This window comes from Apodemus sylvaticus, chromosome 21 (genome assembly GCF_947179515.1).
Source record: "Apodemus sylvaticus chromosome 21, mApoSyl1.1, whole genome shotgun sequence".
Lineage (NCBI taxonomy): Eukaryota > Metazoa > Chordata > Mammalia > Rodentia > Muridae > Apodemus > Apodemus sylvaticus.
In genome coordinates this window covers 40,571,554-40,859,911 of record NC_067492.1, presented here as the reverse complement: position 1 = coordinate 40,859,911, position 288,358 = coordinate 40,571,554, and positions in this window count along the sequence as shown.

Below are 288,358 nucleotides of genomic sequence, written 5' to 3'. Positions count from 1 at the left end.
TATTGTGATGGGATTTTACAACAACAGAAGAATCCTTCCCTGCTGTGGCTCAGCACCTCACTCTGTGGTGTCTGATGGCACCTTTGTGAGAAGCCACCTTCGTTGTCAGCCTGCAATTAAATCAGTGCCAAGAGCCTTCTGTTCAGAACACCTCTACATAGTGTTTTAAAGAATGATTGCTCAAGCTTGGAGGGAGTGTGGGAGAGGTAGGGGGGAGATGAAAGGTTGGCTTGGAGGGAATTCCACAGGAAAAGGTACCAGCAGATATCTCAGGTCTTCTTTCCCTCAAACATTCTTCTATATACCAAGTACAAAGTGGCCTTAACAGTCAGAGGCAAAGTATCTCTTACGCTGCTGTAAAACACTGTTCTGGGTAAACATGGAGAGGTTTACTAGAGGGAGTGTTAAACCTCCCAGAAAGATTAGATAATGACTCCCCAGCAGGGGCGGCCTCAGATTTCTATGACCACGAAGTGAAGAAAAATCTGTGCGTGAATTGAATTAAACAGCCACCAGGAAGCCCTTACTGTGAGTCAGGTATAAGATGCAGAGAAGTTAAAAGATCAAGAAGAGCAGGTACAGCTGTGAGATTTCACTGGGCTTGGCCCCAGATGGCTTATGGACCCAAGAGACCACAGTAAACAGCAGAAGATCCAGGGGCGAGGATGCAGATGAAACTGCAAGTGAAAGATACTTCCAACATGATTAATAATAGAAAGAAAAACTTGCTCTGTGACACATGCTCAGAGGGACTTGAGGGGTGAGCAAAGTGGGAAAAGCAGGACTGTTCTCTTGCAAAATGCTTTGGTTCAGCATTTGCTGAGTCAAATACGCTCTTCCACTGATGCTCTGGTAAATGAGTTGAGTAGGAACTTGGCTTTTGGATTGCCTGAGCACACCTACATCCAACTCCCTCATCCTCGCAGGTACAGTCTCATCTCATGCCCCACGCAGGAGGGATACCCATCCTTCATGACAGTGAGAGCTTTAGTGCTACCTGCTACTGTAGCTGTAGTGCTTAATAAAACAATGATATGATGTGTGACATAATATGGCGGCTACTGGAACAACTTGGTGGCCTGGCCAAGGTGGTCTCCTAAACAATCAAGTCATGGGACACACCTAATATAAAGATTTATTGGCAAGGGAAGGGGACCTGGAGAAGGGTAGAGGCAGAGAAAAGAGGGGGCAGAGAAGGACAGAAAGAGATAGGAGAGAGGAAGAGGCCGGCCAGTCACATGTGGGAACAGAGAGAAAAACGATGGAGAGAGAGAAAGAGAATGTGCTAATAAGGGGCCTTATTATATGCCTGGCTAACATCTGGGAGGTGGAGATGCAAGCTGTTGGGTGGAGCCTAGCAAGAAATATCTGTAAGCCAACAGTAGGTCTTCATCGAACTTGGATTGGACACTTCCAGTTATGGCCTTTCAGATTTCGGGGATAATGAGAGCGACCATAAGTCTATGAAAGGTGTGGTCACCAAAGCGCAAGGAGAGAGGAAGAGATGCAGACACCTCAGAGACTTTGGAAGATCACATCTACAACATGGGAGCCCGTGGTTATGCCATGCTCTTCAGACTTCTGGGGACTGACAGTGGGCAGCTCTTGGGGGGGGGTCACTGCACAGTCAGGGATGAGTTGGGGTCATTGTATGTAAAGTGCCAAAAGTCCAAGATTTTATATCATACTTTACTGTATTATGGCCTGTCACCATCTAATCGGTGGAAGACAAGATAAGGAAATTAGGTTTCCTTATCAAGAAAAGTTTAAGATTCTCCAAGTGGCTGCAGTGTCTTAACCAGGAACTAAACAAGACTGCTGAAGTCACAGAATCCTAAAGCTCATCTGTGTGACATGCTATTGGCAAGTTGCTGTCAGTACACAATTGGTACTATGCACCACTGAGGGCCTTATGCCAACCGAGGTAGAAGCTAGGTTAAGAGGTACCAATGGGAGCTGAAGGCCATATTTATGCTGGGTTCATAGGACTTTCAAAGACTCCAGTGTGTTTGTAACCTTGAGCCTAAGAACACCTCAACTTTCCAAGGTGGGGATGGGGGCGGGTCACTATGCAATAACATCCCAGTGGTATCCAAAGAAAGAAGCTGGCCTGGGAAATGTTTATAGTGGTTGCACATTATGATAATTCAAAACAAATCATAATTTCTTATCTTGAATTATGAAACAGCATTCAGGATGAAATTGCATCTATGAATCGGGTTTATTTACAATAAGTGTGTCTAGTCAAAATAGGAGACCTACTTAACATTATAATTAGAACTGATACATATCTAGTTGAAAAACTATCCAGTACCTAAAACACTTCCACAGGAGATGGCTACATACTTTGGCACAAGATCTCTCTATCCCTTCCAAAATATTTCTTTTTTTTTTTCTTCTGATGGAAGGCTGCACATTTTCCCACAATATCATATCAAACAAGAGGGTAGCATTATGCATTCAATGAGGCCCAGGCAGGCCCAGCATCAAATACACTTGTGTTGTAAGCTGAGCACCAAGGAAACATTTATTTATTTAAAATATTTTACCCATAAGTTAGAAAAACAGTAATATTTCACTTCACAGTGTTTCAAGACGGCCCTGCAGACAGAAATCCTACAGACCACCTTATGATCCTTCTTACATCCGCAGACAGATTTCATTAATTTTTTTTCCTTTGAAGTCAGATATATACTGAGGATTTAACACTTTGACCTAGTTAACTTGGAATTGGGTTATAGATACCAACTATAGAGAAGCCATACAGACCCCGGTAAGCATCCGTTATTTTCTCTAGAAATTTGGCCAAGTGCTTTGCAATAGTGAGAGTTCCTTGGGCTGGAACGTTAGCTCAGATAAGCTGTTAAGAGCATGGTCGACTATGCAAAAAGCCCTGGTTCTGCTACCAGCACCAACAGTAGGGCCACAGCCATCTGTAACTCCATTTCCAGAGGATCTAATGCCCTCTTCTGAGCATTTCCAGAAAGATCTTTACGGGACCCAGAGCAGTGGTTACAGAATATGGCCTTAGTGGTATATCAGCTTCAGCTGACTTGAAAATCTGATGAGTGGATGAGCAGTTATGTTCTGGCAAGTTTTCCAGTTGATTCTGATGTGAGTGATGTCCTGTGAGAACTCATCTGTGGATTCTCTGGAGAAATGCTGCTCGGGTGATATTCTGCTTCCATCACTGTGGGAATACTGGCTAAATATCAGGTGAGAGCCTTTGCAAGACTCACTGGAGGAGACACATGTGCAGGCTTGGAGTCTCCCCTCTTCTCCATGTACCCTTAGGGCAGGTGTGTTTTTAAAGTGAACAGACATCTTTAAATCATTGGTCATGGCTTAGTGGTATATGGTATTTGGAAGGTATATGGCACCCAAAGTCACGCGTGCGTTATCAATGCTTGCAGAGCCTGTCACACTCCCTACCACCTCCAGTTTTGTATATGCTTGGTATAAGGCAGGGTCATGCTCTTTTAAAGTTCTTTAAAATTTTTATTTATATGTATATATGTCTGTTTGTGAGTTTATGCCACATGAGCACATGTACCACAGAGGCCAGACAAGGTCACTGGATTCCTTTGAGTTGGAGTTAAGGGCAATTTTGTACCACATGTCGTGGCTGCTGGGAACCAAAACTAAAGTGCTCTGAAAGAGCAACAAGTGCTCTTATCCACTGAGCTGTCTCTCTAGCCCAGTGATTCTCAATCTTCCTAATGCTGTGACCCTTTAATACAGTTCCGCAGGTTGTGCTGACCCCCAACCATAACATTACTTTTGCTCTTGCTTCTTAACTGTACCTTGCTATTATTATGAATCATGATGTAAACATCTGTGCTTTCAAAGGGTCTCAGATGACCCCTGTGAAAGGATTGTTGAGCCCCCTCCCCCAGGTTGAGAACCGCTCCTCTTAGATGATTCGAATGTATAGTCATGGCTGAGGGTTCAGGTTCATAATAGTCCTGCCACATTAGAGGACATTGTTTGGTGACCATTTTTGTTCACCGGTTGAGATTTAGATTATTGAAGAGGCCTGGGATCTAATCCTAGGCAATGCCCTCTGGGTCTCAGTTTCTCTATCTGTTCACTAAGATATTTGCCAAATGATGATGCCTGTTGAGTGAACTACATCATTCTCTTCAGTAGACTTCAGGAAAGAAGACCCTTGGAAGATGGAGCTGACAGAGTCCATTCAGGGGGTAGCTAGAAAAGGCTTAGTTCATTTCTCAGCTGGCTCTCACTGGGTCCACCAAACATCTGATGGAAGGTTCTCATCATCACATCCTGCCTCCTCCACCAAGTGTTTAGGGTGAAGAATGAATGCTTCATCCAGGTGGGATGGCTCAGCAGTTAAGGGCACTGGCTGCTCTTCTAGAGGTCTTGAGTTCAATTCCCAGCAACCACATAGTGACTCACAACCTGATACCCTTTTTTGGTAAGTAGGAGTACATGCAGACAGAGCACTTCTACATTTAAAAACCACATTTAAAATGAATGCTTTAATTAATTATGAATTGTTTCCAGAGACCTTGGTAGTGCCTGGGCAACACTGAAGTATAGCAATTTGGATGCAACCCAACAAACATCACTGAAGCCTCTGTTCTTTAAGACTATCCCTTACTTAGACAGACTTGGTCACTTGGTGATTTATAGGTTCTTATTTAATCACGACAAACCTGTGAGGTATTCTGTAACGGCCACCTGATGCAGAGGAGCTCAGGGTTCTTCACGAGGCTTGGGATTTGCCCATGAAGGATCAGGACGGCAGTGAGAATCTCAGCTCAGCTTTGTCTGACTCAGGGCGCTTATATACTGCAATATGATGCTCCATTTTTCTCTCCACATGCCTAGGTGACAATTATTTTCTTTAAAATATTTCGGTTAGCTATTTGAGACTGTCACACAGATGTATTTTTATTATATTCATCTGACAACTCCTTCCAGATTCACCCACATCTCCCTAGCCACCCAACTCCATGTCCTCTTGTTTTTAAAGCCGTAAGTCTAATTGTTGCTATCTACACAGAATGCAGTGAGGGTCCTGCCCTGGAGTGTGACTTTCCTCACTACCTTAAAGAAAGCTGACTCCCGCTGCCACCAGCTCTTAATTGCTAATAGCTTCCCAGGTAGGAATGAGACCCTCCCTTCTACAGCTGTTCCAACTACTTTGAGTTCAAACGTTCAAGTTCCCTATTCTGTCTAAAACCAAGTCTCCTTATAGTTATCTACCACCCTTGGCTATTACAAACCTTCAGCCCCCTCTCCTGGGAGGGAGGATCCCTTAGTCTTGAGAGGAGGGGGAGTCCTAGAGATGCCTGTTCAGGGCTGAGCTCTCTTTACCTCAGTCTCTTATTCTCTGCATGTTGGTCAGTTGTGGGTGTCTATGTTGATTGTCATCTATTACAAGAAGAAGTTCCTCCAATGAGGATTTTGATAGAATTAAATGCCTAAAAATACTTGCTATCAGACTTGGCACCAGTGAAAGTGGTTCACTGTTTCCACCACCAAAGACTTCTAATCTTGTTGAAGGCACAGACATACAAGTTACCAAATGTAAAACGTGTGTAATATTAGAGAGCAGAAGGATTTGCAGAGACAAAAGCCCTGCGTTCTGCCTACCTTGTTTTGTGACCTTCAAATAGTCAGAGAAATCAGGTGACTGATCTCAGCTTTGCTATATTGCAGGGTAAGATCAAGGTTTACAGAGAGGTGAGAATGCACCCACACATGCACAAGATGTATACATGTGCAATATCGGATGGATATACACACCTGCAATGTTTCCTAAAATTTCCTGACTGTAAAAGCTTGTTTGAAATCCCAGAATAGACGGTATGTCATCAAGGACTCCATGCCTTGAGTGCTAGCACGCTGAAAAAGGAGAATATTATCATCATTGGTTTGCTGTTTCTTTTCTTTGTGGGGAACTGTAAGCTCTAGGTTATCATTTTTTAAGAAGCCTAATAGATTTATTTTCTGAATTCACTGTCATCTGGGATCTGACACAACACAGGCTTAAAAGGACTCCTTGAAATATATCCTAAAAGTAAAACTCTAGCATAGAGAACAGACAACAGAGCCCCTGAATCACCACACAAAGACACACACACACAGACTTTATAATACATATAACTTTATACATACAGAAAGAGACACACACAAAAACACATGCATATACACATGCATGCACACACACACACATGCATGTACACACGTACATATACAAAGAAACACACACAAGAGACACACATAGTCGCATGCACCATACACACAGACATACACAAAGAAACACTGGAAAAGAGACACATAGACACATGCATACACACATGCATATATACATACATGAATGAACACACAGACACACACACACAGACACATATAGACACACACACATAAGGAGACACACACAGACACTTGCATATATACACAAAAAGACACATAGACACATGCATGCACATATAACTCATGCATAAATATACATACATACACATAATCATACAATTAAAAATAAATTTGTTACACATCTTTTACAAAAAAGATGGCACTTTTACTGAAAGAATAGGATGATACTAGTGTTATAGTGTTTTCTTGCTATGCTATCAACTTGAAAACTTCCTCCTTTGATTCTAAGTAAGACTTATGACTAAGAGTCTGTTTTCAGGAATGTGATTAAGACTCTTCCTTTTACACACAGCAAAACCAAAAACAACGGGAGCAGAAATCATCTGTTGCCATGAGTACATTTTGGAGGACTTGGGTTTTGATTTCTTTTATTTTATTTCTTTTCATTTATTACTGTGTTTCAGCTTCAGTTTCTTCTGCTAGGTCTTGTTTCTGAATTGTTTCCTATCCATGGATGGGTCAGCAGCATCCATAAAAGCTTAAACTGTTCTTTCCTTCAATGTGGCAGAGAGAGATTTCTCTGTTCAACCAAAATGTCAGCGTTGCGTCTCACAGATAGTGTTGCCTGCATCAGTCCATCTCTCTCCATCCTTGCGGGGTTGGGGTTGTGCTGGATATGTCCAAGGTCATGTTCTGGCCATGCTCATCCCCGCTGTGGAAATATTGAGCCCTGCTAGAAGCACAGGAAGTAAAGCTTGGGAGAAATGTTTGCTGTTAACAGCAGAAGAGAAAATGGGTCCCGGAGCAGAGACCATTGAGTGAAGAAATTTGCATCTGCATAACCCTGCTGGGAGAACTGTTCACCCACCCACAGCCATCAAGCAATGTGATTATAGCTCACTGTTGTTAAAAGGCAATTTTCCAAAAGAGAGAGAGAGAGAGAGAGAGAGAGAGAGAGAGAGAGAGAGAGAGAGAGAGAGAGAAGATAAAACTCTGACTCTCACACAGCTATACAGTGAACACATGTCAAAATTTTTATTTAAGTCATTAAACAAAATGTGCGAACGATGCACATGTCACAACCGGTTCAGAGGAGAAGCCGAAGAGCAGCTCCAGGCTCAGCTGGGGAATGTGGAAAAGCACTTGCCAACTGAGCAAAGTCTCCTCCCTGGGAGTGCTCCATGGGGAGTCCAAGGCCTCTGTACTCATAGCTTGCCTATAGGATCAGTGCATTGCATCCGGTACCTAGACCCTACACTTCACACTCATTATGGTAGAATCAGAAAAGCTGGGAAGCTGTCCTCACAGGAAAGACCTTTCAGACTTCTTCAGGTTATTTCAAATTTCCTTATACTCTCCCCTCACAGAAAGGTGGGACCTGATCTCAAAATCAGACTGCTCTCATTAACTCTGGCCTGATTATTTACATAAGGGCAGGGAGACCATAAATTTCTCATGTAGGCTTTCTTAAGTTCGCTTTTCTGGAACTTTCCATATGAAATATTAGATTGGACTTTTAAAAGCCTCTATTATTTGATATCCTGAGGCTAGGAAGCCAAGCCCCAAAAATGCTCTCCACCAGATTTTTACCTGCGGTACTTGTGAATGCTGAATTCCTCTCTCCAAAATGCTCTAAAGTCCAGCAAACCAGAAGGAGCCGTCCTGGAGACTAGACTCCATGCAGAATGATGGCTTCTGGTACCTGAAAGGGCTGCTTTCTTAGCTCTGGCTTTGTGAAACCATCCTTCCTTCCCTAGACCCAGTACTCTTTGCTTGTTACTGTTGTTGTTTGGTTAGTTGGTTCTTTGTTTTTGAGACAGAATCTCACTTTATAATTCAGTGTGATCTTGAATGTAAGCAATCCTCCTGCCTCAGACGCCTGAGTTCTGGAATTATAAACATGAGTCATATCGTTCAACACCATTTTTGATTAAATGAAAATCCTTCTAAATAATGACTTTCTAAGCAAGGTCTTGATCACACAGCCATTTCCCCTCATTTATGTTATGGCAAAATAACAAAACAGATTGTTACCCATGAGATTGGGTCCAAACCCATGAAACATTAACAAATAATAAGTGCTAATAATTTAGGGAATCAGTGAGAATAAGATATTATTTTAAATGTTCTGTTCTCTTTCAAAGGCAGATTTTGCTAAGTATTTTTAGGCTACCAGTAACTTGACAAGAGAGAGAACTAGCATCTTTTTATATTTCAAAACTGAGACATTCAAATAACAGCAGCAGATTCTGAAGAGATAACTTGAATATCATCTGTTTCGCTTGCATGCTGGTCCATTCTTGTTCCATTGGATCTTGAGTTAGCAATCTCATGAAGGCCAATGCTTCCACACTAAAAAGAGGTCCTGGGTCCCAAGGAGATGGCTCAGTTGCAGTGTCTGTCATGCAAGCAAGAGGTTAGATCTCTACCACGAATGAATCTAAAAGCTGGACGCAGAGGCCCACATCTGTAACCCCAGCAGTGGAGGGTTAGGGTGGTGGGAACAAGTGAATCCCTGGGAATGTGGGTGAGGTGATGGGTCAGTGAGAGCCTGTCCCAAATAATAAGATGGAGAATGATCAAGGAAGACAGCCAGTATCTATGAACACTGGCCTTTGGGTTGTGGCCTTGACACATAGGTACATAAACTAGCACAGACAGATAGGCATAACACACACACACACACACACACACACACACACACACACGCGCGCGCGCACACACACACACACACAGAGAGAGAGAGAGAGAGAGAGAGAGACAGAGACAGAGACAGACAGAGGCAGACAGAGACAGAGAGACTGAAGCAGAGACAGAGATAGAGACAGAGAAGGTTCCGAAAATTGTATAAGCAATGGCATGAGAAGCCTTCACCAGAGTCTCCAGTCTTTGAAGTTTTAATGGTTTGATGTACTCAACATAGTCATTTCCCAAGATAGTTCTCTTGTTTTTTCACCATGCCGTGCCCCCCCTTTTTTTAGTAAAAACATGGACTCTATCTAGCCTAGAACTGATTACAGAAACAAGAGTGAAAAAATAAGTTATCAAACAAGAGGGACTTTAACTGGCCATGGTTAATTTTTCAAAAGTGAAAATGTCTGATGACTGCTTATAAGAAGAAAAAAGATATAACAATTTGACAAGGAAATGTGGTCATTCCTGTGTAAATTAGAAGACAGGACATTGTTGCAAAGTATTGTACTTTAGGATGGGTCAGTCTATTTTAAAAAGAAGTCAATAATATTACATCTGACTTAAAACTGAACGTTAGGTTGATTTCATTGTTATGACAAAACACCTGAAACAAAACCGCTTAAAAGAAGAAAGGTTTATATCTGTTCATGGCTTCAGAGACCTTGGTCCATGGTTTCTAGTTCTCAATGCTTCTAAATCCATTTGAGGCAGTATGTGATGATTAAAGATAGAAGGAGAGAGAGAGAGAGAAAGAGAAGGAGATAGAGAGAAAGAGAGAGAGAATAGCAAAAAAATAATCATGCTATATATTGATAATATACTGAATAAACATATTGAGTAAATATATTTAATAATTATGGAACATACCCATGGCATGTATATTCTTTTATTTAAAAAAAACCTCATAGTTAAGGCTAATGAACATGTCCTAATGTAAAACCATATACTGAGAAGATGATAGATTCATAAACAGTTATAATGATACAAGAATTTAAAATAATATCAAAGCCATGACAGATATCTCTTACCTCTTTGATGTCTAGGGCTTTGGTCAAGTTGTCATGAGGACATTCATGGATATTTAGAAACTTCTCACACAGCTTATACTTTCTGCATCATCTATGTCAGTCACATTATGCTCATACAGACTTAGCAAAAGAAGGCCAACCATCTCTTTTGGTTTGTGTGCGTTTCCCATACTACTTATCAGTAGCAACCTTTTAAGTACACCTAATTGTTTCCAGCATGCTCTCCCTTGTATGACCAAATAACCAATCTTTATGGCTTTCCATGAAGTTCCCAAGAAATCTCAGTACAGTTTGAGATGCAAAAGATGAACATAGCCTTGTTTCTTATTTACAACTTAATTCTGGGATGAACATAAGGAAAAATGTGTCAAAGAATGTCTGAGTCTCAATTACAGTTAAGATTCTGAATGTCTAAGACCCTGTGCAGTGAACCCTTTAGTCAAGTTAACAAAAACCAATAAGAAGTAAACATTGGGAGATGGCACAGCCACAAGACACACCTTGCTCTCCCATAATTGATTTGTTTTCCTAATGAGCAAGGACTTAGAAGCATTAAATTATTGCAGAAAGTCACTGTACCTATGTTCCCTAAGCAATGTGACACAAACACAATATCCCTCCTCAACAATGTCTGTAGACCTGGGAAAGACAACCCATTACACCATGAGAACCGTAGCCAAGGGTTTACATTCACACTAGAGTCTCTGAGATCAGAAGCAAATACGAACCTTTCATTTTAAAGCCACTTTATCCCAGATATTTTGACACAGCCATGAAAATCTGACTAACACTAAGTTTTTAAATCAGTAGTAGCTTATCATCAACTGAGGTAAATTAAATAGAGTTCATTTTCCCATGACCACCTTTCCTCTGCTCTTTTAGTCTGCGGAGCAAGCTGGCAATTTAAGGCAGATCTGGCAATTTAAGGGCTTGTGATGTCAGAACCAGTATCATAATGATACTATCTTAGTAATCCTTATAGGAATAACTTAGTAGGATGTTATGTGTTCATGATTGCCTTCTCCAAATTAATTAGTAACTATCTTCAGATTTTATGTTTCTATATATAATGTTGCATCAGTGCATAAATCTCAAAAAAAAACCCACCCCAAATTTAGAGTCCTTTGAGACCTCAATTAGATATTTTTGCTTGTGAATGTGTATGAATTGTGTATGTGTGTACATGTGTTTGTATATATGTGCAGGTGTAAATGAATGTGTGTGTGTGTGTGTGTGTGTGTGTGTGTGTGCCCGTGCATGCACAGATGTGGATGCACTCTTATCTGTGTGCCTATGGAGGCCTGAGGTTGTAACCAGCTTGCCCTGGCTATCCCTCTGCCCGCTAAGTACTGGGATTGCAGGGAGGCGGCCACACCCATCCTTCTTTGATGAGTGGATTCTGAGGATCTGAATTCTAGTCCTCACACTGGTGTGGGGCAAGCACTCTAACTACGGAGCCATTTCCTCCGCTATGTGCCCAAGTCTAAAATGTCCATTTCCCTTTAACACCATGGGGGTTGGGGCTGGAGGTGAGAGGTGGGATTTAGGAGGCTAGACTTACAGCATGTCGACCTCTAAAGGACATGCTTAGACCAAACAGGGACATGTGCTCAGTTGTGTTATTCTGTAGCTATGAGTCTTATTTTTCTCATATTTATATTAACTGAGACTTCAGTCAAGTAACTGACTTGCATTCCATAAACAGAACTAAAGATGGTTAATAATAACCATTGGTGCATTAGCAGTCAATGGTCACAGGTTTAGTCTTAACAATTCCCTACATGAGGAACTCACTCCTTAACCTGTCCCCAACAGGCAGCATCTCTATGGCAAACAAAGAGGAAGGTAAACACAGAGAGACTTAAAATTGTGTAACCAATGTTCTTAATTTATTTTTGTTGTTGTTTGTGGTGCTGGTAGTGGTGCTGGTGGTCGGTTGGTTGCTTGGCTGGCTGGCTGGTTGGTTTTGGGTTTTGGCATTTTCCACACAAGGTCTCACTGTATCCTTGTGGCTGTCCTGGAACTCACTGTGTAGACCAATCACAGATTTCCCCCTGCCTTTGCTTCCTAAGTGCTAGGATTGAATCTGTATGCCACTATGCCCAGTTACTAATACTCTTTTGTAAAACTACCATTTTTAAATTACTTTTTAATTATGTATTATTTGAATGTATATGAGTGCACTGTCTTCAGACACACCAAAAGAGGGCATCAAATCCCTTTACAGATGGTTGTGAGCCACTGTGTGGCTGCTGGGAATTGAACTCAGGATCTTTAGAGAAGTAATTAATGCTCTCTTAACCACTGAGCTATATCTCTCCAGCCCCCTAATAAAACTGCTATTTTATTAGGATATAATTCACATAATCTACAAGTCACACAGCTAAAGAGCACCGTCAGTGGGTTTAAGTACATTTACAGAGTCAAGCAACCATCAGCACACTGATTTGGGGTCACTTTTTATCACATACAAAAGGATCTCCTGAAACAATGGTGTTCAGTCACCATTTCTTTTTTCTCTAGTTTCTGTCTTCATTCTTCTGTCTTCCCCCTCACTGAGCCCAGGCAAATCACTCATCTCCCTTCAGTCTGTCCACACATATTTGTTATGGGTAATTAAAAAAAAATTCCTCCTTAACTTATGCACTGTCTCTCTATCCTTATTCACCAACCATTCTGTGTTTTTGTAAGACTGTCCTCAATTCCAGGCATGGTGGCGCAATTCTACAATCCCCAAACTTAGGAAGCTGAGGTAGGAGGATCAAGAATTCAAGTTCTAGGGGCTGGAGAGATGGCTCAGGAGGTAGAGCATGGACTGTTTCTAGCTGAGGACCCGGGTTCAATTCCCAGAATCTCTATGGCAGCTCACAACAGTCTGTAACTCCAAAATCTGATATTCCCACATAGATATGCATGTAGATAAAACACCAATGCATATACAATAAAAACGTGTACATTTCTTTAAAAAAAGAAAGAGAAAATAATTAATTCAAGATCAAACTCAGCTACATGGAAAGTTCAAGACCGAGATTTATCTAAGTAAGACCTGACTTAAAAAAGGATGAATATCTGAATTATATCACACGATGCTTGTCTTTCTATATCTGGCTACTCTCACTTAGAATAGCTTTTTTGTTGAAAAGGACAGTATTTGCTTGTTTTTCAAGGATATACTATTCCCTAATATGTTTTACATACATACACACACACACACACACACACACACACACACACACACACACTCTTTTACATCCATTGATGGATACTTAGGCTAATTTCCTATGTTATTACAGGATAGCTATTTGAGATAGTGCTGTATAAACAGAGATCAATCTACTGGTTGCACTACTTGCTTTTTATACATATTCAATACTAGGATTTCTGGCTCACAAGATTGTCTTAAATGTTTGGTAGATAAGACCTTCTACACTACTTTTCATAGTGGCAGTTCTAACTCACATTCCTACCAATGCTGTGTGGGGTTTTCTTTTCTCCACATCTTCCCAGCATTTTCTTCTGTTTTGTTAGTAGTCTAAGGGTTTTGTAAGGGTTAGTTCAATAAGACCATGCTTAATCTACATCAGAACGACTTGTCCTGGGTCTTCTATTGCAGCATGATAAACTACGCCAATGCTGCTTATGGAAAACAAAATGTTTACTTAGTTTATAAATATTATGGCTATTGGGGAGTTTCTTTGACCCAAGCTGGTAGCTCAACATCTTCCCATTTCAGCTGAGCATGCTCTTAACGCAACTATGACTTTCACTCTAAATGTGTATCCACCAAAGTGAGAATGAATGATACATTTCTTACTTCTAATTCCAAGGTGACTGTGGGGATTTCATCACCAAGTAGAGGTCTTGAAGACATAGGATGCAGTAATGTTTCCTAGGTTGTCTCTCCTGCATAGTCTCCTATCATCCTTCAATGGGCCCACCTTGGCTTATTCACACAGCATCAGTGGTACACCACCAAGATTGCAGCAAGCATGCAAGCAAGCAAGACTTCTCTGTATCAAGGTCTGTTCTGCTGCATCTTACTTCCCAGAGCAAGAGACAAGGCCATTCCAGATTTCAGGTAGACAAATTGACTCTACCTCTTGATATGAGGAGGACATCGGCCAGGACAAGGATCCATGAGGAGATGCGTGATTAATGCAATTAATTTACTGCAAACCCTTAACATGGGAAAATCTTCTCTAGGGCAGGAGGGAACCGTGACATAAATACCTGTCTCGCAAAGTAGACTTTGATAGATGCCGCCCTACAGGCACAGACCATCGCTATCTAATGGTAGAATAGGAACAATCTAACTGAGAGAACTTGGGGAGGCTGTACAGGAGTGTGACAGGAAACACATTATGAAGAGATGCCATAAGGATCCTGTCACATTCAGTGACAAGGGCCCTTGCAGGTGATGTGGTGGTGGTGGTGGTGGTGGTGGTGGTGGTGGTAGGGTCCTAGGCCTCTGAGAATCTGCAATGCACAACCCTTTATGGTGCATATTTATAGAGTGTGACCACAGATCTATCCACAGAGAAATAGTTTAGGATGGTTTAACCTGAACAAATCTGATTTTGAACACTGATGCTTTCTGCTCCCAATATGAGACAGAATGAATCTGGACAAATCATCTTCCCATCTCCACTTTCTTCCTTCTTCATAAAGTGCCCATTGTCAGATGACTGTGGTAAACCTTACCAAAAAATCCTGTGTGCAACTGTGTGAAATGGAAGGAAAGCTGAACTCTGAAGATTAAGGTGAATTGTGGTTAATCAAGAAGGAGTCAGTATTAATGGAAGCTCTAGAAATTAGGAAGAACAGGAGGAGTTGGTTAATATCAACATCTGTAAATAAAATGAAGAAGGAATTCAATGACTATCTCAGAGAGACCAACTAGCTCACAGCAATGTACTGTAGCCCATTACTCAGTGTGGAAGACACAAGCGATAATGTCTTTTACTGGACTAAGTAGGAAAAAAAATATAAAAACTGACATTTCTTGGAGGTATGACTACTGTACCTTATAAATAGTCAGTATGGAGCCCACATTGGCCTAAAGCCTATCGGGCAGACTGTCCCCCAAATTTAAATTTTATATATTTTGATGAAAAGGACTGTTTCATGAAAAAAAATTTAAGAATAATTCTCCCCTTGTTTGTGTCCTTTTACATATATCCACACATGTACAAACGGCATGTAAGTATGTATATGCATGTGTGCAGTCTACCCACAAAAATATTAATTTAGCATTTTTCGTAATGAGAGAAATTTGAAGCCATCAAAAGTACCTCCAGCGCAAACAAAATTTTCTATGACAATAGGAAGAATATTTATGTTAGTGAAGAAGAAAAAAAGCAAATAGAAACTGTGTGTAGTAAATATGTATGTATGAGTGCTATATGTATGTTTGAGTATCTATATATGTATGTATGTATGTGTGTGTATATATGCATGTCACAGTAGGATGTACTAAAATCCATGACCTGATTCTTTGAAAGATTAAAGAGAGCAGCTTGTAAAGTGCTTTGTAAGTTATAAAGTGCCTCCATATCTGAATGCAACTTAAACATTTGAAAAGCAGACCAACATATTTCAAAGCTCTGTGGCTATGGCTTCCTCTGAAGATCCACACTTGCTTTTTGAGAAGAGATTAAGAAAATGAACAAGATTCCCGTCAAAGGCTTCTGGGGGCTTTGGAAGTACAAAAACAATACCCCCCCTTTCCAAGTTCTTTTTTTCCCCTGAGGGGAGATACTCAATGGCAGTGATACCTCCCTGTTTCCTCTCAGCCCTCCTAGTCTCCGAACAAACAGTTAAACTACATAACAAACTAATAAAAAATAATTTGGAATCCAGGGCATGATTATGGCCATGGAAGACACTGACGATCATTTCATGTTGTGATCTTGGGAAAACCTAAAATAGAGCACTCTTCAATTACCATAATTTCTACTGTCATTGCAATTTCTGTACATAAAAGCATTTGGTCTGAGGCACAACAGATTTATCTGTAAATTGCACAATAAAGGATAAGGAATGGACCTTCCTTTGAAAGAACAAGCAGAATCAGTCATTTATGGAGACATCTTCATGTTACCCGACATGGGGGAAAAAAACCCAAATGTGTGCTCCATTATTGTACAAACTTCTGGAGACTGTCACCCCAGCCCACACCCACCCTCTCCCAAGTTTAATTAAACCAGTATCACACTGAGACTGGAAGGAAAACACAAAGATACAACAATAAACAAACATTAATCATGATCATTACATACATTTTATTACATGAAATAAACAATACCGGGGCGCTTTCCCCAGACGACAGAGCTCTTCCCCTTGGATAACATCCGAAGGCAATTGAGGGGTAAAATAATACTAATAATGATAATAATAATTAGTATGAAAGGGGGAAAAGGGGCTTATCAACACATAAAGCAGAAATCATACTCCTCCTTCGTTTATATTAATCTCATATTTGCTCATTTCTTCTTTTTAGGGTCTAATGAGGGTTTCTTCTCACTGAGATAAATAAAGTGTATTTTCTTATTTGTCGCCTTCCTTTAGCGTCTGTAACTCAACTCAGCTGCCCCAGGGCAAGGAGACACTCGGAAGATTCTGTCAATATTCGGTCTGCAGCATAGAATTCCACCAGGAAACAGGGGAGGGGGCTCTGAGCCCTCGGGCTCAGCCTGAGACTCAAAACCAGAGCAAGAAGGCATGACAAGAACCAGGGTGACCAGGTCCTTTTCTCAGTGGAAGATCTTTCCCTTTCTCAACAGAAGATCTTTCCACTTGGACTCTGAATTAGGAATGAGCCCCCTTAGGAGAAGGCCCTTTGTTTCTCTCTCCAAAGGGCCCCATGACATCCTTTAGTATAAAGAGCACATGGGGACCTACCACTAAATATATAATAAGGCTGTCCATCCCTATTGTCCATCCACAAGGGAAAGACTGGAAATAGGTCCACTCCTGCAGAGTTGCCCATTAAGGGCCATGACACCAGTCAGACATGATTCCTACATAGCGGCTTCACGAATTGGCCAGTCCTGAGGTACTTTTGTTGTCTGTTGCCCATGATACCATTTTAGAGACCCTCTTAATACACAGAAAGACTCAGCCTTGCAAGTCATGCTTTATGGAAATGAGAATCAGAGTAGGAAACAGCTTAGATGTCTACTTGAAACAAAGTAGATGCTTTGACAAGTTACTGCTCAGAAAGGTGATGGGAGATTTTATTTAGACCTCACTGGGGCTTCCCAGGAGGAAGCTGACCTGTCTCCCATTGTAAAATGCAACTAAGCAGAACATTTTTCTCTCAGTCCTTCTGTTCCTGCTTAGAAGAATCTGAATGTTGATGGTTTACAGTCCAGGGGAGACTGCTTCTAGAATCAAATGGTGACTCTCAGCAGAGCATGTAAGCACTCTCCAGTGGGACAATGGCCTATTGGGTGGCCCTCTGGGACTTGTTAGAATGGCCCTCAGCTCAGAAAATAAGAGAAGCATACTTAAAAGGGGATTGTTCTTCCTCAGACCAGGATTTCACTTTCTCCTCCCTGGAAGCTCTTAATGAGAAGGCTGGGGAGCTGCTCTCACTGCCCAAGGGCTGGCACCAGACACCTAGGGAAGAAATCCTGAAGTGGGACTGCTTTCTCTGGGCATCGTGTGCATCTGGCCCTCTCTGCTGGAGATGAACTAGATGTAGCCAGTTACATAGAACCCCATCTTTCTCCAGACTCTTTTGGGGAAAAAAAGAACAGAAAAGAAATAGGTGAGCACACACCCTCTCAAGCCTCTTCCCTACCACAGTCCCTCAGGGAATGTCCCCTACCCTCTGCCTCTATCATAAATACTCTGATTAAAATGTAAATTTAGCCGACCTATCAGCTTCCCATTAAGGGGACTCTTTAAAAACGCTGTTAATCAGCTGAACGATATGTAGTGAAATGCCACTCGTCAACTGTGACTGCTTATGACAGTTAACAAAGCTTTATATTTGCCCCAAACATGTGTGGATCCATCCATTACGCCAAGGTTCACTCTCACGCTAATTGTGCATTCTCCTCTCTAATGCATTTTTGCTGTTATCTCATAGGCTAATGAAAGCCAGGAAATCAATAAATATAAATTATACATGCAAAGAAGGACTGCTACGAACATAAAGTTTCTAATTAATTGCACTTGATTAATTTATATCCTTTAATTATCTTGCTAAGCCACAAACAACATAAATATCTTTGCAATCTGGTTATTGCTATGTCAGTCATAAAAAAGCAGACACAGTAAATCTATGAAATCTAGCAGACTGTATTGCCAGAAAACATGAAATGGTATAGCCCATAAATATTATCGAACCCACTCAAGACACCGATGAATAATTTCAGTGTGACAAATTAACACTAAATATGTTGCATGGTTATTTGACGAAGGTTATAGTGATGTTATAAGTTTAAATGGTACATATGGAGTAAGCAAAAACATGCATTTCTTACCTCTGGGCTTATAAAAATCTTTTCACACTGGGGATGAGTACAGTGTATTGGGACTCAAATGTAAATATCCCGTGTATTCTGAAAACGGAAGAGCGCTTTAGCAGCCCAGCTGAGAGGCATATTGTTAATGCTTTGTTTATCACTTTCTCTGGCTAAGCTAGGCCAATAAGGAGTAAATCCCACATCTTCTGCAAAGCCAAAAAGTAAAATGTGTATTTCAAAGAGCGATTGAAATCCCAGAAACTGAATACAGTTTGGGAAGAGCTGGAATGGTCGCTGCGTGCTCCCATTGTCTTAAGGGACTGAACTTTTACATGGAAAGTGGTTTCTTTTTAATTTTATCTGACTCTGTTAAGCCAGCCATCTGTCACTTATCTGAAATCTAATCCTCTCTGTCTAGCAAGCTTGGTCTTTGTCCTAGGCCACTGCATATTACCAAGCATCTATATCTACAAGTTTCATAAGTATGTAAAAAGAAACTGTATCTGTCTCTCAGCACAAAGGCCATCTGTCAGCAACTGAAACTATTCTTTTACATATATATATATATATATATATATATATATATATATACGCATCCAAAGGGATTTGCCCTCCACCAAGTAAACCCACTTACCCTTCCAATAAGATTAACTATTATTTGTTTCCATTAAATAAAAATGACCACCCTAATATACATTTAATAGTTCCATAACAGTTGCAAAAAGATCAGCTCTCCTGTGGATATCTTTTGTAGATAAAACACACACGCATATAAATAAAGGAATTATGATAGCAATTAGATAACCCATAAGGTGGTGGGGGGGGTGCTTTCATTTCCTCCCTCCAGTCTGCAATTGAGAGAGAAGGCAGCATAAAATATCGACGCCAGAAAGTATCGTGCCCTCCCCTTTCTCAATTTTACAGTAAACAGCACTTCTAGTTATAAAGTATGTCTGAATACACACAATTATTAAGATTCAGGGGACACCCTGTGACTCCTGCCCCTTCCCACTGTACATCCTTGGGGACATTTTTATGGCCTTTAGACTATGCAGTTTCAAGCCTCTGTATGTGCGGTGTACAGACCGAGCCTCACTCAGAATCGCTGTAATTATGGGAATTTGGTCAGGCGGGGGAGGGGAAAGAAGGGAAATAGCTGTATTTAGTGGTACTAATGTGGCCTTACAGTAACATTTGGGGAGTCCTATCTCCTATTTCTGTCCTAAAGATCGACAATATTGTTTGGATTAGCACTTCGGAAACAAAATAAATAATGCATTTGCTTCAATGGAAGAGCCTAGGAAAAGATGTGGAGTGCTTTTGGACTTTTTTTTTTTAAAGAAAAATATTTATTTATTTATTTATTTATTTTATTTTATGTGTACGAGTACACTGTAGCTGTCTTCAGACACACCAGAAGAGAAATCAGATCCCATTACAGATGGTTGTGAGCCACCATGTGGTTACTGGGAATTGAACTCAGGACCTCTGGAAGGGCAGTCAGTGAGCCATCTCTCCAGCCCTATTTTTTGGATTTCAAGTCATTTATAAAGAGATTACTGTGTTGCCAAATATTCAAACTAGGAAAACCACACCCTGTTCACAGGACAACTGAAGTTTGAGACTCAGTTTACCTCCAGTTCCTGTAGCCTTTGTGTGTTCCAAGCTCTGCATTGCCACCAGGACCTTTCTGGGGCAAAAGGCAGGTGTTCAGGAGACAGCAGAGTGGTGGCAGACGGGTCAGTGGGTGGATCCCACCATGGCTTGACATTCCCAGCTGTTGGTGCATGCAGAAAATCCAGACACCTTTGTTTCTGTGAGGTAGTGGGGTGGGTTGGAAGTCAAAAAAAAAAAAAAAAAAAAAAAAGCAAAGAAAATGGAATTGGCTTTCTTCCTCAAAGTTTCTAGATTTGTCTCCCTTAGGATGTCCTAACTTCCCAGTTTCATGAGAATGTCCAATTAGAAAGGTTGCCCAGCCTGAACAGATACATGGCATGTGCCAATCACACTCCTTTTTTTTTTTTATCTGCCTTGAGCTGGACTTACAACTTGCCCTGGTGATTTTGCTTTTCTCGGGTTGGTTATTGGAGAACCACCATCCGTCGCATCCTGGCTCAGGCTTTCTTCCCAGCTGCTCTTTTCTTGCAGGTCACACAGCCCAGGCCCAAGACTCCAAGTTTCCCATCCAGTGGATATCTAGGGAAACAGGAAGCAGCCTGGTGATGTGCTCCCAGCCAGAAAGGCGCACAGTACTCGCGCACGCGCGCGGCGGACAGGTACATCTCTTGACGCTGAAATCAGATCGGTGTAGAGCTTTTCAGATGAAACTCATCTGGTTGGAGCTGGTGCTCCAAGGTAATGGTTAAACAGTGGAAAAGGCAGACCCTTGATAAGTATGGCTACTGTTCTTTCTTTTAGCTGGAGCAGGGAAAAAATACCGTGTGTCCGGCAGGAAGTACGTATCTCCAACTACAAGTCCCCAGCTTTGTCATTTTCGATTTAATGCACCTATGTAGCAAGCCGGCTCACTAGGTTTGACTGCAATTACCTTATCTTTCCTATTTTTAGTGACAGGACCAGATTATTTTAAGTGCATTTTATAGAAAACCCTTCTTTACTGAAGTATAAAGACTGTAATAAAGACAATACAATGTTTTGAAACTGTTTTAAATCCTTCACTCAGCATTGCGTCTACAGATTTAACATGTAGGGGTTCTAATCTTACTGCTGCTAATTAGAGCTTTAGTGTAATTGTGCCAACAGGGCGCTTGGCATAATAATTACTATTGAGAGACTCTGGTGGCGCAGTCACATGCCTACATAATGCAGATATGTCTACGATTACAGTGCAGTCACCTTTGTATGTTGACTCAAGTTGGATTTTAACCAAGTAAGGGGTTATTTTGCCTTTATAATAAAGCTTAAGAGGCATATACATATGTATGATTTAGGTATCCATTTTTTCCTCTTTCAGTCCTTTGAATATTAATTAGCAGGAACCTCAGAAGGCAACGGGGACACATTTTGTTTTAAAGATCTCACAATGTAGGACCCGTCATTCTGTGAGTGAGACCCTCCATGCTGCTGTGGTGGAGTCTAGTTAGACCACACAGTGGCCTGCTCCTGGAATGTTTGGGTGGACAGTGCGGGTGGGGGGTGGGGGGCTGCCTTCTGGAGGAAGCTATCATGCCTTGGGGCAAACAGGGAAATGGGAGACGTAGGGGGTGGATGGTGGCTCCATAGAGACCTCAGAGATGGTCTACTCCTTACATCTTCACAGTTACAGCCTGTGGTTTGAGAAACGCCATTTTTTCCCAGGCTAGACTATGCAGCTGAGATGGCCAGGTCCCGAGTTCTCCACTGCTTTCTCTAAGGGGACATTTGAAAGGATGTGTCTAAATAGTTGCCTATGAAGTGTGTTGTGTAGGGGTATGTGTGGGGCGCTCTGTTCACTGTCATCTTTCTCTAGGTAGGACACAGCTGAAATTGGGCCACCGGCAAAGGCCATTTTCGTTTGTTTCAATGTTTGTTGCTCCTGAGGTACACAGCCACATGAGGGTCTCATCATGGTACTTTTGACACTTCAGCCGATCTGTGAGCTGGTAGAGCTGGTAGGGGCATATTTCTTGGCTTGGTTGCAGCTATGTTTTTTTTTTTGTTGTTGTTGTTTTTGTTTTTGTTTTTTCTGTGTGGATTTTTTTTTTTTTGTATGAGTGGTTTTTATTTTTGGCTCAGGTGAAAGAGTTTCTACAGAACTGATTTCTCAGAAGAGTAAATCACCATAGAGGGTCATTTAAAATGCTCCAGAGAGGTGTGTGTGTGTGTGTGTGTGTGTGCTTGTGTGTGTGTGTGTCTCTGTGTGTGTGCAATAATTATATTTTAAAGGTACCGTGCAATGGCCAAGAGCCTGACCCATAATTCCATTTTTAGCTCAACAGTCTTGTTTTTATTGCCCTTTAGTGTCTCACTTTTAAAGTGACAGGAAACCAATTTCTGATTACAAATCAATGGGTTAGGATGTCTCCCTCGGATGCTGAATGCAGCTGTAAATCCTCGAAACCTGTGATGCTGGGAAATTAGGGGTCAAGGAGTAAAATTGGGGGTCAGGGAGTAAAGAAAGTTGCTTTGTACAAGGAGGATGGAAATGCCGGTGTTAGCATGGTGTTTAATATCTCCACCTCTGGGGCAGTGCCAGCATGCACTCAGCTCCTTGCAACCGACCAGCCCAGTAGCTAACAGGGTGTGTGGACCATGCAGGCCAGAAGAGTCTGTCAATTTTCCATTTCCCCGGAGGCCGTGACTCTGTCCCAGCTGCGAGCAAGTGCGATCTTTGTCTCCTGGACACACTCTGCCTTTGCTATGTCATGTTAACCAAAATACCTGTGTTCTTGTCATGTAAGACACCTTTTGATGGTGCACCTTCCACCCCCCACCCCCGCCTAAGCTTTTAAGGTAATCTTAGAGAAATCATCAAGCTATAAAAAGAAATCAATAAAAACAGAAAAGGTTCCCATCACCCCTAAAGAAATCCATAACGTTTGCATTTTAATAGAGACGCTACAGGGGCAGACCCGTCATTTTCTTTCTGATGTGGTCCTTTGATTTCCCTCGCAGCTCACAGGCTCTTGACTTCTTTGAGAAAAGGGATTATTGAATTGTGTGTCTCCCTCAGATGTACTTGATCACTCAAGTATCTGTACTTACGAATGTTAGAGTCTGTTCAGCTGTTGTCCCTTTGGGAACTCATCATGCCTGTCATCTTAATATTAATTGGGTTTTCTGTTGGAATCTCAAGCCCCACATTGAGTGGCTTTCAAGAGAGAAGATTATGCTCAAAGCCAGATACAAAGACAAACAAATTTAGCATAACAATTATCATAATTGCAGAAACATTCTGTCGCAAAATAAGCAAAGCTGATTAAGAGCCCTTCTACGTTATCAAATATTAATCTGGTGTCTACAGTCTAACCTGGTTGAACCTAGGAGGCTTCTTACGGCTTTATGTATTCGCAGGCTTCCAGAAGCAAATGGAGACAAGCTAATAGCATGAGACAGCCAAGCCAGGATGGTAAAAGGATCTTTGCTGAATGTAATCCACTTAAATTGAAAGTAGTAACAGATAAGATCATAAACCTGAAATCAGAATTAAAACATATCCTGCCAGTGAGATGTTTCTGCGTAATTCCAACCACATGGTCACTCTGAACCATATTTCTCAAAAGAATTATTACTATGCTTTGCATTAAAAAAAGGTCAATATCTTTATGGTCAGTCACCACAATAAAAGGCACAGTCACCCAAACCCTCCCTCCTTGGCTTTCCTGGTACCCACACAATGTTGGAAGCTGTAACATTCCTGCTAAGCCGGAGAGTTAATTTTATTTGTAATTTTCAGCGGCTTTTAGTTTAATTGCACAATTTCCTCAATTATTAAAGTTCACCCTGCGTACTTAAGTTCATTAGCCATTGTCAAATGGGCAAATTACTTTGCAATTTTAATATTTGTTGGACAAAGCTACGCTAATAGAATCAGTCTCCAGACCCAGCCTTCAGTTTGCAGCAGGTCTCAGTGCAGCTGTGATAGGTGCCAGGAATTCCATCTCCTTTTCCTCTTTCTTTAGGACTGTCTCCCCCTGCTTCTGACTTCATCCGCACTGGTAGGCTTTTCTGTCTGCTGACTTCAGAGCGGGGGAGCCCAGGAGCATTGAGAACACTAGAGTGGCCATAGATATGTATGAAAAACTATCTAGGTGATGGACTTCTCAGACATGAGCCACTTGCATGAGTAACATGTATATGTATTAACCTATAGAAACAAAACTGGACTGCTCAATCATAAATCAGGTTTACTGTCATTAACATTTAGATCACTGTACTAACATGTCACTGTATTATCTATGCTAACATGTTATGCATGTATATATGTATATATATATATATATGCATATTTAAATTTTTCCACAGTCTAAGTTCTGGCAAGACTCTCTCTGTGACACTCTCACACACACTTACACACATTCACAACTCATTATATTACAATGAGCTACCAGTGTATGTGCTACCAGTATATGTATATGCAGGCTGTGCTTAAATATACATGCTTACCCTTGTAACCAAAACACCACTTTCTGCTGGCTTCGTCCCTTGCATTTCTGAGCCCCTTCCCTGTGCCACAGCACAGATCTCATTTGATTAATGACGATGGGCTTGCTTCCTGGCAATGCTGCCCCACCCTCTAGGGATGCTGATTGGTGAAATGTACCAGGACCACGAATCTAAAAACATGTGTCCCCACCTGCTGCTGACTGTGTGCCCTGTGCATAGGGACTCAACTCCAAAATATCCCGGTACTGAGACTTCCAACCCTGGAGGACAAAACCCTGCCAGCGTGGCTTATCTCCCTAATAATTAGGCTTGCGTTTCTGCTTTATTAACTCCAATACAACAGCCCCCTGCCCTCTGTCACCAAGGAGACTAATAGATGACAGTCACTCCGATTTGGAAGCCACACAAATTAAATGACTGAAGTGAGAGGAAGGGAAGTTAAGGGAAACGTGTCAAGATAAGGCAGTCCATCATTTACATAGGAGCTTTCCTAAGGTTAAGCGGGTGGGGGGGGGCGGGGCTTCATTTCCCAAGCGTCAGTGCAACAGTGTTAGGACAAATCATCCCAGCTTCCCCATTCGAGCTCAATGACAGGGAATTCCCAAATGTTTCTAGGAGTAATTGATGGCCTATGTCTAAAACCAGATGGCCTTCCCTTCTCCCAATATTTTTATTTTTATTTTTTTAATTTTCTCAAGAAGAGCTTACTTCCATTTTCTGTGCGTGAGTCCATGGTCTCATTCTCCCACAAGTAGTCAACAAGTCTAAATCTTCATCGCCTCTGGGGCGATTTGTGATGCCTTTTTAACGTCAACGTTTTTTCCTTTCCCGGGGTTTGGCGCAGGGGAGACACCCTCACACACCTTATGGACAATTAACATTACCCAAAGAAAGAAAACAGAATCAAAACATTGGGGGGGGGGGGGGCGTGCATCCAGCCATGCGCCAGTTTCCACCAGTCTTCTGTGGAGCTGTAGTTGCATTCTGTGATAGGATTTAAGAAGCCACATTAGCTCTGGCTGTGTAGCTGCCGGGCTGGAGAAAGCTGATGGGATGTGATTATCTCCATGCAGAAATACCGGGGTGCTTGGGAGATAATTTGAAATGAAGTTAAAAATGAAACGGCACTAAGGCTTCTCTCCCTTGTGTCAAAACAATCACATCTTCTCCGTTCCTTTCTTCTTCCCCCCTTTCACTTTGATGACACTGGCGCACACTGGGGGTGGAGACACGCCTCCTTGCAAACTGTAATCCTTGGCTAATTTTAAATTTCAGATGATTCTGTTTGAAAGACAGCTCTAAGTTTTGATCCAAAAAAAAAAAAAAAAAAAAAAAAAAAAAAAAGAAAAGAAAAAAAGAAAAAAGAGAAGAAAAGAAAAACCCAGTTTCCGGAGGAAATCACAGACAGAAGTCGCCACTCTGACTTTACTGAGCAAACCTTAGACACTGCTGTGACTCACAGACCTGAATTTTCATTTTTCCAAGCTAACGCTATTCAGGTATGAATAGTATGTCTTGATAATAAATGACATTTGGTTGCAAATGTCTTTGAACTTTAGCTTAAAAGAAGTGAAAACAGATTTAAATCAATTTCAAACGTTAAACACTATATTTATTGAATCATTGCTAATGGAGTTATTGTGTCGAGTGACAAGTTTTTAAAGCTATGTAAATATTTCTTACTTTAAATAGATGTATGTTCGTGCTAGGTATATGTCTAGGTATTATCTATCTAAGCTCGTAGCAATAATTCATGATTTACAAAATCAACAGTGAGGGGTTGGGGATTCAGCTCAGTGCCTAGCAAACCCAGGGCCCTGGGTTCTGTCCTGAGCTCTGAGTGTGTGTGTGTGTGTGGGGGGGGGGGGATGGGGGAGACAAAATAACAAAATTAACAGAAAATCTTGCAGTGGGCAAGAATCCATTGTAATTGTGAACATTATCCCCCGTGTGCACAGATGCAGTGATCAGATCCCTTGATGAAAACTTTTTAAAATTCTAAAGTGAGATTTTAGTCTTTGCTCCTTTTTCTCTGTATAAAAAGTAGCTGGGTTCTTCCAAAAGCTTCAAAAGCTCCAGCAACACTGTTGAAAAAGATATTTAAAGTTACTCTGCACAGGGCTGTACAACTCTGTGTTCACTGCAGTGTGGGGTCATAAAAGCCGAATTCACCAGGGGCAGAGGAAAAGCCTTTAGAGCTCTGTCTGCCCCCAGCACCATCAGTCAGTTAAGACGAGGATCTGTAGGGTGCCCCCTGCTCCTCTCATCCTGCAGTCCTGGGGGTGTTTATGCTGATACAGAGGGATGACACTTAGTTATATTTATCCATTCTGGGTCCATTTAATCCCCGCTGTTTTCACTCCCATCAAATCCATTATCCCAAACAACGTTGCCTATGTCTTGCTAGAGTTGCATGCAGACTGGCCTTGTTTACTCTGAGAAGATGAATTTTATGGCAACATTAAATACATAGTGAAACCTCACCAATGCAGGCCCTTGGCAGAGAGAAGCCACCCCTGTGGCTCCTCCTATCTGCCCTACCCCATTGCTGTTTAACTTGGTCCTTAAACTCTGGGTCTGTCTCTCCCACAGTCCTACATTTTCTCCACAATCTTACACTTATGGTCATTGAGCCCACGTGTTTCCAGAGGTCACAAAAAGCAACCCCATCTTCAAGCAACCAAAGGCTTTTCTCTCTCTCTCTTTTTGAAAATGGCTTGATTTTACTCCTAACACAATTCAGGCTTTCGTTTTTTAAGCCCAATTTTTAAAAAGAAAATAAATGAGAAGAAAAGAAATAATAATAATAATTAATAATAATAATAATGGGAGGGGGAGGATGGAAAAGGGGGAAGGAGGATGAGGAGGAGGAGAAGGAGAGCTCCCTTGTTTGTTTAGAAAGAAAATTTTAGGTGATCTTCTTACTTTTTTTTAACACTTCTTTGTCTCCCAAAGCGTGTTGTCAGCTAATATGGAAGCTGCACAAATGATTTGTTCAGAAAATGTGGACCTATGCTAGCTAACAACCACATAGTAAGGGTGAGGATGTCATGTGTTTGAAACTCGTGGTTTTTAACATCTAGGCCTTAACAGACAGCCAGGAACAGTGGCTCAGACTAAAGGAAATCACAACTTAATTCCACGAACATTGTTGCAGCCCAGGAATGGTACACACACACACACACACACACACACACACACACACTAAAAACTTTGAGAGGTCCCCTCCCCAGTGCCAGCTGAGCACACCAAGATCATAACGTGCGGCGCAGCGCCATCTGCTGGCGGCGGGTGCGTCACCTAAATCGCCCTCGTCGCTGCGGGCTATACTAGGTAAGTGTATGGGGTTCAGAACCCTTTTCCCTTGGGCTTCAGGCTGGGGACAGCCCTGTTTGCACAAAACTGTAAAGAGTGGGCAAGCGACTCTGTGCAGAGAGAAAACTGCTCAGGAGAAGCCGTTTCTCAAAGCTTGTTAAGTGTGTAAACCGGGAAAGATGGATAGGTTTGTAAAAGGTCTCTGGAGATCTTGGCCCAGGTTTCCAGCATCCAACAAGTGGGGATTTCTTTGCACAAGCACAGGGTTGCCTCTCCCCTTTCGTTCTGTCAGCAAGATATCCGAAGGCCTGTCTTCACGTCGTACTGTGTGCCCTGCAGACGCTGAACAGTTCTCACAGATAGCTTTGGGATCTAGGCTGTTGCTTTCTTCTTGGCTTTAGCAAGGGAAAGGGGGACACCAGGCTGCCTTTACTCGTAAGGTCCAGGAAGCCCTGGGAGCGATCCTCCCCAAGGGCGGGACCTAGATACAATGAACTCAGCACCCATATCCGGACTACATAGACCAGCAGGCAGTCTATCTAAGGAAGACCCTACTCTCCCCCCTGCTCCCTGCGAAGCGACCATGAATAACACCACAATGGCTCTTTAAGACCCTCATGTGGGCACGAATCTCAGCACTTTCCTCTTGTCCAACTCTCTCCCAACTCGCCACAGGCACACAAAGCAGGCTTAGAAGCAAGGGCAGGCTCAGCGCCATTGCCACCTTCCACAGGCCACTTGCTCCTAGCCTGGCTGGGGTTTCACTGGGCCTCGTGGAAGACAGCCATGTAACGGGGGTGGGGGTGGGGTTAGGGGTGGGGGGGTGGGTGTGTGTGTGTGTCGGGGGTGGGGGTGGGGTGCGGTAATTTATTTTCCCAGTTGCTCTCACTTTCCCCTATCCCCAAATCGAGTTAGATTTTCAGAAAGAAATACAGGATTTTAGCCTGTGTTTACCTGATTAAACAAGCCAAGCAAGCAAATTTGAATTTCAGATAAAAAGCAAAGGTATTTTGTTGCCACAAAAATGTCCCTTCTTTCTATTTCTCTCCCTCCCTCCTTCTCTTCCTCTCTCCCGCTAGCCTTCCCTTCCTTCTCTTCCCCCTCCATCCTCCTTTCTTCCCTTTCCTTCCCCTCCCTATGCTCCTCTCTTCCCCCCAGCCTCCCTCCCTCTGTCCCTCTCTCTCTCTCTCTCTCTCTCTCTCTCTCTCTCTCTCTCTCTTTCTCTCTCTCTCTCTCTCCTTCTCTCCTCCTCCTCCCTCACTCCTCGCCCGTTCCCCCTCCCTCTTGTCTCCCTCCCTCTCTTGTCTTTTTTTACTCTTTTCTCCTTTCCTTCCTTCTCTCCTCCTCCCCTCTGTCTCTCTTCCTCCCTCCCTTTCTTCCCCACTCCCTCTCCCCTTCTCTCTTGCTTTCTTCCTTTGATTTTTCTTACCTCAATGCGCTGTCAGGGCTCTCTAGCATAAGTCTTTAGATGGAAACTGAAATTGACAGAGACAAAGTAATTTGCCCTGCTACACAGTGAGGTCAAGGCAGCAGAACCAGAAATGAGGTCTCTAAATTCAGTCTGGGTCTTGGTCACCCCTATTACCTCTTCTACTCCAGGACAGCCCACGGGGTGGGGCACCCAGTCAATGAATCGGGGCCTTACAGAGTCATCCCAGGGACCAAGAACCATCAAGTAAAATGGCACTTGTCTGTAAGTACCCCTCTAGTCACCTGTGAGCAACCCTGCCACAGTGAATGTCACACGGCAACCCCTCTATTTTGGAAGAACCCCAAACATTTTCTGTGACCATTGTTCCAGTTTAAGGATTTGTCTATCAAGTGACTCTAAACACTTACATGAAAAGGCTAACTCTCCCCCTCCCACCTCTCTGAGATCAAAAGTCTTGCTTTCTTGGATTTTGTAGGTAGATGCTATTTGAATTAAAAGACTAATTAGTTCATGTTAAGATGCTACTATACACTATTTCACAGGTCTGCCTGTAATCGTTTCCATCTTGAGCCGCAAAGCTTGGGTCTGTGTCAAGCAAACCCAGGGGCTGCAGATAAGTTACTTCATGGTTGCGGTTTCCACACAGCCTTGGCTCTGCCACGTCCTGTCCTATGTCTAAGTTGGGTCTTCCTTCTTTTGAAATGGAGGGATTAATTCTTGTATCTAATCTGGACCTAAAATGCTAGGTTTCTAAAAACCAGCCCCTCGCTTTACCATGTGTTGATGACGTTCTACCTGGCACATAGAAGGGAAAACTGCACCCCAGTCCTCAGTGACACCCTACTGACACCAGGGACAGTGGCCAAACAGCCTTTTGGTTTCCCCAAAGCAGTGGACACTGAAATCACATATGTATTTAAAATACTCATCCTAAAGAAGGAGAGAAAATGGCTCTGATGGGGCTAACTTAATGGAGGGAAAGGCCAGGTTAGCCCACAACACTGATGTCTACAAGATAAGCGTGTGGCTGGTGAGAGGGCTCCTGAAAAGCAGAAACAGTGTCCTGGTTCCTGAGTTAGACCACTGCGCCTGGGGCTAAATGGACCACAGCAACAAGAAGTTCCAGGATAATGGGCTGGGTCTTTTTGTGCCACCTCCCAAAGGCTCCCCACACAAGGCTTTCCTGCTCTTTCCAACAGAACAAGAGGATCCGGTAAAAAAAGGTGTGAGCCCTGCTGCATCTGAAAGCTGAGGTCTCACAGCTTTCTAACACACCAGAAAGAGGAGCAGGCTAGGGAATGGGGGGGTGGGAGGTAGGGAGTGGGGAGGGGGGGAAGCAGGGGTTAAGGTTTTGCCTCCCTCACCAGCTCCCTTTGTCTTCCTCCAGTCTCTCTGCATGTGTCAGCCTTGAACTGCCTTCTGTGAGAAACTAACAAGGGGCAGTGGGAGCCAGAAGGCTGGAGACCACAGGTGGCCTCTGCAGAGCCTCCTGGTCCTTGGGCTCAGTTTCCCAAACTCCATCTCCGTAACTTGCATCAAACCATTGAGTACTTCCAGTGCTTCAGTGAAGGAGGTCCATGTGGGGCCCACGCGAGGTCCTCGCTCTGCCACAGGGCAGCTGTGCAGAGTCTTCCTGTCTTCCAGGCACTTGGGCCTAGTCCTCTGAGTCAGTGGTTCTCAAGCTGTGCACTGGAACCCCTACAGGCGTCGCACATCAGATATCCTGCATTTCAGACGTTTACATTGGGATTCATAACAGTAGCAACATTACAGTTAAGTAGCAACAAAATAATTTTATCTGGGGGGTCACCACATCGTGAAGAACTGTATTCAAGGGGCGCAGCATCAGCAAGTGTGCTAAGGAGTGATTCTTGATCTCTTTTTATGTTCCATTTTGAGAGGGTATTGGCCAAATCTGGACTTAACCAAAAAATGCAGGCCGGACTGGACATGTGTTAACTGTTTAGTGACTACAATTCAAAGAACTCACTGAGAAGAAAGAAAGAAGGGGCTGTTCAGCTTGACCAAAGACGGTAAGGCTGTTTTCTGGAAGACTAAAACTGATCTCTTAGTGCTATTGATAAATACTTGAAAGACCTCACTGGGAAGGTTGGACTTTACATTCAGTCCTTACTGGATAGTACTTCATCCCCATTTTAGGATAAATTGAGTAAACTGAGGCCTAAGAAAAATTAAAAAAAACAGAATAATCAAAATGCTTCTAAACTGGAAAGTCATGTCATTAGTTCAAATATCTACATTCTCAATGGGTTCAGATTAGGGGCGTTAACTGCTGTGTGACATTTACATTTATTTTCTGCTGTGGTTTTGGAGTGCTGGGGTGAAACTCATCACCTTGCACATAAGAGGACAACATTTCACCACCAGCCACTGAGCTACTTCTGGTCTTGCTTACCGCACAGTATCTTAATAGCTCCCCAATGAGCTAATGAAGCTGGTTGCCCATTAGGCCAATTTTATGGATTCAAATTATGAAAGACAGGGATCAAGTGAAGGGCTGGGAACTGCATCCACTAGCCTGTTCATACAAGACTCACCAATGCTGCTCCTTTCTCTTGGTCAGTTCATAGCAAAACCCTAGCTGGTACATAGTCTCTGGTTCTGTCTCTTTCTCTGTCTTCCCTAACCCTCCTCATTCTTCTGTTGTCTATAACACACACACACACACACACACACACACACACACACACACACACACACACATGAGGAATTACAGGGGAAAAAGAATGAAGGATGGAGGGACAGACAGACAGAATATATTAATTCTTCACTGATCATAAAGTCTTACAAATGCAGTTTCAGGAATTGTCCATCAGTTTTGCAGGCGGGAGGCAGCAGCAACAGCCACAACATTCCATTTTGGGATAAAGACACCGAAACAATGGCTGTTGAGGGGTGGAGTCTCAGCTCCGAGCTCCAATAATAATGTTCATGCTGGCTGGCTAAGTTACCCTTACCAGGCTGGTGTGTACTGTAATCAAGGTTCACCACTACCACCATGTGCAGAATGATAGAGAGAAACCTGTGAACCATCCACAGAGCTTTCCAAGTCAAAAAGTTACCTCCATTACAACGATGTATTTGCTTCCTCCTCTCATCCTTGTTTTTCTGATTTCAGGGGACTCACTCCCACCATTATCGAAGTCTCAATACACCCGAGGGGATGGGATACCAGTCCTGGGAGGAGGAAATCATTTCCATCCCAGAAAAGCAAATAGCTTCTCTACAGAAGACTGGTGCCAGACACAAAATCTTAGGAAAAGGCCCAACATTTTTCTCATGGGTTTCCGTAGCCAGGGGGCAACTTTTACAGTCTGCCAAAGCCAGGGTCTTGTAGAGCCCTCTCAGGAGATCTCTCCCTGGGGACAAGCTTCTCACTCTTCAGTTTTTACAGCCCCGGTGACTTTCAGCAGCCATCTCTAGCTATCTGTAGCTTGTCAGGGTACTAGAGGAGCAAGTAAGGGTACTCCCGGAGAAAACCTGAGGCCTACTTAATCACTCAACCCCAGTGACTTGTGAGGAAAGAAAGGGGAATCATTTACTCACTGTGGAGAAGCACCAGGCACCAAGTGTGGACTGAGACCAGGTTCTCTGTGCCCTGCTTCCAAGACTACCCCTCTGTTCTCTCATCTGTCTAGTGGGGATAGTAACACACATGTCCTTGGGTCCTTCTAGGGCAGATGATGTCACTCACATACAACAAGTCTGCACAGAGCCTGACACACTGTAAGCCACAGTCACTGAGAACTTTCTTTAAAAAAAAAAAACAGATGGAAAATATTTAAGCTGTGTGTACCATATAGTGTTGGCCCCAACTGCTTAGCTGTGCTGTTACCTGGAAGCAGCCATGGTCTATATGGAAATTAATGTGATGGTGTTCTGTTCTGTCTTTATTTACAGGAACAAGTGGCAGGCAAGACTTGGCTTTTGGTGTGTAGCTTTCTGATACTTGCTTGTTGATGTTACTAATGGCTAAATTCCAGCAGTGTTTATGATGGACACCAAGATAATGACCCATTATGGACAGAGAATTGTGGGTAAGTAACAAGACATGGTCTTTGTCTTCTGGTAACCTGAAAGTGATAGAGGAATAGAAACATCTTATCAGAAACCTATATAAGGTCTACTCTATCCAAACGGGATATTAAAATTAACAGCTGTAGAATTGGGAGCTATAGTAGTCACTGGAATTATTTAGTTTTATCTTTTAAAATCCCAACTTTATCCTAGGAAAGCAATCCGAAATACTTTCCACTTGTCAGAATGTTGTATTTCATTTAGAAGCTTGCATTTAAAACTCACTCTTTCCAGGAAAAACACAAGTGGACAGCACTGTCACACTCTGAAAGAGACTAGAGTGGCTTTCCGTGAAACAGTGTGTCACAGAGCAGGACGCTGGGATGCGAGGCTTGCTCTGTCCTCAGGCACTTTGCCCGAGGCGATGCTGGGGCAGTCAGAAGAGCAGCTTGATGTGTTTGGAGAGGGCTCTTGAACTCAGCCAGAGGCCTCAAGGTGCAGGCTGTGAGCCTGACTGTGAAAATCACAAGTGGAACAGAGCATCTGTATGCCAAGGTGGAACTCCAGAGATGTCTAAAGCAGCTGAGGTTGAGAAGTCTGCCAAAGGCCACCTACCATCTGTCTGGCTATCATATCTGTCTGCCTATCTACCTACCTATGTATGTATGTATGTATGTATGTATGTATGTATGTATGTATGTATGTATCTATCGATCTATCTATCTATCTATCTATCTATCTATCTATCTATCTATCTATCTATCTACCTACCTGTCTGTCTGTCTATAATTTATCTATATCAATTTATCATTTATAATCTTTATCTATCATCTATGTTTATCTACCATATAATCTATCTATCTATCTATCTATCTATCTATCTTTAATCTATCTTTAATCTATCTATCATCTATCTATCTATCTATCTATCTATCTATCTATCTATCTATCTATCATCTATCTCAATTAGACTTCAACGTCCGTGAAATCAATTACATACTAAGAGTTAGACAGTTGCTTCACCCAGCCCCTCCTCATCTGAGTAGACCAAACCACGCTTGGTTTAATTGGAGGCTGACCAGATATTTTCCAAACTCACTCACCTCTCCCTATTACTGCTGAACAGGTAATGCCAGCATTTCCTGGATACACCTGTTAAGAGACACAGATATAAGTTAAAGGTGGAGCTCATGCCCACGTCAGGACACCAGTAGAAGCTTCATGGAAGATTCAGTGTGGCTGTCTGGGAAGTTCTGAGAAAGCAGTTAGACACTTGACTCACCCATCACCCGGACTTCCAATCAATGATTGGTATTTACCAAGTTCAAATTCTTTAGAAAAAGGCATTAAGGCTGGGATGTAGTTCAGAGGCAGAGCCTAGGCTAAAATGTACCAACTTCAGAAACCCACCAAAGCAAAAGAAAAAACAAAGAAAAAGACAGAGCTTCAGAAGACAGAGCCAGTGGCCCCTTGGATGCACTTTGGTAGCTTCTCTCTCCTCACTTCCACCTCTTCTGTCAGACTTTCCCTTTAGGAACCAGGCTGAGGGATGCTTTTGATCCTCCTTCAGTGCATCTCACATCCATCATTTACCTCATAGGGCTTTGTTCCTTTGCCTGCTCCATTTCCTCTGAGAGATGCAGGTCTCCCATTTCTCTCTGTCACACCTACCCTCCAGAATAGTACCCAGGTTCATCAACATGACTAGGTACCATGTGCTATCAATTCCTCCTCCCTCCTCTCCTGATGTTTGTCTCTGTCCCAGGTATGAGAATCCGCACTGTAAAGCAGCACAATTCTACCATTAAGCAGGCTTCTGGGAGGTGGGGGTCTTGGGGCTTGGAGTTCTAAGCCCCAGCCCAAACTTAGCCAGGACTCTCATTTTCAAAGACAACCACAAGATGAATATCAAAGAATCTGCAGAATCCACATTGGGAAACCTGTCAGAAAATTGTTGGGAAAATAAGGTGAATCAATAGAGTATCAAGAGACTCAGATGGAAAAAATATTGAATATTCATTTTCTCTGTTTCACAGGGAAGGGGATTTAGCAGGACCAAGGCAGCTGGGGGGATTTCCGGCTTCCCTTGCAATGGTTCAAATAATTTTTTTGTGCTGTGCATTGGATTAGTATTCAATTAACTCTTTTAAATTATAATGCACAACTTCAACACACTTGTTAACGAGTCTACAGTACAATTAGAGTATTTAATAGCCACCAGGTAAAACAAATGCATACGGAATTTCTATAAACAGAAATCTAAATCAAATTCAGCAACTGTGCTTCCATTTGCATATCTAGTCCATGTTCAGATTCAGTGATAACTGCAGACACCAGAGAAAAACTGTGGAGGGTCCTGTTATCCACAGTCAGTTATCTGAAAACCTGATATCAGATCCATGCAGAAATTAAGTATTGGGGCTGTGGAGATGGCTCAGTGGATTAATCACTTGTGCGATTGTGAGTTAGCTCTCTGAAAGCCACGTAAAATGGAGGCAGGAATGACAACTGCCTATAATCCCAGCACACAAAGCAGAGACAGCAAGCTAGACTGTCCAGAATTGGTAAGTTCTAGGTTGAGGGAGAGACTCAGCCTCAACAGATGAATTGGAGAGTGACTGGGGGGAGACAATCAATGTCATCTTCAGACCGAGACACACATGTGTTCACAACATGTGTTCCCCTATACATACTTTTAAAGAGTGCTTCTTTTTGATGTGGTCACAGACCAGGAAATCTGATTCACTAACACAACCAGAGCTAAATAAGGGAAGTAATTGTTACAGTTTGTAACTTGGTATTGACAGAAGTGGCAACTATGTCTCAATATTTGCCCAGTGTTTCAAGTGTAAGGCCTCCGTGGGCTGTCATAGGCTAGTTCATGGGTTTAGAAAGCAAACAGTGATCATCTTCATGCTGCATCCGACTGGAAACACTGCTGGCATCTCTGTGAGTGCCCTACCTATTTCAGATATCTTCTCTCTCCCAGAGAAAAGGAGTGAACGGGAAACCCAAAGAAGGACTGAGAATTGTGCAAAGAAGATAAATGGCTTCCTCTTCATGGAAATGTGTATGAATGTCTCTGACAAAATAGAGACACCAGCTTTCTGTATGTGTCTGAGGTCATTTCTTGATTTATTTAGTTTTTTATGGTTTTGTGTTTTGTTTTGTTTGAGACAGGGTTTCTCTGTATTGTAGCCCTCACTACCTGGAAATCACTCTGTAAACCAGGCTGGCCTTTTGAACTCAGAGATCTGCCTGCCTCTGCCTCCTGAGTGCTGGGATTAAAGAGATGCCCTAGTGCCACCATTAGACATGTCTAAAATTATTTTATTTTACTTTTGTGACAAGGTTTCATCCAGGCTGTAGCTCAAGCTGGCCTCACATTGTAACACTCCTTCTGCTGTGGTTTCCCAGAGCATTTGAGCTGTCATCCCTGGCTCTGCTATTTTTCTTTGATTTTTTTTTTTTTTTTTTTGAGACAGTCTTGCCGCAGAGCACTTACCCCCACTTCTGGGATTCAGTCATCACCAGCTACATCACCACAGGTCACGCCAGATTCATTCCTGAATTTTCTCACTTTGGATAAACACATTTAAAGACCTTTTAGTATTTGCTTCAGTGTTAAATTAATTGTCTCCCACGAGGACTTTTTCCATCTTGATTTGATATACTGTAAAATATCTATGAAATCCAGATTTAAGCTTAGGCCCAGCACTCTCCAATGTTCTATTTCTTAGTAGTACCTGGTAACCTTTTATAAAGGAGTTTAGCTGTGTGGTAGGATTACCATGGGGAACACATCTTTGCTCAAGCCTTGGAGCATTCCTCTGCCACTCACTGATGCAAACTCTCTTCTCTCCCCTTCTCTGCACACGTCCACACAACCATGAACACTTCATGTTGTTGCTTAAGCAGGTGAACTGGGTTAACTGGGTTAATGCTGCAGTGCAGATGGGACATCTCTTTTCCACGCAACTCTAAAATCTTCCCACCATTCTCAACTAACCACCCCAATAGTAATAAAAGTCTAAAGGAAAAGGCACTATTTAAACCGGGTTTTAGATCTGTTCCTTCTCTGTTCTTAGCTAAGTTTTCAAACCAATGGCCAAGTCATTGTATGCTTTTCCAAGTCAAGAGGAAAAAGATGACTACATTACTACATTCTAAACATGTTCTTTTTGGAGCATAGAAAGAAGAAGGGAGGGAGCCAGTCCATTTTGTCTGAAGAACAAAGTGTTCAAGTTTTCTTCCCTAAATCAAACTTCTTCCCCCATTCTTCCAGTGATGTCAGTTGCCATTTCTGCATATTTTACTACATAACATTTGCAAAAGATAAAATTAAAGGGGAGTCCAAAATCAGCACATCTCTGTACCCACAATTCCTTTCACATTAAAAATGATTCAAAGGGCTGGGTACTCATCAGAAAGTTATTTGGTTTTTGAATTGAACAAAATATTCAACTAAGTGATTTCAGAGAAAGCACTTCCCCATTTCTCACAACTATAAACCATAGCCCTGTCATACTAACAATTATATTGTCTCCAAATTAGGGTATAAATCATCTCCTCAATTTCTCATAATGTTTTCACTGTATAAAAGACTCACAAAGCTAATGAAAAAGATTTGACCCAAATCACAAATGTTGGGAAAATAATAAAGAAGTAAGTTTTGTTATAGGACAAATTAGAATATTTTAGGAGATAGTGTGGTGTTGTCAGTGTACCAGTAAAACAAGTAGACATCCCCGATAGGTTATTTCTCTGTCGCTGGTAAAATGAGCCAATTCAAACCAAATTAGATTATATTAAAGGCAGGTTTATTGAGAAGCCGCTCACAGAAAAGTTCACTGGCTCCAAGGATTGAGGCCAGAGTCACTGTGGGAGAGAAAGAGAAAGGGTGTGTGCACAGATGCAGAGAAAGACAAGGAGGAGGGAGGGAGGGAAAAAGGGAGGGATGAAGGGAAGGAAGGAGAAAGGGAGGGAGGGAAGGAAGGAGGGAGAAAGGGAGGGAGGGGGAGAGAGAGAGAGAGAGAACACAAAATGCCTGGGTTATACAGGGAAGAGCCTCTGGAGAAGGGCAGCCCAGCCTCTGGGCTATAAAGTTCAGGGTTGGGGCAAGGTTTGCCAGGTAGGGACTGAGGGATACTGAGAGAACCAGGAGGCCAGGTCTGCTTTTTTTTTTTTTAATTAATTTTATTTTTTCTTTTATTTTGAGTTTTTTGAGACAGGGTTTCTCTGTGTAGCCCTAGCGGTCCTGGAACTTACTCTGTAGACCAGGCTAGCCTCAAACTCAGAAATCTACCTGCCTCTGCCTCCCAAGTGCTGGGACTAAAGGAGTGGGCCAACACATATGTAAAATACGCACCTCTGTCTTTTGTTCCAGGATCCTTAACCAAACCATCCCATAAAGATTTCCAGGAAAATGTAGGAACTATGATAAAAGTGACAGTGAAAAAAATCAGCCAAAAATGCGGATTTTATTTGGTGTCAGCTTTGTGACAAATAGCTATAAATAGCTATTCTCTTGAAGGAATGGAGTGGGATTATCCTAACCATACAGTTGGAAAGATAGAGTCACATGAAAAATATTTATAAATATCAAAAGAACTCTTAAGAATATAGAGATGGGTGTTTGCATGCTATTGGATTGGCAAAGCTTATACATCTGTGTAGCCGACTTTGTGAGTGCTTCTTTCTTCCATCCTTCTCCACCCCTTTCCCTCTACCTTTCAACCTCCTAACACTAGATAAGAGAGAAAAAGAGATAGAGAGGAAAAGAAAGAGATCCCTGAATAAATTCAAGGATCAGAAAGGGTGTGGCATTATCATAAGCCTACTTCCTTATTAGGGGTGCCAAGTTCCTTGGGGCAAGTTTAATCTTTGCCCTCAGGATAGCCAACTTCTCCACCTTATTGCCTTTTTCTTTGCATGTGACTACTTAATAAATCAAGACCACCAACAACCAGCAATAACCAACAACTACCGACAATTTACCATCCTGCCTCTTGGGTGCCCAGCATTTATATAACTTCTGAAAAGTCCACAGAAGTTTCATCTATTTCCCCCAGAAATATCACATAATCACTGAAACTGTCCACCGCTGGCAAAGTCACGCCTCTGTTAGAGCACAGACCAAATCATAGTCAACTGCTGTGGATGATGTGCCGCAGTCCCATATCCCACACCTGGGATTTAAATGAAAACATATTGTTATATTTCTATGCTTTCTTCAAAGAAACCAAAACTCTGAAATTGTCACTATTCATATACATTCTGTACATGTATTTATGTGTCTATGCATGGCAGCAACCTTGAAGGCCATTAACAGATTATTACATGAATATTAAAAATATCCTCATTTAAACATACCAAAATTGCTAACAGGAAAGGAAAAAAATGAGTAATGTAATTCTGCTCTATACAGAAATAGTGTTAACAATTCAGTATGAGAAAGATTAATATAGACTTCATAAAAGAAAAAAATGCAATGTCAAGGAACATAACCAAAGGACACTTTGAATATTTTGATATTTATGGATAGTGCAGCCTTGGAAAAATGTAAATTCTCACACACTGGTGATGAGAAATTAAATGAATATTACTTCTTAAACAAGGTTTTTTTGTGTGTGTGACATTTTTATGTCTTCTGGTGTCTATTTCATGAAATTGAGAGTCCTTGTGCTTGGTACATAAATACAACTGTTATATCTTCTTTATAGTTTGTGCTTTTTCTTAGTGTGGCACTGGTTTTCTTCTGAGTGGTTTTCCTTTGAAGTCAGTTTTAATCAGATATAATAATGGTGATACTTGTTTGCTGCTTACATTTCTGGGTTGGGTTTCTGTATTAGTTTGGATTCTATAGAGTCACAGAACGTATGGGTACTCTTTAGGGAATATGTCGATGACTTACAGTCTATAGTCCAACTCCTCAACAATGGTCAGCAGCAGCTGTGGATGCAGGCAAGGAAGAGTGAGTGAGTTTTCCTTCTTCCAGTGTCCTTATATAGATTTCCAGCAGAGGGTGTAGCCCAGATTAAAGGCTGTATGTCTCCAGTAGAGGGTGCGGCCCAGATTGAAGGCTTTGGTCTCCAGCAGAGGGTGTGGCCCAGATTAAAGGCGTGTGCCTCCATGCCTTTAATCCCAGATGATCTTGAACTCAGAGATCTCCTTGTCTCAATCTTCTGGAATTCATAGCCACTATGCTTCAAGATCTCCATACCAAGATCCAGGTAAGAAACTTATATCTCTGAGCCTCCAGATTAGGATCATAGGTGAGCCTTCCAATTCTAGATTGTAGTTCATTCCAGATATAGTCAAGTTGACAACCAGGAATAGCCACTACAGTTTCTGTCCATCAATTCAGGTTTTAGACACCTTTTCCAGCTAAGACAGGTTTTAGATAGATGTCTTTACCAACTAAATGAGCTAGCTTCTTGGCCCCAACAGATAACTGGGTCTTGCTTTAATTCCAGTCATCCTGTCTGTGGCTTTTTACTGAAGAGTTCAAGTCATTTGCATTTAGGATTCTTATGAAGAGGGGCTTGCTATCCCTGCAATTTGCTACTTTACACCATGGTTGCTTGTACAACCTTGCCCTCTCTTGTTAATATTAGGGGTTTGCAGGGCTTGAGAGGTGGCTCAGTGGTTAAAACCACTCACTGTTCTTCCAGAGGTCCTGAGTTCAATTCCCAGCAACCATATGGTAGCTCACAACTGGGCATGGGGTCCCCAGTGGAGGAGCTGGAGGATGGTCCAGAGAAGCTGAAGGGGTTTACAGCCTCATGGGAAGAACAATGATTTCGGCCACCCAGATGCCCCCAAGACTCCCAGGGACTGAACCATCAACCAAGGGTCACACATGGTTCCAGCCAAAAATGTGGCAGAGGAAGGTCTTGTTGGGCATCAGTGGGAGGAATGGTCCTTGGTCAGGTAAAGGCTCAACAAAGGCCTGAACAAAGGGAAACGGAGGGCATAGGGGAAGAGGGAGTGTGTTGGGTGGAGAGGCACGTACTATGCGTGGAGGCAGGGGGAAGGAGGAGTGGGAGAGTCTGGGGGTCTTAGGGGAGAGAGGATATCGGGAAAGGTTTTACCATTGGCAATGTGAATGAAGATGATATTCAATAAAATAAAATAAAATAAAATAAAATAAAAAAGAAATGTCTTTAAAAAATTAGGGGTTGTGGCGCTGGGTTTGCTGTGGTGGGTGTGCTGTGGTGGGTTTGCTGAGGTGGTTGTGTTTGACTCCATTTTGGCTGCCTTTGGTTCTTCTCTCCTTCTTGTAGAATGTGCTCCTTCCCTCCTTTTAAGAATCTTTTAGAGGTCTAATTTCCCTCTCTAGATCTGGGAAACTTTCTCCCATTTAATTTGATACATTGCCTATGACTTTCGACTTTTATCTCAGCTTCTTCTGATTCTTAGGTTTTGTTTCTTAAACTTACATTCTTGACTTCTTGGAAGCCTACGTTATGTTTTCCATTTTAAAATATTTTTCCAACTTGAGCATTATATTTAAATAATATGTTTTATTTGTTCCTTGAGTATTTCATAATCCTATACAATTCATTTTTTCTAGATGTTTTTCCTTTATTTTTAAAATGATATAACTTTATTTTTTATTTGATATATTCTTTATTTACATTTCAAATGATATCCCATTTCCCAGATTCCCCTTCCCGGAAAGTCCCATAAGCCCTCTTCCCTCCCCCTTCTCCCCAATTATCCCCTTCCTGTTTCCCTATATTAGTATTCCCCTACACTGCTTCACTGAGCCTTTCCAGGACCAGGAGCCTTTCCTTCCTTCTTCTTGCAAATCATTTGATATGTGAAAATTTTATATAGATATAATAATGGTAGGCATAAAGGTATTCCTAAGTTCATTGAAAGTGGAATTATAAACATTTTTTGATTAAGTTGAAGATTTACATGGAAAATATTTCTGATAAAGTTGAAGAAATATATAGAAAAACATGTTAAAATTGAAGATTATCATGGAAAATTATACAGATAAAATGGTAGGCATAAAAATAATTCTAAGTTGATTAAAAGTGGAATTATAAACATTTTCAGGTAAAATTGAAGATTTATGTGGAAAATATTTCTGATAAAATTCAAGAAATATAAAGAAAATATTAAAATTGACTATTTCATGGAAAATTATACAGATAAAATGGTACAAATAAAAACCTTTCTAAACTAATTGAAGATGGAATTAAAAACATTTTGTGATAAAATCAGAGATTTACATGGTAAACATGTCTGATAAAATAGAAGAGAATAAATAGAAAAGCATGCCAAAATAGAAGATTATCATGAAAAACAATGCAGATAAAATGATGGATATAAAAGCCATTATTAAATTAATTGAAAGATGAATTACAAACATTTTCTGATAAAATTGAAGATTTACATGAAAAATATTTCTATTAGTCTATGTCTTTTTATTGGGGAATTGAGTCCATTGATGTTAAGAGATATTAAGGAACAGTGATTATTGCTTCCTGTTATTTTTATGTTTGTGTGGTTATCTTCTTTTTGGTTTGTTGGAAGATTACTTTCTTGCTTTTTCTTGGGTGTAGTTTCTTTCCTTGTGTTGGTGTTTCCCATCTATTATCCTTTGTAGGGCTGGATTTGTGGGAAGATACTGTGTAAATGTGGTTTTATCAGGGAATATCTTGTTTTCTCCATCTATGGTGATTGAGACTTTTACTGAGTATAGTAGTCTGGGCTGGCATTTGTATTCTCTTAGGATCTGTATGAGATCTGCCCAAAATCTTCTAGCTTTCTTCTCTGGTGAGAAGTCTGGTGTAATTCTGATAGGTCTGCCTTTAGAAGTTACTTGCCTCCTTTCCCTTACTGCTTTTAATATTCTTTCTTTGTTTAGTACCTTTGGTGTTTTGATTATTTTTTGCCTGGAGGACTTTCTGGTCTGGCCCAGTCTGTTTGGAGTTCTATAGACTTCTTGTATGTTCATGGGCATCTCTTTCTTTGGGTTAGGGAAGCTTTCTTCTATAATTTTGTTGAAAGATATTTGCTGGCCCTTTAAGTTGGAAATCTTTGCTCTCTTCTATACCTATAATCCTTAGGTTTGGTCTTCTCATTGTGTCCTGGATTTCCTGGATGTTTTGGCTTACAAGCTTTATGAATTTTGCATTTTGTTTGACTGTTTAGTCAATGTTTTTATGGTTATGTCTATAGCTACCATGCTACTATCAACACCAGTGGGCACATTTTGCTGGGCAGATCAGTATTGCAGCATTCAGAGTCCCAAGTTTTCATTCTCTCCTAAAATCTTCGTAGCATCTTTTGGTATTATGTAAGCTAGGCCAGAGAAAGAGTTTTCTGGTTAGTATCCCAAATGAGTGGTGTGTAAGTCCATATCATCTGGTAGGTAGGTAAGCATAACATTGGCAATAGGCTGTGTTAGCCAGGCGGTGGTGGTGCACGCCTTTAATCGCAACATTTGGGTGTCAGAGGCAGGCGGATTTCTGAGTTCGAGGCCAGCCTGCTCTACAGAGTGAGTTACAGGGCAGCCAGGGCTATACAGAGAAACCCTGTCTCGGAAAACAAAACAAAAACAAAAACAGACAAACAAAAAAAGGCAATAGGCTGTGTTGTTTGGGGTGTCTCAAGGGTATCCAACTAGTAACTCTTAGGAAAGTATCTCCTTATTCCTAGCACTGAGATTTTCATTTAATAGTCCATATTTTCTGAGAGCAGCGTCATTCACCTATACAACAAAAGGCTATATATAATATGCTTATGGTCAACATTATGCTGAATAAATAAAAACTCAAAATATTCCAATTAAGATTAGGGAAAAAAAATCAAAGATGCTACGCCCTCCACGCCTCCTCAATATAGTGCTTGAAGATGTAATCAGAACAATATGACAGGAGAAGGGAATGAAAATGATAGACATATGAAAAGTAGTCAAAGTATCCCTGTTTGAATATTACATCATTCTAGAAATAAGAGACCCATAGACTACCAAAAATCTCTTAGAGCTGACAAGCAAAGCAGCAGGATACAAAACTAAAACACATAAATTAGTAACCTTCCTATATACCAATGACCTATATACCTATTCCATATATATGTCTATACACCAATGACCTATGTGCCTATATACCTGTTGTATATACTTCCTATATACTAATTGCCTGAACAGGAATCAGGGAAACAATTCAATTCACAATTCACAATATATCACAATATACATAGTAATATATATATATGTGTGGATTATGTTTTGGGTATTCCAGTTTTCTAGGTTAATATCCACTTATTAGTGAGTGCATACCATGATTCACCTTTTGAGTCTGGGTTACCTCACTTAGTATGATGTTCTCTAGCTCCATCCATTTGCCTAAGAATTTCATGAATTCATTGTTTTCTAATGGCTGAATAGTACTCTATTGTGTAGATATACCACATTTTTTTGCATCCACTCTTCTGTTGAGGGATACCTGGGTTCTTTCCAGCATCTGGCAATTATAAATAGGGCTGCTATGAACATAGTAGAGCATGTATCCTTATTACATGGTGGGGAATCCTCTGGGTATATGCCCAGGAGTGGTATAGCAGGATCTTCTGGAAGTGAGGTGCCCAGTTTTCGGAGGAACCGCCAGACTGATTTCCAGAGTGGTTGTACCAATTTGCAACCCCACCAGCAGTGGAGGAGTGTTCCTCTTTCTCCACACCCTCTCCAACACCTGCTGTCTCCTGAATTTTTAATCTTAGTTATTCTGTGATTTTAGTGTTTAAACTGAAATATGCCCTGAGAAGTATTATTTTTGTCTTGTCTATTTGATGTTATGTACAACTCTTGAACTCTAGGTTTGGAAAATTGATTGCTATGATTTACATTGAAAATATTCACTATACCTTCTATTTCCATAATTTAATATTAGGCCTTTTCACTATTTCTTAAAGTTCTCCGTGTTACATTTTTTTTTAACCTTAAAATTCTTATCATTGATTTGGACCAGTGACAGGGTCCTGAGGGGGAAGACCAGGAGATGAGAAAATAAGGAGGAGAGGAAAATTTGTTATTAGGAGATCTTACACAAGCTTCTGGCTTCATGCAACCACAAGTTTAGTAGCAAGCACAGTATCTTATGTACAATTTGTAGAGAAAAAATAGGACAGAGTCAGCAGAAAGTCATTATATCATGGGATGAAGTCAATAGGAAACTAATCAGGAAATATTACACAAAGGAAACAGAGTATCTCAAGTGTGTCATAGACCTTTGTGTTCATGTAATGGTGGCCAAAGGCAGTGGTGGCTACTTAGGTCTAGTAGTTCTGACACTTTATGCCAGTGTCTGAAGGGGACTTTTTTTTTTTTTTAAAGATATAGTCTATTACTTTCTGGTGGAATTTCCTGCCTGGGATCCTACTGTGTACCTTTTCACAGCAAACACAGTCTTAGACTTAGTGAATCAGAGATAGAATATTCACAGACAAGGCCTGTGTGATTCAGGCTCTGAGGGGATGTGGCAGGCTCACTCATCTCAGCCCCTTTGTGGGTTGGAAGAGGACTGGGCTCCACTGCATACTTCCTGCAGCCCCACGAGCCTTGCTCTGGGCAGTGTCAAGGAAGGGAAATCTTTCCTCACGCTGTCTGTCTGTCTTGTGTTCAGGTCCCTGGCTGTACTTTTCTGGGCTGCTCTCACTCTTGGGTTTCCACCTCTCTGTGTGTCTTCTGTGCTTTCTTTTCCTCAGCCCAGTCCTTTTCTTTCTGAAACTCATTTAAGTGTTTCAGGGGCAGAAATGACTGTCAGTGGGGTGGCTGAGGTGACTGTGGGCCCAGTGGTGGCAGGACGTCTATTTGTAGGAGAAGTTTACTGGAGGTGCCAATCCTGTGAGCAGTTCACTGGCAAAAAACACGTCATGCTTGTCAGCAGGATAGCTATGCTGGTCACAGCCTAGAAGCTGTCCTGTGTAAGAAATGTGGTGGTCAAGCTCAGGGAATCTGCCACCTTACTTAGATGTCCCTATTCTTAAGCCCTATTTTTAATCCCCTTTATACTTCCCTCTATTCCAGAGAGCCATTTCTATGTCACACACAGAATTCCATTTCCTCCTTTAGCTTTGGAACTCTGTTCTCATTTCCACTCGAAACAGGATCCTTTGCAAAGGTGGCTCCCAGCAAAATGGGGAGGGGCTACATGGTGAAGAAAATGTCTGGTCCGTTGCAGGACAGTGCTGTGCACAGTTTCTACATTTAGCAAAGCTGCGTCTGGTTTTGCCATCATAATTCAGATAGTGTCAATCCAGATAATAACAATTCCCTCTTCTCTATTCAAACGTCCAGCTTCTGGGACCTTGTCTTCAGACTGGGAAGAACAGCGCACTTCTTCTTTTCCTGAACAGAGCAAAACAAACCTCTTGGGAGAATGATTCCAATTTTATTCCGGCACAGAAATACAAATTACAAGGTTTCCCTAGAGCTCTGAACACATGTGGAGTAGACAGTGTGACTGAAATAGGCATGTAATCTCTTTCTTTGATGATATGATTATCTACCTGAAGTCCTTGAATGGATTTGAGAAAGGGGGAAGGCCAGAATTCTTGTGAGATAGATCACATCTATATCAGTTTTCTCTGTGCATTATGTAAGGAGATGGTTGATTTACTAAAATTCTCCAGGGGGTGTTTGACTATCAAGCACTGAAGACCCATTTATCTGGAATGGTGATTCTCAACCTTCCTATCGATGCAAACTTTTAATACAGTTCTTCATGTTGTGGTGACCCTCAGCCATAAAAATTATTCTCATTGGTATCTCATAACTGTAATTTGCAACTGTTAGGAATTGTAATGTAAATATCTGATATTCAGAATATCTGATAAGGGACTTCCAGAGGGATCATGACCTACAGGTGGAGAACCACCTCCTCAAGTTATATAAGAGGAAAAGCAAGACTATTAGGGAGTTTGCTGTGAAGTGAGGAAGGGAGTGGTCAGGAGAATATGTCCAGGAGCTGAGGGCTGAAGTGAGACTCACACATTCAAACAGATGCATGAATCTTTCCCATAGAGGACACACGTTGAGACCTTAAATTATTAAAGAAAATAAGAGATTCTATATTGAATTATAATCTTCCCCTGCTACCCCAAAGTGTCAAACATTTATAGCTAGGAGAAGAAAATACCCTGCTGGCTAATTGAGCCTGTTTCAGTGATGCGTCCACTTTCCTATTTAACACCACTTCTCTCAGATCTACTACTCATTTCTTGCCTGGGTTCACATGGCGCATTCCTTATCTTTTTTAATAACTGCCCAAATTATTACTATTAGTGATTTAGGGAAGAGGAGGAAAAAAGCACAAGTAAGGGAAATACGTTTCCATGGCAACCAGAGCCAGGTGAGACCATTTTCAACATCTACTCTACGACCGTTTCATTAGTCTTCTCTCAAGAGCCTGAGTCCCCATTAACCCATTGATGGACCACGTAGTCCTTTGACGATGCCACTCAGATTGTTCCCATACTTTGTGCGATGCCAGTTTGTTGTTCTTATAGATTCATGAATCTTGTGACCAGAGCCAATTTATCAGTCAGTGTTCCTGCCTCCTGTTTGGAGATGCCCTGCCTCTCTCTAGCATCATTCAATGCTCCATTGAAAAAGGGTGTGTAGAAACTTGTGTTGAGACAAAATGTAAAGTCCTTATTGGTAGTCATTATGGAATCCACACTTCCTTTCCTTTCAGGAGGTGTGTGGTGCAGAAGGCTTTATCAGCAAGGGCGAGGTGGTTACTGCTGTGGTAACAGGTTTTCCCTGTCATGCGTACTTGTTAGCTTGCAGGCTACAGTGGTGCTTGGCTATTTGTTTAAACACCAGTTCACTAATGTGGGAAGGTTCAATCCCTTCAGGTAGGTAGCCTTTTAATAGAAAAGACCATAGTGTCCCAAAGAAGACAGTGTTCTGCATCCAGGTTGCCTTTAGATTAAGGCTACCTTGGTATCTGTTGGAATGTCTCATTTGCCAGCCTGCCCTGCACAGCTCTGAGCTACTAGGCTGTGTAGTTGCATGGTCAATCCAATACTCATTATTTTTCACTCTCTCGTTCCTGCCCACCCTTTCCTTTCAACACTCAGCCCCAGCTCAACGTCATTCTCCATGATGCCTGGCTAGACCATTCAAGCCAGTCAGTCAGGGACCCCGGCTCAATGCCTCATCTTAAGCACACATCCATGGTCACCTCAGGTGGTGAGGGGAATTGAGCATGAGAAGTCCCACTCTGTCTCTCAACACTTCCATCTGGAAGTGACATTCATTGCCTTTTCACTTGTATTCCATTAGACAGAGCAAATTTTCCATTGGCTTAACATCAAATGAGGCAAGGAGCTGTAACTCTGCACAGAGCGGGGATGAGGGAAAGGCAGGTGAAGGGCCCTGATGACCACCTGTTGTGTGAACATTGCTGGAGCTATTTATGCCTCTGATGGGCAATGTTTTCTATTAGAAAGTATGCATCCAGAGTTCTAAGAAATCTGGTTGTGGTTCTTGTCGTTATTGTTTGTTTGTTGTTTGGTTGCTCACTGGGAAGTGACTGGGTGTATCCAGTGTCACTCTCCCAAGTAGTTCTCCAATGACAGTGGAAGATGACACCTTTCACTCCCTCCCCTTGTTGCAGAGCAAACTTTCCAGCCTCTTCTCACACCTTCTCCATTCATGCCAGACAGCTATGACTGTGATTACCTAAAAACATCCTTTTCCACATTCACCACAGATGCTGGTGTTAGCTGCCTCTCTCCTGGCCATCTGCCATAACCTTATTCCAGACCACCATCCTTCCACTCAGGCTTCTGCAGTAGCCTTGACACTAATTTTCTTCCATTGTCAGCTCCAATTTGTTTTCTCTAGAATCCCACCAGATAATATGTTCATGAGAGAAGCGATACAGCCTCATGGCTAAGGAGAAAACACGATCTCAACACACCATTTCCTGGCATTGAATTTCTACTTTCCTGTTTCCTATCTGGGTGATCTTGCAAAGTTGTGTAACATTGCTATGCCTCAATTATTCCTATATGAAAAATGGGAATAATAATGTTACTTACTTCTCAAGATTATTATGACATTTTAATTGACTGATAGCATACATGTAAGAGTGTTTTCTGGGATGATAAATACTGATTTTTTATTTCTATTTTAATGGGAGTTTCTATAACAATACCTTTCTTCTTGCTGGGATATCTTTGCCTCCAAATATAAAACAGCTTTATTCAGTAGTTGTTTGATCATGAAATAAATATATCATACTACAAAGAAATGAATTCATAGGTGTGGTAGGCCTAACCTGGTGTCCAGGGCCCTCTGCCTGCTAGCATTTATATCCTAGAGTTCAGATAAACCTAGGATGTATCTTGCAAATAAAAGTCAGTTGAAGTGAAGAGATGGGATGTCACTTAGGGGACCTCAGCCTTGGTGTCTTTTACCCCTCCCTACTTCTTCCTGCTTGTCCTCTTTCCAACAGTAGTTGAGGGATAAAGAGTTCTGTCATCAGTCATCAGTGGGCATGGTAGTGTGCCTTCCTCCCATCTGCCTGATGAGACAGGAATCACCTCTGAAAGATACCCCGATTATAGCTGCTGGGACTGAGCCACAGGAGACAGCTAAGTCTCCTCTAGATTCTTGTGCCACCATGGAAACTGAGAGAGAGAATTTCCTTTAACCCTAGAGAGCTTTGGGATCATTTATGCAGCAAGTGGTAATTAGTGCATTGATAAAGATGACTATATAGAATAGAATGTGCCAGGGAGTCACGAAGATGGTTTCTTTTAAATAGAAGAATTTCAGTTCTTGACTCCTGAACAATCTTTAGCATTTCCAGAATCATCATGGCCACACCACCCCTCTTGTTTCTCTCTTCTCACTACTTACTTGAGTCATGGAGATAAATGGAAAAAGAAATCAAAACCCTTTTCATTTGATTCACTGTATAAATACAGCCAAGTTACTCTGAGCAACTTTCATCACTTGAGAAATGAAGGTAGAAATGTCTTCCCAACCAGAGAACAGAGGCTACTGCAGAGGAAACACCATATAAGATACAACACATACAAGACCATACAAGATTCACAGAGCATCTGGAACACAGAAGGCCAGCAACAAGTGCTGGCTTCTGTCCTTCAGAGCTACTCTGCCATGTTTTAAAACTAGAATTATAACCAGCATCCTCTTTGGTATCTTCCATAGAGAAATAAGTTCAAATGTCCTTTCTTATCACATACTCAGAGAGGGGAAATGTCCATCTTGGAGGTCTTGTGGGTTGGATGATGAGTTGCCGTATCCATGGAATAGCAAATTTTAATTATGGGAGATGTTTTAAAGCACAGCCACGTTCTGAGGACTGACACACAACTTGCTGTGATTTGAATAGGGAACATCCCCACAACCTCACGTGTTGGGTGCCTGGCCCCAGCTGGTGCTATGATTTCTGGAGGCTCTGGTATTTTAGGATGTGGGGCCTACAGAGATGTAGGAATTCGCAGCCCCTGGAGGATGGATGCTAAAAGGTATTCTATTCACAGCTTTTTCCTTTATCCCATTCTCTCATTGTTACAAAAAACTGACGTAATGCACTTCTGCCACACGCTCCCAGAGCCGTGGTGTTCTTCCTCCCATGGGCCCAAAGACACCAAGCTAAAATCTACCCTAGACTAAAAAATTCCAAGCTACAACATATATCTTCCCTCCCTTAACTTATTCATGCTCCCTCTTCCCATCACCCCATCCTCACCTGACCAACCAGGCTGCTGCAGAATGCAGAATAAAAGTGACACTCTGGAGACAAACCCTCTACTGGGGATTGGAGAGGCCATAAAACGTGTGCCACTGCCTAAGAAGCCTGGGTATGTGTATCCTACAGTCACTGCTCGGTAAGAACAACAAGCCAGGGAAGGAAGGCAGTGTTCATTTACAACGTGAAAGCTTGCTGTTCCTGGACATCAAATACCACAACGTAGAGTTTGCTTTTTAATAACCACAGCCTTGCGCATGTAAGAGCCAAGGCACTGCTCCCATATTGTTTCCTGAACCGCTCAGCTCGTATTAGCTGACTTAGGAAAGCATCAACCACAAACATGTTGCTGATAGAAATTTCCTAATGCAAGCAGTCTTTATAGATCTCTGCTATTTCAGTGTGGGTCTCTGAGGACCATTTGAATCCATATTAATTTCCTCTCTGGCAGTTATGCCGCTGACTATGAACTGCACTATTTCACTTTTAATCTGTCAGTAATTTAGTAATGTGTAAACTAATTATGCACAGATATTAATGTAATCGGTTTGGGGAGCTATAAAATCAATGTGTTTTTACAGACTGCATTAAAGGGAACTGTGGTATTATAATCACATGTCAGTTACAGAAAATGTTATGGAATTAAAAAATGGATCTTACCCACACTTGAGGGAGAGCCCACAAAACCCACCAAATAAGGAGAACCTAGCTTCTGCCATTTTTAATAGAGCAGAATTTATTTTTTTAAATCACAGTAGACCCCCTCTTTCTTTGCCCTGACCCTGATGATTTCATTAACATGAACCCTACGCCTTCACCCCCCTTTTCCTTTGTTAAATAAAACCTTGATATTCTGAATCTCAGATGATATTGTCACATGCCACCTTTCTTCAAGAAGCCGTGCCATGAGATTGGGGAACGGATGTGTTCTCCTTGGGTGAAGTCTTTATTGGTAGACAGAGCTCAAGGGCAGGAAAGTGAGATTGCCATGGGACCTAGGGGTTAAGGAGAGTTATATTTGCCTTTGTGGGATCTTCTCATGCGACTGTGGCTCTAGAGGTAAGATATGATCAGATAAATAGGACCAAAGGCTTTTGCTTTGTCCCCTGGGTGTCCGGTGGGATACCTCAAATACCAGGAAACGCACTACTCCATGATAGCCCTGAGATCCCTAAGAGAATTCTCCACTGATGGGTTGTGTGGCTTTGGGAGACCAACCTTCCGGTACCTCTGTTGATTTGTCTCCCTGAGAGTAGCACTTAGTGCCTGCTTCTGAAGCTTAATCCATTCTTTTTCTGTAGCCTTAAATATGACTAATGGTTCACCCCATCACTTCTTTATGATGACAGTGAAAAGGCTCCAGGTGGACCACTGGTACCTTAGGGACACATAGGGGTAGAAATTAAAGTTAACTGGAGTAAGAAAGATTCTCAGCCCTAGGGTAACAGCCTTGAGTGAGGCTGAGAGTCATCCCAGAAATCCCCATGACTGACTCTGACATTCCTCTTTGAACCTTATTGTTCTCAAATGTGTCACATTTTGCAGAAGATAAAATGAAGTGCTTTCTATGCTTGAGCCATAGTTAATATTCAATAAATAGAACCACACATACTAGCAATGGGATTTGACACCATGTATTTAACTGCTTTAGAGATAACTAAATAATACGTAGCTCCTTCCCAACAGGAATTTTTGACTCCTGGAGGTGATGCACACCATTAATCCACTTGCAAGAGAATTCTCGCATGGTAGGTGAAGTTGACCAGCTTCTGCCTTTCTGAAATCTTCCCACGGGGCTGCTATTTCTATCACCACATTCTCTTCCAGGCCCATCACTATATAGCTTCATGCTTTGGCTTCTTAAGTTCTATCCCTCCTCCAACCTTCTGCAAGCATCCTGGGAAATGCACATGAAGTTAGTTAACTCTTTCTTTCATTTGTCCCCCTATATCTATTGACATCTCTAAGGGCAGAGCAAGATAGTAAGGGGGTGTTCACTAGACCATACATGACTGTAGCTTCTATACACTTAATTCCTATTGGCAAGATAAGAGCAGTCCACAATAAATGTCATTTATTGTGTTTTTAAAGTCCTTTGCTTCATGAAGTCTAGAATTCCCTTATATATTGACTTTTCATTTTGCATCTAAAGGAGGCTATTCCTCCCTTCATTCCCCATGCCCCTGGATGGCCACGATTACAACACTCTTTGCTATTTCTATTTTGTATTTACATTATTTCATACATTTTCCCTCATACGATGGAGATGGGATCCCAAGGCCCAGGGAAGAGGGAGCCTCAAGTAAGGAACTGCCCAAAGCAGAGTGACCTTTGGGCTTGTCTGTAGGAAATTGTCTTGATTGATGAGTGACATGAGAAGGTCAGTCTTGTTTTATTTAATGGATATTTTTTTTTTATTGAGTATCTTCTCCATTTACATTGCCAATGGTAAAACCTTTCCCAACTTCCCCCTCCCAAAAGCCCCCCTCCCAAAAGATTCCCTCCCCCTCCTCCTACCCCCTGCCTCCATGTATATGCCCCTCTACCTGACACACTCCCACCTCCCCCAGCCCCCCCAGCCCCATCCGTTTCCCTTTGTTGGGGCCTCTATTGAGCCTTTACCTGACCAAAGACCACTCCTCCCACTGATGCCCAAAAAGGCATTCCTCTGCCACAATTTTGGCTGGAACCATGTGTACCCCTTGGATGGTTCAGTCCCTGGGAGTCTTGGGGTGTCTGGGTGTCTGAAGTCATTGTTGAGAAGCTCAGTCTTAATGTGGATAGAGGCATGCCTTGGCAGGTGGGTCTGTATAAGAAAACTAGCTGATCTGGAGCCTGTGGGTGAATATAATAAGCAACCTTCCTCCATGGTTGCGGGTTTTCAGAGACTGTGCTGCGTCTATGCCCCTGGTTTCCCAGTACTTTGGACTGTGACTTGGAGGCATAAGGTGAAATAAACTCTTTCCTTTTATCATTTGCTTTTGGTCAGAGGGTTTGATGATAACAACAGAAAGCAGAGTAAGGAAGACCCTGATGCATTTTAAAATCAGCTTTCTCCCCCTTTCTCCCCATTCCCCATTGTTTCAATATCTGTTCAGCTGTCTTAGTAATCCAAGCATCTCCTTCATTTCTGTGCAATGAAGATCAACAAAGCACAGGCCAGCTACTGAGCTACTGCAGTGGTCTTTGTTGAGATAATGTTAGAAACTGTGAAGAACAGTTCCTAGCTCTTGGTAAATAGATGGTGATGTCAGATCCATCTTCTTCACACTCTGTTATTTAGAAGAGTAACACCTTGCCCATGAGGAAGTTATGCATACACCAATTAGATGGCTTCTTCTTGGGGATAGGATGCTTCTCTTGTCCTAGGAGCTAAGAACAGATTTTCAGAAGGGTATTTGTTATCACAGTCAATCCTTGACAAACCATTGTAGAAACTGAACAGAGTAAAGAACACAGACTAGGATGTACCTTCAGACATTTGGCTTTTTAGAAAAGATATTGTATTTATTTTTATTTTATGTGTGTGGGTGTTTTACCCATATGTACATGCAGTGCAAAAGGAGACCAGAACAGGACATTTTTGAATACTCTGGAACTGGAGTTACTGATGGTTGCCAGCCACAAAGTGGGTGCTGGGAATTGGACCCAGGTCATTCATAAGATCAATGAGTGTTCTAAACCACAGAGCCACCTATCCAGTCCTAGTTGGGGAGGGGGACTTTTGGGAGGGGGAAGTTGGGAAAGGTTTTACCATTGGCAATGGTAAAACTGTTGGACTTGAAAAAAAAATCAAGTTGAGTTACTTGAACAAAACTTCAGAAGAGAAATTCAAAAGAAAACCCTAAAAACAGTTATAATGTCCCAACTTAATTCCCATAGTCCATCTGTGTTTTATCCATTAAGCTATTTGCATACACACTATACTGTACAGGACTACAAATGTAGAATCATAAAAGCTGGTTCCTTTGTATCATTTAAGTGATGTACATGAGTAATATTGGTAATGTACCACTATTATTGATGCTGTTAAAATCCAACTTACATGAAAGGCATTTTCTTATTGCTTGTAAGTATTTCCAGTATATTGATGAAATCCCTAAATGGTATCAGTCAACCAGAATCCAGAATTCTCTGAATTGTCTCTCACTTCCCCAAAGATTTCAGTAAGTCGTGACACTTGACTGACCGCATTGCTGTCTATCATATGGTTTTTTGTTAGGAGACCCCAGGCATTACCGGAGATATCCCAGTGGTGTCACTAACCTATGATGACTGATCACTCTCTCTTCTTTCCCATGTCAATCTCTTTGGATGACAGTGAGGCTCTCTCCCACCCATCTGACCCCCCACTCTTGGCTGTCAAAAGTTTCCCTTCTCTGTAATAGTTGCTCAAAGAAGTTTCAGAAACAATTACCAGTAATAAAGGCACACAACTAGGGCTCCCATAAAATTAGGGTTCTTCATTCCTTTCACTAAAGCAAGTTATGGCAATGGCTTTTCCATCCTCTCATCAAGAATATCTCCCAGAATGGATTTTCTGCGCCAGGTTAGTAAGAAATAAGCCCCAAAGGGTTCTGTGTTATGATTGTCAGGACACGGATTATTGAGAAAGGAATTAGAATCATCAACTCTGGCTCTGGAAATCTGAGCAGTGAAGGGGTTTCATGCACTGTGAGGACTTTTATGGTGAATGATTGGGGCTGCTGCCTCGGCTCCTCTGCTCTGCTCCCTTGATGGAGTTATGAACCTGGGGTTTTATCACATGGTTTTAACTCACGCACTGCTGAAGTAAATCACTACTGGTTTCTCCAAGTATGAGGATCTGTCAGCGAGTCAGACATTTGGAAGGCCAGCTGTGAGCTTACTGCTGGCCGGTCTGAAAAGCTACAAGGCCGTTGGCTTTGTGTTCAACCCACGTGATTCACTACAGTGACCATGAGTCACATTATTTCTTTTGTATTTAGAGTTAAGTTTGTTCAAATCAAGTACAGTTATGAATCCAGCTAGATGTTGTAACAAATGCCTTCAACTCTAGAGACTCTGGAGGCTGAGGAGGTTCTAGGCCAACTTAGACAAATTAGTGAGACTCAATTGCAAAGAAGGGTCTGTAAAGAATGATTAAAAGCAATTCATTTGCCTACCATGCACAAAATCCCGGGCATACACACACACACACACACACACACACACACACACACACACATACACACACACACTCACGCTCCAGTTCCCTAGTTACACTGGCTGTAATTCAAGTGCTGAATAACACCATGTGTCTGGGTGCTACTGTTTGGATAATACAGCTCTAGTGTGAAGACAAATAAGCTTTCCAGGTCCTACTTTCCTCTAGTTAAATAAAGTCAAACAAACTCTATCCTTGTACCCTGAAAGTATGACATGAGACAAGTTAACATGAACAATTTGATATAAAGTGAATTTTTAGTAGTAACACAAGGTGTCCTGACTTTTTCTAATTATACACAATCCCATATTCATATTTAGGTTACTTGGTGGATTTTTGAAAATCTAGCTGATTCCAGTTACTCTTTTATGAAATCTGGGAATGAGATAACCCCTTCTAGATTATCTCTAGCCCTGATGCTCCAGTGTCTGGAAGATGTACATCTCGTTGTCTTCAGTGAATTTTCATTGTCTTACTTTGGTTTTAGAACTCAAGAGCCAGCAACCTGGGAAGTAGCAAAGTACTACTTGGGGTGGAATTTTAATCACAAGGAATTTCGAATCCCACAGATCACCTGAGGCTGAAGTGGCATCTACAGAAACAATGGGGGAGAATTCAGGTAGTTATCAAATTACAGGGGTGGGGGTTATTAGTGTGGGAGTGAGGAAAGGACAGCTGGTGGCCCATGTCCAGAGGAACTTCACAGCATGGTGGCATTTCTTTGCTTCTTTCTGATTACTAAGGGGATATGGTGATTTAAATATGTGTGACCCAGACAATGGCTCTATTAGGAGGTGTGGAGACCCTCCTCCAAGCTACTTGGAAGCCAGTCTTCTCCTGGTTGCCTTCAGAACAAGATGTGGAACTCTCAGCTCCTCCAGCACCACGTCTGCCTAGATGCTGCCATGCTTCCCACCATGATGATAAAGAACTGAACCTCTGAACCTGTAGGTCAGCCCCAATTAAATGTTGTCCTTTATAAGAGTCACCATCACCATGGTCATGGTGTCTCTTCACAGACATGAAAATTCTAACTAGGAAATTGGTACCAGGGACTGGGATATTGCTGTGATAGGCCTGACCATGCTTTTGTTTGGAGGAATGTGGAATTTTGAACTTTAGATTTAGAAAGGAGTGAAATGCTTTAAATGGGGCTTAATGGGACATCCTACCAGGACTATGGAAGATGTTGGTGCTGAGGGTGCTTGGTCTGGCTCCAGAGGTTTCAGTGGAGAAGAATGTTAGTATATGGCTTAGAGACTGTTTTTTGTGATATTTGGGTGAAAAAATGTGGCTGCTTTTTGACCTTGTCTGAAGAGTCTGCCTGAGGCTAAGTCTAGGGTGAAGAGAATCAAATTAATTGTATTGGCAAAGGAAGTCTCAAAAAAGCCCAGCAGAGACTTTGTTTTCTGGTTTAGTTGCATGAAGAACATTTTGATCAAACATAACAAGCTTCGAAAGGAAAAGTACAAAATGTATGGTTCAAAGAATAAAGGAACACCAGGAAGTGGAGCGGAGCTGAATCCTGTGGTCAAGAAGATAGGTGGATTAAGGGAATGGTGACCTCAGGGCAAGATCTCACCCAGCTAAGCGTATTGTTTATGTGTTTTCAGTTAAACAAGGAATCATTATATCATGTTAGGCATTATAGCCTGCTTATTGTTTTCATTTGGACTTTTAATCTGGAATGAACAACAATCCAGAAATGGAGGATACAGGCATTTGATCTGGATTTTGAATATTGGTCATGAAAAGCTTAGGTCCAGGCATGGTGAAACACACCTTTAATCCCAGCATTCAGGAGACAGAGCTAGGTAGATCTCTGAGTTCAAGGTCAGTCTACAGAGCAAGTTCCATGACAGCCAAGTTTAGGAAGCGAAGGAGTTGGAAAACAGAAAGCTGGTGATGATGTAATTGAACAAAGTTGGGGGAGCATGCTCCAGTTCCAGCAAGCAGCAGAACTCAGCAATTTTGGCCAAGTGGTCCTGGCTTTAGAGTCAAGAATAGAAGGGACTACTGGAACAATAGATGCTGGTTAGCTGGAGCTAAGAAAGTAGTAGCGATTAATTAGAGACCAGTATCACTGAGGTGAAATCATCTGGGATGTGTTTTCTGAAGCACAAAGAAGCTGTGTTCCAGAGATAGCCAGGATTGTACCACATGCTACAGCAGGACTTGATAATGTGTAACAATCACCCAGCTGGTACTGGTTTTAAAAGCATGAAGGAGTCTAGAAGAGTCTTACAGGCTTGGTACAGTAAGAGGCCAGGAAATGTCATTGGTTGAAGGTGCGGCCTCAGTTGCAGTTGATGGCCCAGGACTGAAGTGGCCATGCAAAGAAGTTAGGACTTGGCACCATGAAGGGAACCTATGAGAGGCTTTTGGTGAAGCCTAGTAGCATCAGAAGACACCAGCATATTGGAGATGTCAGTACCACGAGAGCAGCAGCAACAATGGAGAAGAGGCAACCAGAGTGGTATAGAGGGCAGAGCTGGAGAAGTGATCCAAGCCCTTTGGAGGAGCTTAAAATATCATGCATGAATCCCAGTTATTAGAACAAGAAGCTGTAAAGTTGAAGTTGCCCTGGACACTCTAAGATATTAGAGGTGTCAGAGCCATGGGAAACCTGCTGAGGAAAACTGCTAACAGGGAGTGGAACCAGGCCAGGAGAAGGGATTGTGTTGCAATCAGTAAAGTTGAAAGGAGTTGGAGATTTGACATGGAGTCGCAGAATTTGGAATTTGCCCAGTTTGTTTTAGATCTTGCTTTGGTTCAATATTTCATCACCAGTACATACTGAAATGGTAATGTATATTTTGTATGATGTTGGAAGTATGAGTTTTTTTTAATTTTGATTTATTAGAGAATTACACTTAAGAGATTGCATGAATCTCAGAAAAGACTTTGATCATCGTGAGACTGTTATAGACTATGGGACTTTTGAAGTTAGACTAAATGCATTTTGCATTAGGCTAGGCTAGGTATGACCCCCCAAAGACTCATATGTTTGAACAAGCCTATGGGGGCCATGGACTGGAATGTTGTGGTTTGAATGTGGTTGGCTCAAAGAGTGGCACTATTAAGAGGTATGGCTTTGTAAGAAATATGTCACTGTACAGGTGGACTTTAAGAGACTTTTCTCCTATCTGCCTGGAAGCCAGTCTTCTGTTTGTCTTTAGAACAAGATGTAGAAGGTGTAGAACTCCCAGCTCTGCCAGGACCATGTCTGCCTGGATGCTACCATTTTTCCCACCATGATGATAATGGACTGAACCTCTGAACCTGTAAGACAGCCCCAATTAAGTGTTGTCTTTTATAAGAGTTGCTTTGGTCATGGTGTCTCTTCAGACAATGGAAACTCTAATAAAGACAGAAGACAATGGAAACATTATTGTATTTGGGGTTTGTATTTCTTTATTTTAACTTTGCCTCAAAGCACATATCATGTTTCTTCACCTGAGCTGAACTTAATAATGCCTGTCTCACTTCTGTAGGCAAGACAGAGATCTGCCACTGTTTGCTTCATAGATATCAACACCTTGAAGAAGATGACTTTAGAAGTGGGTGCAGGGGGTGGAGAGACAGCTCATCATTTAAGAATTTCACTGCTCTTGAAAAGGACTCTGGTTCGACTCCCAGTATCCACATCAGGAAGGTTAAACTACTAGTTACTCCAGTTTCAGAGTCTCTGACATCCTCTATCAGCCTCTCCAGGCACTCATGCCTGTGGTGCACATAAACTAATGCAGATATGGACAAACACATAGAAAATAATAAGAAAATTCTTCTACTCAGGTGATCCCTGCATTCATAGCAGCCCTATTCATAATAGCCAGAACCTGGAAAGAACCCAGATATCCCTCAATGAAGGAATGGCTACAGAAAATGTGGTATAATTACACTATGGAATACTACTCAGCTATTAAAAACAATGAATTCATGAAATTCTTAGGCAAATGGGTAGAACTGGAAAACATCATCCTAAGTGAGGTAACCCAATCACAAAAGAACACAGATGGTATGCACTCACTGATAAGTGGATATTAGCCCAGAAGCTTGGAATACCCAAGAAACAATTCACATACCAAATGATGTCTAAGAAGAAGGAAGGAGAGGTCCCTGGTCCTGGAAAGGCTCAATGCAATAGTGTAGGGGTATACTAGGACAGGGAAATGGGAGGGGGTTGATTGAGGAATAGGGGAGGGAAGAGGGCTTATGGGACTTTCGGGGAGAGGGGATCCAGGAAAGGGAAAATCATTTGAAATGTAAATAAAAAATACATCTAATAAAAAATAAATTAAAAAAAATAAGTAAATTCTTTTTAAAAGTCAGTGCAAGGAGAAATATAGTGAGCAAAAGATTTCTAGGAGACAATTTGGGAAATTTTTGCCAAGAACTGAAAGGTGAAACAACTGATAATCTCTCCCGATTTTAATAGGCAGGGAGTGAATATTTTATTGTCAAAAGAAGGCAGGCAGAGCAGGTGTGACCACTTGTACTGCAGACCTGGGGAGTCTCTGTAACCGCATTCTTTTTTATCTGCACCCAAGTTTATAAAATAAGAATTCTGAGACTGAATTATGAATATTTGCCTAGGGCAAAAGCTTTGGCTGATTCCCACTAGTTCATTACTCAGTTATTCTATTTATTTTATTCTAAGTCTCTTCATGTGGTTGGTTACCTTTCCTCAGTTTCATGTGACTGTCTTCCTTCAGAGTTTGGGGTGAGTCACTCCTGTGCCTCCTATCCCAGAAACCCTATCTGTCTCCTGGTACTTCTACCTCCCTACTTCCTGCCTAAGCTCATGGGCCAACAGCCTTTCATTACCAGGTGAAGTTTCCACACATTGAACAAAAGATTCCCTCTTGAGTCCTCAGCACTGTTATCATTGTCTTCACACCTTGCATTGACTAGTCGGTCTGAAAGTGCAGTACAACACCCTCATGCGCTCTGGACAACTCCCCCCTCCCTTCAATCCCCATCTCTAGGTTTCAAAGGAGACTAAGCCATGTTAGATCAAAGCATTAAATCACTTCCTAGGCCATGGAAGGTCGGTTGTTGACATCCAGCTAAGTTCATCGGTCAAGTAAAGACGCATGTCTTTCCTGTGAAACATAATCCTGGGATTTCACTTGAGACTGTTAAGGAAGGGACGGTTTTACATTGTGGGGTCACTAGGCACAGGGCACAACTGGAGCACAGTGAGATTTACTTCGTGGGAGATGGCTCAGCATAACCAAAGACTGGCAAGGGAGTTACCCTGGGTTCTGAAGACATAGTCTTGAGCTCTGGGGAGTCTCATCAGTTCAGGGTAATATCATCTTGGACTTTTTGTGTTGGAGCCAGTTTGTCTTGATTTTTTTTGTTGATAGAAATCTAGCATTAAATCCAACTAGGAGAGAGAGAGGAAGGGAGGGAGGGAGGCAGGAAGGGAGGGAGAAAGAGAGAGAGAGAGAGAGAGAGAGAGAGAGAGAGAGAGAGGGAGAGGGAGAGGGAGAGGGAGAGGGAGAGGGAGAGAAAGAGAAAGAGAAAGAGAAAGAGAAAGAGAGAGATCTTATATATATATATATATATATATATATATATATATATATATATATATATATATATATATATATATATATATATTTACAGATTCAAAACTACTGACCAGGTAGCACTCACTCAGCCAGGCTTTGAGGCATTTCATTGTCTTTGAATATGGACTTTACAGAGAGTTTTCAAAATGCATGAGAAGGGAGGATGGGAAGGAAAAGGTTGGCAGGCTGAAGCCAAGAAGAATGTTTAAGGGTCCCATTAAAAGGAAAGGGAAAAGGAGTAAGAACAGAGCCAGGCTTGTGACATTATAGGTCTTCTGGGACAGCAGAAATGCTGAGATTTGCAAATACATAAGAGACAGCAGCAGATCACCAGAGTTTGCTAAAAGTAACAGTGTGTGAAAATAGAATGGATCTCAGCAATGGTGGCACATACATCCTCAGGGGAAATTCCCTGCCTAGATCTCTTCTGAGTATTTTATAAATAGATATATACAGTGCAGCAACGTATACAAAAGTATCCCTTAATATCCAAACACAGCATTTGTGTGTGTATAAAATCTCCAAATATAGCATTCATACAGTAACAGAATACAGGGATGTTTCTGATGGGAAAAGTTCATGTTGCTTCTCAAAGTTCTGTTCTTAGGTCTTTAGTATCTGTAGCACTTGGAAGAACCTTAAGCCACACCCACCCAAACTTCCTGGATCAGAGACTCCAGGGGTCTCAGCATGACAGTCTATGTGATTCCCACTCCTGATAAACCATGAATCTCACTACAATAAGGGAGGTGTGCATGTGCGTGTGTGCGTGCGTGTGTGCGTGCATGCATGCATGCATGTGTGTGTGCATGCATGTGTGCATGTGTATGTGTGTGTGTGTATGCATGTGTGCATGTGTAGCATTATTTTTGTATTTATCTACTGTTTACCCTGGAAGCTTTGGCAGACACAGAGCATATAACTTGCCTGAAATCATCCCAGAAGGGAAACATGGATTTGTGTGCCTCTAACCCTCAGGCACACAGTCCTCTACAGCCATAAAAACAAGGAGACACATCCTGGTTTAGGTGTAATGAATCTGGTTTTATCTTGTCTTAGTCATACACTGTTTTGGGGGCAGAATCTTAAAGCTACTCTTGTCTTCAAGTTTCCTATCTTGGGGCAAGGGAGGAGATGGTATTTGGGTATGGAAAGAAATATGCTCCAAGTTCATTATATACTTGCATGCAAATGACCTTATACAACCTTACATCATGAAAAGGGGGGAAAATTCTTAAATTTCAAGGCCCTAAAACAATTCCAATTTCCTGGTTATCCAGTCAACATTTACTTAGATACTGAGTTGAAATGAATTTCCAAATATCATACAAATTCCCCAGTCAGCTAACTTAAGGGTAGGGAGGTTACTTAGATGAGTAGGCTCAATCTTGTGAGATTTGAAGAGCAGAGATTGTTCTCTAGACTCATCATGTTGCTGCTAACTTGGAAGATGGAGGTAGTCAGACAAGAAAGAACACAGAAGTGGGGCCTCAGGCCTCCAAACACAGGAAGCTCAATTCCACAACACCTCAATGAGTTCGCTGCTAGATTTTTCTGAAGAGTCTGAGAATGGAGTCTCAGCTTGACTGGTGCCTTGACTGTAGATTAGTTCTACTCAAAGCCTAGAGCCCAACTATGTCATAACTGACTTTAAAAGGTTACTAAATTATGAACTGTTAGATGGGTGCATTTTTCAGCTGTTCAGTTTTTTGGGACTTAAATGTAACAGTAGAAATAAAATACAGTTCAAAGAGAATATCACAGCTAGAATATGGAATTCAAGCATTTGGAATGACAAGATAGACAATCATTAAGAACTGTAGGACAACAGTTGAAATGAAAGAGAGCAGGTGGACGTCTCAGGGAAGCTTAGTGAAGAAAACAAAGAACAGTGGGAAGGAAAGGAAATCCAATTGACTAATGGTTAGATTAGAGATAGCTTTGCAAAGCAAAGAGAGGACACAATTCTATAGGCTGAGGGGACACTGAAGGGACTCATGCTGTGGTAAGGTAAGGTATGGCAGGGACTTTCCAAACAGCTGATGGCTCAGACTTGTACTCCTACAACACCCCACACACAGTTCAAAGGCCTTGCAGAGACTGTGGCAATTGATTATTTCTGTTGGAAAAAATTTAAGATACCAAAGAAAGACACAAATCTAAGGTTAGTTTCTGAGTCGGCAACCAAACACCCATCCCACACTGTCTCTTGATTCTACAACAGTTTCTGCACTAGGGCGACACCGTCAATGTGGAGAAATAGTATATCTAGGCATAAAGACTAGAAGGGAGGCCTGCAGAAAAGAGCCACACCTTGTGTGCCAAAGTCTAGTGGATTAATCCAAGCCAAAGCCTGAAGGGTTTTGCTCCACAGCTATCTGCTGTTTTTGTGACAAAGACAATCACAGTTAGCAAGCAGGGTATGCTCTATCACAGAGCCTCAAACCTGATTAACAGGTTAGAAAACAGAATCCCTGGAACAAGAGAGATGATACTGGGAAGGCTTACACCTGGCAACAAAGGGGTTAAAGGGTAATCTGCTTGGGCAATGGGACAGGAGAGAGGTCTACAAGGTACATAAACTGAGCTGTGTATCCTTTTGTGTGTACATTTGGACACATACACACACACAGTGTCTGGATCTGCTAAGTCACTTCTCATCTATATTATTTTGTTTATTAAATAAATGACAGTTTATTAGCCCCCACAGGAACGCCTTCTCACCCCCCCAAGAAACTAAACAGAATATTAGTCTGCAAAAGAACCTTTAGCTCAGATGGGGAGAGAAGTCACCCACCGGCTGCTATCTGTTTCTGTGGCAACCAAAAATAAATATTGATACTGTGTTAATGGTCTGTGTCTCACTTAAGCTCCATTAAACTTGGAGCACTTGCAAGAAAACAGCCCATTGATGGCCCAGCTGAGGGAGGAGGAAGAGGTTTTATAAAAAGCAACAGTGCAAAAGGCACATGGGGTGCAAGCAAGACTTCTGAGCACTTCTCAACCAGGAAGCTCTTTATAGAATTCTTCCAACCGAGAAGACCCACTTATGTGCTGGCGAAGTTGCCGGCTGAGATGGCAGCCCCTGGATGAATGGGTTCCTGTGGACTTGTCCCTTTTACATAAAGAATAGTTGTGTGTTTTGGAAAGCTTACTTGCAGACAGCATTTTCCTGGAACATAGACGCCCAAAGCATGGTGATCAGATGAGTTGAACATCCAAATCACAATATTTCTTTCTCTTCTATTTTTCCTAAGTAATTCAAGTACAGACATTGTGGGGGGCTGTAGTCAGTATTGCTGCCTTTCATATTTATAATTCTGCTCTTAGGAGATCTATTTGATTTATTGTATGAAAGTATTTTATGGCTTTAAGTACTGTTACTCCTTGGAATGAGGAACATCGCAGTCTGCTTAATTTACACAGGGGATGTTAGGAGTATTTAATGGCATGTAAACATTTTATGGGGTAAGTTCAAATTGCAGGTGATATTTAATATACATTAGCAAAATGGACCACAAACAGATTCAACTTCTTATTTATTGGCCCAGTCTTTCTTACAGCATCAAAAGTGGAATTGAGTTTTAAAAGGTGTTTAGAGTTTTCAGTACAGTTTAAGACATTGGGCACAATAGATATATCTGCCTTTAAAAGCAGCATGTGAATTAACTCCAGAACCAGCCAGGCTACAAGCTTCCAAATTAGATTTTATTGCGTGCCTTCTGGGGTGCCATCAGAAGGAGGTATCAAGCCCTTGGCCCTGGCAGAGTTCAATGTCAGAGGGTCATCTGCATAGCTACCAGAGAGAAGATGTTTCAAAAATGTGGGCTTCTGGGTAGAAGAAATCACTGGGAAATAGCTTTGCCAGCGAGGTGGAGTGGACCATCATTAAGGTCGACTTAAGCTTGACTTGAGGGTTCTCACAAAATGTAAGACGATGTGAGAAGTGGCCTATGCCTCCTGCTTCCCTAGAAGGTCTTTGAGAGCACCATCTACCCACCTTCCTTATCAGATGCATCATCCTCTGATGGTCAGGACTAGATCAGGACTTGAGAATGCTGTTAACATTGAAGGTGCAGGACCAGCTAGTGACCAGAAAGCATCTGCAGATGTGACTGCTTGTCTAGAGAAAGGTCTGTATTGGAGAGCAGTCCTTAGCCTCTCTATCTGGGGAAGAGGATACAGCTAAGCCAGAGGACAGCAGGGCTGAGAAAGGCATTGCTGTAGCATGTAGTTTCTTCCCTGCTTTAAGCTCTGGGTGGACCACACTACCAGCCCCTGCTCAGGTTCCCTCAGATCCACAGATGAAAGACACAGACACATTAGCTTATTTTTAATATGCGTTTTAGCTCGATGTTTGGCCACTTCTAAGCCTCCTGAGGCTAACGTGCCCTTATGTTCACTCCCAGCTCAACACCTCCAATTCTGTCCTCAACTAGTTGCCTGGTTATCTACTCCTTGCTCAGAACCCTAAATATTCTCTCAGCTTAGTTGCATTTCTAATCCCTCCTGCTACTCCAGGCCCAGTTGTGGCCAATGGCCACTCCACCATAGACCTCATGTGGCTGATGGCTCTTTCTCCCTCTAAAGGATGGTGAATTCCCTTTCCTCCCCCCTGTGTTTGCTAGCCTACCTGTGGGAACCTTCAAGTCCCACCTATTCTGCCCAGCCATTGACTGCTAGAATCTTTATCAATCAAGAGCCAATTGGGTAACAGGTCCTTCAGTGTTTACATGCAGATTCCTGATCAAAGCATCAGAACCACCCCCTACACATCACAAGGACACTTTATTTCTCAAACAAAGTCTCTACTTCTAACCCCGGTCTCCTAAGTTCTCTGAGTCAATGCATCCCATATTTGACCATTTTTTCACTGTGTTCAGTCAGGGCTGCCATTCATAGTGTTAGAGCAATCTCATAGCCCATCAGTGAGAAAGGATGGGAAGACAGCTCCTGTGGTATTAAGGCTTACTGACAGGAGAAGCTCCTTATTGTATTAGAGACCATGTATTCTTGCCCCAGCCCTTATTTCTCTACATTGTCCTGTGAAAAACAAGAAAATCCTGGATATTTCTCTCAGTCAACAACTTAGCTTTCTTTAGCTTTCTTGGGTCTGTTTCTGGTTCAGACACTGATCTTTAGAGTCCATTAGTCCTTTTGAACAGTTGTCTTAACTATAGCACACGACACCAAACACTATTGCAGACAACTCATGTCTTCTCTAAACCTTCTCACACACATATTTCTAATTGTTCAGTGGAGGAGGTGATCCTGTCACCACTTCAAAATCAGAGATGAAGCCCACCCCCAAGCAAGGGTAAGAGGTAGGGGATGGAAATATGATGTGGAAATTTCTGGTTTCTTTGGAGGCTCAGTTTTGTCATGTGATGTTTTCTGGAAACTGTCTTTTTTTTTTTTTTCTGAGAACAGACACATGGTGTTTTTCTGGAAGCTACCTGGAAATGGACATGTGATATTGTGATAGAGAAGATACTTGATGTTTGGAAATGATATGAGTATAGCCCAAAAGACAGTGGAGGACACTGTGGCATTGGTTCACCTTACCTTCTTTACTGAACATTGTTGTGACACTGTACAGAGAAACACACCAAAGAACTTGTGATACTCCAAGGACTTCTTGCTGCTTCCAAGGACTCAAGATGATTGGCAGAGCCTCAAGGTTTTTTTTTTTTTCCTATGTATTGAACTGCCATTTCTGATTTATGAATGGTGTTCACAAATTGATTGAGCTACCTCTGCAGATTTGTGTAAACTAGACTGTTGATATTCTAACAACCAAGATTGGAATTGTCCCAAAGAACTATTTCTAAACAGGTCCACATCCTTCTTTCCCCTATCAACCTTTCCTTCCCACTACCTCTGGTTGGTGGTGGGCTAGAAGGAGGTTAAAATGATTAAGAACCCTTATTAAAGTAGGTTCTGAAGAATCCAAGCTTAAAAGAGTGGCTCAAGCAATGTGTGGTGAGAATTGTTCCAGTCTTTCCAACCCCCAATGAGAACAGGTTAATGGGTCTTTCCAGCACCATTCGTTTTCCAAGCTATCTCCTTAAGCCCTCATGACCACTTCATACCATCCTCTGTGTTTTACAAATGCGGAGACTGGAGAGCATAATTGAGCTACTCAGGTTCATCAGAATTTATACCTGGTTTCGTCTAGTCAACAAAAGCTATTCTACTTTGTCTTTACTGGGGAAGTGGACAGGTCAGCATGAGTCCACTCTCTTTGTAAGTTTTTCCAGCTGGGCATTTATTGAAAATTCCAATAAGTGGTCTTTTAGGTTTATTCAATAGACTATATACACAGAAACAAAGCAGATACAGGGAAAGCAAATGCTAAAATGAATGATATGCTGGTAAGACATTAGGAACTACTCCCTCGTCACTGCTTATACTTTGGCCTTTTAGTTCCAGTTCTCAGAGATCAACTGCTATCTAAAAATATTAAATGAAAATTATAGAAACAAACAACTAGTAATGATAAAAGTGTTTATCTGTAGTGGCAAGATGCATCCTCATCTGATTCACTGTCGGAGAAATAAGCCATTGTTGTGTCCAGGTTATGCAGACTGCATATACCACCAGCCTATCAGTCACATAGTAGCCATGTCTGATGTCAGACTCATGGTATGACATTACATTGCTCATTTCTTTGTTACCCTTATATGGGATGCAGCATAACACCACATCATAGAGCCAATGTCTTTTAACCTCAGTTCATTTCATCATGTAGCTATCATGGGAATTTTGCTATTATTTCCTGTTTTGCTTTAGTCATTAATCATTCACTATGTCTAATTTTATCATGGTTATGCAGTTAAAGGAAAATCATAATGCACAGAGTTTGATGTTGTCTATGGTCTCAGACATTTTTGAGGGTGTTGGAATCCCTTGCAGAAACCAAAGGGCAGCAGAAGAGCAGAGACCATGGCAAAAGGTGTGTGGTGAAGGACAACATTGGGACAGGATTATAGAAGTCCACTGAAGACATCATCTTTAAGGTGGCTAAGGCTGGAGAGATGGCTCAGTGGTTAAGAGCACTGACTACTCTTCCAGAAGTCTTGTGTCCAATTCCCAACAGCCACATAGTGGCTCACAGCCATCTGTAATGGGATCTGATGCTCTCTTCTGGTGTGTCCGAAGAGAGTATACTCATATACATACAATGAATAAATAAGCCTTAAAAAATTGTCCTGTATCTAATACTTGACAGGGTTTTGGAGACTTCTCAGTGTTCATTTTTTTCTTAGCTTAGCTTTACAAGTCAAAATGGCCCTGCATGTAATCCTTCCTCCATGTGGAACTTCTCAGACTTTCTCCTTATTTGGACTTCAGGGAACACTAATGTGTGGCTGTCAAGGCTTCTGCATGGGCACCCTGCTTCATACTGGTCTACATTTCATCCAAAAGTAGAGCACTAACTAGGAGACCATTAGCAGTCATGTAATTAGTGCTGCTGAAGACACACTGCATAAGAAAAGGGTCGTACAACTACCAACTACAGAATTTACGAGGTGCTCACGTTCAGTGGAGTAGGTGAATTATCACATTGCTCCAACTCTCTGATCCAGTTAAAGTGGAACAGAGAAGGGCAATCTGTTTGTCTCTCCACATCCTCCAAGGAGAATGAATGTGAGCCAGGTAATTTATACCTCTGTATTTGGCCACTTACTCAGTCTGGAAGGAGATAATGAGTTTGTGTTTACATCTGTAAACCTTTCCTAGCCAGGACATGGAGGAAGCAGATTGCTGTCACATATGTTCCTTATCCAGGCACCCCTGCTTGAGAGATTTACTTTGTCAAGAAAGGCCTGTGTGATGTGGGATGTTTATGGTCAGGGTTGAGGGGCCTCTGCTCTGTCTTCCCTGGCTTTCTCTGGCTTGAAGACAATGGGGTTGAGGGATGCATGCGTTATGTTCCCACTACCAGATCTCTCAAAGCAGTCTGTGAGCTCATATAGGCTACACGGTAGACCAGCTGTATGAGCCATCGCCTTAGAGCCTTCACCATTCTGGTACCCTGAACATGCTCCCTAGCTTTTGCTATAAAGCCTATTTCATCACCAGAAGTCAAATCTCAAAGCCCAGACAATCAATTCACTTACTAAAAAAAAAAAATCCATTTTCAGAAATGTCTAGAAAGCAAATGTCTAGTCACTTAAATTGAGCAAAGCTTACTATTGTCTTATGGAAACTTACTATTGCTTATTACTCTGAACAAAGAGTTTCACTGGATCCGGTTATCAACTGGAGATGAATTTTGCCCCGTGAGGGTTATTTGGTCACATCTGGAGACATTTTGATTGCCACAATGAAAGGATGCTAGAGGGTGAGCAGTGGTCAGGGATGTTGATAAATGTCCTACAATGCTCAAGACAGTCACTATGACAACTGAAAGGGATCTGGTCCAAAATATTGATGGTATAGAGGATGGTATAGTTATATCATGGATGCAAGAAAAAAGAGGATCCTGACTGAGATACTTGTATTTTAGTGACATTGCCAAATAGCATTTTTTTTCTGTTACTGTGCTAGGGGTCATAGATAGACATCAGAAGAGAGGTATAATCTGTCCATGGCCCCACGAGCTAGGAACAGAGCAGCATAGCTAGAGATTGCCATGATTAGGTCATAAGCGATGGGACTGAGAAATGAACCCTTAAAATGATGTCTAGAAAAACTATTGTGAGACATAAGTGTTCCTTTCACCAGACAGAATGAGAAGACAGAAGAATGCAATGAACAAAATGTAGAATTGGACTTTAGTGGTTATCACTGAGTTAATATCTTAGGACTTGATTAGTAACTGCAAAGATGCATTTTTGTATTTTAGTGTAACTACCCAATAAATGTATCCTAGTACCAGTAACACAGTAACCTATGTGACTTGGAAATTAATAGGTATTAAATGAGAAACCAGTTAACACTTTACACCAGACCCACCTAATTATTCTTTGCTCATTTCATAGACAAGAAAACTAAGACACAGAACTGAGGTAAGAGCCCTAGACCACGAAGACTGCTCAAACTGGTTCCAAAGGTCATCCATGCTCTTGTTGACTTCTAGTCCTGCTTCAATACACATGGAACGGCAAACAGAAGAGCAGACTGAAACTCCAGGCTTGCGCCTGTGCATGGGTACCTGCTCCAAGAACTCTTCCATGCACAGACATTCAATGTCTCAATGAGGAGAAAAACAAAAAGGACAGAACTTCAATATATGCTGGTTTCTAAGGCCCCCAAAGGTTCAGCTTGATGGAGAGACGTAATCCTCCATTATTCATTAAGCCTCCCAAACTTCTCCCAGCAAATTACTAGAATTGGGTTTAAATGCTTAATCCACCATCGTCTGTCTCAGAGGAATCACCACACCATGATGGTAATAGAATGTGTCAGGGAAAGTGGTCACATCTAGAACCAGGAAGGATGAGAGTAAGAACAACCGCAGTAGACAGAAGGGAAGGGACCTTCCGGTGCACCAGTCAGGTGACAGAAGGATCTCCTACTAGGCCCTGCTTCTTAGGAGTGTTCTTAACAACCCCAATACCACCACTCTGGGGACAAAACTTTTGCATAGAGATATTTGATCCTACACTCATAGCAACAAGGGTGTTTATATGAAATTCAGTAAATATTGTAGAAACAAATTATTGGAGCAATGCTTGTACACAGAGAAAGAAAATTGTGAGTAACCCTTAAGTCCTTATCAGCTTTCTTTTTCAGAAATCCCTTGGGATCACCATGAGTGTCTTGTATTTCAGATGGTTTTGGATTTGTAATATTTGCTTATATACAATGGTGAAGCGTTGAAAGTGGGTTCAAATCTAAGCATGAAATGCTCGACTGTTTGATCCATACATTATATCCATTGGCTTAAAGTAATGTTAGACAGTTTTTTTTTTTAGTGGGGTTGCCTTCTGACTATAACCTTTAACATGGGTTGGGTGTGGTCTTTTCCACTTGGAGGTAGTGTTGTAAGCACACTCAGTAAGTTCAGGATGCTGGAGTACTTTAGATTGTATATTTTGGGAGTAGGAATGTTCAACCTGTATTATTACAAACTGTTCACCATAGCCATCTTCTCTAGAGGTTGGAATACTGAGACAAACCATGGGAGCTGGTTATGATATGTGAATGATAAGGGCAATGCACAATAGGAATTGTGGTAACTGTGGAGGAATGGAAAGGGCCATTACTTAGATTTTTCTCTTTAATACAAATGGAGGGAAAACCTCTACAGTGAACCCAGAGAAACAAGTAGAACAAGTGAGAGCCAATGAAGCAGGAACATAAAAAGTTTCAGGGTACATTTTATTTTCCCTTTTGAGGGAAAATGTGCAAATATCTGGAAAGGTTAGAAGACAGCCCCTCCCTCCGGGACACCCCTGTTGACATAGAAGATGAAGAAAAGGCTACAAGACATAATTCTGAAACTATAAGCAGAGGGGGCTTCGTTTGCAGCCATATTCAGGGGTGCTCACCTGTGTCTTGAAAGAGCGAGATATTGATCTGACTGTGGAGCTGCCACAGTGGAACAATGCTCCCCTGACTGCCCTGCAGGGTTGCCGAGTATTATTTATTGAAGTAGGTTGGATAGCAGAGGGAAGGCTCTGCCCCAGTAATAAGTGGTAATTGCTGGGAAGTGAGGCATTGCTGGTTCTCATTGACCCCTGCATCCTGGTATTTTGATGGATTCTATGTAACTCCATTAGGATTGGCATTGTAATATTACACCAACTGAGCTGTAGAACAACAGACCTCCGTCTGGATCATTGATTTTTGATTATACAGCTCCTCAGCATACCCCACGAGCAATTCCCATTGCTGGAGCTAGGATATCGGAGATGATGGGGGGAACAGATGGAGACTCCCTACCTTCAGTTAACTTCACGGGGCTGGAAAACTGCTCCCACTGGAAGCAGAACCAGAGAACAGCCCCAGCACCATGGCTATGGTTTATATTTTATTAGTCACCCTCCCACCACCCTACAGGCTCGTGTATTAAGAGCTAGGTCCCAAATATGGCAGTATTTGAAGGTGGTGTGGAACCTTCAGGAGATAATGACTAGGTGCAGGTCTTAGGATCTTTGAGGGGAGGTGGGGATATGAAAGTAATACCTTCAAATAGCATTAAGGTATTACTTACTCACTAGAGTTTCTGCTGATTTGTTACCTAAATCTAAGCTGCTCTCCCAGGCTCCCCTCTGCTCCCTGGTCTATGTGATTGCTTCCTCCCATGCATGTTTTCATCATTCCAATCCACAATGAGTAATGCAGCTACATGGTGGCTCATACCATCTGTATGGAGGAGGCCCCAGCCCAGACGGCAGCATGCTGATTTCACCTCCAGCCTCCAAAACTATGACAAGGCATCTCTTTCTCTACTAAATAAGTCTGCCTCAGGTATTTGTGATAACAACAAAAAGAGTCTTAAGTCCTTGTCGTTGGCTAAATGTTGTATTCCATAGCTGTCTGCAGCTACTACGAACTGGGTTCCTGGAACAGTAGCTGAGGGATGGATGGGGAAGGGGCGAAAAGAAAGAAGGCCAGGACGATATTTTACCCCAACTTTAATGGCGGTCAGACCTTTTAACAGTTTGGTCAAGCCCTTCCCCCAGACTCCGGGCTGAGTTCCAGGAAAGACTTCTGGCAGTCCTTGGCTCCACTGCTCAGACAGCTAGGTGGTTCACCTGCTTAATTCAGGAATTCATAGACCTGGAGGAGCAATGAGCTTAACCTTCACTCTGAGCTTCCCCACCCTAGGATAAAAATTCCTGCTGTAACCTACTTCCCTATTGTCCTAAAGTCAGATTCCTGCCTGAAGCCAGGGATTGTCCTTGGCCAATGTCAAGTTCCTACCGTGTGTCTTGAATCCTAATATGGCTCTGTACAGCTAAGAACTAGAAAGTCTCCAAAGTTATATCCACAGTGAATGTGACAGAATTTGGGGTTGATTTGGGGAACTTTGTGGGCCTAAGGAAGGTGTGGATTGATCTTGACTGATCAACACCTTACCTCTGAAGAATATTAGTTATATCTTTAAACATCTCCACCCTGACTTTACCCGTACTTTTTGAAATTCGTTTCCAGTGGACATGCTTCTAGACCTGTCTGCTTACCCACCTCTTCCTTTACTTTTTCAAATACTGCAGCTACATAATCCACAAGTTAACATTGCTCCTGACTTCTCTTTCCTGAAGGAAGGAATACTCAGGTAAATCCTTGAAGCCTGCCCCTCTGCAAACTCCTAGATCAGCCTCTCACATTTTTATCTAGCGTTGGGAATTGAACCCAGGGCCTAATACTAGCTAAGCAAATGTCCTATCACAGAGTTCATTCATGTATACGGGTGCTTTACCTGCATGTATGTCTGTGTACCAGGTGTATGCAGTAACCTCAGAGGTCAATGGATGGGATCATAACTCCTGAAACTGGATTTACAGATGGTATGAGCCACCGTGTGTGTACTGGAAGTTGAATCCAGGTCCTATGGGAAAGTCCCAGGCCCTAGATATGATTTTGCGTGTGTGTGTACACACGTGTCAGATACAACTGTAATAAGAAACACAGGAAATAAAAATTTAATTGATGTGATAAGCCTTCCCCAGAATGTGCTTCAGAATAAGGGAAAGGAGCATTCTTATCATGAATGGCCTTTGTCAACCATCCCCAGCAGGGACAGCCTGTGGGTGCCATATGTACTTCTTTAACTCTTAGGTAATGGCAGTTGCTTGCTCTGAGGTAATGGCAGTTGCTTGCTCTGAGATAAAGTCAAAGCCTGATGCCCCTCTGGGTGAGTGGCTGATTGCTTAGGAATCTGTGTTGTCTTCTGCAGTCCTTATGAAGCATTGATGTTTGTTTGCTCTGTTTGCTCAGAACTCTTAGTTAGCATAGGCACAGAGGAAGCTCCAGGATAAAAGTTTTGCTTGGACAAAGAGCCCCAGACTCAGGCATTTTGGTACCAAGCATCAGATCTTGGCAAACTCAGAACTCCTCCAAGTATAACACAATATAACTCAGAGAACTGGGGCAAATCCTCTTTTTAAAATTAACCAATTAACTAGTTAATTACTTACGTTTACATTTCAACCACAGTTTCCTCTCTCTTTTGTCCTCCTGGTCCCTTCCCCTTCAGCAGCCATCTGCCAGCAGGCACAGTCTGTGCATGCCATGTGTACTTCTTCAACTTATAGGTAACAGCAGCTGCATGCTCTGAGATACAGTCAAAACTCATGTTCTCCCCCTGAACCCCCTTATCAACCCCTTCTTTGTTTCTCTGTCTTCAGAAAAGGGCAGAACTCCTATGGATATCAACCGGCCTTGGCATATCAAGTAGTAGCAGACTAATCATATCCTTTCCTTTTAAGGCTACAGGAGGCAGCTTGGTAGGAGAAAGGGGCCCCAAAGACTGGCAACAGAGTCAGAGACAGCCCTTGCTTCTGCTGTTAGGAGACCCACGGGAAGACCGAGCTACACAACTGTAATTTGTGTGGAGGGTCTAGCTTAGTCTTATACCGGCTAGCATACTTGCCGTGAAAGGGGCTAATTCTTTTAATGGGGTCCAATGAGGGATCCGTGTCCAGGGCTGAGGAGAACAGAGAGATGGGACCCTCCTAACGTTTTTGTTACAGAGTTCTTTCCATTTCCATTTCCTTGATCTGCTTCTCCAAGTCCGTTGTAATTCCTTCTTGCTGAAAAACTTCCATTTAGCTCTCAGTAATGAGATGCTCCCACATCTTAACCCAAGGTTAAAGAGCTGTGATAGTCAGATTTTTTGTATATAGATCCATCTAACCTATGCAACTTGGGCTTATAAGTCACCTAAGAAAGCCCAACTGATCTTGTTCCCAATGCAGATTTTTATGCCTGGAGATTTGTAGAGAGGTATATACCCACCTGAGCGTGCAGGCTGTTTTATAGTTATGTGTCTCACTAGGGATTGATAAACCTTCATTTGGCATGCAGTCATCAGTCTATAGCTACTGTAAGGATGCTGAGGCTTCCCCAGGGACACTCAGCCTTCAAAAAGACCCACCTATTTCCTCTTAAATACAATTACAGCATTCTGTTCAAAGAAGTCTAGAAGGAGATTCATGAAATTACATGAAGCTCACCACTCAGTGGAAGGACTCCTTTAAAACCAAGGCAAAACCATAACGTTGATTCCTGAAAACAACATATGTGGGGTCGGGGCTGGGGGTAGTAACACAATTAACTATGCACCAATTGATGCACCATTTCTAAAGAGGGGCTTTTCATAGAGCGGGCAGGTGGGTAATGGAATGTGGAGTCTTAAGAAGTCATTTTACTCTCCGTGAAGGCAGATTTTGTAAACCCACATCACCTGCAGGCAGGTCCAAATACTCGGACCAATCTACTTCCTGCCTCTTACAGAGTTTAAATGGATACATATCATGTTTTAGCGATTTCTTTGTAATTTCCTTTGTTTTAAGGGGAAAACCTTCTCTTAGTCATGGTAATAGAAGACTACCTGTTGTTGGCAATCGCGTTGGCACTCAGGCACATCCACAGACAGCTAAAAGTGACGCCACCACAAGCAGGCATCTTTACAACCAGCTTTCGAGGGACCCAGTGACAAGACACATTATCTCTAGATGCCCAAGAGGCAACCCTGTCGCGCCAAAAGCATGTCCCTTTGCGCATGCGCCAAGGTCCCACTAAACGTTGCATTCTCCCTACGCCCACTCTCTCCGCTTTCATTTCTCTCTCAGAGGTGACCTCTATTTCCTGCCCAATAAACCTCCCACATTAAACCTGACTCATGTTTTTTGTTGAGACCTCTGCCTAGTCCTATCACGACTCAATGTCAGTACTGTTGGTTAGGTTTTCAGTTTTTAAAAACAAAAATTAGTGAAAAATTAGAGAAAAATCATAGTCAACTTTCTCCCTGAACAAACTGTTTCTCCCTCTTGGAGACCCTCAGTGTGTCACGAGCTCTGAAAAGCATATGTTAGCAGGAACCTTCTACATATTATATTATTTGAAGGCATTTTCTCTAACCTATTAGATTGTGTGCTTTCTCCCTAGTAAACTAATGCCGGCAACATCAGTAGTCTGCAGAACATACTTCAGGGATTATCCTTTCTCGTCATGTTCAATACTGATTTTCATTTGAACCCCTGCAGAATTCCATTTCCTTATTTCCAGGCATTTCCTGAGGTACCTTGCTGCCGTGCCCTGCACTAACCGGCTTATTGGGGTTTCTACTGTAATCTTACATTACTGTCAAAACTACATCTGTGTTATCGCATGTTGGGTCCTTTAACATAAGCAAGGGAGCTTTGTTCCCATGCTCTCCCTCCTAAATGCATTTGCTAAAGGGCATTTTAAAAAGGCACATTAAATTTTATGAAGACTAGCAAACAAGTAAGTGGCCATGATTTCAGTATGAGTAGCAGGCAGCTAGGAGGGGGGGGGGGGAAGCTGTGACGTACAACACTTCTTCTCAGAGAAGGGACACCAGTGACTCCCTACTGCTATAGTTAAAACATAGATTCTAAATAGTCAGTGTAATGAGTCCAAATTTAAAACTGGCTTGGCCCCTGGATGCAGCTAGTAATTAACTTGTAATTTTATACAGAAGCAGAGTCTGCTTCTGACCCTTGACTCTGTTTAGTTCTCTCTTGGCATTTCAAAGGCATGATGTGTTCAATAGGTTGTTAAAATTCGTATTACTGGGAGAAGTCAACGAGGTAAATATGCATATGGAAATGATAGCCAGAGGGGCAATTCATAGAAGCTGCCTCCTTGAACTCAGGTTTGGCTAATTGCTATTGCAATCTTATTCAAAATTACAAACCAGACTATTAGCAAATGGAATTATGTAAGCCCTGTAGGATCTAAACAATTATTGTCTAGAGCCGCGAACTATTACAGCTGTAAAAATTTACAGAGTGTCTGTAACGACTGTCTTCTTAGTTGACAAGTCGGGAAACTGAGCAAGCCTCTATCACCTCTTGTCTGCTAACAGTGAGACAAAGTCTGTGTCAGCTAGCTGAAGACTGGGGTTGGGAACGGGACATTTTAGTTGTTGATAGTTTTTTTTTTTTTTTTTTTTTTAAGAGAACATTCTCAAGTTGAACTTTAATCTGTTCTTTACTCTTGAAAATTGAAGTGAGAATACAATTTAATGTGTAAATGATAAGAGTGTGTGGAGAGGTCAAATGGGGACGAGATTGCCTGTCAGCAGCTAAGGATTTGATACTTAAACCAATTTTTATTTAATATGGTGTATTAGCTTAGAGTTACTGTGATGAAATACCTGATGCAATTAGCTTACGAAGAGAAAATGTTTATTTAGCTCACAGACTTAAGCTTCTAGTTTAGAATGAGGGGACCAGGCAGTAACAACAGAACAGGTGCCAAGTAGCTATGATTTTTGTCAGTTTGACAGAAGCCATATGTCATATGAGAAAACTGCCTCCATCAGATTAGCAAATCTGTGGTGCATTTCCTGGTTTGGTGATTGATGTGAGAGGCCCAGCCCCTTCATAGTGGGTGTTGCCAATCCTCTGGCAAGTGATCCTGGGTTCTAAAGGACCTCAAGCTGAGCAGGCATGGGAAAGCAAGCCAGTAAGCAGCCTCTGCCCACAGTCTCTGCTTCCCTTCCTGCTTCCTACCTTGAGTTTCTGCCCCACTTCCTTCAGTGATGGAAGTGTAATCCAAACACCCCACCCCCACCAACTGCACGCAGGATGGTCTTGCTCTATATCAGACCAATAGAAAACAAACCAGGACAGAGGCAAAGAACCTGCAGTGCCCTGAAAGTGCACATAACTCCCCAAGAACTTCACGTTGGGACCATTTGTACACATGCACATGTGGCCTGTGTACAGTCCACAGTGACTTCTAATACCCCCCGCCTGTGATCCAATCTTTACATATAGCCCTTTAAGATGGGCACAGAATACACAAATACATACTTACACGGTTTGCACTGTCACAGCAAACTCTCATGGCTTGAATGACTACAACAGAAACCAAGATCCAGGTGCTGTTGGGGTTGGTATCTGTACTGGCTGGTTTTGTGGGTCAACTTGACACAGGCTGGAGTTATCACGGAGAAAAGAGTTTCAGTTGGGAAAGTGCCTCCATGAAATCCAGCTGCGGGTCATTTTCTTTTTTGTGTGTGTGTGTGTGTGTGTGTGTGTGTGTGTATGTGTGTGTGTGCGTGCGCGCGCACTAGTTAGTTTTTTTTTTGATGCTCTTCTAGTGTTTTTTTTTATTCGATATAATTTATTTACATTTCAAATGATTTCCCCTTTTCTAGCCCCCCCCACTCCCCGAAAGTCCCGTAAGCCCCTTTCTCTTCCCCTGTCCTCCCTCCCACCCCTTCCCACTTCCCCGTTCTGGTTTTGCCGAATACTGTTTCACTGAGTCTTTCCAGAACCAGGGGCTACTCCTCCTTTCTTCTTGTATCTCATTTGATGTGTGGATTATGTTTTGAGTATTCCAGTTTTCTAGGTTAATAACCACTTATTAGTGAGTGCATACCATGATTCACCTTTTGAGCCTGGGTTACCTCACTTAGTATGATGTTCTCTAGCTCCATCCATTTGCCTAAGAATTTCATAAATTCATTGTTTCTAATGGCTGAATAGTACTCCATTGTGTAGATATACCACATTTTTTGCATCTACTCTTCTGTTGAGGGATACCTGGGTTCTTTCCAGCATCTGGCAATTATAAATAGGGCTGCTATGAACATAGTAGAGCATGTATCCTTATTACATGGTGGGGAATCCTTTCTCAAGTAGTGATCAAGACCCCTTGTGGTTGGTGCCATCTCTGGGCTGGTAGTCTTGGGTTCTATAAGAGAGCAGGCTGAGCAAGCCAGGGGAAGCAAGCCAATAAGAAACATCCCTCCATGGCCTCTGCATTGGCTCTTGCTTCCTGACCTGCTTGAGTTCCAGTCCTGACTTCCTTTTGTGATCAACAGCAATGTGGAAGTGGAAGTTGAATAAACCCTTTCCTCCCCAACTTGCTTCTTGGTCATGATGTTTGTGCAGGAATAGAAACCCTGACTAAGACAGTATCTGATGAAAATACACACACAAAGAGAGGGGGCAAACAGGGAGAGGGAGAGAGAGGGAGAGGGAGAAAGAGAGGAGGGGAGGAGAGAGGGGGAGAGAGAGAAGAGATAGGAGAGAGAGAGGGAGGGAGAGAGGGAGGGATGAGAGGGAGTGAGGGAGGACAGAGAGACTAAGAGAGAGGGTGGGGGGAGGAGAGAAGAGGCGTATATTGGGAATAGTGACTCACTGTGATGTTGCCAGTCCTGGGAAGGTGGTCCTGGGTAGTAAAATTTGTGGGTTTCAGATTCAACATACAAAGTTTGTGGGCACATAACTCAGACAATACCAATTCATAAGAGCATCTGAGGAAGAGCTGAGGATTCTGGTTGGAGAACTTGGATACTGTGCTTAGTAATGGGTTCTGTCTTTGTCCCATGATTTTTATCTAACTGTAGCTTCAGACCTAACATTTTATTGCCTGCTCTGGTGCCTGTGAACCCTGCAGTTGTCAAGGAAGAACTGCACTTCCCCTGACTGTTGCAATAGTTGCACTGAATGAGCTGTGCTCACAATCCCTGAGCCTGAGAGGCTTCACCACCACCCCACAGCCTGTGAAGCTTAACTCCCCTGAAAGAGTCAGGACAAAACCTGTGTACCACGGCCCCGTAGTTTTCTCTATTCAAGTGTAGACTCCAGGTGAACTTGCACGGCATATGGTGCCCCAAGGTTTGGGAGGGGGGGGGTGTTGCAATAGGTTACCAGTCTTGGCAGTGTAATATTGGATGTCATTGGAGTAAGAGATCCCTGTACTAATAGAGGGACTATGAACTGAGAAACACCCCAATCACTGAGACCCTCCCTCCAGGGATTGTGCTGGCTCTGTCCTGTCCTACAGGGATTTCCCTCTCTCCCCCATATCTTGCAAGGAGCTTTTAAACACTTTCATATGCCCCTTTTCTACGTGAGAAGCTGACTGAACATACTTTTCCCCATATCTGAACCTTTTCAGAGGTGTTTTATCTGCTTTATTGATTGGCACTCTGGGAAGCTTGCCGCCCTCCCCCACCCCCCCTGTGTGTGTATGTGTGTGTGTGTGTGTATGTGTGTGTGTGTGTGTGTGTGTGTGAGAAACAAAGCTGGATATTGGAAAAGCTGGAACCAGCAGTCAGACTATTGTAATCCACTATCTAATACATTGAGGATAAGAGATGAAGTCTAGTGTCAAAGAGAAAGAAGCTTTAAACCATGGATATAAAGTCGACATCACTAAAGGTCCTGAGTTTATACTTCTGTTTCAAAAAGCAATAGTGCTCTAAAAAAAAATCTACTTCTAAGTTGCTTTCTCTTCTGTAACCAATCTTAGCTATGAAAAGACAGGCTGTATGTCAGAGGTTCGTGTATATATATATATCAGCTTTAGGGGTGACCTTGGAAAGTCCCTCCCCCCAATGAGTCAGTGGAAGCAATACATATACACACCTGCAATATCAGGTCTGAATAGATGGAGAATCATACCTGACAGGAATCATACTAGAAAATACATTTAGAGAATCTGAAATTAAGCAAATGTTAAAAACAACATACCCTTGCCCCCAGTATTGTCTTTTCCATTCAGATCTTAATTTTCTGAAAAATTATTATCTGAAAAATACTCAATTAAGTAATGTTATAAATCACACTCAGCTTGGCTATAAAATTGATAAACACAAACATGTATTATATAGAATCTTAAGAAGACCTAGCCACCAACCTCACCACCTTGGCATTCTCCTATACTGAGGCATCTAGTCTTCACAGGACCAAGGGTCTCTCCTCCCACTGATAATGCCATCCTCTGTTACATATGTGACTGGAGCTATGGGTTGATGGTTTAGTCCCTAGGAACTCTGAGGGGGGGGTCTGGTTAGTTGATATTGTTGTTCTTCCTATGGGGCTACAAACCCCTTTAGCTCCTTCAGTCCTTTCTCTAACTCCTCCATTGGGGACCCTGTGCTCAGTCCAATGGTTGACCATGAGCATCTGCCTCTGTATCTGTCAGGCTCTGGTAGAGCCTCTCAGGAGACAGCTATAACTGGCTCCTGTCAGCAAGCACTTCTTGGCATCTGCAATAGTGTCTGGATTTGGTGTTTGTAGAAGCAGGGGAGCGGGAGGGGATAGGGGGGTTCTGGAGGGGAAACTAGGAAAGGGGATAACATTGGAAATGTAAATATATAAAATATCCAATTAAAAAGAAGACATAATGAGCATGCGCATGTTCTTTTTCCTACTTCCGTAGCCTGTGTAATGATGGCAATGGAACCAAGTTGTCAAGACCCAGAGGGCAGAAAGAATGCTGTGAGAGACCGAGAGATATTAGCATTGAGATGTGAGAGACATATGAGAAGTGGGAATTTAAAAAAAAATAACTATTTATCTATTTTATGTATGAGAGTACACTTTAGCTGTCTTCAGACACACCAGAAGAGAGCATTGGATTCCTACTACAGATGGTTGTGCCCTAACCAAGTAGTTGCTGGGAACTGAACTCAGGACTTCTGCAAGACTAATCAGTGCTCTTAACTGCTGAGCCATCTCTCAAGCCCTTGAGAAGCAGGGTTTTATTCAAGTATTCGGCACCATACAAATATGGATCATGGGAGGAAAATTATATTAACAACTTAGGGGTAAAGAGAATGAAGAGTTCTTCATGCAGCCTGGAGATAAAATCTCACAGTCACAAACATCACCATAAAACCTTAGATCAATGAAAGTAATTGGGAAGTAGGAGCTGGAGAGATGGCTCAGAGGTTAAAAGTACTTGCTGTTCTTGCAGAAGAGAACCTACATGGCACCTCACAAGTGTCTGTTACTCCATGTGAAGGGGATCCAATGCCTGTGGTATTGTATATATGCATACATATGGAAAAATACTCATATTTGTAAAGTTTAATGTGTGTGTGTGTGTGTATGTGTGTGTGTGTGTGTGTGTGTGTGTGTGTGTGTGTGTGTGTAATGAATTACTTGGGAATAATTCAGTGCATCTCAGATCCAGCAAATGCACCTTGGCCCTTCTGGGTCTCTGTGTTGTCTTGGTCCCTTTCCTCCTCAGATTCAATCACATTACTGAATTTCATGTTAGTGATTATCTCACTTTTATTCAATAAAAATTCACACAACACGCAGATATGCACACATATATTCTGAAGCATTTCTTGCATTCAAATTGCCTGTTTGGGGGCTGTATATAAATGAAAAATCACTTTTGTCAATATTCAGTAAAGATAAAGTATAATGAAAGGTATTTATAAAATTTATGTTGAATTAGGCTCACATGCTATGGGAGGTGTTTTCAATGCTTTAGAAGGATGTGCATGTGTTCCTTTATTCTCCTTCTCTCTCTCTCTCTCTCTCTCTCTCTCTCTCTCTCTCTCTCTCTCTCTCTCATTTCTTTTATGCTCCTTTTCCCCTCTAGGTGGTTCCCTCTCATCTACCTTCATGCCACATGCTTTCTTGACCCTGTCCATATGTTAGATGTACAGGTTATCATTATCATTTTAAATTATGCAGACAGGGGATTTGGGGATGCTCACGGGACATGGCACCAATTCTGCAAGATGGCAGGGATCCCTGAGAGAATAGATCAGGAGGAGAAGGCAATATGGAGCCGTCCCCATCTCAGGTACCAGGCAGCAGGACAGCCCAGGATGGTGCAGTTGCCACCCTACTGTCTTTCTGGGTTGGCATTTAGGGATGAGAAGACAACTCTTAGGCACTTTCAGATGATTCATGATGAAAAGGTCAAAGCAGAACTGAGTTCAGGGGAAAGTTTGCAAACCAAGTGTTTGTTCATCTTTTGGAGACTCTACATTGCCTGTCAGTGGTCTCCACTGATAATAACCTATACACTAGAATATCAATAGGCAAAGCTACAGACAAACATAAACTTTATATAAAATCTTCTCTCTAGTTTAGTTCCTAAAACAAACTAACTTCATCTAATTAGCAATCCAACTGATGCCAATATATGTCTAATATGAAATATGACTGGATTCATTTCTTTTTAACCATAGGTAAAACCTAAACCTTTAGAATAACATATAAAACCCTTCCAGAATCCAGATTTAGATGGGGAATTGGTAGGCTCTGAATCTGAGGTACTTGTGGTTGGATTTGATGAAGCGTTGATTACCTTTTACTGAAGTTGTGATCAAACAGATAAGCAGCTCACAGTCTTCAGGAGGAAAGCATAGGTCATTAACTTCCCAGAGGTTGAGCCCCCTGGCGTGACTTGGCTGATGGAATGAATGAAGGATTCTCTGTGCCAAGTTTAGTACCTAATCAAAGAGTCATTGGCTCTTGAGTGGTGAACAGAACTTTAACCCGTCATAGCGAGCCTATTTACTTTTGATAAAATGTCATTTCCTCTCTCTAACGAAGAAAAAACAAATGATGTTTCAGGACACTGTTTTTGAAGAAAAAGGAGTGAAATGGGCCTTAGATGTTAAATGCCTCTTCCTGAGCAACTTAACACATAGAAGGATCAAAGAACTGATTGAAAAGGGTGTGGGGACCAGGAGCAGCGGCTGAGAGAGGAGCCCTAAAGAATTGAGGGACTTGTTTCCCCAGAGGTCAAGGAGCCAGCAGTAAGAAACAGGAAACAGAGCAATGCTGGATTGGGCTGGAGAAGTGTTAAAAGAACACATGGACTTCTCACTCACTGTATCTCAGAATCTAAAGGCTGGAAAGGCTGGCAAAGGGGAATGCCCAGCATGCACAGAGACTCCATCTTGTCATGGTCAGGTATTGACGTCCATCCACACAGTGCTAAATTAGATAGTGGTCCTAGCCTCTGGGACTATCCTCAAAACCACCCCAGTCACCCCTTTTCCAAGGTGTGGCTCTGACCAAGCCACTAATGACCCCAGGTCTGATTTACTTCCATCCCTGACCTCAGCTGAGATTTACTGAGGGTGAGACACCTTTTGCCTACAAGTGTTTTGCTAGTTTAGTACACAGTATACCTCTGATCCCGAGGGATTTGAAAAGCACAGTAATTACCCAGAAAGGCGATGCTTGCAGTGTTTTATTGCAGTTACATAATGAAATGCATACAAAAAATCAGTAGAACCACTAGATGTTATGTCTTAACTAAGCATTGTTGGCATCCTGGCTGTGGCTCTGACCTACAGCCAATGAGAAGTCTCCTCACTACCTGCTCCTTCCACAATTCATAGTCAAGCTGTTTCCTGAGGAGTGCTTCTTCCGTAGAAATTGTTTACCAGAGATATGGCCTGCCATAGTACATCTCTTTGATCATTTCTACTTCACCTAGGTCTCCAGAGCTGGCCTTTCTAAGGACATGACATTTTTGTGGTTTTTATTTTTGTATTTTTTCTTTTAATTTTTTTGGAGTCAAATGTGAAAATGTTTAAAAGATCATATTCTAGAATAATACTAAAGCATGAAAATTCAAAGGGCTAGAGGAAGGAACTGTGTGACATTATGGAAGTATAATATGCATAATAATAAATGACTGTATTGTGTATGTTATGAGAATAGCTTGCTATATTTGCTTCTGGTAAATGAGATAATGTTATCACCTGAACAATTTGTTTTCTAATGACAGAGTAAATTATTGTGAGATGTGATGAGGATGAGCTACACAAGATGAAATACAAGTATTATGGAATTGTATTAAAAAATAGTGAGGTTACACCATGTTGACTATTATCATATACTTAATATGTAAGTCATCCTATTGTCTGCCAATATGTAAATAGTAACTCTTAGATATGATTTGTTCTGAATCTTTAGAAGCAGTTTTAAAATTGAAGTGTATGTATGTATATATATATATATATATATATATATATATATATATATATGGAAAATATAGTGTTAGTATGGAATCTCTGAATTTTTTTGGAAGTTTCAATTTTTCTGTTTTTTATCCAATTTTTAATTTTTTCTAAACAGTTATTTGTAATTAAAATACTACCTCATTTCTCTTCCTCCCTCTCCTGCTTCCAACCCCTTCCATACCTTGCTTACTTCTCCCAAATTCATTATCTCTTTTTCTTTAATTATTAAATATACAAAACAGCATACTGAGTCCACTCAGTGTTAGTTGTATGCTTATATTTTTAGGGCTAACCACTTAGTATTGGAAAACCAATTTGAAGGACATGCCTGGGGAAGACACACTCTCTCTCTTAGCAATTGTTAACTGCTGGTAGCTCTTTGCCTAAGGATGGAGCATTGTGTGATTTTCCTCACCCGGGATATCAACTGGTGTTGGAATTGACCAGATCTTGTTTTAGGCAGTTATATTGTTGAGAGTTCATGGGTGTGACTTGTCATATCTAGAATCCAAATCTTGCAGAAGTCTTTCTGATTCTCTGCTTCTTACAATTTTCCCATGCCCTCTTCTGTGATATTCCCTGAACCATTGGGTACACGAGTTGTTTGTTAAATTTATCCATTCTGGCTGGGGTTCTCTGCATTTTGACTAGTTGTGGTTTTCTGTGATGGTATCCTTCTGCTTCAAAAAGAAAAATTTTGGTGAGGTCTGAGTGGTACACTTATCTGTGTATATAAGGAGAGGTATTTAAAATAAAGTTAAGAATTATATTTGTTTCATATAGTGCTAATAGCAGGTTCTCCTCCAAGAGCCATGACCCTACTAGCCACCAGTTGTTGGTTTGGTTTCAATTTGAGTAGGCTGTGAGTTAAGTCAGACAACTGTTAGCACCAAGACATATGCAACTATTGCTCTGCTAGCCATTGTGTGGTTCATAGTCATCCAAAATAGGTAAAACTTTCATCCCTTGGCATCTCACACATCCCCATCTGATATTATGAATGCTATCAGTGAGGCTTCCAGGGGTCAGACCCAGCTCCGATCTTCTTGAGTCCTATATCTGAAGTTCATGGGTCTTCAGCAATAGGTACTTACCTTCAATGTCTTGGGAGCCACTGAGGACAACAGCAATAGCCAGTGTAGTTGGATGTCTCTTGAACAACACTGACCAGTAACCCCAAAGATGATTTTCTCATGAGCCTGGTACTAGGGATTTTGATAGATAGCTTATAGTCCTTGTGGGAAGGAGCATTAGCACTCCAAGTGATATAACTAAGTTAAAATGGTGTGTGTGTGTGTGTGTGTGTGTGTGTGTGTGTGTGAATATAAAATAAATAAACCCCATTTTCAAGTATTCTTAGTGTTGTGTTATATGACACTTCCGTCTCCCCAACTAGAGCCCCACCACCTTTCTTCTCACTCCCCTTTAAATCACATGTATCTTGGGATTTCCTTTTCTGCAGCTTCATCTCCACATCATGGTCTCTTTTGAGGTCATCCAGACCCAGAGAGACAAATACCACTTGACGTTCTCCTCATGTGTGGTTCCTAGCTCCAAATCTGCAGACGTGAGCCCATAGCCTAGAGAATACACAAAACCACAAAAGCAAATATCAAATTCTTATGTTAGCTGTTAACATAAGTCTTAGTTTAATTTCATGTCAACAAACCTCAAATGTTATTAATATAAAATCACGACTGTGGGAAAGGTCTCGTGGGGAGGGGGCAGGGCTGAGAGGGAGATGACAGAGCATGGATATGAAAGTACACAGAATATAAGTGTATGAAACTGTTAAAGTAAAAGTAACTTTAAAAAGAAAGACAATTTCTGCTTTTGAACCTCGTTTTCTCGTCATTTTCCTGTTGGCATTGGCGTTGACATTGTTAGAGAACGGGGAAAGAAAAACTTGCTGGGTAACCACAGTTCACTCTTGCCTTTTGTCTTAGTTTAATTTTCAGTTTGCCCCAAGGGGTGACTTTGCAATTCTTACTAATGGCTGAGCGAGGGCATTGCAGGTGAGCTAGTCCAAGCCAATGAGATGTGGTATCTTAACTGTAGCCTTCATCTTCAGCATAAAGCCCCTGCAGCATCTCTGATGGCATCTCTCCAAATATCTTTGGAAAACAGTGAACCTGTGCTAACTGCAGCTTCTGGGATTTCAGTTGTTTTCTAATATGTCTAAACTTGATTTGAAGTGCATCAGAGTAATCTGCCTATGTTCTTTATTGTTTAGAAGTCTCCTCATGTTGGGGGTTGGAGAGATGGCTCAGCGGTTAAGAGTGCTGGCTGCTCTTCCAAAAGAACCAGGTTCAAATCCCAGCACCGCATGGCAATTATAATTGTTACTCCAGTTCCAGGTCATGCAACACCCTCACACAGATATACATGGAGGCAGAACACCAAAGTAAATACTATTTTTTAAAACAGAAATTTCCTCATGTGTAGATATGGGAAGAACATGTAGTGTACATCTGTCTGAGCCTGGATTATGTCACTTACTATAATATTTTCCAGTTCTGTCTTTTTTCCTGCAAATTTAATAATTTCACATTTTTTATGACCGAATATGATTCTGTTGAAAAATACCATCATCTATTCATCAGTTGATGTGAAACTAGGGTGATTATGCCAGTCATGAACACGGGTAGGCAAGAATTACTGGAGTAAGATTCAGTCCCCCTTGGGTACCAAATATCTAGGAGTGGTAGAATTGTACGATTGTGTCTTATGATAATAGGCTCTGTTTTTAGGTTTTGGAACTTTATTCACACTGATCTTTTACATCGTGTGCAACAGGTTATGTTTCCATTGGTAGCAGGTAACTTTTTCTCTTTCCCCACATACTCCCCAGCCTTCATTGTCACCTGTTTTCTTGATGACAGCCACTGTGATTGGTACGACCTCAAAGTTGTTTGAAGCTGAATTTCTCTAATGCCCAAGGATACTGAACACACTGAAAAATGTTTAGTGGCTATCTTAGGGTTTTCATTGCTGTGAAGAAGACCATGACCAAGGCAACTCTTATAAAGGAGACAATATTTAATTGGACCTGGCTTACAGATTCTGAGGCTCAGTCCATTATCATCAAGGTGGGAAGCATGGCAGCTTCCAGGCAGGCATGGCACAGAAAGAACTGAGAGTTCTACATCCTCGTCCAAAGGAAGCCAGGAGCAGATTGTCTTATAGGCGGTTAGGAGGAGGATATCAAAGCTCACCTCCACCACGACATACTTCCTCCACAAGGCCACACCTATCCCAACAAGGCCACCCCTCCTAATAGTGCCACTTCCTGAGCCAAGCATATTCAAACCACCACAGTGGCCATTTGTATTTCTTCTTTCAAGAATTCTGTGTTTGGTCCCTTAGTTGTTCTTTGACTGGGTTGCTTGTTTTCCTTTTGTTTACGATTTTGAATTCTTTGTATATAGTAGATTTTAGCTACTTATCAAGTGGATAGTTGAAAACCATTTCTATTTTTAAAGTCTGTATGATATTTGACTTTTAAAAGAGTAAACTGGAGATTACTAGATCCTTGTTTATAAGTAGTGCACATCCAAGTTGGTTGTACTGATATCCAATTAATGCTACTCAAATGGTCCTGGTGGCAGCGGTGTATTCATATGAATTGAAGAATTCAGAGTAACTTGCAGGCCTCTGGCAGAATATATTGGGTGGAGCTAACTTAGCCATTTGTAAGTGCTTCTCTTGGTTTATATTGCTTTCTGCTCTGTGTTACTAAGTTCTTGGCCAAGCCAAATCCCTCTAGCCTGTGACGGTTCCCATTTTTCTGGCACCCTACAGTCTATGAAGAGGTCCACGGTGCTTTGCAAGGCAATCCCTTTGTTCTCAATATTTAGCACTACGTCAGTGAGTATGGACTGACTGCTGTCTGGCTCATAAACTGTCAATGCAGAAAAAGCAGGACAGTAAAAGGTACACTAGACTTGGTGTAGACTGGGTCTCTTCATTCTTGGTACTCATAGGTAAATAGCTTTGCTCAGGTCGTGGACCTCACTGAACATCTTAGGTAAGATGGTGATGAAGTGAATCCTTTCTTGAAGTGCTGCTGAGTGATCCATTGCTTCCTGGAAATGACTTAGAGTTATTTCACTGTGCTTCATTGGGTGATCATCACAGCATACCCCCACCAGGAGGGGGTGCTATGGAGCCAGCCAGCCTTCCTGGAAGCACAGTTCAGATCTGGCTTGTTGAGAACACCTATTATCCTCCCTCCTCCCTCTTCCTGGAAGACATGGTGGAGAACACTCCCAAGCATTCTGTGCACATCTTGAGACAGTAAGTTCCAAACTATGACTCACTTCTCAGTCTGAGTCAGATGGCTGGGACACTGATGTCCCAGAAGGGCCAGACAATGGCTGGAAGCTGACATTCTGTCTAGAGATGCCAAAAGGTTCACCTGCAGCCCAGTTGTCCCCTGGTTTCTCTGCTTATATCTCCACCTCTCTCAGGCCCTGTGACAAGCCTGCATATCTGCGAGCTCTCCGAACACCTGGAACCTCACTCAAGAAAGAGTTATTGAGTAAATGAATAGAAAAACGTGAGCAAGTGAGGACATTATCGGAATTCGCTTTTCACTCTTTTTTTTTAATTTTTATTTTTTTATTTTATTATTATTATTTTTTTTGTCTTTCTCATAATGAACAGGGATTTCCTGGAGGAATGGGATGTTTTCACTAAGGAAATCAGCTTTACCATAAGATACAATTACTAATTATATCTCACTTCCTGAGTTGGATTACTATAAAAATCTTTTTTTATCAAGTGGAGAAAGAAAACTAAAGTAATAGGGGTTGGGGAGAAAGAGGGTGACTTATGTCACCCATTTGGACTTCTATACAAATTTCAAACCAACTGGGCAAGGCAGTGCAGGACACTGCTAGAATATGGATGTTGAATGTCCCCAAAGACCCATGTGTTGAAGTCCTTGTCACCTGGGAAGGGCAATTTGAAAGTAGCAGCTGTAGGAGGTTCTTAGGCTGTTGGAAGCATGTCCTTCCTAGGGATTCAGGAATGCCCAAACCTTAAACTGTTCCTCTGCCATCCAACACCCAATGAGAGGCCTTAAAGCACTGGATCTACCAGATTATGGATTTGAATCCTAAAACCACAAGTCACCAGAAACCTTTTCTAGGAGTTGCTTCCCTGGTAGTTTGCTATAGTGACAGAGGGCTGACTACTGCAGCCTGCTCCAGTTCAGGAAAACCCTTATGTCGTACATCCCATTGTAGAAGGGACTTCAGTTTATTTGTCCTATTCAAGAGCAGGTACGGACCATTAGTATCCATCGTTACAATTCATTGTGAATGGAAATTAGTCTTAGGTGATGTACTTAGTCCTGGGTGGTAGAGTGGAGCCAAGCACAGCTCATTCAGTTTCCTGGAAGACACATGGTGACTGGGATCCAGTTCATTTCACTTAATGCATGCGAGTGTCTTTTGGAGGAGAAATCTGAAAGCAGACTAGGACTTCTCCAACTTCCGAATGGGCTCTGATCCATGTGTGCCCCTAGCCCAGACCAGAGTGCCATGGGTGGCCGTTAATATGTTATTTCCCTTCCCTGTATCACAATATAAAGGGCTTTAGCAGCGACCTTTCTATCAAAACATCCTTTGTTTAGAATGAAAAGCCATTCACGGGAGAGCCTTATCTAGGGGGTTTACGCAAAGGATCAAATCCAAAGAGTGAGATTCGTTTACTTTGTATTAAATGAGCTTGGTTAAGGAGTCTCGATTTTGGCAGAAAGGAACATTAATCACAGCTGCAGAACAGATCTCTCTTTTCACAGCTCCTGGTTTACTTTCAGTAAAGTTACACAGGGAGCCTTTTGTTCCCCCCAGAGTAGCACTGTATTTAAATACAGTAAATATAGCAAAATTGCCTTCTTAAAATGACACAAGAGTCCCTCCAGCGCAGGGCGCCCATAATGGCCTCAGTGTTGCGGGACCAACTTCACGGCTTTGGAAAGCCTCTCAATTGGTTTGGACAGATGGGCTTTATCCTGTGGAAATCAATGAGTTTTTGTGAGTTTGACTTAATTTTTATGCAGCTAGCACTTTGAGATGAAATTAAAATATGTATGAAAACCATATTAAAGTTTCCCTTGGGTCAGGAGCTGTTTGTACATTTACAAGGTGTTAAAGAGATGATTTAAAAACTAACTCTGTAAGGGATCAATGCAAGCAGACCATGATTTATGGTCTTCCATGACATTTTTGACACTTTGGGCTTAATGTCTTGTGTGTGTTGAACCACTAATTATCTTTTAATTCATAAGGGCTTCGTGGTATTTTATAAGTGTAATATAATATACGGGACTGTATCATATAAGAAAGCTCAGAGAACAACATGCTTTATACACTTCCTTGAGTGGGGAACACGTGTAAGCAAATTTGGGCCGAACGAAGCTGGCTGAAAAGGCTTCTTCATAATTTTATAAAGCTGGCGACTCTAGAGACATCCAAGTCAGAGATTTTCCTTCTTAAAGGTGGGTGTGGGATTAAGACCATCAAAGATCACAAGTAGGAACCAAGTCATACTGTACCTGTGACAGAGTAGGTGCCCAGTGAAGACTGATGGAATGAATACATAATGTATAATTATGTATTCATATATAATTATAAATTATAGATAGTAATGTATTCTGCAAACAAAGTATGTTTGATTCCACTTTTTTTTTCCTGGAATCAAATGTCTTTCAAATTGGATTATTCAACAAAGTTCAATGAACTACAAAAGTCACTTAGCAGATATTCTAAAGAAACAAGGGGTATCATTGTTATGGTATTAACAAAGATACCCAGCCTGCACCAAGATCTGCCCCAGAAATGGGGACTGGCAAAATTGCAGTTGAGACCCAAAGCCAGAGAGAACATGGTAATGTTCCCATTGTATAGATGTAAGAATGACAAGACCCGATTACACAAGAGCTGGACTGTAATCTGATTTCTCCCCACAATTCAGGGTAAGATCAGCATTAGGTCCAAGTTTTGAGATCTGACTACTGAAACCCCATGGAGAGAAATTCCTGACTTAGTGTCAAGCCTGTAAGGATGACCTGACTGTGGTTGATGCTGTCTTTGGCATTAGCTCTGAGCAGTGATCTCTGCCTTTGGAGAGATAAATGTGTTTTCCAGAGCTTCTAAGGACTTTACTACCTCATCTTGTCAGCTATGGAAGCAGCACCCAGAGGAAAGACCAGTGAAGGAGAAAACAACATCTTCTCGATACATTTTATTGTCATTGGCCATTTGCTTGCACCCTATGGAAAAGGGTGGGCTTGGGTTGTCTGAATTACTCCTCCTCAGACTCTATGACTTTTGAGTTAGAAAGCACAGCTGTGGGCAGGAGGTAACAGAAAAGGAAGGCAGGTCATTTGTATCATATCACCATTGACTTAATGGGCGCAGTTAACACTGGGTTGATACATCTCAGGGATTATCTTATTCAATAGCTGAACAGCCTTGATTAATATCAAACCCATAATATGGGATAATTAAGTCATGGGGTCAAGTGCCTGCCCTTGGTTAAAAAGTGAGAGGCTGAGACAAGAAGACTGACCATAAGCCCCTCTCCTTACCACCTCATTGCCTGGCCTTGGACTCCATGCTTGAACTCAGCCTCTGGACCCCGAGTTAAGAGCAGTGGGAGGGGCCAGGGCTCTAACAGCTAGTCCAGAGAAGTCCAGCATTTGCCTGGACGGTCACAGCACAGGGTACCTGCTATGTCTTGTAAAGTATAAAGTGATGCAGACAGAAAGGGAGCTTGTCCCAGGTGGGGATGTGATTCCCAGGGGGCAGACAGATTTATAGAGCATCTATAAATCTAGAAGTGTTTGGATGACAATCACACAAACTCAACTGATCATGCCGTTAAACTGAGTCACTTCGAACATAAACCTGTCTCTGTGCTTGGGCTATAAAGTATGGACCAAAACAACGCCCATACATCTGAAAGGTATCCTAGCTTGATGTAAAGACACAGCCAAGAGTAGATATACCCTGGTCACCAAGCAGCTGAGTTGCAGCCTGTCACAGCAGCTGGCCTTCAGCCAATCACAGACTGGCAGCTGCCAATCAACAGTGTCCAAGTTGCTTCTGTGGGTCATTTGCTCTTTGCTGTCTGTAAATATGATCTGCACATGGGTGGGGTGGGCATTTGGAGCTAGTTTTGGTCTGGAATACTCATGTGTATTCTGCAGTCTTTTCTTATTCCAATTTTGTGAAATAACCCCTAACCATGATTTTTCTCTAATAATGCATCTATCTTTCTTATAAAAAAAAATAGTGGGAATGTCACCCCTCCTTGATGGCATTACTAACTACCAGGGCTTTCTGAGACCCTTCCTTTTCTTCCCCTGGCATGTGGCTTTTGTGGTCTGCTTGCAAGGTGGCTTCTGACTCTCTAGGCATTGTAGTTCCACTTAAGAAGAGGAGGAGGGAGAGGGAGAAAGAGGAAGAGGAGGAAGAGGAGGAGAAGGAAGAAGAGAAAGAGGAAGAGGAGGCAACACACACTTCTATGACATGCAAAGGAGAAAATATCAGACTCTTCAAAATGATTGCACTATTTTCAACCCTGTTCATAGTGCAGGCGTTTCTGTTGCCGGGCAGTTTTAGCTTGATGTCGTGGACTTAACTGCGGGTCTGTTGATAAAAGGACAGCAGTGAGCAAGGATACCACAAACCAAGAAGATGAAGTGGAGGTAAGCAAAACAGGGAGATCACAGATGGTAGGAGGGGCCGCAGGGGTAAGGGGAGGTGAGCAGTAGAACTCTAGTCTAGAGAGGGAAGAAGTTCAGAGGGACTTGAGTGTGGAACTGTCTACGGGGTGAAATTTCAGAGAGCTTTGCCTTGAATACTTTCTTGCCAGTGTTACCTTTATTCTATAGCGAGCACAAGAGTGTTGGCAATTTGTGCGTTTTCTTTGACCTTTGATGAGTTAAGATTTATGTACGACAAATTTAACTTTTAAAAACACAACTTGCTGAGTGTTTATATATACATAAGACCCCTTCCCCCAAACCGCCCCCTCAATCAAGATAATATATTCCCACTCCCTGCTTCATATGATCATCTTTCTAATGCACCCTCTCTGCCTCCCCTTTATAACATTCTTCAGATCAACCCATACTACGGCAAAAAGGAATTTTTTAAAATGAAGATTTTGTCCAACTTGCCACTTCCAGTTGTAAGAAACTTGCTATAACCTTCATGGACAAGTGATTGTGTGGACAGATTCCTTCATTTCTCTTCAGTGAATGCCTGGGAACTAAAATGACTGTATCATAGATGAGCTTCCCTTCCCAAAAAGTGAGCACATGGATTTCTAAAGTGCCGTCACTGAACAGTGTTCTGTCTACAGGACATGTTGTGATTTCTCATTATAGTTTTAAGATGAAACTCCCTGAAAAGCAGTGGTGAGTAAGGGTGACATTTGATTGACTGTTTTTGTCTTCTTTATTGAAGCATCTGAACTTTTGCTTTGCAGGGTGTGGTGGCTCATGCTTTTAGTGCCAGCACTCGGGAGGCAGAGGCAGGAGTATCTTTGTGAGGACAGCCTGGTTTATGTCATGAGTTCTAGGATAACGGACAAATATTGAGACTCTGTCTTAAAAGAAGCTTAAAGAAACAAAAGAAGTTTGACTATGTTTAAAAAGTCAGATTTTCCATCTTGCCATTTGTATATTCGTCATAAATTCTGGACATCAACCTTTAGAGTGAAATACATGCTAAATTGTCCCTCCTGATTGGAGCTATCTTTGTGTTCTCTTAAAAGTATACCCTGAAATGTATTTTAATTTTATGGATTTGTCAACTTTTTCTGGTTTCACTCTTTGTGTTTCTTAGAAATACATGTGCGGATCAAAGTCTCAAAGAGTTTTTCCTAATAACTCTCTAATTTTAAATTTTACATTTCACTTCAAATTTGTGTTAATTTTTATAAATAGTATGGAATAAAGGTTAATGTTCTTTTTTTCAAATAAAATTCTATTGATTTGACATTATTTATTCCAAAGACTGTCTTTGCTCCATTTAATGGCCTGAAAACTTCTGAAGAGAAACACTTGTTTTAGTGCATGTGCATGTATGTGTTTCTGAACTCTCTAGTCCTTTTCATTAATCTCTGTTTATATATTTGCCAACAACAAACTTCTTATGATAGTAAATCTCACCAGAAAAAGTAACATTTTTTTCTTTCTAATTTAAAATTAATTTTTGTTTTATTTTGTTTTTATTGATATAAGAGGATTTTAAAAATTTTATTTATTCTTCTCTCATTCAATACAACCAAATGCAGCCTCCTCCCCTTCTACTCCTCCCAGTTCCCACCCCTCACTTTTCCTCTCTCCTATAGTCCCTGCTCCTCCATTTCCCTTCAGAGAAGAGCAGACCTTCCAGTGAGATCAATGAAACATGGCATAGGAAGATGTAGTTAGACTGGGCGTAAACCCGCATCAAGACTGGAGGAAGCAACACAGTAGGAGAAGAGTCCCAAGAGCAAGCCAAAAGAGTCAGATTTGCTTACCCACAAAGACACCAAGCTAAACAACTTCTGCACATATGCAGAGGACCTAGTACAGACCAATGCAGGCTCCAGAATTATTGCTTCAGTCTTTGTGAATCTCTGTGAATCCTGTGTAGTTGATTAGGTAGGCTGTGTTCTGCTGTCCTTGACTCTCCAAAGGATTCATTTTTTTAAAAATGACACACAACGTATTGGGTTTGATTATGGTTTTTGCATACAAACATGTCACTACATTTTGTTCTGGGTTCTGGTTTTCACATACATTTTAGAATTGGATTATTATATTGTGTTTTTTTAAAAAAAATATACTGAGATTCTGATTAGAGTTATTTTGAATTTATAGATCAGCACAGTGAGAATTGTCACCTTATCAATATTGTTTTCTGATCTATGAATATATCTTTCCATTGAGTTAATTACCTTATTATCTCAGGGATATTAATAATAGCTAGAGTAGGGATCTTAGACATCTTCTGTTGGACTTATACCTAATTATGTTAAATGATGCAAATAGTGGACAGTAGAATCACTTCTGGAAAAGTAATATCAGAAACCAACTAAGATAATACAGCACTGGTCCAGATACTGTGTCTTGCTGAAGTAATACCTTCACGCACATTCAATGGCAGAGAGCACCTCTAAAAAGACTGTGCTTTAGGTAGGAACATGGCAGTATGCATGAATGCATTTGGCAGCTACTAAGAGTTGTTAGTGTGCAGGGGTTCGAGAGTGAAAGCTGAGATTAGGAATCATAAGTGCTACGCATTTCTAAATCAGCCTCTACAGAATTAGAATGCAGGGACCAACCAAGTGGTTTCTAAAATGCCTTTTCTGTCAAGAAGCCTTCTAGGCAAAAGGCGGTCCCACCCCTTAGCAAATACTGACTATACAACTTGTATGGAGTGTTTCTGTGTTTGTGTCAAGATCCCCCAGGGAGAGGAAAGCCAAGTAAGCCACCCACTTCAATTACCAGATGGGAAACTTACACCTCAATTGATGTAGAAAACCTAATTTTCTAAGACTACATGTATGTATTAATGCAGATATTAATATTTGTATTCTTAAATAATAAAATATAACACATATATTTATGTGGATTATATATGTACAAATATTTGTACATAGTCTCTACTTCAAATTATATACTATATATAAACATATATGTGAATATATAAACATATACACATATAAACATAGATATGCATATAAACATGTATACACTTATAAATATATATGCATATATAAACATGTATACACATATAAGCATATATATGCATATATAAACATATAAATATATACACATAAAGTATATATCTATTATGCTACTATGCAATTTGGATCAGTATATATTAACATATTGATGTACATAATTACATATATATTTTAAGACATATGCCTATATGCTTATGCCACATCAGGTCATAATCAAGATGGAGCCTAGGCTACTCATGTTTCTAAAGAAAGATGTTTCATGTTTCTAAAGAAAGCTTAAGATAGGAAGGCTAACTTCAGTGAGGGAACGTGAATGGTCACATACTTAGCATCTACTATGCCAGGCTCTGTGCTAACGAATTTCATGGTTGTGCAAGAAAGTTTTTTGACCTTGAAGAACAAGCATTTAGGTTGGTAGTGGGTAGACATTAACCGTCCTTCATAACAGGCTCAGATAAAGTTGTTCCCCTGAGGTTCCGTTTAGTGTCAGATCTGTGGCAGCCAAATCTATACAGTGTTCCCTCTGCCTTGCCGCAGGGGAGCTTCAGTGTTCATAGCAGGGATCATTACCACAACCTACCATCTCATAAGGAAAATCCCAGTGAGAGCTCTTCTTTTGCCCAATATCACACCTCGAGAAATTTTTATTTTATTCACCCACATGGAAAAGATGCAAATGAGTAGCATACCTGAGTTTATAGTTCAACACTTCCTAGTTAAAGCAAGCCATTAAACTGTGTACTCACATTTATGAGGCTGCGATTTGAATTTTTATGTATCCCGGTTAAAGGGAGAGCATTTTCCTAATTTTGGAGGCTCTATGGCAACCATCATCAAGAGCCCTCCCAGGAAGCCAATGTCTGAGAGAAGATCCTTGGACCGTCATTACTACTAGATTTGGATTGACTTCTATTTGGTTCTTTGCCTCTGGCACAGATGCAGAAAGCCTTCCACTTTTCTTTGCACAGCAGGTGGGGGAGGAGCAGGACAGCTGATACGAACCACAGGCACAAAGAGGCTGCGAAGAATTTCCATCCCTGTCCATGACAGTAAAAATATTTCCAGTCTTACATGTTATTCCCAGTGGGACTACATGTAGGTTCTTAATGTCTGTCAGTTGAGTGCAGTGGTTGTATTGACCACTCCTGTTTTATAGATTGAAGAGAAAAAGCAAACCAAAGTTAAACCACCTTAGACATAGCCAGTGACTAAATGTTAGAGACAGTGAGAGACTAGGCAAACGCCTCTTTGGCTGGATTATAAAGCCTCAAGAATTTATGTTCTTTCCGCCTTTGTGAGTTGGCTCTACACCCCAAATCCCACCTTTATTATGAATATTTGTGTGTATAAGTTTGTTGAACTTCTTGTTTCTCTTAGCTATTTTGGGGGCTGCATGAAAGAAATTGATGTTTTCTTATTTTTATTTTATGTAGAAAGAATTGTTGTGTTTTTGTTCATCTTTCTGTAAGGATGAGAACAGTTTCAGGAAGATGGAATCCTGTACCCAACTTCCTGATTTAATATGGAAAAGGCTATTCCACATTCGCCCAGCATGTCAGAGGTGGCAGTCAGAATCCAGTCTCTTGGCCCTTGTATTATAATGTCTTACATGGTGACTAACTCTGGACTAGGATATGTATGTGTGTGTGTGTGTGCATGTGTGTGTGTGTGCGCGCGCGCGTGCTCTTGAGAGAGGGGGGAAGGGCAGAATGGGGAGGGAGAGAAAGAGACAGAGACAGAGGGACAGAAAAGCTGGGGCTGATCTCATGCCTCAAAGCCATGATTTCTTGCCTTTGCCTATGAAATGATTGGAGTAGTGGCCGGAATGCTCTATCATCCTCATCAAAGAAGGTCATCTCTGAAGCTTGTTTCAATTCTGGTCACTGGAATCACTAGTCAAGACACCATGCTTTCACTAAAATTAGCTTTAGCTATCGAAAAAGATAATGAAACCAAGGTAAGTGAGGTTAGAGTTGAATTTGGGGAATAGGCATTTCTTCAAGACTCCTATCAGTTCTCCTCTACTTTAGCTTCTGCCAAAGTGTTCCTGGGGTCAATCCAGTGTTTGGTCATGGTTTTCTCCATATGCCACACTATGTCTTTGATGTCAGGTTGGCACTGTACTGATCTCCCAGTGAAGCCCAGCCTCCTGCAATCCATCAGGAGCCTCCAGCTGAGGACAGTCCTGTGGTCATTGGACAACTAAGGAAACCGTCTCAGGTTCCAGTCAGGAATGAAGATACTCAGGACAGTATGAACATTCTCTGGACCGGAAATCTGGGTTACTTTTAAGAGCTGTTTCTGCCATTAGCCTATGAGAGATGTCAAATTTATTTAATGCTGGTCTCTGTGAGAATTTTGGTTCTTTGATCATTTGCTCTAAATTTAGAAAAAACATTTTGAGGAAACTGAGGCAGGGGCTAGGCTGGGACTGGAATGAAGGCAATAGGAAAGTTAAGTATGCCTAGGGCAACAAAAGTCGAACACACAAGGTTAGTGTACGGGGAGGTCCAACTCTGGCTGCACACAGCACTCCGTTGCCTCCAGCTCCTTCACACGGGGCACACCCAGCATTGCAGCACAGGGTCCTCCTGCCTTCCTGTCTGGTCCTGGCATGTACCCAAGATCCTTTTCATTCAGTTTTTTGCAACTTTCTCCCTCTTACCTCAGGATCTTTTTGAAAAATGTTCTTCATAAGCTGTTCTTTTTCTTAACATTCTTTTGCCAGCTCACGTTGTCTTCACCCATTAGCTTCTTGGCCCTCATCAATGCCTCATTGTTTCTCGGGGAAATCTTATTTATAACTCCCTTCCTTCGCTGCCTTAAATCCCATCTTGGTGCTGACCATTCACACCACCTTCCACTCTAATGCAAAGCACTTATCACGTATGTACTTTGTCATGTGATTATTTGATAAATATGTCTTTCCTCCTGCTGAGACCACACTCCCGGGATGTCTGGTTTAAAACTGCATTGCTTTGGTCTACTGCAGTGCTTCCACAGAACCTGGCACACCACACACACATACTCATACACACACACACACACACTCACACACACACACACACACACACACACACACACACACACACACACTCAACAGATACCTGTTGGATGAAGTTGTGTATTGCCCCACAAGACTGTCATTATGACAGGGACCCTACAAGAATCAGCCAATGAATCTCACCATAAAACAATAGCTGGAAAGTCATAAAATCCATCCCCAAACCACCAGCTCTCATAACCCAGGTCTGGACTTCCCCACACCCCCAGGTACTCTGCAGCATGCTCAACCTCTCATTTCCTCCAGTGTCTTGAAGCCAGAGCATGCTTTGTGTTTTAATTTCCTCTTTTGAAAAACAGTACTATAGCAAAATAGCAAGGGCCAGCACAGACTCTCCTGCCTATCCTGCGAAGCCTGGCTAACAGACACAGGGAGATTATTAACACAATAAACCATAATTCTGCAAATTTGTACTCAGGGACTTTTTATTGCCTGGTTGGGGACTATTTAATCTATGTCTTGACTCCTTGGTTACTGGATTACTTGGTTACTAAGTAACCAGGTAATTGACACATGAACCAGAAGGTTTACAAAGATGCTGTGTCCAATATTATATTTTATGAACTTAGTAAAAACTCCAGTTACATATTTAGAATTTTAATGAAGTTTATGGCATTTTAATAACCACATTCCATATCATAACCAATTTCCTAACAGCTTTGGGTTTCCTTGTAATACAGGCTCTGAGAATTTTTTTTGGAATTTTTGCCTTTATTGATAATTTTTAAAAGCTCCCCAGCACCCCATAAATGACTCTAAAATTAAAATACCTGAGAAGGCTTGCAAGGAGCATGTGTCTATCCAGGTCTCATTCCCTTGCTAAATTTTTATCTGTGATATGGTGAAAAAGATTTTAAACTCAACATCCAGAGATCTCTGCTGTATCAGACCTGGTTTTACCACTACCGTGTGACCTACTGATGCCACGTAATCTCTGAGCCTCCATTTCCTGCTTAGGAAGCGATAATCATTTCTTAATTTGGAAGGCAGAGTTATGAATTAAATTAAATGCTATATGAAGGTGTTTCATACCCCATAAAATACCACATCGATGTATTACTATTAGTAGACGCCTTCTGCTGTTCTTACTGGTGCATTCGCACATTTTTGTCTTTGATTCTGCTTGTACTGTAGTCCCACTAACAGCCTTATAACCATGTTACTGTAAATTGCAATCTCCTAAAATAAGACTCTGTTCAGGCACCGCCTTCCAAACTTTAACTTGGAGCTATGTAGGAAGGGAAGTACCCATCTTGATGTGTTTCCTTTGGCGTCACTGTGTTCAGACCTAGCCTGGGCTCATGGTTTCAGACCTAGCCTGGGCTCATGGATTCAGGGTTTTCTCAACTTCACTGTTTATAGATTCGTCAAAGGCTCATGATCTGGGCTTCACAGTTCATAGCTCAGGCCTCCTTATCACCTTGTTTGTCGAGCATCCTCAGAGCAGCCAGGCTGTGGGAAATGGATTTATTCTACTGGGATAGGCAGAGAAGTGGCAGGCAGCCATTGTTAGAGAGATATGGTGCCTTTGCTGAGATAGATCCTCTCTGGCAGACACTGTCCGGAGTTAGGATTCTCTAGAGTCACAGTTATTCTTTACATTTCCAGGAGACACACAGATACTGCTGTAGGGAACGAAGGAAGCCCCACCAGGATGCATAAGATGTACACGAAGTCCTGAGAGGATGTGTATTACTGACAAGGACCCTAATGCCTCGGGCCCATCTAAAAGACTTCCTCTGGTTAGCTGTGCGATTGTTATGTGTAGGAAGCATGGACAGAAGCTTTGCAGTCCTGGGGTGCTTACAGCCTGTGATTGTCCCTGTCACAGAACTCCCACAAAGACTTGCTAACCCCTCCTCTTGGGATGTATATAATAAAGACTCCAGAGTTATGAATGGGTTGTTGAGTAGTAGGTGATCCTTCCTCGGGGCTCGCCCTGTCTGAGTCTGCCTTCTTGCTCTGTAGGTGGCTTAGATGGTGTCTTACAGGCAGCGACGCTGCCTCATGTCGGACTTACCAACCTTACAGAGAACAAGCAAAGGCTGACCTTTATTCAGCAATGCTTATTGTCCATTTACTTTATTTTACCCTCTTCTAATCCTAAAAGACAGAATTCTGATCTTCACACACACAAAAAAAATGTAGGCTCAGATGCTTTCAGTGGCCAGAGTGAGGTCCTGCAGCCTGGTGTGAGCAGATCCTGGGCGTTACTGTTCTTCTTCCTCTGTATTCCATAATGACGTCAGTCACCTGTCCTGTTAATATTAGCTCAGCATCCTACGGTCCACACTAAGCCCTCTTCACAGCCACACTTTTAGACAGTAAGCCTAAAGAAGAAGAATTTTAAACTAATTGGCACTATCTCCCTAACACTGGCCACTATTTAGTATGTGATATGTCCCAGATGTCAGTTCTACTCTTAGAAGACAAAGAAGTTGCCTAAAATAAATCATTTTTTCTTCCACTTCCAATTCTGCCACCACAAGGACCTTCTCTGAGCACCGATGCTGCAGTCGGGTTCTGCCACCATCTCCTGCCCCGGCTATTTCAATCGTTTCTGTAACTTCAGAATAAACTGTCCTCTCCAGGGAAGAGAAAAGCTAAGTAGAGACAGGTTCTTTGACACACGTTCCTCAGTGCTAATGCGATGACATTGCTGGGGGACACATGGAGTCAGAGCAGTCTGACTTAGACACTTGGATTCTTAAAAACTGATTTAAAAATTACTGGTGTGCTATGTGCGTGAAGAATGGGTGCCCTTTAACAGAGCTTTTATACCAGGCATCTCATTTGCCTTTCGCCTCCTTCTTGAATGGCTGCATGTTATTAATACCTTTAGAAAATGCTCCGAATTACAGGAGTGAAAAGCACAGGGGAAAGAATGAGGTGCCCTTCATTCACCCTGGCACTTTGTGAAGTATAATGCCCATTCCCAGAGTGCTCAGTCTCTCCCAGAGAAATGCAAGGGCCCCCGGATTTCAGTTGCATAGCTTCCTTGGGACTGGGAGAGAGCTGAGACAACCCAGGGCCCAGCCCTAGTGGAGGGTGTGGTACCGTGAAATGACCCAGCTTTCAGGAGCCATCTCTCAGGCACTTTGGGTCATCAGGGAGCTAAGCAGAGGAATTCGGAAACGGAGTGCTTCTATGATTTGCAAGATACTACTCCATCATCACTGTTGCCCTGGCCCATCTGCGCGGCTTCAAGGACACCGAAAATACAGACTCTAAAACTGGGTTTGTAATGATCACATGTTGGTTTTTTTTACCATTTACAGGAAAAAAAATAGAGCCTTGAAGACAGAGATAGTACAAATGCAATTGTTTCAGATTATGCATTGAGAGAACTGCAGTTCATGTTAATTATCATTGAATCAGGGTACGGCAGCATGTGCCTGGGATCTTAGCACTTGGAAGGTTGACACAAACTGAGTGTGAAGTGAGGTTAGCTCAGAGGACACAGTGAGTACACAGACGACACTATAGAGAGACCCTACTTTATAGACAGTATGGGACAGTGATCTGGCAGAAGCACACTCTAGTGACCTGAGAGGACTTGATAGTATAATCTTTATATGCCTGAGTCTGCTGTTTTTGCTTAATCTTCAGATGAAAGGTTAGATTTGTACACAAAGTGAAGTCATACATGAAAAAGGTCCTATGTTTCTATGAAGGCAAGTCAATTCCAAGAGGGTCTCATGCAAATGGCTCTACGGTAAGGTTCTCATTCTCTTTACCTTCCGGGGGCATCTCATGGTCCAGTGTTTTGAAGACACATACAAGATCAAATACACTCAAACTACAGCATCATGACTGGTTAGTAGAATGATACCCCCACAGGAAGCTATCCGATGAATGGCTCTATATGCTTGTTGATGGAGCAATAGCCCCAGTGCAATGGGAAAACCCAACATCCAACAAGGAGGGTGATACTGAGGCTATCATCCAGTGCTCCCTATGATTTGATCATCAAGCTGTAATTTGAGAAATCACTGTAGGGCTCTCAGTGCTTTGGAGTTAAAGTTCCTACTGTCATTGGAAACATTAGAAAACCCAAGTGAAGATCAGACACTTTTGTCTCCCAAAGATAGACTTGGCTTAATAAAATGATGCACTTGGGAGCTGAGGTCATTTTTTTTCCTACGGAGCTGAGAACTGAGAGCCCCTTTAGAGAATTCTGGCGTTCACACAGAGGTCACAACTTTGGTTATTTAACAAAAGCATTAATTTGTATTTAAATTACCCAAAATAGATGAAAGAAGCCTATGATATCATTTAATAAAAAATAAAAATATAGGTTCTGGTCGTGACAGCCCAATTCCAACTGCGGCTCTGTACTCAGCTCTGTTCTTGGGGCTAGCCTCTTTTTTGGTATCAGCATGAGTGTCTTGTATTTGTATGTGCTTTGCAAGCATGGACTCTGACTATTGTTATTACCCATTAGGCTTATAAGGATGTTTACTCAGTGAATAGAATGGAGTAAAAACCATCTTCTCCTGTATCACAAGATGGGTACCCAGCTGTCATTAATAAAGGATGTCTTGGTGCATGTATAGGCAGCTGCTTCCCATTGTCCTATATATAGTGAACTTAAGGACTAGATACATGTATGTGTGCTATGTTCTTTGATGAGTAATACAGACCTTTGTAGCCAGGCAGTGGTGGCCCACGCCTTTAATCCTAGCACTTGGGAGGCAGAGGTAGGTGGATTTCTGAGTTTGAGGCCAACCTGGTCTACAGAGTGAGTTCCAGGACAGCCAGGGCTATAGAGAGAAACCCTGTCTCAAAAAACACCAAAATAAATAAATAAATAAATAAATAAATAAATAAATAAAGCCCTTTGCTTATGATCAAGAGATCTTGTGGTAGCATCCATGAAAACTGTGTCAATATAACTTGCAGCTGATAAATTGGATAAAATCCCAGATATTTTATAATACACACGTAATACCTGTTGTAGTTGGATTTTGGTATATGCAGACAGACTGTAGCTATCAATAGAACTAAGGTGACAGGCCTACTTGTCTAAGGTCTTCAAGAGAAAGAGGGAGTTACTCTTTTCATTGTAAATATCAGCCCCAACCTTCACTCAGATTGGATCTATAGCTATGACCCAAATATGAGAACAAAGTACTTCCGGGGGCAGGCAATGCAGGTTGTCCTTGCTTATGGATAGGTTCCTGAAATGGCTACTGACAGTGGGGATGAATTTGGCTCCTCAGCAAGTTCATAACATGAGTGTGATCTGGAAGGACACGTGTGTAAACTATGAGTTCTGTGGGGGATGAGAAAAAGGAATTGAATATTATGAGGGTAGGGAGAGTCTCTGAGGTAGTAAATGAGTTTCCCGTTTGAGAGAAGCTCACCCAAACCCCTTTGTTCTTAGGAAACATGTGAGTGCACACCCTCTCCTCTAACACGACGTGGAGCCCTAACCATTGCGATTCCCCCATGCTCATATTTCAAGCCATGCTTATGAGTTTAGGCATTAAGGGATCTGGTTCAGATCATAAATGCTATACAAATCAACCCATATGGATTAAGTGCTGCCACAGTCTATAACTGCTAAACGAGGGTCATGATTTCAGTCTGGTTAATAGACTGTAATACACTGAATGGTTTTATGAAACCCAAGTCTTAGCCATTCATCGTAACGTGAAATTTTATATGGTCTCGTAGAAAACCAGCAAGTCACATACAATTCTGCTTTCTGCTCATAGAGGAAGGGTATAGTGCAAACTGGAGGCTGACTTGGGTGGTCATGCTTCTGGAGACAAGGCTGTGTTGGCCTTTCATTGGACCCAGTAGTGTCACACAAAATCTCAGCACCCTCCAGGATGGGGTACAATGCTTCACCTACTCTGAGGACTACTGGATACTGGGTTCATGTTTCTTTTCTTAAATGTCGACAACAACTATAGTGTATTATGAAACTGTTCATAATCCTGTCTCAACATTGCTCTTTGGGGAGAGAAAATCTAGTTCCAGCACACAATGTCTCATCTTATAGAGTGGCCAGTTAACTCAAAAGCTATTCTCCCAATCAGGCTGAACTTGAGCCTGAAGATGAATCTAGAAGCATCCTAATCATTTCACTCCCTCCCTGTGAGACAGCAGGGATGTTATTTCCATTCTTTGAAACTATTCTCTCATTGTCTCTAAATAGATTGTTGTAGGTATTCCTCAGGTTACTGTGACTAGACAAGGTAGTATATGCGAAAGAAAAGCATCACCAAAATCAAGGTTGAGCTCATGACAGCGACCCCATCAACATTAGCTACTAATTAATTAGACCCAGTGAATGTGCCAACAGGTAAGATAGTTTCATAGTCAAAACATATATCTTATCTTTTTAAAATTTAAATGCTAAAGAATACCTACTCACCCTCTCAAAAAATAGTAGTTTCAAATTATTAGGTAGCTCCTGCCCCGCAGAGACTTGTTCTATTTGAGGATCTGGAAAGTCTTCTCATTATAATATACCTGGACCAAGTAAGTACTGTACGTAATAGGCAGAATGTCTACTTCCCTGGGAACATGCTACTTGAATGGTACAAGGGACTATGCAAATGCAATCGAATTAGCCTTCATTGGTTAAGTGGGCAGAGTCTAATACAAGTCTTTTCCTAGCTGTGGTTAGAGGGTAGTGGGGAATACAGGAGAAAGTCAAAGATATTTTGAATATGGAAGAAAGGAGCTGTGAGCCAAAGGATATGTTCAGCTGCTAGAAACCAGAAAAAGGCACGGACTTAAAATTTCCCTCAGAAACACTGACTGAAAGAAACACAGCCCTTGAGGAAATTTAATTTTATTCCTACAGAAACTTTGTAACTTTAGCAGATATAGAAAATCATACTCCTTGATGTAAGCCACTGGATTTGTAACTAATTGTTATAGTCGCAGGAAAATAATAGACACCACTTAAGATAGGCACTGACTGTGCTTCACTCTTAGTTTGTGTATCTGGCTCTGTCCCCGCCAGTTCTCTTCACAGTAAGAACTGTGGAGAGATCCAGCCTACATGATTTGTCCATGGTCTTCATCCAATGCCAAAGCTTGGGTTCAACTCCAAATGGTTCTGTGTTTATTCCATTATGTGGGTCCCTTCCTAAAACTCAGTAGTTAGAATAAAAGCAACAGATAATTGAAAATTTCCCATCAACAGAATTGTGATGTTTCCTCAGCACTATTGTCACCTCATGAGAACAGAATGCTGGGTGTTCCTGTCCACAGCACCCAGTTCCCTGTTGGTTTATTTTTTTTTTTCATGACTCCTTCCATGGCTCTGCTGGATTTTCTCTAGTTATTGCTGGCTGTGTCTCTTGATGGGATATTTTCAATAGGGGAGTCCTTCACCTTAAACGGGGACACAGTCATGAGTGGCTTAGAGCTGTGGTTCTGGGCATCTTCCTCAGGACCAGCAGTAGCCATTTCTTGGCTCTTATAGTTAGATCACTTAATGACATTTCCAAATTCCAAACTTCCTAAAATTCTCAGGCACTCCTGGGACTGGAATTTTCACTGTTGTTTTTGTATTTATAGTTTATGTTGGGTCACTGTTTTTATCTTTCCTTTCTTCAAACTTCATTACCTTGGATGGCTTGCTACCTACTCTTCAACTGCCCAACACCAATTCCTCATGTTTTATGTCTCAGCTTTGTAAAGATGGATTACGAGTATTCTGGTCTATTTGATTGAAAGTAACAGTGTTGGATTCTGCTCTTTTCATTCTGCCCCACTCATTTCCCTTCCCCTTTCTCATTCACTCACTATTTCTCCCTCTCTCCACCGCCCTTTTCCCTCAGATACTGGATTAAAGCTGTTTTGGAAAACACTCTTTCAAACCTCCCACCTGTCCACACTCTCTGCCCTTGCATATCACAATTAATATTTCTCAGGGTGGGGATGGCAGTGTATTAGACAGAACCCAGCTGGCCAAATAAGAGATGCTAGTTTCACATTTGTTTGCTTGTAGCATTAATTAGCAACAGAGAGACCATCATCCCAAATTCTCAATTTAACATGAAAATTGGAAGCTCAGGAGGAAGTCAACATGAGCAGATGTTGGGGGAGGGCTTATACAGAGTTCTCCCTTCTCACCAAAGCTTCTCCCATTTGCATTGTGTGGTAACAAAAACTCTCCATTGCCATGTGGTCAGGGCTGCCACACTTCATGGCTTCGTCTTTTTAGCCACTTGAAGTTTTAACACATGCCCTTTCTATCTGCTGATTTTCTGGGATTATGGCTTTTTCAGGAACTGTTGGCCAAATATTCAAGCAAGACCCATGTGGGGTTTTGCATATACTGAGTGAGCAAAGTGTCCCAAATGTTTGTTTTGTAAAATGGAGAGTCCGTTCTACTTCATATAGACTTCCTCATGCATCAATCATTTTTTCCTGGGGAGACAGTTATGAGAGGAGTGTGACTTGGTTCTACACAGAGGTGATTAATTCCTTGGACCTCTAGACTTCACCGGAGGGTTTTGTTATGACAGCATGCTTCTTTTATGACTAACTCATTTTTTATTTTAAGGCCACTTTCTCCTTGATGCCACCAGTCATTGAGGGTGGTCAGCCAGGCTGAAGTGAAACCCTGCAACGGTGCTTCAGAAATGAAGGAGAAGGGAGAGAAGAAAGGGAGAAGAGGAACAAAAGGTAGAGGAAGGCACAGAAATGTGGATAATGGTGGACAAAGATTCAGGGGAAATGAGAAATAATGGAAGATATGAAGTCCCCAAAGACAACCAAAGCAAGAAGACAATTGCAAGACAAGGGATCAAGGAGGAGATGGGGCAAAGAAACCAAGACCACTAGTACAATGTGTGTGGTTTCTCTTCAGTGGTGTTTTTATCTCTAACAGCTGCTGTCCCTGCCATGTTGGCAGCCATCTTGTATGCCAACTTTAAATAAACCCATTTCCTGTGAAACTGCACATATTTTGTCTTCCTGATAGACTTGTGCTTTAAATCCTCACTTCAAACTTGGCTACCAGCAGAGAGCAGCAACCATACCACATCCTAGATACTATGATGTCTTGCAATTCCCTCTGCCAAACAACTTAATCAATTACTTTTGAATTTAGCACCACCCCTATTTTCAAGATAGGGGCAGGAAGTATCGAGATGATTTGATGGAATGTAATAGTAATAACCTCTAATCCAATTCTGATGGACTCCTTTCTAGCTGAAACTTTATGAACCTGGCCTTCATGATCTGCACTTCTGTCTTCTATCAGCTTTATGGTCTTCTGAAATCCCAGCACAGTGGTCCATAAGTTTTGATCCAAGTCTTCTAGGCTTCTCTAGTCTACACTTTCATATTCACCTACATTCTTTCCACAAATCAATTCTAAAGGTCTCTGAGACACACCATCAGGTTTATCACAGCATAAATACCATTTCTTGGCACTAGTATTACTTTTCCTGTTGTATGACACTGAGAACACCCAATGCAGGCTCACAGATTATGCATGAGCAGCCATCGTTTGTAGAGAACGCGTGTTGGAGTTCATGGCAGCAGCAGTGTGGCCCCTGAAATTCCCCTACTGTAGTGAGCTAAGACTCACTGGGTCTCCTCTGTCACCTCTTCTTGCCATGGTCCTTTCTGCACCAGCCCTGCAGCACTTCCTTTCTCAGAACAGCAATTTTGAAGTGGAATGGGGTGCCTGTCACAGGAGAGCAGGGCTTTTAAATCCATCAACTGAGACTCCCTGATGAAGATTCCATGTTATGTTTTCCCATCTCAATGAACTTTACTTGAACAAAAGCAGACTATTCTGTGGCTTTTTCTAACCCATTGCTGATGCTGAGAATTGCCAGGTGGGGGTATTCCTGGCTCACAATACTTAGATGCTGTGGGAAGCACAGGGAAAGGAGGGCCCATTAGATGTGCCAGAGGCTTTAAAAACAAAAAGCTGTGTTTAGAGGAGGGGCCACTTCTGGGAAGTCAATCTTCTGGGACACTTGCAAAGATACCAGAATGAGGCTGCTTCTGCCTAATGCTTACTCATGCTGAAGCCCAAAAGTTGAACATGGGTGACATGCTCATTTAATGAACTAATCCGTAGGTTCGAGGAGCGTGAAGGTACCATTTGGTCTGTCTGGGAAGGTCTCCAGGCTCGACTACTGAGTTACAGGTAAGTACGGAGCTTGTATGTGTGCGCGCGTGTCCGGATACACAGCAACACGTCCATTTTCTTCTGTGCCTGCCAGAGTTAGAAGATGGCAAAGGAATAGTTGAGATGAAACTAGGGAGGGTCTGTGGGAGGAGGAAGTCTCACCATGCAGTCTGAATGCCTTTTATAAGGATGCTCCCTCACTAGCGAGGCCCCGTTACAGCATAGCGTCTAGTGGGTTGCCGAAGGATAAACAGGACTTTTCCCCTAGTCCTCAGGGTTGAGGGGAGGGGAGGGCCCCTTCACTGGGTACATTTTTGGAGACCCTCAAAGTTTTGAAAAGCAGCGGAAAAGGAGGTTGGGCTCAGGGCGAGAGGGATGGGCACCATCCCATCTCCCAGTTATTACAGCTATCCCTCGGGTCCCGCACGCTCCACTAAGCGTGGCGACAATTTGGCCGGAATAAAAAGCTGCAGACTCAAGAACTCGTGAGGGAAGGAAGAAAAAGTAAGCTTTGGAGAACGATTTTCTTCCTAACACTGTGAAAACTCAAACGGCTGTGGGGCTGGGGTGGGCAGAGGATAGAAACAATACCTTTGTCTCAAGTCATCCAGGCTTCAAGAGAACCTTTCTGGCCTGCATGCACTACTGAGGCGTTTTTTCAGCCTTACAGTCTGGCTTTCAGAGTTCATCATACCTGAATGAAAAGAACTGGAGGTTTAATTTAGTATTCGAACAAAAAGTCCAGACACATGTGCCTCTATGAGAATGCTTGGCTGGGGGCTGGGGACAGGGAGGGACAGCATGTGTCACTAGCCGAGGCACTCAGGCTGTTTTGTGTCTTTGAGGGGATTCGTTCTGATTTTAACAAGTTTGCCAAAAAAGGCCTTCAGCTGGGCCGCATATGAGGCCCTGCTATTTTTAATATAAATGCAATGTTTTTAAATCCACCGGAGGTGTCCTAAACCAGATTTGGCCGAAAGCAGCTGTGCCGAAATTGTAAAATCTCACCCTTGTGTCTGGTTTCACATCTGGTAAGTCACAGAGACCAGTTTCAACTCTCCAATAGTAATTAAATGTTTTCTTTAAAAGAAAAAAAAACCCAGCCCAATCATACACAGCTGAATGCATTATTAACAGATTATTTTGATTCACAACAAGCGCTGGCAGGAAGAATCCAGTGAGAATTTTATAGGTAGGTGGGTACTTTTTAGGTACTTTTTCTAAAGGTGTTGATCAAAATAAGTACGTGTTGCAAGGCATCTTGGGATGGGGTGGTCGCTGAGGAGCCTGAGAGACCGTAATTGCGACTGAGGAGAATTGCCTCTTCTTTGATGTCAACCGCTGGCTTTCTTTTTTGTTTCAGAAAAGAAGAAACTTCAAAAGCCTTCATTTTGTGACATTTAGTACTCACTAATATAGGTAGTAACTTTAACTGTTCTTCAGCTGAGAGAGAGAGAGAGAGAGAGAGAGAGAGAGAGAGAGAGAGAGACAGAGAGACAGAGAGACAGAGAGACAGAGAGAGGTTTCAGGTGAGGATGTGCTATAAGGAAGGAAAGAGATTTCAAATATTTTTTTCTGTATTTTTTCCATATAATATTTTACATTTGAATAAATGAGAAGAAGCACAGATCCTGAAGGCAATCCCCTTCAGGGATCACACATGTCTTAGAGGGAGTAGCAGTTCATGGGTTGTATTTGAAACATGATTCTATTTTGTGTTTCTTTATATCTCTTAATGGGATATGATGAATAACTGGGTTATCCTAATGGTTTAATGGTTCTGGAGTCCTCCCTGGTCACAGGAAGTTGCATAGATTTTATAAAACAATCTTTCTTTCCCCATTACGTTGTCAGCAAGGTGTCATTTTACTAAGACATGAAACCCAAAATTTGAGTTTGACATCATAGTAAGTGATGTCATATATATATATATATAGCAAATATATGTTGATATACATATATATATATACATATATTTATGTATATATATATATGAGACCACAGAGTTCTGCCTGCCTCTACCTCCTGAATGCTGAGACTCTGTGGACTGTTTGATGGTAACGTCTTTCTTTTTATTGGTTTGAAGTGTCATGAAAGCAAAGGCACCAGGCACTGGCAATAACTACCTGCGGCCTGATGAATGTTTTGAAGTTGGCTTTTCCCATACATTTTGAGATTACAGCAAGTTTTAATAGCTTTACTAAGTTGTATAAGAACTGGCACAATCAAGTTTTGAACCGAATGACTTTTTAGGTATTCTCTCAAAAAATAAGAGCATAGATGGACTCTAAGAAGGCTTCTGAAGTAGAGCAAACTTAGGGACCAGCCTCAGTTGTCACACCGACTAGCTTGGTCCTTTGCGGAAGACTTAAAGACTGTGAAGGTTGCTTGCATTCCAACCTTCTCCATCAACCTCTGTCTCCCCAACGTTCCACTCATTTTCCCTCCGGAGTCAAACACAGAGCAAAGAGGAAGATGCTAAGGCCAGCCAGTGCATGTTCAGAAAGCATGCATCTCAGTAGGCTGACTTGTGACACAGACGATAGAGGGGCGCTTATTCTGAAACCACTGAGTCTGGACGTCTGCACAAAGCAGATGCCATTAGACTATCCAGGATTCAGAAAAGCACACAGTGACATGTGACATGTGTGAGAAGAGCGGTTGTCTCCAAGGAAGGAGAAATCTCTGTTGTTTTCAAAATAGGGTCTCATCTGGTGTCTGAGGCTGACTTAAATTCACTATGTAACCCAAGCTGGCTTTAACCTCACCATAATCCATCCTACTAACTGCTAGGTTATAGGGCTATCAGTGATGACTTTGCCAAGCAAACCTATTTCCCTCTTTTCCAGACCTTGCTACTGCTGCTTCTCATCAAGTGGGTTGGCTGAGGAGTACAGCCTGCAGTGTTTGTACAGGACATGGAAAACATACAGAGATGGAAAATAATTTTAACGGATGTGATGGGCTGCTTTGAGTTCTAATGTGCTTCTGCTCACCTACCCTTGCTGGAAGAATGGGGATGCTGAATCATGGATCTGCCTTCCTGGCTGGTGACTAAATGGTATTTGCTGACACTCTATGCTGTCAGTCTGCTCTGAAAGCCAGGGGGTACCCTGCAGTCTGTTTCACTTTTGAGGCACGAACCACTGTGATCATCCTCAAGGTGAACTTCAGAGTATGAGGTAATGAGAAAGTCCCCAAAGGAGAACGGACACTGGCAGAAGCCCTTGACCAGGTCATGGGGGAAGTCACTCATCTTTACAGCTCACCTAGTTTGAGAAAGAGCCAATCAAAAGTGCCCTCGTGCATGGGTTCCTGGAATGTGCAAAGCTCTGGGAGTGTGGGAGCTCTGTTGTCTACAAGGATCTGCTCCTCACCCTCTCTCTAGACTCTTAATTTAAATTCGTTTTATTTTATGTGTAGGGATATTTTGCTTGCAGGTATGTTTGTGCACCACATATGTGCCTGGTGCTCTCAGAAGCCAGAAGAGGGCGCTGAATTCCCTGGAACTTAAGTGACAGGTATGAGCTGCCCTGTGCCAGAACCCAAACTCAAGTCTTCTGGAAGAGCCTCCAAGGCTCTTAAACAATGAGCAATCTCTCTAGCTCCTCTCTGGGTTCTTTAAACCCCTCTAGGATGCTGGATTTCACCTAGACATTTAAGGTCTCTCTAGCAATTCCTCCCTAGGCTCCTGGAAACTGTAACCCATCCGAAGTTCAGAGAATCACTCATCTGGAACACAGGCACGCACTTTGCAAGGCCTGCTTCTTAAGCCTAGGATACACTACCCACACCATAGCTCTGAGAAAGATGTAGAACAGCGCAGTTCTACCAAGTAAGGATTCCATGCTTTCATCATAGGCCCCTCACTAGGGTCTATTTAGAGCCAGCTGTCCTTTGAACCAGGCAGTTGCTTTGGAGTGGTCCTTGAATGCTCTTTGTCTTTCTCTCTGATGCCAAACGTTAACTGCTGGCGACAACAGGACCACCTGCAATGTGTTAGTCATTAAAAAGGTCACGTCACTAAACATTTTAAACCTCGAATAGCATCAGATTAAATGAGGTGTAAAAAAAGTCATTTCCTCTCCCGTGATAAACTCAGACACCTGCAGTAGGGCTCAAGTTTACCAGAGACATAAAGGGCCTCTCCCACTTACAGACCATTTGGAGATTTTTTTTTTAAAGGAGCATTTTGTCAGCTATCTGTCTTCATTGGAAAACAGAGCTCTGGGCTTAAGGATTGTGGGCACAGCTCCTGGAGATGCTATGATGGTGTAGATGGGATTAAAGCTGTTATTTGTGTTTGCTTCACTGAGTAGTCTATAGCATGTTGGGAGGAATCTAAGAATTTCCTCATTTTAATCCTGTATAGCATTTAGCATGGTATCAGCCCCCCTCCCCTGGTTGCTGCATGCATCCTGCACAGAAGGAAGGCACATGGAGGCTGGGATTAGTTGGCATTGGTTGACCAACTATGGGCTGGGTACTGGGCTAGGTGTCAGCTTACAGCTCTCAATTCTACCCAGCGCTCTGCTCCCGTAGAGCAAACCTCAGAAAGCAAAGCAGAATTATGAGGTACTGTTTCCCTGATGAGAACCTCAGGCTCTGAGCCGTGGAGCCACTGCCGTCATTGTTGCCAAGTCTGTAAGTCACCTGTGATTCCCACTGTCCAAGTCCCTGCCCCCTCCTGCCTGGTCGGCAGCTTCCTCTCGCCACATCACACAGTGGTGCTTTTTTCACTCCCCTCAGGATCCATGTCTCACATGGAAGTCAGAGTGGGATTTTCAAGACTTTAACTTGGATTACGTCACTTCCTGCATAGAACCCATGCGGTCTCACTGTAGTTAATAAAAGCCAAACTCCCTATTTGATCTTGCCCTTGTCTTCCTTCTTAGCCCCTTTCCTTCCCTTTATTCTGGCCAGGATTTCTGGTTCTGTTATCTCTTGGCCTGCCAAACTTGCCCTCTGCTTCCAAGGCACTCCTTGAAGGTGTGACTGGCTATTCATTAAGGAGTCAACTAAAACCGCACTGCAGCCATAGCCCGGCCTCTTCTGTGTGCTCTGTGGTGGGCATCCTCGCCTCTCTGTCTTTTTCCAGCTATAGCTTTTTTTTTTTCAGGAAAATATATTTTATTTTATATAATATATATTATATATTTAGAAATTATATTATCCCCTGTTTTTCTTTTTTATTTATTTTCTATATTCTTTGTTTACATTCTAAAAGCTTTCCCCTTCCCCAGTCCCCCCCCCCCATATGTCCCACAAGTCCTCTTCTCTCCATCCATTCTCCTATCTTTCCCCCTCCCTTTTCTCTGTCCTGGTACTCCCCTACAATGCTGGATCAAGCCTTTCCAGGAACGGTTGAACCTGCTCCATTGGGAAGACGCCTTGCTCACTGTCTCTTCTTCCCTAGGTTAAACATCTCTTTGAGGAAACTTTGTCTTTATCTCTGCTGTACCCAGCTGTGCCCTCTCAGTGCCTTGTTTGAAGTTGGTACCTACTGAATGAAAGAATAAAAGAGCTGGTGTGTTACAGAATTGAGTTCAGCCCCAGTGACTCCATGATGGGGACATTTTTCATAGCCTAACAACTAATACTGTTAAGCTAGGTGCCTATGCCAGGTGCATAGCAAGGATCATAGCTGCTTTATAAGACATCTCTCTAATTTTAAACATTGCTATAAACACTAGAGAGAAGCTCAAACCAGCCACTTCCACACGCAGCCTGCATACATTGTAGCATATCTACCTCAGTCTTTATCTTACCCTGCTGTGTCGATAATATGAAGGTCAGTCTCCACTCATACATGGCAGGTTTCTGTGAGGACCTTACAGGACAGTATACCTGGTTATAAATGACCACCTTTATCTTCTTTGAAGCTTTATTAAACACTGGACTGTTACAGTCTTTTGGCTTAGAAACTAGTTTCTCCCAACTCCTTCTTTCCTTTTCTTTCTTTCTTTCTTTCTTTCTTTCTTTCTTTCTTTCTTTCTTTCTTTCTTTCTTTCTTCCTTCCTTCCTTCTTTCCTTCCTTTTTCCTTCCTTCTTTCCTTTCCTTTCCTTCCTTCCTTCCTTCCTTCTTTCCCTTCCTTCCTTCCTTCCTTCCTTCCTTCCTTCCTTCCTTCCTTCCTTCCTTCCTTCCTTCCTTCCTTCCCTTTCTTCCTTTCTTTCTTCTTTCCTTTCTCTCTCTCTCTCTCATTCTTTCTCCTTCCTTCCTTCCTTCCTTCCTTCCTTCCTTCCTTCCTTCCTTCCTTCCTTCCATCCATCCTCCCTTTCTTTCCTTGCATGTGCTATACATTACATGCTATAAGCTCACAACGGACATTCAACATGTGTTTGTTGCAACCAAATATAGCTTCTCTTCCTTATTCTGGTGCATGGTTTCAGAGGATTTTAAACCATCACAGTGAGGAGGGTGGGGTAGTGAGAGCCTGTGGTAGTCTCTTTGTAACATAGCTGTAGATGAGGGGGAAAGAAAGAGAGGAGGCAGGAGGGAGAGGAAGGGGCAGTTATATAATCTTCAAAGGCTCATCTCTAGTGACATACTTCCTCCCTCTAGGCCTTACTCCCTAGACATTCCAGAGACTCTCACATAACACTATCACCATCTAGGAACAAGTGTTTAGGATATGAATCTGGGTGTGTGTGGGGGTGCATTTCAGATTCAAACAATAACACCATCAAGGTAATTGGAAGCTTGTAAGAGGAGTTGAGGAGAGAGGAAAAATTTTCTAGTAGTGGTAAGACCATCTATCTCAACTTTCACTTATATAGAAAGAATATGAATTTCAATGATTAGGAAAAAAAAGAGTTTACTGTGATACAACCTTAAGATAGAATACTATCAGTCCCTGTGAAGAATGAGCTACTTACTGACATAAACACATTCCTATGGTGTGTGTGTGTGTGTGTGTGTGTGTGTGTGTGTGTGTAGGTTTTTTGAGGCACCAGACACCAGCCTATGTGTTCCAGTATGACTATGTCTCTAGTCCTATAATGGTACACTGTTAAACACAAGAAGAGAAAATGTTATCTGAAGTGTTTTATGTAGGAGCCTATTTGTATAAAAATGTATTTATAGCTTTGAATTATTAGTATAAGTACAGAGAAATACAGGGAAAGATACACACCAGATTGTTAAAATATGCCATTACAGTCCAGTGGGGAAGATTATGGTAGAAGACAGGTATTAAATTTCCTCTATAAATATTTAACTAGCTTTAATTTTTTACAATACATATATTGCTTTAGAATAAAAACATATTATAAAGAAAAGATTATAGCAATGCAAAACTGGACTGAGGCATATAGTCCAGACAGATGACACTGTCGGTGTCTTCAGTGACTAGTGAGTTAACCTTCTCCTGCTCTATATCCCCTGGTGGGCTCAGCTCTTGTTCACAAATCCAGTTATTAAGAATAGATGGCAGGCTGCTGGGGACTGACCCTGAGGCCATAGTCCAAGAAGAGAGCTCAGAGAGAGCCCCTTCCTTGGGGTGATTTATCACTGTGCTGTTTTGTAGGGCTGTAATATTGGCTGCAACATAAATTGTGCAATAGGGGAGAGTTAAATAAATGATGACATACTCACTTGGAAATATTATGAAAATGGGAGTATCTGATCCTTCATGATATCCTGGAAATTGTTAATTAAAAAGCACAACATGGAAAAATTAGCTAAGATCTATGAGCACAAGGATATGAAAATCCTTAGGAAAAAATAGTATTAAAAAAGATATATCCAATGGATTAAAGCAACTTATGATGTTACTTAGAGCCTCCGGCACCAAACACCCAGATGGTCACTAGAATATGCAGTAGTCCTTCTAAGCAAACAACACCCAACTGTGTGAGCTCCTAAAAAAATGCCAGTTTTACATTTACCTTAAAATTATTTCAAAGGTTAACACTTTGGCCAATATTTTCAAATAACACTACAGTACAAACATCTTTGTTCCCACTCCCATTGCCAGATGCATCTCAAGGAGGAGTCCGTGCATCTTGAGAAGAAAAAACAAACAGAAACAAACAAAACCACCAAACAAACAAAAATAAAGGCTGTCATTTATTTGATTTGTAAACTTGTTCCATGTCTTGTGATATCTCAGGGGAAATGATCTCTATTAGTCCTAAATATCACATGTCAAGGGTAAATCTAGGTCAAATGGTTGAAAAGTCCATTTTAAGGCAACCACAAGAAGGTGAGCTACAGAGAATTGTAGGCAGAACAATGAACTAGGAGTTGGAAGATCTTTTGGCCTCCATCCATCCATCCATCCATTCATCCATCCATCCATCCACCCATCCATCCATCCATCCATCCATCCATCCATCCATCCATCCATCTATCCATCCATCCATCTATCCATCCATCCATCTGCCCACCCATCCATACATTCACATGTATTATGTACAAACCATTGGACTGGGTTGTAGGTATACAAACGTAGTAAAAACAATCTGGCTTCTACCATCACAACAACAATACCTGAAGGGTCTTGATTGAAGAAAGGAATTATGGGATATGGAGAAAAGTATCTCTGATTCTCTTTAAGACAGTAGGTTTAGGCTTGCCTCCAAAATGGAAGTACTCCTGAAAACACAAGCCTGCAGACTCCTGGCTATTGGAAGCAAACTTGCGTAGAGGCTGAGAATATGGTTTATGTTGTTGAGTCAAGTCTCTTCTTCATCAGGAAATGTGTGGCTTGAGGCAAATTAATGAACCTCTGCAGGAATGACTTCCCAGACTGGACTAAAGAGATCACAGTATTAGAAATCTTGGTGAGAAAGAATTGGGATCCCAGTAGAAGCTGCTCATGCAGGCTTCTGCTAAAGACCTGACCCCTAATTCCAACTAAATAAACACATAGTAGCTTTATTACTATTGAATAGCTTATTAACCTCAGCCATTTCAGCAAAGTGGATGTTAGGTCACTGCCATGGAATACAGTTGGTTTCCTATTTCAGCACAGTATTTTTATCTGCAAAGTTTGGACCTAGGTTCATAAATGTGTCATCATGTTCCTATTCATCACATTCCTGAAACATTTCCGGATTAGCCTCTGGAGCGCGCCCTGTCCACAGGGCTGTGGGTGTGTGAATAGCAGGGATCTTACTCACGTGTGAGCTGCTCTGCCCTCCCCTGATGTGACACAAATTGGAGGAGGTTACAGAGCTTCCGCCTGCTCCCTGGGGCCCCTCCAGCCAGGGCTTCTTGACAGCTCTGTGGTTTGAGTTGTCATCACAAATAACCACTCATTTCTCAACTGACGCCCTGTGTGGCTGCATCCCAGCAAGGCTGTGGGAACAGAGCCCGTGAAACAGAAAGAGGCAGGGAGATGACCTGAGATCCTGGTGGTAATAGGGCAAAGACATCTAATGGACAAAACTCAGATAGATCCTTTGTTTTCCAGACCAGCAGGAAGTTACTCTGCCTGGCTGCTCTATATTTTTCAGGGTGTATTTGAAAGCAATGTCTGAATTCCTGTAGTCTTTAGTGTATACCCCAATCAACAGAGCTGTAAATGCACTTAATGGCAGGAGGCTGTATTGAGTTCAAGATTTCCTGTTGGAATCAGTCTTTGATCAAGCACTATTCTATTCACTTTATACAGGAGAAGCTGAGATACAGGCAGACTAATTGTTTGTTTGGGTTTTTGTTTGTTGTTTGTTTATATATTTGCACAACTTGGGTGAGTAAGAATCAGATTCAAGTTTTGGCTGTAAAGTGCTGGTTGTGAGGATTTTCTCTGTGAGGTGCTATCTTCTGTTAAAACCTTGAGTCTTGAGCAGGCAGCCTGAGCTAAGTAAGACTTGGTATGGAATGCCTTGAGAATGTAAGTTCAGAGAGGCTTCCCAGAGTTCTCCTGTTCGGTTGGTTTGAACTACAAGCTAGGAACTCCCTCCATGGAACTGGCTTCTTGCCTCGCAAAGGGGCAGTTGGAATTGTATTGTTTTGCTTTTGAGACAGAGGCTCTTGACTGGTGGCTCTCTCTGATCTCATCCAGAGGACTATGGACGAGAGGACAGAGGAACAAGATGGCAGAGATGAATGGAAACGGACCAGCACATCTCAATCTAGTGTCTTCAAGTGTCTACCCAGGGTTGCTACTGATGAGTCAAAAGCTATTTTTCAGCTCATCCTGTTCCGATGAGTCCGCTGGGGCCATAGTTTCGTAATCTGTGGATTCTCATTGTAAATGGGTTCATATAACTCAATATTGGAGTTTTGAAAAAATGAGCAGCAGTCAGATTTCTGAGTATGTAGCAACCAAAACTTAATTCGAAAGCAAGCAAGCAATATTGTCAGTGTCGGTCCATGTTGTGCCACGTGACTTTTCTTCAGTCTTTGAACACACAGGTATACTTTGCTCTACACCAGTGGTTCTCAACCTTCCTAATGCTGTGACCCTTTAATACAGTTCTTCATGCTGTGGTGACCCACAGCCATAACATTATTTCATTGTTACTTCATAACTGTAATCTTGCTACTGTTATGAACAGTAATGTAAATATTTGATATGCAGGATATCTGATATGTGACCCCTATGGGGATTGTGACCTACAAGCAGAGGACTGCTTCCCTACATGGTCATACTGCAGAACACCCAAAAGCACTACTTGACAGCACTTGGCTCAGAGTCAAGATTATTGTGTGCCATAAACTGCAGTGATTTTTACTGTACAAGTTTTCAGCTTGTACAGACACATAATGGTCTAATTATGGAAAATGAAGACTATTAATGCTTCCAAACCATCATTTCTTAGCACCTAAGCATCAGATTAGGCTGTTTTAAGTTCTATTGTGTTGGAATGTTTGGTTTGAGAAACTTTCATTTGAGTTGTTGTCTTGGGTTTCATAGAATTTCCTTAAATGAATTTTGGTTAGGATTAGTAGAGGACTTTTAAAATTTCTTCCATTTTGTGTTTTATATTTATAAGGAGTTGTGATGTCAGCATTTATGATTAGAAAAATCCAAATATCACTGAGATCTGAAAATATTGAAGATGTTCTACATTCTGTAGTATCAAATATTCAGCCAAGATTTAATTCTTACATCTATCTCAATAGCATAAAATTAGCTTTTGTCTTAAGTAAATGATAATATTATCTAATTAACATAGACTTGTTTTAAAATAAATTGCTTTGTAATTTTTCATCATTAATGTTTAATATATATATATATATATACATATATATATATATATATTATATGGGGGCATATAAAAGGTTTTACCTATACACCAAATTTAGAAAACACTGACCTAGTCCCCTTTCATGTGGATATTCTCCTCTTGGTTTTCCTGTCATTGTCCTGTGTCATGGAGATCCTGTAGTTTTGGATCTGTAGAACTGTCCCCTTCATGCACTCCAGCAGTTCATCGATGGGGTAGATGTTGGGGTGGGCCAACTGAAAGCCCTGGATCTGGGCCTGAGAAGTATCAGAGATGGTCAGCCCACAGGCTCTCCTGCTTTCATGCCTTCCCAGTGGTCTCACTGTCAACCAAACAACAGGGCCAACTCTTCCCTCCACCCAGGGGAGGGGCAGGGCCTGCTCTTCTGAGTGCTATGGCTGGTAAAGGGCAGGATCAGCTCTCCTGCTCTCCTGCCTCTAAGCCCAGGTCTTCCAGAATGCCCAGGTAAGGTGTAGGTCCAGCTCTCTACAGTCCTCAGACATCAACATGTCCACAGTGGTAACCAGACCAGAGATGTCTGCCTAGCCTTTGATAGCAACATCCCCCTTGTGCTGCAGGGCCGTGGATGTGGTCCGCAATGTCAGCACAGACCAAGCCCCCACCATGATCCCCGGTGGCATCACCAGCTACTCACATCAGGCTGCTCCTCTCTACCCTCGACTCTCCAGTTCTGTCTCTCTTCATCGTGCCCACCTCCTTCTATTTATCTTTTATTTTGTCACCTCTTACTTGCTCCTCTTAGTGGTGCCTGGGTCTCTTGAGCGTCTGGGGTCATTTCAGGCATGATCTCAGAGTGTTATATCTTACTTGTGCATTATGACACCGGGTAGGGGTCTTCTCAACTGTGTTCTGCACCCTTGGGGATGCCAGACTGGTGTTCATCTCAAGCTAGCTCCCTGTCTGGGCCCCATGGAGCCAGTCTGGTGTCCATTCCAGGCTCACTCCTCTCCTGGCCCACCTGAGTGGCCTATCTGTCTTAGACTCACTTCTGTCTGGGGACCTTGGTCCTAGGCAGTGTTCTTCTAGTCTCCATCTTGTTTCCCATCCTGGGAGCATGTGGAGCCTGGGAGCTACTGGAGTGATAGTCATCTCAGGCTAACTCCCAGTCCACTCTGCCCCATAATTGCCTAGTTAGGTTAATAGTGTCCGACAGTCATTTGACTGATGTGATATGAAATCAGAGGTCCTATGGTTTTGGTTTTGGTTTATCCTTGAAGCTGTGATTAGAGCTGCATCTCCTGTCTCTTGCTCTATGTCAAGTTGAAGCCTACGTCACAACTGCTGAGAACACCTTGGAGGCAGTAGGGATGAACAGTGACCACCATAACGGACCATTTCCAACCAGAAGAATGTAATGCTCCAGTATTTCTGGAAGCCTCACCATGCCAGCATGTCATGGGCTTTGAAGATGAAGGTAAGGCCTCTGCAATAGGCTATCCACTCTGTGGAGCCTTATGGTAGAGCATACACATAGAGCATACCAGAGTCGTGGCCTACAGCTCTGGCTGAGAGCACCATGCAGTCATGACTCCCACCTGCTCCCTCCTACCATTTGACTTTTAGATAGCTAGGCAAGCCCATGGAGAGGGAAAACAATCACTGAAGACTTTATCTGTGTCGTGAGGGCGAAACCCATCATTATGAAAACATTAACCTCCCCTCTCCTGGGCAGAAATAGCTCTCTCTGTCAAGGGATGCCTTACCTCAAGAACCCCATGGTTTCAAAGAATTTGCAAAGTTCCAGTGAGCCACCTACCCCCATTTGTCTGTGCCATATAAGAGCTTTTATATTCTCCAACCTGTGGACTTGTGACCTACATCTCCATGTAGTCAATAGAAAGTGTCCCATACCAGACATAGTCTCCACCCCGCTTTCCAAATGCAAAAAGAGATGGTTCCAAGACACCTGGAAGATCTCCAGGCTTCCTATATAATTCAGATAGGAAGAACAAGGACCTGGCTATTTTTTTTTTAATTTTCTAAGAAATTAAATTTTCAGTCAAGGGTGGAGAAAGGTCCTCAGATTAAGTTTCTTGCAGGTAAGTGAGGAGCTCAATTTTTAAACAACAACAACAACAACAACAAAATCAGACTGGATCTTGGCGTTTTATTCAACAAGGAGTAGTCTCATGACAGTAACTTACCATTATCCCCTGGGTGACACTTCCGGAGGACCCTGCTATACCTCTCCTGGGCATATACCCAGAGGATTCCCCAGCATGCAATAAGGACACATGCTCCACTATGTTCATAGCAGCCTTATTTATAATAGCCAGAAGCTGGAAAGAACCCAGATATCCCTCAATGGAGGAATGGATACAGAAAATGTGGTATATATACACAATGGAGTACTATTCAGCAATTAAAAACAATGAATTCATGAATTTTTTAGGCAAATGGATGGAACTGGAAAATATCATCCTAAGCGAGGTAATGCAATCACAAAAGAATACACATGGAATGCAATCATTGATAAGTGGATATTAATTAGCCCTGAAGCTCTGAATACTGAAGATACAATTAGCATATCAAATGATTCGCATGAAGAAGGAAGAAGAGGGCCCTAATCCTGGAAAGGCTTGATCCAGCATTGTAGGGGAGTACCAGGACAGAGAAAAGGGAGGGGGAAAGATAGGAGAATGGATGGAGAGAAGAGGACTTATGGGACATATGGGGAGGGGGGAACTGGGAAAGAGGAAAGCTTTTGGATTGTAAACAAAGAATATAGAAAATAAAAATATATATTAAAAAGAAAGCACCAGAAATACTAGCAAAATAAAATTAATCCAATTTTCTTGACTATGAAAAATTAATCAAAATTGTGGTGATCTAAAAAAGAGAAAAGAACACACATGGTAAAAAAAAAGTTTCTTGCTGGTAAGTGAGGAGCTCAATTTTTAAACAACAACAATAACAAAATCAGACTGGATCTTGGCATTTTATTCAACAAGGAGTAGTCTCATGACAGTAACTTACCATTATCCTCTGGGTTTACTGTTAGTGCTCTGTGACAAGTCTTGCATCTCTTCTCCCTCCACGGTTTGGGCTATTACTACAGTTCCTCATGGGGCTGGGTTAGTCGTTAAAGGGATGAAGCACAAGAATGTACTAGACAAGTTATTAGTACCATGAGGGAGTTATTTGGGATGGATCCTAGGCCTTCAGGAAAGCTAAGCTCATGTTCTATCACTGACCCACTCCAGACAGGAGCTGGTCTTGGTGGTTCCACAACCTTTCCATTTCACTCAGAAAGCAACAACAGTTCAATGTGGAGACAATATGAAGGGCTGTCTCTAACATGGAATGAGATTTCATTGGTTTTTTTATCTGTCATGGTTTCTTAGCCCGAAACAGAGTCTATATTACGGATACAGTTCTGGTTAACCCTCTCTCCTACCATTTAAACATGCAAATATGTTTTTGCTTGCTTCATTTGAGCCTCTTAAGTTACCAAAGCTTCAATGTAGTGGTTTTTTTGAAGACGTTCTAATAAGGAACAGAGGTTGTGTCAGTCTTCATGTTGGGGAGAATTGGCCATACATGTTTTCAGGAGGTAGCAATCTGCAGTGTGAACTCACCGGTGTGCAGTCAGTTGTGAGAAATTGAGCAGCGACTTACAAGGGAAAGGGGCCTGGTGAAGACTTGCTGAGTGGAAGTGGGGGGCTTTGGGAAAGACCAGGTGCCGTGCTTCGTATTACAAGGGGGCTTCTCAACCACTCACAAGCAAACTGCTCTCTATGCAGACAGTAGGACTGCAGAAGGGCAGGGAAAGCAAACACCTCCAAACTATTGATCCTTTGTGTACTGGAGCGACTTCCTACACAGGTCTCTGAGGAGGGAGAGGAAGAAAGGAAATCAGATGAAGGGGAAGGAGGAGAAGGAGGTGAGAGGGAAGAGGACAGAGGAACAGCTCATCTGATGGGCATTATTATTATTTATTATTGTTATATTACTACTACTACTACTACTACTACTACTACTACTACTACTACCACTACCACTACTACTACTAAACAAATCACCTTTGAAGTCTAAGAATGTCCCATTAAGTTCCTATTAGGGGCTGAATCTCCATCTACATTAATTCCTGTTTGGTGCTTAGTGTAATTTTTGGCCTGGGGAGACATTTTGCAGTACTGTGAAACCAATGGGCAGGTAAGAAAAATGGCTGATGAAGAGGTTGAATTGACAATTAGGTTTTTCTTTCTTGCTACAAAACCTACTGACAGATGTCCCATGACCATCCCTGTCTGAGACCAATTCATATCTCCTGAGAGTCTGAATTTGTGGTGTATCTAAAACAGTGAGCGTCGCCATTTAATATCATGGCATCCCTTGGCCCGGTCTGTCAGAGTGCCAACTCCGTGCATCGAGGGATGGTGCACTGTGACCACAGTTGCTAAGATCTGCCTTTGGCTTCCCAAGGACATTCCCAGCCTCTGATTGGGTGAAGGACACCTGAAGTCCATCTTATTTGGCTTCTAGTTCTGCCTCTATCCCATCCTTTTTTGGGACTTTTTTTTCTCCTCAATAAAACAAGAAGTTAGGAAGATTTTTTTCTTTTTTCTTTTCCTTTTTTTTTTTTTTTTGCCTCCAAGGTGATGTCACTGAGAACCATCAGATAGAGGTCCTTTCCTTTATGTTACTTTCAAAGGGTAACCCTCAGTGGTTCACTCAAAACAGTTATGTAAACATCTGATTCTCTCCCAGAAGGTACTTTTAGGTGTTGGATAAATAAGTTTCAATCTGGGCCGTATTGAAATGTCTTATCAGCCATTCTCACTCAGGAATGAGAATCCATACTTCCTCTGTCAATGCTGCTAGGGCCTGTGCCAGGCTTTTGCCTGGCATCTTCAATGAAGCGTGATTCCTTTCATCTTTTAGCTCCTGTTCACATGTCCTTACAATCAACTTAAAAAGGCTGGCATGGGGATTTCATTAAATAAGCCAACTTCTTAAAATTGTTTTGAGATATAGCCCCAGATTCCTTTGGTGTATTTGTTAAACTCAAAGGCAATATTCTTTGGCTTCTGTCAAGCTCATGACTCCAATGCTTTGGGGATTCCAAGAGAGAAAAACCATATGGACAGTCAAGCGGAGGCCCCACTTTGCCCAAGAATATCCAGGGATATGTGGTAGAATGGGCGGGCAACAAATCCTTGCCAAATATTGAGTAAATCCAGACAACACACTCATTCGCTTTTAGGAGGGGAGTGGTTTGTGATGGAAGATACAAAATTGTCCTGTAGTGATAATTTTGGAATTTTGGTTTCTTAAACAACAACAACAACAACAGCAACAACAACAACACAGGAATATTGTAAGAAAGTGTTTTTGTTTTAATACCAGGTGTGCTATTGGGCTACTTCATGCTGTCCTCAGCAGTGGACTTTGATTTGCCTCGTGCTCTAGTAGAGGCATGGTTTTGCCAGTTGCAGATAGTTTCTTTGATCCTGTGATGTTTGGAACTCTGGGAACTTTTCAGAGGATATATAAATACTACAGTCCTGATAGGTGGGTGTGGTTGTTATTCATTCAGGGAGTTTGGTTGCAGTTTGCTAGTACTTATGCTCAAAGAAGAAAGAGAATAGATTCAGTTCTCTCTCTCTCTCTCTCTCTCTCTCTCTCTCTCTCTCTCTCTCTCTCTCTCTCTCTTTCTCCCTCCCCCTATCCCTCTCCCCTCCCCTTTCCCTCTCTCCCTCTCTCCCCCTCTCCCTCTCCCTCTCTCCTTCCCTCCCTCTCTATTTTTTCTCTCCTATCTAGTGGTAGGGGGTGAAAACCTGGGGCGGGGCGGATAAAGGATGGGATAAAGAAGAGCCCACAGAACAGCTAAGACTGGCTACATTTTCATTTATTCAACTCCTGTGTGGGATTCTGAAGACACCAGTCTCCTCAATCTTTTCTTTCCTAAATGTGTTTGTCCTGACAGATAATTTCCAGAGCTACCCCAGTTCTAGGCGGTCTTTGCCCATTTATCACCAAAGAGTCTTGCTCAAGGAAAGCTGAGATTAACCATATAGACAGATGCTCTAGATTTCCTTCCCAGAATTCCAGTTTCCAGCCTGAAGCTCACGATGGGAACTTTGGGCATGGTGCCCACCCCAGTGCCTTGAGCAGAAGTGCTGAGCCTTCAAGATATGCAGTGTGAGGTCATGCCCTGGCAACATCCGAAATGGACCCTTCTGGAAAAACGTCATGAAATTCATGACCAACTGTCATGCACGAAAGGAGATGGGACTGAGAGTCAGAGCCAGTGGCACCCTGCTTTAGTGTGGTTCCTGCCTTGGTGACTTGGTGATGATTATCCATGTCACCTTCTTTGCTTAATATCTCTGTTCTCAAATCGAATATTGATATTTTGCAGGTGCTTCTCCTGTAACAATAGCTGCTGTTCAAATTATGTTCCTGCATATGTCACGTATAGTACAGTCTAATTTAATCTTCATTACACATGGCCATATTGCAATTATACATGCTACCAGAGTGTTAACACATATTTAGACTTGCTATTTCTTTGTCACTGATTTACAAAGAGGTACCTGAGAAGAAGCAGATGTCATAATTACACGCTTATTCAGCTCATTTTAAACTAAGTCTCAAAGTAAATTACAGACGAGCCAGGAATGTCTTGAAATTAATGTAGTGGTAGGGCACTAATGCTGTGATCCATTATGGTTTGTCAATGTGCCGTACTTCTGGAATGTGCGATAAAATTATATTAATACTCTACTAATGAGATTAATGAATATGAACATGCAGGAGAAGAATGGGGTCCTTTGTTCAACTATTGAAAAAATAACATATAGGTAATTAAAAAGAATTAATCAAACCATGTACAGCCTCATTTATATTAAATTAATTTGTCTGGTTTCATTTCTAATAATTAATCACTTTTTACACATTGCCAAGCACTTCAGGCAGATGAAGGCACTACTGAAGGAGTTGTGATTCAGAATATTTAGAGCGATCAAGGTGGTCCCTGTGGGTTCGTATTAATTAAGGTTTAACAGTTTGGAAAATTGTAGCAATATTTTATGATTCATGTAATTAAACTCTGTAACAAAATGTCACAACTGCTAGTTACTTCTGCGCCTGTGATTTATATCTTTCCCCCCTTTGGAAAGGAAGCAGCTGAACTGAAAGCTTAAACATGCCGACACAGTGGATGAGAGAGAGAACAAGCCAGTGAGTGGGCCAGCCTCCTTTATCAGGGGCGAGGCACACCCTCTACTCCCAGATTCCATCTCGGAGGTTATGCAAATCAGGCCCAATCATTTGATCTTATGACTGGTGAGCTCTCCAGGATTACTTCTGGCACATTGGCTTGGATAAAAACAACAACAACAAAGCAAGAGCTGGGAACCCCCTTTCCAAAGTCAAGGGGGTCGCATTGTCACTCCCAGGGATGGAGACTCAAGCAGAGCCGGAACACACAAGGAGGCTGTGGATACACTGACTTCAAATTGCTTGGTCCACGGCAGTCCTAGGCACTCTGTGCCTCAACATCTGGCATTTGAATAGAAGGATAGAAGTGACCATCTCTGCCAACATCTGACTGGGCATCTTCTGGCCAAGCGCAAGGGGAAACTGAGGCACAGTATAATTAGCAGGCTCTAACTAGCCATGCTCTCATTCTTTAGCCTGCACTGGGCTGGTCCAGGACAACCATGCCGGCCTCTCCTCTCTGCCTCCTCACTCCTCCCGCTTCCCCTGGGGTGTGTTTTCCAGGTCAGGGAGAAGGAGCCTGTGTATGTGCCATACTGAATCTTCCCGCCCGCAGACAGTGGAACTACATGAAGAGAACAGCACTTGCCGGATCCTGCCTCAGTGCAGCTGCCTGTTCCTCTCTAATGACCTCAGCCCCTGCACCACCTGTCCAGCTTCTTTCCCTATCCTCAGGTCCCCATGGCTTCCCACCATCTCTAGTTTATGGGGGCCTCACCATTCCCCATGGGTCTCTCCATTCTATTCTCTCCTCCATAAAGCACCCTTAGTAAAGTGTCTTCATGACACCTTAGTCAAGCCTGGGCCACTCCAAGAGATGCCTGTTCACACTCTTTCTTTCTTTCTTTCTATCTTTCTTTCTTTCTTTCTTTCTTTCTTTCTTTCTTTCTTTCTTTCTTTCTTTCTTTCTTTCTTTCTTTCTCTCCCTCTCTTTCTTTTTTCTTCCTTTCTCCCTTCCTTTCTCTTTCTCTTTGTTTCTTTATTTTTGTTTTTTTTCTTTTTCTCCCTATTACTCAAGGATCTTCACCTGTATATGACAGAGAGCCTACGAAGGCTGAGAGATGCTGACAGAGTAGTCAGCACACGCCAGCTTCAGAGATCTTTCCACTCTATGGATTCCTTGCATCCTTGTAACAACCTCAAAACAATGATGTCACCTTTTCCTTGTACAGACAAAGTAGCTGAGGCCGAGAGAGGGCAAGCAGCTTGCCAAGGTCACATAACAAGGAACAAATCTTAGAATCTAGACTTTGAACTACTATTCCAGGCTGTAAATAAGAGTCTGAACAAAGCGCTCTAAGGTATGATTTTTCCCCCCAAGCCATTCCTTAGAAGAAACCAAAGCCTGAGCCTGAGTTATTTCCTTAACAACTCTTATATTCAGTTGTCTGCTTACTCATCCAAAACAGTGTGAGGAAAAGTGCTTAAGTAGAAGGCCTTGATATCAGACCCTATCTATAGAACCAGAGAGGAAAATGGAAACAGGAGCTGTCTAGCTGGCTCAGCAGCGAAGGAAGCTTGTGGCTTCCCCAGAGGCCCTGAGTTTGGTACTCAGCATCCTTTTCAGACTGCTCACAGTTAGCTGCCTGTGACTCCAGATCCAGGGGCTCTGAAACCCTCTGCTGGCCTCCTTAGGTACCAGTATCCGTGGGATATCCATTCACATAGGCACATGATGAAACATATATTAAAATGATGTTTTAAAAAGCAAGCGGAGTGAGCCGGGCTGTGGTGGCACATGCCTGTAATCCTAGCACTCTGGGAGGCAGAGGCATGTGGATTTCTGAGTTCGAGGCCAGCCTGGTCTACAGAGCGAGTTACAGGAAAGCCAGGGCTATACAGAGAAACCCTGTCTCAAAAAAACCAAAAAACAAAGAAACAAACAAAATCCAAAAAATCAAAAAAAACAAGCGGAGAAGTACAAAATAAACAAACAGTTAAAATGGGCCTATCTTATGAGTCAGGTATATTGCATTACAACCCATGGAAAGTAAAAATCCTTCCTAAGAGGAGCAGTGCTAAGCTTTCACAATAAGTGGAGCTTCTGAGATGAGGAGAGAGTGAGAGAGAGAGAGAGAGAGAGAGAGAGAGAGAGAGAGGAATTAATTCTCAGAAAGTATGGCATATTTTGGGTAGGGTGGTGTTTGCCTATAATTCTAACATTCTGCAGGTAGAGGTAGGAGGATGGTGAGTTCAAGGCTAGCCTGGGCTACATCAAAAACAAGAGAAAAAGTGTAGCACATGGTAAGCTCTAACCAGATGGTTTAGAGGGCAGAGGCTGGGTAGGAGAGGGACACCTTGCTATTTAAGGGTCACTTGTCCCCAAACACTGTATTTCAACTTACCTTTTTAATTCAGAAGAATCAATGTTGTTTTGACATGAGAGTATACTGTGGTTAGAGTAAAGCTAATGGATTCATTTTTACCAAAGTGTAGAAGTTGTATTGGAATAAGCTGAGGGTCCAGAGTAATTGACACCAGTTAAGCTCTCATATCAGGCAAGAGAGATTACTTAAGCCAGAGGCCCCCATGTGCAGAGAAAGGGGCTGCGCATTGCGGAGCAGTCTGACTGCATGGATTTGTCTCCTCTCTGGACCGCGACATGGTGCCTGGCTATTAAATCTACCGTGTGTGGTCTGTAATGGCGTGAGCTGCCTGGCTTCGCCGGGCCATTTGGAAAGCTCTGCTCCCTCTCAGTCTACACTCAGATTGGATTAACTTGGAAATGAGAAAGACCATGCTTTTTTTTTTTAAATGTCTGGGAGCAGATGTTGGGAATTTTGGGGTTCCCATGGGAGAGTCCCACCCCCCCCATCAGCAGCCATGGTGTTAGGTGTCTGTAAATAACACTAATTGGGAACACTTTGGCTTGCTTTGTTTTGTTTATCGAGTGTACGAGCCCCATTGTTCCACCCCAGAATGAAACCCGTCCACTTCCATAGTGGGTACCAACTTTGCTCCTAAGGTGCAAGGAAGGAGGGGCTACTAATAGGAAGAGATGCAAAGCCAGCTTCCAGACAAATGATGATAAAGTGAAATCTTTAGGAAATCATCAAAAAAATGAGGCAGGGCGATGCGAGTTGTCTCTCCAAAATGACAGAGCTAAGGAATCTGCCAAGCCTCCGGCCCAAAGCGCCCATGCACATTTATGATTTAATTCCCATTTTGACATCAATCAACATATATTAATAACTTCAGTCAGAGAAAGGAAGGCCCTGGGTGTGCTTTAGGCTGACATGCCTACATCGAAGAAGCGTGGCTTTGATTGCCAATTAAATGCCAACAAGCTCCACCCCCTGCACTCTTCTACCTCAGAACTTTCCCTCATAGCCCAAAGGGCACTCAGGGGACCTTGTCATAACTGGAGTTTGCTACATTATCTCAGAAACTGACACCAATTTCATTAACCTAATCTTGGTCTGTGAAATTACCAAGTCTGTTACCTAGAAGTGGGGTCCTTAAGGATCACCAGGTCCCACTCCCTTCTTTGACACCTGACAATTTCACGACCATTTTAGACAATGGCTGCAGTGCTTAGAAGCCTCTCTATACCATGTGTGCTTAAAAATACTCATGGATTTATCTTAACTCAAAAATCTTAGCTTAACTTCAGGGGTGTGTGTGTGTGTGTGTGTGTGTGTGTGTATGTGTGTGTGTGTTAAATATGCATATATTTAACACTCACCCCAGGACAATTTTTCCCTAGAGATATCTGACAATGACTACATGTAACTTGGGTTGTTTGAAAGTGGGATCAGGGTAATATTGCTACTCCACTCCACGTATTGGGAAGAGGCAAGGGTACGCATCCTTCATTGTACAGGACAGCTCCTGCAGCTGTGCTCGTCTGGCTCTACATCTGAACAGTGAGTATAGAAAAGAGAGATACATTGATAAAGCAGACTAACAGAAACACCCAAGCAATTTGCACGGTGTGAGGAACAATTCCCTATTCTGTTCGTGACACAAAAAAGACATGGTTCTTTTGAACCAAAGATAGGTTTTCCATTTAGTCTTAGATATATCCCTTAGGAAGACATAGAATTAGCTGAATTTCCTCCGAGAAAATCACACAGAGTCTGTGAAACAAATATATGAAGTCCCTTTTTGAAGTAGAATCTCTCCACCAAAATGCTTCTAGTTTCTCTCCATATCCCACATCCCATGTAGGCCAGAGTTTGCAGTGCTTTCCTTACAATTTTAGTAAAAAAAAGTCACAATATGGAAAATTAACAGCCACTTCCAGATTCTAAAAAATGAGGTGAATAGGAAAGAGAAAACAGCTTCAGCTTGAGAGATGACCACAGATGCCTGGTCTCCAGGGCACAGAACATGGCTAGAATTGAATAGAGACAAGAGAGGTAGGCTCTAGCTTTTCAATTTGCTTGGTACTGGGTCTCAATATTGCCCAGTCTGCTTGAACTCACTGCTATCCGGTTGCCCCCTGCCTTTGCCTCCCCAGTGCTTAGATTTTAAGTGTGCACCATCTGTCAGGGTTCTTTTACCAGTCATTGAAACTTAAGGCTTAATGCAGTGTTTGGAAATCTTTAGGTACCCCATAACCCCTTACTGCAAAGAAGAAGAAAAGATGGGAAGAAGGGGAGGGAAGGAGAGCTGGATGGATGGAAGGAGAGAGTCATAAGAGGGGATTCTCATAAAAGGGGGATTAGGAACGGTAGGCAGACCTCCAGGAAGGGTCTTTGTCCCTTTTAGAAGCCACAGTTCTTAGGCAAACAAGAGAAGTGTCAGAGAAAACAAGCCCCCAGCACACTGTGAGGTGCTGGCTCCTTCTTAGAGACCTCCTGGCTTTGCTGCCCTTCCCTTCTGTTTGTGAGGCTGAATTTCTTGCTGCCTCTTTAAGCTTACAACATGTTTTGGGGCTTTGCAACATGCAAGTCTGTTATTAGAGATTCTGTTGAATTATTCAGGGCTAAATCAAGATGCGAAGACACCTTTTTTGAGACAGAAAATTGGCAAACACTCTCTACGATGCCTTACAGCCAGGAAAAAAAAAAACCCTATGAATTCTGCTGCAGCTGGTGTATTTACCATGAAATTGATCATGATAAAAAAAAACAACCCGTTACCTGCATAAGAATGACACCTTTGTCTCCAGTGTCAGCATCTACTTCCATCAGCTGCCACTGAACAAGGAATGCATCTAAGCTGAGACCCAAGGGGTTAATTCTTTCCTTTGTAGCTCCTGCAATACAAACAGGATAATGTACCATCAATATGAGAAATCAACATTAAGTGAAAAGACCTCCCTCCTTTTGACTTTCATTACAGGCTCAAGAATATTGAAAAACCACAGCGACCCAAGGGATTGTGTCAAAATACACTTGATACACATCAAAAAGAATTGCATCAGCAAGGCTGAAAGAATCAATTGTCTTTGCTTCCAAAATGCTGACCCCAAAGCAAACTGCACTGAAATTTCTAGAAAGCCTGGAAAGACAGTATAGGTGTGGCAGTCTGTACCAGTTCCTGCCTTGGAAAAAAAGCCCATGGTCAGAGATGCCTGCTCCTGGCTGAAGACACAATGGAAGGCAGTAGATGCAATTCCATTGGACCAAGCTCCTTTAAGGAATCTTCTAGTCCGTTCTTTGCTTCACCAGTCCCTCCTCCAAAACACTTCTGCTACAGCCTGAAGGCTATGTCACATCCGGATTTCTGTATTGTAATCCTGCCTTTAAGAGGATGGTGTTAGAAGGAGGGGTAGGGAGTGGGGAAGTGAATCATTGAAGGTTCTGCTTCTGTGAAAGGATAGGATGCCCTTCTAAGTGATCCTAGAGAACGCTCTTGCCTTCTTTCTCTCTGATTCAGGAAGAAAACAGGCAACAACTATAAACACTGTAAACCAGGAAGCACATAGTCAACCCACAGCAAACCAATTGACTCTGATCTGACCTCCAGACTTGAGGCATAAATTCCTATGTTTCATGAGCCACTTCATGCCATGCTTGGTGACAGAAACCCAAATTCACTGGCATTATCTCTTCCTAGGCAAAATAGTGCTTCAATTGAAGTTCTGAGAATTACATATGCCAACAATAGAGGTTGGTCAGCCCCTCCACAGCCAGAGCCTTCCTTCTTTCTGACTTTCAGTAGAGGTGTCATGTCAAGGCTTCCTTGATGACTAAAGTATTTAGAAGTATAAAGGGTGTGTCTACTGTAAGGTCATGGCTGTCTGTCATCAGTCCTTACAGTGTGCATACACCTAACACTATTAGACCCATGCCAAATTTTTAAGGTGCCCTAACACTAAACACATTCAAAGATTCAAAACCACAGTCAAGTATCTGTGTCTATGTTTCAGACTAGCCGAACTCGTGGCTACATACTTGAGTGACTTCACTTGCACAAAGAAGGAATATCTTTTGTAATGAGAAGTTTCTAAAAGCAAGTCAAAACCTGTCCTCTCCCTCATCTACATTTACTGCATTAACTGTCTAAACATAGTAAATAGCTGCACCTCCCCACCTCCCTGTGTCATTTCTTAATGCTGGGAAAGGCTTGCAGGGTGGGCACCCTTTACCCATCTTACAGTCTAAGAGCTAAGTGTAAAGATGCCCTGAGCAAGCCAACACCTTAACAGTCTCATCACACTGTGCCTATTTTCTAGAGTCTGCAAGGGCTTAATTGTGCATTAATTTATAATCTGTGCTCTAGTTGTACTATTTAAAAATTTGTTTATTACTATGACATTGAATTAGTTGAACCAGAAAAGCCCATTACGGTAGCTTAAGTGGTAGGTTCATTTGCTCATATAATGGTATGTTCAGAAGTAGGTAGTCCTGAAACGGGGCAGAGAATAGATAATGCCAGACCAAGCTTTGTCCATCATTTTGCTTTATTTTCTGGCACATAATTCTTATCTTCCTATTCAAATCCAAGTTACTACACTTTTGGGAACTGTGGCAGCATTTGTAGCAAGAAGATGAGAGTCCCAAGAGTCAAAGATGAAAAGACTGTTTTGTTTTGTTTTGTTTTTTCCATTTGGGAAAGGAAGCTATCTGATTGTTTCTGCCCATGTGCCCTTCACCAGAGCTCTATCACATGCCCACTCCAGTCCATGGTGTAAACAGAAGAGGTTTCTAAGAAGCCCCTGAACATCCCATGCTATAGAACTAGGATTCCAGTACTGAGAAGTAAATGAACAGAAGTGGATGTTGGGTAACTGAAGTCATGTACTGTGATATTTTACTTGAGAATATTTCCTGTTTGAGGTCTGAGAAGGGTAGACCTGCCCATTGCTGTCATCACTGTATTCTTTGAACCTTTCATGGCAAAGCACTGAATGCCAAATACAGAAGAGATCAGGACAAAAGCAAGAAAGGCAATGTGAGAGGAAGGAAGGAAGAGGGAGGGCTGGGGAGAGGTAAACAGACAAGAGGCAATGAATGGAGAAAGGAAGAAGTGAAGAGAAGGTAAAATTAGTGAGTGGAAGAGAGAGGTGTAGGGAGCTCCAACTGCCAACAAATCCCGTCCACTACTTGATTTGCAAATAAAGTTTTATATCAATACATCCACGCTTACTAGGTGACATAAGGTCTCTGGATGCCTTCATAATAACACCTCAGAATAGCTGTAGAAGATGCAGCCCGATCTTGATCAGAGCTGCCGACCTATCCTTGACTGATGGTGTCATAGGTGATAGATCAGCCTAAGAGTAAACAATGTGGCAATGTGGGTGACGAAGGACCATACACGATGGACTCTTTCCTTGTGCCTGCTTTCCTTGGGCTCCTGACTTGGCATGGTAGAGCCTTTCCACCCAGCCCAGTTGACTCCTGTTGGAAAAGCATGAAAGCAGGTGCCCTAAAAAGTATTCATATTGCTCTGAAGAACCTTGTTCCTCCATAGGCCTTTGGCCTTTGCCTATCCAGATGGCTCAAAGATAGATAGATAGATAGATAGATAGATAGATAGATAGATAGATAGATAGATAGATAGACAGACAGACAGACAGACAGACAGACAGATAGATAGATAGATAGATAGATAGATAGATAGATGGATGGATGGATGGATGGATGGATGGATGGATGGATGAATGGATAGATAGGCAGGCAGGCAGACAGACAGGCAGGCAGGCAGACAGATGATGACTGGTTCTCCACACTCATGATATTTGTGGAACACTGGCTTAGCTGCCATTGCAGAGCTGGGCAAAAGGCAGGACAGTCTGTCACCAAGAGTCCATGAGCCCACTCAGACTGCTTGCTAGAAGAGGAAGGGGTGTGGCCAAACTTGCTCCCAGTGCCCTGGGCTTTTTGGTCTTGCAATTGGGCAGCCTTCTGGAGGCATTTGGAGGTGCTAGCAGTTTACAGGGCCCTAGGGAACTTTTCTGGAGGAGGTCACTATAGCTCAGGCTCTCAGTTTCTTGCCAGATCTGCAGGAGGCAAGCCCTAGGCAGTTCTAAACTGTATGGTGACTCTGGGGTTATTTAATGACTTGGGCTCTCCTACTGGGGTTTACAGGTCTGTTGCCTGCCTGGATTGGAATGTCCCACTGGGTCTCAAACTTAGTCCTTAAGTTCTTTACTTGCCTTCAACATTAAGCCCAAAATTTCATACACTTCTTATTTAGAAACATTGTAATTTGGGAACAAACGGCAACAGAAGCCGTGGTGGCGACAGTCAGCAAACCTGCATGTCTGCCTCCCCATACCGCTCATGTCGCCAGCTCCTCAACTCCCTTCCCACCAAAGGGCAAAGGTCAGGCTGCACAAAATGCCAAAGCAGCGTTTTATAAATAAACCTGCGTCCAAACTACTGCCATAAAACTCTGAAACCCTCTCTGATTGAGACATTTGGACTAATTACCAGGGAGCAGCCACGTTGGGCCTCTTCTAATGCTGTTTATTACCGTCCCTCCTTTCGGAGACTCCCTGGGGTTAGTTTCTGAAATAAAGATTTAATTTGAGGGTAAATCAGAACAACAAAAAATGTAGCTCATTGTAAACAATAGTATCCTCAGCCCAGCTGAGTCCATCAATATAAAAACAGAAATCCTCCTCATCGTCCCCGAACTGTAAACATGGCAAATGCTATTTATTGTGACTACATGTGTGTGGCCCGGCGTGAGTGAAACGGGGGAAGATTTTCGTGACTGAGAGACATAAACATTCACCGCTGCCTCCATCATTCTTCCCATTTTAAAGTTATAAAATCCAAATATTAATTTTAATAGTAAAGTTAGGAAATCGGAGCCTGCCCTGTGCGCTGAAGCCATCAGAATTGCACATGGGTCAGAGAGTCAGAGAGTGACGTCTGCTTTCCCAGGAGATTAAGGGGTAAGTGGGGTCCAGACGTGGTCCATGAAATATGACATATGTCATAAACAGAGACTTAGGTCCCAGGACTCCCATCGCAGTGCAAGCCTCGGGCAGGGTTCTGTGGATGAAGGCATGGTGTACAGTGAGCCTGTTGTCCATCAGAGGAGCCACTCTGGCGACCTTTAATCTGGAACCTGAAAAAACAAGTATTTCTTTTGACATTACCTGAGTACTTATCATGACTGGCTAGGGGGCTACTGGAGGAACACATGGATCTGGGTTATTCTAGAAGCAGTCATGACTTTAGATGTGATCAGGTTCTAGATAAGACTGGGAGCAACACATGCCCAGCTCCCTGCCCGTTCTCAGCAGAACCACAAGGGTCTCTCTGGTATGGACAGAGGTTGGCTGCTCACATAAATCCTCTCATCTCCAGCTGCAAATGGCACCCAGGTTGGTGGATCTCAGAGTTGTGGGGGGTCATCATTACCTTGGAGTAAAGAAGCTGGTACCAGGTAGATTTAGAAGGTTGAGGTTCTCAAATCCATCACGGTGTGGCTGAATCTAAACTTAACCTTCCCCAGGTTTTTCCTCTAGCTCCATCCTACATAGCTTGCTAGCCTCATCTCCCTTCTGACCTCCCAGATTCTAGAATTGAAGAGATCAAACACCCATGAGGGCAGAAGAGTTACTGGGAGTAATTTTGCTCACACAACCAGGACACTCGGAAACAACCGGGATACTTTGCCATTACAAGGAGAGGCAAGCTTCATGCATCTCAGGAGCTGAGGTTGGGATACTATCAACCATCCCAAAGTGCACAGAGCAGCCCACTATCACAATAGACAGCCCCGGATGACAGCACATTAGTGGCTGGTTGAAGATTCCTGCAATACCACCTAGAAATGAAGCATAGTCACTAATTCACCAACAATTTTCGGTCTACCAAATGCAAGCAAGTACATCTCATATTATTCTAAAATGAACATGTGTTCTTGTTAGCATAATCATCCCTGAAGAGAGAATCACAGTTTTACCTTTCAGAAAATTTCTTCCCCTACACTACATACAACTGGATGAAACTGAGTATTTTACAGACTCCAACCCCAGGAATATCTACGGGATCTCCACTAAATGTCTTAGGTGGTTACAAAAATGGTTAATGGCTATGGATATGTTTAACTAAAATCTGATTAGAGAATCAGTTCACTGAAAGGGAATCTGGTCTGGAAACTTCCTAGGATGTAGGGGAATATACAGGAGACAAAGTATCAAGCAGCTGATGATAGGCACCAACCAGAAAGGGCTGATGTGGCTGGAAGCCCACTCACCCACTTTGAGCATCGAAGATAAAAATGGATAAGCTAACCAGGAGATTTCACTCAACAATAAAAAAAAAAGCTGTCTGTACAAAGCCCAGCCTTTGCAGTGTAGTCTGAATCAGGCATGTAGAGCTTTAAGGGAAAGGTACGTGAACACATGGTAGCAGGGTCCGTGGAAGGAAACAACCCTAGGGTGGGGCCTCTATCCTGATAGATTTGGAATGTGACCTGCTCAAGGGTTTGATTGCTTTTCCCCGTGTCGGATTTTATTACTGCCATCCATCTACATTCTACAGAGAGCACCAATGGAGCTGTTATGCTGTGCTGAGGCTTTGTATAAAAATGTACGTGCACAATCCACTCTTTCCTTGCTTGCATTTATCTGCTTTCCTTTTTGAGTAAACTAAATGAGGGTTCTCAGGGTTACAAGAGATGAGACGGATATGGGATATGATAATGTCTAATATCTGCCGGCTGCGAGAGGAAATGAGTCATTGGGATAACATAAGCAATGATAACTCTGCTGAATATGACTACGACGTTAAAAATAAGGTGTGTTTACAATTGAATAAACTTCCTGAAGCCTCTGCTGTTCTCCAGGGAGATGGGAGAGGAACAGGCCAGTGTCCTGACATCCCACAAATCCCACTGTTTTCCATTTATCACATGTGATCACGGTATGTCATTCTTGGTGGCCTTGTCGTTACTTCTACACAACCAAGGACATGCCTGTTGCAATGGAATGTTCTTGAGAACCTACAGGACAATCACATCACTGCCGTCCTTAGCCCTTGCTTTTCTACTTCTCCATGATGGCCAGAAAACAGACTTTCTTGAGATGCAAAACTTCATTTATATTCATTAGCATCTAATTCTCCTTTCCGTGTCCTTTGCACAGTCTCATTATTGAATTTCAGGACACTACCAGTAACCGCTTACTCATCACATCCTGATAATTGATTAATGAAAACCTATAAAAGACTTTGAGCTTGAATGTTTATGTTTTGTAATGACTTAACATTTCTTTTACCCATAAAACAGTGAAACATAGAGAGGGTTTTTGCTCTTGAACTACACATCTGTCAAGGTTATGGTTAAAGGCTTTGGATGGAAAGACTTCTGTCCATCTACAACTTAGATTGTTTTCTTCCTACTGTGGATAGCCCTTTGGGATGCCCTATCATGGCTTGCTAAACTCACCCTTTTAAAACAGAGGCTGAAAGATGCAACTAAGTTCCCAAGCTCACCTTGGAGCCAGGGTCCTCAGCATGAGTGTGAGAATAAAATGCAGACATCGGGATCTGGGGAAGCTCTGAGATGACGCTCGCTGATAAGACATCACCGTGGGTTTGATTAACTGAGACCCGGATCAGTGGGTGTGGGACAGTTATGGGGAAGCAACTATAGAAACATTTCCATGTTTGGTGACCTTAAAATCAATGGCATCTTCTACTTGTGCATTAGAATTCAGAGGGGGGAAAACCCTAAAATTGTAGGAGGGAGGGAAACAGAAACCCATTTCTTAAATTCTAATTCAACAAAAGTTTTTCAACAGTTTTGAAAATGCCCCACTCCCTATACTGATGTTAAAGGTTCTTTTTGTATTGTATCATTTCTAATGAAACACTGATTCATAAACTTGGACTACTGTGAGAGTCATCCCACCCTTTAAGGCTTCTACAAGCATCAAAAGATCAAGTGTGTTTAGTTTCAACCATCCTTTTACTGGTCTTGAATTTTAATAAAAACCAACCAAACAAACTAACTAACTAACAAACACCAAAATATGCTGGGGTTGTTGCAAAATACTAAGGATGTCAGGAACCCTACCAACAAGAACTACACACAACAGGCAGCTGGTAGAACATAGAAAAGCACAGCAAATCTCTCTTATATGACTGAAGAGCACAGGGATGGGATTTGCTACCCTATTTTCCCTGCTTCAGAATTCTGGGTGTTCAGTGAATAAACTTTCAATGGAAAGAAACACCTGAGGTTGCTCTTGTTAGCTCTTATGTCTTTATTCACGGTCCTCAACTTCCTTCTGTCTTTATTCACGGTCCTCAACTTCTGCAAGACAGCTGGGTATAAAAGGATATCGAGACTTGAAAGGATACCTGAACTCAGAAAGTCCCTGTGGCAGCAATAGGAAGACTGGTGACTCTAACTGGCCCTAAGCCCTTCTTTGCAAGCACAGTAGTTATCCCTATTAATGATAGGAAAAGATCCCATGTAGGCTGAGCTGGAGCAGGTAGCTTGTCAATGCAACACTAACTTCAGACTCACATGAGGAGTCAATCTAGATAGATTACTTCTCACTGCTGAAATGTATTATTATTATTATTGTTACTAACATTTGCAGACATTATATGTTAGGTACTACCTTCTCTTTGAGCTTTCCACGGGTTATCTCATCTAGTACTAAGCCAGCACCACTCTCTCTATAAATCTTCCTGCTTGACTAATGATGAAACTTAAGCTACCGGATATAACTACCTAGCCTCCAAATTCATAAGGAATAATTTGGAGAACTAGGGACTAAGCACAGTCTGCCAAATATGAAAGGCTTTGCTTTTAAGAGCTCAGAAAACTTTTCATTTTTAATTTAGTGCTGGGAATTCAGCCCAGATCCTCACTCATACTGGGCACGTGCTCTGCCATCAAACTTAATCCCTAGCATTGCCTCATTTTTTTATCAACGAATAATTATGTATTTTGAAATTAGAACCACAATTACATAATTTCTCCTTCCCTTTCCTCCCCAAACCTCTATCATGCACTTCCCATGCTATCAAATTTAGGGCCTCTTTTTCCTTAATTGTTGTTACATACGAACACATGCCCACATATACCCCTCCACACTCATACATACCCACATACCCACATACAGACACTCACACACATACACCCACATGCACACACATCCACACACATATGCACACCCACCCATGCACCTCTCTCCATACCCACACATAAATTATTAAGCATATAGATATAACCTCAGTTCATATAATTATATATATATATATATATACATACACACATCGCTTAAGTATATATAAATACAACCTATTTAATTTATATAATGCTGTCTATCTGTATATCTAGATAGATAGGCAGACACACATACAAATGCACACATATACATATACACCCCCCACATACATACACATACACATATACATACACATACACATACATATTTTTTTCCAGGACTGACTGGCATTAGATAACCAATTGGTGTTTTTCCTTGGAGAAGACAATTTCTTTGCATCTCATCTTGAAGGTTCCCTGAAGGTTTTGTGTGTATGTGTGTGTGTGTGTGTGTGTGTGTGTGTGTAGAATTGAGGCCCATGACATTTTCTCAGCATGTCTACTGGTGTCCTCTTGGTCTTGTTTAGGCACCCATGTTGTTGAGACTTCATGAGTGAAGCTTCCCTGGTGTTTCTAGGATACACAACATCACAGGAGACTTCCTGTGTCTGCTCTGCCTTTCTCTGCCTCTTACAATCTTCCCGCCCCCCTCTTCCTCGATTTCCCTGAGTCTCAAGTGCAGGAGCTGTACCATCGATGCCTCAGCTGAGGCTGGACTTCCTAGAATCATCTTGACTCATTTATGATAGAATGTCTAGGGAATTTGAAATCTGTCAGATAATGAGGGGAAAACAAAGCTTGACTTTTCTGAAGATCTAAAGGAAAAAAAAAACAGAATTTTGAAAGCTAGTATAAACACCCTGAAACTTTTTTTTTTGTAATTTAGATTTATTTATTTTAGGTTTATAGTCACTTTGTCTGTGTGCCTGGAGGTTAATCAAGAGCTTGCCTGGTGTGCAAGGAAGTTGTTGGACTACATGAAATTAGAATCATGGACAGTTGTGAGCCAGGAATCGAACCTAAGTCCTCTGGAAGAATAAGTGATCTTAACCAATGTCTCTCCAGTCTTGATTTTTATGTTTAGAAAGTAACTCTAAGGCATTGCTTCTGAGATGCTAAATCATCAAGTAAAGCCCCCAAAGGATTAGGATGACAAGAAAAATAAAAATAAATACCACTAGAGATTATAAGAGGTGGTTTAGTAGAACGTGAGCCTCATGATATTATACCAGTGAGCAGAGGCTGACAGAACTAGGGGGTAAGGACCACACTGGAGATAGCTCGGGTGTGTCTAGGGATGTGTTCCAGTGGCAGAGCACCTTCCTATCAGGTGTCAGACCCTGGACATTACAACCAGCAGAATTACAAATGAAAACAGCTGCAGGGGTACAGGTAGAATAGTAAAGATACAGACGTTCTAAGGAAGGCATGAACACATTTAGAAATGTAGCAAAACTCCCAATACCCCAACAGCAGCTCCAAGGGAAACAAATATACTTAGTAAGGCATACCACACACAGGGTCAAAAGCAGCAGTGACCAAAACTACATCTCCCCAGAGCAGCATTTTAAAATTCCCAGAACCACATAAAATCAACCTACCAGCAAAGGCCTAATGGTTTCTTCAAAGAACCAAAGGTAAGCTCTTCTCAAATTTCTTTGAAACTTTTAAAGCCCTGGGAAAATGTCACAAAATCTATAGCTATTGGCGAGTTCAAAGGCAAGTGTAACCTAATACGGTTTTTTTTTATCCATCTGAGTTCTTGGGGGGGGGGGATGTTCTCCAATATGGAAGAATTCAGAAAACAAGCTTTCAAAGTGCTTTTCCCTCCTAGGGAATATAGCACTGAGAGACCAGGGAGATAACCCAGTGAAGACGGAACAGTGCATCAGCAAAGAAATTGCAGCTGGATGGGCCCAGCAGACCCCTCCCCTCCCCCGGGGATGGCAGCTGTGCAGGGCCCAAGTCTCTAGACAACTGAGGGTATCCTTCAGTCTGCTGTGCCTGAGGCCCGTGAGCTGCACATACTCAGGTCCCTAGCTTCTAAGTACTTAACGTCCTTTTCTCTATGTTGTAGGTAGAAAAGCCACATCCTGAGGCGTGATATCACAACATACAATTTACTCCTTCAAAACTGATCAGTCCAATGGTTCTTAAGGCTCTTTGCAGAGACGTGTATTATCACCATGGTCCATTTCAGAATGCTATTTTTTTACTTCTCCCAAAGGAAACCCCAAAGCAGCCGGTCATTTCTCATCCCAGCTCCCAGCTCCAGCTCACTGTCTGTTTCCTCTGTGCTGTGGGTTTTTGTGTCTGCATCGTTCAACACGGTGCATTCAGTCAGTGTGCCACGTGGGCTCTCTCGCCATGCTTCCTTCCGTGGTGGTTCCGGTGATGTTTACACGTGGCATTTGGCTTGTGAACTTGTCAGTGGTGGGCATTTTGGGTTGCCCATATACAATGAGACTAATTCTTAACAAAGTGCTAGTATTTATCACAGCAACATTTTGGTATAAAGTCAGCAAATTCCCTTTGTAGACAACCTCGCTTGGGTAAGGTCAACCATGTGTGCAGAGAATATACCTTAAAATGAAAAAGAGATGTAAAATCAGTGCAGCAGTTTGAATTATAGATAAGAACACTTTTGTCTTTATATATTGTCAACATGAAAAAGTCTGCATTAAAGATTCTCTTGGAGACCAGACACATTGTCATGATAGTGAATCTTGTCATTCATGCTATGAAAACCAAGCTTCTCCCCACGCTGTCACTGACCCACCAATGAAATGTCAATGGCTTCAACTGAACACCATGAACACTTTGCATTGCATCATACACCATTACTTTCTGGGGAAAAAATGAGTACAGAAAGTATAGCCAGCTAACCCAAGCCACGAAGTAATGCACAAAGGCTCATGCTCAAACATGCATCAGCCTCTTCAGTTCCTTCTGACAGGGGCCATGTCCTTTCAAATCTGATATTTGAAATTTCCATCACATACCAGGGCTTGTCCTTCTATCAGATTGTAGAAGAAAGATACAGTTTTCCTACCATCCATACTGACATACAGGATCCATGTCATTTTCAAGGAACAATAGTATGGTATTTATGTTTTTCATAAGCCCCTGACCTTGTGAAATTGTCTGGAGGTTTTACTAGATTCCTATGGCATGTTATTTTTAAAAATACTCCGCCAACATATCCCAGTGTTGTACACTTGTTTCTGATTTTCTGTTAGGCCTGCTGCCTCCCCTGTGTGATTTTGCATAATGCACTGACCCTTAGCTAAGGTATGTTGAATCCCAGCAGGACCCAACATACACAGACTACCTTCTAGAGACCAGGGAGAAGGCGGTACTGAGGGAAGAAACTATAAGCTGTAATTTGTACTGAGCCTATGAAATGCTTCCTGCTCTTCTCTTTTTAATGCTTTTGCAAAACAAAGTCGATTTTAGGTGTGAAGCAATACTTTCCAAGCATGATGACAACACACACACACACACACACACACACACACACACACACATGCCTGTTCCCAAGACTTGGTGTTTTCCTGGCTATTTAATTCTCATGAACCCATCCATAGACTGTAACTGGGCAGAGACGTAGAAGAAGACATCAGTTTTAACCTAAGCAAGAACCCCTGCTTCTCCTTTAAAGACCTCGTCATCGAGGTTGGGGGTGGGGGACTAAGTAGGACTCTTTGCGTGAGTGAAAGGTTTCATCCAAACTGAATGCAGGAATGAAAAGACAAATGTGTGGGTGAATGGTGTGTAGGGACAGATGTGCTAAAGAAAAGTGGTTAGTGTCTGAGTATACACTTTAGGTCAACAGCTGCATTCCGGTCCCAAGAAAGCCAAGGATACAGTGAAAAGTGGTTTCCAGCCAGCAGGAACCCCACACAGTTTTTGTTTCTCTCTGTGCAGCAGAGCCTTCTAATTATCGCTGCTATCTCTATGCTGTAAAATAGTTTATCAGTTACCCCACTTTGCGGCATTTCGTCTGAAGCTCTTTACTGTCATAAACGCGCTCAGCCGCCTGCCAACGTGAAATAATAAATAATTATTATGTGAGTGACTGATTTACTTTGAAAAAAACATGAAAGGCCTCTAAACCTGAAGTTTCTTGCTCCACATAATGTGCACGAAAGAAATGAGCATCAGTAATCACTGTCAACAGTCTCTTGTAACTAAGAATTGAATCATTTATCTGTCCAGCATGTGTAAATTATCACTATCGTATGCCTCAGGAGTGCCTGATGGCAAGTTGTATTATAAAATAATAAGATATGAGGGCTTAATAGAAATCTTTCCGTGGTGCTGTGCTTGGAAACACTGGACTTTGGCATTGGCAAGAATCACATGCCCTATGCATTCAGACATACCAGTCAGTTGTTTATCACAGACTTCTTTGTTTATATCTTCTTTCCTTACTTTCTCTAACTCAACTATGAGCCAAGAGCTTCCGTATTATATTTACGGGATGACCTTTCCCTATGTGCCTCAAGGATACTTTCCTTTATGACGAACAAAGATAACGCCAGGAGCAAATGAGTTCTAGGCATGAATAATTGTAAATGTTCTGACATCCTTTGGAAATATTATCAGAGCCCTAAGTTGCTATATATCCATCATGTCCACCAGTCTGACTTTAACTTTAAACACTCAACAGCCGATAGAGTATTCCAATTTTCTTAGTTTACTTGACCTTGAATATATAGAGACTTTTGGACACCCTAAAGAAAGAGCTTTAGGAAGGATGTGTGTGTGTGTGTGTGTGTGTGTGTGTGTGTGTGTGTGATCCTCTTCATCCTTGTGGTAAGTTTTTGTGGCTGAACATTCCATGCAGAGGAGAAAAAAAGATATTCGTTGTCCAAACTGGAAGGGTCTTTGCACTTTGGATCATAGGAAGGTTTCTTGAACAGGCTCAGGATGCCAGATGGTGTCCAAGGGGAAGCTATGGGAGATGGAGGACAGTAATCTGGGGGAGGAGAAAGGATGAACACTTACAGAAAGACGGAAGATGCTCAAAGCAGTCTCCTCATTCCTCTGAGATGCTATGTGCTCAAGGAGTTTTAGGATAAAGTCTGTGCCCTTGAGAAACGTCATCTGGTAGATGGTGTGTGTTGGTCCACAGGCAAGTCTTACAATGTAACAATGGTGTTTTCAGTTTCCCTTACTCCCAGGCCTGAGGAGATATCTTGACTCTACAATGGACCGTGTGAGACTGACTATCCAAGTTAGAATCCCTAGAATGCATATGTAAAAAGCCTGATGCAGTGGTGTGTGTCTGCAGCTGTAGCACCTGTATGTCATTGGAAGGAATGTAGGAGAGTCACCAGAAGCCTGAGGCCAGACAACCTGAAGTACACCGAATAGCAGCAGAGACAAGAGAGACTCTGGCTTAGTGTAAGTGGAAAGCAAGAACCAATTCTTGAAAATTTCCCTCTAACTTCTACACCTAGGTCATGGCATAACTGAACCTAAACATGCATGCTATCTTGGAAGTATGTGTGCACATGCACAAACACACACACACACACACACACACACACACACACATACACACAATCAATCCATTAAGAATGTAATAATTAAAACAATATTGCACAAGCCTGTAATGGGAGAATACACACACAGGAAAGTTAAATTTTGTTAAATTTGTACACATGCACAACTGTTTCCAAAGATAACAGCTATAGAGCCTTTGATTGGCCATAGGATAAACACAACCCAATAATCCTTTATCTACTATACTGAGGCACAGCACAGCCTTTGAACATCATGCTATGCTTCGAAGTAACATGTTTATATAGACCAGGCATGCTTCACCCACATTCACACACTCATTACTCTATTAAACTTTTGGCGTTACTCCCGTTCTTTTATAAGTTCATATGATGTATTTTGGTCATAGGCACTTCTCCCACCAATTGCTTCCAGATCCACCTTTACTTCCCTGCCCTGCCAACTTGATGGTCTATTCTGGTGTACTAACCCATTGAGTCCATTTGATGTTGCCCCAAAACTCTTGGGCTTGGCAATGCCTCAGAGTGTGCTTGTCCTATTGAGGACTGTATGCATCAAGAAAACTCATATTCCACCCTCTCAGTGGCCATCACATTCCAATAGCTTCTTAGCTAGGGTTGAGACTTGGTGCCCATGCTTACTGCTCCATTGTTGAGCCTGGGCATATAAGTCACAACTTATAGCTCTGAGAGATCTATGTGCACTGCCATGTTATATCTGGAAAACACCAGGCCACTGCAGTCATCTACTTTATCTGGATCTTACAGCCTGTTTTTCTGCCTCCTCTTTCACCGTGGCACCTCAGCTTTGGCAGGATGGTGTGTGTGTGTGTGTGTGTGTGTGTGCACAAGCACACATTTGTGTGTAATAGATTTCCTATTTGTGACTGAGAACCATGTGATCTGTCACTCTTTGCACCTGTCTAGTTTTGGATCTCTATTTCAATTCTATAATACTGGAGAGGAGCTTAATAGAATGTAGATATGAAAAGCCCTCCAGCCGGGCGGTGATGGCACATACCTTTTATCCCAGCACATGGGAGGTAGAGGCAGGGAGATTTCTAAGTTCGAGGCCAGCCTGGTCTACAGAATGAGCTCCGGGACAGTCAGGACTATACATAGAGAAGTTCTGTCTCAAAAAAAAAAAAAGCCCTCCAGCCTACAGAATCTCAAGTGTTTTCTCCATAAGCCTAGGAACTAACATGGGATGTCAGCCTTCATCACTCCTATCTAATTTTGTTCTGGAGACTCTGACAAATACAGTACATCTAGAAAAAGAAATAGAGGGTATTTGAATTAGAAAGAAAAAAATAAAACTATGCTTATTCAACAGACAACATGAGTCTCTCCAGCAGTGGTCCTCAACATGAGGGTTGTGATCCCTTTGTGGGTGAAGCAACCCCTCCCCTGGATCACATGTCAGATATCCTGCATATCACATATGTACATTACAACTCATTGCAGTAGCACAATTCTAGTCATGAAGTAGCAATGACAATAATTTCATGGGTGGGAGTCAACACAACATGAGGAACTGTGTGAAAGGGTCACAACATTAGGAAGGCTGGGAAGCACTGCTCTAAAGGGAATGTCACAAGGGATCTGTAAGAAAAGTCCTCCAACTAACTAACAAGCAAGCAAACATGCTCAGCAAGGTTGCAGAAAAAAAAAAGATCAATAGGCAGAAATCAATTCTGTTCCTACGCACTAGCAGAGAATGAGCACAAATAGAATGCTCAAAACATTCTCATTCATAACAACTCCCCAAAATGAGTCACGACTACCAACCAAAGGAAATGGGTAAAGATTCTCTATGCTAAGATCTCTGGATGAGCTCAAGAAGACCCAAATACTGGGGCTGGCGAAATGCCTCAATGCTGAAGGGAACAAGAGTACTATTCCCTGTACTGACTTGTGCCAGCTGATACCACCTATAACTCCAGCTGGGGGGCTCTCTGCCTCCAGCTTCTGTAAGTACATGTACTTACCTTTGTATCTCAACACACACACACACACACACACACACACACACACACTAAATAAAAATGAAAAAAAGAATGTTTTTAATAAAGGAAGACCCCAATGAGCTAATGGACTGAATGCAGGGAGATATCTTTCATAGTTAAGATAGAGTAATCTATTCTCCCCACATTGACTCACAGGTCTAAAGTAAACTAGACAAAAATCTCAATGAGCTTTCTTAAACACACACACACACACACACACACACACACACACTAGCAGCTTCTAAAATATATAAGGAAATATTAATGAGCTGTAATAGTCAAGACAGCCTTTAAAAGGCACAAAGTTGGGATACTCACTGTCCAGTTATTTCTTTTTTTTTTTTTTTAGTATAGAATAGAGTTTATTCAGGGCAGAGGATTGGAGTTAATGGGGTAGTGGAGGCAGAGAGAGGCAGAGAGAGGGAGAGAGTAGAGAAGCAGAGGCCGCAGGCCGCAGGCCATGGAGAGAGGAGGGAGGGGAGGAGAGCCCAAGAGGGGGCAAGAGAGAAGTTGAGAGTGAGAGAATACGAGATTCAAGAGAGGTAAAGTGTCACTGTGCAGTTCTAACAGAGTGTTTGATTTGTGGAAAAAAATGGGCAAAAATACCACGAGAGTATGAAAACCCAGTGACACACATGCATTAATTAACTTTGAATTTTTCTATCACTCAACTAATGCTTCTGGAAAAGGATGTCCTTGTGCTAAAAAAATTAATAACCTCCTCCTCCATCTCACATAAGCATGAGCACTTGCAATGGATTACAGATCCACATAGAAAGGTTAGCAGATATAACCCAATAAGTATCCCTTACCTGGAAACATGGCATCAGAAAGATTTCAGAGTTGAGAGAACTGCAAGACAAGGTATTTTAGATGTAACTTGAGTCTAACCGAAAAATCCACGTATGCTTCACTTTGTATGTAAATAAAGAGGCTAAATGTGATTTTATAAAGTATAGAGAGGGTGTCTGACTACAATTCTCCTCAAAATGTGCAAGTGTTTCTTAGTGTTTCTATTGCTGCAATTGGAGAGGAATTGGTTTACATGCCAGCTTACATGTCTGTATGTCTGTCCATCATCCAAGGAAGTCAGGGTAGGAACTCAAGCAGGGCTGGGACCTGAAAATAGGAGCTGATACAGAATCCACGGAGGGGTGTTGCTTACTGACTTGTTTCCTTCCTGTGGCTTGATTAATCTGTTTTTTTTTTTTTTAATATAACACAGGATCACCAGCCCAGGGATGGCACCACCCACAAAGGGCTGCTCCTTCTCACATTGATCACCAATTAAGACAATGCCTTACAGCTGGATCTCAAAGAAGGCATGTTCTTAATTGAGGATCCTTCTACCTTGATGACTCTAGCTTCTGTCAAGATGTCATAAAATCAAGCAGTATTGTGGAAATGTCCCCTTGCAGGATCATATCACAGCTGGAGTTTGCAACATTTCAGGTTAAGGATGTTGACCTTGTACTAGGGAACTCTTACACGGAAACAGAAACTTCCTGATCTTGTTTTACGGAGAGCCTCTTTAGCTAGACCACCAAAAGCATAATATAGGAAATTAAAAAGGTTATCAGAAAAGAAGTATTAAAGTGGGGCAAAATAAAACTCCCTTGCTCTGAGAATAGCACAATGAAGAGGAAAACATGACAAGTTACAGATCAGCAAAAATATTTATAAAGCACATATGCCACAAGGATATATGTTTACATTATACAAAACACTCATAAAATATAACAGTGAAAAAAAAAAACCACCTGGCTTTAAAAGCATGCAAAAGGGTTGCACAAAACTTTCCTGAAAAGGATCTATGCCATCTAATGGATGCTCAGAAAAATGTTCAATGCCATTTGTCATCAGGGAAATACAAGTTAGAATCTAAAGAGTGTACTGAAAAGATATTAGAATGAGTGACTTTTAAAATAACATCAGGCATCCATGAGGTTTCAGACAGCAGTTTTCATGTGCACAATGTCTAGGTTACTCTGGAGAACGCTCTTGAGGTCCCCATAGACCTGAATGAGAAATGTCCCCAACAGCCTGATCCACTTGAACACTTGGCCCCTAGTCAGAGTCTGTTTGAGGAGGTGGTGGGTGCAGCCTTGCTGGAGAAAGCATAAACTTGGAGGCAGGTTCGAAGGCTTTATGGGTTGACTGAACAACTGCTTTATCTCTCTCTGCTTCCTGTATGTGGCAGAAATGCAATCAGCTAGCTTCCTTATCCCGTTTCCATGTTGCCCATTTATGGTGGACTCTATCCTACAAGGAACTATAAGGTCAAACCTACACCATCTCCTCCAAGTATTTTTGATCATTGTGTTTTATTAGAGAAATAGAAAAGTAACTAATTACAAAGGTAAATACAGCCAGGCAGTGGTAACTTACGCCTTTAATCCCAGCACTAGGGATGCAGAGGCAAGCAAATCTCTGTGAATTTAAGGATAACCTGGATTACAGAATTAGAGCCAGGACAGCCAGAGCTACACAAAGAAACCTGTTTAAAAGACAAACAAATAATGACAACAAACAAAACACAACATACTACATTTCCCTGTAATCCATCTTCTAGGTATTTATGCTAAAAAAATAAAATAAATGTCTGCCAAAAGATACCTGTATTTAAGTGTTTATTATTTATTCATAATTAATATTTTACTCCACCCTTGCTACCCTAATAGAATATGCAAGAGTAGGTAATCTTTAAACCAAAGACATGTCTTTCCTCATATTCTGGAGTCTAGAAGTTCAAGGTTAGCCCTTACCAATTTGGCATCTCTGAAGAAGCCTCAGTTTGTGGCTGGGCAGTCCTTGACAAAAGGAGAGAAAACAAAACAAAAAGCAAAAACAAAAATGAAGCAAAACAAACAAAAACATAAAATAACCACTGTATCAAGCTTCTTTCACAAACCTCTCAACCCAGGTATGGAAGAGGCACCCGAAGACCAAACAAATTCAAAGGCTCTACCTCTCAATATCATGACATTGTTTGACATAACTGAACTAGGGAGCTGATGCACTGAACTGGAGCAATTATTTAAAAAGTCTAGAATGGTCCTATATTGGTGCTCAGTGTAAGAGTTTTTGCCTACCACATTCTGAATGCCTCCATTTTTACCACCACAATAAATAAGTAAATAAACAAACTGAAAACAGCCCTGAATACACTTTAGTGGATGAACAAACTGTGCAACCACTATTCACAAACTGTGAATTTAAGGATAACCTGGACCCAAATGGAGTACTACAGAGAAATAAAAAAATATTCAATGCCCCATTTGTACTAAGAATAGATGTACACACATCAAAGTTTTCATGTGTGGGCACACTATTTTTTTTAATAGTTTGAGAATTTAGGATTAGTGAGGAGTTAGGATTTGATGGGCTTTGGTACAAAGCAGAACCATGTTTTGGTACAAAACCAGAAGAATGTTTTTAGTACAAAGAGGAAGTATGGAATACATTCCCAGATTGTATGCATGTATCAAAGCTCAAAGAATTATACACCAGCTTGGGGAATTTTACCTAAAGTCACAACAGTAAGAAGTTAACTTTTAAATTATTGGAAGAAAATTAGAATAAAATCGAGGCATAAAGCCAATCACTTCACAACTATCGATGCCAACTGTTCACTCAGTGGTTGAGACACAGCCAAATAGACTGTATCTGAGTCTTCATTTGACCCAAGTTCTTCAAAGGAGGCCCAGAGAGGGAAAATAAATTTGCTAGACTCACACAGCTATTCTACTCCTGAAGTCAGGTCCTTCCACTCCTGAACCTCTGTGGGACTTGCCTCATGCAAGTTGTAGGTGGAGCTGTGTCCTAATATACCTAAGTGAGACTTGAAAGTATTACCACTCAGATGCAGATTAGTGACAAAGAGAAAAGAAGACAAGAAATTAACCCCACAATAGAAAGAGAACAGACTCCTTAATGCTCAGTGTTTACAAGGAGCATATTAAAAATTATAATCTCAGCAAACCTTTCCAGTGCAAGGAGAAGAGCAACAGATATAGCATGTTATCTGTTGAAATAATTGTGTCAAAAAAATTAGCAATATTCCAGGGAAGGCTGTGGGCCCTGATGGTCCCCAGTAGACCATTGTCCACACAGAGCTGCTATTGATTTTGAAACAACCTCGCACATGATAAATGAGAATGTGCTTTGGAGAGGATTCGGTCACAAGAGTCCCCAAATCAATCAGCTTGTCAACAGGCAGACGAAATTCAATTTTTATTCTTAGTAACTCTTATTTGGTGGCAGACCATCGTTTCTGAGGAAATTGCTTCACAAAGGCCCAGGGGCAGGCGTGAGAACATGGAGAAAGATAATCTTTTCAAAGCTGCTCCCAGTGAAGACTTGGGGCTTAGGAGAAGGTGGAGGACCCAGGCACGGTGGCTACAGTGGTAAGCACAGTCTACCTACCTTCTTTGCCCAACAAAACTAATTAGGAGGAGGCGTCATCATCCCACACAGAGTGAGCTTTCCCTCAGTTGAGTTAAGTAGTCCCCAGACATTTTAGAGGAAACTAGATGGCCCAAGACCAAGCTTAAAAGACTTGTACTTCCCCTCTTATATCATACAGAATCACAACTTAACTGCAAGGTTTTTTAGAAGGCAGAGTATCAATAATTTTCAGTTATTGAACCATGTATACCTCTCATCTTTTTTGCTACTTACTAAAAATTTGAGGCATTTTTTTTCATGTTTACAATTCCTCAAAAATCACCTAAGAAAATTAATTCAGAGGCACAGGAGTCTTGCCTCTGGGGACAGAGTTCTAGATCACTCTCCCTCTACCTTGATGCATGTGACTGAGACATCAGTGTAAGGAGCATACACCCAGCAGGACACAGCAGTGCTCTGATGTTCTCATGATTGGGAGGGGTGCACAGTTCAGAAAGAAGCAGAAGCATTCACTGAGAAACTGTAACAATGTTCAGGAAGAACACTGGGTTGTCAGAACACCTCGGGGACCTATTGTAACACCGGGATGTTGGATGGACTGCACCAGGAGGAGGCTATGCTCAAACACCCACCTGTGGACTAGGGGGAAGTCAGAAGGTAAAGGTGACACAGGAAGGAAAGTATTCTTGGGGAATAGCCATTCGCTTTGAGCATTACAGGACCACAGCCTTCATTGAAAGGCAGATGGCCAGGACTTCTTTGTTATGGCAAAAAGCTAACAAAATAATATGGTGATTGTTAGGTCAGAGATAATGGTAAGTAGGCTACAAATAACAAGCCCTGGTAAGAGGAAGGCAGATCGCCTGCCATTTGAGCCTCTGACCATAGTTGCTTGTGACTTGTGGTCTTAATGTGTACTAGAGCATTCAGACCATAGACTAGTAAGAGGAATTAGGATGTCAATCCAATAGGTTTTGTGAGCTTCTCATCTCTGCTTGAGAGGGGATGCTTATGCCTTTGAGTCATTCATGATTCTGTAAGTTACACCCCACTCCCAATCCTGTAGGTAACACCAATAACACATTGTGTCACCAAGCTGGATGAAGAATAGTTTCTATAGTCTGATAGTGGGAGTAGACATGTATTCTTACCTTCCTGGGAAAAGCTACAGAAAATGCATGCTCACTCCAGACAAAACCAGTTACACAAAGGTGTTGGAAACACAATTTGGCACAGCTTGTCCGGGTATGTAAAGGAAGGTCTACATTCCTAGGAATTAGAAAACAAGGAGCAAAATGCTACTGAGTGAAGCCGGCAGGCCTGTGTCCACCACAGTGTCCAGGTGCCTCTTCCATTTGGGGCTCTGTAGTTAAAAGGCTAAATTTGGTACAGGACTTTCCTGAGCACTCTCCTTCAGACAAACATGAATAGAAAAAGCAGAAACTAGAGAGGCTGTTCTCTCAGACTGTTCATACTGCTCTAACAAAGCCACATTTTGGTTAATTTATAGGGAATAGAAATACATTTCTTGTCATTCTGGCTGCTGCCCCAGATTAAGGCATAGGCAGGATTAATGCCTGAGAAGGGCTAATATATACTTGCAAGATGTGGCTACATACGGTGGAGTAGACAAAAGCTGTGACCACACATGACTGAAGAGCAGAAGATAGAAGCAGGCTATGATAGCTCGAGACCTTTAATACGTTTTATCCATTTAGGAGTCAGACTTACTTGGTATGAGTATGAAATCAGCCTCCCCCTTCACGCATTTTCTCAGATTATGGGAGCTTGTGGAGGTGAGAGACCTAGCTGGGAAGCAGGTTGTTGAGGGTACATCCCTGACCTCCTGCCATTTTTCTTTCTCTTCCCCTTTGCCATGGAGTGGAATCCTCCTCCACTACATGCTGAAGTCCATTGGTTATCTATCCTCAGCTCTGACCCAAAGCGATGGATCCTGACCCAAAGTAATCGATCTAGATAAGTTTAGACTTCTGATTTTGTGAGACAACAAAAGCCTTTCCTCCATCAGCCTCTTTCTTAAGTATTTTGTTATAGAGATGCAAAATCAAACCCAAGAGTTTTCCCATCATAACCCCTTTCCCAGAGCTAGTACCTGACAATACCAGCTCAGAAACACTAAGCTCTGATGTAAACAACCCAGATGACCCTCAACAGAAGCACGGATACAGAAAATGCAGTACATTTATCCAATGGACTATTACTCAGCTATTAAAAACAGTGACTCCATGAAATTCACAGGCAAATGGATGGAACCAGAAAATATCATTCTGAGTAAGGTAACCCAGTCACAAAAGAACACACATGGTGTGCACTCACTGATAAGTGGATATTAGCCCAAAAGCTCAGAATATTCATAATACAATCCACAAACCATATGAAGCTTAAGAAGGAAGACCAAAGTGTGTATATTTTAATCCTACATAGAAGGGGGAACAAAATAATCACAGGAGACAGAAAGAGAGGGACCTGAGGGAGAGAGAGGGGAGGGACAAGGAAAAAGGGGGGCAGGATCAGGTATAGGAAGGGACAGGAGAGAAGTACAGAGGGTTAGAAAATTGAATAGGAATATGTAGCAATGGGGTATGGGGAACTGGGGGTAGCCACTAAAATGTCCCAGACACCAGGGAAGTGAGAGGCTCTCAGGACCCAACGGGGATGACATTACCCCAAATCCCCAACAAAGGGGAGGTAGAACCTGTAGAAACCACCTCTAGTAGACAGGCACAGCCCCTAGTTGAGGGATGGGGCCACCCACCCATCTCAAAATTTTAACCCGGAATTGTTCCTGTCTAAAGGAAAGGCAAGGACAAACAATGGAGCAGAGACTGAAGGAGAGGCCATCCAGACACCACCCCACCTAGGGATCCATCCCATCTGCAGACACCAAATCCAGACACTGTTACTGAAGAGTGCTTACTGTCAGGAACCTAGTATGGCTGTTCCATGGAGGTTCTACCAGCACCTGACCAATACAGATGCAGTTACTCACAGCCAACCATTGGACTGAGCCTGGGGACCCCAATGGAAAAGCTAGGGGAAGGACCAAAGGAGCTGAAGGGGATTGAAAGCCCATAGGAAGAACAATATTAACCAAATGGATGGCCCAGAGCTCCCAAGGACTAAATAATCAACCAAAGAGTACACATGGTGGGACCTATGACTCCAGATACATATATAGCAGAGGATGGCCTTATCCGGCATCAATGTAAGAGGAAGCCCTTGGTCCTATGGAGTCTCGATGGCTCAGCATAGGGGGATGCTAGAGTGGTGAGTCAGGAGTGGGTGAGTGGGTGGAGGAGCACCCTCATAGAGGCAAAAGGGAGGAGGGATGGGATGGGGGTTTGTAGAGGAGAAACTAGGAAGGGGAATATGATTTGAAATGTAAATGAAAAAAGAATTAATAAAAAAATAAGAAGAAAAGAAAAGAAATGGCCATGACAGCAGCTAATCTACAATTAATTGCTGGTGCTCACTGAGAAAGAATTTAACCCAAATAAACCATCAACAGTGTTTCTGGTGTCTTCTCCCTTGAGTGATTCATTGCTAAACACCAAAAGCCAGATGCCTCACAGACTGGCTGGGCCGTGTGGCCCTGCTTCTGTCCTCACTTTGCCCTGTGTTCTCATCAAGGTGAGGTGATCCAGGAATACTCACAATGACACGAGAAGCCCCTACAGTTAACTAGGGATCCCAGGCTGGCTGCATCTAGCTGTGAGGGAGGATGGGTGTAAAGAAGGTACCACGTGTCTTTTCTACTTATCTTTCAGGAAACAACACAAAAATCAGAATATGGGGGTCAAAGGGATGCTGCCAGGAACCAATGGAGGGAGAAATATTCCCTTTGAATGTCAGGAACCTGATTGGATACCCTAAGAGAACAGGCTGTGTTCTGTTGATTGCAGTTGGAAAAATATAGTGAATGTGCAAAACCAGCCACTGGCCAAAAACAACCTTTGCTTGATTTCCTTGAGCCTCATGTAACCCAGTGTGGAAAAATCCCATCAAAAAAAAATGCAACTAATTAGCATAAGATACAAGTTACTGGGTTGCTCTTCAAAGTCTTTTAATATTCTTTCTTAATTAATGGCATAGAATTTATGTGGGACCTTTCTTTTACTCATTCATAAACTGGGGTACAGTCAAAACTCAACCTACTTCCCAGCCTTCTAAGTTCTGGGATCACAATTAAACACTACTGCATTGTCTTTCTCCCTGTTAAGGTTCCATGGTAAGTCTTTCCAGAAAAGACAAACGTTATCCTTTCTTATCACAACAGAAGGGATAATGAAGAAATAACTTGTTTTCTGGATAATTTAATGAATATACAAAGCTTTAATCAGTTGTAATTTGTTAATATCATATATTTTTTGTGATTTTGCAAGACAAAAGAAAAAAAGCAACAACAAAATTGAGACAATGTGCTAAACTGTAAAAATGTTATCTCTGGCTTCTTTCTTCAGTGTCTACACATTGGCCTACTGGCCAAAATACCCATGGGGGCGGGAAGCTGGCTGTAAGAGGCCTGCTCTCTCCCACATCATATTCCAAGTACCCAGGATCCTGATTAGCTTTGACCAACCATCTCCACACCACTTTCCTAAGTTCTATTTCCTCCTGGAGGCCTCAGTTTTCCCCCTTAATATAAGTGGTACCACTCAAGGTGCCCTTCCCTATGCTAGACAGAGCCAAGGGGATTTTAATTTGACACAGATTAGAAGGAGAGACCTTGACATCTGCACTCACTATCTGGAGGCTCCTGATAACATGGGTAGAGGCTGACATTGTGGGAAGAGGTGGGGAAGATCTCCTCAGGCAGGTGCTGAAGGCTCACCCTGGAGGAGTGGTACTTTGCAAAATACAACTGGGGGATTGAGAGGTATATTTGTCAAGGACAGCACATATGTAATAGTTTGGCAACTTGGTGTCAATCTTAAATACTTAAACTTATTCTATGTGCCCACTTTGTCCCTTTTCTGAGAACGTTAGTGAATGTTATAAATGAAGCTTCAGTGTCCAGGCTAGATAGTCCCAGACTATCTGTTATTGGTGGAACAGATATCTCCAAACAGAGTCCCCAAACAAGAGTGGCTTATAGTCTTTTGTGTGCCTAGATTCAAAATCTCATGTTAAAAATTCTAATACTTTCTTTAAGTTGTTCAAGTGCAGCAAGCATAGCTGATAGGTTGGTAAATATTCATATGTTTAATTGTTAACATACTTGCATAGTCAACCCTCGATAATTATGTTTTCAATATCTTTGAATTACGTCTACCCCAGATTGAAAATATTCAGAAAATGCATCTATACTGAATATGTACAGTCTTATTTTTTATAACCATTTCCTAGCTAATATGGTATATCAACAACTTTAGCAGGGTAATTATACACAATCTAGAGATGATTCAAAATACTTGGATAGATGGGCATAGCTTCTATGCAGATGCTGTCTTGTTAAATGCACGGGACTAGATCATCTGTACACTTTATATCCATGGAGTAGGATTTCAGAATCAGCATCCCAGGTATGGGAAGGGACAAGTGTACATGATGAAATGTTCTTTGAGACACCATCTGTGTTCATAGCCCTTTTGACTCAAGAAAGGGTCAATCACCTGTCAAGTTCTTCAGAAACGTCAACTAGAAGGCTTCAAGGTCAGGGGCAGGTAGCAACCACACCATCAGCCATGTCTCCACCTGACAATGGTTAGAGACAAGGGGAGAAACAACCTACACAAAATGTCATCAACAGTGCTCAGAGCTATATGAGAAACTTCTAGATCCAGAAGTACTTGGCCAGAAGATAATGCTCCAGAGCTTCAGAGCTTCAGAACTTCAGAGTCATGCCTCACCTCCAGTCCAAATTTTCCACTCAAAGTCTTCCACAGTCTTTCTGTTTCAAACAGTAATAGAGGAATAGATTATGGATGGCAAAAAGAAAGACAGAAAAAAATTACAGGGAGCCTCCATTAGCCAATTAGCTTTGAGGAACTCCTACATTCTATGCTTCTGGTTCTGTGGGAAGTAGGCTGCATATCTCATTTCAGGCTCTGTTTTAACATGAAAAATGGCCTATATTCTTGATCCATTAAACTATTAGTACATTCTAGCATCATGGGTCTTAATAAACATTTCCTTAAATAACTGTGAAAGCCTATTAGTTGTATTTATTCTAGAAAAAAGGCTGAAAATGAGACAATATAATATATTGGACTCAGGGATCAAGCTAATTAAAATTGTAAATGTCAATAACAATATCTGACATTTCTTTTCAACAATAACCAATTATTGTAAGCATTCTCCCAATAGCTATTAAATTTATCCCTGCAAACCTCATGTTTTCACATTTAGAATATCTACCAGATCATTTATCCTAGCCCCTTCCATTAGTTTCTGGATAAATATATATTTGGAACATAGTATGGTTTATGTTTGGTTTAATTGGAGTATCTTATTCCATGTTGAAGGCAATATTAAATTGCATTTAGGAAAAGGGATTGTTATTTGTTAAAACCAGAATAAAGCTGTGCATCTGGTATATTTTAGTCGTGGGATATGTAATATCTTGTTCTTTCCCAAATTCTGTCTGCCTGCAACCAAACTGAACAATTTTAGGAAATGTTTCATCTTCTGTTGAAATTTGAGGCATAAACAGAGTCTGGTGGGTGGATTGAGAATGCATGTGGCAAAGCAGCATTTATTGGAACAAAAGGATTGGAGTCCCACGAGGCAGAAAGTCTCTGTTTGTTAGCTTCTTGACAGATTGATAAGATACCTGCTGGAACAGCTTAATGGTGAAAACATTTATTTTGGCTCATGTTTCAAAGAGTTCAGACCATGGTTGCTTGCCTCGTGCACTGGAATGGAACATCGGGGCCCAAGAGTGTGTGGCAGAGGGAAATAGTTTGCTAGAGGACCAAAATGGAAATAGAGAAAGAAGACTGCAAATCTGGTGTAACCTTCAAAGGTGCTCCTCCAATAACCAACTTCCTCTTGCTTCAAGGATCCTAAGATTCAAAACATGATCCAGCAGAAGGAATTTTAACCATCCAAACCAAAACATGCTCCAAAAATGAAGAACCAGGGAGCAGATTTTGAAACAGGTGAGATCTTGAAGAAGTTTATATTGAAAACATCATAGCCAGTGACAAATGATTCCAAGATGCAGGAACAACTGAATATGTGTTCGCTTACAGAGGGAGGAGAAATGATTATAACGGGGTGTGGGGCAAAGACCCCTTTCTGCTCTCCTTTTTATGTTTAATGATTGAGTAGAGTACATTTTGGGATTTACACTAGTTTGCTTTTCTTCTGCTGTGATAAAGATTGTGACAGAAAAAAACATATCTAAGGAAAGGGTTATTTCATCTGTCAGCGTGACATCCATCATGACCAAAAGGAAAGACAAGAACTCTTGCAGGAACCTGGATGCAGGAACTGAAGCAGTTACCATGGTGGACTGCTGCCTCCTGGCTTTCTTTACATGGTTTGCATAACCTGCTTTCTTATACAGCCCAGATCCACCTGCCCAGGGGCAGAATTAACAGTGATATCTCACAGACTGGCCTACAGGCCAGCATGAGGGAAGCATTTCCTCACTGAAATTCTCACTTCCCAGATATGTCTAGCTTTGTGTCATGCTTACGGAAACACACCAGCACAGAGTCACTGGCTGTGTATTAGTTTAACATTTGATACAGTAATAAAATGCCTTGATGAAAGCAACTTAAAGGAGAAAGGGTTTACTTGAGTTTACAGTACCTGACCGGATATAGGATATCATGGCAGGAAGTCATAGCAACAAGAACATGAAGCCATCTTGTCAGTTGGGAAGCAGGGAAAGGAAATTGAGTCAGGCTACAAAACCTCCAAACCTGCCTCCAGTGACATATGTCCTTCAACAAAGCTCCACCCTTAGGGTTTTATAACCTTTCCAATCAACCAACAGGAGAGTAAGTGTTGATGCCCCTGAGCCTCTGTTGATATACCTCACATCACATTTGATGGTCAAGCCCAAGAGCAATAAGATCATTCACCCACTGAAACTACTAAAGCTATAGGAGAAAAGCAACCTTTTGTCTTGGTGGTTGAGTATCTCAGGTACTTTGTTACAGCAAAACAGAGCTAACTAACAGAGAGCATGTTCTTATCCACGAGTTGCCTGCACCCTTGACTAGAATGCCAGCTCTCTAAACACAGGGCACAGTTTTAATTCTTGTTAATATTTCCAGAACCCTGTAGAGTAGTGAGGATTCAGTGGGTGCCATTCAATATTCATTAGGTAAATGATGAAGGAATAGATGAGAGAGGTTTTCATCTTAGGCATATTGAAGCCTAAACTCTCAGCTACAAACCTAGCTCCCTTGACTAAAGCATGAAAACAAAACTTGAAGTTCATGATACCCTGAAAGACTTGCTGGGGTAGTGATCTAGAGTGTTGAGTGGAAGATTGTTCATATTCTCTTCCTTGGGATTTACACTAATGTCACATGACCAGGAGAGTCTGCTTCAAACAAACAAACAAACAAAAAACCTGGTATTTATCTTAAAGTGCCTCTTAGAGTCAAAACCTCTAAGAAAGAAGAAGCAGGGGCTGGAGAGATGGCTCAGTGGGTTAAGAGCACCGACTGTTCTTCCAAAGGTCATGAGTTCAAATCCCAGCACCCACATGGTGGCTCACAACCATCCGTAAAGAGATCTGATGCCCTCTTCTGGTGTGCCTGAAGACAGCTACAGTGTACTTACATATAATAAATAAATCTTTAAAAAAAAAAAAAAAAAAAAAAAAAAAAAAAAAAAAAAGAAAGAAGAAGCAAAATAAACCATGCAGTAAGAAAGCAAGGATCTCTATTCCTTCAATGACCCACTTTAGATGATGGTGTGCCTATTATCTTATCCCAATGATGACCTGAAGAAGCTGTGCCTTCTAGCAATCCATTTCCTTTTTTTTTTGGTTGTTTGTTTTGTTTTTTAGAAAAACATGATGTTCAAAGACACAAAGAATCTTATCTGGATCACTCTGCAGCAGCAAGTCTGCTGACTCAGGGACTGTAACAAAAATACTTCAAACCATGGTCAGGAGAGTAAGAGGCCACCATGTACCTTTCTTGTTAGCAAGACCCTAATGGGGTAAAGGTTGCTGTGTTTAGACTGTACCACTCAGAGGAGCCTGAGACAGAGTGTAGAAGTTCTCCAAGAGATATATGCATCAGGCTACCCCCTTCTTAACTTTCTGTTCTCCTTTCCAAGAGAACCTCAACCAGCATGCATGTCTAACCATCAGCTAATAATGTTGATCTAGACCACTAAAGGAAGCTCAATGGTGCCTTTAAAAGGAGTCGACCTTCTAACGCCATGTACTTCCTAATCTCTGTGCTTTCTGACCAGGGACATGACCACAATCATATGTGTGCATGTGTTTTGTCTTCTGCTTACTGAGGGGACCAAACATGCCTATAGCAATGGTTTTCCCAGAAACCCCAGAGGCTTGGTGTTATGGTCAACCCTTATACAATTCCTGTATTCATCTTCTCTATCCTCTACTTCGTACCCCTGTGGTCCTCCCTGGTACAGGAACATAACTCATAAAAGAAATATTAACATTAGCTGTTTATCATGGAGCTTGCAAAACAGAAAAGCAATAAACGTGTAGGCATGCTCACTCAATTACCGTTGAAATAGATATCACAAAAATTATTCAGTGTCAGAAATCTAATTTTGTATGATATTTCTATATATTTCCATTGCTAATTTTTCTTCCCTCCAGTATTAGTGAATTAATATGCTTCAAATGGCCCTGAAGCTACTCTGAAAAAAAATACTACTTATTTAGTTGAGTTACCCAAATCCATTAGACAAATTTCCTTTACAGCAAAGTGTTGATGAATGAAACGTCTCATGCTAATGTAAGAATAATCAATTTAGAATGCTTATGACAATTAACAAAGCTGAAGATACGCCTTGAAGGCTCCATGCTTTGTCAGCCCTGATTTGGATTAAACTTGTGCTAATGGTATCATTTTTCTTCCAAAAGGTATTCTTTTTAGGCAGACCTATCAATTAATATGAATTATGCATGTATAAAAGTACTAATGTCATTAATTAGACAAATTAATTTTTATGATTCAGTGGGTAGACTAACACTAGATTATATGCGATAACTTCCCCCATGGCACAAGCAGATTTGAAGTGAATGAATAGTTTATATTTGTGTGCTTTCCACAGACTCTGTTGGTATTCATCAGGCCACCGTGGGCGGGAGATAGTTGGGATGCTGTGAATTCTTGATTTCTTCTCAGCTGGTGCGTCACCCCAGACCATAGTGCCCAGATTTCAATGCCAGCAAACTCTACAGTAATGCTGCTCAAGGCCAGGGCAATGCTAACAGACTGTGAGCATGAATTCTATCTGTTCTCTCCCCTGGGTGCACATGCTCTTGCCTCAGGGAGAGTAACAGAGGAAGGAAGAGAGACAGAAGGAGGTAAAGGAAGAGGATGGGAGGGGTTGGGTGAGGGAGAGAGAAAGAAAGGGAAGGGAAGGGAGGAGAAAGAGAGGAGGAAGAAAGGGAAAGAAAAGGAGAAGGGAGGGGAAGGTGAGAGTTATAAGGTCAGAAACTTAGCATAATGGAGGGCACTTTTCTACCAGGGATGTTATGGATGCTGTGAATGCTGTGGATGCTGTAGATGCTGTAGATGTTGTGGATGCTGTGGAAGTTGTGGATGCTGTGGATGCTATGGGTGCTATGGATGCTGTGGATGCATCTTTTGGAAAAGAAAACATGGTTTAAGTACTTGAGTCTTCTAATCCATTGTAAATGTTAAAGTTCTTAGTCCAGAAAGCTCTGGGTAACCAGTCCTTGACTCATTCTTAGTGATCTTTGATGCCCTTGATGTTGGTCAGATCTGGGTGGTGCAGTATCACCTTCATGCCCTGTGTCTAAGTTCTAACTCCCTCATCTGGAATTCACTACATTTCTACACAGGCCCCACGAAACCTTTTTACTTCTCTAAAGCATAGGGTGATGAGTCTCTTAGGTGGTCCACGATTTGTGGATTCAGTTTCTATGTTCAGCTTCTTTGTGTCCCTTCCACATCCTGTTGGAACTGAACCCCAAGTACAGTCACATTAAGAAACTGAGGCTTTCGAAGGAGGGCAGAGCATGTGGGCCCCTCTCTCATGAATGCCATTATATATAAAAAAGGCTTCTGGAACAGGTGAGAGGCTCAGCTGCTGAAAGCTCTATCAGGGTCTAACAACCCTATAACCTGGAGTTGAGCCTCGTAATCAATAATGGGAAAAGAAAAACAAAACCCTAAAAGTAATTCTCTGACTTCCACATGCATACTACAGTGTGCATCTGTTCACATTCATGCATACACATCGTACACACTCATATGTGTGTGTAAAATATCAACAAATAAAATGTAAACAAATAAAAGCACATTATGAGAGTGGGAGTGTAACACAGGGTAAGGCCCCTGCCCAGGAAGTGAGAGGCAAGGCGGTAGGTTTGAGATGATGCAAACAAACGCACTGTGTTACTAAGCACCCCCGGCCAGCATTTCACCCTGCCATCTTCTTCCACGGAGGATGCAGCAGCAGAGTGTCACCTTGGAAACAGAGTGAGCTTCTTGTGAGTTACCACAGCAAGGAGTTGGTTGAATGGTGTTAGATTTCTTAGCCTGTTGAACTAAGGGGGATGAAGCTCTGTCTTTTGAAGCTCCCCAGTCTAAAGTCTTTCATTAGTATAGGCCAGGACCTGCCCTCACCTTCCTCATCCATTCTACACCAAGGTTGATGGTGATGGCAGAGCGGCCCCCACCAGGAAGGAAAGGTCAGCTCACATTTATTCTTTACCTGATCTCACTTGGTCTCCTGTTTTGCAGGAACAGGCATTATGGATCTTATTTTAATTTAGCAATAGGGATAAGGATGGCATTGGCAATATTTCCTATAATCAATTCAATGACTTCTATTTGGACAAGGCGGATAAGACTTACAGCCAGGAAAGGCAAGGTTCTAAAGTTGAACAAAAGTGATTAAAAGTTTCAAAGGGATCTCCTGCTTGAGGGTCACACAATTACTGCCTGAACCAAGGTAAGTTCTTCATCTTCTTAGATTACAAGATGAAATTGTGAGTAGTCAGTTAGTGATACATTTCCTGTAGACTCAGTGGAAATCACAGGCATGTGAAAGGTATTCGTTATATACTCTCAGTGGCCATCTTTATATCCCATGGGATATCTGATGCCAATGAAGAGTAAGCCCTTCAGGGGAATAATCCTGGGTTCAAGTCATAGTTCTGTGTCATACTAGCTCAATGACACTGTATTATGACTCATTGGAAAACTTTGAGGTCTGAGTGCTATTGTGTGTGTCTGACAGTATAATACATTACCAGTCTCTCTGTTAGTTGCAGAAAGGCTTAAAATGTAAAAGAGGCTCTTAGAAGAAATACTTCCTCTCAGGGCAAAGGCATTGCTGAGTAACTCATTGGATTCAACCTTCACGAGGAAGATGAGACAGAGTACATCACCCTCTGCTCAGTTCTGATTAGAAAATAAACATTTGCTCTCTTATGTAGGTTGGGAAAGAGGCAAGAGAGCACGGCCAGATTGTTTGGGTTCAAATCTTGTGTTTGAAAGCAACTACACAAGAAACGAAAGGCACACGCACAGAAAAGAAAGAAATGAAATCAACCATTTGCTGACTTTTTGTATAACTTTTTAATTCAATGTAGTGATCTCATGGGCAAGTGAAATTGCCCATGATCTGGATAGTTTAGTGACAATGAACTAAATCTTCAAGGAAATGGTTACTTAGCAACAAGTGCACATGTGTGCATGCATAACTTCTTCCACTAGCATATACAATTCAGGGTTCACTCACATCCTTAGGACCCTCACTTTTGTAATTAATCGAAATATGAAAAGTTTTCCTTGAGTTTTAAAAGGGAGAAGATAAAAACATTCTATTGAGGACTCTAGGAAATCATGCATAGGATCAGCAGTTTCCCTCTAGTTCTACCTAGTGGTACCTCTGATCCCCTCTTCCGGACTCTGAAGACATCACTACTCGGCAGGAAGATAAAGCACCTGTGCTAAAGCATGGGGAACTTGGGATGGTGAATCCTGCTTATGTGACCTTGTGCCCAGGCCATTTTTATCCTCCAACCAAGTTGGTTGTTTTCTGCAAAACTTCAGAATCCAGTAGTATTTAAGACTGGTCTTTGATAGTTTCAAAACAGGATACCAGCTTCATCTCTTTATAGTTACAAGCAAGATGCCTTATATCCCTTCTCCATCTTAACAGTGGGGATAGGGATGAGAGGCACCAAGTTCTTCTGATTAAATGTCTTAAGCAATGACTGTCTTGTATACAACAGACTCTTCTAGATTCTTGAGACACAGAGAACAAACCAGCCTGAGCTACCTGCTCTCATGAATCTGTTACCGTGTTCTGTCTAGTAAGATCCTGGTAGGATGTAATGATGCAGCCTAACATGCTACCTGTAGAAAGTCTAGCATGCTGCCTGTCACGTGACATTAGGGTTTACTGATGTTATTATTAGCACTCAGAACACTGCAACCCTGAGCACACAATTCCCTTACCTGGAGCTACCCACCGCTAAGAACTGAAACACTCAAATCCAGGATGGCCCTTTTCAAAATATTTCTTTTCAAAAGCTCAGTCTAAGTATTTATTAGCCACTTTTATCCATCTCTATGTCCTCTCTGGAGATGTTACAGTGTGAGGACCCCTTACCTTTACAAACTCAACAGTAGGAGTTTCTTCTCTCCAGAGCATTTGATGAATTGTTTTAGGTGGAGAAATAGTACATATCAGAGAAGATCTCTGTCTGTTTCTGTCTCTCTATCTCTCTGTATCACATTCCACCTCTCTGAACACACTTTTCAGATAGCCCTTGGCTAGGAAAAAACTAGGGTTACCATGCAGAGACACATCAACTAGGAGTCTTTAGTGTCAACCATTGGAAACCCTCACTCCAGGAAACACAAAGCCAAGCAAATGATAGGTGGAAGGTGGGGTGGTTCCCACAAGCCCTGGGAAAGTTATTGTGCTCAGGCCATGATCCTGTGGTGCCAGCAGCAGGTTTATGTCTCCTGTTTTCACCTCTGATGAAGGCTGAGTTTCTGTCCCTAAAATTCACCTAAGTCTTTGCAGGCACTACAGCTTGTTACATCTTCCTGGCCGGCAAATGTCTCTTTGTATGGAGAGTCCAGATTTTTTTTTCTGTTTCACCATTGGTGAATTTCAAAGTGGTATCTAGCTTTTAGCACTAGGACTGCTGCTGATGGTGTTCAGAGTCACCATTTGCATTTTGTGCGAGTGTACTAGGTACATGTCTATTAGTTGGATATTGAATCTATGAATTTACATATAGCCAGCTTAGTAGAAATTGCTAAACAGTTGCCAAAAGTAATCCTATCAACCACTTGTACCCAAAGGCAGAACATTAAAAAGCCTTGTATGCTATAGCTACATCTTTGTCTTTTCAAGGTTAGCCATTCTGGTGTACACACACACACACACACACACACACACACACACACACGTACATACATTGATCTCTCTGTAGTTTTAATGTGCAATCTTCTGATGATGGATGGAGTTCACACTGTGTTTGTGAAGTGACCTTTGGGTTCTCCTTTTTCTGGGGTGCTTGTTCAATAAAACTTTCTTATGCATTACATGATTAGATTTTACATGAGACTTGCACTGTTTGACTGTGCGAAAGACTTGTCCAGTGCAATGGATGCATGGAATGCAGGGATGGCCAAAAGCGTCTTCCCCAGCATGCCCTCCGCTTCCTTCCACCTTCTAACTTTAAAACTATAATCCATCAATCCTCTCCCTGTAAGGTCAGCATCTTCCTAAACCCATCTTAGAGTATTTCAGAGTCATAAACTTCTTCTCCTTTAATATTTTCTGGAAAGTAGCTATTTAGTGCATCTGGAATGCATTCTTGTTACATTATGAAAATGAAAGTAGTCCAGAACTATTTATTTAAAAAGTTGGGGAGATGCTTAGAGAGTAAAGCACGCATTGCCCAAGTCTGATGACCAGACTCTAGATGCCCATATCCTATGGAATGCTGGGTGCAGAGTGGGAACATCTATAATCCCATTCTGTCCCATGGGGAGACAAGATAACCATTGAGTGCATGGACCACCTAGCCTGGTGTGTGCACCAGTGAGCAACGAGAGGCCTTGTCTAGAACAAAGAGAAAGGCAAGGAACAATAATACCCAAGGCTGCTTGTGACCTCTAGTTGCATATACACATGGGTGCTTGCACACACATTATTATTACACACACATAGACAAACACACACACACACACACACACACACTTCCTTCTGCACTGAAATATCACACATACTTACTAATGCAGGTCTGTAATTTAGGTGCAGGAGCTCAGTTCTTATTGTTTTAATATCAATGAATGAAAATCTTTCACGCTCTCTTAATGACTCTCTTAATGACTTAATCACCTCTATGACTGGATCCTGATATTCTCCTCCCCCCCCCCCCGCAATAATGCTTATTTTTTTATAAGGAGGTATTTCTTCACTTGATTGTTGCAATACAGTATACATTTCTAATAAGTTTGTCAAATTCTCCTGAAGAAAACTTGCCATTTTAAAACTCATATTGAATCAATTCTATAAATCAAGGAGGGAACACATGTCTTTATCTAATTAAATTTCTAACTCATTCTCTTCTTGAATTCCTTTAATTTGTTACAGTGTTTCTGTAAGGTCTTACCAATCTTTTGTTAGATTTGTTACTAAATATGTAAGATGTTACAAGAATTTCAAAATTGCCTTCTAACATTTAATTTATAAATTGAAGATTAAATTCAAAATTTTATAATTAATTTGTAATATTATGCCTAACACATTGTGCATACAAAATCATACAAGCAAAGTGGTATTATTTTATTTACTCATATTTTTATAATACTGCCGTTAAACACCAGGGCCTGGTGCATGCTGGGTCGGCACTTACACCCTGTCCCTTTAGATAAATGTCCTCACTGTATTGTCAGAACTTTTAGTACATTGTTGAAATACATACGGAACAATGGGTATTCTAGACTTTACTCCATCCACCCATTTGTTATGTGTATTTGTGTGAGTTTGTGAACCACTTGTCATGGCATGCTGGAGGTCAGAAGACAACTTCCAGGGGTCTGTTCAGTCTTTCTACCCCATAGATCATGGAGATGGAACTCACGTTGTTACGTTTGGGGCACACATCTTTTCCTGCAGAGCCATCTTGCCAGTCATTCATTTATTTTTGATTTGGTGGCAAAGCTTTTAATGCTTTGCTATGAATGGGAGAATTTTTCCAGAGGTGCTTTTATTTAAAGATCAAGAAACTTATTCAAGAATGAACATCTCCTTTAGTGGAGATAAAGAGTTGACATAAGAGCTATTCATTTTATTATAAATGCTATTACTTATAATGCGAATATTACAAAAGCTGATAATTTTATCTAATCCTTTTCTGTTTCTGAGATAGCATGATTTTTTTCCCTCTATCTCTTAATTTCAAATTGTAGATCAGTGATTTTCAAAAGCAAATCCAGCTTGGATTCATGAAGCTACCTTATGGTGACAGGCAATATTTTTCTATTTCAGTAATTTCAATTTATTAATATTTTAATGATTTAACTATTATGAGAGAAAACAATCTGGTAGTCTTTATTTTGAGTAATCTTTCATATTTTAGTATTACAGCATTTCTCATCCTAGTTCCTGAAGGAATTTATTGAAAATGACCTTATTTACTTTAGTTTCTTTATAAAATGCTAAAGTTCAGTTGGGAAGCAGTATGGGCCTGGAGATTGCCTCTTGGTATATGCATGTGCTTGTGGGTGGGATTTTGTTTTATAAATAGGCTTTTAATTATGAAAAAATTTTAGCATAGCTCCTCTATGTTCTTCTGCTACTTTTATTACGGCTTTTTATGAATTGCAAATTTTAAATGGTTTTTGGGAAGATTCATATTGTTTCAAATTGACAGATTATCTACTGGCTTTGCATCAGTTTTGCTCAAATGTGTCTAAGCATGTTGTTGTAATTCTTTTTTAATACATATTTGCTTCATTTGAAATTAATAACAATAATCGGCAGCATGTTCTTGTTACTCTTTCTTAAATGTCTATCTCACTTTTGTCTTAAAGATTAAAGTCCCAAATACATATACTAGACTTTGTATGTGTTATCCATCTTAGATGTCTATCGATGAGGATATGTTCTATTGACTCATTTCCATTTCATTAATTATTACTTCAGCTCATGCTATCTGTAATCTTGCACCTGTTGAGTTACTTAGCTTTCATCATTTCCATTTCATTTTTTTATATCAGGTATTTGGCTCTCTGGTGATGCTTCCTTTCTGTTCCCCATGTTGTTGAATATAATAATTGCAGTAGTTTTAGAGTCTGTGTATGGACATGGCAATATGGAGAATCTGTAGAAGCTCTGGGTGATGTTAATGACATTCTTGGAAGTTCTGTTTTACCTTGGCAGATAGAATATCATCTTAGTCTAGTCCCGAGGGAATCATGGCAGCAATTGAATCAGCATCTGAGCCATAGCTATTTCCAAAAGTTTACAGCCTGTTGAAAACCAGGAAGGTTTTCCTAAACCTCTTCTCTACCTGCCATCTCTCAAGGCATATTTTTGTTATTTTCACTGGGTCTTGATGTGTAACTGAGTCTGACTTCCAATTTGGAATCCTCCTGCCTCTGCCTCCTGAATGCTGAGGTTACAGTCATACACCACATGTCTTATCCACCAATCCCTCATTTTATCTCTACTGGATCTATATAACATGTAAGACTATAGACTGATGATTACAAATGGTCAATTCCCTCATCTAAATCCATTTGTCCTCTATTTTGGTTGGCTTTAATAGCAGCTTGACAGAAATCAGAATCATTCCAGTAGGAAGCCACACCCATGGGAGCTGAACTGATTACCTTGATAGATGTGGGAAGAGCTACCCTGATTGTGAGTTTCATGGCAGAAGAAGGATCATCTTACTTTTTGCTGGCTTTGTCTTCCTCTTGTGGCCTAGTTGTTTTCCCCTGTTGTTGTTGTTGTTGTTGTTGTTGTTGTTGTGTAGTTGTTGCTGTTGATGATGATGATGATTGATGATGATGATGATTGATGATGATGAACCCTTCACTGATGGCATAACCATTGGCCTTTCCAGCTTACATCATGGACTTGGATCCTTCCAGACTTTTGGAGCCAGACAGGAACTGCTAAGGCACCCAGCCTTGTGGACCGAGTAACTTCCAAATGCCAACTCCTTCACCTATCTCTGCAGTAAGAGGCAGCTACTGTGGGAGGACTCTGGCTGCTGAGAAACAGTATTAAAGACTGAGTATCTACAGGGTTCTCAGGTGTGATCCTGCTGTGGATATTGTTTTAAAGGATTCAAATAATGACTTGGCACATTTATTAACACACATATACCCTCCCTCTCTCTGTTTCTCTGTGTCTCTGTGTCTGTCTCTGTATCTCTGTGTCTCTCTACGTCTCTGTGTCTCTGTGTGTCTCTGTGTCTCTGTCTCTGTATCTCTGTGTCTTTCTATGTCTCTGTGTCTCTCTGTGTCTCTCTGTCTCTCTGTTTCTGTCTCCGTCTCTGTCTGTCTGTCTGTCTCTCTCTCTCTCTCTCTGTATGTGTGTATGTGTGTGTGTATGGTGTGTGTGTGTGTGTGTGTGTGTATTTTCTGTTCCTCTACAGAACCGTGACAATCCTTCCACAGTCTGGCAACCTTGTAAGCTCTAAGTTTCAATCTTATTGCCTAAAGTGCCAAAAATGTTGATTAACTTCTTCCTGGAACAGACATGTTCTAAACTGTCTTTACTTTGAGTGGAGCACTGGCCCCAGAACCTCCTTCTGGATACCACAATTCCCAGATCCTTACTCAGAACCATAAAGCGTTGGCATGTATCACACATATGACCACCCTCTTGCAGGCTTACAAGTGAAAATGAGAATGGATGCATTTCTATTTCATCTTTAGGTTGCCCTTGACCAAAGATGGACACTCTCTTTCAGTTTTTAACTTTTGGAATACATCAAAAATGAACCACATACCTGTTAGAATTATTTAAAGATCTGTTCTGGACACTATTCAAAGAATCGTTTGTGATAGGTCTAACTACATATATAATCCATGATTTTTTTTTTACTTTCTAAAATTTACCATATGTCATTACTCCAAGAAGATACAGAATTCAAGAAGAGATATTAGTGAAGAGAAATATTAGTTCGGTGGTTGAACTAAACATACACAATGTCCTGAGTTCTCAGACTGTTAGGGGACAGAAAAGGAGACCCACAGATGCTGGTGCTCTTGGGTCAGCTTCTCAGCCTCACAAACCAGTTCCTGTGATTGTAATTATAGCTAATATATGAGAGGGATGGACAGGGATGAACAGATGTTGGAGCCGAATGAGGGCGTACAGAGCACAATGGCGTGATACATAAAACCCTAAGTTTATATGGTGCAGCTGGCTGTGTCACATGGCTTTTTATTATTATTTATTTACAAGGTGTGGCATCTGGCCCTCTATTGTCATGCCTTGATTTGTCTTGTAGTTAATTCCCTCCTGGTACAAAGGAGCATGGGAAATACTGTTGAGAAACTTAACTAAAAATTCTCTTGGAGGAGGAAAAAAAAAGAGTATGGGAATTAGAAAGAAGTGTGCTCTGAATTTCTATCAAAAGTAAACAGGTAGACATCCCAAATCCAGCTGTTAGCCTCCTAGGTTTATTGAGAAACTGGAGGTTCAAAAACCGAGGTTCATTTTGTCTCTGCTGCCCTGTACTGGTTGAGCTGGTTGATAAATCTCCCACTCTGCACTGACACACCTCTGAAGTGGTGTGTATAGAGAAAGACAGGAAGACAGAAGATAGAGTTTAATATGCCATTAATGAGGATAAGGTTGGACCTCAAGAAGTACCAACTGGATATTCTAAATGAGCCTCTTTAAAATATCCTCTCCTGGTGGTTTTTACATTGCTGCTGTGAACTCACTGTCACTGAGCTACAACGATTGTCAGTCAACATGGCTGCCTTCCGGAGAGAGCCACCAAAGGTCACAGACTTCCTGCAGCCAGGTGCTAACTACATTTAATGCTAGCTAGCTTATAAAACCTTTTGGGAGAGAAATCCACGCACATTTTCTCGTCAGTTTTCTATTACATTTGCTCATTAGCTTGAAGGACAGTCGTGTGTTTGGGTTAAGCAAAAGTTTGTAGGTGCAGGTGGCTTTGGTTCAAATCTACCTTCCAAACCACTTTGGTTTACAGGGTAGAGGAACATCACAAAATCTGAGTCTCTTCACAATCCCAGGGAAGACTACAATGACATTCACAGTGTTGTTTAAATATTAGTTGAAACAACATCTAGAAAACAACTGGCTTAGTACAGCCACACACAGTATTTACAAAATGGCAAATGATCATCCTAATATTGTGTGTTCTTTATGTCAGCAGATTAAGTCTGCTCAAGCTGCTTATTTTCCAATTGACTATTCTCTGAATAATCTCCTTTCTCCTTGCAAAGCCCGATCCCAACCCCAAATGGTGAGCCTCTCCTGTGGAACTCTCTTCGTTGGTCTTCCCTCATCTAGAAGATAGCATCACTTCTTCTGAACCACTATAACTGAGTTTTCCTTCCAGTTACATCCCAGCATAGCTTGCCTATGGATATGGGTGCATCTACCCCAGTGTGCCCACCTCCCAAAGTCACCATCTCTTACCTTTGAACATTGCATTTCAAGACAAATTCAAAGATATATACTTATTAAAGACAAAGGTCTTGATGTACACTTGGATGGATGTGCACTTGATGTGCACTCAAAACAAACTAAAGGTTGTGATGTGCACTTGGATGGAAAGAGTAGACTCCCAAGACCTGGAGAGACCACTGGCTGCGCCAGGACCTCATGCTTTGGGCAGAATGGAAGTTTCTGCTTGCCCATTCCCACCTCTCCCCTTGCTGTGTCTTCCTTGTTGCCTTTAAATTTCCTGGGCCTGTTTCTAATGGCCGAATAGTACTCCATTGTGTATATATACCACATTTTTTGCATCCACTCTTCTGTTGAGGGATACTTGGGTTCTTTCCAGCTTCTGGCAATTATAAATAGGGCTGCTATGAACATAGTAGAGCATGTATCCTTATTACATGGTGGGGGGAATCCTCTGGGTATATGCCCAGGAGTGGTATAGCAGGATCTTCTGGAAGTGAGGTGCCCAGTTTTCGGAGGAACTGCCAGACTGATTTCCAGAGTGGTTGTACCAATTTGCAACCCCACCAGCAGTGGAGGAGTGCTCCTCTTTCTCCACATCCTCGCCAGCATCTGCTGTCTCCTAAATTTTTAATCTTAGCCATTCTGACTGGTGTAAGGTGAAATCTCAGGGTTGTTTTGATTTGCATTTCCCTAATGACTAGTGAAGTTGAGCATTTTTTAAGATGCTTCTCCGCCATCCGAAGTTCTTCAGGTAAAAATTCTTTGTTTAACTCTGTACTCCATTTTTTCATAGGGTTATTTGGTTTTCTGGAGTCTAACTTCTTGAGTTCTTTATATATATTGGATATTAGCCCTCTATCTGATGTAGGGTTGGTGAAGATCTTTTCCCAATTTGTTGGTTGCCAATTTGCCCTTTTGATGGTGTCCTTTGCCTTACAGAAACTTTGTAATTTTATGAGGTCCCATTTGTCAATTCTTGATCTTAGAGCATAAGCTATTGGTGTTCTGTTCAGGAACTTTCCCCCTGTACTGATGTCCTCAAGGGTCTTCCCCAGTTTCTTTTCTATTAGCTTCAGAGTGTCTGGCTTTATGTGGAGGTCCTTGATCCATTTGGAATTGAGCTTAGTACAAGGAGACAAGGATGGATCAATTCGCATTCTTCTGCATGCTGACCTCCAGTTGAACCAGCACCATTTGTTGAAAAGGCTATCTTTTTTCCATTGGATGTTTTCATCCCCTTTGTCGAGGATCAAGTGGCCATAGATGGATGGAGCTGGAGAACATCATACTAAGTGAGGTAACCCAGACTCAAAAGATCAATCATGATATGCACTCACTAATAAGTGGATATTAACCTAGAAAACTGGAATACCAAAAACATAATCCACACATCAAATGAGGTACAAGAAGAATGGAGGAGTGGCCCCTTGTTCTGGAAAAACTCAGTGAAGCAGTATAGGGCAAAACCAGAACAGGGAAGTGGGAAGGGTTGAGTGGGAAAACAGGGGAAGGGAAGGGGACTGATGGGACTTTCAGGGAGTGGGGGGTCTAGAAAAGGGGAAATCATTTGAAATGTAAATAAAAATATATCGAATAAAAAAAGACAAAAAGTAAATGATAATAATAATAAATAAAGAATAGCAATAGAAAAGAAAATTTCCTGGGCCTGGCATCTGGGACCCTGCAGCAGCCCAAAGCCCTAAGGAGCTTGGCCTGCTGACCAGGAATGTTACTTTTCCATAAAGGAAACATTTTCCAAGTCCATTAGAAGTGCCTGTGACCTACACCAATTTAGGAAATTAGCAAATGCTCCCTGTTCCTTCCACAGACCATATTTTATTATTGGATTAATGTGCAAAGAGCTCCTATTTGGTAGCACCAAATATTTACTTTGGAGACATTCTCTGGTTTTATCATGGATTTGCCTTGCACTGTCAACAAATTACTGCAGACTGCATAAGGATCTATGGAATTAAAGAAAATACACATGGGGCTAGACCTGTTTGGAAACATATATTTTGCATTTAGGGAGGGAAATCAGTGAAGAGTTGACATCCGGTCACCCACTGATATAGGTCTTATGACCCTCTCTCATAAATCACATGGGAATTCTTATTTTTATTTCAAGCATATGGACTGCTTAAAAAGTTCCAGCCAGATGTCCTATGCCCAGAGTTCAATTTTGGGGCTTAGTTCTATATCATAAAATGCTACTATAATTCCTCCACTGAGCCAGGTAAAACATAGTAAAGTGACAACTGTGGTGGGGCCATGGAGTGGCTAAAGGAATGGTCAGGAGGTTCTGAGAACAGCCTTCAGGAGCTACATAAATTCTCCACACTAGAGAAAACATTTGGAGGATGGAAGTGCAGCATTAATTGGGTTCATTCTTTGGTGCCTCTGGACAAGAGAACAGAGCAACATGCCCTAAAGTCAGGATACTGCTGGCTACCTAGTGCTATTCCACTTGGTTCCATGCACACAATGGGAATCACTATGAAAACCATTCGCTGGACCATTCAACATGGCAGCTTCTGCCATGACAGCTCGAGTAGACATGCTCCAGGTTATGACTGTTCATCTCTGCTGAGGATAAAGGAATTTTCTGCAACTGCTGAACATCTCTCCAAATACCTTCCCTTCCCTACTGCCTTGAGGTTCTGCACCACAACCTAATCAGTGTCTGTGTGTTACATGGGCAAAGTGATGTTCTTCTTACCTATGTATACATGTGAAGCCTCCTAGCCTCTACTCTGCTTCCAAATGTTGTGCTGATATGCAAATTTGGGGTTTTTTGCCACTCTTCAGAGAATGCTGCTAACCCTTGACCTGCTACTTCAGGTCACGCTTGCCAACCACACTTTTCTGAATTCTGAATCTAACTAGGTTTTCTCTGGACCCCAAACTTCCCCCAGAGTTTTTTTCCTTTCTGCAACTCAGCTGCTGCCCGTACTGTACACTATAGTTAAAATGCTCTTGCTGTGCACACTGCTGGACCTAACTTACACCGACTTGCTATCAACCAATTGGCTTCATCTTCTAACATCAACACCAGCCACAGTTGGAATTTACATTTATGGGACATTATTTTCTTAGCAAGTGTCACTCCCACTGTAGAGATGCTCTATAAGATCTGGGAAACCATCTGGTCCTTGTCTTTCTGACATTGCACCAGCAGCACAGAGCATAGTGACTTCACATAACTGGTATAATAATGGATGTGCTGTGATGAGCCCATGATTACCCCAAACACAAAGCTGTGAAGTGAAAGCAGATTGCCTTAACTCAGAAAACAATTTGTACATGGATCATACACACACACACACACACACACACACACACACACACAGCCAGAGATTTTGATCTAAATGTTCTTCTAAGATAGTGTTTGAAAGAAAAAAATGTTCAGATTGGGATATTGCCCATGGCCATAGACAGATCTGAGTTGGAGATCAAAGAAATAAAAGTCCATTTTTCTATAGAAATTTGTCAGTTTTCAGACATCAAAGCCACCATTAGCCTGGAAGGAAAGAGCCAAACCCTTAACATGGTATCCCTGCCTCTACCTCCATTGGTTTTGTAAGTATATGTTATCAACAGAAAGACAGAAAACAAGATGTGATCAAGATACTGAGTAGTCATATGATCTACTGGAAACATTCTGTCAGTCCCTCACCAGTTTTATCTCTCCTGATGGTCTTATTTGTAGGGAATATTAACTCTGAACAATATTAAGGGATGAAAGCATAGAGTCAGTATGACAGCAACCATCAAATAAATTCATTTTATTGATGCATTCAGGTTGATGGGACTCAGGATTGAAATGATGTCTTCAGAGTTTCCAGACAGATCTTCCCCGGGCTGAATGTTGTAGTGCACATTGGAAAAGCTATGTCTTTGGAAGAATATGACCCCTTGATGTGAAACTGCAATGGTGAAGATCTTGCTTGAGAGCATTGGTAAGAATTCATGACACTGTCAAGTTTCTGTGATGATCTGTTGGCCCAACCCCTGATGTCTTCAGATAGATTCCATTCATCATTACTTCCCAGGTGGGGCAAAATCCCTAATTATACACAAGGTTTGAAGTGATGTGCTTTGACTAACTGGAGACAACAAATCAACAAAAGAGACTCTTGGGATTGAGGTTACCAACCTCCAAACTCCCACAATAATCTCTATGGCTGTTATGAGATCTTAGCTGTGGGTCAGACACTTGCCTCCAAGATTTTTCTGTCTCCTGAAAAACTAAATGAAGGGGGATTTATCTTCTTTATTCCACAAATGAGGAAACACTGAGTGTACTGAATTTAAAAGGAAATGGGGCCATGGCCATCAGCTAATAAATCTGCTTAATTCAGTGTGAGTCTGAATCCTGTGCTGTATCCTGTGCTCTGTTGCCCACATGAAGACACACACATATTGGTTTAAGAAGCAGACATATAAAGAAGAGTGGTACATGTTTTCCCACAGTCTGGTTTGACCCAGAGAATCAACCTATGAACTTCAGAGAATAAGTGTGGGCAAGTGTCACTTTTAAAGGCAAAGCAAATGAGGTCAGGAAATGTCTACCTCACCACCAAGTGTCTTCTTTACGTTTATTTAGAGTATCTTAAGATAGACTCCTGGCTCTATGGAAAACAAGAGTAGGGATTTGGGTGCTCTCTGGAAGGAATATGGTTAAAGTAAGGCTGGAAGAGAGTTTAAGGGTTTGTTGTACAAATATAAGAAGATGAAAGCTGTATTACTGAGATTGTGTTCCTGGGGATCAGACAAGGAGGAGAGCCCAAGAAGAAGAAAAAGCAAACCAAACCAAACCAAACAAACAAAAACAAAAACATTAGATACTGCCTGGGTGCTCAGTGTGAGTTCTCCAGAACTGCTGATCCAATGAGAAATGGCCTGTGGGTGCACAGGCTGAAGCCCTGGCAAGAAGGTGATGGAGTGTGCTAGACCTCCAAGCTCTCTGTCCTCCTCTCCCCTCATAGAATCAGAATGGCAACCAAGCACCTGTCTGCACTGCAAGAATACATTCTCTGAACCCTTACCATTGGTTGGGCAGATGACAGTATTCTTTTACATATATATGTATATATATAATTTTCCATATTCTTTGTTTACATTCCAAATGATTTCCCCTTTCCCAGTTCCCTCTCCCCATATGTCTCATAAGCCTTCTTCTCTCTACCCCTTCTAGCATTGTAGGGGAGTACCAGGATAGAGAAAAAGGAAAGAGGTAATTGGAGAATAGGTGACAGTATTCTTATGCCTGCGATGTGACACGCAGACATAAACCTGCTCTGGAGAAATGGGAAGTGCTTCCTCTTAACTTATCATCTCCATGCTAACAAGAACCTGGTATGACTGGCTCCTGGGGTCACCAACAGCATGAGAACAGTTGCCGGGTGTTACAGAACAGTTGAGAGTATCGAGCATCCATGACGTCATACACAGAACCAGAGCTTGTTGCCAAGTTGAACTGATCATGTGGGACCTGGTTCTCAAGAAGAAACAGACTCCTTCATTAAGTATGCCTCCTGACAGTGTGTGTGTGTGTGTGTGTGTGTGTTACAGCAGCCAACCTATATCTAACAAGCATAGTGAATAAATGTAGGTGAAGAGCCTTGTTCATTTTCTGAAACTTTGTGGGTTCCCGTATGCCCACGTAGAGATGACCACTAGAGGTCATAGGAGGGGGTCGAATCCTGGGAGCTGGAGTTGCAAGTGATTTTAAGAATCTTACGGGACTTTCGGGGAGTGGGGGGCTAGAAAAGGGGAAATCATTTTAAATGTAAATAAAAAATTATATCGAATAAAAAAATGTAAAAAAAAATAAAGAATCTTAGCATGGGTACTGGAGTTGATGTGGGTCCCCCCCAAGAGCAATATATGTTCCTAAACTCTGAGCCATCTCTCCATGCCAGCATAATTCCCACTTGGACCAGAAATTGATAAGCAATGTTATAAGATAGAAACTCTTCTCAAACATATGTAGTCCTGTGGATCTAGCCACAGGTAAGTAGTCTTTCTTCTGGATCAAAACTTCTGTCCTGGTTTTGATCTAATGACCAGGTAATGGGTAATAGTTCATTTATCCAAGAAATAATCTCATTCTCCAGTTCTGCAATTATCCAAATATCTAATTTCATGCTACACAATACTTGAAACAAGTTGTACAATGTTAATATTTCTCTGTAATGAATGTTTTTGTCAATGTCTTTGAAATCAGTTATAAAATATATAAGAATAAAATTAATTTCTTCAAAAATATAGAGGCACATGCAGTCATAAAAATCCAAGGAGTGGACATTGCATAAATATTTGGGATCCATTTCCATTTCTGTGTCCTCTCTCATCTCTCCTCTCTCTCTCTCTTCCCTCTAACCTTCCATCCCTCCATCTCTCTCAGCTCTGCAGTGAAGAGGGAGGTGAGGCTTGTATAACGTTTCCTGAGTACCAAGTATGTGAAAAGATCAGAATTTAAGAGCCATGATTGCAAAAGTGAACATCTGGAATGCATTCAAAAGCGGGGAAATTATAAGCCGGGAACATTATTAATAGTGAACATCTTGCAAGAAATGAATCAATGGAAAACCTCTTTCCTAGATTCCTTTATGGAGGCAATTCTTCCAGGGGAGAATGTACAAGGCTGGGGAGACAGCCGTGTGGAGAGGGAGACTTGACTGACACCATCGTCTCTCAGAGGGAAACTTCTTTAAAATGCTGATAGTGTCTGTGCACGATTCTTTCTGCTTACTTTATGTGTTGCTGAGGGAAGGTCTTTGTACTTAACGTTAATGAGGAGCTGTTTTTTTTTTCCACTAGCGAAGTGGGATTTTCACACTTGTGCTTTGCAGCACCAACTCTCAGCCCCGTGGTTTATTTTTGGAATAATAAAGTGTCACACTTCCTGGTTTCTGCGCCCGGCCTAGAGAATCGCTTTTTACCCCCTTCTTGGTGCCACTGTAGGAAGGGAAGTGACTCTACAGGAGAGCCCCACTTTAGGTAGGAGAGCAGAGCACTGTCCTCGCATTCCAGCTGAGGACAGCAGCGTTGATGTGACTTCTATGGGCCACCAAATGCATGGTGCCATGAGCCTGGAGACTGCTATTTATAGCATGGTGTCAAAGTGCTTCAAGTGTTTGTGCCAGTAAGAGAAAAATGATCCTGTGGCCTTATGTTAGGCAAAAGGAAAAGGAACTCACTTAGCTCCGAGGAACTTAGTGGAGGGTTTAGTTCCAGTGGAAAGGGTTATTTATTCATGAATAAACAAGTACTGAGTGCCAAAGGACCTCCAGGTACTGTCCTTATCCCCAGAGGACATGGGTGGCTATGGAGCAGATAGAAGCAACCAATAAATGGAAGAAGCTGATACCAAATTTAGGGAGATCTTTGCTTACCTTCTAGACTCTGGTCACCCTAAGGATTTACATTTTGAACCCCAAGGAGATATAGCAACAGTGCATCAAACTGTCCTGTGAGCAGACATACACATCCTATAGGAGTCCCCCACATCCTTGTGGACTCTGCTTATAACACTCAAGTATAACACTGCTTATAAACTTGGTAGGGTCTACAGTCATCTAGGATGCACACTTCTGGGTGTGGTCATGAAGGATTCTATTGATCAGGTAAGGTTGGATGATGTACTCTAATATGAGTGGAGCCATTTCTTGAGCTGGGGTCCTAGACTTCATAATGAGGAAAGTGGACCCATCTGATGACTCGTTTCACTCATCTCCCTCAGCTCTAAGGCTGTGGATACAAGGTGACCAAATGCCCCAGGCCCCTGCCACTGTGCCTTCCTCATCATGGCACACTCTGCACCCTGGACTGTGTGCCAAAATAAACTTCCTTCCTTAGGTTGTTTTTGTCAGAATATTTTTGTCACGGGATTGTGAGGAGAAATTAGCATAGTCCTCTTCTGGTCCATCACTATCCTCAACTAGAGCTGGGTGCTCTCAGGCCCTTCCAAGTCTATTCTGAACTCTGCCAGTGTTTTACAAGACTTTGTTCTTTATTCTTCCAAAGATCTCAGTTGTTAGCAGCATCCTTGTCTGAATTTTTTACGTTGAAATAAAAGAATTATTTTTAAAAAGTTTTTGTGTTTTTCTTCTTGACTTCTTTTTACAATGTAATGTGTGTATGAAATGTATTATAATCATTTTCACACACACACACACACAAAGAGAGAGAGAGAGAGAGAGAGAGAGAGAGAGAGAGAGAGAGAGAGAGAGACTATCATACTATTATAGTTGGTTTTAATGTCAACCTGTCACAAATTATAATCTTCTGGGTAGAAAGTCTCACCTGAAGAATTGCCCTGATTACTTTGGTTCATGTGGGAAGACTCTCTCTGATTTTGAGTAGTTTCTTCAAGTAGCAGTCTGGATTTGAAGAGGTCTTTCAAAGGGCAGTTCCTCTTTCCTGTTGCTCCCTTGGCTTCCTTCTTGATGCTGTGTTGCATTGCATGCATATATGCTGCTGCTGCTGCTGCTGCTGCTGACGATGATGATGAAGAAGAAGAAGATGAAGATGAAGATGATTCCTCCATTGCCAGCAGAACCAGCAGCTCCTAGATTTTGTGGGTTAGGGGCCAATGATTCCCCAGGAACTTCTGGCTTCTTGTGCCAGACTGGGACTACGGAGACACTTCTTGTGAACTACAAGTTGTCTCTATCCCTGCAGTGAGAGGCATCTGTTCTGGGACTACTCATACTATTAAGACAACTGTCTCTTGATCTAGCATTGGAGGGGAGTATCAGGACAGAGAAAAAGGAGAGAGGTGATTGGAGAATGGGTGGAGAGAAGAAGGTTTATGGGACATATGGGGAGGGGGGAACTGGGAAAGCGGAAATCATTTGGAATGTAAACAAAGAATATAGAAAATAAAAATATATAATAAAAAAAAAGACAACTGCCTCACGGACTAAGTACCAAGTTCTCGCATCTCAGGTGTGATTTGGCTGCCATTGCCTTTTAAAAGTTCCACATATATACATACACATACTCATACATATTATGATATATTAATATATATGTACTGACGCCCCCACTTCATCCACTTGGTTCTGTTTCTCAAGAGAACCCTGACTGAAACACACCCATTACTCACTCCCTATTATCCTTTCTCACTTCTGCTAACATGCCTCCTTTCCAAGTCTTGCCCTACTGTCAGGTCCTCCTGTTTTGGAGAGACCAGTATGTGCAGATGCTCACAGCTGTTCCCTATCAGAGCCAGAAGGCAGTGGTCCACAGTACTTTTGCCTATCCTGGGGCTCCTCCAGCCCTTTTACTCCCTCTTCTGTGATGTTTCCTGGACTTTGGTGGGTAATGTGGAAATCCCATCTAGGACTGGGTACTCAACAACATTTATGATCAGCATTCTGACTAGCTTATGCATCTCTGCATTAGCTGTCACCACAGCCAAGAGATGTTTCTCCGACCATGGCTTAGAGCTACACTAGTCTATGGATATAAATATTTACAAAGTAGTTTAAGTGCATGTCCATTTAGTAGTAATAGGTCCCCCTATCCCCATGGCCTGTTCCCCCCCTCCCCCCGCTGAAGGATGTCGACCAGGCTCACAGAATCGACTGTGTATTCACTACAGTAGAGCAGGTCTCGTTCTAATCAGAAGGTGGTTGCCTACCCCCAGCACTGCCATGCCACCATTGCACAAATGGGTGTATCTTTCCTGGAGACTGATACTGTTGGTGACTTTTATTCCCTAAACCCTACATACTACATACTACATATGACCTCCTGGTACCAGCAACACTGGCCAGCATGGAGAAGCTTCCAGCTCAGTTCCAGCTTCATTTCTCTGTGTCCTTTATCCAAGGTACATGACATCTTCACCAATAGGGTCTGACTGCTTAGGTTTTAATCTTCATTTTACAAATGGAAGCAGACATATATTAGAAAGGAGTAAGAGCATGAACAGACAGCATGACAATACAAGCAACTGGGCTCCTGAGTTACTGGTATTTCTCAATCTACACTCACACTGCTCCAGACCCTCACACAGCAGAGCGATCTTAAAGAATTATGTGTTTTCATGGTCCTTCAGAAGAGTCCACACTGGGCTTTATTCTAAGCCACAGGGTACTTACTTTGTATATCTGTGACCATAACATATGAAAGAACAAGTTGAAGAAAAAAAAGATACATTTGACCTATAATTTCAGAGTATTTGTTCTATGGTCACCTGCGCAAAAAACCATGGTGATTTAAGCCTGTGTGGAGAAGGTTCCCCACATCAGTGGAGTACAGGAAGCAGAGAGAACAGAGCACAGAAGAACCTAGGATAAAAGAGTGCTCCAAGGTCTTTCCCTCAGGGATTAACTTCTTAGTAGCTCTTTCCTCCTAAAGTTTCCTGACCCCTTCAAAATAGTGCTACCAGCTAGCTACCAACTTCCCAATACAGAGCTTGTTGAGGATATTTCTTATACAAACCACAGCACTCTGAGAATCTTATACTACTGGGCTGGGAAAGTCTCCAATTGGAATCAAGATCAAAATAAGCACACATCACTCATGATTCCTGTCATCCTGTTAGATTACAGGACAGAAAAGTCAACAAGAACGTGTGTGCTTCCCACAGAGTTGTCTAATGAATTACATGGTTGTGAGACTCAAGGTGTCTTTCAAAGAGAAAGAATGGGAAAGACAAATACATAGATACTTTTGCTCTAATTCAATTAAACATTTGATCACCATATGCTGACTGGGAAACTAAACCATAGCACTGCTAGAGAGGTTAGATGACTATAAAACCTGGGCTTCCGCCATCTTGTATTTGAAGATCCTTTCTAAAGATGTCATAAGTATCAGCATGTATAAAGTCCTAGTACTCTGGGAGGAGGAAAGGACACCTAGGCTCACCACGTGACCCATGGAGAAGCTGAGAAAAGAAATGAAAGTTAGTAAAGACACACTAGAATTAGTTTCCTGATTCTGTAGGGTCCTTCCTCACTATGGAAGTCACCCCTGGGTTCATCAGCCACATTTTGAAGACAACAGTAGGGTGGCTTCAGGTCCAGGTCTTTTGCATCATCCTCAGTGGTCCCTTTAAAACGCAGACTGCAGCACGTCCCAACAAGTCCTTCTGAAGTGCAGCCTCACACTAACATGCTGCACTTCCACATTGTGCAACTTCTGGCAGCTAGACTTTTATCGTTTGTTCACATTAATGTGGTTGGCAATCTCACAGAAGGGCTTTTAAACTTAATGGCTCAGACACTAACAGAGCAGCTTCCATGAGCAGTTTAGAATGATGGGCTGTGACCCTTTAAGGTACGCCATGCCTCTTCGCCCATGAAGCATGCGCAGCTGAGGTGTGTCGTGCATTCACAGGGTGTACCATCTGCAGGCTGTTCTTTCTGCCAACGTGCAGAAGTAGGAGTGAATATGTGAACAATTCACATATGGACTTCTCAAAAATATAATTTGAGCTACTGTGTGTGTGTGTGTGTGTGTGTATGTATTGTATATACACGCATGCATTTGTATACCTGTGCCCCCAGTTCACCCTGCTCTGTCTCAGGAGGCCTGATCATGAAGAATCATGAAGCTGAGTTTCTGTAGAGGGAGGACTTTAGATGCGTTCTTTGTGCTGTGCTTTTGAGAAGTGCTAAGGCTTTATCTTCTCTCTCAGAAATGGTCAAGAAGGTCACCCATCATATAGTTCCATTATTCTACCTGTTTGTCTCTATCTATGTATCTATGAATCTATCTATCTATCTATCTATCTATCTATCTATCTATCTATCTATCTATCTATCTACCTATCTATCTATCTATCATCTATCTATCTATCATCTATCTATCATCATGTGTGTGTGTGTGTGTGTCTGTGTGTGTACATAATGAAAAACAAAACAAATGGCGTTTTGAGGTGAAACACAGTTCAGTCAATAAAGTTCTTACTGTACACATGGGAATCCAGGAAGAGTGGCCAGCACGGATGAGCCTAGCACTGGATTCCGAGGCAGAAGGATCACTGATGTCCACTGGTCAGCTAGCCTCGTTGAAATGATGAGCTGTAAGTTCAATAAGAGATGCTGTCACAGAAACTGAAGTGGAGAACGACTGAGGAAGACAGCATTGATCTCTGGTCTTTGCCTCTTCCACATGCACACAAGTACATGCACACTGTCCCCTCCCCAAACATGTGCACACGCGCCACACACATGCTTTCTGATTCTAGACAAAAAGTAAAAGTTGATAAAGCAAGTCAAGATGATTCCCACTCCCTTTGGGTTTTATCTAAACATTTAACTAATGTATTAAATCTCTATTGTACAGAAAATTTGCAAAAGCCACCCGGATTGTACATATATGCTAAGACTGGTTTTCCTTCAGTGACACATATACCCCATTTCCAGGTGATGCCATCCGTGGTCCTCTTATCAGTGTCAATAATTCCATTTGGCAGGCAGCAGCTAATTCTTTTCATGTGCTAATGATTAATCAGACAAGCCTATTCACTAATGTATCAGAATGCATTAGAAACATAAGGTAACGGTGGACAGAACATCAATTCAAATATAAATGAACTACATTTCCATTGGATACCTATTGACTTATGTCACGGAATGAACCAGAAAATGCAATTTACTTGTAAACCATTGAAATGAATGAAAATAGAATTTCAAACTCTATCTTCAAACATAACTTTATTGACTTGGCTCTGAGCCTTAAGGGAGGGTCTAACTGAGTTTAAAATATATAAATAACACGCTAATTCATTTTGTCATAAAAGAGTTTGGATCCCAACAGCTACATTCAATGGAATTTACTGAAGTTGGAGCCAGTACAAAATAAAGCAAGGTCATAGTGTGGTGTAAGACATAATAAAGTTCTCACGTTGGGCGTTTTGAATCGAGCTCTCTTGTACCCTGTTTTTGTCTAAAATCTTGCATCGGTGCTTATGTCTCAAGGGCATTGGACCATATCTTACAAACCCAAAATGCCAAACAAAAACCTTGGGGTATAGAAGCACGAAGTGGTGGGAGGTAGGTTAAGTACATTTATAACAGCAATCAAGAGCCCCGGAAAGCAAGCTCCCCAGGGTCTGCGTCAGGACTCCCCTTTCTGAAAGGGAATTTTGTAAGATATTCAGAGCAACAAGACTGGCAATTTAAACACTGAAAAGGGATGGGGCTCAAATCACTTTGTAAGGAAAATATCTGTGATCACTGGTATCAAAATATCAACTTTCCATCTAGAGATGTATGTAATAGAAAAGATTTCTTGGAGATTTTCCCAAATCCACACACACACACACACACACACACACACACACACACACACACAAACAATCTGGTACTTTGGATCTATTAAAGAAATAGAATATTTTCTCCAAAGTTGGGATTTCTGAATCATTGAGTTCAGCCAAGAAAGTATTGAAAAGATTTACCTAATTTTTCATCCATATTGGACATGTACAGACTTCTGCTTATTACCAAATAGCTCACTGTAATAATTCTTTGTATGTGTGTTGAGGGCAAGGAATCTTTGCACTGTATAGGTGTTAGATGTGTCAGGGATGATTGACAGTTTATGAGAGGGCAAAGCTTGGTTACAAGCAAGTACTTTCCAAAGTAACAGACTTGAGCATCTGGGGATGAAGATGTCTTGTGAGGGGGCTGGAGCCAATCTCCCATAGACACAGATGTTCTTGATTTACTAACAGCCTAAGTTCTTGCTTAGACCTAGGACAACTAAATCGAGCCGGTGGCCAGTGGCTTCTGTGTCAGAGCTTTGAGCAGTTGGTGCAGTTTTGAAAATGTAATCTTGACGGACCCCAGGAAGACTGGAGAGAATATCTGGGGTTTGACATTCCAGCCCACCTGATTTCCTTCCCTTCAGACTAAATACAACGTTCCCTGAGATGTCCAGACAAACCAGTGCTTTCTGAAGCATAATTCCCACAGAGTAAGAAGAATTACACTGATGCTTTCCATGAGCAGTTTTGAAAATTTCAACCCTTGATTCTCTCCCCAGCTGGTTGTCAACTCAGAGAGCAACAGCCCTGAAGAGTCCTGCAGTAAAGAAACCTCTAGAAAGAGAATCTGCCAGCACTTCTCAAGTTTAATTAGCCGCAAGGATGCTCCCTCCCCCCAAATAGGAAATCAGTGCTCTGTGGAACTCCACTTTGAAATTATTTGTGATACTCAACATATTGAGAAGTAAAAGCAAAACACAGTCAAGAAAATCCCTCCCTTGTCCTAAAGGAACACAGGGAAGAATTTGGTGCTGTTAGACTTCAAAGAGAATGGATGGGTGTTCCTGTTGGTGCCTTCTTAGGAGGTAGCTATTGGTAGCACTTGTCTTAAGAGCAGAGACATTTCACTCCAAAACCAGAAGCCCACCCCTCCCCAAAACTTATATTTATCATTCACAGACTCTCAGAGTCTGTGCTGCCCTTACTGGTGCCTGCACTCTGTTGGCTTATAAATAACCAATACCCTTTACACCAAGATGTCCAGGGCAGAAGAAACACAATTGTAGGTACCATGGAGAAGAAACAGTCTCTAGCACAAAAGAACCCCTTGGGAGGGCTTCTCTGCAGGTGTTACTGCTGTGGGACGCTAAAAACCCAGAGCAGTGTCATCTGTTCCTTAGAAGCCTGATGATCTTTCCAGTTTATTCCCAACATTAAATCCATCAGGAAAATGGCCAGAATAGTAAAGTGGAAGTTAACTGATCTTTGTTAATAATATAGCAATTTTGAAAAGTGCAGCTTTAATCAAGGAGGGCATTTTCCAGAATTTGACAACATTTTCCATCTCCCTGATACTGACTGCATTATAAAAGAAAAAAAAAAGAAAGAAAGAAAAGAAAAGCTGTCTAATGCTGCTTCTTAGGTGGTGTTCGATAGGAGCGCGTCTATAATGCAATGCACTCTCTTTATGTGATGTTTAGATATGAGATTGATCTTAGTGGACACCCTGGAGTTCTGAAAGTAGGGTTATTGGATTCTGTGGCTTTCTCAGATGTCGAAGATCTTTAAACAGAGTCTTGCAAAGTTGCTACATCTTGCCTGTCTGTGAAACACTTATGAACGCATCAAAGAATGCAGTCGACTCCGTGTCAATTATCTGGGTGGGCCGAGTTAGGGGGAGGCAAGATCACTTCTTCCCACCTTAAGTTAAGTGCTGGGACCAAGTCCACTTTCATACCTTGAAAAGAAAACCCGAGTTCCTCCATCTGTGGATCAATAACCCTTAACGGGAAGGTTGCTGACACAGGATGTGATCCAGAATTCAGACTAGCAGGGGGCACAAAAAGACCCAGCTGCTAAAGCTGAAATCTCTGGTCCCCTCAGGAAGATACTAACAAGCTTAGTATTTGGATGAATCCGATGGCACAATAATACGATGCTTCATACTCATGGGTTGTATTCACATTTCAGAAAAACAAGGACATCACATGCTTCCTCTGACTTCAAAGGGACAACCTGGGAAAGGACATGTTCACAGCCCACTCTCTGCTCCTGCTTTTGCCCCCACTGTGAATGTCACTGACATCTGACAGCAGCCTCGTAAGCAAACCGGATGTGACCCTAAGAGTAGAGCAAGGAGTCTTGAAACACAGCCACCTGTGAATGGGAGGTGGGGGTGGGGATGGGGAGTGGAGTTGCTCCACAAGCCAGTCTGGGCCTCTCTAGTTGCTTTTAAGTGGAGGCCTTTCTTTCCAGGTCTGTGGGCAGAGGCTAAGACATCAGCCAGACATCCAGACCGGGCAGCAGGAATAACGGAGAGATTTCACATTCTAAGTTTTCCTTCCAAGAGCATCTTTAAAACCAGTGGCATCCACATTCATGTTTATATACATGAATTATATATGGCATATAATTATATCTGAGATGGCACAACGTTCATTACATTCCCTTCATTCCCATCCACATCCATGAAACACAGACCGTTCTCCTGCTTGTTTGCTTATAAACATTTTCATGAGATCACTGTGTTGGCTCTGCTATCTTTTCTTTGATATCTGCTTTCATCTACACCCATAAGTCTTCTCCTCTTCTGAAGCTTGGAGTTAGGAATTTTGAGATCCAATGTGGCACTCACTCCTCCTTTCTTCATTCTCTCTACTCCTTGAAAAGTGGGTGCGCTCTGCCTAGGTAAACGAGTAGGCAGAGAGGCTCAAGAGGCAAAGGAAATACCTCAGATGTCTTCAAGCACATCACCCTTCATCATAGCATTTCAAACAAAGCCCCATGACTTCCAAGGACTGTGATGCTTGATCATACTTAAGGATCAGAAATAGTCTCAGGATAGAGTTTCCTGCTGGGTGAATGGAACAGTGCCAGGAGCCTCTGACCAAGGTTCCAGAATCTATAGTAGATGGATAATATAGCCCTAGCCCCAGTACCTATACAGAGAAACACTGGAGCTATACCACATGCTCAATGTAATAGTTTTTATGTGGTTTGTCTCACAGTGATTGGCTTCTAGGCAAGGGGAAAGACCAAAAGCTTTAGGTTTAAGCCAGTGAAGTATTAGAGGTAGTACTAAGCATCCTGGATGCAAGACTTGCTTAGCCCTTAGAAAATTTTATGACACTGTCACAAGCATCTGCTATTCTGCAATCTCTGCCTTCTCACCAATTGCATAGAGACTGTCACCCCTTCCCCAAACTGATAACTCTATAAGCAATCATGTACAGATAAATGCCTTAGAAATTATAATGTTTTTCTGTCCCCAAAGTTCTCAGCCAGGCAGAAGCATTAGCAGAATCAACAAATATGGGAAATGAGAGTGGGAAGAAAAGGGACAGAGCCGCACCTGCAAACAGACAGGAGGCATGGCTGCATAGCTCCCCGTTAAGCACTGGGGAAGAAGGGGTGTAATCCATACCGTGCCGCAGGCTTTCATCAATGGAATCAGGAAAGGGGGAGCACACCCTGCAGGGTCCACTTCCTTGAACAAAATCATTTCCTGGGTGTGTTGCATTACTTACTGCTTTGTTCTGAAGGACACAGATATCATTTAGACTGAGCCAGGCAAGGACCTCCATTTCCTATGCATACCACAGCTGGACCTCCAAATGTGAGTCTCAGGCTCCCACAGAAGCACTAAGGATGTTGTTAAGAAGGTAGCATCCCCTACTCCATCCTCATTGAGAACTGGACTATGTCTACAGCCCAGAAATCAGCATTTTGAATAACCACACATACTAAAATATAGAGTCCCAAGTTTGAGAGTGGTGATAATGACAGTTGTAATTTTTCAAGGTCATTAAACTGATCTTTTCATATGGGATGACCTCCTAAGTGTTGGTTGTGAATTTATGTATTCAAATCCACCACTGGGTTATGAAGCCTGCATTGTCCTCATCGCTGGCTTACACATAGATGGTGGAACTCTGCTTCCTGGATGTGTTGCAATCCTACAGGCAAGTGATTCCCTCGGTTTTTAGTCAGGGAACAATTGTACATGTCATGACTTATTCCATTAAATTCATCCAATCATGCCTCCAGGCAACACACAGAAGGAAATACAAGAACCCTCGGTATCCATGTCTCAGTGTCCACCCCAAGTGTGCAGCTCTAAGAGCACAGCTAGCTCACTGAGCTGGATGCAGTCTCTGCATGAAGGCCAGACTTCTCTTCCCTTTATTTCATTATGTTTTTCTGCTTGAGATGCATTTGGGATGTTTAATTTATACCCCTTGATCATAAAGTGATCACATCACTAGAAAGGCTGCGGTGTTGATTTATATGATCGTTGTCTGTGTCTGTTAATTAGAGAAATATCATTTGGCTTCCTACAGAAGAAAAACCATAAATTATAGAGGAGGGAGAGGCAATTGGCCCCCAAACCTATGTGAGTTCTTAGTCTTGAATCTTATTTATGATCCTAACTGATTTTACTCCATTTATATCAACAAACGTTAGGAGAAAAAAAAATGCAGCTCAGGATAAAGAAGAAGGAGGAGAAGGAAACAGGAAGGGGAGAAAATAAATGTAGAAGCTATGCCTATGTGACTGTTTGGTACATAAAACTCTCTTCTGAGGGGAGAAATGACAGGGACCAGGTGCTGAAGAGATTGATACAGAATTGCAAACATGCAGTGAGCTATAAAATAGAGGTATATGAGACCACCAGAAGCTCCAGGGAGATAGAATGAGTTCAAGGTTAAGGCTGAGATAAGTTGACTAAGACAGAGGGAAATGTGTTCCAGGAAGAAGGGAGAGCAACATAAAAGGTGTCAGGAAGAAAGGTTCAAAGTGCTGAAGTGTCAGTGGAACCCATTCAGAGTCCACAGGCCACTTTGCACGGGCACTGTGTATCCAACTGCTGAGATCTTACTGCAAGACTCTAAACTCAGGCCTAAGGTGCTATGGTATACTTTCCATTGTTATTTGCATTTGTAAGAGGTCTTTGGTGTTTTGTTTTGTTTTGTTGCTGCTGCTGTTTTATCTTGACAAGGTTTTTGGTGTTCCATGTTCAAAATTATTCCTAAATCAATTCAGTTATGATGGCATGAGCCCATCATCACAGGATGATGGTGGAGGCAGAAGGACTTCAAGCTTGATGCTAGAGTGGACCACATAGTGAGACATTGTTTCAAAGAGTGAAGACCTGGGCATAGAGGAAGATAAACAGGAGAAAGGGTGTGTGAAACTTTGTTGCAGACATGCATTAAAAGGCTACAAGATAAGCATGATGAAGATGAACAACCAAGAAGACCTTTATTTTGGGGGGTGTTGGGGATCCCCGTTCTTGTGGTATCTGCATAGAAAGAACTAAGTAAATGAGAAGCAAGGCCGCCTGAGGAATTCCCCGCCCCCATGTTAAGAGGACAAGCAAAGATACAAATGCTGATTCGCCAGTGTTCATGCTGAGGAACAGTTGACTCCCCGTTTTCTTTCTTGAGGTTTAAGAAAGGTGCTTCTATGGAGTAGACCCTCCCAGGGAGGCCACCATCATCAGGAGACACAGGACAGCTCCGAAGAGCCTTCCAAATAAGTTTCTGAAAGAAGAAGACAGAGACAGAACTGTGGCAACGTGGACAGGATTGTCATTGTGTATCCTCCTACGGAAGAACGAGTTATGGCTTCAGATCATTCTTAGATGTGGTGGTGCTATTTCCTTAACTCACATCCTTCTAGAAAGTTCTTACAGGGTGCTGGGCATCTCAAGGAAGGAAACAACCTCAGTTCATTTTGAGAGCCCTGGACAGAGATGGAAGTATCCAGACCCTTATGTGGCCTAAAGGCTCCAAACAACAAGGAACCTAAGGCAAGCTTCACAGGATTTGAGATGTTCAGGAATGAGGCCCTAGCCATTGTGCCTCCCAGAGAAAACTTCTCAGTGCCTGGGAATTATGTTTCCTTCATTGAAGCTTTGCTTCTGAGGAATGCACAGCCCTAGCAGGGAACCCCGACACATGTGTGGTCACAACAGCATAGAAGCCACATACCCCCAAATTCTTGATTTTCAACAGTGTCAAAATCACCACCAGAGAATGGTCTCATTAGTCAGAAAGACAGAGGGCAAGGTGGTTTGGTCTATTGGTTTTAAATAGCATTGCCAGTGATCTAAGGATGTCTGGGTTCTCGTCAGGTTCCTCATGGTTCTCACTAGGACCTCATCTCTCTCTTCCTGAAGCTATGAACCATGCTGTGCTGATCCCAGACAGAGATACACATTCTCATCACCATGGTGTTGGGAATCCTTCTCTGGCTCCATTCAGAGCCTCTGCCTAGGGATGGGGAACGGGAACATCCAAGAAGAAGAAGGCATGATTTGCATGCAAGAACACTGATGAGCAAGTTGCCCACATTGCCCTTACTTGCCACACAAACAGCGTCGGCGTCTGGCATCCTTTCTGCTCTTCATCCTGTCCTTGCAGACACTCATGGGCATGGCAAGCCTCACACCACACAAGAGAACATTGCCTGTCTTGGTGCTGGGTGCTTGGTGTTTCATATCTGACAGGTGCTTAAGGTGCACAGTAGCATCACATGGAGACATTTAAATGCAGAATAGTGTATCTTGTGGTGAGTTGAAACTAGAAGTGACCCTGTCATTTTTATAGAGATTTTACAACAGAGAGATTTATATAACCTCAATACTTATAACTTGAGTGAAATGGAAAGTCAGTTGTAGATTTCCACAAGGGCTTCCATTGCATCTTTCCCCTTGATGCTCACCCCTTAGTGCATCTCCTTTCCAGGATGCCCCCAGCTTGGCCACATGACCAGCATGGTGAGAGGAAGGTTAACGAGTGTGAGGTAAGCCGAGCATTGGTGAGCCCAACCAAATGTAAGGTGAACCACACAACATGCCCAATAATCCATTAGTTTCATTCCAAAGGCTAATTTTAATAGTATATAGTATTTAGCCACCATATTTCAATATCTAACATTATTTAACATTTTACTAGTCCTAATTTTCAGGTTATGTTTTCAAATCAGGTCTATATATTATAATTAAAGTGAACTTGCATTTCAATTTGGACTGAACACTTCCACTCCTGGACTGCCACACTCCATCAGCACTGTAGTCTCGGGCATGGGAACATATCCTCTTAGAAGCCCAGCCTAACAGTATGAATCCCTCACATGAAGGAGGAAGGAGACACAGCCATTGGCACTGCTGAGCTCCCAACTCTGGCAGCACAGCTTCTTCATATCTGCATGATTTGTATTCTACAGCTATTAATGGAGCCACCTTGGCTGAGGCCACATGAAACAGAGATATGCTCTTGCCTTTGAGCGCCGCTCAAGCTGTAGAACTCGGCTGCTAGTTTAAGCTATCAAATGACCTGGTAGCTTGTAACATGGCAATACACAACCCAAAGAGCTATTATCTAGGACACAGTTGATTGGAGCATGAAGGATTTTCTTCTGTCCCTTAAGGGCTGGTTCATTTTTATGTTGCCTATGCTACAGGCTCTAGTGTAGATGATAGAAAGCAATGTGGAGATCTTGGCCACCCTCTGTGGGCTCTTCCAGTATCTGCTTGGAAGATACTGTGCTTGGTGAGAGTATTTCCAGGAACATAGAGTCTCTGCCCTTCAATCCTTGCTACTAATTTGCAAGGGGATCTCAGCAGATCCGAATCTCATTTTAGCATCTTTCTTGTAACTGTTAAATGAGGATTAAGGAAATAGGTACATGAGAAAGAGGACAGACTGCATAGGCCAAGATGTTAAAACAGCAGTAAATAAACAGAAGCTTGAAACTGAACAGCAGCAACAACAATAGCAACAAATACAGCAAAACGGCTAGAGGAAGAAAATCACAGCATATAGGGTGGGAGGGGCTGAATCCAAGATTCCGCTTGTAGAGGTGATGGAATCACCTGGGCCAACCTGAGGACCTGGTGGGGTGGGATGCAAGTGCCTAATGCTCTGTGAGCATGTAGGACATTCTGAGAAGCCAGAGAGGAGGCCGGGGAGACAGAGACAGAGAGACAGAGACAAAGAGACACACAGAGAGAGAGACAGAAAGCAACAGAGACAGAGAAACAGGCAGACAGACAAAACAAATCAAAGATAGAGAGAAAACATAAAAGCCAGTATTAGTGGAGCCAGCAGGGGCAGGGCCAGCAGAGCCTCCTCAAGAGTGAGAGACATAAGTTCCATCCTTGTACTTCAAAGGGCCGAGTTTAGAAAGGCTCTATGTTCATGTTGCTTCACCTGCACTGTCTCCACTTGAGTTTTTGATTCTTCATCAAGGAACTCCAGACTTGGTCAGCAAATTTAGATACAGCATCCTCACACAGGAGTGAGGAAACTCTTATGCACTGAGCTATACTCTGAATCACACGGAGAGCACAGTGTCATGTAATTTCACGTTCCTGAGAAGATGAGCAAAAATGAGAGTTGTAAACACAGACAAGTGGAACTCAGAACCACGGTGAAAGAAGTGAGCAGACCTTGGTGAGCCTGGGAGGGCAGAGAGGACCAGAACAACACATTTCTTTTGTGTACAGTCCTTTTGGGATTCTTGTCTACACATACACACACACACACACACACACACACACATACACACACACACACACACACAGAGGCATAATTTAAAAGCATTGATCCATTCATTCATTTATCTAGTGTTTTATTAATGCTCTGAGAATGCCAGGGACCATGACATCTTAAGGATTAAACAAAAGTAAGTAAGCCCATACCTTCCTTTGGGAGTCTCTCAATTAGTGGTCTCAAAATGCAAGGTGCTTCAAAACTACAATTGAAGATAGAAACTATTGTGCTAAAGAGCAAGAGACCCCTCCACTGGGTCTCTGTGGTGGGTGGAGGGTAGATATTTGAAGCTGGGTTTTCTACCTTTCTCTCTTCGTTGATGTTTTAAGCAGCTCTGCTTCTGAATATATCAAAACATGTCTGTCCTTCTTAGCTAGTGGGATTCCCTTGGTCTCTGCTAGATTGCAGTATTTTTTTCCACTTGGCCTCTAGAGGCATGGGAGGAACCTCTCAGCTCACCACACAAACCGGTCAGTATTCCCAACATTGGTTAAGATGTGAAGAGAAGATATGGTACGAAGAGAGAACAGAGTTCAAATCCCAACACAGGTAGAAGCCAAGAATGATGGAATAGAAATGGAGCCTCTACCTGGACACTATAGAACCAGGACCAGAGAAGCCCTTGCTAAAATCAAAGAAAAATAGATCACTCTATCCTTCAAATGGTATCCTTACAAGTTATGCTAAGACACTCCATGAAAGGGTTGGCCACTCTGCTCTATGTCCTGGCCCCCCACTCCCTCATGAACAGTTTCCTGAAAGTTACGGTTTTTACATAGTTCCTAAGCTTAGGAAAATGTACAGTGCACACCGACAGCCCAGCCCCCTGTTCCAACATGTTTTATAAACATAACAAACTATAGCAGCTACCCCAGATGTTTTCACAACTTATTTTTTTTCATAATTTAAAATCTGTTCGACCTGATGGTTTTTTTTTTTTGCTCTGTGTGCATTTCAACTGTAAAAAAGGAAACTGAAATATTATTCATGTGGTGTTATGCTGTTACACCTAATTTCTTCTCAAGTTCACACTAAACCGAAATGTCTCTAGGAACCTTAAAAAAGGCAGCAGCCGAGAAAGTGAGGAAATATGTCAAGGGCTTGTAAATAAACAGCTGGCTCCCGACATATGGATTTTCTTCTATATTTTTCAGGTGCCACAATCCCCCATCCGTATCTGCCAGCCCTGCAGCACATGGCATAACTCAACTGTAATTGATAATGCAAGGGCAGATGGAGAGGATTGTCAGCTCCTCCCTTGAGTCTCTGGGGACTCTGCAGAAATCAAAGCAGATGGTCCAATCACATCTTCTTTATGTGTTTCAGGGAGCTCCTCTGTCTGTGGGATAATGGATCATTATGGCCTGCTGTGTACAAACACCAATATGCTTTTAAATCTGGTCCTCAAGCTTATGAAAAAGCACTATATTTCATATTAATTTGTGAGGCTGCACTTAACAAGGTCCACTGTTGCTAATTTACGATTTGGAAGGGTGGGAAGGAGAAGTTCCCATGGCGCTTTCTGCCCTGGCAGGCACTCCCCCTTCCTGCAGTCTGGCTTTCTAGGTCCCTCATCCAGCCCTGCCTCCCATCCAAGCCAGTGGTGACCAAACACAGTGATCACAGAACGCCCAGGGCAGGCTGATGGAGAACTCTGTGCCCAACCTGTTCAGACAAACTTCCAAAGAGAAAAGGTTCATAGAGAAGCTAAACAGTCAGACGCTTGCCAAGGGCACATGGGTATCTGCTTTGAAGGGACCATTGTTTCTTAGTTAATAAACTATAGCATACTTACTACATGGGTAATACTTCCTGGGTAGGGAAGGACAAAGGAGATACGTATGACACCCACTCTGTAGCATCCTATGGCTGCAGATAATTCAATAGGAAGTTCCTAAAAAATATGGTTGGGCTCCTCCCAGACTGTCATGAAACATGGTATCAGAATAATTATGTCCTGCTCAGAGATTGAGAAGTTAAGGTCACTAGCTAACTAGGACTTGGCCAGGAGACAAAATATGCAGGAGATGTTGGGGCCTCGTGTGTTTTTCTGCCATGGGGTGGAGAAACTTGTGGAAGTGTGAACTGGATGGAGAAAGTATTCCATTCCTCTGCTCTTGGCCGAGGGCCTGCCTGCTCCCCTTGGTCCTGTTACCAAGAGTCTCCAGGCCAGCTGCATACACAGTCTTTTCCCTAGGACACTAGTAACCAACGGCTCAAAGAAGGAGATATCGCTCTAGTGACTACTGCATCTGGCAGGTAGCAAGACCCTGGGCAGGTCCCACTGCTTGATGAAAGGGATTCGTGGGAGGTCAGGAAGCTGGGGAGGTGCACAGAAGAAACCTTCCTGCTGCTCAGGGAGGTCACAGGTTTGTAGTTCTTGCCTTTGGGTGTTAAAAGCTCATCTGTCACCTCACCTTCCCCAGCTTATGTGGCATCTCAAAGTCCCCAAAGCCACAAACATTGAATTTCTAGAAAAGGACCACAGGCTTATCTTACATGGCTCTACCTCAGGAAGCTCTAGGAATGTTGTACTTTCACTTATTTTGTGTCTCCCAATTTAAGACAATGAGAAGAAAATTAGTGATGCTGGACATAATGAAAATGCTGGGAAAGGTAGGCTGAGTGTGCCTCCGTGGAGTCGTGTGTGCCTCCGTGGAACCATGTGTGCTTCATAGACAGACAGCCCTAGGTTGGTTCCATCCTCATCACTGGAAAGCAAAGAAAGAAAAGAAAAAAGCAGGAGATGGGTATTGCTATCTATAAAGTCAGATTTTCAGTGTTGTCTATATTTTCAGAGATGTGTCATTGCAGTGGTTGCCAATGAGAGCCGTGGGCACCAGGACCTTTCACTGGCTACTGCCTCAGTGGATATCATCTGGAACCATCCTTCCACTGGATTCCTCCCACTTTCACTTGGCTCTGGGAATTACAATACGCTGGGGGAAAAAAAATAAAGGCGGCCTGAGCATCACAAAACAAAAGCTTGTTCACCCACCGTCAGAAGGGAGATTCTCTCACAGATTCCTCTCACAGATCAACCATGAGAGGAAAACCAGCCCCCACACGACAGCTCTTAGGAGTATTTCTTTCTGAGTAACAGGAATTAATTATATATCAGTCATAAATGAGATGCATTACCCTGCAGGCATCTCTTCACTGGCGGAATAGTTCACGGATTGTCGAGAAGGAAACTTGAGCTTTGATTGTACTCAGCTGTCCAGAGCCAGGGCTGTGTGTAGGCTCCCAACTGTACCTCTAGAAAAGACTAGAATGAAGTAGGCTCTTTTCGTATGCAGGGCTACAGCTCAGTAGGAAGCCACTCCTGCCTCCTTGGAATCCTACAAATCACACATGTTTTAAAGTTAAATGGGAACTATACATGCACACAAACTCTCAAATACCATATGCATGGAATGTCTCCCTTACTATTGATGGGGAACAAAGCTAGAATGGGTTCTAGAGCATGGGGCCAGAATTGTGAGCCCAGGAGTTCATTCTGAACGTGCTAATGGTGACAACTTGATGGGGCATGTGTATACAGGCAAAGTATTCAGCGTCATGACCTATTAGCATACAGGATATGCATGCTTATCAATCAATAACAGCAATGGGCCATTTTCAGTGGTCCAGTTCCGGCATCAAATGTTAAACTTGCATTATCCCACTTATTGTCCATCATCAGCCTGAGACTGGCAATATCATTATTCCCATTTTACAGATTAGGAAACCAGGGCCTAGAAATGTCAATGATTTCCTCAGATTCAAACCAGATCAGGTAATTGAGTCCTTGAGCCCAGAAACAAGGACAGTAAGAGACATCATTTTCCTTATGGCTATTAAAACTAGGATCAGCTGTCATACCACCATCTCAAGTAGTGGGCCCTGCACGTGCTCCCTTCACGATATCTGCTAAGATGCAAATTTCAGATTCTGCTAAGATGCAAATTTCAGATTCTGCTTGAAGAATTCTGCCATTGGGAACCTCGCTACTTGAGCAGGCAGGGAATGGAACTCCAACCCTTACATTTCTTGAGTGACTTCAAGTTTTGTGCACTCAGAAATATCAAGGAATACAGAATTACAGGGGAGTCACAAATTGGAAGAAACTAAAAAAAATAACAACACAAGGATTGGAGCATAGAGGAGAAAAAGAACCCTGAGGAGAGGCTAGAGAGACTGGTAACTAGGTTACCAGTAAGGCCTTGGTAACACTGTGTCCTGCTGCCTCCATCCTGTCTTCATCATTGTGCTACAAGCATGAGAGATGTAAACACTTTGGGGAGGCACTTAAGGGTGTGCAGATACTGTCTTTGCAACTTTCTGAAGTGGAAAATGAATTTAACTGATGTTAAAGTCTAGGATACAAAAGGAATTTGGATACAGCTGAGAGAAGAAAGGAGGAAGAAGGTTTTATCTAAAATGAAAGGGGACACATAACACAGAATGTCTCAGGTTTACTCTATGAAGAAGAAGAAGGAAAAAAAAAACAACAACATAAATGGGCAGCTGGGAGGCTTCCCTGCAGTAACATACATCTACCTCCAGACGTCAGAAGTTCCTTACTCATGAGCAGCACCCTCTAGCTACCCCAGGCTGAGCCTCAGTTTCCCCCTGATGGGATTTTTATACCCCAAGCCTCAGCAATTCTGAGCAGTATTAAGAACCCAGGGCTTGGTGTCAAACCTCTCCTCAAAAGAAGTGTGGAGGTACATTTTGGAGCTAGCACAACCTTCCAAGAAATACTGGTGAGCCAGCAGGAGGGGCAGAACCCCATCCCAAGGTCAACATGATGCCTGATTATGTTTCATAAAGGACTATTAGTGAGTACACAGGGCCATGATGACCACCAACCAGTCCCTGGACCAGGGAATTCAATGTTTGATTGAATTTGCCTTTGAAAATAGCTTCATTATGAGGTATCTTTCTATCTATCTATCTATCTATCTATCTATCCATCCATCTATCATCTATCTGTCTATCTATCCATCTATCTGTCTGTCTGTCTTTCTGTCTATCTATCATCTATCAAGGTATAAAATGTTTTACATAAAACTGCTTAAAAACTTACTATGAAATTGACATTCGTGTGGCGTTATAAGACTCAAATACTTTTGCAACTTATCATACCTATCTGTTATGATGCTCTGAGAAAAGAGGAAACTTACTCCACCTGTAGGAGTAAGTTCATTTCTTCAGTCTTAAATTTTCTCCTTTTAAAACTCAGAGGAGGGGGCTGGAGAGATGGACTGGGCCAGTGGTTAAGTGCCTCTGCTGGTCTTGGAGAGGACCTGGATTTGTTCCCCAGTCTCCACATGTTTTAAACATCTCTAAGTTTTGTTTCAGGGTGTTTTGTTCCAATACCTTCTTCTGGTCTCTGCAAGTATCAGGCACACATATACATATATAGATGTAAAATAATCATACATATAAAATAAATAAATATTTAAAACAATCTTCTGTTTCCCATGTTACATGTTTGCTTTCTACATTCTCTCTTTCTCCTTCTTCCTCTTTCTCCCCTCTCCTCCCCTCTCCCTCCTCCCCCCTCTCTCTCTGGTGCATACAAATTTCATAAAGCCAGCAACTAGTCACATGTCTGTTGTAATCCTTGTACCCATAAGGTTGATACACATCCCATAAAAGTGTTCTCAATGAACATTAACCAAATACTTATTTTTTCGTCAGAACAACATTCTGCACAGGTCATAGGGTTCTGTGGCAGAGCTGGTCTATGTCTCCCAAGGGTCTAGTGAGACATTTAGAAAGTGAGACATAGAGAGTTAAGGGGAATCTGTATAACCCTACATTCAGACGTTATAGCCTTCCACTGTGGCCAGACCTTTCCTCAAATCATAGCAAAGAACCAAAGCTGAGACCCATCCTTCCAGCCTCTACCCAGCCCATCAGGCCTCTGGCTTGGTGGGCATTGGTCACAGCTGGACATTGCCCGCCATCTTATCAGTTCGTGTGAACAAGCTGAGCTAGTTAACTTTTCCTTGACACACACAGATCATCTTACCACCTTTAACAAGCTCTCCTGTGTCAGAATGCTTTCTGAAAGTAACTGTAACAATGCCAGAATACTGCGGGCTGCATCGTCTCTCCTCTGGCTTCAGAGCTCTTTTATCCTCAACTCTGCCTCATTGTTCTTGAGATCAATGGAAATTATTAAAGCAATTTTTCTTGCAGATGAATTGGTGTGGAAGCAATGACTTTAATAGACAGGAATCTTTTCTTATTTTTCGACTGAACTGATAGAGCAGTCATTTCCTTAACAGGTGGCAATTCAGTGCTTCCTGAATAGAAAGGGTCAGGGTGCTGTTGAAGACACCTTAGATCAGAAGAAAATGCAGCAGCAGCCTCAATATGAAAAGAATTGTGGATTAAAGAGACGCTGCCATCAGTGGGAAACCCTTCTGAGCATAGACGTGGACTAGCCTTTCTTGAACCCTCCTCACTAGAGACACCACCACAAGCTGGGGTTCCACAACCCTACCCTGTATGAGATTTTCAATTAGTGCAGACTGTAAACCTCCCACCTCTCTAAAGCTGCATGACTCCATACATGTCGTTACTCTATATTGCTGTGGGGAGATCAGTCACTGTCTCCTATGCATTGCTGAGAAAACATATTTGGAAAAGTGAAATGGCTTGCCCAAATTTAAAGCAGAGAAGCTAAGGATGCATTAGGTCCTGAGAACACTGGCTCTGGGATGAGACTGGTTACATATGTGTTCTTGGTCCTCTGTTTTTGAGATATGTGATCTAGGACCAGTTATCACTGGGACTTAACAGTTTCCTATTGGGGAACTGAGAATGACATTTAGCGCAAATATGATAGCACTAGAGGGTATGTGAACCAGAGTATGTGAAACAAAGGTTACTATACCTTTACGTTCTATCATAACAGTACAAACCAGGGGTCACTAGCCCTGGGCAGATAGCCATGTAGACTTAATAATCTCTAATAGTCTTCACAGCATGGTTATCTAAGGGTCCTCCTCAACTACTACCTAGGATAATTTTGTTCTATAGCTATGGAAAATAAAATGAGAATAGAGTCACCCTGGCATGGTGGTTGTTTGAACCTACATTCTCAGTACTCCAACTGAGATGGGAGGATCTAGAGTTCGAGTCCAGTATGAGCTATATAGTGAGACCATCGCATCACAAAGAGAACAAAACAAAAGAGAAGTTTCTCTCTGTGCTGGCTTTTGCACTTAGATGGCGGGGCTCTTATAAGGGTGCACCTCCCATATAGAAAATTATGTATTATTTATTTATTTTATGTGTGCACACATGTGTAGTTGTGTGGGTATGCATTGGACACCTTGCCATGTGTGTGTGGAGGTCAGAAAACAATAATAGGGAGTCAACGATATTTCTTCCATGTAGGTTCTAGGGGTCAAACTTGAGTCCGTGGGCTGAAGAGTAAGCATCTTTACCTACTGAACCATCTCACCTACCATCTCACATACTGACTTCATTTAATAATACTATGTGTTAGCTGAGAGCTAAACTCTAACCATTCAAAGAGAATTCTTTTCAGAGAATCCCTTTCTTAGTAAAGCAAACTGACCGTCGGGAGAAAAACAAAAGAAAAAAAACAGAGAAAAGTGTGCATTTAGCATTCGACTCCAACTATGCTCCCTCTCATTTGTCGAATTCCCAAGTGGCAGGCAGCTACGCTCTGCAAGCCTCTGGGTGGTACCCACTCTAAGTGCATCTTACAGTCTCACAGAGCTGGAACAGGGCACCATTCTAGTCCAGAGTTATATCCCAGAATCCCTGCGATTGGACAGTTCACAATAGCCCCAGTGTTAATTTTGAATAGTCATGGTTTTCGGCAGTCTTCAACACCTGACCTTCAGGAGAAAGGAAATACTACTGTATTTCATGTTTCTGAAATGCTTCTTTACCGAGAAGTCTCAAATCCATCACTGGTGAGTCGTTATCAAAAACCAAATGATGTAGAGAAGGAGGAAGTATATCCATCTTCATTCCTAGGCTGGGTAGCTAAAGCCCAGACAAGTCTTCTCTCGGCTCACTATGGTGCAATGAATTAGAGAAGCAGAAAAAGATGGCTGTGTAAGACCACACCAGAAAGATCAAGGAATCCAACACTAACAAATGAGATGGACTGGCGGCTCATTTTTAAATGTAAATTCTAGAAAGGAGCCAGGAAAGCTAGGGTAGGAGGTTGAGAGAGCAAATTGGATATAATCAGAATCAGATTCAAGGTAAACTATTCATGGTTAATAGGGTCAGCCACCCAAGAAGCAGTTAGACATGGAATTTTCCACCCTCGGTCCACACAGTATTCACTAGAGCCCACGTGAGTCTTCACCACAGGTCAGGCTGCCAAAGTGATCAAAAAGAAACAGAAGTCGCCACACCTCTTCCACCCCAAAGTGTGGTCTTGCAGCTGCAATACTCCGGGTGGAGGGGGGGTCAACTACACCAAGATAATAGCAGCAATAAACAATGGTGCTCACCACCCAGCATCGATTAACAGCACAGAGCTCTGCACAAAGGGTGTTAGGTATAGGATATGACTCAGTACACGTTCACAGTATAATTTCTGAAGCAAATAATCCTGGTCTCTCCCTCTCTCTGAGATAGATAGGTTGTGGCTACACCGATGAAGCTGAGTTTGAACTCCTGATCCTCCTGACTCTGTCTCTCACGTACTGGGATCACATGTGTACAGTACAAGGACTGGCTAGTTATTCTCATTTTAGAACCAAGAAGATAGAGAGAGCATAGGAAGCCAAGATATCAACTTGAAGGGGACCAAGATGGGCTTGAAGTGGCTAAGCCCAATGCTAGCATGCATTGTATTGACATACATAAAAAAAAAAAAAACCTTACCTTGGTTTTCACCTGTTCTGCGTGTGCCTTTTTGGTTACATATAACTTTCAGACGTTAGCATCCCTTCTTCGAGATGGGGAGGACAAAATCCAAGGCAGCCCAGATTCCTGCAAAAACACAGACAGAAAGCAAAGAAGCACTTGGGTTCAGCCCTCCTCTAGCTCCCTGCTATTTCCCCTGCCCCAGCGTCCATCAGACCTGCCTGGGAAGTCAGGAGAGAAAGAGTTAGTAAGAACCCCAGGGCCTAGGTCTGTCCAGGCTTATGCCATCTTACATGGAGTGGCCTCAAGCCTTCAACCCTAGGCTGGGAAAGAGACGGAGGGAGAAGGATTAGGAAGGACAGGGTCTCCTAGATCCTTATTCTCTGCCCAGGTCCAGCACCCAATAACTATCTGTGTCATTGTTAGGGTATGGAGTGTTCCCCGCAGGCTCCTGGTAAACACTTGAGCAACCATGAGAAACACCCCAACTGCTGGAACTATTTATTTTTATTTTTATTTTTTTTAATTTATTGATATATTTATTTACATTTCAAATGATTTCCCCTTTTCTGGACCCCCACTCCCCGAAAGTCCCATCAGTCCCCTTCCCTTCCCCTGTCCTCCCACCCAACCCTTCCCGCTTCCCTGTTCTGATTTTGTTGTATACTAATTCACTGAGTCTTTCCAGAACCAGGGGCCACTCCTCCGTTCTTCTTGTACCTCATTTGATGTGTGGATTATGTTTTGGGTATTCCAGTTTTCTAGGTTAATATCCACTTATTAGTGAGTGCATACCATGATTCACCTTTTGAGTCTGGGCTACCTCACTTAGTATGATGTTCTCTAGCTCCATTCATTTGCCTAAGAATTTCATGAATTCATTGTTTCTAATGGCAGGTGCTGGAAACCTTAGAAAGTGGGGCCTAGCTGAAAAAGTGGGTCACATAAAGGGTGTTTTGGGTGGCTATATCTCACCTAGCCCCTTCCTTTCCCCGCCTCTTTCTCTCTATCTCTGTCTCTCTCTGCCTCTCTCTGCCTCTCTCTGCTTCCTGCTATCACAGGGTAAAAAGCCTTGGCCACAGGCTTCTACCAGGATGTTCCTGCCTTGTCTCAGGCTCAAAGCTGTGAGTCAGCCACAAATGGACTGAAACTCTGAAATGGGGAGCTGAACAAAATAAAACAAATCAACAACAACAAAAAAACAAACAAAGAAAAACAAAAATAAACAAACAAAAAACCCTTTCTTAAGTCATTTTGAGTGCAATAAAATAAAAATCCTAAAACACAATACTGTAGTCCCAAAGCTCACACCTGGACAGCCTCAGACAGCAAAGCTATTTCACATTCTTCTCTCCATCCCCCAAGTTAATATAAAAACCTTCCTGCTTGGCTGTATTGCACTTCTCTGTGGAAATGAAGAGATGTTGTTTGGATACTGTCATGATGGCAAAGGCTCTTTCTTTAAACTCTGTCAGGCTCTTCCCACCGTGGAGTTGCGATGGAATTCTTGCAACTCAAAGCCACAGCAGAATGAATGCAGAACAAGACAGGAAAAACACCAGAAGAAGCAGGAGAGATGACTTTTTCAAAAAGTATTCATAATATACCTGCTTTAAAATGAGCACAATAGAGCCCTAAATGCTCAGACAAAGGGGGGCCTAATACCAAATACACTGAAAGGAATTTATTTCATTCATTTTCTGTTGAACGGCGGCAGCTGTCCAGCATCTTCACAGGGAAACGGCTGCCTCTATCTTGAGTCACAGGTTGTCATTCTTTAGCCAACAAAAGTAGCCCTAGTGCATGGTACTTTGTTGTGGAGCAGATCTTGCAATGAATATGGTTTGTCAGAGCAAAGGGTCTTAAATATGGTGGCACCATAAATATATTTGTCATTTCCATGACTGGTTGAGGTACTCAGATGCCTCTCAGGGGCCCCAAAGTGGAGGAGAGAAGGCAGCTGCTGAATTCACAACTAAAGAGAGGCTACCACAGGCGTCACCACTGAGGGCTCCTATGGTTTTCCACCTCAGGTGGAAAGCAGGGTGAAATTTTTGCCCCCTCATGCTTGTAAAACTCTACAGCCATTAACAATTCTCTCTTCAGTTATTTTCTCTCTCTTAAAGACTTGTTCATTTTTACTTATGTGTTCCTGTGCATGCCTTGCATGTGTTCTTAAGTTCACGTGCATGCAGATAATGCTGGAGGTCAGGAGAGGACATTGAAAATGGAGTTACAAGCAGTTAGTTAGAGATGTCTGCTGTGGGCCCTGGGAGCTGAGTTCTCTTTCAGTAAGAGTTCTCAATCTCTCCAGAAAACTTTTAGTTTTCTGATTTGTCAAAGTGGGCATAACAATCAAATCTATTTCTCAAGGCTGTTTAGTGAATCTCTGTAGGCAATAGCTGATCTGGATCAAATGATTTTACGGGTTAGAGATTGGTACCTTAACCATCTCGTCCAGGAAGGGGTAAGAAAAAAGAAAGGAGAGCATCTTCCTGGAGGAAGCATTTCGGGGAGTAACTTCCAGCACCACACACAGAACTGTTTGCGTTGAACCAAAAACACCTCTCTGTTCATGTGCCAGTCCCTGCCCAGATCCTAAACCTGGAGATGCAGAAACGGATCTCAAAATTAGAGATGCAGAAATGGATTTGGATCCCAGACTTGGAGATGCTCAGGGAAGCACAGTGGCTGCCTTATGCTGTACCTGCCCAATATAATAACAGGCTGGGCCTACATTCACACCTCTTGTCCCATGACTCATGGCAATGTCACTACACCATAACTCCTGGAAAGAGAGATTTCTAGGAATTAACTTTCAATTTCTAAATTGAGGTCCCCGTGTCACTATTGAGAACAAAACTCAATGGCATCCAATGAAAATATCACTTAAATAGAGGTTGTTGGTTTTGTTTTTTGGTTTTTTCTGGGTCCAAGGAAACAGAGAACAGCTTTCTGTCAACAAGACTCTGCCCTTGGATGTGGCTGATGTAATGAGAACAGCAGCTCACTGGTCCAAGGGGGAGAGAAAAGAGAAACATGATTCTCAAGCAGACCCTTCCTTATCAGCTCTGTTGAAGGAAGTGAGAAAAGCAAGAGAAATAAATGACAAAAGTGGAAAGACCAATCAATCATCTCTGGTCACCTGCCAGCCTGGCCTGCAGGTACAGCTCAGAGAAGATGAGCCTCGTCTCTCTCTCCTGGAGCCTAGCAGCTGTGGTAGGAAAGGATGAGCTGTGAGCATGGCTAGCTCTGGCTCTGGCTCTGGCACAAGGATCTTCTACTCGGCTTTCTGCAACTTTAGGACCTTCTACGTGTGTCTGAGTTTCCTAGCTCCTAAGACATACCACCACACAGACAGTCTCAGGTTGCTTCTCCATTTTCAAATTCTTGAATCTGCATAAGCACCAAATTCCAAGGGTAGAAAGAATGTTTAAAAGACATTTCCCTTCACCTCTCTATAAAATGGAAAACTCTATCAAATGACTCTTGTTATCAAATGTCTGCAAACTGTCATTTGCTTGGGGGGGGTGGTCAATGAAAGTGAATGGTTAGACAAAATTAAACAGCTTGTATCAGGAAATTGTGTCCTTTGGACGTAATTTTCTGAGTGCCATGATTAATATGCTAAGTTTTGCCTGTGTGATCTTCAAAATTTTAGGACACTCAGCATTGCTTTCCTTGGCCTTATGACCTCTATTTGATTAACGAAGAGCCAACTTTAAAATAATGAAATGGATTCATTCATTCATTCATTCATTCTTTCTTTCATTCATTCATTATTCAGCAAGCTATTATGCACCTGCTGGATACCTAAGTCGAAGGCTCCAGACATTCAAAGAGATCTTAAACAAGGTCTATCCTGATTAAGGCAATGTAGCAAAGTCTTTTAACCCATAATGAGTCTTAGAATCAACTGGAGCTCACACCATACCTGCTGAAGCTATTTGCAAATTCTCTGACCCAGCGACATTTATTTTGCCTTTCTGTGTCTTGATTACTTTTTTTTAACAAAATAATAAAATAAAATGGGCACACCGCTATCTGCTGACTAGAGAGTAAGTGAGGATTATATGAGTTAATGACGTCAAGCACTTAGCACATGATCTGGGATACAAGAACCAGGCAGTAAACAACAGCTGGTGTTACAAGCTTCAAGAACATTCTGAGTTGATGGCTGGGCCAAGCATGGCAAATGGCTGTTTTGTTTGATTATTTTTTGTTTCTTTCTGCAGAGGGCAGATCTCCCACGTGCTGATGAGTTTTGTGGCAGCCAGGGGACAGAGAACAGACGCCTGCCTGGCTCTCTGTGGAGTGTGAAGCTGGGCATTTGTGCAGCCTGCCAGCCTCCAGCTCCAGGCTTGGCAATGAACCTGTGGAATATTCCAGACTCACATTAAAACTCTCCTTTCCTTCCTTAGTCAAAGAAAAAAAAGCTATATCCTTTGGCAGTCTGTATTATCTCAGTAACTCCCAAGGTGGTTTGGACGTCAAGCCAAGAGGTGGGTGTCTTTCTGTCCCTTCTAGAGCCAAGTTCTAGCCAAGATTTGTCCAATTCAATAAGGCTCTCCCAGACCCTGCCCACAAAACGGGCTCAGCACAGCTGAGCAAGGCCTCCAATCAGATCAGAGTTCAGGTTGGGACAAGCTGGAAAAATCATCACCAGGGAATCCCAGACTCAAGGCATCCTGTCACTAGAGTGAGGAGGACACTCAGCAGAGGGAGCTGCACTGGTCTCCTTGCTCCAGTGGGAACACTGTCCATGCGCACGCTGACACAGAAGGTTTTGTCATTTGGGCTGCAATAAAATCCACTTCCTGAACTCTGTTCACCTCTAGGCTGTGGCTGCACCGCTTCGTCTCTGCAGATGCTCCTACCCTGTGCAGAGTCCAGCCCAGCGCACACCTGCGGCAGGAGCTGCTGGACGCCACAGGACACGCTCGTGCGTGTTAATGAAAACTGTTCCTGGCCACCTTGAAGGGCAGGGGAGTGCGCCAGCTAAGGTGGGGGGTTTAACATGGGCTGCGTGCTGGAATTCTCCATGAGCTTTTACACTCTATGATGCCAGCCTTTGAGCAGACCAATTAAACTGGCACTGTGGGAAGAGGGACCCAGGCATTCGTGTAGGTTTATAGATTAGCCAAATGAGTCCAGTGTGTGATCAAGTTTAAGACTTAGTTTCTAAGGAAGATGTAAATGTAAGTTGAGACTTGAAGGACTATCCTTCTTAATTTCCTCTTTCTGCCCCTTCCTTCCTCCTGTCTTCCCCTTCTTCTCTTTTGCTATTTACTGATGTGCTAATTATACTCTGTTAAGCTGAGGGTCTACAGTTAGATGGTTCTTAATTACAAATTCTGTCTTTATCGCTACTAATTATGAGACCCGAGGCCAGTTACTTAGCCTCTCTTAAGTTCAGCTTTCTTATTGTGTATATTGGGGAGGAATACAAGCATTTACTGAGAATCTTTATGAGGATTAAGTATCACAGATGAATTGCTCAATACGTTGCTTTTGATTAGTACATGATCATTAAATGTAGCATCATTTTCTTCTAATTGTTATGCTAATTATTTCCTAGGAGCTACATTAGATGTGGGGTCCAGAAGCCATTCGTTGTATATGGGTAAGGTATGATCTCTCATGACCAATGCTTTTTATTTTACTCCCTAAATTGTGAGCTAAGGCAGGACAGACAGAGATCTCCCTTGCAACTGATAGTTCTTGGGTCCTGAGAATTCCCAGTGCCTGGCTCAGTCAAGGCACGCTGTGAACACACAGGGGACTTGATATAGATGTGCAGTGGGGAATAGGATTCCAGGACAGGTCTCCCAACCTATGATTGTGTAGTGCAATGCCACTAACATATTGCAGTTGGAGACGCCAAGATGTGGCTTAAGTATTTCATTCCAGGTCCCACAGGTGGATACATAATGCAGGTACTTAAACACTCTGGTTAAGTGGGGTGTGCTAAGGAGTGATTCAACCCAGGGAAAAAATAATAAAGCTGTTCTCCAGACTTAAGCAAGTCTGTTGGAGGAAGACAAAACACAAGTGGATGCGGCATAGGATCAAGTCACCATGCTCAGGAACTGATAAGAATGGGGCCAGAGTAAAGACGGAAGAACTTGGATACAGGCGAACACACGAGGATTAACGAATTACATGTGGGCAGTGAGTCTATTTAAAAGGCCCTGGGGAGGATGGAATAGTCTCAGTTGTAACAAGTCTGTCCAAGGGTGTCAATATAACTTGGTTTCCCTGTCTGCTCTTAGCCAAAATGTTGAGAAGCAATGGTGTCTCTGAACAATGATGCTTCATTCCTCGGGACAAGTTGTTTAAATTTAAGCAGCGAAATTTGACATTAATCACTTGAGAGGTAAGCAAGCACCTTGTCTAAATGGCTTAGCTCAAGTGGCTTGTGTTAACTTTGTGTACAATGGGCTCTGTCTTGTACAGTTTGTAAAGTTTGTAAAGGTCTTTACTGTTGTAGGGGACACTTAGGACAAATCAAAAGAAGCCAGGGAATTTGAATGCTCTGCTTTGGGGGTCTGGATTGTGTTCAAGGCATGGCTTATAGCAAGGCCCTACCACTTAAAAGAGTATAATCACGCTGGTTCTCAGCTTCTGATCTATAAACTGGAGCTAAGAACTCAGCTGGCTCCCAGGCTCTGGATGAGCGATCCCCACGACTGTTGAATGCCCAGCAAGACACTTCACCCAGGCTCATGCTGGAGAGCTGGCCCACTGTCTGGATAGCCGAGAGAGCTGCCACGGGCTCAGGAATTGCTCCTCTTGGCCCTGGCTCTGCTGTTTCCAGAGTCCCTGCTGCAGCCAAGTCAACGTCCCCTCTTGTGCCAGAGTTGGCTACTTGTTATGTGTTTTGTAGGGTATTTGTTTTCCAATATTGTTACTGAGTAGGAAGGCTCTATCAATGAGGTCTGCTGCTTTATGGGTTGTTAATTGCTGGGGCATAATTGTTGTGGCATTGCTTGGTGTTTCTGTAATTCCTACAGCCAATCAAGGTGGCTGCTTCTCTAATTACAGCACTGCACGTTCCCTGTCACCCACGTCCAAACACACAACGTGATGTGTACTGGAGTGCTTTCCAATGCTTGCACTGAAAGGAACTCAACTGGAGAAAGTCACTCTGAAAAATGACTGACAAAGTCATTTTCTAGTTCTGCAAGGGTATACACAAAAGGAATTCTTAATACTCATCGCAAGGTTTATATATTCTTAAAGTAGTCTCTACAGTCAGTCTCAAATTTAACTCAAACTCTAAATGAAATGAATTGGTTTCTGTAACTATCAAAGTTCTGAGCTACCCCACCCACGGAGCCAAGGAGCCTTTGCAGAGTATTCTAGGGTGGGCTGTCCGCAGTCTCCTCTTCTAGCGCTGAGGCATTTTATTGTGATTACATATTTTACAGTGCTCATAACCCATCTGTATGTCAGGAAATCAAGGTATTCATTCCACGGGAATCACGTAAGTTCTTATGGGTTCAAAGTGGTGCTGTAAACAGCAGGTAAAAGAGTTATCAGTAATCCACCAGTGATTCTTATCTGATGACACAGTTCCCACTTTATTAAAGAGTAAAATCCAAACTGGTGACTGGTTCCATGCCATCAGTGTCTGGCCCAGCCAATCTCTGGCCTTCCCTCTTCCCGTTTGCCCGCCTCTCACTGGGCCACAGCCCCACCAGGACTTCTATGTTCCTCCAGCAGCTGAAACTGCTCCCAACCCCTCCTCCCCTTTGCTCTTCCTTTGGGTCCCTTTCCTTTCTAGGCTCCCATCTGGCAGTGTCTGCATGATAAACATGCCCACACTGTCAAAATGCCATCCTCAAACTCTAAGAAAGCATTGCTTTATTCTAAACAGCCATTATCATTATCATAGCCTAATGCTATCTTAATTTGTTCATTGCTGCCTCTTTATCCATAAGGTAATGTTTATACTGACTTGTTTGACCTGTTGCATGCAACACTATATAATACCTATAACAAAGAAAAGCCATTGCAGCTACCCATGAAACAGTTATTTAATAAAAGACACTAATGAATGAACACAGAGTTTATACATCTTTATTCAATACTTGTCCAAGCATCTTGCTTTATTTGTGATATTCATCTCCCCACAGGTGCCCTATGCTCTATGTAGTTCTATATGTGTGTGTTCTGAAGTCCCTGAAACCAAAGAGAAATTATCTTTGGGACTAACCTGCTCAACAGCACAGTACACCCAGGCATTATATGAACCGAACAGCAGAGAACAAGCCCACAGCTCCAGAAGCAAGCAAATGAACGATACAACAACCATAGAATATTAATATCACTACAAACCTGTTTGTTTGTTTGTTGCATTTGGCTGTACCAAATATCTAAAGCACTTTAACACCTAGAAAGACTGCTTAAAGTTTTGCTTGAATCATTTAGTCGCTTTCTTTTTCTTACTCAAAACCTTTTATTAGAAGATAAACACACCCAATAAGAAATCCACATAAAGCGTAAAGCATTCTGAATGCGTGGTCACCTACGGCTTCCGATTCTGACAAGTGCTTTTGAATCCTACAGCTTTTTGCTACGATGGCAAAATGTCTGAGAAAATTACTTAGTAAGAAAAAATATTTGTTTCAGATCACATTTCAAGAGTTTCCTACCCGTGGTCTCTTGGCCTTGCTTCTTTGGGCATGTAGCATACATCCTTATGGGAATGTGTGGGTGTGGCAGAGGAAAAGCTCACAGCAGCTGAGAGTCAAAGAGCTGGTCAAGAAGGCAGGGATCCCAAGATCTCTTGAGTGCACACCAACAAGGACCTAAAGACTTTCCAGCAAGCTCCACCTCTTAAAGGTCTCAGTACCTCCTGGTAGCACCATTGGCTGGGAGCGCATAACCTTTGATGGTGTTGCAGACCCAAACTCTAATGCTCAACTTCCTTCTGCTACCTCGACCTCCTTTCTGACTCTTACAGGCTCCCTTCCTCGCTTTCCTCTCTGGATTCTTTTCTCCTACAGATGTCTCTTCATACACCATGGCTTGATTTGGTCTGCTTAATCTAATTATTCAATAAATAGAATCATGCAGTGTTTCTCATTCCACGTCTCCTTTCTTTCCCTGAACATTCTTTCTGAGATTCCTATACACTGGGGTAGCTGTGCTATAGTTTCTGATTGCATAAACAGTCTTCGGCTTGTTTTCTTATGGGTAAGCTGGGGGTGAAGCGGCAGGTTATTGCCTTTCTCTCTGTCTCTCTGTCTCCGTGTGTGTGTGTGTGTGTGTGTGTGTGTGTGTGTGTGTGAATGTGTGTATGTGAGTGTGTGTGTATTTGTGAGAGAGAGAGAGAAAGAGAGACACAGAGATAGATAGATAGATAGATAGAGAGAGAGAGAGAGAGAGAGAGAGAGAGAGAGAGACAGAGTGGGGGGGAGCCAGACATCAACTGCAGGTGCCTTCTATTGCTCTTTACCTTACTTTTGGGGACAGGTCTTCCCTCTGGAACTGAAGCTTGTCTTTCAGGGATCCTCCTGTCTCTACTCGCTCAGTTCTGGGGTGACAGCATGTTCCATCACTTTCACATGGATGCTAGTGATCTGGAATAATGCTCATGTGCTTGTCATAGACGCACTTTACTCACGGAGCCATCTCGGACCCTGGCTCTGTGTTTAAAACTGTGCTCGATTAAAGAGCTAAGGCGAAGGGCAATCTTAGCAGGAGCACAATCTCCATTTCACCCCAGATGTCCTGTGAGCTAACACCCTCTTCCATCACACCTTTGGGCCATCTGTTTATTCATTCAGTCAATATTGCTGCCCACCAATTATGTGTCAGATTGTCCTGGGTGTCAAGGAACAAGGTGCTGTTCATGTTCCTTGGAGTTCGGTAAATAATCTACTGAACCTGGGGAGAGGAAAGGGCAAGACAGATTTTCTGTGTCAGTCATCAGAAGGTGCTGACTGGTTTTCCTTAACCTTATTGCTAGCTTCTTCCAGGAACTCTCATCTTAAGTTTTTGAGGATCAAAATGTGTCAAGGCCACACAAGGTGCACCTGTGATGACCTTTATAATGTTAATTTTAACAAGTGCTACTACAAAGCTTGTGCTGGAACTTCGTATGTGATATTCCAAACATGCATCAGCAGATGAATGAGCAAGATAGTAACCCAATGCAGTGTTATTTAGTAGTTAAAAAAAAAAAAGGACTATTGATATATTACCAACAAGATGAAATTCTAAGTGCCATGACCAGTAATAGGTTTTCAAACTAAAATATCATCTATGAGTTGTTGGTTGATAGTCACAGAAGCTCCCCCAAACAACACAGGCTATTGTTACTGCTCTTGTTGGCCCATCAGAACTAGACAGTAAGACCCTATTGTTCAAGACCCCATATACTCAGAATACAGCACACAAAAAAGCCAAGCTAGTACCTTCTTTTATACCAACTACCTTCATGATGTTGGAAGATATTATACAGGATGTTAGGAGACTAAAGTCATCAGTGTTCACTCCCTGCTGTAGATGGCACACGCTATATAGTACTCAACTATCTAGCAAGATGTCCTCAGTGTTACAATCATGGCATAAATGTTGTATGGGGCAACTAACTACTTCATAGTTAGATTTGCAGACTACTGTCTACTGTCTGGGAAGGGATATATGCTTGACACTGTAGAACTGGCCAAAAGGCTATGACTAGGGTGTCCACAGACCATATGGAGAAACTTATTACAAGTACTTTGCCAAGTGAATATGGAGCTAAGCCATTGAAATATTCATGTTTATATCCCTAGACCAATGAGGTCTTTGTCATTAAAGACTCAGCAGTGGGTGACAGCCAGAGTGTGAACACATAACCTGTTGAAGTGCTGAGAATAGGGGACTGTCGAGCGCTTGACCCATAAGGACAAGTCTTTTCCATCCCTTCAAAGTCAAAAAATATCGTGGAGCTGTGCGAGCTGAAGGTTGGAGAAAGCAAGGGAGGGGGGCTTGCTGTTTTCTCGATATGGCCTAACTTTTGCGATCACCCACACTAGCCATGACTGCCTGTATGAGGCCTGAGAAAGAGAAGTGACGGAGGGAGAAGATGAAGGAAGAGTAAGGAAGCAAGGAAGGAAAGGAGGGATATGAAGGTAGGAGGGGTTACTTGTGAAGATGAGGCTTAGCAAAAGTGGCGGGGGATGAGAGAGGACAGTGGGCCGAGTGCAATCACAGTGGAGTATGACATCACTAATTAAGTAAATAATGCTCTGTGAAAGAAGCCAGATATGAGTGATCTTATGACTCCAACTCTAAATGTCCAGAACAGGCAAGATCACAGACATGAAGAGCCACTGCGAGCATCAGGGGACAGTGAGTTGATGGGAAGGCTCTAGAACAAGATCCCGGCTGTCATTGCACAACTCTAAATTCACTAAGAAGCACTGAATTCTGCATGCAACACTAGAGAGCCTTTGGCTCTACACAGCATACCTCAATACCTTCTATGTAAAACCTTCTTTGTAAAACATCTTCATGAAATGTTTCTATTTATAATTTTAAATTAATTTGGAAAGGCAGATTTTGAAGTTCTCAAAGTTCCCCATGGTTTGAACTGAAATATAAGTACAGTTATTTATGGATACCTACTATAGCACATTAGATTGGTTAACATACACATTGCGAATGTGATTCCATTTGGTGCTTTATTCTGCTTACCATGAGACATGTTTTCCTTACCTGAGAGAGTAGGATAATTATGCAAGCGACTAACATGGAGGCCAGAGGGAAGAACTTAGACTCTCTGACAGTCAGGGAAACATCCTGGAGAGTCACCATCTTGGAGAGGTAGGACCTTTGTTCTAGCATGAAATCTCATTCCCAGCATCCTGTGCTCTTAAAATAAAGGCTGGCATTTCTAAATGCATATCCCTGCTTCTCAGCCCCCACCCCCTGAGTGCACCTGTCCTCGTGTCTGGAATTCCTATACCATGCTGGAGTTTGGGGTTGGTGACTTCAGGTGAGGATTTGGTCAAAGATAAATGGCCAGGCTCAGCCATGAGCTGAGGAATCCCCAGGATGTGGTACCATGAATCAGCCAGGCTCCCCCAGGAGCTGAGGCAGTCTGCTTCCTACCTTCACCCAGCCATGGATTGCAACATACAGACATCAGGCTTGGGCCTGCAGGCAGCTGAACAGCAGTTTTCAATTTATCTGCAGCAACTTACATCCTGAAAACTGCAAAGTAGAAGCAGGGCCTGCTCTGAAGTGGGAGGGGAGGGTTGTGGGCCACCCTTCCTCAGAGCACCTCAGGTGAAAGTTGAGGCTGCTGTGATTGTCAGCCCAGAGATATGTCCCAGAGGCAGCTCTGACTGTAGCCAGTGCTAAGGCTACTGAGCCAAGCCAGGGCCCAGCAAATGCTTGCAAACAAATGAGCAACTATATCACAGCAGGATGATGAGAGTTCACATAGGGTTGCAACTCATTTTGATACTGCCCTGAGAAAAGTAAATGAGTCACACTCTGCTGTTCACAGAAAAATAATCTAAGAGGATACTGCCTCTTCAGCATGGCCCCATTTTACTATGCTTTATGTGTCTGTAACTTTGATAAGACTCACAGATATGTTACCAGAATATTGAGCTCTCTTGGCAGTTTGGGTAATTTTCTTCATTTATGTTTATCTTCACATTTTTCCGTGCTGCGAACTCAGTTCTTAACAAGTAAATCATCAAAACTGAAGACAGACGCTCAGTGGTTTCTCCTTGGCCTGACTCCCACGGGGCTTACAGGGCTAGCATGTGGAGAATCTCCAAGCTGCAACATGGTCCAAAACATGAGAGACACAGAGAAGCCAGCATCTAAACAAAGGTTAGCATGGGGTACCTTGGCATTCTTGGGGAAGGGTCCAGAACTCCCACGAAGACCTAGCTTTAGGGATGCTCATGTGACTTACATAACATGTTGACGTAGCTATATCACCCCTAAGTACTCCTTCCTTCCTTCCTTCCTTCCTTCCTTCCTTCCTTCCTTCCTTCCTTCCTCCCTCCCTCCCTTCTTCCCTCCTTCCCTCACTTCCTTCCTTCCTTTCTTCCTTCCTCCCTTCCTTTCCTTCCTTCTTTCCCTCCTTCTATCCTTCATTTCCTTCCTTCTCTCCTTCCTTCTCTGCTCCCTTCTCTCCTTCCTTCTCTCCTTCCTTCTTTGTGTTTACAATAATTAAATGCATTGCAAACATGTCACAAACGGTCCACTCTTGTTTGGAGGATAGTGACAAGAGAAACAGACTTGCGCATGTTTGTTGCAGAGGCAACCGTTTCTTAGATATTTTCCATCTGATTGCTTGACTCCACAGAGCCTAGATGAGAATGAGAGTGGCCCTGGTGAATGCTGACTTACTTGGGATTTGCCCTTCCCAACAGGTTCGCATGGGGAACAATCAGGCCTGCAGTTTAGTTCCTGGGAGTTTGTGGTGACTTATCTCCATGAGGTGCATGTGTCATTCTAGGTAACATATCCCAAACTCTGCCTAGCAGATGGATGCCTGCCAACCTTCTTATCTGGAAGGTAGCTTCTGCAGCTGGAATGCTCATGCAAGGAGTCTAGGACCACACACACAGTCCGTTTGTACTTCAGCTGGCACTACCATGGGGTCAGCACAGCTCAGTATTCATACTAGTGGGTAAATGTATGAAAGCCGGCTGCTTCGCATGCCACAGGACAAGATGCTTCTGCACTTAGGCTAGAAACCGACTGTAGCTTAGATGTCCAAGTGAAGAAAACACACACACACACACACACATTGATGATGACTCCCTGACACCAACACGGCTAACATGCCTTCCCATTGGGTCAAACATCTCCCTCCCTCTACATTACAAATATAAACTCATATCCATGAGCAGAGTTAGGCTAGAAAACCCCAGAAAAAAAATGGTTCATAGTGAGCTCTAACCATTGCATCTGAGCTGAGTTTAATAACACTTAAAGAGGACAGAAAGAGAAACACCAGCAAAGGCTTCTGGGTAGAGGAGGAGGGCTCTCTAGGCTTCACCCCAAGTAGAAGACCTTCCTCTTCTCTTTTGCCTAAAACCATAAGGGCTTGTGTAAATTAGGGCCCATGAGGTAGCTCAGTGGATAAGGCACTTGCTGCCAAGCCTGGGAACTTGAGTTCAAGTCTTGGGCCTCACATAGTGGAAGGAGAGAACTGAGTACACTCTATGCATATTGTGCATCGACAGGAACCCAACGTCTTAGCACTTTCTGCCTTTCAATGACTCCCTTTTCTTCCCTTCTTTCTTTTCTTCCTCCCCCACCTCTCTCCAAAACAAAACCTTGTAGGGTCCTTATGTAACACTCACTGTCCCTGACCTTGCAATTCTCTGCCCAAGCTTCTGGAGTGCTAGGATTAAAGGTGTGCACTAAGATGTCCAACATCATGATCCTTAAAACATCAAATAAGGCAGAAGAAGGGGCCCAGGGAAGGCTCTGGACCACTAATCCTCAAACTTAAATGGCCAACAGAACTGCCGAGTGGCCACCCAACCCGCCCAACCCCCAGAGTCCCAGTGTGGAAGATCACGGGCCTCACCCTGGTTCTTCTTGGCCTGGAGGATGTGGTAGGATCACCAGAGCTGCTACAGCCTCTAGAGGTGGCTGAAGCCCCTCCTTCAGCTGAATAACACCAGAAAATTCACATCCATATCAGAACCAGGCAAAAAGGCCAGAATAGGTAAGAAACCACGCCCAAATCCCTGACTTCGAACAAGATAGTTTTTTTCCTTTCTTAAGATTTGCTTTAGTTTATATCAGCACACCGGGGTAACCATTTTTATGGATTTTCAGCATTTTTAGTTTGTACCCCTGACCCCCATGCTCCCATATCTCTCCCCTGTATCTCTACTCACTCTTTGTTATCATCCCATTTCTCCGCCAATATTCCGATTTCCACCATGATGTTCCATTGCTCTCCCTATGGTGCTGCCTTGCTAGCTTCCTGGCTTTTATCCCACTCACTCCTACATATCGTACATACATGAATGTCACAAGCATGAATGTGAGAGCACAGATGTCTGTCTTTCCGAGACAAGGTTACCTAACTTGTATAATATTTTTGAGAAGTTCTCTAATTTCATTAAGGAAAGGCTAAACGATTTAAAGCAGTCTCCTGCTGGCTGGGGAATGTTCAGGAGGTGGGTGGACAGTATGTTTGGTCTTGTGGTGTCTCCATGTCACCTCTTGCGTGACCTGTGGCAGGGAAGGACAAGCCCCCCTTGAGACTTCAGACCTCGTATGAATGGCAGGAGCAAGTCATGTGACTATGCAGGATTTCAGGAGGTGGAAAAGATATATGACCTCCCTGGTACTCATAGATGGAAGTGAACCAGATTGTGCTAACACTCGATCTCTACCATGAGGACTCAAGTATGTTTTTCTTCTTATCTCCATGAATTTTCAGAGACGGAAAGGGGGTGGCTGGATGCATCAGACACCCCTGCTTTCAGAGTCCACTTCTGCCTAGTGGTGGACCAAAGGCAATACATTTTCTCTTCTATTATTTCAATCATTAGAATCCTATATTCCACGGTGATCACTGGCTCATTCGATGATTGAAAACAGAATAGATAGTCTAAAATGTAGTAGTACACACAATAAGAATGTGTGACTATAAATACTGAGTAAAGGTCATGTTCTATTTAATCATATTGCAGCAATATTGATCTCCAGGGTTTGATAATTCAAAGTCAGGTCTTAATATTGGGGTACTTGGGTAAATGGTGTTGGAGGTTGTGCTACATTTGAAACTATATTTATCATTGCCCTACACATTTTAGAACCAAAAGGTATAAACACAACCACAGACAGCTCTGCATACAGGCCCTTTCCTTTGTCTCATATCTGCTATAAATGTCCCAACTCAAGCAGCACTGAGATGTCTAAATAAAGTGAACTTTTGCCAGAAGCACAGGAAATCTGATTCACACGACGGCAAGATGGCTTCAAAGCTCACCTGCCTGTCTGTTCCTCCATTCTCCACGGAAACAGATGAAATCTCTTTGTCAAAGGTGAACACGAAGGCTCTTCAAGCTTCCCTCGCCTGCCCTTTAGTGCAGGTAATAAGTGGGAGCCAGGTGAATTGCTACATACTTCCCTTTAAATTCTCGGGCTTCAGTGACAGACTAAGGCTCTCATCTGTCACCAAACAGTTCCAGGAAGACCCATTACTTTAGTACCACAATAAAATGAAGGACATTGGGATAATCTGTCAGAGTGAAGCAGCTGGGAGCCTCGGTGCGCACCACAGGCTGTACACATTTGCTCAGAACGTTTAGAAAATCTCGGTCCCAGCTCTTATCCCCAAAGTCCTCACTTTGCCCAATAAAATAAATTTAAAGTACATAAATGTATATTAAAAATATCTAAGCAAACACTTGCAGCTAAATAATGCTTGCCCAGATGCGCCTACATTTTTTTTTATCGTTAGACATGGCTCCCATTCTCCCAAGTAAATATTTCACTGAAAATGCTCCCCAAGCAGTTGTTATCTGGATATCTTCACAATGGAATATTCTGTGCTCTCCACACATAAATACTGTAAATAACTAGGCATATTCCCGAAGAGGCGGCTGACTTTCTGCAATTTACAAAAGACTCTCCATGGCATGGAGAGACAGAGATGCTGAGGACACTAGGACCCAGAATTCAGGTATCAAATCTTTCCCATGAAGTTCCCGAGAGCCTTAGCCAGAGGGCTCCCTACAGAATTGGTTAGTGTGTTCCAATCAAGGACACTGTCTCATAGGGAAGGGAGTCAAACCTGAGGTCACCCAGGTTTGACATAAGGGATCTTTCTTCCAATTATGTGATTTTGAACAAATAAAGGCTAAGCCTGTGAGGTGAAAAGCAGTGGCCAGGCTGCTGCCTGCTCTAAGTGGGAGCTCTAGCTAAGTGCCTAGTACTACCGTGCTTGGTAAGGAAGAGGTTGACCAGCTGGTCCAGGATGCTCAAGATGGCTATGACCATCCCTCTAGAGAATTGTCCTCTATCACAAAGACCCAGTGTCTACTGCCATTCAGCGTGGCATTGTTCTGCATCTGATTGCCATTTTCTGGTACTCTGTAGAAGCACTTCTACCCTCAGTGTACATCAGATTCATGCGGGGAACAGGCTGACAACACAAGTCACCAAGGCTCACTCACAGAATTTCTTACTCATAGCTCTGGGTGGTGTGTGGCAATAAGTGTTTCTCCACCAAGTTCCCAGGTAGTGTAGACCCCATTTCGAGAACAACTGCTCCACTACAAGAGCAGACACACCTTTCCTGTAAGGCCAAAAGAGTCGATGTGATAGACTATGCACAACATACAGTTCTACTACAGCCATTCAACCGTAGGCACTTTCCCACACAGAAGACATGGGACACATATACCACATCTCAGTAAAAGTTTATTGATGGACACTGACATTTGAACAGTCTTTTGATTTTTCTCTAACTGCTTAAAACGCAAGAACTGCTCTTGGCTCTTGAGCTGCAGGATGTAGTTCTTTCTTACGTGTTTCCATGGTGAATGAACCAGCCAGGGCACCGCACCATATTCCCAGCACCATGTCAGCGCCCGCCAACCTGGTTTTGCCAGAGCTCCTCCTCCAGACCCCCCTTCAGCCAGCCCTTTTCTCTGCATCGTGTCTGTTCTTTTTATAGCTCTGCACAAATTTGTCTCTGTGGTGAATTTACAGCATGCACCGCTTGTCTGAACTATTTAAAGGCACAGTATTCTCGACTGCCCCATAAAGCTCTCCCATTCTGTGTGTTTTATTTCTCAGTTTGAGGGCTTTCTATGAAATCAGCAGCTAGACGGAAGGAAATCATTTGCATACTTGGCCCTATACACCTGGAATTCCTTAATTTTAGGGATTAGCAAAATGAGTCTAATAAAACATGGAGGTTCTGGTTAGTCATCACCATAAAGCCCCTTCATTACCCCTTCCCGGTGCCCAATTTGGGGACACGCATCAGGAAATCCACACTGTACAGGTCAGTTATTTCAGTTTTATGAACTGATTTGTAATTTTACGTGACACAGGTTGTGCTTTTCGTGTTTCTGAAAGTTAAATAACTCTTCTGTGCCCATCCCATTTCAAGAAGCCACTTTTCTGGGATATCACCAAAAATGGCCCACAGGTGATGGGTGTGAGGCGCCCTGCAAACGTGAGCAGGAGAGCTGGACTCTCCGCAGCTGCCTCTCTGTGCTGCTGCTTGGGGTGATCTTGATGCAGCTAGTTGAGGCTAACACTGCCTGCTGTGCTCTCTCTCTCTCTCTCTCCGGGACATTCCAGATGCTTCTCAACACTTCTTCATCTTCCTCATCCCCTTACACGGAAGAAATAGGCTTCCCTGGTCTCCCACATTGAGGAAAATCTGATCAGGGTCAGGTCAACCGTGCAGCTGTCCAGGGTGCTTTTCTGGAAATTCTAGGAAACCCCCATCACTGACTGTCAATCTGTTTCCAGTTACTCCCGGCTTCCACATAGAATTCTTGCAGAATATGTAAGACATAGATGGGTCCCAGAGAAGTAGATTGCCCTGATTAGTGTTAAAAATAAGACAAAACTCTTCCATGAAAGTACCACAGATCCCCTTTTGCAACCCAAATATAACTAACTCATCCCACGCCCAGGGACCAGAATGCCCGCAGCTGCCTGAAGTCTGCCATTGCAATGCAGACCCTTTCTGACGGTGAGTGCCATGCGCCAGAACGCTGTTTACAGGAAATGAGCAATTTATTTTATTATCCAAATTCTAGACCCTTTTACTATGCCTCCCAAGAAGATGTCTGATTTAGAAAATTGCAGAAGGGAACTTTGGAGGAGATGAGGGGCAGTCATGAAATTTTACCACCATGAAGGTCAGATTGGGGAAAAAGGGGAACCATTAGAGATAGCTTGATCTAAGATCCATATTGTACAGCTAAGAGTAAAGGGGTACGTGAGCTATAGTGGTAAGATACAAAATGAATTCTCCGGAAGTAATAAGCTTGCAGGACCTTTATGATCAGTGCATGTACACATACATACCGACAAACTGAAAACATACTTCTTAAGAAATTGCTGGCAGTAGCCAGTGGGAGGGAGAATGTTCTTTATGTCTTCCCCTTTCTGGCCTGCTCATACCTTTAAATTGAGTTCATGCAACCTTTACTGTTTGGACCATTAGATTTTGTGTGAATGGCAAACTTTTTATTACAATCACTCATATTTTAGTGAGCAAAACTTTTAAGGAAAGATTCTTTTAAGGGATCTTTTTAAGTCTCTCCTTTTTGAAAACAATTATTGCATTTATTGATGGGGCTCTGCACATGCCACTGTGCACAGATAGAAAAGTCTGAGGTCTGCTGGTGGAAATCAGTTTTGTCCTTCCATCCGTGTGTCCCAGGGATCAACTCACATCATAAGCCCTAATTGGGCCATCTCACCAGCACATGAATTCCCCATTTTAAGAGGAGACAGAGGCACAAATTTATACTTATAGGAAATTTTAATTAGTAGGCAAGCCATGTTTTCAAACATGTACTATACATGAAATTGTATGGGGACATAGTTATAGAGGCATTAGCTTACCACGGACATCCAAGTTGCTTAGCCAAACTGCACCTATAGCTCTCAGCAATTCTGGGGGGTTCTGACAAGAACAATTTCATGCATTGATGGGGAAAAAGCCAAAGATAAAATTAGGCAGCCAGGGTTTCCCTGATCTGTAAGGAAAACAGGGAGTCTTCATGATACCCTTTGCTGGTAGGGGGCTGGCTTTTCTCCTCTCCTCTCCTCTCCTCTCCTCTCCTCTCCTCTCCTCTCCTCTCCTCTCCTCTCCTCTCCTCTCCTCTCCTCTCCTCTCCTCTCTTCTCTTCTCTTCTCCCCTTTCTTTTCTTTTTTCTTTTCTTTTCCTTCCTTTTGTTTTCTTCCTTTCTCTTTTTCTTTTTTATCTCTATCTGAGACATGATACAACTCTGTAGCCCATTCTAGCCTCCAACTTATAATGATCCTCCTTCCTCAGCCTCCGGAGTACTGGGATTCTCTCACTCACTCTGATTCACCACACCCAGATTGCCCTAGAGCCTAACTAGTAGTATAAAGGACCAGTGAGACCAGTCAGCTTTTACCCCTCCATGTGGAACCGGGATCTGGAGGGAAGAGAAGTGATGTGGCTTCTCTCAAATAGCACAGCAAGTCTGAGAAGATGGTCCCAGAGTTTAGTATCCCTCTACTGGAGGACCACAGGGAACCTGGTTGGCTAGCTCACTTTCTTTGTTTAGGTCATCTAAGCAACCCATCACATACAATAGAATAAGTAGGCTGTGAGAAACGGAGGCAGATGGGGTTGATTCGGATAGAATAAAAGCATTTTGTGTTAATTTATCCCTTTTGAATCTCTTCTTCTAAGAAGAGTATACTGGAAGTGAAATGGTTTACTAAAATTGGGGGAAGCTGGGATCAAGGATCAGCTTAGCTATAGGCTGTGGTTATTTCCTACTGTTTGTAGAATTGTTGTGATAGACTGTCACTTACTATAAAAAATATATAAAGAGCCTAACATGTGTGCACACCCCAACACCTGACACATTCTGTCTAAATCTGTATCTGTTTGATACTACAGAAAAGCTATAGTTGAGTTGGGTATAATTTCCAAGCCTACTTGTGTCCACAGGCCACACCTGGACTCTCTATATCGACCAGCCTTTCAAACCACTACACAGATCTGGCAAGCTACTTATTTCAAACTTTCCCAAGGAAATACAGAGATTTTGAAAATTTGAAACCCACTGATTATATTAATTAAAGCAAAAAGAAGGATACTGTAGAGATGGCTCATCAATTAAGGGCACATAACTGATTTTGCAAAGGACCTAAGTTCTGTTCCCAGCACTCATGCCAGGTGATGTACAACCAGCCATTTGTAACTCCGGGAGATCTAGTGCCCTCATATGGCCTCTGTGGGAACCAACATATAGATAGCATACATTCAGACACACAGAGACTCAGTGACATGCACACACAAATTTTTTAAAAGGGGGAGAGTTTGTGTAGACAATTTGGAAATCAAGAGAATCCAGGTTCTGAGCCTTCTGTGTGAATGAATCAGGAGCTACTCACACATCAGAACACACTGTGTCCTTAGATTTCAATTAATGTGCAGTCGATGATTATATGAGGAACAAAGCAAGGATGGCTAGCAACAGTGACTTCAGAGGCACATGGTGGCAATTTGGGGAGTGAAGGAAAGGGAGAGTTCCTGGGTAATTCTACCCAAACACACAACAGTTCTGCCAGGGAAGTTCCTGACTTGAGGGAAATAATAAGCAACCAACTGCTGAGGGATTGTGGAACTGTTAAGACACGCAGTCTATCTGGGAGACTTGGGGCCACTGGGACTGGACTTTTGGGTTATAGGATGCCTCCTTTCTGGCACTAGCTCTCTTTGCCTCCTGTCTGTTGAGTGAGGTGTTCAGTCACACAGTCCTATCACCTCAGTGCTGTGCCTTCCTTACCATGATAAGGCACATTGTCTCAAACTGTGAGTAAGGCAAATCCTTCCTCTCTTACCGTCTTTGTCAGGCTTTCCTTCACAGCCAGAGTAAAGTAACTGCTGAGGAACCCACCCCCTCTGATGCACCAAGGTTAGGGAAACACTGTGAGCAGGTCATTCATAGCTTATGTGTAATTATACATAGTTTATGGGTTTGAAGGTCTGGAATTTAACTTATTTTTCTTTCCTCATATCCAGTTAGGGTCCAAAAATCACTGAAGGATGACCCCCAGACTCAATAGTATGCAAAGACAAATCCCATTTATTCTGCAGAAATTACCAGCATGCAGGGGTCAACCATTCAGCAAAATGGCGGCCACTTGAGAAGCTTGCAGGTCCCCCTTTTATACAGGGCCCAGGGGAATTTTCTAGAAAGTTTAGGTAATCTTTAACATGATTGGCAGGGGCAAAACAGAAACATTAGTACAATTTTGATTGGTTGCTATGTTAGTTCTATTATTTTTGGTGAGACCTTGAAGTATTTCAGAGATTAGCTCAGCTTTGGACCCATTATTTCCTCTTGCCAGGTGTCTCAGCTCTAGAGCTAACCTTTCTAGTTCAGGGTCATAATTGATAAAGACCCATTGTCTGTGGCTTTCTCTGAGGAGTTCAGTTTGCTTCCCTGGAAATTAAAATTTTTCATTCCCAATGACTTTGGACCTCTCAGTCCTACCCACTTTAAGTTAAAAAGAGAAATTGATATCTACACCCAGAGCCTGGCACTCTTCTGATCTTCCCTTTCTCCCTCCCTACTAAACAAAAGCCCTGGGTCTGATTGCCTATTCTGCTCATGTAACATCAAAATGACTGTAAGCCCTTCTGAGAGAAGTGAGGCAACAGCTCATCCCATAGTGCTAAGGCCCCAGGATGCAGAGCGGAGGCTGCACAGATTTTTACCAATGCCACACCTTTATCCCATGACACACACCTAGCCCACATAGTCAACCTCTCTTATCTGTGAGCAAGAAACTGAATTCTCAGAGGGAAAGAGACAAGTAATATGTGCCTCTAGGAAAGGGTCTCAGTCACCCAGTGTCCCTCTTGCCCCTCATGGTGAAGCTTTTCCTGCTCCACCAGATGGAAATCCACATGGGATAACTTTGGATACCAACTGCCAGAACCATCAGATAGAATGACACTAGACTGCTGAATCACTGTTTGGGAACTACTTTTCTCCTGATCAAGGAGCTCAGTTGGAGATTTTTATGTGCACGGGACGTTTTCTGCTACAGAAACTTGGCCCTTGGGTGATAGCTGTTTCCAGCTGTGATTCTGACCCCAGGGAGTGAAGTGATTCCTGGAATTGTCCATTGGTTTTGTGAGGAAGTCATTCAGTTCCAGTCACTCAACACTGCTGGCACAGCTCAGGATGTGTGAGCATCATTGGGTGGGGTTGATGACTCATTATGTTGGTTCAGTGATCTTTTAGCTATTTTACTTTCAACTCAGGTGGTTGATGCCGGTATATTATCTCATAGTCATAATAAGGCCACTGTATATCTACTTGGCCATCAAACAACACCAACACCAACAACAAAAAAGCCAATTTCCACACGTTTTGCTGTGGAGGTTTGGCTTTGGAGATTGCTCATTCTGATCTTGCAGAATGAAAATAACTACGTTTAACTGGGAAAAAGAACAGCAACAACAACAACAAAACCATTTCTAAGACACATTGGCCAACATAAGGTCACATTCCAGTTTAGTTTAAGGTGTGAAGGTTCAGTCACTGCTCACATGGAGAGTCACACAGGACCTCCCAAGGCCATTGAAGGAGTGTGAATTGGGTGACAATGGAGAAATGGAAAATGAAGTTGGCTTCTGATCTGCTGGGGAATCAGATGACTCAGTCACAAAAAGAAAAAGAAAAGCCAGGGAGGTGAGCACTTGTAGTGCCAACACTTGAAAAGCTGAGGCAGTACCATCTTACAGCCCCACCAGCAGTGGAGGAGTGTTCCTCTTTCTCCACATCCTTGCCAACACCTGCTGTCTCCTGAGTTTTTTACCTTAGCCATTCTGACTGGTGTAAGGTGAAATCTCAGGGTTGTTTTGATTTGCATTTCCCTAATGACTAATGATGTTAAGCACTTCTTAAGGTGCCTCTCGGCCATCCGGATTTCTTCAGGTGAAAATTCTTTGTTTAGATGTGTACCCCATTTTTAATAGGGTTATTTGGTTCCCTGGGGTCTAACTTCTTGAGTTCTTTGTATATATTGGATATTAGCCCTCTATCATATGTAGGGTTGGTGAATATCCTTTCCCAATTTGATGGTTGCCGTTTTGTCCTTTTAACAGTGTCCTTTGCCTTACAGAAACTTTGTAATTTTTTGAGGTCCCATTTGTCAATTCTTGATCTTAGAGCATAAGCTATTGGTGATCTGTTCAGGAACGTTTCCCCTGTGCCCATGTCCTCTAGGGTCTTCCCCAGTTTCTTTTCTATTAGTTTCAGTGTGTCTGGTTTTACATGGAGGTCCTTGATCCACTTGGAGTGAAGTTTAGTACATGGAGATAAGAATGGATCAATTCGCATTCTTCTGCATGCTGACCTCCAATTGAACCAGCACCATTTGTTGAAAAGGCTATTTTTTTCCCACTGGATGTTTTTGGCTCCTTTGTCGAAGATTAAGTGACCATAGGTGTGTGGGTTCATTTCTGGATCTTCAATTCTATTCCATTGGTCCACTTGTATGTTACTGTGCCAATACCATGCAGTTTTTAACACTATTGCTCTGTAGTATTGCTTGAAGTCAGGGATACTGATTCCCCCAGAATTTCTTTTGTTGTTGAGAATAGTTTTAGCTATCCTGGGTTTTTTGTTATTCCAGATGAATTTGAGAATTGCTTTTTCTAACTCTGTGAAGAACTGAGTTGGGATTTTGATGGGGATTGCATTGAATCTGTAGATAGCTTTTGGCAAGATGGCCATTTTAACTATATTAATCCTGCTGATCCACGAGCATGGAAGATTTTTCCATTTTCTGAGGACTTCTTCGATTTCCTTCTTCAGTGACCTGAAGTTCTTGTCGTATAGATCTTTCACTTGTTTGGTTAGAGTCACACCAAGGTACTTTATATTGTTTGTGGCTATTGTGAAGGGGGTCATTTCCCTAACTTCTTTCTCAGCCTGCTTATCCTCTGAGTATAGGAAGGCAACTGATTTGCTTGAGTTGATTTTATAACCAGCCACTTTGCTGAAGTTGTTTATCAGCTGTAGGAGTTGGTGGAGGTTTTCAGGTCACTTAAGTAGACTATCATGTCGGTTCCTCAGAAAACTGGACATGACACTTCTGGAGGAATCTGCTATACCTCTCCTGGGCATATACCCAAAGGATTCCCCAGCATGCAATAAAGACATATGCTCCATTATGTTCATATCAGCCTTATTTATAATAGCCAGAAGCTGGAAAGAACCCAGATGCCCCTCAAAGGAGGAATGGATACAGAAAATGTGGTATATTTACACAATGGAATACTACTCAGCAATTAGAAACAATGAATTCTCAAAATTTTTAGGCAAATGGTTTGATCTGGAAAATATCATCCTAAGTGAGGTAACCCAGTCACAAAAGAATACACATGGAATGCAATCTCTGATAAGTGGATATTAATTAGCCCAGAAGCCCTGAATACCCAAGGCACAAATCGCATAACAAATAACTCCCATGAAGAAGTATGGAGAAGGTCCTGATCCTGGAAAGGATTGATCTAGCGTTGGAGGGGAATATAAGGACAGAGGAAAAAAGGAGGGAAGTGATTGGAGAATGGAGAGAAGAAGGTTTATGGGACATATGGGGAGGGGGGGATCCAGGAAAGGGGAAATCATTTGGAATGTAAACAAAGAATATAGAAAATAAAAATATTAAAAAAGAAAAGAAAAAGAAGAGCTGAGGCAGGAGGACGGTGATTAGGATGGGCAGCCTAGGCTATGTAGTGAGTGCTTTCCCCAAGGAAGAAAAGGGGGAGGAATGGAGAGGAAGAGGAAAGAGGGAGAAGGAGGGAAGGGAGAAGGGAGGGAGAGAGGGGGAAGGAGAGAGAGGGAGTGGAGGGAGAGCAAGGGAGGGAGAAGAACAAGAAGTAAAAGTAGATAACATGGACTTGGGGTGTGGCAGAGACATGCCCTGAAGCTAATTTCAAATCTAATAGCAACATCAGTCATCATGGAGACGAGGAAGATTTGCTTTTATTAAACTTGTATATTCGGAGTTTGCCCTTATTTCCTTTTTGAATCAAAAAATCAATACTATGCTGTGTTTTAGCCTAAAGAAGAGGTCGTGAACAATTGGATTTTAGGAGCTCAGTCAATCACATGCAGCCTGTGGCCAGTGGTGCTGTGTGGATTAGCTTTTGCCTGGCTTTTAGAGCTTCCAGTAGGGGTCCAAGACACTTCTTTTCTATTCTGTACCTTGCTCCCTAATGGCAATAGTACCTGACCTAATCATAAATGTCAAGAGAGATGATATGTAGTGATACTAATCAGGAGGCTTCTATCAGCTAAAGCCTACAGCACAGACAAGTCTTGATGTGAAATGCTTTGGGTGCAACTGAAATCAACCTACACTGTAGTGGACCTTTAGGATAGAGGGAATGGTGCTGAAGTAATGGCTCAGTGGTTAAGAGCACTTGCTCTTGTAGAAGACTTGAATTGATAGCAGGTGACACAACAAACACCTATACCTGCATCTCCAGAGGATCCAATGTCCTCTTCTGGCCTATGAAGGAATCTGAATTGATGTGCACATATTCACACATAAACATACATATATACATATTTTGTAGAGGGAACGTGCTTGTCACTCCTGCAGGTTAGTGGATATGCCTATTGGACTTGTAGCTCATGTGACTGGCTAGGTGGCTGAGTCTACACTGCACCTCAAGTCTCTGTGATCATGTCTATGTCATTTCAAAGCTGGCTACCGATGGAAGACATGCATGTGACTTTAAAACTGCACTCGATGAAAGGTTTGGGTTGCAGTATGGTATTTTCTCTGTGTGAACTTTTGACCACCATGAGGAAGCAGATGTTTTCCAGTCTATGAGAAACGGAGATATCCACAGTTCAGCTCATAGGACAGCTTGGACTATCTGCCCCTGGACAAGAATCACACAGACACAAGCAAGCAAACAGAACACACCAAGCTTTCCAGCTGTCATCCCTGCTGGCCGCCAGCAGTCACCTGAGGACACTCTCAGCAACTACCTTTAAAGGATTTTGATTTCAGAGTCACTTGTAGAGGCTTGACTCATTTTAGCTTTTGTGGGAGCAGCTGAGCGGAGAGAATGCCAAGTGGCTCTCCTGTGGACCGTGTTTGCCCCTCCAATCAAGTGTCTCTTCTCCAAACAGAGGGCAATGGCTATCTATAGAGCTCTTCCATACACCAAAGTGCCATCTCTGGGGCTCACTGCTCAAGCACCTCCTAGCTTTAACCCCATCAAGAGCCACAGAAACGATCTATGTAATGCTTCCTTCGAGCTCTCAAAGGGTAATAGCAGACAGGTCTGTAAAACAGACATGTCTTGCTCTTTACATGAATCAGAGTCTAGTACACTTGGGAGACATGCAGAAATTACAGAATGCATGGCTTTTCCTGAATAAAGAAAACCATACAAGGATTTGTTTTTGGTTTACTTTTAATACTATAAGAATACAATGAAAAGAAAATGCACGCTCATTGGCTTCTCCAAGTAGAAGCCTTGGGATGTGTTTCATAATGAGGATGAAACCCACCTAACAAATGTGTGGCCCATGAGTCTGGGGACACAAAGGCTGTTTTACGTTCCCACAGGAACTACTTAATTTAGGAGTTGATTGGATGCACTCAGGCAGGTAGACAGTGCAGTTGGTTGTTTGCCACACTTGAACCCAAGGGATAGAAGACACCCACAAAGGGGAATTACTCTGCAGCTAGCAGTAGACACAATATTTGTTAAGGAAATATTTGTCTCTAAAACTCAGGCAGAAGTTAAAGTGGTACATGGCCAGTCTCACTTCTGGGAAACTGTCTTGAGGAAAACATTTAAGAAGCACATAAAGCTCTTTGGAGCCTTATGATTGACATGCAAAGTCCAGGCAGTACCAACTGCCAGACTTGTGGGTGACGTCATCTTAGACTTTCTAGACAATGTTCAACTTAACTGAAGTTGTATAGCTGAATCTAGAGAAGGGTGACTATAGATGCTGTACAGAACTTGTTTATGATTTCGTCTGTTCAGACAAGCCATTCACTCTCTTAATATCTACATACACATGACATGTATATATAGAAAAATACCTACTCGAGTCAAGCCCAAATTGTAGCTCCCATGCTTGCCACTGCAAACCATGTTTCATGATCCATTGCATTTGGCTGTGGAGATTATACTGTCCATCTAGACCCTTGAGGGACTCTACTGAGCCAGTCAATGGACACATTGGAGTGTATCCACGAAACAACCCAAGATGTAGGAAATGCCACAGATCAGTTCAGTAGGAATGCAATGACAAGGTACCATGGACTAGGCATCCTAAGCAGTAGACCTCCATTATCACACAGTTGCAATCTAGAATTTCAAAGTCAGAGCTGACAGATGATTCCTTCTGGGGACTGTGAGAGAAGATCCTAGTCCCCATCTGTACTTGGTTTGTTGGTGACTCTCCCCTCTTTGTGTCTTGTTACACCGCATTCATTGCATGAACTGTATGAATATCTGTATTTATGTCCAGATGTCCCATTTCGTGGAAATGTAAATCATAATGGATTGGGCCCACCTTAACTGTTTTAACTTGATGACCTCTGTCAAGACATTATCTCCAGGAAAGTGAGACTCTGGTAATTTAGATGCTTGAATTTTAATGTATTACTTGGGAAGGGCATAATTAAACCCATAATGGTGGATCCAGATACTCTAAGGCAATGGTTCTTAACCTTCCTAATGCTGTGGCCCCTTAATACAGTTCCTCATCTGTTGGTGACGCCCAACTATAAAATTTACTTGATAGTGATTTTGGTATTATTGTGAATCTTAATGTAAATATCTGATATACAGGACATCTGATATGTGATCCCCTTGGGGCTCACGACCCACAGGTTGAGAACTGCTGCTCTAAGATATGTTTTAGTAATGACAGAGGGTTCACAGAGCATGGACTTCCTGTCTCTTCCGCCTGCTCTTCCATCTCTTCCACATAAACTGCACACTTAAAACTCCTGCAACACAGCTTCAACTATACATTTTTCTAGCAGCAAAAGGAGCTTGGCCCTTTGGAACTCCCTCTTGCAGCCGATAGTTACTAGGCACAGGGAGGAAAGCATCCAATATCAGCCTCCTGGGCCAGCAGAAAGGACAGTGGGTAAAAGACATCAAATGCTCAGGATTCCATGATTCCAGCTGTGTGGCTCACACCAGTTCTGAGTCTGTATTACTGAGACAGAAAGGGCCATGTTTCCTCTTGTCTCCCCTTCCTGCAGAGAGGAGCTCAAAGGCATCACACCGTTGCCTGACATCGCCAACATCACCCCTCTGTGTCACCTGATCTTTTCTGTCATCCGTGGACTATGAGCTTTCTTTTGCACCTCCGACAGATCTTTTCTTCAGGAGTAAAATTCAAATGCTTCTCTGAGGTTGGACATTCATCCATGGCAACTTTACCATCACATCAACACCGGCTGCCCATGGCAGTATTACTATCATTGGATGCCACCCAGTGCTGAGCTCTTTCCGTGCCCTGTGGTTGCATTATGATTTCTGGTTTTTCGCTGACACAGGAAATGGGTACTACATTTTCACTCAGTGCAGAAATGAGAAAACAAGTCACAAGCATTTAAGGGACTTCTATGCAGTCACGTGACGGTTACATGAATAAGCAGAGATTTAAGTCCAATGCACACAACCAAAGTGTGTGGAAAGAAGGGTCAGAAAGATGACTCAGTCCGGGCTGTGCCTGTAACCCCAATGCTTGAGTTGGGGGCACAGACTGGAGGGTCACTGGGGCTTGGTCAGCTGCTAGCCCAAGTGAAGTGAGAGAGGTTGTCTCAAGGAACTAAGAGAGAGAGAGAGAGAGAGCGCGCGCGCGCGCGCGCGCGCGCGAGAGAGAGAGAGAGAGAGAGAGAGAGAGAGAGAGAGAGAGAGAGAGAGAGACATACACGGGCATGTTCCCTCCCATTCACATGTGTGCACATGCACATAGGTGCAAATACCAAATAAATAAATGCACTCATCCATTCTTCACAATTCATGCTTCCTTTTCAGATGAGTGACCATTCAGTGGCTACTTTAGAGGGGCAACTGAGCAAAGCCAGCTCCCAGCTTCTGTGGGTTTTCAATGTTTTATAAAACTTTCCCCTTTCAGGACTCACTGTAGTTAGGCATCCTTAACCTTAGCACTGGAGAAGCAGAAGCAATGGGATCACTTCAAGCTTGGAGCCAGCCTGTGCTACATAACAAGTCCTAGGCTCATAGCCACTGTAGTTCTGCATAGTGAGATGCGGCTTCCTTGCACATGAATACCCAAGAGGGCACAAAGTGGTGGCCAGGGGCTGCAGTGAAGCCATGTTTAGCCCTTAGCCTTGGGAACACACTAGTTCCTGCGGAGGGCATTTGCTTTGTTTGGTGAGCTGTGTGGGCTATCCTTGTCTTCATGCACTAAACCTAGGCAGTCTGGCCAGCTGTTGGATGAAAGGTTCCTGGGCATGTGGAACAGATCCTTACAAACAAGGAGCATGATTCCAGGAGTGCCATCATTTGGGTTTGGCCCTTAAAGTAAGCAAACCTTGGACAGACAATACGTCTTCTGTTTAGTGAGTGTTGTCCGTCTCTGTAGCCTTCTCCACTAGTGGATTTGTGAGAGGGAACATGGGGGTAGTGGTGGGGGTGGGGTGTGAAGTATAAACATGGGCTTTTTCTTAATTTGCAAATTGTTCTAGTGTCTCACGTGACAGCAAATTGTAACTGACCCATCTGCCACCCGTAAGTTCCTGAGTATATCTCCCTCAGATGCCACAAAAAAACCTAGAGTCCTCAGCTGCACCCACTGTCATTGCCCGTTTCTTTTCTTTAAGGTGACGAGGATTTGAGGCTAACCTCTGTTTTGTTCGCTTATTTCTCCTTTCTTTCTCTTCGAGGTGGGTGGGGCTGAACCTGGGACCAAGGCGCATCCCTAACCCAATGCTAAGCTATTTCCTGGGAAACCTGTACCATGCTCTGGTCCCCCATAGCCTCTGTACCAGACTAGTCAGGTAAGTGGGAAACCAGGATGAATGGGAGAGGCGTGTCCCTCAGACACAGAAAGGGCAGGAGGGTGTGAACGAATGGGAAAGGTTCTCTCCGTGCATCGTCCCACATCCGGGCACATTCCTTCCTTCTGTGCCACGCCAGGACTGAAGCAGGAGAGCTGGTTTCCCTGCTATCAAGCATCTTCTTCTATCCAGTCATGTAGGGAGTGCTCCCTGGAAAAGGCAGTTCGTATCAGCGTCCAGAAAGAAGCCTCCAGTTCAGGACGACAATGCAAGCATAAAAACAATTAGGTAATTACGCATGCGCACACATGTTCTTCCTGGTTAGCATTAATCCAACCTGCTGCCCAGCCTGGACTCTGTTCGAGGATTTGAATCTCTCGGTATTCGATTCTTCTCTTCCATTTCTCCTGCTGCATCTTTTCTTCAATTCTGGTTGGCTTTTTGCTGCTCAGCCTTATTCTGTCAAGGTGTCCCTTCTTTCCTCCTTTGAGTAGTACAAAAATTAAGCACATGCATTTAAAAAAAAAAAGAAAATCGAACTTGCTAAGTGAGAAGTGGCTGCTCAGTGGATTCGAGACCCCGATTCTGCACCTGGCTCTGCTAAACAAATTATTAATGTAAAATAAACATCCTTACTTTTTTTTTTTTTTAAATCACAGCCTCATTTTTCTGTCTTCTCAGGGCAAAATCTCACGTCAACTGTCTTCGGCTGCTACTGTCAACATCAAATCAAGGCCCTTATTTAGAAATCCTCCTCTTCTCTTCCAAGCCTTTGATATATATCCTCTCCCCAAACCCTACCCCTCACTTTCTCTATTTCCCACTGCCTTCTTGTGCCCCCCCCCCCCAACTCACACTGCCAGGGTAACTAGAAACATCTCAGACCCTCCCCCAAAGGGCCAGTTCCTGTTTGTACTCTGACCTGACACCCTCCCTTCTCAGGATACAGGAACATTTCATGCATTCAAACAACAAGGCAGAAAATGCATATACAAGACAGGGGAGAGATAGCGTTATCCCTAGGCAGGCTCGCCGTGCAGAAGGCAGGCAGTTTAGGATGGGGACTTCAGGCGGCAGAAGAGAAGATCAAAGAGTCCAGCTCCTGTATCCCGGCCTCCTTCCCTTTGCTCCTCGCAGGAAAATTAGATCCTGCAGTAATCATATTCACCGCGGCAATTCCCATCCACATCCCCAGAGGAAGGTAATTAGCACACTCTGTTCGTCCCTCCTTGGTCCTTTCTCTCCTTCCTGCTGGAGATGGAGCCAGTGTGTCCCGTGGCTAGGAACTTGTCCGCACTCCCAGGTGTGTAATTGGCAAATTCCTGAGGCCTCAGTTTCTGGCGCCTAGAATGTGACTGCTCTCCTCACTTGAATCCCTCTCCCCATAGCCCAGCTTGCCAGCCTAGGAGAGCCCTCCACCATTCCACCATCTCCTCTCTCTGTGTCTGCCACATTCTCACCCAGAGGTCAAGCAAATACCACGGGCCCAGTCTTTGCTTCGTTGACATTAGGCAAATCATCCACACTAATGGGACAGGGACAGAGAAACAAGGGTAATAAGGACAGGTGGACATCAGGCTGAGTAAAGCAAGAAAAAGGTAAAACAGCTCATGCTAGCGGGTTTTAAAAACAAAATCCTCAGGGTGGTGGTGGTAGTAGCAGCAGCAGTGGCGGCGGCGGGCGGCGGCGGTGCACGCCTTTAATCCCAGCACTTGGGAGGCAGAGGGAGATTTCTGAATTCGAGGCCAGCCTGGTCTACAGAGTGAGTTCCAGGACAGCCAGGGCTATACAGAGAAACCCTGTCTCGAAAAACCAATAAATAAATAAATAAATAAATAAATAAATAAATACATACATACATACATACATACATAAAAATTAAAAAAATCCCCCATTCTTTCAGAATGCCCCCAGGCATGTTGCCATCGTCTCCCCGCGCCCCCTGCACCCCCTGCAGCCCCCCCTGCAGCCCCCCCATCCCTAAGAATGAGCAGGAAGGATCATGGCTTGTGAACTTGACCTTTAGCCCTCAGGTTACAGATGCTGGGCTTTAAGCTAGAACGTGTCTCTGCAGCTGGATTGACCTTAAATACATCTCTGAAAAAAAATCTCGTAGACCAGATTTCCAAGATTTTAAAACGAGACTGCTTTTGGCCTTCCAGCCTTCTGAAACTGAATTATTTTACCTGGAAGTTTTCTTTCCCTAACCCCCATTTTTTCTTCTTATAAGGCTGTTATTGAATCAAGTGTGTGTCTCACAGCCTGTAATGTCTTAGGATCGAGACAAAAGGGAGCACATTTTTCTGAAAAGTGACCGTGTGTGTGTGTGTGTGTGTGTGTGTGTGTGTGTGTACAACTGCGTCTCTGGGGATAGCCGTTCATTGCCTCCTCTCTGCGGAGAAATGCAGTGACTCAGCTCCAAGGTCCTGGGAGAGCATTTGGGGCAGACACGGACAATGTTCTCAGAGAATCAGCTCCCGAAAGAAACACGACTAAAACTCATGCCAAGAAAATGGCTGGGGAGGGGTGGCTCAGTGGTAGAGGGCTTGCCTAGCCTAGCACGCTCAAGACTCTGGCATTGAAGAAGAAAAAATAAATACGGCGGTGACTATGGTTTTGTGTCTACAGAGGCTCAGAAGAGACCCACTGGGCTCCTGAGCTCGTAAAGTCCTTGATGCTCTCTGAGCTGCAACTGTACGGCCATTATTATTAGGAACACCCAGACCAGGGACTGAGCTATGTCTGGGGGTGTGCACCCTGCAAGCGAAGAAATGCCTCATCTTTCAAACAGGATTTCTGTGCAGATTCCTAACTTCACCTCTCCAAGTTTTACACTGCATTTTGTCAGTTTATAAATTTGCATGCCGCCTCTGCACCAGGAAGAGGGGGCAGATAATCAAACCTAAGGGCGTTTTACACTCAGACACTGAAAAATAAAGACCATTAGTACAAAGTATAATTAAATTAAAATGCCAACTCACCGAAGAAGTTCCACAAATGGGAAATACATCAAAGCGTGAGGTACGAATGGGCTATTTCTCAAGGCTTGAGGGTGTCAGCGGAATAAACTTGCATCTTCTGTTGACCTTTCATGGCTAGTGTACCGGCGGTAGCTTAAAAGTAAATCGCCACAAAAGTAAACTTCAACCAGAGTACATGTGGACAGTGCTTTTACCCTGATCATTTCCTGAGTCTGGGGATCCCAAGGTCTGGGAGACTGGTAGGAGGTGGAGGTAGGTAAACAAAATCACGTAAAACCCAGTTTCTTCTTTTGGGCAGGTTGGCTGGTCCCCAAGCCCCAGTAGGAAGTTTTATTAGTCATTGGATCATTTTCTCGGGTTCATTCAGCCTAATTTATTTTGAACGCGTGTTTGCCGGCCGGGTTGAACGTAGCTGAGTATTCTCTGTAAAGCAATCTCATAATGAGGCCACAATTCTTTGTAGAATATTGAAAATGACTGTTGGCATGCAAGTTCGTTTTCTTAATTCCTCTTTTAGTGTGCAAATAACCTTTGAAAACCTGCTTCTAGGTGTTTATGTGTCAGGACAGTATCAAAAATTATTCAATTGCCAAATCACATGTCAACACGTCTACTACGAAGCCGGGGAATATCCCGATTCCCATTACTCTGCTGCCCTCTAGTGGGCAATTCGAAAACCTTGCTTTCGTTTCTTTTTCAGTCGCGAGCATACCATATAAGACATTCAGACTCGCACAAAGGTAGATAGAACATTAGAAGTTGTAAATATAAATAACAAGGAATCGGGAACCCAGGTCAGATCCCTGGGTGGAGAAGTCACTGCGACACAGTTGTCCAACAATTTTCTAAGAATTTACCTAAGAATCAACTACAGCCACTAAATTACCCTTGGGACAAAAGTTTCTGACTTGTCCAGTGGTTCAAAGACTGTGTTGATTGAGACTGTGCCCATAGGAACTTAGGCGATGGCTCAGACTATTTCCTTTAGAGCTATAAGAATGTCATATTTCAGAATGTCAAAGACAGAAGGAAGCCATTTAAGAATCGATGCATCCTAACACTTTTTAGACGCAGAGGGATGGTTTGAAGTAACAGTAAAAATATGCAAAATTTTACTTGCCTTAAAGAAAAATTGCTGAATACACAGCAGCACAGCAGGTATGAAGTGTGACTGTGGCTTGTGGTTGACATGCAAACTCATCCCACACATGCTGAGAAGGCTTGAGCATCAAGTGTCTCCCAAAAGGCTCTTGTGTTAAAGGCTTGTGAGCTGGTGGGCCTTCACTGAGGGCCAACCGGCTCATGGAGCCTCTGACTTCTTCAGTGAGCTAACCCATTGGTTGGAGGAAGACGATCACTGCTAACCATTGAGCTTTGGTGTCTTTGAAGGCCATCCTGCCTCTGATCCCTTCCTGTTCCTCTCTGCGCCCTGGCTGTTCAGAGTTCAGCAGTCTCCTTATCTGACCCCCTCCCCCACCGGGCATTTTCACAATGTCTGCCTTGCTTCAGACCCAAAGCAAGGGAACAGATTGTCTGGAACCTCCGTACTCATGAGCCAAAGACCATTGATCCACAGTTACGAAGTAGCAAAGGCCACCAGATCTATACTTCATAAACCAATCCTCTAATAATTATGATGAGGGGGTAGGGTAGCATTTGCTTAATTGTATCTGTGTTCTGGGTGGGTTCAGGTTGCAACGGCTCATGTGTGAGGGTCACAGGACAGCTTTTGTGAGTCAGTTCCCTCTTCCCACTATTATATGTCCTGGCACTCAACAACAGGTTGAAAAGTTTCGCAGCAAGCCCCTCTACTCACTGAGCCATCTTGTCAGCCTCCGTCCCAGTACAGTATTAAAATAAGAATTACAAAAAATTATTTCTGTTATAGGCAAGAAGTTCTGGGATACACTTTGACAATAATTTGCAATGTCATCAGCAAGTCTCCCAATAACTAAGAGCCAATCATGGACTTTATGAAGTCATTCGTGTTTACAAGTTAATTAGACCAGACCTGCATGGCTTGGTCCAATCTGCATTCTATTGTCTGGACTCCTACGCTCTCCACACCTTGCTGTGTACAGTGGGGAGAGCTCATGCATGCTGCTTCAAAGTCACGGCCAGGAAGTGACGAGGACAGTTAGTAGGGGTTAGACCCACAGCCACACCTAGATGTAGGACCAAGAGTATGCAGAACAGACCCCAGTGAATAAGTGGTAACCTTTGCCACAACTGCACCAAGCCAAGTGTGGTGCCAAGTCCCAACATCTAAAACAGTCTCTTATGGGGCTGCACTGGCTCGAGTGGGGGCACCGCTGAACTCCATGATAAAAGTGACACGGTTAATTAAAAAAAATTTTATTTCTATTTCATGGAGAAATAAAAATGCTTTCATAGTGCACTGGTACAAAGCTGGATGCCTGTCTTGGTCTTGACCAACAAGCGTGGGCAGAAACAGTGGGTGCTATTGCCAAGCAAGAGCTTAGAAAGCTATGGTCCACTAGTCTCTCCTTTTCCTGCCAAAGGACCCGGCGTGTTCCGGACAAGAGCCTCTTGTTCAGCAGATTCTAAAATGAAGAAGCTGTAAAGCAAAAACAAAGCCGTTCCAGGACAGCTATGTCATACGAGCAGGAAAAACATTTTCGCTGTTCAGTAAGCCGGAAAGAACTGGGCTCGCTTGTTAGAGCACAGCTCAGCCTGAACTGACTACTATGTCCGGCTCAAGTGCTCCCTCGCCTCACTAGGTGAGTTACTCCACCCCTCCTTAAAAGTCACAGACTTTGACAAGCCCCGAATTTGGGAACGAATTGGTGATGAGATTCTTTTAAATCCCAGCACAGGGTTCTTCTTGTTGACCTTTGACTCAACAAGCGTTACATCCTGCCGAGTACAAATATGTGTTAGTGGTGGGTGTGCCCATGTTTTCTTTCAGTTCTAGGGACTTAACCGGCCTCCCCACCAAGCCTCCTGAAAATGTTTTGTAATTTTCTGTGAGTGGAACATTCTAATCAAGTGTTCCTCCGCAACCCACTCCTCCCCCCGCCCCTAATGAGTTTCTTTAGCCTCCGGATCCACCGGACTCCATATTTGAAGGCAGCGCGCATGCTCCTTTCTCTCTGAACGCTTCAGACTGGAAATCGAAATGAATACACCTAAGCTGAGGATTCTAAACCCTTCCTGTTGCTTGCTTTTGGTTTAGTGGGTTTGCTTCCCCTCAACCCCCAGCTGCCAGACGTTGCCTGGCTCACAGTAAGTGTTCAAAACATGCTCATTAAGGAAATGAACAAATGTAATGTTTGCCAATTAATCACAGAAGGAACACAAGCAGGCTCTCCTGTCAGGTGTATCTTAAAATGTAAGCCTCCTGTGGATTGACGACTAAAGTCTGGAAAGGTGACTTTTTTTTTTCTCTTCCTAAAACAGATTATCTTTCTTGCTAACCTGAGCCTTCAAAATTTTCATTTTGGCCAATAGTATAACGATGCGCAATGTTATAATGTTGCTACGTTGTGATCTCACAGGCTTAACTTTGACCTTCCACAGTCATCCTTGGTAGATGTGTTTTAAGGGTCTTTTTTTTTCCTAAGAAGAGGAAGTATGCTGAGCCATTGATAATTTAGACTTGTTGTTAAGTCCAAGGTTTTGTTCCCTCCCTACCGGCAGATACATGCACATTCATGCATTTGCTATGTTTTAAAATCTGTTTATATGCCCAGTGCCTACAATCTCTGCTTTATTATTAATAATACACTACTAAGAACTTTCCTCCAGAAGCGCATGTGCCACCATGCATTGGGGCTTTGGAACAGCACTAGCCAGGGGAGGTCAAACCCCCCACCCCCTGGAAGGAGAGACAAGGCTTGCCTTACAGATGATGCTTCTCCTGCTTCAGTCAGGGAGAAGAGGTGATGGACGCAGAATTCGGATGAAGAAATGACTAGCACGGAACACAGTGTTTGGAGTTATCTTAAATTGCACACACCCAGGTGGACTTAAAGAAGGGGGCACTGCAAGGCAGGTCAGACACACCAGTAGTCAAAGCCTCTGGAATTCCAAACAGAAGCCACCTCTTTTCCCTTCAGGAATTCCTCTTCCATTTTTCTTCTGCAACTTTACCAGGTTTCTTTGGTGACTCAGTGAACCTCTTTTGGGGCCTTTAGGCTGACTTCATGCCATTTTTCAAGCCTTCAATGGAATGTACCACAGCAAACAAACTTGTGCAACACAGATCAGCCTCACCCGTGAACCTGGAGCGGAGCGGTTCTCTTCTCACTAAGGAATCTCTTCTCTTTACCTGGGGACTGGAAAGAAGGTGTCCCCTGTCAGAAAAGCAGTTTCTCTGGAAGAGAGACAACAAAAGAAGGCCCATGCTGCCTCCTGGAAGTTAGGAGTAAATAGAACTGACACCTTTCTTCCTCTCACTCACAACAGCTGACTTCTGAGGAATGGCCTGGGGTGGGGGTTGGGGGGCAGGATTACAGGGCCAACTGGGACCAGCTTACAGAGAAACAGTTGTCTCTCAAGTCTTCTGGATCAGAGGTCACACTGTGTGTCACTTGGGCCTCAGGCATCCCTTCTTTGAAGATGAAGGGTCAGATGATGTGCTCTCTGAGCTGTGACAGTGCGCCTTTCAAAGCTTGCTCTAGAAACTGCTTCAGTTCCAGCCTGAGGCACACATTCTGTGATTCTGGTCTTTAGAAATCAGGTGCTCAAGAATTTCATGACTTCATTGCTTCTAATGGCTGAATAGTACTCCATTGTGTATATATACCACATTTTTTTGCATCCACTCTTCTGTTGAGGGATACCTGGGTTCTTTCCAGCTTCTGGCAATTATAAATAGGGCTGCTATGAACATAGTGGAACATGTTTCCTTATTACATGCTGGGTAAACTTCTGGATATATGCCCAGGAGTGGTATAGCAGGATCTTCTGGAAGTGAAGTGCCCAGTTTTTGGAGGAACCACCAGACTGATTTCCAGAGTGGTTGTACCAATTTGCAACCCCACCAGCAGTGGAGGAGTGTTCTTTCTCCACATCCTCGCCAACATCTGCTGCCTCCTGAATTTTTAATCTTAGCCATTCTGACTGGTATAATGGATGGAGCTGGAGAACATCATACTAAGTGAGGTAACCCAGACTCAAAAGATGAATCATGGTATGCACTCACTAATAAGTGGATATTAACCTAGAAAACTGGAATACCAAAAACATAATCCACACATCAAATGAGGTACAAGAAGAACGGAGGAGTGGCCCCTTGTTCTGGAAAGACTCAGTGAAGCAGTATAGGGCAAAACCAGAACAGGGAAGTGGGAAGGGTTGGGTGGGAAAACAGGGGGAGGGAAGGGTGCTGATGGGACTTTCGGGAGTGGGGGTCTAGAAAAGGGGAAATCATTTGAAATGTAAATAAAAAATTTATCGAATTAAAAAAAAGAAATCAGGTGCTCAACAAGGGATGTATATCAGGGTGGCCTTGCCTACTGGAGGCTTGCTCTTACCCTCTGTGGAAGGTTAGCAGCTGCTAGCTACTAAGAAATAGATGTATCAGCGGGAGAAAACATGGCTTAAATTCTGCATCTGCCATTTATTAAATGTGATAATTTCATTCAGAACCTGGTTAGTCCAGTGAGCTAGTTATTTGATGCAACACGAAAGTAAGCACTTCTATGAAGGCATTTTTGTAATTGTGGGAATAGGTGGTTATTTAATTTTACTCAATGGAGGTTCCTCTTCATAAGCTGAGAGGCTCTCTGATCTGATCAGTCAAAGGCCTTAGAGGAAAACACACTGCCCCAGAAAAGAAGGAAATATGCTCAAAGATGGCAGGTTTAACTTCTGTCTGTCATCTTGCCCTAATTTTGAAACTGCCACTTCTTGTAAACCTCAAAGGCCAATCTTGATAGTAAGTCACTTAATATTGTGTGTGTTCATACAAACATGTAATTCTGCAGAACTACTGTCTTCGCCACTGTTGATTGCTATGTAGAAACACCATGACCAAGGCAACTTCTAAAATAAAACATTAGGGGTTGCTTACAGCTTCCAAAGGCAAGTCCATGACCATTGTGGTGGGAAGCATGGCAGCATACAAGAAGACATGGTACTGGAGCAGAACTGAGGGGGTCACATCTTTATCCACAAGCACGAGGCAGAAAGAGCTGAGAATGGATTGAGCGTTTGAAAGCTCAAAACCCACCCCTAATGACACATCTTTTGTAACATCATCTCCTCATCCTTTCCAAACAGTTCCAACAAATGGAGACTGAGTATTAAGACAGATAAGCTTATGGTAGCCGTTTTCATTCACACCACCGTACAATGTCACAATTATTTACAGGATGCTGAGCTTGTATTTGGTATTACCAATTACCTCAGGATAATATAATATTTATGGAAAACTTGTATACAGAGACTAAGTTATCTTATCCAATGAGCTTAAGCACTTGAGGATTCAGGTATCTTTAAGGGATCATGAACTGTATCCTCATGAACTCTGAGTGGTGACTCTATTTTCAGAATTTTAAATGAAGTAAGAGGAAGCCAGCCACATGAACATCTTAGGGATGAGACTTTCATCCAGAAAGTACCACACACTCATATCCTCTAAGAAAGGAGTGTGCTCGGTGTATCTGAGGAAGAGCCAAGCAATTTCAGTGTCCGAGAGCAGGAAGCTAGCAGGCATCGAGGACAATGTTGCAGAAGTGTCCTGGGCACATAGCATATGGGCCATGGAAAATCTGGACAAGGCAGCAGCCTGGCCAGACTTGTGAAGGATTACACTGTGGGAGAGAACTGGGAACATGGGGGACAGTTTGAAATCCACTAGAAGTTTCCACCTAAGACAAGGAAGTAGCCAGGATCAGGGTAAGCTCCCTTAAGGAGATTCTAGAGGCTGGTTATCCTGAAGGAAAGGTTGGTGGAATGTATGTGGGTATGAAATGAAAAAAAGCTCAGAAACCCCCAGAAAGTGTTTGAATGAATGGTGATGTCATTCATGATTAGGAAAGGATGCTGCTTTGTAAACAAGTGAGTTTGGGAGGATAGGAACAGTTAGGTTTTGACCACGTTGCTTTTGGAAAGTCTTCTGGTTATTCAAATGGAGACCTCAAGTAGGCAAGTGGATGCTTACGTTAGAGTGTGGGTGGGACTGGAAATGGAAACTGGACTTTTTTTTTTTATTGAGTATCTTCTTCATTTACATTGCCAATGGTAAAACCTTTCCCAATTTTCCCCCTCCCAAAGCCCCCCTCCCCAAAGATGCCCTACCCCTCCTCCTACCCCCTGCCTCCATGTATATGCCCCTCTACCTGACACACTCCCACATCCCTCCCACCCTCCCAACCCCCCCTGTCTGGTTCCCTTTGTTGGGGCCTCTATTGAGCCTTTACCTGACCAAAGACCACTTCTCCCACTGATGCCCAACAAGGCAGTCCTCTGCCACATTTTTGACTGGAACCATGTGCACCCCTTGGTTGATGGTTCAGTCCCTGGGAGTCTTGAGGGTGTCCGAAGTCATTGTTCTTCCCTTGGGGCTAAAAACCCCTTCAGCTCCTCCATACCACCATCCAGATCCTCCGTTGAGGACCCCAAGCCCAGTCCAATAGTTGGTTGATAGTTTCTGCCTCTGTATTTGTAAGGCTCTGGCAGTGCCCCTCTCAAGACAGCCATGGCATGCTCCTTTAGGTACACACTTCTTGTCGTAGTGTTGGGGTTGGTGACTGTTTATAGGATGAATCCCCAGGTAGGGCAGGGTGCTATGGTTCCTCTGAGAAAGGAAACATAATACTCACGGGAGCAATAAGGGAGGCAATGTGTGGAGCAGAGTCTGAAGTAAAGGAAACTGGAAGTTTTAAGAGGATAGGAGGAGAAGGGAAGAGGTTGCAGATGGAGGGACATTCCATGGACGGGGGATGCTACAGGGGAGCATTCAGAATGTGCCTGAGTTATCACAGGGTCGACACACCCTTTGGTGGCCTCCTGTCAGTTAGAGCATGAGAACATCTTAAAAACCGAGTTTTCTGAGAGAAGCCAAAATAAAATGGCTCCATAGTTGGAGTATATGAACCAAACCATATGGGAGCCATCACTCCTGATTGGAACAAGGAAAGACTGGAAACCGTTGACAACAGGTTGAAAAGAGACATGGCGGCTAATGCAGTGAAACACACAGGGTAGCCCTCTGATACAGACCTTTCTGTATCACGAATAGAAGGCCAGGATTTAAGTTAACAGTAACACATTAATGTTTGTGTTTCAGTTATGTTAAAAGCACCCTGTTATGTAAAACCCTAATGTTAGGAAACACCAACTGAAGGGAACATGGGAATGTCCATGCCTACTTTAAAACCTGGCTACAAATCTAAATAATCCTAAATAAAACTTGTTTGTTTCTTTTTTTTCTCCATTGAACAAGGAAGATGAAGGCTACCCATATTCTGATTAGAAAGAGCCTTTGGAGACTGGAGAAATGTTTCAGTGGTTAATAGCACTTGCTGCTCTTCCAGAGGACTTGGATTCAATTTCCAGCACCCACATAGTAGCTCACAACTATCTAGTTGCAGTGGATTTGACCCCTTCTTCTGGCCTTCCTGAGCAGGTGGGCACTAGGCTTGGTCATACATAGAACATAGATAGACATCCAAGTGAAACAGTCACACACACATAAAATTAACTAATTAATAAAAATAATTTTTAAAGAAAATTTATTTTAGAAGAAAAAGAACATTTGTCAAATATCCTATGTGTGCTGTTCACTAAGCAAGCACTCTTACAGTTGCTTGTCTTAATTTTCCACTAATAATATTGCTGGGTTTGCTCTTGCATTGGAGGTGCATAGAAGATAGGACCTTTGAGAGTTCAAACAACATTCTCATATATATCAGGTACTCAAAACCAGATCTAAATGACTGTTATTTCTCATTAGTGATTTTGTTTTATGCAGTTGAAAAAGTTCTAGATATCTGAGAACTATCTACACACATGGAAAAGGATATTGCTCTTACTCTATCGGCATCCCAATGTATGCCACACTTGATCCAAGATCACACAAAAATCAAACAGGGCACAGGTGAGCAGACTTGAGTCTAGCTCACCCCAGACTTCTTTTAGATACAGTTGCTTGAAAACTTTTTAGTTAGTTGATGCCAGAATTCTCCATGAAGCTCAGTTGGTGTCAGAATTCTCCATGAATTTCCCATGTCTATCATTTTAAAGAATAATAATCTGTGGTTCCACACACCTCTCTAACAGCATCATTCTGGCAAAGGTAGGTTCCACTGAGATCTTAATTGTGGTCTCTGAAAAGTGCCCATGCCAATCAATGACTTAGAGAACTTTTCTTCATGAAACATATAAGGCCACAGCACCTGTCACAGGGAAGACAAGATTACAGCCTACAAAATGTTAAGAACATTGGCTCACTACAGCATCTCTGGGTACCATGGGGACACATGGTTCAGACCATCAGAATACCTGTGACAAAATCAATCTCATTTAGCGAAATCCTTAAGTGTTATTAATGTAGCATTTCCCTGAGACTCTGCCATTACTGTATACAATGCAGGAGTCACTGAACACAAGGTATAAGTCCTGCTCACAAACCAATCCAGGTCCCATGTGATATGGAGGGAAAAATGGAAAACTTGCTACAAAGGGAGATGGAAAGTGAGGGAGAAATTTTATTTATGAACTCAGTTCTGTCTTTAAAAATCATTTTAGTTATGACCTCACAGTGGGGCATGTACATGTATATTTGTATGGAGCAAATATATATAAATGCATACAGTTATGTCCTACATGTGAGTGTTTCCATCAAGAACAAACTGCGCATGAGTGCTATCTGGTTACATCACCTAATGAATGCATAGGTTCTTCTGTTCTTGTGACTACATCCTGCATCTTCACAAAAGATGTATTCTTTTATTACCAACTATATATTTTTCAGCTTGTATCCCCAGTTCTAAGGGAGTTGACTGAGTATATATGCATGGATAGATGTAAGAACAGTTCCTTGGTTGGAGCAATAGCAGATAGGAGTGAAACTAGAGGTCTTATAGAATAAGTTAGGGAAATACAGAGATACTTAGTCTTGGCCCTGAGTCCTTCTTGCAGGGCTCTGAACCTACCACCTTCTGTTTGAAAATACCCCAAGCTAATTATCCCAGAATAGCTGTTTTTTTAGTGATAAATTATATTTGGTTCAGCTCCTTGAGAGGCCTAGTCTTAAAAAAGGAATAAATTCTTATAATTGTCTTATATGTCATGGAGGTCTCAGAGGAGGGAGTTTGTACCTAGGGCTCCCTTTCACCATGTGCTGAAAAACAGCAAGATCTCTAGAACATGGTCCAGTGGGCCATCTTTCCCCTATGACACCAGATTTGATAACCCAGTGTTGCTAAGTTTAACTTGGGCTAGTGTTAACTACTAGGACTTTATTGAGAGGTGTAGAGCAATCTTATGACCCCTACTTGAGGCAGTGTAGTGGCTCACCATAAACCTCAGCAACAGCAACTGTCTCTTTGTCCTTTTTATTTGGGGATGATTTTGCTTTTATTGTTGCTTCTCTTCCCAAATTTGTCCCTACTTCTCCCATGGGCTCTCTTTCTCTCTAAGTGTCTCCCTTCTCTCTTCTCAGAATTTATTTGATTGCTATTGGTGATTCCAAGTTTCCTGGCCTTAGAGCCCCAAGGATGTTCAGCTGCCCAGTCTTTCACATTTTGAAAAAGAAATGGGCTGATGGTTCCAACTTAGGTCAACCCAATTGGCTCTGGCTATACTGCAGACATGGAGAGAGTTGCTCAAACTGAATCCTTTTATCAGGACTGTTGGGAGTCTAAGCAAGAGAGGCCCAGCACAAACTGCCTGACTCCTTATGGTCTTACAAGCCAGGCATAGAGCAAGACCACCTCCACTACCACTGCAGCACAAGAACTGCATTTCTTTTTAGAGAAAGTTGAGCCACTGGCTAAACATAAGCTAGCAAATGCACTCAGGCATCTACAGGATGTTCCTGCCACTGTTCTGCACCTTACCTGGGAAAGTGCCCCAGATAAACTAATTCAGATCCCTGAGGGTGGTCAGAGGGGAGGAAGCTGGCAGAAGCAGGACCTCATTCAAATGAAAGAAGGGCAAGACAGCAGCAGCAGGGCATTTGTCTTAGTTGGGGTTTCTATTGCTGTAAGAGGCACTGTGACCACAGCAACTCTTACAAAGGAAAACATTGGGGCTGGCTTACAGTTCAGAGGTTTAGTCTGTTGTCATCATGGCAGGAAGCATGGAGGCACATAGGCAGACATGGTAGTGGAGACACTAGGCTTGGCTTGGTCTTCTGAAACCTCAAAGGTGACCTCCTATTACACATCTCTTCCATCAAGATCACATCTATTCCAGTAAGGCCACACCTCCAATAATGTCACTTCCCTGTGAGTCTACAAGGCTATTTTCATTCAAACCACCACAGTGCCTAAGGAGAGACCATCTCTGAACCTCGAAAATGGGCCTCAATGAATGGGAATGAGCTTCCTTCAGGACTGGAAGGCCACCAGGGCAGGCTCCCTTTAGCATCTGTTTCTCTTGGTCTTGCCCTACTCTAAGCATTATGGGAAGAAACAGCTGTCTCCCTGCAGTGATAACAGCCACAATCCTCATCACTCTATGGCCATGTCAACACTGAAACTTACAGCAAAACATAAAAATGAAAGACATATGTGATTGACCTTGATCATGGCATAATAAAAACTCATGATTGTGGAGAGTGGGCACCATAGCATATATGTGTATGTACACATATGTATGTATTTGTGTAGAAAGTGATGTTGTGATATGGTTAATCTACCATCTGAGGTTCCTTCTTAGGCTTGCTTAGGGTGGAAACTTCCAGAATAGCATTTGAGCTCCTTCACACTCAGTCTAAAGTTATTTAAGTCTTCCAACTCCTAGAATTACTCCTTCCTCCTTAGGTCTGAAAAGGTCATCATGAAGCAACCATGACCATCATATAAAGTGACCCTGCCATATTCCTCTGTTGGCATTCTGTTTTGTCCCCACCCCCACCCCTTTTCAGATCGCTAAAGATTTCTGATGCAATTCCAAAGCCATCCACAATAAAGGCTTTGCAAACTACATGCTCAGGGGTGAGATCTCAGGTGCGCTGCGAAAAATGGACACAAGTCCTTGAGCAGGCACTGCCTTCATCTTGCCATCCCCCTAAAGACTGTCACGAGGGAGTCACACTGCAGCAACTTGTCTGCAATCTACCTTCCCAAGAGCTAGAGAATCTTGCAGAGAGAAGCTTATGGAGTGCAAATCTTGTGATGTCTCCACTACCATCTCCATCCAGTGACTGTAATCCTCAGTGGCTTCTCATTGGTCCACTGGAATAGAAAAAAAAAGTGGCTGGCATAGTTTCTATCAAGGCTCCCCTCTGCCACAATGTAGTACCCCAATCTTGTAGCCTCATGGCCTCTCTCCAACTCTGCCCTGTCCCCATCTGCCTCCCTCCCCCATTATTATTGCCTCTTTGAAACTGCCCTACCTTTAAGTTTGCCCTTCTGTCTACCACTACTCTTTCAGGAGTCAGACTTTTTACTTGCAACCCTGCCTGACAGCCAGGTTGGTCCCCTACTTAAGAATTACTTCTTCTTCTTCTTCTTCTTCTTCTTCTTCTTCTTCTTCTTCTTCTTCTTCTTCTTCTTCTTCTTCTTCTTCTTCTTCCTCTTCCTCTTCCTTTTCCTCTTCCTCCTCCTCCTCCTCTTCTTCTTCCTCCTCCTCCTCCTTCTTCCTTCTTCTTCTTCTTCTTCTTCTTCTTCTTCTTCTTCTTCTTCTTCTTCTTCTTCTTCTTCTTCTTCTTCTTCTTCTTCTTCCTCTTCCTCCTCCTCCTTCTTTTTCTTCTTCTTCCTTCTTCTTCTTCTTCTTCTTCTTCTTCTTCTTCTTCTTCTTCTTCTTCTTCTTCTTCTTCTTCTTCTTCTTCTTCTTCTATTGTCTTAGAGTTTTATTGCTGTGAAGAAATACCATGGCCATAGAAGCTCTTATAAACGAATGCACTTAATTAGGGCTGGCTTAGAGTTCCAGAGGTTTAGTCCATTATCATCATGGCAGGATGCATGATGGCAGCATGCAAGCAGTCATGGTGCTGGAAAAGGAGCTGAGAGCTTGACATCTGGATTCCTAGGCAGCAGTGGGAGACTGTGCGCAACACTGGTCTTGAGCTTGAGTATAGGGGACCTCAAAGCCCACCTCCACAGTGACTTACTTCCTCCAACAAGGTCACACATCCTAACAGTGCCATTCCCAGCCTCTCCCTGCCTTTCTCGCCAGCCTCCTCCTCTCCTAAGCTCTCCACCTGGAACTCCTCACCACATGAAAGAGGCGGTTGAAGTGTCTGGTGTGGCTTGTATTCTTTAAAGCATTACTTCTTAAGAGCATTATTTCTCTTCCTTGATTCTCATAGTTTAAGTTTTCAGGAAGCTTATGTGGTCAGTTGACACAGTTAACTAGAGGACAAATTACCAGAGAGTATAAACCATCTCTTTCTTTTTCTCATGTCCTCAGTGACAAGAATGCCTGGGTCAGTGTGGCTTGAACAAGAGAGGATCAGACTATGGTTTCTACCAAGAAGGTTCTGAGCAGCTCTACTCCAATAGTGGTATGAAAGGTATCCAAAAGGGAGCTGTGTATCTTATCCCATATCTTCAAGCAAATGCATTTAAAAAGAAGAAAATGGGAAAATTCATTTCGCTCATTGGGCTTGAATGTTTTTGTGTCTGTGGATGTATATCCACACGATTGTCATTTCAGCAGCAGTCAATGTAAAACAAAGATTAATGAGGTGATGTTTTTATGCATTTGAAGTCTTTGAAATCTGGGGAGAAGACAGCACTTCTCAATTCTGACCAATCACACTCAAGATGTTCAGCAGCCACAGGACTGGAGAGCAAACCCTGCCTGCCCAGGAGCAGAGGACCTCGGAAGGGTGGGTAGCCCTTCTCCAAGTGGGCTGTGCCTTTAGATGTTTCAGAAGAGTGACCGACCAGTTCCCTAGACCAAAGCCATGCCACTGACCATTTTTGTAGAGACTTCAAACCATGATGCTTTCACATTTTTTTTAACAATTAGATGGATTTTTAAAGCTTGTTTCATATATATATATATATATATATATATATATATATATATATATATATATATATATATATATAGAAAGAAATTCAATGTTGGCATTTTGTAAGCCAGCCACCACCCACTCGTTTACTTGATACCTAACCCAGCATAACAGAGTGCACTGCAGCTAGGCAGGTACTTACAGCCCACACAGCCTAAATTATATGTTAGTTAAAGAAAAAGTTGCCAACCACTGGAATCAGGGTTTCTTGATAAAGTACAAGAAAACCAATTGACCTTTTACATTAAACAATTAACAAGTATTTTAGTATATCTCCAAAATTTTAAGAAAAAATATAAAAAGGAAACACACAGTCATGGAGATAGTTCAGTGGGGATGGCCCAGTGTGCTGAGCCTCTCGGCCTGAGTTTGATCTCTAGAACCAAGAAAGTAGAAAAGAATTGACCCCAACAATTTGTTTTCTGATCACCACACGTGTGCCACAGCACACAGACTTAATTGACTAACTAATTAAGAACAAGTAGTGTAGGATATTCTTAAATTAAAAATAATTTATACTTCAGAAAAGCAGAGATATCCTTTTTAAAAATTAATTGTATATCTATTTGTGTGTGAGTATGTGTGTGTGTGAAAAAGTGTGTATGTGTATGTATGTGAGTGTGTATGTGTGTGTGAATGAGTGTGTGTATGTGTATGTATGTATGTGTGTGTAAATGTGTGTGTATGTGTGTGAGTGTATGAGTGTTTGTGTGTGTCAGTGTAAGTGTGTCTGAGACACTTGTGACCAGAGGACAGCTTGAAGGAATCCTTGCCTTCCATTGTGTGCGTTTCAGAACAGAACTCAGGTCTGGAACTTCATGACAAGGGCCTTTACCAGCACCCTGTATTCTTATTGGCAAATCTGGCTCCCCTATTTAGATTAAAGTACGATCATTTACTCACAGTAAAAACCCATCGATATCTCATTAACATGGAAGAGCAAGAGATTCAGATTAAAGCAAAGTATTTCTATCACTACAAATCAAATCAGCAGTGATCAGTCTAGAAAACTTCACTTTAAATTTGAACTCAGTTGAAAGGAACTTGGAGTGACAAAGACTAATTAAATAGTCATTGGGAAAATGACTTGAATTTTACAGTACTAATATTGAAGGAGTTGATATTCATCAATCCTGGGTTGGAAAAGTTGCTTTCCTGTTGTGCATTAAAACATTGACGAACATATTACAGGCGTGTGGCTACATGGACCTGTGTGAGACTATATTAATTCTAATACCTTTCTTAGCAACATTTGAACCTTTGAGATGGGAATCAGCACCCAAGAAAGGAACTCCAATTTGCATTATTTATACAAGAAATTAAGGGATCCATTTAAAGGAGATTGACTCTCAAATATCCTCAAAGAATAAATTGAACTCAAGGCAAAAGTCACCAAGAAGACATAAGTTTGGCTGCTTCAATTCACTGAAAGCTATACATGCGGTTGCTTGGGTAGGCTGAAAAATGCCTGTCTGGGTCGAACATGAACAGGCTTATGTAAGACACAGGTAGGCTCTCCATTACCGCCTGGGCCCAGAGCTGTTAATATTTGATGCGCTCCTCATCTTCTCTGTTTGTGTAATTTGTCAACGCCCAACAGGTCCTCTGCCAGCTATGCATTAAAACTATTTTCAAAATATGTCATTGTCAGCCCTTGGCACACTCATTACTTATTAAGATAAGAGGCCGGTGAGGCCGCCAGGAGGTGGCTTGCTTACTTAAACACACTTGAGTCAACTGCAGGGGAATAAGCAAGCTGGAGCACAGATTCAAAGTCTTAAGGTCTCCACCCCTGCCTGCAATGAGCAGGTAGAGAAACTGAGGCCCAGGAAGAGGAAGGGATCTAACCAAGGTCACACAGATTTTTAGCAGAGCTTAGAACACAGCCCAAGTTTCTTAGGCTCCCAGTCCATCTCTTGCACCTAATGATAATCCCCAGTGCCATTACAGTATTCTTCTATGCACATACATTTTTAAAAAGAACTCAACTTCCAAGAGAGTTTCTTACTGCAGACTGTATTTCCTAAATGTTACTGCAATGACCTCATGCTACATGCTGCCTGGGGTAATGTAAGAAGTTATATAAACATATGTGTGTGTGTGTGTGTGTGTGTGTGTGACAGTATGTGTGAGTGTATGTATTAGCATCTACACTCACACATGCTGTCACATATATATTGAGGTCAGAATAAATCTTTCAAGGCTCCGTTTTTGTCTTCTACCTTGTTAAGGCAGGGTCCCAATTATTTCAGCTGCAGGGTAGTTTAGTCTAGCTGGCTGTCTCTCTGCCTCTGCCTTCTATCTCAGGGTAGGAGGGCTGGGAGTACAGATGTGAGCCAATGAGATTTTTATGTGGGTTTTGGGGATTGAACTGAACTCTCCCCTAGAATTTGCATGGCTGGAGCTTTTATCCATTGGGGCATCTCTCTGGCCTAAGTATTTGTTTTGATGCATTATAAATCATATACCTAGGTGGCTGTGGTATATTGATTGAGAATCTCCCCCATATTGGCTCAGATATCTGAACATTTGGTCTCAAGTTGGTGACAGAGTTTCGAGAGGTTTAGAAGACACAGCCTTGCTGGAGGAAGTATGTCACTTTGGGTGTGCTTTGAGGGCCTAAAGCCTCCTGTCACTCCCAGCACTTCTTTTGCTTGATGTGTGCTGTTGAAGATGTAAGCTCTTAGCTCAGTTCTGGCTACTATGCCTGATACTTGGTGCCATGTTTCCCTACCATGACAGACTTTTATTCTTCCTGAACGATAGGTTCAAATAAACCCTTTCTTCTTTAAGTTTTCTTGTTCATTTTTTTCCATATCAACAGAAATGTAACTATTACACATGTGATTTGGAGAGAAAATGTACAGAATCCAGGAACTTTGGAAATATTAGTGCTTGGATCAGAGCTGAATCATAAATGGGGTTTAATTCAAAACCAATTTAAATGTGGTTATTCCTTAACTCATGTTTCCAATGATTTATATGTGCAAGACATTGTTATTACTCATACCTATTAAAACACTCAAGGCTCTCATGACAGCACTGGAAAAATAGCACAGCTGATAGTGGCAGAATCAGAGCACAGTGAATATCAATATTTAATTAAAACTAATGAATATGAGTTTTAATTTAAGCACTTAATGTATGTGATAAAATGTATATCAGTGAGATACAACTCTATTATAACACATAAGCAAATGTTATACCATCAAAAGCAGAAAGTTTCAGACTACAGATGTGAATGGTAGGTGCTTGACTTCCCTGCCTTAACCTCTACCTTAGATCCCAAGGTACTTGACTCTGTGTGGCCTCAACCATCACCCATAACATAGTTTACTGTTAGGAAATACAAAGCAAGATGTTCAGATTGCTCTGGTTTAATATGTTCACCATCACCATGATCATGCATACACATTGGAGGGCCAAGAACTACTTCACCAGATAATGAAATACAGTGCTGATGGTGGAAACTACAGACACCATTAGAACTAGGAAGTGATATTCCAGGTCCAACAGGCCTAAAGCAGGGAAGGCCAAGTTCATTCTACGGCAGAGTAGTGGCCACAAAGCCAAGTACCAGAATTGTGGGTGCTACCATTTGGCTAGGCAGTGGATCCTGTAGAAGAAGCTTCAGCAAACATACTAATGTTTTCTTTTTTAAAAGCTCAAAACCAAAAGAAAGAGGAAGAACATGTTTTTTTGTGACTCTTTCTTCAATGAAGAATGATTTGAAAATATACGAAGTTCCATATCACTGAACTTCTGTCTCCTCTTGCCCAGAACTTCACCTATACAAATCATACCTGTTTTGGATAAACTAGACAGCAATAAAGAAGGCTTGACCAAGTAAAAGACCTGGTATATCTGAGTCACCACAAACCACCATGTCTGAAAACACAGGGGAAGCATGTAGGAGAGTGGGTTCAGTGAATGGGTAAACTGTTGTCCATGCTTCCTTTAGTTAGACCTCTAGTGATTAGTTAATGAGTGAAGTAAACCAGCTCTGAATGTTTGGGTCAGGTCCACTCATTCCATTCATACATATTAAATATCTGCTCCAGCCAAGCTAGGGTGCATTGAAAATAACAAAGACCTTCAGCTTTTGTGTTCCAGACATGTTGACTGTAGGACAGCCAGTGCTATCTTCTCTTTCGGATGTCCACTTAGACTGTATCAGCAGTGGGTTAAGGGAACACCACCACAGTGTCTTGTTCAGGAAGATCTACAGCCAGTCAGCAGGAAAGGAATTCATGAGGTTTGTGCATGTGACCTTCCTCAGTAGTGAGGGCCACTGGCTCTTCCAGTTATGATTTTCTTCCCATTCAGAAGCTCTCTGTGGTCCTTAAACATGAATGCACTATTTCTGCTTAGTTGCTCACACCTTGTGTTGTGACCTTGTCCTGGAAGCAGAGGTTTGAAGTTAAGCAGAAACAGTGCATCCACGTTTAGGGACTACAGAAGGTGAACATCTGTGGCATTGCTCACAGCACGGTAGTTCCTTCAGTTTCTTGTTGAGCTGAAAGATTATGTGTCTTTGCTGGGCTACTGTCTTCTCACGCCATCTGTTAACACTGCTTGTAATAGTACAATGGTGATACTGCATCATCCATATCCCCCCGGCCACACACACACACACAAACACTGGCTTCCAGCAAGTCTCCCCACTGTTGGTTAACAGCTACCACCAATGTTAATCTTACCAAAAAGTCTGCTGTGGTTACTTTTCTGACTTTGTAACTTTTCTGTTCTCAGTTTTATAGGTAAAGAGCAGAACAACACACTTTCCCTTTGTCTTCTTAGAAACTTCACAGATCGTTACTGTATTTTTCGATATCAATTCCCTCTACCAGGGTCTTCCACCACTCCCTCATGGAGGCTACATGCATCAAATGATTTTGTGGGTAGTCTACATAGAAGAGGTATTGTAGTAATGATTCTGGTTTGAATTCAAGGGGCTGCATCTGGCAAGGGTCTTCTCATTGATCGGATTTTAAGGTGATGAAGGCATAGCATAATGAGAAGTTTGGTACGGTGCACATGTTTAGATCTTGGTAGAAGGTGAGTGTCTGTGCTAGAGCAAGGACAATGAGAAGCTACTTCATCACAAAGCATGGCCGCTTCTCTTCTGAGGTTGTTTAAAAATGGCATACCTTTGCCACACCCACCTGAGGCAAAAGAGAAGGAGACAGAAAAATTCTGGGTTTAGCAGCAATCAACAGAGCCCTTGATAAGCTAAGTGTGGGCAGTCCTGAATCCTGGTGGGAAACTTGGTAGGTGACCAACCTAGTTGTGAGGGTTGGAGACTGCCTCCTTGAGTAGCTGCAGACCCAAGGGACTACTTCAGTGATAGCACACATGGTAGAAAATCTGGATGTGGTCTCCATGGACAGATAAGCCCAAGGGCGTCTCAGGAGATAGGGTAGCTAGACATACATAGCCTTCTCTTTGATCTGGCTGCCACTCAACAGCAGGGTGTTGATGCAGGCTGTAGGATCTTATGTGATTCAATGATTCCAAACCACAACCATAGTAGGATCAATTGAGTTTGTTTGTTTCATGGATGCTCTCAGGGAAGCATAGTTGTTGACTGAACCCATGTGGAGGCCTTAGCAAAGAAAAGATGGGAGAGGAGAATAGATTGAACCTTGGAAATTGTGACCCACTATGCACTACCAGGATAGGTCTGGGCTACAGGTACTTAGAATGTTTCCATCAAAATACTCAAAGCAATAGGTCTGAAGGTAGGGCCAACAGACAGGGTTCTTCCCCATCTATATGGGACATGTCACATTGAAAACTTAGTGGAGGTCAAAGCTAACCTTTGAGCTTCTTCTGAAACCAGGATTCTCTCTGACTCAGGAGAAGAATGTCCAAGAGTGGCCAGAGGGAAGTCTTTTGTTGAGAAAGCTTGTGATCTTCTAACAACAAAGGTCTATAATCTAGACATCTACCTATCTGGTATCTAGATAGAGGTTGAGGACCTGTGTCTTTCAAGGACTGCCTACTGGGTCAGGATGGGATTCTAGGAGGCAGCACATTGGCAGATCAGGGAAGGAAATTAACTGAACATCCTAGGTGATTAATGATAACCTAAAGATGGGCAATACTGAATTCAGAATAAACCCAAGTGAGCTCATTCATGGTGCTAATCCAGCTAGGGAGTATACTATGCCCTTGAGCAGGGAAGACTGCCTGTCCTTAAGTAACATCTTATGGAGAAGGATATGACCTTTCATCTTGTAGGAACCCCATTGTCAAGTGGAAGGGGATAGTAAAAAGGTAGGGTAAGAAGTAAGCAATGATATAATTAATTATGGACTCATGGAATCATGGATGAGGACAGAGCATCTTTGCTGTGTGTAGGGGGATGTTTATTATTGAGCCCTTGAGGAGTCCTGTGTCAGGCATCTTATATGATGTCATTCATGTATTTCTCCAAGTAAACCTCAAGATGCTGTCATCAGCTACCTCCACTGACATCAGCCATCATCATCATCATCATCATCTAACAGTTTCAGTGTAGTCTTAAACCCCACCTCAGATCCACCTGACTTCATTAAAGCTCCTGATTGGATCTATTGTTTCCTGTCTTAGCTAACTGCTGCTCCCATTAAATCCTAATCAGGTTTTGCTGAGTAGGTCAATGACTGCAGAGATAAAAGACTCTGACTAGAACCTCTATTGACTGCTTAGATCAGCCACAGTGAACTCCAATAGTGGTTTAGATGAGTCACTGATCAAAAAAGGTTATGGACTAGAACAAACCACAGATCTGATCAAACATTGATTTGGTTAGGTCTAATGAAATCAAACTACCAGCTAGATTGTGTGGCAACTTGGAGTCACACTTTATTAAGTCAATCAGGGCCCAAATCTGGATAATGACTGGCTAAACCACGTACAGATCACTTCTGCTTGAACTGAAGTCAGTGATTACCTAGGCTGCTTATTGATGGTTGGTTGGTAAGTTCCTGGGATAAGGTCTGGACCTTATGCTTCATGGTACTCTCCAGTTGTATCCAAACTCACAGACTTTCTTTGCATATCACCATAATTAGACAAGAGCAGAAGTCATCCTCAGTTTTGTAGTAGATGACACTGAGAGTCCTTTTATAGCATAATGAAGTTCTGTAAAAAACCATGAATATGAAAGAAGGAGCCAGATGGACCTAGGGTGGAACTCCTTTGAAGAAGCAAAAGCAAGATGCATGGAATACAACGTAACACTGAAACACAGAACTGAGTGGCTGTGACTTCAGAGGCATCTTAACAGCATGCCTCCCAATGCATCCTGCATCCCTATCAGAGGATACTATGGGTTTGGCAGGTATCAATTTGCATGAGTCTCTGTCATTGATAGAATATACTACATCCTTTATTCTGGTAAATTCTGATACATGTTATGTCAAAACTGATGTCTTCACAATAAGGCTTGTCTCTTTGTTCCATACTGGCCTGCTGTGGTTATGAAGAGAAAATCCAATTTATGATGGGAATTTTGCACTCTGGTACTGACTCCTGACTATACAGGGAGAGTGTCATGGCTGCAGTAGGAATGCCTACATCCAGAGGAACATTTCAAAAAGCTTCTGTCCTCCAAATCCACCCTTTTTTGTGATGCCTCAACCTGTTGAGAAGGCCTGAGGAAAAAAATTACAAGAGGAGATGATTTGGACCCTGGAATGGACAGATGCAACAAGGTGCTCCTATCAGACAAGTCCAGATTACATCGTTAAATAAATCCTGCCTCGAGATAAAGTGGAAGGGTGACCGTACTCTCTAACTCGTGTTCTGAACACTGGCCTTCATTAAACAAGTCACCATAAAATGATAGATTGGATGAGTGGGATCGCAGATCAAATGCTCTGCCCATTGGTTAAGCGATAAACAGTTTCCCTCTCCCGTTTCTCCTCTAGGTTTACAGTCCTTCATTCCTGGCAGCATCTGGCAGGCTCTCTTATTAGCTTAAGGGGGCAATTTTAATAAACAAGTAAATATTGTTTTATCTTTCCAGGCTGTTTGCCTAAAATCTGGATTCATTGATTGGTTCTCACACTTTAGCAGGAGGCGCAGAGTGTTCTAATCTTTGTGTAATCGCCATTATGAGATTTAAGAAAAATAGCTGGGCTGCAGCAGAGTCAGTTTAGGACAGATCATTATAAAATTCCATTATCACCGCTACAAGTTGGACTATTTGTCATCACAGAAGAGATGACAAGCTCAGAAATACTACATCTGTTATTATCAGATGATAAATGATATTCCATTAGGACTGCCATACATCACAGGTGAAGCTGCAAGGAAGATATCAAACCTATCAGAACTTGACTTATAATTTAATTTTCAAAAGCTGTCAACTAAAATTCCAAAGGCTAAGCATTTTCATTTTTAAAGTTCAGCTTATTTATTTTCCTCATCTGTTAGTCTAATTTTGGTGATATGGCAAAAATAACTGATTATGTGCAATGTATAATTCTCTTCTTTTGATTAGGTAATACATCAGGTGTCTCTTAGGTATTAAAAATTAAATGACAGATAATAAAACAAGAGAGTCCCATAAAAGACACCTTATTTTGATTTACTCACATGTTAAAGTAAAACACTAATGGGCAGGTCAATATTTGTTAAAGACACACACGCTGCAGAAAGGCCTATTTCCCCTTTATTAGGCACTCTTTCAAGGTGCCAAGGTGCAGGTCGCTTTCCATTGGTGCTTATAAAGTCTTTTTACTGGTAAACAAGTATGCTTTGTCTCAGTTGCATGAATCTTAATCACATGCTCCCTTGATGTGTTCACCTTGCTATCACGATCCTTGCTGACATCAAGTACCAGATGCTGGTTGAGACAGCTACAACTCCACTCCTTTCGGTTGGTGCAAGCATGAGAACACATTCCTCCAGTTTGTAAAGCATCTGTGTCCTCCAAAGACTTTCAGGCATATTTGAAAATGTTTGTGGATATTCAGATAGTAATTCTACTGATGAAAGGAGTAAACTTGACTAAGGGCCATCTTTGAGGTCATGTTACAAACTCAGAGAAAGGGAGAAACCGTATCTGAAGTCACATGGTAAAAATGATGTAAGAAGTAGCCATGATTCTCCATGCATTATTCTAACTTTTTGTAGAATGACAGGAATCCATGCTGATCAAGTCTAACAAGAAATGGGACTCCTTCAATTTGTCTGGAGGTCTGGCTCACTGCTGATGCTTCTTAAAGATGAACAGAATATGCACAGGTATGAATGGGTGAATGAACAGATGGATGGATATAGCAGTTGATTAGGTCTCTTATTTTTTATCTGAAGGTCTGTTCTGGGTAAATTAACCCTCATTACCACATCCCATTCCCACCTTTTGGAAGATGTAAGATGTCTTCCATGATTTTAATGATTTCTGCCTGCTACTTCTCAGGACCTCAGATGATTCTTGGGCAATTTAAATATCAGTGTGACCTCTGGCCAACACCAAGAGAAAGAAGAATAGGAATGTTAGTTTATCAGAAACCCAAACAATTCAGTTCATATAACTCCTCCTTGTTCCCCTTTTCTTCTCTCCATTCCCTTCTTCCTCCAACCCCTAGTAGCATTTTCATAAAATTTGCCAGTCTAATTTAAGAATTCAGAAACATGGGGCTATAAAAATAGTACAGTGTTTAAGAGCACTTGCTGTTCTTGCAGAAGACCTTGGTTCAGGTCAAACTCACACAGGGGCTTAGTTCCATTCTTATTTCTAATTCTAAGGAATTGTCACCATCCTCTGGCTTCTGAGGGTGACAGGAACACATGATGCACATTCACACATGCAGGCAAAACACTCATGTGTGTAAAATACAAATAAATAAAACCTTTTAAAAATTTTGAGATATAATTATATTCCAAATACCATGTAATCCTCACACTAACTTTCTCAACAGCCCAAAGAGAAACTTTGTGCCAACTGTGCAATAAATGCCCATTCCCACATCATCCCCGAAGCCTCTAATCTACTTCTAGTCTCCATGACTTGCCTACTTCAGTTATATCATAGGTGGGACCATTTAATACACTCCCATTTATGTCAGGGACATCTTTATATTTATAAAATTATAAACAGAGTTACATATATACTTTGTTTCAAGTAAATAAGGAATATGTAAATTTATAATATAAATCAAGCCTCCTACCCACCCATCTTTCCCCCCTTTTCCTTACTTGTGTTGTTACTCCCCATGTGTAAAGGTGTGTGAGGAGAATAGGACTTTCCCGGTATGAACTGTTAACCTATGAACTGGTTGATAGAATACATTCTGAAATGACAATGGGAACTGTGAGACCAATCAGAACTCAGAGTTTATGCTGTGAAGTGCTGTCATGGCATCTCTCACATAACAGAAGAGTGAATGTAGGACAAGGGGCTACAAGTTCTTAGCACAATCCTGGCAGCTCCATCTTGTATGGAGCTTTTGCGTGTAAGAGAAGCTAATATGATCATGGTATCGACGTATTCATGTCTTTCTATACTGTTTAGATTGCTTTTGAAATTCCTTCATCAATGGTGCCAACATTCCTACCTCATCCTATTTTAATGGCTGTATAGAAGTGAGGGATCGTGATTTGTTTATAAGTGCATGCTAATATTTTAATTTTACTTTATGAACTTAGTGGAGTTTGTCATTCTATGGCCAGTACCATTTCTGGATGGGTCAATACAACAGTGGGGCTCTAAAATAGTGATGAAAATAAGATGAACATTTAATGAACTCTAACAATGCTCTCAGACCTATGTAAGGTAACTTCCTGAGCCTCCTTTCTGGATCTTGGTTCCTTGCTCTGCCTCTTTTCCAGCAAGTATTCTTTGATCCTCCAGAGAGTTCCACATTTCAACACCCATTCACTGCACCATACACCAGTCTTCAACAGGACATATTCATCTCATATTGCTCTTTTTTTTTTTTTTTTGCTGAGATTCAGCCCCTAAAGTAAAAAAGCACATTGATAGAAGATGGGTGGTAAGTGGGGAGTTGAAATATATTGATTTAAAGATGCTAAGTAGGGAAACACTTGAGTTGAGATTCCTCAAAGGACTAAGGAAGATCACATTATTTATTTAGTTTACTTCTAGTTCCAATGCAAAAGCTAAGAATCAAGATCTAGATTATTTCTCATTGAATGATATTTTATCCAGAAACACAAGCAAACAGAAGCACAGACAAAAAGTAAATACACCTTAGGGTATATCTGTTATTTTCTCCAATCTAGTGTAGAAGAAATGAAAGATCACTGCTAAGACGGAAGTCCGGGACTGAAGAGATGACTCAGGCCTTTAAAGCTGGTCTCACAACCAAAAGGAGGGAAGCTAGAGTTACAGTTTTCCAATATTCCAGGCAAAAAGCTATTCATACTGACTTAGGCAAATAATATTACCCTTTATGGCACCCAAGAGACTCATCTGCCAGGAAGTCTTAACCATTGTGGTAGTTTGAATTAGGATAGCCCCATAGGCTCATATATTGAATGAAAAGTGAAGCTGTTTGAAAGGATTAGAAGGATCAGAAGGCCCTTTTTTGGAAGAGGATGGCTTTGTTGAAGAAAGTATGTAAGTGGAGGTATGATTTGAGGTTCAAAAAACTCCACATTAAACTCTGTCCTCTACCTGATGCCTAAGAACCAGGATGTAACTCTCAGCTACTGTTCTAGCACCATGTGTGCAACCATACACTTCACTATGATGACAATAATCTAAGCCTCTGAAATGGTAAGCAAGCCCCCAGTTAAATGGTTTCTTTTATAATAATTGCCTTGGTCATGGTGTATATTCATAACAAAAGAACAGTGACTGAGACAACAGTTAAGATTGAATTTCCCAAGGCAACCATTGATATAGATCAGTGAGTAGTGTGCTTGTTCTGCAATTGGGAGGACCTAAGTTTGCATTTCCTCAACCCACACCAAGCTGAGCATAGTACCACCAGTCTATAATCACAGTGCTACTATGGTGAGCTGGAAGGTTGAGACAGGATCTCCAGAAGCTCTTGGGATAGCTAGCCTCAGCAAACAAGAGAGACCTTGGCTTAAACAAGGTGAAAGGTATGATACCTGAAGTCTTCCTCTAACTCCCACTCATGCAATATGGCATATGAATATGCACTAGTGTACAGTACACAGTTTCACCCTGCCTGCCCCCCTCCACAGCTACCACCACCACCAACAGAAGCAGCAACCAAAACAACAACAATAAAATACCACTATTCATTTACTTTTCAAATATTAGGTGCTGAATTTAGATATGATTATATGAACTCAATACTCTGACCTAAAATCCAGCTGCATCAGTGAGTATTATACTAACATTTCAAGATTTATCTATTTTCAATTAGTCTAGTGAACAAAGCTATCTTCATTTATACTGCTATTTCTTTATATAGTTCAGGTGTAAGACTCTGATGAGCCTTAGCTACAAGGGACACTCTGAGTGAACCATGTGGAGCCAGGTATTGATGCAAAAGCAAAAGAAATTTATTGTTCCAATACATTGGGGGTCTTCCTGCACCTGAAGGAGAGATAGCAACCCCAGGCAGCAGACCCATTCAGAAAGTTTTTATAGTTTTAAGAGTCATAATAGAGCATCAGCAACTAGGTACAATATAATTGGCAGGACAGTATAACTTTTAAACTGATTGGTCCTTAGGGAATGAGGTAGCAAGTGCTTTCCTTATCTGCAAGTGGCCAACGGTTGTTCCCCACTGGGGTCTTTCTGAGAGGTGTAATCAGCCTCTCCCTTCTGGAAGGGATGGGTGTCTACATGCTCTATGACCTCTCTCTATCATGAGGGGAGGGGTTCCTGGTAGAATTTTCCAATGGCCCTGAGCTGATCTCTTCACAGGCTGTTGGGAAGGGAAATTTTCAGGAGCCATGGGTCAAGAGTTGGCTTTTTTGCTTCTTCACATTCACCCTTAAGTCCCACAGTCTCCATGAAAATTTCCCCATCTATTCCACCCCATACTTTCTTCTTCTTGCTTGTCTCCTCTGATCTGCATTATGGGCAACATGGCTTGGGTCATTTCTACCATTGCTGTTACTCTGCTTATGCACTCCATGCCTTGAGCAATGACAGGCTATTATTTTCCATCTGTACCCAATCCCAATTCTAGAATCATCCTAAGTGCATACACTGGGCTCAGAAAAATATTTATATGTTGTAATGTAGTCAATAACAAATACTTCTCCACAGAGATGAAGAAAAGCAATACCCATTTTCTTTAGTTGTTTTGAACTCAGTAATAAAGTCTTTGGGCAAAGGATGTATTTTTAGAGAAGAGTTCAACCCAGAGATAGTTTCAGAACAGGAATACATCATTCGGGTGTCATGTTTTGTCTCAATTCTGGTAAGCAATGACTTCGAATGAGATACTCTGTAAGCACAAGTTTGTTGTCATTTCTAAATAGTCCATAGAGAATAACAAAGTCAGTGAATGATAAACTTCAGATTAGAAAAAGAAGGTAAATGGAGAAATGAGCAGTCTAAAGTAATACTTACCACATGTGGTTGGGGTCATTTATAAAGGAAGAGGTTTAGGTGATTATCTTAGGATGTCGCCAGAGAAACCACGTGTTCTGAGTCTGAGTGTTTGTGTGTTGTGGTGTGTGTGTGTGTGTGTGTGTGCATGTGTGCATGTATCTAGTGTGCATCATTTCCAGACTTAGTCATCACTCTTCACCTAACTGCTTGGGGTAGTTTGACTAAGAATGACTCCCATAGGATCATATACTTGAATGCTTAGTTACCAGAGAGTGGCACTATTTGAAAGGATTGGAAGGGTTAGGGGGTGTGGTCTTGTTAGAGAAAGTGTGTCACTACAGGTGGGCTTGGAGGTTTCAAAAGCCCATGTTAAGCCCAGAGTCTCTCTTTTTGCATACAGATCAGTGTGTTGCTCTCAGATAATGCTCCAGGCTCTACCTGCATGTCACCATGCTTCCTGCTATGATAATAATGGACTAAACCTCTGAAACTTTAAACAAGACCCCCAATTAAATGCTTTCTCTTATAATAGTTGCCTTGCTCATTATTTCTTTCCATAGAAATAGGACAATGATTAATACAGAAGTTGATACTGGGGAGTAGGGTATTGCTCTGTTAGGCCTGACCATGCTGTTTTTTGGAGGAATATGGAAGACTTTAGGAGTTTGGACTAGGAAAGTAGTTGATTACTTTAAGCAGGGCTTAATGGACAATACAAGTAAGACCATAGAAGATGGTGTGAGGGCAGTTTGAATTGTGGGGACCCAGTTTAGTAAATTTCAGAGAGAAAAGATATTTGCAAGTGTCCTAGAGACCATTCTTGTGATAATCTGACAAAGAATGTGACTGATTTTTGCTCTTGAACTAAAATATTCTTGAGGCTAAATTGAAGAGCTTTGAATTAGTAGCATTGGGAAAGGATATTTTAAGACAGCCTAGTATTGATTCTGCTGTGTGGTTGCTAATAATCACTCTTATGCAGATCTACATTAAAAAGAAAAAAGCTAGACAAAAGAAATATAAAGTATATACTTCGAGGAGAAAAAGAACACCAGAAGTATAAGGGAGCTAAGTCCTATGCTCAAGGAGATAAAAGTTTAAAGAAAAGTCTGATGTTAAATGGAATAAAAAGAGAGGTAGTGTCAGGGCAAGACCCTACTGAGCTAAGTTTGCAACTTGTTAAAAGGAATTAAGAAAAACTTAAGCAGTGAAAGAAATAATCAATAACAGAAATCTGTTGCAAATATAAAGAAGCAGCCACGATCCAGCCCTATAAAGCAGTAGAACATTGTAGCTTTACCACATGATTCTGCCTTTAGATTCAAGGATACAAGAAAGAGGTTGCAGAATCTCCTTTAGCCTCTAAGGAGGCCAGACCTTTGTCAGAGGTGTCCTTTCATGGAGACCAAGAGAAGCCATTGTGTGAGGCTGCAGTCTGGGTTATGTTAGAAACCTCAATATGTTGAAGATTCCACAGTGATGGGATAACTGCCAATGAAAAGGGATAACAAGGTATGGAGAGAGAGAGAGAGAGAGAGAGAGAGAGAGAGAGAGAGAGAGAGAGAGAGAGAGAGAGAGAAGCCAACAAAGCTGGAAGCAGTTGGAAATTCTAAAGGACTATTTGACATCAGACATGAAGCTGCAGAATTTGGAGTTTGACCTTCTGGTTTTCAGTCTTATTTTGATAAACTATTTCCAGATTATGCTCACTTTCTTCCATTTAGAATGCTAATATATAATCTGTGTCATTGTATATTGAAAATATGCGACCTGCTTTTTATTTTTATTTTACAGGCAATTATAATTAAGAGATAGCTATATGTCTCAGAAAAGATTTTGAACTTTGGTTATTTAAACTGTATCAAGACTGTTAAAAAACTATGAGAAACCTTGAATTTGGACTGAATACATTTTATTAAATGTTTTCTCTTATAATAGTTGCCTTTTATAGTTTCTCTTCATAACATCAGAATAGTGACTTAGGTACCTCCTCTTCAGAGTTCATCTTCAGACCTGGCATTTTCTATACTCTTGTTTGGCTCCTTACAGATTTATTTCATCATTCATGCAAAGACTCCATTGAAGCTTTTAGTTTACACACTAGGTGACCCCATTTCCATCAAACAGGAGGAAAGTGAGTTTTCAACCCTTCTACTCTACCCTACTTATTGGTCATCCTATACCACAGTAACATCAGTGTGTTCTGGAGGCTTCTGTATGGCCAATATAACTCCTCTACTATTTCTTTTATTTTGATTATATGATGATTCAACAAGTCTTATCCTTCAATACCGTCAGGTATCTACAAGTATTAAGAGCATTGTTATGAAGCTATTATATAATAATCTATTATGTAAAATAGATGGATAAGAAAGTAAAATATGAGACTCCTGCTCTCAGAACCCAAGTCGGAGAAGTGTCTAGAAATTCCCTTCAAAATAATTTAAGAAAAGATTATGCTTATCCCCTGAGTTAATGCAAGTTTGTGTTATGATGTCACTAAGACCAATTAGTTTATATAAGAAGATAAGCAAAGGTTAAATAACTATCTGATAGTCATTCATCATTGTTTTTCAGACCACTATCTCAGAATCCCAGAATCATTTCTGAGTCCTGTATTCCAAAAAATCAAGTGACCACCCTGACAGAGGAAAGTGAGGGCAAAACAATATCATCAATACTGTGAGCGAGATATGAGGCTCAGCAGAAATCAAATGTCATAGTTCATCATGAGAGTTACCTCTAATCTCAGTTCTAAGGGCAAGCCCAGTGGGTTTATCCACAAACAGACAACAAGATAACAGAGTCAGAAGCATGAGGAATGATCTCTTTCACATTTATAAGCATCTCACCACTAGGAACATTTAAAAAGAGATGATTGCTCATGCCCTATGTTTTTAAATGTGTCTTGGCATAGGAGAAAGAGCCAGTGCTGCCAACAGTGTGCTTATGGTCTAATGGACACTTGTTCCAGACCTCTTAACAAAAGCAACTGTGCTAAATATGTCCACTCTGTCTCTGATCTGCCTGGATGCATGTCCCAGAAGCTCCCAGTCTGGTAGCCTGTATCAAGCAGACAGCCCCAGGTTCTGTTCCGGCTCTGATGTCCTTTAGAAACTATGCCATTCTCTCCTTTTACCAGTCTATAACAAGTCCACATAGTCATGGCCTCAAGAAAACTGCTTTCTGTCTTGGTGACATGATTTGAAAATGCACCAATCAAGGACATTAAATTACATGGCCTGACGTTCTCATGGACTAACATTGTGTGACTTTATAGACTTAGCAGTTGGAGCTGGATAAGACCATAGGAATTCATCCCTTTAGCTAAAATAGTTTGGCTTCAGGAGTCCTCCATCAAAAGATATAACCCTCCAAACACACACACACACACACACACACACACACACACACACACATGCACGCGTGCACACACACACCATTCTTGGTTAATGGCACAGGACACTTGTTCTTATTTTGGTAGAAAGTAAGTTTTCCAAGAAGTAAAACATGTTCAGAGAAAGTTTATAATAGAAAAGAGGTAAGGGCTAGCCTGATCTAGGGAACTGGACCAACTGTGAGAAACAAAGGATTGGGTAGAACATTTCACAGCCAATCCCTCAAGGCTCAGAGTCCTTCAAAGACATCCAAGAGGAAGTAAATAGAAAACGGACATCTTGAAGACGTTTCCTGGCCACACTTTCACAATCTCAGGGAGATACAATCTCTAACAACTTCTTCCTTGACTGAGTTCTGTCACCTGGCATTGCTGGGCTGTGTGTCTGCCTCACCACTGGGGTGCCAGTCCAAGCCACTCAGGGGAGGTAGAACACAGTCCATAATAGGGGTCCAAGTCTATGTTTCCCCAGGTGAGAAACAGTGGAGTCTGAGACAGATGCTCTCAGTTCCTGTCAGATGTTCCCAGTCTCCTGAGTATCCAGGCACATTGCCCTATCACTGTGAGTTGGGAATGGGGCTATGAGGGTTCACACTTCCTCTTGGGACTATTTTGGGCCAGGCAGGAAAGGGAAGACTGAGCCTAGGATGGGGGCAGAGTCTAGTTGTGTTCAGAGTAAGTGCCAAGAGTAGAAAGGGGCTGGAAGAGAGAAGACCTTCTTCAGGAGCTTTAGGAGTGTTCCCTGAGGCAATCCTTGATGAAGGACAGTCCTTGTCTGTCCAAACTGTTTTATTTGATGGTGAATGTAATGAGGGTGGATATACTCAGGGTGAACCAGGGATTAAACACCTTTTGCAGGAAGGAGTGCCCAGGAAGGGAAGCTCATTGGCTCAACTTGGGGCCTATCTAGATACCTCATTAGCATGGAGAACTGGTTTTTTTATGCTCTGTGACAGATTGTCATGGTCGTCTCCGTGGAGTGACTTGGCTACATGTTCCAGATCAGGTGGTTTGGCAGGGAGCTGGTTCCATGCCTGTAGTTCTCAGTACTGAGATTGCCTGGGGTCTGAGCTTTCTCAACCTTACCAGTTCTATCTGGTGGCAGGGTCCACTTCCCCCACATGGCATCACTATTGTCAATCTTCAAGGCTAACTGTTTTCCCAGACCTTATTTTCCTAGTTGGGTTATATGGCAGTCATACTCAATTTTTGTTGTCTGTAATTATTGGGTGTGTTGTTGTAGGAAAATCTGAGGTGTGGCATTCTAGAAAAAGATGGTGGTGGTGTAGTGGACTCTCTGGGTTGGCTGACCTGTTTTACCTCAACAAGGCCTTTCCAGGATCACCTCTCACCAATGACAGTTGAGCATCTAATTTTGTAATTTGATCCAGGCCACAGAAAGCATGGGATTCATAAGCAAATTTCTGACCTCCTAAGGCTCCACCCGGGACCTGTCTGGGAATAAAGTTTCAATACCCATGAGGCTTTCTATAGGTGCATTTAGATCTGAGTTCGAGACCAGCTGGGAATGTCAATATTAACACAAGTCCAGGGACAGTGCTCACAGAGAAATAAAAAAATATCTTGCAGCTTTCAGGCCTCTCAGGTTCCCTTGAGTTTCTTGAAGGACTTCTCATGGGCTGGGTCCACTTGTCCCCAACAATGACTTGCCAAGGACATACCCTCACCTAGCTTTCTCTTTTCTAGCATGAGCCTTTAAGCCTTCATAATGCTGCCATGAATCTTCTTTGAAGTAAGTTTATGGTACCCAAATCTGTATCTAAGGAGCTACATTTAGAAGAATAGCAGCCTCAAGTACTCATTCAACTCTGCACTGACCATTGTGGTAGTTGAAAAACAAAAGCCCATATCTCATAAAGAGTGGTGCATTTAGGAGGCGTGGCCTTAATTGGAGTGGGTGTGGCCTTGTTGGAGGAAGTGTGTCACTGGATATGATTTTTATATGCTTGGCACAGGGAGTGGCACTATTAGAAGGTATGGCCTTGTTGGAGTAGGTGTGTCACTGTAGGCAACCCTCATCTAGCTGCCTAGAAACAGTCTTCTAGCTGCCTTCAGAACAAGAAGTGGAACTTTCAACTCCTCTAGTCCCATATTTGTCTGGATGCTGCCATGATCCCATATTGATGATAATGGACAGAACCTCTGAATCTGTAAAGCCAGCCACAATTAAATGTTGTCCTTTGTAAGAGTTGCCTTGGTCATGGTGTCTATTCATAGTAGTAAAACCCTAAGACACTGGGGGTGGGCTTTGAGGTTTTGAGTGCTCTAGCCAGGTTACTCTGTTACTATAATAGTGTTACACTCTCTCTTGCCTAATGATCTGGGTGTAGAACTCTCAGCTACTTCCCCAGCACCATGTCTGGCTATGTGCCACCATGCTTCCCACCATGATGATAATGGACTAAACCTCTGAATCTATAAGCCAGCCCCAATAAAATGTCTTCCTTTATAAGAGTTGCCATGGTATGGTGTCTCTTCAAAGCAATGGAAACCTTAACTAGGACAACCATTTTGGTCCTTCTGGACAGCTACATGACTAGGTCTCCCTCCATGAGACTTCTATGAGAAAATAGCTACAGGACCCTAGTGGAGGTAGCTATGAAAAGCATCGCCCTGGGCACCATGTTCAACCCTCCCACTCCATCCCAGGCATTCATCTCTGTCTTCTTTTTCAAATTTGATTTTAAATATTTACAGCATCATACATCTTCTCTATCAGATATTACTAATGAACTGTTATTGTCTGCAAAACCTACCAGATGAGTGATGGCCAACTTAAAAAGAGCATCAATGTTTTATTCGTAAAATAGAAGCTAGAAGGAGAAAGTGATTACGCGTTTTTAGGCCTTTCATCTTTATTATTATTGATCTCTTAGTTGAAGGGAGACACTCTGGCAATTAGAAAAATCAAACAGAATTGAAGCACCCACATGGCATTAGCAAAAATGCATTGATATGTACATATTTATATATCTAATCAATAGTAAGGTAACTTTCAAGTGCCCATTCTGAGAGCAGATGGGTCACCAATAGAGAAATAACTCCATAGACTTGCTAGCCTCCCCACAAATGCATCTGGTTCACTTGTGATTCTGGGTTGAGAATAAACATCAGATGACCTAGTGGAAATCAGCATCAGCATCCCAGAGCTGACTTGCTTCACATTCACATCCCCCAGCCTTTCTTCTCTTATTGCTTGTTCAGGACTCTAAGCCAGAGTGAGAATCTCCCTTTCAAATTCTGTCACACATAGCAGGTAACTAATGGTAACAGGCGTCTAGTCATCATACAAATGAAAGTGAAAAACCCAGAGGGTCTCCTTAGCTGTGTCACCTGTGGCATACCAACTACTCTTTTGGTACCTCAGTGTCTTGTAGGTGTAAAACAGAATACCTAACCTGATGCTGACTTTCTTGGACTGGGTACCCCACAATTCCTCAATGCTGATGTCTATTGATTTCCCAGCAGCATACTTAAGGACCCCCTCTCTGGTTACAGAAGAATATACATGTTTATTTAATTGCTTGTACTATGATGCTGATGGTACTCCGCCACTGAGCTATTCCTCCAGCTCAGAACCTGCATCTTTAAATGCAGGTCTTTGCCCAGTGAACTTCCTTATTCTTAGTTCTGAGACCAGAACATTCAAGTAAATTAGGGTCTTACCTATGAATGCCAAGTTATTAGCCCAACAATTCCTTCCTAAGTTGATGGAGAGTGACTTAGATGTCACACCCATCACCCAGTTTCAGGTCTTAGGAATAACAAAAACTGAGGTATCCTGGGAGAGGGATTACCCTGTTCCAGGATGAGGAAGGAGCATCAAGTGGGAGGGGCTACTGTGTTGAGCTGCTTACCAAGACTCAGTTATCAGTCATGGCACTGCAAGTAAGAGAATAGTATAATGGTTTTCTAGGAGGAAGAAGCCCTAACACAGACTACATTGGTTACTTTTCATTGCTGTGACCAAAATATATGACATAAACAACTAAAGGAAGGAGGGATTTGTCTGGGCTCACGGTTTTAGAAGTCCAGGAAAGACAAGTAGGGGCAGGAAATAAACTCTAAAATCCCACCCTCTTCTCTAAGTTAGATCTTCCAATCTGACCCCATTTCCTAAAGATTTTGAACCTCTTAGAGTAGCACCACTAAATTATTCAACATAAAAACAGGAAACTATTTATATTTAAACCATGACACAGACCCAAAAAGAGACCTTAAAGCAGCGTCAGCTTTGAGCTTTGGGTCTCCAGAGGTTGAGTATTTCCTAGATGCTCTAGACAACTGAGGTATTTTCCAACATTTCTTGACCCATTCTAGAACAAACTTAGGCACCTCTGAGGAGCAGAAACTGGGACACTCATCACTATTTCCTCTAAAGCACAGGACACAGTATCTGGCCAATGTGTATAAAACAAGTGTTTGTGTTTTGAAGGAATTCACAAATGTGCTGGAGGTTGGGAAGTCGGGCGATGGGATCTCTGTGCACTAGGCAATGTGCACAGGGAAGAATGTGTGTCTAGAGCCTGCACCCACAGAGAGCAGTCCTGGATTACTCATCATCCAGCAAGGTCCCCACAATGAACCCTACTGTGTTTTGCTTCACTGTTTCTACTGATCCTGAGGCTAACCACTGCAGCCACCCACTGCATATTCTCCAAACACTAAGGTATTCATAAACAGAGACAAAAAGATATATGTGGGGTAGTAACAAAGGGCACAGGATGAGGTGAAGGCTGATACTTTCCAGACTCAAGCCATAGCTTTCTTTGGTGACCTGTCCCTATGACTGCAAGGAGGACTGAACTCTACTGGATTTTACCTCATACTGAAGTCTACTGAAATCAACAGGGAAAGTCAATAAAAATGGGCCTCCTAGAGGACAGAACATTAAGATTAGGAGTCTCAAGACAGGTTCCTAGCCTTCTGGGAGGCTCTATGCCAGATGTGTCCCCAGATGCCCCAGGACCCACTTCCTCCCCACCATTCCCATCAGGCGTTGGTTTAGTAAATTTTCATTTGTGTGGAAGGATGCTTGGCTGCCACAGGCACAACTCTTTTTGTTCATCTTGGTAATTATAGGGTACCACTTGTGAGCTAGATCTTTTCTCCTTGAGGGAAAGAACAGTCTCAGCCCCAAAGGTATTTCCTCCCACACTGTGTCCATATGATTCTGCCATTTAGAAGCATCTGAACAAAACTTTTTCTCCATCCCCCTCCTTTTCAGGGAGTTTGGGCAATTGATATCACTCTCTGCAGTCCTGGGTGCAAACAGAATTATCAAGGTGATGGCTGGTGTTTTCTTCTATGCGAGGCGTATCACATCTCTGAATGATGGGCATATGACATGTGCAGCCCTCCCTGCAAATCCCAATGAGCCAGCCACCCTGATAGACAGAGTCATAATTTCCCACCACCCTCTGGGTTTTATGTGGGTCTCTGATTGCAAACCTTCAAGGAAATCTTAACTGGCAGCAGAGTTTATACAGTTCAGTGAGTCATTTGCCCTCCCAATGTTGACTTCTGCTGCCATTTCCATTCTAAACAATGACTCACTGCTAATTTCAACTTTGTGCAACTGTGGAAATTTCAGCACCTTTAGCATTTCTTTCTGACCCAGAAAAGCTAATTTCAGAACAGAGCAAGGACTGGAAACATACTGTACTCCCAGGACTTAGCTCTTCACATAAATAAGCCTCCATTCGACTATGGATAGGAATCCTCGTGGGCCCTATTTCTTACCTCACTGCTTAATAATGATGGGATGGTGGGTGACTCTGAGATATGAAAACCACATGCCACTCCTTGCTAAGGATAACACAGGAAGTGACTCTATACCAATCTGATTTGCTGTACTTTACCACTTGGTAAGTAACAGCAGTGGTGGAACCGTGTGAGCCTGGCTTGTTGAAGACACCTCCATCTTTGGCATGCAGATAAAGACTTCATAAGGGTCTTTCCCCAAGTGTGCTCTATTCAATTCAGGTTTACTTCAGGAAGCATTTCCTGAGCATCCCTTCTTGTAGTAGGGAGGAATTGGTTCTTTAAAGTGCTATCAACAACACCAGTCCTTGGTGACAGCATGTTTCTGGTGGCAGAAGGTTTCCGAATGAATTCTGGCTTTCCAGTATTTACCAACTACATGAATTCGGAAAGGATCTATGCTTTCTATGCTTTCATTTTTCCACCTATAAAATGTGACTGTGATGGTACCTAGGGAAATGGCTTTTGTAAGCACTATGAATGAAACTATGTGAAATAGTGGGGCCTGTGCCTGGCATAGAAAAGATGCTAAATTGTTGTTATATCTTTATACTGATAAGCAAAACCAATATGTTCATCATTTTCATAGAGTCTTGTGTGGGAGACAGATATTAACCAACACTCAATGATCAAATTGTAATGATGGCAAATTTTACAATGTATATGTTGTATAATTGTCGGCAATATGTATTTAACCCAGCTAAGGAATGTTGGGTTAGAAATGGTGAATGGGGTATATATCCTGAAGAGGACAGGGGTCTCCTAAATAAAGACAGAGGGATAAAGAATGAAAGGAAGGTGTGATGGTTTGGATAAGAATGTCTCCCAATGCTGGACAGTGGTGGCACATGCCTTTAATCCCAGCACTTGGGAGGCAGAGACAGGCAGATTTCTGAGATTGAGGCTAGCCTAGTCTACAGAGTGAGTTCCAGGACAGATAGGACTATATAGAGAAACCCTGTCTCAAAAAAACAAAAAGACAAAAACAGCAAAAAACAAAAAACAAAGAAGAAAGAAAGTATTCTAAGAGCGACCCCCAAAGGCTCCTATATTTGAATGCTTAGTTCCCAGTCCCCAGAGAGTAGCACTGTTTAAGAAGGATGAGGAGGCATAGCCTTGTAAAACACTCACCCCCCCCCCCCCCGATTCAGAATGTAATGTATCTCTCAGCTACTTTACCAGCACCACTCCTGCCTGCTGCGATGCTGCCTTCCATGATGATAATGGACGGAGCCTCTGAAACTGTAAGCCTGCTCTAATTAAATAATTTCTTTTGTAAGTGTTGCCTTGGTCACGGTATCTTTTCAGCTATAGAACAATGACTCAGAAAGAAGGAGAGCAGCAAGCGCAATGCCCAGTGCTCAATGTAATGGGGTGCTGTGGCTATACTTTCCTGCCTCCTGGAACATGGCCATGGCCATCTAGCTAATATAGTGTGTGAGCATGTGTGTGGAGGTGTGTCATGCTTGAGTGGGGTTCTCTACAGCCTCTATGCACTGCTTATTGGGAATTCCTAGTCTACCATTGCTGTTACACCCTGGATGTATACCCTAAGCAATATCTGGGACTCTGATTCTAAGCTACTGAGATGTGGGGGTTGTATATACTGTTACAGCTTGACCTGACTGATGGAGGAGATAAGTCTGAGTTACAGAAAAAAAAAATCAGGAAAAGTGCAGGATGAGATGGGGTATACTGAGAAGCAGATAGCTAAGAACTTTGCAGGCTAAACTAAGGAATATTGTTGCCAAAGTAATAGCAGAGGAAAGTGAATGAAAAGCAGGAAGGATGAATGGATAGGGAGGCTGAGAACCTATGCATAAAAAAGACCTAGTCAGAGGGCTGCCCACTTTCTCCTTATCTTTTCAATATTGTACTTGAGGTACTAGCTCAGGCAATTAGACAACATAAACTATCATTTGCAGATGATGTGATAGTCTACCTAAGTGACTCAAAAAACTCCACTAGAGAACTCCTACAGCTGATAAAAAAACTTCAGCAAAGTGCCAGGTTATAAAATCAACTCAAGCAAATCAGTAGCCGTCCTATACTCAAAGAATAAGCAGGTTGAGAAAGAAATTAGGGAAACTACACCCTTCACAATAGCCACAAACAGTATAAAGTACCTTGGGGTGACTCTTACCAAACATGTGAAAGATTTGTATGACAGGAACTTCAAGACTCTGAAGAAGGAAATAGAGGAAGACCTCAAAAAAATGGAAAAACCTCCCATGCTCATGGATCGGCAGGATTAATATAGTTAAAATGGCCATTTTGCCAAAAGCAATATACAGATTCAATGCAATACCCATCAAAATCCCAACTCAATTCTTCATAGAGTTAGAAATAGCAATTCTCAAATTCATCTGGAATAACAAAAAACCCAGGATAGCTAAAACTATTCTCAACAAAAGAAATTCTGGGGGAATCAGTATCCCTGACCTCAAGCATAATTACCGAGCAATAGTGTTAAAAACTGCATGGTATTGGTACAGTGACAGGCAGGAGGATCAATGGAACAGGACTGAAGTTCCAGAAATGAACCCACACACCTATGGCCACTTGATCCTCAACAAAGGGGCTGAAAACATCCAATGGAAAAAAGATAGCCTTTTCAACAAATGGTGCTGGTTCCACTGGAGGTCAGCATGCAGAAAAATTCAAATTGATCCATCCTTGTCTCCTTGTACTAAGCTCAACTCCAAATGGATCAAGGGCCTCCACATAAAGCCAGACACTCTGAAGCTAATAGAAAAGAAACTGGGGAAGACCCTTGAGGACATCGGTACAGGGGGAAAGCTCCTGAACAGAACACCAATAGCGTATGCTCTAAGATCAAGAATTGACAAATGGGACCTCATAAAATTACAAAGTTTCTGTAAAGCAAAGGACACCATCAAAAGGACAAATCGGCAACCAACAAATTGGGAAAAGATCTTCAACAACCCTACATCAGATAGAGGGCTAATATCCAATATATACAAAGAACTCAAGAAGTTAGACCCCAGAAAACCAAATAACTCTATTAAAAAAATGGGGTACAGAGTTAAACATAGAATTCTCACCTGAAGAACTTCGGATGGCAGAGAAACATCTTAAAAAATGCTCAACTTCACTAGTCATCAGGAAAACGCAAATCAAAACAACCCTGAGATTTCACCTTACACCAGTCAGAATGGCTAAGATTAAAAACTCAGGAGACAGCAGATATTGGCGAGGATGTGGAGAAAGAGGAACACTCCTCCACTGCTGGTGGGGTTGCAAATTAGTACAACCACTCTGGAAATCAGTCTGGTGGTTCCTCAGAAAACTGGGCATGTCACTTCCAAAAGATCCTGCTATACCACTCCTGGGCATATACCCAGAGGATTCCCCACCATGTAATAAAGATATATGTAGCCGCCAGCAGCTACATGTAAACTGGGTTACCTGTTGAGAGAATTTTGGGGTCATAGGGAAGAGCGGCGAAAAGTACGGCTAAGTCAATGTTCACTGATCAAAGCCGTAAACTTTAATGGCGCCAGACCTTATAACAGTTCGGGCAAACCCTTCCCCCCAGACTCCAGGCTGAGTTCCGGTGGAAGTTGTCTAGCTTCTCTTGGAGGTCTTCGTCTTGACTGCTCCGGCAGCTGGGTGGGTCACCTGTTTAATTCAGGAATCCCTATACCAGGAAGAACAATGAACTTAACCTTTACTACGTGCACTCCACCCTAGGTGGAGCAGGATCCTGGCATTCTGGGAGAAGTTAACCTTGACCAAAGTCAAACTCTGACCAAGTGCAAGACTGCCCCAATATGGCTCTGTACATGTCCTCCCTTTTTTTATTAATTTGAACACGAGGAGGTAGAAAACAAGTGGATAAATATCCTTCATAAGAAGGCGGGCCTTAACCAGGAGGGGAAGCATTGACCGTAATTCCTCTTAAATATTGTATAACGTCTTTTTCAGAGGAGGGGTAATAGGCTCCCTTATTATTTTAAGGACAGCCTCTCGACGTTAACCCCTATGCAATTAGGTGTACTTCCTGGGGACTCAGAAGCAGAAATTCACCTCCCCATGCAGTGCTTTGCCTCGCACGTCTCGCTGGTACCCATGTTTGTTCAAAAACAAACACACATAGATCTGAGTTCTATGTGGCTCCCTCTTTGGAGATCCACTTGTGTAAGTTTTGAAGCCAGGGGGGTCTGCAAGTGTCTTTAACAGACATGTAATCTCTCCATCCAGGTGAGCCTGGGTGGAGACAGCCAGTCTGCTTAACAGACAAGGTCAAGAGTTAAAGGTGGAATAGGATTAACTTGTCCCAGAAGTATCCAATTCAGTTGTAAATTAACAACTTTAAGGACCCAAGGCTTGGCCTCTGAGGTGGGAGAGGTAGCCTTGTGAATCAAGAATTAAGCTGTTACTTCTCAGGAAAAGTGGAGACTATATGTTAAATTAACACAGCTGGCTGAAGATTGTTAGCCATCTTCAAAATTGGAATCTTCAATATTGGGATTATTTCTAGACTAGTCTATGGTTAAGTCAGCTGAACACAATAAGGAGAAGAGTCATTTTAACTCTTCTTTAGATTAATTTTTCCTAAGCTAGCTTAACAGTCTCTATTTTCTGTCCCACAAAGTCTAAAAGCTTGAAGCTAGGCAATTTATCTAACCTGGGACATTTAACAATTGAGGTAAGTCAAGAACATATACCCAATATAGCTCTTATGTTACCATGGTCTGGGCATTCAGCAAGCACACAGTCAGCATATCTTCTGCAGCATTCTGTGGAAAAAACAGAGGACATGCCTTCTCCCCCAATATTAAATCAGGATCATGGCATATGTTAGTAAGTGAATTCCTTCATTTCACCTAGACATCAATATGTCTAATTACAAGATGTCATATACATTTAGCAAGGAGTTTCTTGGCATCTAAATTTTAAAATTTTAAAATTTTCTTAAAAACATGTAAGCATAATTTAAATTATATGTACAGGGACACAATTTCCCCTCTCTTCTTTCTTCCAAGAAGATATTGTTTTATTAATTTAAGTTGGAACACAAAGTATAACCCATAACATAGGCAATAACTATGTAATTATATAAAATATAGTTGCTTTTTCTGTTAGAGCAGTTGCAACTAGACAGCCTAAAAATGAATCATTAGTCACATGTACATATTTTTTTTTAATCTTTTAAATTAGAAATATGAATATCATTTATCTGTAATAACTAAGTCCTCTAGGATTAACACCATTACGTGGTAGAGGTAGAAATTGAGGACATCAAGAACAAATCTTTATAATTTGATGTGCACAAAATATAAAATTATTTCAAATACCTAAAGGACAGTCATTTAGAGAACATATCCTTTGTTCTTAGAAATTTGAATCACATTTGTACAAACTGTAGAAATTAAGAATTAGCAGTATTAAAAATGGACCAATTTTAAGCAATTATAAACCATGAGCTATGTATATCTACTATTATTAAAAGCTTGACCTTTAACATCTTAAAAATAGCTGCTATAGCACCCAATTCAGGTATCTGTGTTGAAGCAGGGAGAAACTTAAAGGAATAAACATGTGATCTGATAGTACAAATTATCTTTTGGATAACAATTATTAATTTTGCCTAAAAATGCTTACCATGTAATAGACCAACCATTAATAATAAATTTGATTGTTGCTTGAAGCAAGGAACAAATGTTTCCTACCTTGAAAACAGAGGTTTAAGACCTTCTGTGGCAAGCTTAAAATGAGGTAAATATAAGATAAAGCCAATTAATATATCCTAACAACTTTTGAAAGCCATTTACCTAAAAATTCTAAAAGTCTATAGGAGCAAGGGCCTGTAACAAACATTCTATGAACATTATACACTGAAAATTTTAAGATCTTAACTTCTAGTATTGAAAGAGAGACAAACATTTTTTCTCACAAGACATAAGGCTGTTAGCCATTCCTTGAGGCAAAACTTTCTAATGAAATTGTTTTGTTGTCTCTTTAAAATTAGAAGCAAATGCTTTTATAATTATCAGAATGTAAAGCAAAAAACCAACCCTTTAAATTTACAATAATTTTATAGGGAGTAGACAGGCCAAATGTTAATGCTTTTATAGCCTCCTTGACCTTTCATAGATTTGAACTGCATTTTAACCCACACCTGGATAAGTCAAAAACCTTTTTTTTTTTTTTTTTTTTTTTTTTTTTTTTTTAAAGCCAAACACTCCCTAGGTGGGGCCTGTAAGGCAGAAACAATTTCTCAAAACTTCCTCACTAGCTTCCCCTGAGGCAGCTCTAAGCTTTGCATTAACTCAAATGTAAATTTTTTTATCTGCCCTAGGATCCACCTTGAGTCCTTGGCAAGGACTTTGTATGAGATTCCTCAAATGTAAATATCTTCTAATCTGAGCCTTTTATCTAAGACCAGAACCAAACCTACAAGGAAGTTGAGGATTAAACAAAAGAAACCTGTAATTCCATGGTCAAAGGAACCTACTTGATATCAAATACATTTCTACAGAGATATCCTTTTTAATCTTGGAGGGTTAAATTTTGCTCCTACCATTGTAGCCTATAAACTTGTGGAAAAGTGGCAATGGGCCCCTAAAACCCATAGCTGTATCACTCTCAAAATTATCTTAATTACAAAATGTTAACAATTACGAGCCTGCAAACTGAAAACTGTAGCCAATGACACACTGATTTTTATTGTAACTCAATGTTTTCTTGCAATATTAGAGCACAATTGCAATTTTGGAAGCAAATCCCAATTTTAAACAATCTATTTTCTTTAAAATCACTGGCAAACACATTTTTACAGCACAAGGTTTGTATGCCAGTTCTTATGTTCAAGTGTATAACAGTGTAACTTATTAAAGAGACAATATTTTAGATCTTAATCTTCATTAAGTCTAATCTCCAGGCCAAGATTCACATGAAACACCATGCCAATTTAGGAGCGTCTTAAAGGCCTGTATTTCCTGGATTGCGTCATGCCATGTGGTGTTCAAAATGGCGACTACCCTAAACTACCAGCCTTAATCGTCATGCCACGTGTTCAAAATGGCGACTACCCTAAACTACCAGCCTTAACCATCATGCCACGTGTTCAAAATGGCGACTACCCTAAACTACCAGCCTTAACCTGACTTTTGTTAATAACATTATACCTTTTAAATCATGTGCAGTGACTTAAGCCAATACTCTATAGTCAAGACATGCAAAATATACCTTTAAATCCAATTATAAACAAGAACAAAGCATGAGTGGCGTTAGGCCACGTGTAGTTAGTTAAGATAGCTCTAACACTGAATCACCAGTTTTTAAACTAACCTTTTCTTAATAACACTATACCTTTTACATAATAACCAATTAATTTATAACTCTTTAGTCAAGAAATGTAAAGCCTTATATCATTAAAACCAATTAGAAACAAGTATAAAGCGACTACATGAATTTCACAAGCCAAACCAAAGTCTTCCCAAATCTCGAGGTTTCTGGGCTTTTAAGAGCGGCTTTTTCCCCAGCCATGTTTCTGTCTTGGGTGAGTGAGCTACGCTGCCGCGGCGTGGCTTTGAATCAATCCCCACACAAACTGTGGCTAGCTCAAGAGGTTACCAGCAGATGTAATCTTTACCAATTTTTTCTTTTTAACATGAAACAGTCATTCACACAAAGACACAGAGAGGACATAAACATACACATAGACAGTCGGTGCACCGGGACAAACACGGAAAGATACACAGAAAGTTAAGCGTGCTTGTTAAGCAATTGCATCCATTTTCCTCTTTAAACAGCTCTTAGAAGCTGTGGACATATGCCTATTTTTAAAAACCCCTTTCTTTTCGCCGAAATCAGCTCTTACGAGCTTTGGGCAAATGCCTACCAAATTCCTTCCCCATATTTCCCTATCTTATCAACCCAAGCAGTCCTGCGCTGGGTCCACGCAGTATGCTTGAAAAACTGTATCCATTCCTGCACTCACAACCATAGACACGAATTCACTAGCGCTAGTTTTGCCCTCTATGTTGCTTACCGTGCGGACACCATTAATTTTTACCTTTTTCTGCGAAGCTTCGCTGGATAGGGCTACCTCAAGAAATTCTCTCGTGCCAGGTCTTCCCACGTTCAGGCGCCACTATGTAGCCGCCAGCAGCTACATGTAAACTGGGTTACCTGTTGAGAGAATTTTGGGGTCATAGGGAAGAGCGGCGAAAAGTACGGCTAAGTCAATGTTCACTGATCAAAGCCGTAAACTTTAATGGCGCCAGACCTTATAACAGTTCGGGCAAACCCTTCCCCCCAGACTCCAGGCTGAGTTCCGGTGGAAGTTGTCTAGCTTCTCTTGGAGGTCTTCGTCTTGACTGCTCCGGCAGCTGGGTGGGTCACCTGTTTAATTCAGGAATCCCTATACCAGGAAGAACAATGAACTTAACCTTTACTACGTGCACTCCACCCTAGGTGGAGCAGGATCCTGGCATTCTGGGAGAAGTTAACCTTGACCAAAGTCAAACTCTGACCAAGTGCAAGACTGCCCCAATATGGCTCTGTACAGATATATGCTCCACTATGTTCATAGCAGCTTTATTTATAATAGCCAGAAGCTGGAAAGAGCCCAGGTGTCCCTCAACAGAAGAGTGGATGCAAAAAATGTTGTATATATACACAATGGAGTACTATTCAGCCATTAGAAACAATGAATTCATGAAATTCTTAGGCAAATGGATGGAGCTGTAGAACATCATACTAAGTGAGGTAACCCAGTCTCAAAAGATCAATCATGGTATGCACTCACTAATAAGTGGTTATTAGCCTGGAAAACTGAAATGCCCAAAACATAATCCACACATCAAATGAGGTACGAGAAGAACAGAGGAGTGGCCCCTGGTTCTGGAAAGACTCAGTGTAGCAGTATAAGACAAAACCAGAACAGGGAAGTGGGAAGGGATGGATGGGAGAACAGGAGAAGGGAAGGGGGCTTATGTGACTTTCGGGGAGTGGGGGACCAGAAAAGGGGAAATCATTTGAAATGTAAATAAAAAAATATATAGAATAAAATTAAAAAAAAGAAGTCCTAGTCAGGGCAGGGGATGGCTCAGTGGTTAGGAACTCTCGCTACTCTTCTGTAGGACCTAGGTTCAGTACCTAGCACCCACGTACTGACTTACGTTATCCTTATCTCCAGTTCTAGGAGATCCAATGCATTCTCTGTCCTCTTTAGGCACCAGCGACACAGAGTGCACATGCATGCAGGCACACATACATGCGCAGAATATAAAACTTTTTATTTAAAAAAATTAATTTAAGAGAGAACATTTTGACTCTGTAGTGATGACATATAGAAACCTCCTCTTAGAGAAGTTAGAAAAGATGAAACTTTACTGTGGGGATGACCTTGTGGATTGAAGAGAGAAGAGATAGCCCTAGGTTATCTCATCTACCTGGAGAGGTACTAAGGCCTCAGACTGGGGTGAGTTCTGCTGTCACTGGGGTAAGTGCTCCCTTAAATCCCAGGTTTGTACTCTAGTCTGTGGTTTATTGGGACGTGTTGAAGCCCAGAAAAAGGATGCCAGATCACTAGGGTGTGCTTCTGAGGAAGATACAGAGACACTAATCCTTTCCTTTGTCCTAGCTTCCACTGTCACATGCTGTCATTATGACATGCTGCAACCCAGTCAACACCTGTAGGCAGAAACCATCAAAACTATGAACTAAAATAAATATTTCTCTTTTTAGGCTTGATCATCCCAGGCATTATTCTCATAATAAAATAATGGAAAGTTGACTACCACCAGTGATGAAATCCAAAATCAGGGTTTTAATTAGCAAAGAAAGAAAGAAAGAAAGAAAGAAAGAAAGAAAGAAAGAAAGAAAGAAAGAAAGAAAGAAAGAAAGAAAGAAACAAAGAAAGAAACAAAGAAAGAAACAAAGAAAGAGAAAGAAAGAAAGAAGGAGAAAAAGAAAAAATAATTTTAAGAAAACTGTAGCAATGCCGGGCAGTGGTGGCTCACACCTTTAATGCCAGCCCTTGGGAGGCAGGTGGATTTCTGAGTTCAAGGCCAGCCTGGTCTGCAGAGTGAGTTCCAGGACAGCCAGGGCTACACATAGAAACCCTGTCTCAGAAAAAGAAAAGAGAAAAAGAAAAAAGAAAGCTTTAGCAAAATGCTTATACCAATGTTTACTCTCTATAGCCAACAAGAGAATTTAATTCTATATGAGAATTAAATACAGGAGAGCCTGTATGTGTACACACACACACACACACACACACACACACACACACACACACACACACACGCGCGCGCGCGCGCACGCGCACACGCACACGCACACGCACGCGCACGCGCACGCACACACATACACACACACACACACACTTCCTTCAAACATTTTACCATGGAAGTTCAAGGAATAGAGACATGGGAATAACAAACAACTTTGCTTCCTGGAAAGAGTCACCCCACCACAGACTGACTAAAGAACCATCTAGAAAGTGTATCTCCCATGTCATTTTTGTCAGTGAAGTTTCTTTCCCATAATGCATTATGATATACCCACACATTTATTGTGGAGAAAGAGTATTTGAAAGTAAAATCAGCCCCTTTATTTGGCTTCACGAGCTGTAGAGCCACTGAAGTTCATAGGCAAGGAAAGGTGTGTTTGTATTCCAGCTTTCTATTGGCCTGCTGGATGACAGTGAACACACTAAGCTTCTTTAAGCCTGAATTCTCTCATCTGTACAGTCATGGTATTGATACCTGTACTTTCACATTACCTGTCAGGGGAGACTATGTGGAATATGCGGATGGTTAGAGATACACTGGGTGCTAGCTAGATGACTCCTTTAATACAGTTCATGGAATAAAGACATTGATAGGATTTTGCTGCAGAGGTATGATGCATTGTTCAGACTGCCTAACTCTTTTTCCCCACCCATCTAAAGTGCTATAAATACAAGGAACTGGAGAGAACTAGGAGTAGACATTCTATATTATCTCCTCTAGTGCAAGGTCCCAGGTAGGTTTTACTCTCTAGAAATCTGAATGAAAGCCTTTGCTTCCAAATTTCTGATGCTCAGTAGTCATTGAGAAGGGAAAGAGCAGGGGAGACAGATAGTACTGGAGTGGAGGCTGGCTCTTCCTAGGTGTACCAGCAGGCCATGCAAGGGGAAAATCTCATTTCTTCTCACCCTTAACCAGAGTGAGCCTGCTCATGCACTTACTCATGGTCAATGGTACCCACTAAAAAAGATCCATTTGACAATTTAGAAGTACTACTGTTTGAAGCATTGCTGAGCATAAATCATATTTCCAGATCCTTGAGAAAAGTAGGATGTTATTTGAAAATAACACATTCATACTTGAAAGCTATATGTAGAAGTTGTTAGAAGCATCAGTTTTTATATTTAAGTTCATTTCTACCCCTTCACCCTTTATACTCCAGTTTCCATCCATGTAACCATCCTAGGGATAAGGACCTCAAGTGGACAGATGAAAT